This window comes from Syngnathus floridae, chromosome 11 (genome assembly GCF_059516105.1).
Source record: "Syngnathus floridae isolate MCC-2025c chromosome 11, RoL_Sflo_1.0, whole genome shotgun sequence".
Lineage (NCBI taxonomy): Eukaryota > Metazoa > Chordata > Actinopteri > Syngnathiformes > Syngnathidae > Syngnathus > Syngnathus floridae.
Window position 1 is genome coordinate 2,574,565 of NC_142423.1, and position 260,436 is coordinate 2,835,000.

General features: G+C 45.9%; 10 protein-coding genes, 5 long non-coding RNA genes and 3 pseudogenes across 31 annotated transcripts; 6 read left to right on the forward strand and 12 right to left on the reverse strand.

Moving 5' to 3' along the window:
* Window positions 1-1,268: 1,268 nt before the first annotated feature.
* Window positions 1,269-4,392, forward strand: LOC148390292 (uncharacterized; annotated as a pseudogene).
* A 13,758-nt stretch (window positions 4,393-18,150) lies between these two features.
* sack1c (scaffolding CK1 anchoring protein C) lies at window positions 18,151-24,040 on the forward strand. The gene is made up of 5 exons (XM_088389877.1): window positions 18,151-18,912; window positions 19,257-19,424; window positions 19,525-19,649; window positions 21,605-21,832; window positions 22,257-24,040. The coding sequence occupies exons 1-5, from the start codon at window positions 18,358-18,360 to the stop codon at window positions 23,089-23,091; spliced, it is 1,911 nt and encodes a 636-aa protein (XP_088246003.1). The 5' UTR covers window positions 18,151-18,357; the 3' UTR covers window positions 23,092-24,040.
* A 16,075-nt stretch (window positions 24,041-40,115) lies between these two features.
* Window positions 40,116-44,116, forward strand: khk (ketohexokinase). Its single transcript, XM_088390462.1, is given in 8 exon segments — window positions 40,116-40,399; window positions 40,551-40,667; window positions 41,205-41,339; window positions 43,019-43,091; window positions 43,160-43,306; window positions 43,477-43,565; window positions 43,730-43,887; window positions 43,956-44,116. Coding segments are annotated over 8 exon segments (999 nt in total). The 5' UTR covers window positions 40,116-40,223; the 3' UTR covers window positions 44,060-44,116.
* Window positions 44,117-50,887: 6,771 nt separating this feature from the next.
* Window positions 50,888-56,564, reverse strand: pltp (phospholipid transfer protein). 4 transcript variants are annotated; one of them, XM_088390487.1, is made up of 16 exons: window positions 56,416-56,564; window positions 56,057-56,312; window positions 54,558-54,690; window positions 54,338-54,494; window positions 53,701-53,829; window positions 53,470-53,625; window positions 53,345-53,408; window positions 53,066-53,221; window positions 52,816-52,998; window positions 52,681-52,740; window positions 51,983-52,147; window positions 51,844-51,911; window positions 51,726-51,768; window positions 51,319-51,382; window positions 51,172-51,248; window positions 50,888-51,108 (listed from the first exon to the last, which is right to left on the reverse strand). In XM_088390487.1, exons 2-16 carry the CDS (start codon window positions 56,075-56,077, stop codon window positions 51,028-51,030), a joined length of 1,557 nt encoding a protein of 518 aa, XP_088246613.1. In that variant the 5' UTR covers window positions 56,078-56,312; window positions 56,416-56,564; the 3' UTR covers window positions 50,888-51,027. The 4 variants fall into 4 exon arrangements, with proteins under 4 accessions (XP_088246613.1, XP_088246611.1, XP_088246614.1 ...); XM_088390485.1 differs by having other exon boundaries at window positions 52,816-52,995; window positions 54,395-54,494; window positions 56,136-56,312; window positions 56,421-56,550; XM_088390488.1 differs by lacking the exon at window positions 56,416-56,564 and having other exon boundaries at window positions 56,117-56,400.
* A 332-nt stretch (window positions 56,565-56,896) lies between these two features.
* LOC148390296 (serine/threonine-protein kinase 4-like) lies at window positions 56,897-64,505 on the reverse strand. Of its 3 annotated transcripts, XM_088390489.1 has the most exons (11): window positions 64,056-64,504; window positions 63,589-63,669; window positions 63,378-63,506; window positions 62,924-63,038; window positions 62,585-62,749; window positions 62,325-62,492; window positions 62,066-62,203; window positions 60,113-60,244; window positions 59,829-60,012; window positions 59,061-59,182; window positions 56,897-58,398 (listed from the first exon to the last, which is right to left on the reverse strand). In XM_088390489.1, the coding sequence occupies exons 1-11, from the start codon at window positions 64,097-64,099 to the stop codon at window positions 58,234-58,236; spliced, it is 1,443 nt and encodes a 480-aa protein (XP_088246615.1). In that variant the 5' UTR covers window positions 64,100-64,504; the 3' UTR covers window positions 56,897-58,233. The 3 variants fall into 3 exon arrangements, with proteins under 3 accessions (XP_088246615.1, XP_088246616.1, XP_088246617.1); XM_088390490.1 differs by lacking the exon at window positions 63,378-63,506 and having other exon boundaries at window positions 64,056-64,505; XM_088390491.1 differs by lacking the exons at window positions 63,378-63,506; window positions 63,589-63,669.
* A 630-nt stretch (window positions 64,506-65,135) lies between these two features.
* On the reverse strand, window positions 65,136-67,523 carry cox6c (cytochrome c oxidase subunit 6C). 2 transcript variants are annotated; one of them, XM_088390497.1, is made up of 4 exons: window positions 67,368-67,523; window positions 66,392-66,505; window positions 65,292-65,423; window positions 65,136-65,211 (listed from the first exon to the last, which is right to left on the reverse strand). In XM_088390497.1, the coding sequence occupies exons 2-3, from the start codon at window positions 66,494-66,496 to the stop codon at window positions 65,298-65,300; spliced, it is 231 nt and encodes a 76-aa protein (XP_088246623.1). In that variant the 5' UTR covers window positions 66,497-66,505; window positions 67,368-67,523; the 3' UTR covers window positions 65,136-65,211; window positions 65,292-65,297. The 2 variants fall into 2 exon arrangements, with proteins under 2 accessions (XP_088246623.1, XP_088246622.1); XM_088390496.1 differs by having other exon boundaries at window positions 65,136-65,423.
* Window positions 66,995-87,420, forward strand: LOC148390298 (uncharacterized). The gene is made up of 3 exons (XR_015861408.1): window positions 66,995-67,157; window positions 80,259-80,316; window positions 81,291-87,420. It is a non-coding gene; the product is annotated as an uncharacterized LOC148390298 (long non-coding RNA).
* Window positions 74,263-99,681, reverse strand: LOC148390299 (odorant receptor 131-2-like). 4 transcript variants are annotated; one of them, XM_088390493.1, is made up of 6 exons: window positions 99,306-99,681; window positions 93,911-94,034; window positions 88,139-88,565; window positions 87,841-87,893; window positions 76,617-76,845; window positions 74,263-76,132 (listed from the first exon to the last, which is right to left on the reverse strand). In XM_088390493.1, exons 5-6 carry the CDS (start codon window positions 76,773-76,775, stop codon window positions 75,365-75,367), a joined length of 927 nt encoding a protein of 308 aa, XP_088246619.1. In that variant the 5' UTR covers window positions 76,776-76,845; window positions 87,841-87,893; window positions 88,139-88,565; window positions 93,911-94,034; window positions 99,306-99,681; the 3' UTR covers window positions 74,263-75,364. The 4 variants fall into 4 exon arrangements, with proteins under 4 accessions (XP_088246619.1, XP_088246618.1, XP_088246620.1 ...); XM_088390492.1 differs by lacking the exons at window positions 87,841-87,893; window positions 93,911-94,034; window positions 99,306-99,681 and having other exon boundaries at window positions 88,139-89,288; XM_088390494.1 differs by lacking the exons at window positions 87,841-87,893; window positions 88,139-88,565; window positions 93,911-94,034; window positions 99,306-99,681 and adding an exon at window positions 78,000-78,770.
* On the reverse strand, window positions 89,081-90,818 carry LOC148390300 (uncharacterized; annotated as a pseudogene).
* Window positions 99,682-99,994: 313 nt separating the features above from the next.
* Window positions 99,995-114,000, reverse strand: kcnq2b (potassium voltage-gated channel, KQT-like subfamily, member 2b). 4 transcript variants are annotated; one of them, XM_088390481.1, is made up of 19 exons: window positions 113,705-114,000; window positions 109,699-109,846; window positions 109,381-109,471; window positions 109,049-109,175; window positions 108,761-108,936; window positions 108,270-108,395; window positions 108,080-108,190; window positions 107,903-107,998; window positions 107,737-107,831; window positions 107,070-107,138; window positions 106,938-106,967; window positions 106,355-106,434; window positions 106,074-106,280; window positions 104,939-104,986; window positions 104,751-104,859; window positions 103,615-103,746; window positions 103,423-103,543; window positions 103,155-103,330; window positions 99,995-102,835 (listed from the first exon to the last, which is right to left on the reverse strand). In XM_088390481.1, exons 1-19 carry the CDS (start codon window positions 113,835-113,837, stop codon window positions 102,208-102,210), a joined length of 2,703 nt encoding a protein of 900 aa, XP_088246607.1. In that variant the 5' UTR covers window positions 113,838-114,000; the 3' UTR covers window positions 99,995-102,207. The 4 variants fall into 4 exon arrangements, with proteins under 4 accessions (XP_088246607.1, XP_088246606.1, XP_088246609.1 ...); XM_088390480.1 differs by having other exon boundaries at window positions 106,355-106,437; window positions 107,043-107,138; XM_088390483.1 differs by lacking the exon at window positions 104,939-104,986.
* A 4,928-nt stretch (window positions 114,001-118,928) lies between these two features.
* On the forward strand, window positions 118,929-122,345 carry LOC148390302 (uncharacterized). Its single transcript, XR_015861409.1, has 2 exons — window positions 118,929-119,926; window positions 120,957-122,345. It is a non-coding gene; the product is annotated as an uncharacterized LOC148390302 (long non-coding RNA).
* Window positions 122,346-123,424: 1,079 nt separating this feature from the next.
* LOC148390303 (ral GTPase-activating protein subunit beta-like) lies at window positions 123,425-211,698 on the reverse strand (annotated as a pseudogene). The gene is made up of 30 exons (XR_015861295.1): window positions 211,426-211,698; window positions 210,483-210,561; window positions 208,450-208,551; window positions 208,166-208,349; window positions 207,202-207,391; window positions 206,772-206,909; window positions 205,795-205,910; window positions 204,701-204,841; window positions 204,384-204,542; window positions 189,895-190,117; window positions 189,389-189,573; window positions 189,184-189,315; window positions 188,995-189,107; window positions 188,852-188,902; window positions 188,719-188,763; window positions 188,560-188,606; window positions 188,332-188,485; window positions 188,092-188,255; window positions 187,934-188,010; window positions 187,293-187,333; window positions 186,814-186,953; window positions 186,517-186,658; window positions 186,137-186,266; window positions 185,955-186,071; window positions 185,562-185,881; window positions 185,322-185,470; window positions 124,954-125,106; window positions 124,731-124,841; window positions 124,384-124,537; window positions 123,425-123,601 (listed from the first exon to the last, which is right to left on the reverse strand). The product of XR_015861295.1 is annotated as a ral GTPase-activating protein subunit beta-like (transcript).
* Window positions 195,908-203,972, reverse strand: LOC148390304 (uncharacterized). Its single transcript, XR_015861343.1, has 3 exons — window positions 199,984-203,972; window positions 199,478-199,565; window positions 195,908-196,053 (listed from the first exon to the last, which is right to left on the reverse strand). It is a non-coding gene; the product is annotated as an uncharacterized LOC148390304 (long non-coding RNA).
* Window positions 210,274-222,783, forward strand: matn4 (matrilin 4). Of its 4 annotated transcripts, XM_088389975.1 has the most exons (17): window positions 210,274-210,511; window positions 211,682-211,888; window positions 213,932-214,025; window positions 214,628-214,803; window positions 214,931-215,089; window positions 215,154-215,385; window positions 215,839-215,961; window positions 216,272-216,394; window positions 216,798-216,920; window positions 217,053-217,175; window positions 217,598-217,720; window positions 217,861-217,958; window positions 218,167-218,298; window positions 218,646-218,829; window positions 219,370-219,516; window positions 219,607-219,711; window positions 220,350-222,783. In XM_088389975.1, exons 2-17 carry the CDS (start codon window positions 211,730-211,732, stop codon window positions 220,406-220,408), a joined length of 2,160 nt encoding a protein of 719 aa, XP_088246101.1. In that variant the 5' UTR covers window positions 210,274-210,511; window positions 211,682-211,729; the 3' UTR covers window positions 220,409-222,783. The 4 variants fall into 4 exon arrangements, with proteins under 4 accessions (XP_088246101.1, XP_088246099.1, XP_088246100.1 ...); XM_088389973.1 differs by lacking the exon at window positions 215,839-215,961 and having other exon boundaries at window positions 219,607-219,710; window positions 220,349-222,781; XM_088389974.1 differs by lacking the exons at window positions 211,682-211,888; window positions 215,839-215,961 and having other exon boundaries at window positions 219,607-219,710; window positions 220,349-222,781.
* A 1,925-nt stretch (window positions 222,784-224,708) lies between these two features.
* On the reverse strand, window positions 224,709-226,405 carry LOC148390306 (uncharacterized). Its single transcript, XR_015861344.1, has 2 exons — window positions 225,598-226,405; window positions 224,709-225,308 (listed from the first exon to the last, which is right to left on the reverse strand). It is a non-coding gene; the product is annotated as an uncharacterized LOC148390306 (long non-coding RNA).
* Window positions 226,406-226,407: 2 nt separating this feature from the next.
* On the reverse strand, window positions 226,408-229,118 carry LOC148390307 (odorant receptor 131-2-like). The gene is made up of 3 exons (XM_088389978.1): window positions 228,996-229,118; window positions 228,326-228,442; window positions 226,408-227,735 (listed from the first exon to the last, which is right to left on the reverse strand). The coding sequence occupies exons 1-3, from the start codon at window positions 229,029-229,031 to the stop codon at window positions 226,920-226,922; spliced, it is 969 nt and encodes a 322-aa protein (XP_088246104.1). The 5' UTR covers window positions 229,032-229,118; the 3' UTR covers window positions 226,408-226,919.
* On the reverse strand, window positions 228,368-233,142 carry LOC148390308 (odorant receptor 131-2-like). The gene is made up of 3 exons (XM_088389979.1): window positions 231,698-233,142; window positions 230,745-230,916; window positions 228,368-230,228 (listed from the first exon to the last, which is right to left on the reverse strand). The coding sequence occupies exons 2-3, from the start codon at window positions 230,895-230,897 to the stop codon at window positions 229,446-229,448; spliced, it is 936 nt and encodes a 311-aa protein (XP_088246105.1). The 5' UTR covers window positions 230,898-230,916; window positions 231,698-233,142; the 3' UTR covers window positions 228,368-229,445.
* A 23,189-nt stretch (window positions 233,143-256,331) lies between these two features.
* Window positions 256,332-260,064, reverse strand: LOC148390309 (uncharacterized). The gene is made up of 3 exons (XR_015861500.1): window positions 259,767-260,064; window positions 257,218-257,415; window positions 256,332-257,146 (listed from the first exon to the last, which is right to left on the reverse strand). It is a non-coding gene; the product is annotated as an uncharacterized LOC148390309 (long non-coding RNA).
* Between the last annotated feature and the right edge of the window lie 372 nt (window positions 260,065-260,436).

Sequence of the window (260,436 nt, forward strand, 5' to 3'; positions counted from 1 at the left end):
AAAAAATCGAATTTCCAAAATTTGTCAACATACAGGCTTGAATTGGATAGCTGCCTTACCACTGGCACTGATGGTTTGCCGGTCGAGTGAACTCCGCGATTTGCATTTGACCCCACATGAATTGGTAACCGGTAGACGCATGCCTTCGCCGTGTTTGCGTACCAGTGGGAAAGGCCCAAGCCTGTCAATTTTGGAGGATGAAATGAAAGCCTATGTCAAACATTTAACCACGATACATAGGGATATTTCCACCTATGTTGTTGACAGGCAGAAACAAGAAGAAGCACAAGAGAAACTCGAAGCAAATACTAAAGACACAGTTCAGCCAGGAGACAAGGTGTATGTGAAAGTGTTCCGCCGCAAGTGGTACAACGAAAGACGGCAGGGGCCATTTGAAGTTGTCCGCTGTACCGGAACAGCGGTGCAAGTAAAAGGGTCGCCAACTTGGTACCATCTGACACACTGCGTCAAGGTGCCCAAAGGTGAAGAACCCCAAAGAGGGAGTCGCGGCTGCGAGAACTCCGAACAACTGCCAGAACAAGAGTCGCCCAAGGGCCCAGATCGGGATGAGGACGGGCAAGGTCGAGCTGAGGTGGATAACGTGTCTGCTGTATCTGTTCCTGAGGACATCGGGGGCGACACAGCCGACGATCGAGGAAGCCAACAGTTCGACAATGTCAATCTTGACGACGCGCCCTCCCCAGATGCAGGTGACTCTCCCCAACACAGCGACACCGAGCCAACTACCACCGGAGATGGTGTCCCCAATGGACACGGTCACCCAACAGGACCCAGTGACGGACGCCCAGTCCGCCACAGAGTCCGGCCGGAGCGTTACATTGAGCAATGTTGAGGGAGTGTTGGGAAGAGCTGTCATACTGCCATGTAATTGCGCAAGGGCAGGAGGGTCCCTGTGCAGACACACCGCCAAATGGAAAGACAACACCGGTAACATCCTTGCCCTGGCCCAGCGAACACCTGTGGACAATGTACTGTTACTAAATACATATAGGCGATTTGAGGTGTTAGGAGATTGCGCTCTATTTCTGACAAAAATTGGCATGACTGATTTCGGAAACTATACGTGTACCTGTTTCAAAATGGGAGTGGGAAAAGCAGAACACATGGGCGACCAAACGACGGTAGACAGTGTTACTTTAGTGACATTGACGGAGAAAAAAGAAATTGATGACGAACAACCAGACAGCCCAGTCACGGAGTATGTTAAGACGGAGAAGGCAGTCACAATCAAAATTAACATTGTATCCATGACAACGATTGGCGACAACATTGAAACGCAGTCGGCCGCGTCGGGGACGCTCATGACAACGGCGGAGGCTGTAAAGCCGACGCCTGACGTTCCAGGACCTGTCCACGAAGCGTTTGCGGACTCGGACTGGTCCCCGGCGGAGGTGCGAACCAATTTGCATGCTATGGCAAGACGGGAAGCTGCTTGGAAGGCTTATGGGTTTCGATGCTTTGGCATTACCGGGGGTTGACGAATGGGCAGGAAGAAACGTGGTATCAACTGATGGTGCATTCGATCAAGTCGTCCAAGGCAGTGAGTGGGCCGTGCTTGGTAAGGGTAAAATCACCAAGTACGCTGAAAGCTGTTTTTCAGACTGTTCCGGTGCCGGTATCCGACGATTGCCAGCTTAGGCTACTGCTTTGGTTGGTGTACGAGCAGTCGTGGAAAGCACCTGAAACTGACGCTCAGGTCAGGAAGATTTTTAAGCCCACAGGGGTGCGCGCGTGGATAGGTGAACTTCCCTATTTGGATATGCTCGCCGTGCATGAGGACATTCAAGTTGCGGTGCCAGAATCCATAGATGTGCCATCTATAAAGGTGCCCGCCTGTTTTTGCTCTAATGTGACTCACGGTGGTCCGGGGGTGCCTATGGGGGAGGCAGATTGCGACTATTACTCTATGCAATTCCCAGGTGAAGCATGGGGGGAAAGGGGAGCCATCCATCCAGTGACCTTTCCTCTACCCGACTCCTATAATGCGATTACGGTGATGGTGGAGAATCGCACGGTGCCTGGAAACACAACCATAGGTAACCTTAGAGACATCTGGTGGGTATGTGGGACTAAAGCTTATTTGTTTTTGCCTTATGGATGGTTGGGTTGCTGCTATTCTGCTACCCTGAAGCTCCCGTTTGAGGTGATGACAATAAAGAGGGGCCACAAGCCAGAGGGGGAGACTTATCAGGCGGTCCCAAGCAGGGCCAAGAGGGAGATGGCGGCGTTTCACACTACGGATGCGTACCATTGGAGAATTAGCTTGGGAGAAAAATGGGGCCTTGGGATCTTTCCCTGGTATGGGGTGACATTTTTGGCAGATCACATTGATAATATTACGTATACCCTCCAGGGATTTGCGAATGAGACGATCAAGGGCTTCCGACAGTTGTCACTTACCCAAAAGAGCCATCGGTTGACCCTGCTTAAACATGACATGGCTTTGGATTATATCTTGGCGAGGCAAGGGGGGTTGTGCATAGCCCTAAACTTGACAGATGACGCTTGCTACACTTTGATCCCAGATAACACTGACAACATTACCAGTATCATCGACGCGCTCATTTTGTTTCGAGATTCTTTTGGACCGTCCGAGGGCGCTGGTTGGTCAGCAACCAGCTGGATACAGGATAGACTGGGACCTGTAGGGACGATAGTGGCGCAGGTGTTGGGGGCGCTCGGGATATCACTATGTGTGATGCTTTGTTTTTGCACTGTGATAATGACTTGCGCAAAGGCCATGATATTACGGTGGATAGGCGTGGTAATGCCAAGGGACCAGACCCAGATGCCACTGCTCCCGATCGACTGTAAGACTGATCTGACTTACTCTGATGAAATGATAGTGAATGAACATAACAAAATGATAAGGGGAGTGCATGGGAGAGGAGAATTAATATCAGAAAAATACAAAAAATAGAGCTATACACAAAAATGAAAACCCAAAGTTAGGGGATGAAGGAGTGGGAACATCGGCGTAGCACCACTTCCTTGGGTTTTCATTTTCCTTTTTGTGTGATGTGTTGCATGATTCCACTGGAATGTGGTCCACCGTATGTTGTTGCCCAGCCCGCGACCAGTTTACCATTATTATTGTGTCAAAGTTGCATGTGTTTTGCGTTGAGTGCCATTGTCATCACTCGATACTGGCAGGAGTTCTTATTCGTTCCAGAACCTCTGAATGCTGACCGGGGCCGTGCAAGGGACTCTATGGACAGTGACCTGGACATAAGGACTTTGTATGGACAGCAGGCCCTGGGCAGTGATACCCAGCACGTTCTATCGCTGAAGATTTGGGGAATGGACTCTGCCTCGGCACGCACTTACACATCAAGAAGGGGGGCGACATTTCGGGGGCTTGTTTTGATAGCATGTTTTGATACCTCATTACTATATACCTCATTGTTTATTCCAATATTTTTACCTCATTTTGTTACCTGCTGGCATGCGGATCATGTGACGGTACAATTTCACTGTTTGGTGATAGGTGGACATGTCATTCCATTTCCATACTGTTTGGTGAGCTCATACTGTTTTGTGGATTGTAATGTGCCAGGGCTCCTTACACCTCGGTGACACCAGGTGAGGGGAACCACTGGGGTTAGTAGAAGGGGCCTTCCTCTTTTTCCTTGTCATTGGACTGGCGAGGTTTTTTCTTGAGGAAGGGCCGGCGGCTTTTTGGGGCTTCTAACGGGCCACACCAAATTTATTACTTCGCAATTTGTCACCGTTGTAGGGGTATTACCTAAGGGGGGTGGTATCGTCATTTGTATAATGTGGACTTCAATTTTCTTTACTTGTGGTTCCTGAGATGCCTCAGATTGTTGTCAGGGAGCAATTGTCTAACTAAATAGTTTGAGCTTTCCTAGTTAAAATAACCTTACGTAGCATGCCTTGAGCGTGATTTAGGCTGAGGATTTTTGGGCCAAATTGTAGACGTGAGCATATATAAAATTTGGTTGGGGGAAGATGTTTGGACCTTTACCGATGTCATCTTTTGTTAGACCGTTTCCGGGACTATTACTTTGTCCCGGAAGGGGGGAATGAAGTGTAATTTGGAATTCCCTCTCTATTCCTGTAGGTGGCCTTAGAATGTCCACCTGGCGTCAGTGACACGATTCTATTCTATATTTGCTGGTCAGGGAGAATTCAGTTTCAGCAATGTGTGCAATCCTATAATAAGGTAAAGTGGCTGTTGTCGTCCATCACCAACAGCGTCAAGATCTCCTTTTTAGGACTGAAGTAAACTAGTAGATTGAAAACCGCAGCTGGTGCACAAAGCCATGACATCAGCTCCTTGCCAGGTATAAAAGATACGGGCCTGACAGGGGTTGGGGGGCTTTTTTACATCCATGCCTGGGGCCACTCAACTTTTTGGAAAGACTTCACTCTAACATCGGTCGAATAAAATCTTTTCCCAATCAGCCGTGGGTCTCTGAAGTGCTCATTCGTCGGGAAACAGCCACCGATCACCGAGTGTTTTTTGGAGACCAGCGAAGCAGCAAAAACCATATACCACACACCTAAAAGAACTGGAATGTACATCACTACCCCTGACTCGTTCTTGAACAAGAAGTTACGTCACTGAATCCGACGCGAACGGAAATAACGATACAAATATTTTAGGGAAAGTCCCGCCTCCATCTAACGCTCACTGCTGATTGGTCGTCCGCGAAGATTCACGAGTGAGCGACCGACAGTTTTGCCGCTATCCCAGCCGACACACGTTTGCGTGAGCTCAAATTACCTTAAAAAAGATTATGCATTCGTTTTGTACAATCGCCTGTCAAGAACGTGTATTTGATTACTTGCTGTTTGTATAGGTTTATTGTACAATCCACACAAATATAAAGAATAATAAAATACGGAAATGAATGAAAAGATACTGATGACTGGTGGGACAGGCACCAGCACGCCCGTGACCCCCGTGGGGATAAGCGGTATAGAAAATGGATGGATGGATGGATGGATGGATGGATGGATGGATGGATGGATGGATGGATGGATGGAACAAAGAAATTGGGCCATTAGGTGACCACGTTACACAATATGCCCACATTTGTTATGTTGGGGAACACCAACACAACACAATGTAAAACACATTTACATATTGTCATACAAATGTCTGATTTAAATGTCTTTATGCGCAAAAATAAAAACAAGGAATAAGACACTCAACTACCAGACAATTTTTAAAATAAAAGTTTATTAAAAACAATAATAATAAAAGTAAATTTTAAACCAGGAATCTAATGTGAAATTGCAGTAGTTATACAGTAATTCTTCGTTTATCGCAAAAAACTGGTTCCAAGACCACCCGCAATATGGAAAATCCGTGGTCATGTCACCCTTTTTTTAACATACAAACATTGTTTGTGTATCAGTAAGTGTATATTAAACCATATAAGTGCATATATTATCATTAGAACATTAAATAATAGTTTCAAACATGTAAATACTATATTAATACGTAGTGTAAATGAAGAAAATAATGTATAAATAATATAGGTAATGTCAGGAAGGAGTTGAGCCAGGGCGACCAAATGCAGCTTGAACCAGGATTTATTGCAGGGAAAAGGAGTTGGAAGGGAGGCAGGTGGGGAACTGACGACACAGACGGGAGGAAGACTCACGGCCAGCAAAACAGACAGACTGACCGACATGAAGTCCCCTTGGACAAGGTTAAAATTCTGACCGTGAGCCTTCAGACAGACCGAGGGAAAACCAGATGACACGAACAGGAACACTGGGCACGAACAGGAATGGACTCAACAGTAGACACCGACAGGGAGAAACACACGGGCAGGGCTTAAATACACAGGGTAACAAGAGGAAGCAGGTGACAGACATTACGATAACGAAAGGGGTGTGGCCGAGTGAAGTGCAGGCCGAGCGCGCTGTGGCACGGGCGTGACAGTACCCCCCCCCACAAGGGACGGCTCCCGACGTCCCAAAAAAGAAAAAATCCAAGACTGTCCAACATGGGCCGGGAGGAAATGGGGAGGTGGCCGCACGTCACACACCGCCGAAGGCCGACTGGGTGACAGCCGCTGGATCCACGCCGCCGGAACTGGTGGCGGCCGCAGCATCCGCGCCGTCGGGACTGGATCGGGGGGCGGCCGTGCGTCATGCGCCGTTGAAGCCGACTGGGTGACAGCCGCTGGATCCGCGCCGCCGGAACAAGTGGCGGCCGCAACATCCGCGCCGTCGGATCTGTTTTGGGGGGGGGCAACCGTGCATCTTGCATCGCTTGAACTCATCTCCTTGGCGACCATGCAGCAGTTGCGGGAGCCGGCAACGGTTGGTCCAAGCGCTGGTCGCTGTGATGGTCGGTGTCTTCTGTCAGGAAGGAGTTGAGCCAGGGCGACCAAATGCAGCTTGAACCAGGATTTATTGCAGGGAAAAGGAGTTGGAAGGGAGGCAGGTGGGGAACCGACGACACAGACGGGAGGAAGACTCACGGCCAGCAAAACAGACAGACTGACCGACATGAAGTCCCCTTGGACAAGGTTAAAATTCTGACCGTGAGCCTTCAGACAGACCGAGGGAAAACCAGATGACACGAACAGGAACACTGGGCACGAACAGGAATGGACTCAACAGTAGACACCGACAGGGAGAAACACACAGGCAGGGCTTAAATACACAGGGTAACAAGAGGAAGCAGGTGACAGACATTACGATAACGAAAGGGGTGTGGCCGAGTGAAGTGCAGGCCGAGCGCGCTGTGGCACGGGCGTGACAGGTAATATGATATATGATATGATATGAGGATAATATGATGAGTAATATGATACATGTGTGTGTGTGTGCGTGTGTGTGCGTGTGTGTGTGAGACATGTATATGTAGCTAAAGTATACATACCGTAAATATGTTTTTAGAACTCTTTTATTATTATACCAACATTTTATAACAAGGTACAAGTGTACATATGTAAATATGTTTTTAAACAAATAACAAGGTATAATACTGTAAATATGTTTTTAGAACTCTTATTATTATAATATTTTTTTTAATAAAAAGGTACAAGTGTACGTACTGCAATTGTGTGGACACTGCTGGCCTGTGGGCAACTTTCATGCCATAATTCCTCAATTTAGAAGGTTTATTTTGAATTTGTGAATTCCATCCATCCATCCATCCATCCATCCATCCATCCATCCATCCATCCATCCATCCATCCATCCATCCATCCATCCATCCAGCCAGCCAGCCAGCCAGCCATCCATCCATCCATCCATGCATCCATCCATCCATCCATCCATCCATCCATCCATCCATCCATCCATCCATCGTCAGGTCGCAGGGGCAGCAGTTTTAGGAGGGACTCCCAGACTTCCCTCTCCCCAGCCACTTCATCTAGCTCATCCCGGGGGATCCCAAGATGTTCCCACGCCAGCTGAGACATAGTCTCTCCAGCGCGTCCTGGGTTGTCCACAGGGTCTCCTGGCGGTATTAAAGATGGTATAATTCATGAACCCTTGCTCCAATTTGGATGTGAATATTCCTCTCAAATTACAGCTAACAGTCTGCACTTTGAGCCCGTATTGATTATATACATTAATCCCTCGTTTATCGCGGATAATTGGTTCCAAAACCAGCCCGCGAAAAGTGAAATCCACGAAGTGGGTTCACCCTCTCATCTGTACATTTTTTGTGTGTCAATAAAGGTGTATGAAACCATTTAAGTGAGTTTGTTATTATTAGAACATTAAATAATATTTTCAAAACATGTAAATAATACTTTAATAGGATAAATAACAGAAAATATTGTCTAAATATTGAAAATATAAATATTATGTGTGTGTGTGTGTGTGTGTGTGTGTGTGTGTGTGTGTGTGTGTGTGTGTGTGTGTGTGTGTGTGTGTGTGTGTGTGTGTGAGACGTGTGTGTGTGCGTGTGTGTGGGTGGGTGTATGTGTAACATGTATAGATGTGACGTTCTGTTGTTAACCTTGGTTAAACAGGGACTTCTAGTGGTCACAAGTTACCATAGCAGCGCTATGCGCATTTTGTAGATGGACAGTCAAGCCTCGGTTTTTGAACGTCCCGGTTCTCGAACAATTCGGAATTCGAACGAAAAAAATCGAGATTTCTTTGCTTCAGTTGTCGAACAAAATTCGGAGGTCGAACCTCGCGAGATGAGCCAAAAGGACCCGAGAAAACTCGACCGCGTGCCCCGGATGCCAACTGACTCTGTTCGTTACTGTATTTTCATTACTTTGAGGATTAACCCCCTAATTATGCCTCCAAATAAATCAAGTGGGAGCAGTAATGCCATCCTAAATCACAAAGATACTCTTAAAGCAATGCGACAGTGAGCGGCCGGCGCGCTGCGGTTGCGCGATCAGCTCCCTGCGCACTGAGCTCCACTTAAATTTTCGACAGTACATCAGGACTTTAAAAATATCTTCTAAATTTCAGCGACGGCTCTGTCACAATGATGCGACCAGCGCGGTCCAGTTGCGCGGTCGGCGGCGTGCTACGTTTGCGTGTTCGGCGGTGCGCTGCAGTTGCGCAATCAGACAAAAATGCGCAAATGAAAAAATGCTTAAAAAAGGCGTTTTTTTTTAGTCTTGGAACGGATTCAATTTTTTTCCATCATTTGTAATGGGAAAAACAGATTCGGAATTCGATCAATTCACTTCTCGAACCGCCTTCTGGAACGGATTATGGTCGAAAACTGAGGTTTGACTGTATATGTATATGTAGTTATACACACTATAAATATGATTATAGGACTCTCCTATTATTCTAACAACTTTTTATAACAAGGTACAATACTGTAAATATGTTTTCAGAAGTCTTTTATTATAACAACTTCTTTTATAACTGTTAGAAAAATTGTATATACCGTATTTGCCGGTGTATAAGTCGACTCGGTGTATAAGTCGACCCCCTAAAATTCGACGGAAATTTACGATTTTATGATATATCCTTTGTATAAGTCGAGCTCAATTGTTGCATTATATTAAACTTCAAAATTCAATCAGAAATATGCGAAATTTATCGACGAAATGTGTTCAAATTCGCGAGTTTGTAGCGAGCGATCTATACGCCATTTTAAATATTATTTACTTCATGACCCTGTGATATTACGCGCCGAGAGAGACTAACAACAATGAACACTCTTAGAAACTAGTTTGTTTTTAGTTAAGAAAAAACAAATTATAATTATAAAGTGATTGCCGGTACATAGAGTTCAAAATTCGTCTTCATCGTCGCTATTTCCGAAAAGCTCGTTCCATTAGTTTTCGCTTAGTTTGTTGTCATAAAGGGCATCTCCTTGGTCTTCTCTATCCTCAGTTTCCTCCTCCTCTTCCCAGATAAGGTCGTCTTCTGTCCCATCGAGAGCGTTTGGCGAATATTTTCTAAGTGCCAACGGCTCTTGCGCCATAAAGAGTCCGCCTCGGCTGGTTCCCCATGTCGGCCAGAACAAGTGAAAATTCGGCCTCTTCCCCTGGAAGTCTGGCCAAGTTTGGCGAATATTTTCTAAGTGCCAACGACTCAACCGCCGTAAAGTGTCCGCCTCGGCTGGTTCCCCGTGTCGGCCACCACAAGTGAAAATTCGGCCTCTTCCCCTGTAAGTCCGGCCAAGTTTGGCGAATATTTTCTAAGTGCCAACGATTCAACCGCCGTAAAGTGTCCGCCTCGGCTGGTTTCCCGTGTCGGCCACCACAAGTGAAAATTCGGCCTCTTCCCCTGGAAGTCCGGCCAAGTTTGGCGAATATTTTCTAAGTGCCAACGACTCAACCGCCGTAAAGTGTCCGCCTCGGCTGGTTTCCCGTGTCGGCCACCACAAGTGAAAATTCGGCCTCTTCCCCTGGAAGTCCGGCCAAGTTTGGCGAATATTTTCTAAGTGCCAACGACTCAACCGCCGTAAAGTGTCCGCCTCGGCTGGTTCCCCATGTCGGCCACCACAAGTGAAACTTCGGCCTCTTCCCCTGGAAGTCTGGCCAAGTTTGGCGAATATTTTCTAAGTGCCAACGACTCAACCGCCGTAAAGTGTCCGCCTCGGCTGGTTCCCCGTGTCGGCCACCACAAGTAAAAATTCGGCCTCTTCCCCTGGAAGTCCGGCCAAGTTTGGTGAATATTTTCTAAGTGCCAACGACTCAACCGCCGTAAAGTGTCCGCCTCGGCTGGTTTCTCCGGTCGGCCAGAACAAGTGAAAATTCGGCCTCTTCCCCTGGAAGTCTGGCCAAGTTTGGCGAATATTTTCTAAGTGCCAACGACATTCATTTAGACATGGCGATTGAATGTTTACGTACCGGTAGTTATTGTCGTTGCTTGACGCGCGATGACTCGCACATTCGCTCAATACCCAGTACTTCCCCCTAGCAGTCATCGTCGCTGCCTGGCTTTCGATATCCGTTATTGAGGTGAGAATATTTGAAATAGTTGCTGAGGATGCGTGTTAATGCGACGAACGCTTCAGTTTCTCGCTGTTTGATGAGCCTGACAGACGCACACCCACGCACAATGAGATGTATGAGAAACGGCCTTGGTTACCATCACATTTGAAGCGATGAATACGAAGTTAAATTTTTTCGGCGTATAAGTAGAGCTCGATTTTTTTCGCTCGATTTTGGATCGAAAAAGGTCGACTAATACACCGGCAAATACGTTATATGTTATCATGCGTTCTCTAATGAGTACTTATTCATAATGTTACTGTTCAGTATGCTTGCTGCTTTGCCTTGCTTATTCTTATCCTGTGTAACAGAACAGAAGGATTACGGCTGAGTCAGGGGCGAGATGACGGTTGTGTCAAACAAGATACTGCTGACTTCTCAGCAGAAAAACGACATCCACCAGAACAGATCACATCAAACGATGCGTCATGAACCTTATGATCTTCCTTAAAGAACATCACTTTCTCTTTTTATCTCTCAGAATATTGCTTAAACTGTTTTGCTGATATAGCCATATCTGCACGCAACACTTTGTGCATTCCTTTTTGTTTCTTTTCTTATGAGACGAAGCCCACAATCTCTTTTCCCCCCCTCAGGGGCTAATCGTCTCACACTGTGGGTAGGGCGTTCCAAATAAAAAGAGTGAGGAGTGTAAACAGATTTTTAGTGTAGTCAGATTGTAGAAAGCAATCTGTATCGCACTCCTCGCGAGATAAATCAATATTCTGCCTCACTTGAGACGCCCTACCCACGTCTCACACTGTGAGTAGGGCATTCCAAATAAAAAGAGCGAAGAGTGTAAACAGATTTTTAGTGTAGTAGATTGTAGAAAGCAATCTGTATCGCACTCCTCGCGAGAAAAATCAATATTCTGCCTCACTTGTTTTTTGTCTGCTGATCCTTTTCTCTTATTCAGATATTCAGTTAGCACTTTGAACCTGACAATAACAAAATACAACACTGCACATGTGTTTTTAGAACTCTTATTATAACAACTTTTTTTGGGCTCGAAAAAATCTGCGATGAAGTGAAGCCGAGATAAACGAACCGCAAAGTAGCGATGGATCACTGTAATTGTATCCTAAATACCGTATTGGCCCAAATATAAGACGGTGTTTTTTGCATTGAAATAAGACTGAAAAAAGTGGGGGTCGTCTTACATTCGGGGTCTACACAATATACCCATTTACAACGCTAGATGGCGCCGGATATCTTTAAAGCGAATGCTGAACTTAACTCCCCAGGCCAAAGCAAACCCCTGTCACGAAGAAGAAAAAGAAAAATAGCCGGAGCACGAAGAAGAAAAATAAAAACTAGCGGTAAGAAAGAAAAGAGAAGAAAATAAGAGAAGAGATAACAGAAAATGGACAAACCAGAAGCCATTCATTTACAAATGTGATTGCATTTTAGTTTACATATTTAAATGTTCAGATACTAAGATGTGATAGACAGTTTTTGCATGATTGAATGAGGCAAAATAACATGCTTTTTCTCCACAATATATTGTTATAATCATTTGTTTCAGATGTACTGTAATTATTGTCTGTATAGAAATTAAATTTGGTGTTCAAAAAGTCTTTTTTCAAACTTGAGTCTTGAAAAAGAGGGGGTCATCTTATAATCAGGGTCATCTTATATTCGGGCCAATATGGTATGTTTTCATAAACAGCTAAAATAACAAAACTTGTGTCACTGTCCAAATATTTTTGGACTTAACGGTATGTGCAAAGAGTGTCTTAGAGAAGGGAACGACAATAAAGCAAGAAAAGGGTTACATAGCTCAAGCTACCCAGCCAATCACAAGTGCCAGAGAGGCCTATTCTAACAATATGTAAACTAGCAAACGAGGCCAAGTGGACTGTTGAAGGAGGCTGGGCCGGATTCGAGGTGAGAGCAGCCCCCACCCAAATGTCATTTGCCCATGCGGCCCTGGCTTTGTCCTATAAGGTTATGTTTTTAAGTCAACATCCTTTATGTGATACTTGACTCAATATTGACTCAAGAGGAGCAGCAGCCAGTGAAATCATCATCGTCGGACGTCAACAGGCACAGATCACATTCTGAAGACGGATTTGGAGCGGTGGAGTTTTTTGTACAATGGGGGTGGGTGGGGGGAGGGGGCGACACCATTTACATTTCCGAATGGAAGGGAATGGCTTTTACCATTAAGCCTTATTGAGAAACCTTGCCCTGCTTTGAAACCCGAATCATGTTGAGCTCCTTCCTAGGGTTCTCGCTACTGAATATTTTTAGGATTGAGTCCTTTATTGTTTATTCCACTGGTGCAATTGGATTTTGCATTTGAGTCTCTTCCAAATCCATTTTTCCCACGAGAACTGTTTATGAACCAGACGTCAGCTGTTCGTTTCACGTTCAGTAATTGCAAAACCGCCGCACAATTGCGCAATCTCACATGAGAGGGATCAAAGTACTCGCCAATGTTTTTTGAAATGGGTTGGGTTATTGTTTTCCACTGCCAAAGCAAATGTTTGCAAATGTTCCTTGTGATTTAACTCAAAGGCTTACCAGTCTGCTTTCACCAAGGGTAACAGAAATCCAAACAATTCCTGCAATCGGAGGATTTGGACGGTTTGCGCTTCAGCGACTGTTCCAAGTTGCATTTACTCTGACGGAAATAGATGTGGATGAACTTGATAATCTTCTTGATAGTCTTCTTCCTTATCTGGTTGAGCGAGTGCACAGACTGCATAGCCTAGGGCAGGCATGACAAAAGTCCGGCCTGCGGGCCAAATGCAGCCCGCGTTTAAATTTAGAATGGCCCGAAGCATTGTCATAAAATCAATAAGTGGCCCGTTGGCACTGTCGCGGGGACCTGCGCGCCCCAGAGCGAGCCACAGAAATGAAACTCGTCCTAACGGGAACGCGCACGTGAACAGGTGTTGTGCTCGATTTGGTTCCCCCGTGAGATTTTGTTCTCCCTGCCGCGGGAGCGCGCACGCCTTGTTTGGAAAGCGAAAAACCGATGCCGTACGGTACGGCGTCAGCACTATGTTGTTTTCAATAAAAACATGAAGAATTCACGTTTGCGTCAGTCAATTTTAATTTTTATAAAGGATTATTCTCATTTGATGTCTTTAAATTCATCCGCGTTCTGCCATTGAAGCGGGGTGCATTCAAAGACCAGTCGTACAGACGGAACACTGATTCACTTCACCAAAAAGCAACGATATAATTGCTTGAGCTCTTTGCATAAACCTCGATGCAAAGAAACTCCTCCTTTTGGGTACCGTTACATGCTACAAGGAGTATATATTACAAAGGAGACTTTATACTTAATTGTGATCATCATTCATCCATCCATTTCATTACTCAGGTATTTTTAAAGCAAATTAATATTGTTGCATTTATTAATTTGCTTTAAAATGACAGCGCAATATAATTAAAAGGTGACACTATAGCAATGTCAAACGTGTTCATTTAAGAAAAAGCCACACACGTTTTGTGATCAAATCTTTCATAACGAGAATGATTTGAGTGAATTGATCTGAATGAATAATTAAGAAGAAATTTCAGTTCTGAAGGCTCCTTTTGTCCCAAGCAAAGTGAAAGGTGGTGGGATAAAAAATGTAACAGGAACGCTGTAAAAAAAATGTCAAGCCGTGAATATTTTTGCCCCCCTCCCATTTTGAGAACGGTGAGTCCTGGACATCGACTGGCTTTTTTTCTGTCTTCCTGGGGGTCTGCTCAGGTAGTGTGGCAAATTTGAACAGGTTCCCTCATTCCTAGCCCAAGTTACAGGGGGGGAACATATCCTCACGGGTGCCCCGCGGGGATATGCCCCCCCCCCCCCCCCCCCCCCCCCTTATTTTGAGAACGGTGAGTCCTGGACATCGACTGGCTTTTTTTCTGTCTTCCTGTGGGTCTGTTCAGGTAGTGTGGCAAATTTGAACAGGTTCCCTCATTCCTAGGCCAAATTACAGGGGGGAACATATTCTCACGGAATATTCCCCCCCCCCCCCCCCTCTTATTTTGAGATAGGTGAGTCCTAGACTCCAACAGTTTTTGTGCAGTGATACTGTTATTACTGCACTTTATCAATGTGTTTGGGCTTATTTTGGTCAAACAACTTTCTTTCTTTATCATATAACATACATCAAAAATAATGACTTTAAACTTTATTAAAAAACATTATTATCTATTTGTTTATTTATTTATTTAACATCCAATATTATAAAGTTATCAGTGCACGTCTGTCAATAATTTCAATAAAATGTGTAAAGAACAAAATTAATGCCAATTGAGCTTTTTAATAAAATTGTTATAATGTCTTAATAACGTTGTTGGGCCACTAATTGGCCCGACAACAATATTAAGACATTTAACTTCTTAACTTCAATGATAATTTTGCAAGATATAATTCAATAAACAGTACTAATACAGACAGACCTTGAGTCTGTAGCCCAAGTTACAGGGGGGTAAATATATCCTCACGGGTGCCCTGTGAGAATATGTTGCCCCTCATTTAAAACGGTGTAAATGTAAATAAATGATTTGTGCACTGATAACTTTACAATATTGGATGTTAAATAAATAAATAAACAAATAGATAATAATGTTTTCTTTTCTTTGTTGGTCAAACAATATTGTTTTGAATTCAAACTTGTCACCAAAGCACCCATTTTACCCCACTTTGTAAGTGCGCACTTCATGTCATTTCGCCATTTGTTTTCTGACAACAATACGCTGCCGCACGATGGACCCAACTATTTACCAACAAATTATTGCCTACAAAACAAAACGTGAATACCCAAATGGTATTACGAAAAGGAGAAGTACGTATTGAGAAGAAAAGCTTCTTTTTACGACGTTGAGGGTAAGACACACAACGTACATAAATCAAGCAAATTAGATCCAGAGACGCACCAAAAATTCACATTGCAGAACCTGCTAATTTCTACACTAACGTCAGAAACTTAAGTTTTAGAGTAATTACTCTATAACACAAATAATTGACTTATAAAATGTTGAACGCAATATATATAACACACAAGATGGCAAACATTTAAGGCATTCTTTATGCATTGTCAACATCTGACATTGTCTTTTTCAGTTTGCAGAACATCTTCTTTCAAATGAAGAAATAGATTTCTCAGCAAAGGCACACGATATAAATAGGTACAGGCTGCAAATTGCCACCACACTTCTATTAGAGACTGGTAAGTAATGTGCACCCAAGAGATGTTATTGCCACCCAAAGAATGGTCCTAACTGTGCTATCAATGCTATATACAACTCAGTTAAGTTTTACACAGGGAAGTACGATAGCAATTCTTCTGTCTTTGTTTTCACAGATGATTTATCTGACTTGTGCTTTGTTTGTGGGGAAACTACACATGACACAGACAACAGATGGGTAATTATGTCAGGTCTTGTTAACTAATGCATGTGATGATTAAGAAATATATTGAATTACACATGCGTTGTAAATTATTGTAAATGTGCTGCATTGTATGATCTTGCTTTTTTCTTTGTTTACCAGATTCAGTGTGACGAGTGTTGCAGGTGGTTCCATCTTGTATGTGTCGGGGAGCCTCCAACCGAAGGCTCTATTTTGTGTACATCAAATACAGAAATTAAATGCTAAATATTTGAAGCTTGCTTGAAGACCATTTTGCTTTTTTTTTAATTGAATTTTTTTATTTTATTATTTTTAAAAAAATGAGGATATGTTCCCCCCCTGTAATTTGGCCTAGGAATGAGGGAACCTGTTCAAATTTGCCACACTACCTGAGCAGACCCCCAGGAAGACAGAAAAAAAAACAGTTGGAGTCTAGGACTCACCGTTCTCAAAATAAGGGGGGGGGGGGGGGAAACATATCCTCACGGGGCCGCCGTGAGAATATGTTCCCCCCCTGTAATTTGGCCTAGGAATGAGGGAACCTGTTCAAATTTGCCACACTACCTGAACAGACCCCCAGGAAGACAGAAAAAAAGCCAGTCGATGTCCAGGACTCACCGTTCTCAAAATGGGAGGGGGGCACAAATATTCACGGCTTGACATTTTTTTACAGCGTTCCTGTTACAATTTTTATCCCACCACCTTTCACTTTGCTTGGGACAAAAGGAGCCTTCAGAACTAAAATTTCTTCAATTATTCATTCAAATCAATTCACTCAAATCATTCTCGTTATGAAAGATTTGATCACAAAACGCGTGTGGCTTTTTCTTAAATGAACACGTTTGACATTGCTATAGTGTCAGCTTTTAATTATATCATTCATTTTAAAGCAAATTAATAAATGCAACAATATTAATTTGCTTTGAAAATACCTGAGTAATAAAATGGATGGATGAATGATGATCACAATTAAGTATAAAGTCTCCTTTGTAATATATACTCCTTGTAGCATGTAACGGTACCCAAAAGGAGGAGTTTCTTTGCATCGAGGTTTATGCAAAGAGCTCACGTAATTATATCGTTGCTTTTTGGTGAAGTGAGTGAGTGTTCCGTCTGTACGACTTGTCTTTGAATGCACCCCGCTTCAATGGGAGAACGCAGATGAATTTAAGGGCATCAAATGAGAATAATCCTTTATAAAAATTAAAATTGACTGACGCAAACGTGAATTCTTCATGTTTTTATTAAAAATTAGTGCTGACGCCGTACGACGCCGTACGGCATCGGTTTTTCGCTTTCCAAACAAGGCGTGCGCGCTCCCGCGGCAGGGGGAACAAAATCTCACGGGGGAACCAAATCGAGCACAACACCTGCTCTCATGATCGGTTGCGAGCTTGTCTCCTCCATCCCTTCCCAGTTCACGCGCACACAGGTGTCCGTTTGCAAGATAATCAGCGACACTGACACTTCCTCATTCAAATGTCCACACACCAAGGACTAAGGCGACGCTAAAATTAGAGACGCTGCAAGTGACGCCGCACAGGCAAATAAGTAAGTAAGTAAGTAAGTAAGTAAGTAAGTAAGTAAGTAAGTAAGTAAGTAAGTAAGTAAGTAAGTAAGTAAGTAAGTAAGTAAGTAAGTAAATGAATGAATAAATAAATAAATAAATAAATAAATAAATAAATAAATAAATAAATAAATAAATAAATAAATACATACATACATACATACATACATACATACATACATACATACATACATACATACATACATACATACATACATACATACATACATACATACATACATACATACATACATACATACATACATAAATAAATAAATAGAAACACGGACTTTTGGTGAGAGCTGTCTACTCGCAAACAACAAAAAGACTATGGATTATTATTTTGTGATTATGAAGTAATTTGTTGCGTTATGAAGTTGAAATAAAAAAGATGAAAATGGAGAATGATTTAATTTGGATTAAAAACTGACATGATGCAACCTGGCCTGTTTACTGCAGTCACAAACACCAATATCACCCTTCTCATGAATACAACAATAACAATAAAAAACAAACTTGTTCATTTGTATTTAATTTATTATTATTTTAATCTTATATCTTATCATAACAATCAGGACATACTTAGAAGTGTCAAGGACCAAGGAGGCCATCATTGTGGTGCGGTGTTTCTATATTTCAGAACCCATCCGTATACTGTATTGAGTCGATGTCAGCGCGATGCGAAGGAACGATCCGCCTGGAAAAGAGCTCAAATTTGGCGGAAAGGGTAAGCCCTCTGTGGGCGAGCTTTTTATTGTCAAAGTCCCAAGCAGACGCGCTTGCCGCCAGCGGAAGTGACGTCCAGAAAGGGGCAGGGATCGGGCGCCTGCGGGACATCGACAGGTGATCCGGAAACCTGCCGAGCAACACAGCGAGCAACCGGGAAGTCACTAACGTCACTTACTTCCAATTCTTGCGCTTTTCCTCGTTGACGCTGCGACCCTTTCTCGGCTCCAACTTGGGGAGAAGTCGGATGAAAGTTTGCGTGGTGGCCAGCCATGAGTTCGTCGGAGAGTCTCCGTCCGGCGACCGGAGGTCGCAAGCCGCTCGGCAAGCTGGCGGCCCGCCTGGAGGAGCTCAAGAGTCCGTGGCGCCAGGTGTCCTCGCTGGAGCTCAGCCACAACGAGGCCGCCCGCCTGGCTACCGACGCGCTGCTCGAGCACGGCGAGCGCGAGTACCGCCGCGTCCTCACCGAGGAACGGGAGCTCAGCTTCCTGTCCCAAGCCGAAATCCAGTACATTACGCGTCACCGGGTCCCGGGTAGCGACAGCACGGTGGCCGGGAGCGGGACCGGTCCTGGGAACGGCACCGGCCCGGCGGCGGAGGACCATTCCGAGGCCGGCGAAAGCGAGGGCGGCGATGACGTCGCGTCGGACCTCACCTCTGGGACTTACTTCCCGACAATGACCGACGACGAGCCGCCGGTCCTGGAGCTCGGCTGGCCGGACGCCCCGCTCAGGTACGGGCCCTCGGAAACGCAGATATATTTCCAGAGGGACAAGACCGTCAACGTCAAAGACAAAATACGCTCGCTCATCAACAAGGCAAAGAAGGTACGCGCGCACACGCACAGAGAGCGTAAAAAAAAAAAAAAAGAAAGTAGATAAAGCTAGATCGAGACTCACGCAAATATAGAGAAACAAAAAAAGAAGCACAGCAGCACATGACAACTGTCATACTCATTTAAGCTGTAATGAAAAATCCCGTAAAGAAAATCTAATGGGGTAGGTTGCCCCTCAAATTGTCAAATAGCTGATTGTGCGAATATGCCACATTATGTTTCCACATCCAGTGCTCCTCAAAACAGGCGACTTGCTGCAGAAAAAGCCAGTTATTGAGTGGACTCTTCTTTGCTTTCTCTGGCAATGGCCCTCGCTTCTTCTCCCATGCCTTGCAGGTGATCGCGCTGGTCATGGACGAGTTCAGCGACGTGGATTTGCTGTGTGACCTGATGGAAGCGTCCAGCAAGCGCAAAGTTCCCGTCTACATCCTGCTGGACCACAAGAACCTTCACCTTTTCACCGACATGTGCTCCTTTTTGGACGTACACGGCGTCAACATGAGCGTAAGTGTCCCCGAGCCAGGCACGTGAGGCGCCTGGCCCACGTGGCGCCTGGTGCTTCCTAGCTGACTCGCCACTTCCCTGGCCCCTCTGGCTCCGGCAGAACATGCGCATCCGCAGCGTGTACGGCGACACATACTGCACAAAGAGCGGCAGGAAGTTCAGCGGCCAGGTCCTGGAGAAGTTCATGATCATCGACTGTGAGGAGGTCATTGCTGGATCCTACAGGTAAGACACACGCCAGCTTTCAAATGTCAGCGACAAACACACCTTCTGAAGAGGAGTGCTTCCTCTTGGCGTCCCTTCATGCGGAGTCCCAACGGTGTCCTCGATGACTTGTGCGGCTTGGAGCTCGGCTGAAAAGACGCCAACGTTGTTGTTTGTTGGCGTCTTTTCAGCCGAGCCACTTCGGCACCGCGCCTTCATCTGCTCCTTTGCGGAATACCAACGATGCATCCCAGATTCATCCTTTTGTTCTCCTCAATACGGTGACCGAATGGCTCAATTGCGTTGGGAGTCATGACTTCGTTAGTGGGCAGATATTGCGGAAGCTGCTCCCCAAGATCTATCTGAAACGACAGATGGGTTTGAAGCCAATCTCGCAAGCGGTGCCAGGAGCAACAAATTCATGATTCATGGGTTTTTTATTCGCCATGTTTGAGCGTGCCAAACAAGGAATTTGACTTCGGTACATCACAGCCTCTGTTCAACATTTAGCTGACTAACAACACTCAGGACATGTGAAAAATGACAAATATTCTCAAACATCCCCTGATCTTAAACTCCCAGGAGGGCAAGGAAAAACTCAAAACTTCAGCTAGGGGAAATGGTAAACCTTGAGAAGAGACCACAGATGGGAGGCTCCCTCTGTGTTCTCTTCTCAAGGTTTCTCATTTCCCCTCGCTGGAGTTTTGAGTTTTTCCTTGCCCTCCTGTGAATGTTTGCGCCTCAGGGGTTGGCGCAAGCGCCACTCACTCAGCGCGGCACGTCGCGGTGAGCCGCGCGCTGCCGGAGGATAGCGAGCACTGTCGGCTGGAATGAAGGGCGAGGCTCCACCTCCCGGTCGGCCTGCCCGAGGAATTCCAAGCTTGCCGGCTGGGTGTGTCTACCGATCGCTTTCACATCCTCGACGCACCTTGATAATGTCAACACTTTGCCGTCATATCGGCAAGGCCCGTGCTCTCTTGTTGTCGTGGCCAGCTGGTAAGGGCCGGATAGCGTGCCTGGCGTGGCCGTTGCGGCCGGTGCGAGTTGCCTCGAGCGACCCCAATGACAGGTGCCCTCGCCATGCTCAAAGAGTGAAACGGTTGATGGGGTGAACCCAAGGCAGAACCACGGCAATGGCGTTAAAGTCAAACTAAGAAACAGCAAAGAAAGGAGCCCGGCGAGAGAATGGCTTGTTTTCAAAGCGTCTTATCAAAGCCAAAGGATATCGAAGTTCCATCGATGTTTGTGCGTTGCGCTCATTTGAAAGCCGAGAGCGCTCCATGTTTGAGCGCTCCGTGATGAATGTGATGTCACACGCTTGTTTTCGTTTCACGCGTCTACAGCAGAATGGCTAAAGCTCATTTTCACCTCCAGAACCAGCCATTTGGGACTACGGTGGAGGCGGTGACGCCACCAAATGGCAAACACTACCCGAGAGTCAAAATGCGTCAGGGGCTGTGCCGCCTCAAAAGCCGTCGGGACATCTAGCGCGGTCTAAGCGTCTCCGTTTTGTTTGCCTCGGCTGGCGACCCACAAAACGATTCACCGGAATTATTCAGGCGCAGGTGAAAGTGAAAAGTCGTCATTCCGGTTGCGCGGGCTTTGGATGAACACCGGCGCCAGGCAAATGCGGCCGTTCGCTTGCTCGCTAATCAAGTCAAACACGCTAACTGTACACGCAAAGGACGTCTTTTTATGTCTGTGCTAAACCAGCATTCCGTTCATGGGCTATCAGAATTGGGAGCATATTTTGTTCTTTTTGGACTGAGATCCCAAAAGGGAGGGTGGGGGTTACTTCAAACCAATTAAAGCTGGCCTGCAACAATACAGTATGATCTTGCTCAAGAGTTTGGCTGCATATGTCAATAGTAGGACTGCCAGGGGACATGTCCGTCTGTCTCTAGGTGTCTATATGTATGCATTGGTGTGAACAAAGTGACATGGCTGAAAGTCTTTGTGTGCGCGCGTGCACACAGCTTCACGTGGCTGTCGGCCCAGGTCCACAGCAACATGGTGATGCATTTCTCGGGCCGCATCACGGAGAGTTTCGACCGCGAGTTCCGCTGCTTGTATGCTGACTCTGAGATCATCGAGTCCTTCCACAATGACGACGACGAGGGGCTTCCGTACTTCCCGCCGTACTCAACGCCACTCATGGTGACGGGCTTCATGCCGCTCATCAAGGCCGATCTGCTTTCAGACAGGTACACACGCTACGTCGTGGCGCATTAAAGCGACGTGGTGCCCAAAGGCACGTTCCTACGCAAACGGCTTGTTGGAGCCTGCTGCTGCGCCCGGGACAGCACGACACGGCTTTACCTTGGGCCCAAATTTGATTGTTCGGGGATGTGTAAAGCTGACTGTGGTGGTGTTCCCCGCAGTGTCCACTTCTGCGCACATTACCGCTGCACATGTTTTTGACAGTGTAATCTCCCAACAAGGTGACCTCATACTCAAATCGGCTACGTTTGTCATCAAGGCGACAACGGCACGATGAAAAGCAAACGTGAGCCTTGCACGGCAATGCGGTGGTGCAAATACATTCCTAATGTCTCCAATATGTGTGTATGTTTTTTTTCTGTTTGTTTTCTCATCTCACCATTGGGCCGTTCTGGCCGTCACCTACAGGCAGCGGCCCGGTTCCGACAACTCCAGCAGCCAGTCCGGCAGTAGCTTGTCCAGCGTGAAGGCAGCGCCCGGCCTGATCTCCAACCCTGTGTACAAGGTGACCCAAGGCCCGGATAAAGGCGACCCGCTGTGCTCTCACCTCAGTCTGGAGCGACGGCTCCAAAACCTGGCTCCACTGCGCCCCTCCTCCAACGGGGCCATGATCAACCAGAGTCCACTCTTGGAGCGCCGCGCTCCGGCCTACGGGCTTGAGCGAACCAAAGGCAATCCGGCCGACATCATGTGGGCCCACCGGGGAGGTGTGCCTTCCAAGTTCCAGGCTCTGGGCCTGTACGAGCACAAAGTCAACCTGTTCCACGCCACGTCGCCGCCACCTCGCCTGCACCGGAGCCGCACGCCGCCGCCGCTGGTGGTGCCGGAACCCAAACTGGGCGCCAAGCAGAGGAGCTCATCCAATCAGCTCCTCCACAAATTGTCTGACTTCTTCCTGCCGCCGTCGGGCAAGGACCACTTGGCCAGGTCAGCCTCGCCTCATGGCACAGTGGTGTGGGGGGGGCCCAACCTCTCGCAGAGCGAGCCAGAGAGCCAGCAGGCTCCCCCACCCCCGCCCCCATTGCTCCAAGTCTCCAGGCAGGACCAGAACCTTGACCAAGACAAAAGCAGCAAAGCAGAGCAAAGTGCCCAACAGGACCCAACGGCCGGGCATGACCAAATCACCAGGCAGGACCAGAAGCGCATGACGCTGGGCCACAGCAAGCTAGATCTGGTCAACCAGTATAACAAGATGAAGACGAAGCAGGTGTACAGTCGCTTTGAGCTCAAGAGCTCCCAGTGACATACCGAGGTGAGCCCAGCGTGCTCAAAACGCCCCGCCAAAGAAAAAAAACCAAGCAAAAAAAACCCCAACGCCATTTGTTCGGGCAGGACCGGAACCGCGGCTCACCTGGCACGACAAGATGAAGGCGGAGCAGGTTCGGCCGCTCGCAAACACACTTGGAAGCAGCTGTGTACTGGCTGGGCTACTCTGGATACTGGGCACATGCTGAAGGCTCTTTCGAACGCGCACGCAAATTTCTTGGAGGTGCAGCCATGCCCTGCCCAGACCCCTGTGCCCAAAATTTTTTGCAATCGCTAAAAAGCCACGATGGGCTCAAGTCCGACGCCGGCCTGAGTTTTCAAATTCCAAAGAGATCCGCTTTGACCACTCCGTGGGCGCCTTGCGTTGGAAGGCGTCGAAAGGATCGTCCAGCCGGAATGGAGGCCACATCGTCAACAAGCGGCTGTTTGGGAACAGACCCGCAAGCGTGTTGGCGTCTTTACTGTGTATATAGGGGAGTGCATTTTTGTTGGATTGTTTTTTTCTTTGCAGAAAACAAATTCTCTCGCCTTGACTGCCAGTCAGTCGACGCTGAGCATTTGCGCCACGAACACCCGCCACCATTGGTCAACGCTTCTGACATATATTTGTGCTTGGTTCTTCAAAAGCATTTTGGACGTGTTTCTTTTTGGGGCTCATTTCAAAAGGGCGTCCCGGTCTTCTGCTATGATCTCATTTCCAAACCGGTGGAGAAGAAGCAGGGCCCACACCATGACACACACTGAGGCCAAAAACAAAGCTAGCCAGCGAGGGCCACGAGGCGCTTCATGTGGTGCGAGGACACCTCGGCACGAGGTGGCCGCATGCGGACAGTTCGGCTCCACTGGAGTTTCTACTTTGGAGATGACGTTCAAAGAAGAATAATTTGTTGGTGAACGCAATAAAATAACTTTCCCCCTAATTCAAATGTTTGGCCAGATTGAATTTTGTTGAATATGTCGAGTGAACGGCTTTGTTGATCAGACAGACAGCCATGATGCTCTTTGTGAGTATACTCAGAGAGGAGCCTCATCAGAGGCAAGCCAGAGCACAAATTTGAACTGTTTGATGTTAGAACTGAGGCCACAACTAGGCCACAAGGGCTGTCCAAGTGTTGGCGAGCAACCTGCCGGGATTCGTGTGGGGTTCCCGCGGCAGGCTTTTGACGCACAGTTTCCGGAGGGCGCTGCATCGGCCGCCAGCATGACCCTGGGGACCACCGCCCAAGATGGCCTTTTGTTTTGGGTTAGTTTTTTTTTAGCTCTTGCACAAGCTGCTTCCCTCACACCAGAGAGTCCACTTCCTGCTCCCTGCCAACAAGGCCGCAAACCAAGAAAAGACATCACGAACAAGCCTGCGCCTTTGCTGCGTCTGTGCTGTGACTTTGTTGCATTTGTGGTGCGTCTGTGGTGCGCTTTTGCTGCACCTTTGCCGCGTCTGTGCCACACCCTCGCCTCTCTGCTTGATTCCCCCTCGGGATCTGGGCCCACCACCTCGCCATGAGCATGCCCTTGTCCTTTCTGCTCGATGAGAATTTTGCTTGAAACGGCAACACCCGAGACGGTGTTTGTGAGCTAGGACGTGATGAAGGCATCGTCTGTCAACGTCGCAGTAGGAAGGACAATGACGGCAACGCCCTCGTATCCACTGGGATGAAAGCGGCCCACTGTGCAGAGCACATATTTGAGTGCTGTGGGGGTGTTTTGTGGAACACACGCACACCCAGAAAGGAATAAACCCTCTCGAGACTAAAGCACAAAGAAAAACGATGAAGACTAAGAGTCAAAGTGGAATGTTGAGAAAGAAGCCAACACGCATTTTACAGGCTTAGCATTCAGCTAAAGTCAAGTCAAGTTTATTTATAAAGCCCTAAATCACAGGCAAGTCTCAAAGGGCTTCACATCTACAAAAAATTGACAGTTATTCTCAAACATACCCTGATCTTAAACTCCCAGGAGGGTAAGGAAGAACTCAGAAAACCCCTACTGGGGGGAAAATGAAAAACCTTGAGAAGAGACCACAGATGGGAGGATCCCCCTTCCAGGATGACCAGGCTGCAATGAATGCAGAGAGAGGACATAGAACACATAATATAAAACAAGCCAAAGAAAAATTGGATGTCCAATTCAAAGTGAAGAGCTGCAGGTGCCCTCAATTGTCCTGGCAGTGTCTTTCAAGGTGGTAATCCGCTGCAGTTCCCTCATCCCGATTGGTCCACGAGAAATCCAGACCGCCGTTATCAGTTTGGGTGTCACTTAACCCCCTCCGCGGCCAGGGGGAAGCGAAAACACAAACTCCAGCCGAATCAGCCACCACAAATCACTTCAAAAGTTAAAATTGTGTTGTGTCATGTGATTAACTGCGGTTGATAGGAAAATTGTCAAATCAGACATGTTATTTTTCCTCCTTAACAACACAGACTCCAAGCCTGGAGAAAAGAGGAGCATCTATATTAAAATTGTGTTGTGTCATGTGGTTAACAGCGGTTAATGGGTGAATTGTCAAATCAGACATGTTCTTTTTCCCTTTCCCTGTTTTTCGGACTCCAAACCTGGAGAAAAGAGGAGCATCTGTATTAAAAACTGACTGGACTCCACAAGGTACAGATTGATTTTTGACTTATTCTTGATTGTAGAAGTAATCACAACTGCCTTGCGTTATCTTTGGAAATTGATCTGGTTTTGGTGGTTTGAATATGCTTATGTATGCTTAGCTACTGTTGGGCATATGCAAAAAAGCGTACGTCATAATTGCAATCTTCAATATGGAACTTGCATTTATGACATGTCATTGCCTTGACTTTCACACTCCGGAAACCGGAGCGAATGTCAAAGTGCAAAATAAAACCCAGGTTTACCCTGTACATTTTCATCATTTGGATAACAACTTCTAGAACAAGCAATTTTATCAATACTATTTTAAAATAACATGATTGGATATGTACAACAGCCAAATTAAATTGCACCACATTCAAAGGCACAGACACAATGCCATCATTTTTTTTTTTCAAACAGGGCAACATTTATCATTGGAGAATGGTTCATTTGAATCTTGCAGCTAACATTTGCTTCATTCTTCAACAGCTAGGAAGTGAGTGTGAAACGCCCATGACAGGAAAAAGTAAGGATTTTTTTTCCTAGGCATTAGTCATTTAAAAAGAGGTCAGTAATTTGAGTGAGTATTTTATTTCCATTTCTCTTTATTCTCAAGAGTTTCTGAAGGTCATCGTGGAGCCCCGTCTGTCAATCCCTAGGCTGAGGAGCCTCAACTCTCGGTCAGAATGTGACGCGGAGAGTGGAGGTGCCCATGACTGATCTGGAGACCTTTGACATAATGTCCAAGGAAATAAATGACAAACAGAATACAAGACTGAATGACAGAATGATTAAACTTGGAATTGGTTAGTCAAAATTCTGGATGTCCCCCCTCACTCTTGATAGCTTACAAATGGAACCTGTAGGGTTCTGTTTGGTTTAATTGGAGTACTGTCAAAGTTACTGACATTTCAGTTATTTTTTGCTTGATTTACAAGAAGAAAAGTCCTCAATTCAATTTTGTCTACTCTTAATTCCACTCTTGAGACACTGCTCATAATTCCAAAGCAGTCTTGTGTTGGGAGGGGCTGATTTGAAGACCTGCATGTTTCCAAGACCATGGACAGATATGATTAGTTCGACATCTGTACTGTAGATTAAAAAAAGACAACAGTGAAGGCTTACGATTTGGTGGCTGCTGTCAATGTTGCCTTCTTTTTTTTTCTGTTGTAGACTCTACACAAATGACAATGACAACGTTCAGTATGCGTGCTCGTGTGACTCGTGCAGAGGGCCCTCAGGAAGACTGCTCTGATAGCGCTGGCTGCTCGTTATTGTTCGATTGCCTCATGTTCAAAATGTGCGACTGGCATGAGATGCATCAAGGAAAAACATTTTTTTAGGTAGTCGTTTTTTTCCCCCCCCATATTCATGTTTCTTTTACAGAGTAATCCCAAGGTCTACAATGGGTGGTGCCTGATGTCAATCTCATCATCTTTGTAGAAGCTGTTGGCGACACGCACAGTTAATCACATAACACAACACAATTTTAACTTTTGAAGTGATTTGCCTTAGAGTTCCAAGCCCTGTTGAGCGTTAAACAAAGTTATGTGCACATTTTAATGACATCAGAAGATAAAAACCTACCTTTCCACATACCACTCCTTGAGCTAAATCTGGAGTCACAAATGGGTAAAAAGGGGAATTACATCTTTGGCATGCCAAATCTCAAAATTGTGATCTATACTTACTGTTTGATCTTGTTTTTGTTTAATAATAGCCACGGCGACTTTTTTTTATCATCATCAGGTGTCTTGCCTGGAACAGGCATTGACGGCCATGGCCCTCCATTCTTCTCTGTCATCCGAAGCTTTCATGAACTGGTTGTTTGTTAGCTCTTTGAGTTGCCCATTCATTGAGGCTTTCCACATACATTTGTCGTTTGCGTCCTCTGCTTCTCTTTCCCTCAATCTTTGCTGTTCTATTCCCTTTGTTCTGTAGGTGTGCCCAAAGAATTTCATCTGTCTTTTTCGTACTGGATTGAGGAGTGATCTTTTCATATTCATCATTTCGAGGACCTCCTGATTTGTCCGTTTTTTCCTCCATGATATCTTCAGAATTCTTCTGAGGAACCACATCTCTGTTGCCTCTAGTTTTTTCCTCATGCTGCTGTCGATTGTCCAGCATTCACATCCATACAAGAGAACCGACCATACATATGCCTTTAGTATTCTGAATTTGGTTGTAGTTTTGATGTTTCTGTTGGTCATGACTGGGGACAGCTGTTTAAATGTGACTTTCGCTATGGCAATGCGTTTTTGTACTTCTGATATCCATTTCCCGTCTGATGTAATGGAATAGCCCAGATATTTGAACTTGTTGACTTGTTTTACCTGTGCGCCATCACTTTGTAGTTTGCATGTTGGTGCTATAGGCTTTTTTGAGATTGTCATGCTTTCCGTTTTTGATATATTTAGAGCCAGTCCTTTCCTTTCACTTGCTTCCACAACAGTATTCAGTATCTCTTGGAGCGTCTGTTCTGACTGTGCCATTAGAACAATATCGTCAGCGTATCTTAGATTGTTGATATTGTGTCCGCCCAGACATATTCCTCTCATGTCTTCGATGTTCCTTAGAATCATTTCGCTGTATAAATTGAAGAGGTCTGGAGATAGGACACATCCCTGTGTCATTCCCCGCCTGATTGGAGTTTCTTCACTGTGCACGCCATCTATTCTCACTGTGGCTGTCTGTTTCCAGTAGAGGTTGCTCAATATTCTAAGGTCCTTGCCATCAATATCCAGTTTGTTCAGAATTTGGAAAAGTTCTACATGCCTCACTTTGTCGAAGGCCTTAGAGTAGTCAATGAACCAAAGGTAGATATCATTTTGTATTTCTATACACCTTTCTACTATCATGGTCATTGTGAATATGGCATTTATTGTTCCTTTTTCAGCAACAAAACCAAATTGTACTTCTGAGATCTCTGGTCTTATTTTATTTCTCAGCCTCACCAGAAGTATTTTCAGGAGGAGTTTCAATGTATGGCTCATGAGGCTTATCGTTCTGACTTTCACAATCAGTTGTTTTTTGGGGGAGTGTGATAAATGTGGAGCGTAGCATGTCAGCAGGAATGTTCCCGGTATCGTAGATGTCATTCAGCAGTGATGTAAGTTTCTGTGTTCCCCATTCTCCAAGGGCTTCATACACCTCTATGGGAATTTGATCGGGCCCTACAGCCTTTCCTTTGTTCATCGTTTTAATTGCTTCTTCGACTTCCGTATCCAGGATTGGCGGTCCTTCCATTGGTTTGGTACTCTCTGGTTGGTCTTCTCTGTCGTCATCAAACAATTCTTCAATATACTCAGACCACCTTTTGAGAATGTCTGCTTTTTCCATCAGGATGTTTCCATTTTGGGATTTTATGCAACCGCTTTGGGATGTTGTCTTTTTGCCTGAAATGTCCTTAATCTTGCTGTGCATGTACTTGCTGTCCGTCCTGCATGTTCTCTCTATTTCATTACACTGTTCATTTAACCAAGCCTCTTTAGCATCATTGCACATTTTCTTTATTTCCTTGTCAATGGATTTGTATGTTGTAGGGTCATTTTTCGCTTTGCGTCTGGAGTCCATGCGGTCCAAGCTCTCGTTTGTCATCCATTTTTTGTTCTCTTTCTTTGGCTTGGATGGGATATTTTTTTAGCAGCCTCTTTGATGCTTTCTTTCAGATTTTCCCATTTTCTCTCCTCTTCTGTGATTACTTCAAGAGCATTATATTTGTTTTCTACCTCAACTGCAAATTTGGTTCTGAGGTTGTTGTCTGTTTTCAATAATTTGAAGTTGTAGCTTGGATATGTTTTTACCTTTTTGATAGCTTCACCTTCATTTTCGCTGCCACAGGAACATGGTCACTTCCGCAGTCCGTGCCGGGCACAGATTTGGCTGATTGGATTGCATTACGGAAGCGACACTGGATCAGGATGTTGTCGATCTGATTGCGTTGTCTGTCTCCTGGGCTCATCCATGTCCATTTCCTTCTTGGATGATTCTTGAACCATGTGTTTTTCACTGTGAAATTGTTTTCTGAGCACCATTCAGTCAATCGCTCCCCTCGATCATTCATTTGACCGAGTCCGTGTGGGCCAATGATGTTTTCAACTCTGTTTGCTCCAACTTTAGCATTGAAGTCACCCATTATAATTTTGACATCGGACGTCTTCAGCTGTTTCAATGTTTTGTCAAGCTCTTCGTAGAATAACTCAACTCCTGTGTCATCATGGTCAGTTTTTGGTGCGTATACCTGTATAACGCTGATGTCAAAAGGCTTGCTGTTAAGAGTGGTCACAATGATACGGTCTGATATTGGCCAGTATCCATTCAATGATTTTGTCATATTGGGTGTGAGCATTACTCCAACACCTCTCTGGTGTTGGTCTCCTCCAGAGTATAGTAGTTTGTAGCCGTCTGAAGTAAACTCTCCTGCTCCCTTCCAAGTCCCAAGATGTCAATCCCTATTCTTTTCATTTCCATCTTTACATTTCCAATCTTTCCTTTCTGGTGTAGACTTCTCACATTCCATGCACCTATATATACTGGTTGTTTCTTTGATTGGTTTTGGGCAGTATCTTGATGACGATCTGGCGCCACCTGTCCATCATGGCATCCCCTACCGAGCGAAGTGTTCTTATTGAGAACCCCATTCACGCTGTTCATCGATTTAAGCATTGAATGTTTTTCCATGGCTTTCTTTGCAATTTTACAGACAGTAGGTTGCAATTGCTTTCTGTCCGAGCAGTGCCCATACTGCGCGGCTGTCCTGACCATTGTACCTAAGGGTATCCTCTGCTCAGCACGACGAAGTCCAAAACCAGTAACAAAGATACTATCTGGCTGCCTTCAAACTTCATCCACCACCTGCTTCCCGTGGCTTCATCGTGACCCTGACAAGGGGGTTAAATGGGTACTCAGTCTTGCCCAAGGACCTCCCATAGGCTAGCGGAGGGAAGGAGCCTTACACTTCCTTTGTCAAAGCAAGCGCTGACCCACCACCCACAATACACTTATACACTTGAGATTTTATTTACTTAAGAAAACCATTACATACACACGACATGAAAAAAACGTTTTGGAATTTGTAGCAAATTCACTTTAGCTACCACGTTTGTGTCAGAAGCTCTTCTCTTCCAAATTATTAAAACTAAAGCAAGTAGGCGATGAAGGCGAAAGTACACACCGAAACATGTCAGGTAAATAAAACAACCTAAATCATTTGTCTGCGATAAAAGAACCAGTCAAGAACCTAATCTATAAGTGAAGACAAAATGAACTTAGTACCATTGGATTTTGGTCCACAATTTGGGAAGCGCGCTACCCGCGCCTCACAGCAAAAGCCATAGCCAATCACCTGTTATCCAATTTACTCACCGCGTGCTCGTTTTATTTCTTCAGTTTTAGGAAAAGGCTAAGACACCGAAACAAAATTTAGACTTACACAGGTTGGTTGAGTTCAATCACAATTCTTGTTAAGAAAGTTCTGTTTTCAGGAAAGTACAATACAGCGCTGGGCCTTTTGTGCGACCATGCTCAAGAGCAGAAAGTCTCCATTCAGAAAAGGCAACGTTCAAGGTTCTTTGGTCCACTTATATTCAGTTGCACATGCCAGTGTGGGCCGAGTTTGATGGGTAATGATGGGTGTGGCAAGTTCACAGGAGAGTTTGATTCCATGGGAGTGGGTACTGGTTCGGTGAGAGCTGGTTCCGTGGGGGTGGGTGCTGATTATGGGCGATTTGGTGTGTGTGGGGGCTGTTGTTTTCCATCCCGTCTTTCGGCCTTGGCGATCACCTTTGGCCGGGTTCTTGGTTGTTTTCCTCCTGCCGCTCTTCCTTTTCCACCTCTACCGGATTTATCGCCAAGTGTCCTTCCTGTAAACCATTCTTGCACATACATCCACTTTGTCCACTGTCGCACGCCGCCCATTCATCATTCTTTCAATTTTGTCATTTTGTATGGAATTATGGGAGCTTTTGGTTGTGACATCAATTTAATGATGTTCCCTGACTATGCAAAGTTTGTACTCACCACTTACCATGTTTTTGTTTGTTTGTTCTTTTGATACTCCATGTACTTGCTTACATCATCATATTCTTAGTTTAATCATGCTTCCAACCATATCTAATCAAAAACTGGTGTCTAGCATTAGTCAAAATATAAGATATAACCAAGTACTGAACATTTTTAGACGACTTTGGCAGTGTCCGTGATTTAGAAAATCATCAGGCATGCATTTAACAGTTCCTTAAGGGTCATTAAGCTAGTGAAGGAATGGGGTCAAAATACAAAAAGTCCTGCCTAGCTACAAAAACAGATGTGCTCAAACCTCATTGAATAAAGTACATAAGCAGACAAGTATATTCACATATTAAATAAATAAAATAAACATTTTAAGCATATAATTATACCTACACACCAAATCAATAAAGAAGACATAACTAGACATTTTTGATAAGTGGTGATGAGAAAGGTTTTTATAACTTTATGATCTGATATATATTTCTGAGCACTTCGAAATAACAAATGACTTTTGATATATTGCCTAAATAGCTTAATGACCCTTTAGGAACTGTGTAATGCATGCCTGATGTTTTTTCTCTAAATCATGGACACGGCCAGAGTCGTCTTGACTGTTCAGTACTTGATTGTATCTTGTGTTTTGACTAATGCTAGACGCCAGTTTTTGATTACTACTGAACGCTCTGCACAGAGGGAAATATTTTGCCTGACAAAGAAAAGATACGGTTGGAAGCATGGTTAAACTAAGAATAAGCAAAGTATCAAAAGAACAGCAATAGATTAATGATGTCACAGCCAAAAGCTAACATAATTTCGTACAAAATGACAAAATTGAAAGAATGAGGTACGACAGTGTATGTCCAAGATTGGAGAAGAATGTTCACAGGAAGGTCACGTGGAGATAAAACCAGCAGGTGCCAGAGGGAGCCAGCCAAAGACTCGGCCAAAGATGATCACCAAGGCCGAAAGGCGGGATGGAAAACAACAGCCCCCACACACACCGAATCGCCCATAACCAGCACCCGCTCCCATGGCGAACTTGCCCCACCCCAAAGACTCATCACCCATCAATCTCGGCCCACAATGTGCTACTGAATATAAGCTGATCAAAGAACCTTGAACATTGCCTTTTCTGAATGGAGACTTTCTGCTCTTGAAAGGCCCAGCGCTGTATTGTACTTTCCTGAAGGCAGAACTTTCTGAACAAGAATTGTGATTGAACTCAACCAACCTGTGTAAGTCTAATTTGTGCTTCAGTGTCTTAGCATTTTCCTAAATCTGAAGAAATCAAACGAGCACGCAGTGAGTAAATTGGATAACAGGTGATTGGCAATGGCTTTTGCCGTGAGGCGCAGATAACGCATTCCCTAAATTGTGGACAAAATCCAACACTATTCAGGCAATATATCAAAAAACATTTATTTCAAAGTGCTCAGAAATACACACCAGATCATAAAGTTATAAAAACCTTTATCATTATCACCTATCTAAAGTTATAAAAACCTTTATCATTATCACCCATCAAAAATGTCGAGTTATGTATTCTTTATTGATTTAGGGTGTAGGTATAATTATATGCTTAAAATGTTTCTTTTATTGATTTAATATGTGAATATACTTGTCTGCTTATGTACTTTATTCAATGAGGTTTAAGCATATCTGTTTTTGTAGCTAGGCAGGACTTTTTGTATTTCTACCCCATTTCTTCAGTACAACTAAAAGCAACTAGCGGAAGTTTTCGAACGAAGCAACACAACGTTCTACATTGTTCATACAAATTAAAGCTGGTTGGGAGTGGCTGATGGCAGGGGTTCACTTGGTTGTCTTGTGTGCCAACACCGTGAGTTCGATTACAACATTTGATGGTGTAAATGTGTGTGAGTGGCAAAAAACAAACAAATTACAGCTGGTTTGATGTTCAATATTTGATGGATTTAATTTTGGTATCTATATAAGGCAGGGGTGTCCAAACTTTTTGCAAGGAGGGCCAGATTTGATAAAGTGAAGGGGCCCAAGGGCCAATAGCTTTTTCGGACATTTTTAACAATAAAAATTTCATGTAAATACACACTGTTATAAAACAAATTTCATTGTCACAATTGTCTTTATTTTTCAAATGACAAAATAACCAAATATAAGTCACTCAGGCAGATGTCAACAACTCTAAAAACATAATTCTGCCTTTCATTCATATCTGAACAAACTGTATGAAATACCTTAAATTTACATGCCTCATGAACATTTTAAACGGAAATTAGAAGTAATGCAAAGTTATCTGTTATTATTAAAACTTAAAACAAGTGAATTTTGCTCCTGTCATTTATGATATCTTTCAGAAAGTAATAGTTTGTGTCACGTCTACAGGTTCATAACATCAACAGTATTAACATGGCCACTTCGTAGCTTGCTTTAGTAATAATTACTTTTGACTCACAGCCCCGCGTGAAGAATCGCTGTTGTGATGCCAGTTCAGCTTGGAGCTGCTTCACTTTATCAGCGCGGTCACTCCCTGTTAGCTTGTTGTATGTTAGCATGATTAGTCCATTTAGAAATTAGACAAACACAATTGCCTTGATTTTCAGTGAAATATTGTAATTCCCATTTCTCTTGAAAGTGACTGTGGCCTTCAATGTCAACTTTCCTCGTTTTCTTTGCAATCGGCAAGGCAGAAATGAGCGGAGAGGGGTGATGCTGCCACCTTTTGGGTAGGAGAAATTACAATTTCAAGTTTCATGATTTTGTTTTTTTATTCAGTTTGACAGTGCAGGCGGGCAATAAATAATACATTATAAGACCGAAGCTGCTGAAATCTGACCATGGGCCGGATTTGGCCCGCAGGCCGGACTTTGGACATGGCTGATATAAGGTCTATGGAATAACCTAATATAGACTTCTATATCAGGTTACAGAAATAACCAGACTTCACACAGATCATTGGTTGTTTAAAACAAAGCAATACAACAAGGGTGGCCAACCAGTCAGGGATTAAGAGCCACATTTTTTACTGTTACCGCAAAGAGCCACATCATACACATGAGCACACATGAACCATCACAACCTCTGTACATTATGTAAACAACTTACAGAATGGTTTTGGGCTTGATATTTCATATTTGATGGATTTAATTTTGTCGTCTATTTTAGGTCAGTGTAGACCTAAAATAGATGTCTATTTTAGGTCACTCTATAGACCTAAAATAGATGCCTAAATTAGGTCTATGTGTAGACCTAATATAGACGTCTAAATTAGGTCTACACGTAAACTTGATATAGACGTCGATCAGGTTACAGAAATAACCACACTTCACCCGGATCAATGGTCATTTAAAACAAAGCAATGCAACCTCTGTTCATTATTTATACAACCTACAGCTGGTTTATGGTTTAATATTTCATATTTAATGGATTTGAATTTGTCGTCTATTTTAGGCCTATATATAGACCTAATTTAGACATCTATTTTAGGTCTACACATAGACCTAATTTAGACGTCTATTTTAGGTCTATAAAATAACCTAAAATAGACGTATATATCAGGTTACAGAAATAACCACTTCACATGTACAGATCAATATGGTTGTTATAAACAAAGTCAAACAGCTTCTGTACATTATTAATACAACTTACAGCTGGTTGAGACTTTAAATTTTCTAAATATGATCATATTTGATGTTTTTAATTTAGACGTCCATTTTAGGTCTATACATAGACCAATTTTATGGCTGACAGGGTCTTAGCGCGATTAGCGCTAATCACGCTAATAGCTATTAGCCATCATTCGAACATCTACGCCAGGGGTCTCAAACCTGCGGCCCGCGGGCCAATTGCGGCCCTCAGGACAATGTTTTGTGGCCCCCTGCCTGAAATCAAATCTTTGTGTTAGTGCGGCCCGCGCATTTTTTCTCACATGCATCTGGGGGTTTTATATGTTTTTTAACACCTTTGGGCTCCTGTAGCTCAGGCTCGTGACAACAGCGCAAATTAACAACTGGTCACTTTAATATGTTTGGATGAACAAGTGGAGGGAAAATATATCTTGTCACCTAGTGCTATACGGTTTTTGTCAGCCCCAGTCATGTCTTTTTCAAAACCTGCTGTGAAGAGAAAAATTGGCGATGAGCACAGACAATTTCAGGAGAAGTGGGAGACGGAATATTTTTTGGTTGAGCACAGGGGCATCCCAACGTGTCTAATATGCATGGATAAAGTTGCGGTGCACAAGGAGTATAACATCAGACGTCATTACTCAACTAAACATGCTGAGGAGTATGGAAAATACCTGGGAGATGAGCGAGAGGACCGGGTCGCCAAACTTAAAACATGTCTACTGAGGCAACAAGATTTTTTCAAAAAAAGCAAGCAAAGAGAGTGAAGCGGCTATCAAAGCTAGCTACGTGGTGAGTGAGATGATTGCTAAAGCAGGGAATCCATTCAAAGACAGCGAGTTCATCAAACAGTGCATGTTACAGGCTGCAAGTATAGTCTGCCTAGAAAAAAAGGCTCAGTTTAGTAACATCAGCTTTTCAGCCAACACAGTGGCAGAGCGCATTTCTGACATGTCAGGCAACATTTATGATCAACTGCGTGAGAAAGCTAAACATTTCCATTCATACTCACTTGCTCTTGATGAGAGCACAGACGTCACTAACATGGCGCAGCTCGCAATATATGTCCGTGGCTTTGATAACAATTTTGAAGTTACGGAGGAGTTGCTCTCAGTGATTGCAATGCATGGCCAGACCACTGCCCAGGAGATATTCCGCCAGCTGTGTGATTCCATTGAGGATGCCGGCTTACAATGGAAGCGTTTGGCTGGAATAACTACCGACGGAGCGCCGTCAATGACAGGGAGGAAAAATGGACTTGTGGCGCTTGTTCAAAGGAAACTGGAAGCGGAGGGTGTGGAAGATGCCATTGCTCTGCACTGCATTATCCACCAGCAGGCCCTTTGCAGCAAGATCATGAGGTTTGACAATGTGATGTCTGACGTTGTGAAAATCATCAACAGATCCAGGGCTTTAAAGCATCGGCAGTTCCGCGACTTTTTGGCGGAAATAGAGTCAGAATACGAGGACGTGCTCTACTTCAGCGAGGTACGTTGGCTCAGAAGGGGGAAGGTCTTGAAGAGGTTTTTTTGAGTTAAAAGCAGAAGTGAAAGCCTTCATGGATAAGGATGGGATGACTGTTCCTGTGCTAAATGATCCTAAATGTCTAATGGACTTAGCTTTTCTTGTTGACGTCACACAGGAGCTGAATGTACTGAACAAGACGTTACAAGGTCAGGACCAGCTTGTCAGTGCTGCATATGACAATGTCAGAGTATTCTCTAAAAACTTGTGTGATGGAAAGCCCAGCTTTTCCAGACAAACCTCTGCCATTTCCCAGCATGCAAGGCACTCATGAATTCAGGCACAACATTCAGTGATGAGAAGTATACTGATACCATTGGAAAGCTACAGGAAGAATTTGATCAGAGGTTTTCAGACTTCAAGACACACAGAGCCACTTTTCAAATTTTTTTCAGATTCAGAAACTGACCTCAAAGCCAAGTTCAGGGAGGTGAGTGGAAAAACAGTGGAGCTTGGACAATTTTTGAGAAAACCGCCCCCCACCTTCCCTAAGCTTTCCAGAATGTTCAAGCGGACCATGTGCCTTTTTGACAGCACCTATCTGTGTGAAAGGCTCTTCTCCACAATGACCTTCAATAAGTCAAAGTTCAGGTCCAGACTTAATGATGAGCACCTTAAAGCCATACTGAGGGTCTCAGTTGCCTCCTCCCTCAAGCCAAATGTAGCTCAGCTGTGTGAGAGGAAGCGCTGCCAAGTCTCTGGCAGCAAGGATTAGGAGGAAGTAAATGAAGCCTATGTTCTGAAGAACTGTTCATGTTCTGCATGTTCTGCATGTTCTGACTTGTTAAGATTGATTGGTTCAGTTGACCTTTTGTTTTGAATACTTAAAGCCTTTTTTTGTGGAATACTTGATGCGGCCCAGCCTCACCCAGACTCTACCTCCAGCGGCCCCTAGGTAAATTGAGTTTGAGACCCCTGATCTACGCAATAAACGTCTAAAAATCTTTCACATATAGACGTCTAATAGACCTCTATCCCATAGACGTCTAAAAAACTTTTACATATAGACGTCAAATAAACGTCGAGTAGGCGTCTATCTCGTAGACGTCTAAAACAGTGGTCCCCAACCTTTTTGCGCCACGGACTGGTTACGTGCCAGAAACATTTTTGCCGACCGGCCTTTATATAAATGAAGTCAAGTCAAAGTCAGCTTTATTGTCAATTTCTCCACATGCCAAAGACACACAAAGAAACCGAAATCTCGTTCCCCCCTATCCCACGGTGACAAGACATGGCCCACAACAGACAAACAAGTAAACAAGTATAACAACAGCGTGCTGAATAAATAATGAATAAATAACACAACAGATGAATAGATAAGAGGAGCAAAAAAAAGGAGCAAGTGAGCGTACAGCAGACATTCCAGAAAGTAGCGCAACAGTGCCGCATGCTACGCAGAAGGGGGTAGCGAGTTCAGGGTCCTAACAGCCTGGAGAAAGAAGCTGTTGGCGAGTCTAGTGGTGCGGGAGCGCAGGCTCCTGTACCTCTTCCCAGAGGGCAGAAGGTCAAACAAAGAGTGAGCCGGGTGACTCACATCTCTCGCAATCGAGGTTGCCTTGCGGGCGAGATGGGAGGTGTAAATGTCCTTTAGGGAGGGGAGCGAAGCACCAATAATCTTACCAGCCGTATTCACTATGCGCTGCAGGGCCTTCAAGTTCTGTTCAGTGCAGTTACCACCCCAGACAGCGATGCAACTGGTGAGGACGCTCTCAATGGTGCCACGGTAGAATGTAGACAGGACTGCCTGAGGAGCACATGCACGCCTGAGCTTCCGCAGGAAGTACAGGCGGCGCTGAGCTTTCTTTGCCAGTGACGAGGTGTTTGCGGACCAGGAGAGGTCCTCACTGATGTGCACCCCCAGGAACTTGGTGCAGCTCACCCTCTCCACCACAGCACCGTCGATGATCAGCGGCAGGTGTTTTGTGTGACCCTTCCGGAAGTCAACAACGATTTCCTTGGTCTTGTTGACGTTCAGCAGGAGGTTGTTGTCCCTGCACCACGTGGTCAGAAGGTCAACTTCCGACCTGTACCGAGTCTCGTCGGCCTTCGTGATGAGACCCACCAGAGTCGTGTCGTCAGCAAACTTCACTATGCGGTTGTCGCTGTAGGTCGCAGTGCAGTCATGCGTCAGCAGGGTGAAGAGCAATGGACTGAGCACGCAGCCCTGGGGGACCCCCGTGCTCAGCGTGATGCTGGCGGAGATTTTGTCGCCAACACGCACCACCTGAGGCCTCTGACAGAGGAAGTCCAGTAGCCAGTTGCAGAGGGAGGTACTGAGGCCCAGCTCGTCGAGTTTGCAGATGAGTCGCTGCGGCACAATGGTGTTGAAGGCAGAGCTGAAGTCCACAAACAGCAACCTCACATATGAGTTCTTACTCTCCATGTGGAGGGCAGAGCAGATTCCAAAGGTTTGTTTTTAATGCAGGATGCTTGGTCTCCATGTGCCGAAGCAGTTTTGAAGGCTTCATAGCCTCGTGAGCTAGTCTGTTGCCACATATTATGCAGAGTGGGCTTGGCGCATCAGTGATATTTTAAGTAGGACCCCAGAAATTTTCTTTTAAATACAGCTTTCCTTTTTGTAGGTCGTAGCCTCTTCTTCTTCCGTCTCTTCATTGGGCTTTGTTCCCTTTCCGAAGAAGCTTTCCAAACATCTCTGTTTCTTGCTCATTTTTGCTTGCTTCGCTAGATCGACTGGGGTGACGTCACGTGACCGGGACGAGCGTCTTGACCTGAATTAACCGGTGTCACGAGACACAGCTGCACCGACGGATGTAATTGGGATAGAATCACCACATTTTTTAAATTTTTCAGAATAAATTCTCACTAATTTTTGCTAGCTTTGCGGGCTCGACTGGTGAAACGTCACGTGACCGGGATGAGCGTCTTGACCTAAATTAATTGATCGTCGATAGATTTTTATGTTTTGTTATATATATATATATATATATATATATATATATATATATATATATATATATATATATATATATATATATATATCGACGATCATATATATATATATATATATATATATATATATATATATATATAACAAAACATAAAAATCTATTTTTTTAAAATATCTAAATGAAATCTATTGGCGCAGGCAGGAGATTCTGGCCTTGGTCTTATTACTGCTTGGAGAAGAAGTCTTTGCTCTTCTGGACGCGGCCCGGTGCTCGTAGGGATGTATTTGGTGCATTGAAATTCGTGCGACACAATGGGAAGCATTCATGCAAACTGCTCGTGTGGCCTCCGTTTTAAAGGGGGCGCTAAGGCATCACAAACTCACTTGCAACCTGCGACAAAGAGCTCTGCGGTCTGCAATCACAATCACGTCGACGTGCTTAAGCAAACAGGACAAAGGTTGCCGATTGACATGGAGCGTCACGGAGATCAAGACCAAACCAAGAAAATGTTTGACCAAACCATGAAGATTCAAGTCCAAACCAATAAGATTCAGGATCAAACTAAGACGATTCTGTGCGTCGGCCTCGTTTGTCTGGACATCATCAGCGTGGTGGACACTTTTCCCCAAGAAGATTCGGACAGCAGGTGAGCGGGCCAGGAAGGCTCATGCCAAGGATCGTGCTTTTGTTTATTTCAACACCAACACATGTTGACATGACCCGCGTATGGACAAACGGCTGTTTATTGATGATGGAACTGTTAACGTCAAGCGGGAATGTGGGCGTGCGTGTGGCAGGTGCGTGTCACAGCGATGGCAGCGAGGCGGCAATGCATCCAATTCGTGCACAGTTTTGTCGCTTCTGGGATCGCCGTGCGCATTTATGGGATCGCTTTGTGCTGGACCTGTGGCCAGGTAACATGCACGCACACGCATATTCAAATAAATGGGCAAATATGCACACACTCACTTTCACACTGCGTGCTGGAACCTTTGACCATGTACTAACCATACAAACAAACACGCATACTGAGTGCCAGAACGTTGACCTGACAAGGTAAGACAAACACAAACGTGCGCACACCAACCAGGTGATTTCTTTTTGAGGACAGTGAAGGCATGAAGCAGTTTTCTGTTTGTAGTTTTATTTTGGAGGATTTTCAGAGGTGCATCAGCCGCGCGAGCGGGCCGGCGGCGTCACGCCATGCTCGCTCGTCATCTTCAACGCTGCCACAGGAAGTTGCACCATCCTGCACATGAACAAGTTTGTGCGCTTTTTAGCGAGTGAGTGCTCTCTTGCGCGCGTGTCTCAGGTTTCAGGACTGCGGTGCGGAGCGCCCAGCTTGCAGTACATGGGCGCCGTATGGGCGGCTAGGTTTCCGCCGTTTTTATTTTGGAGGTGTGGGCAATGGTTGAATTCCCCGCCCGTGTGCATGTGTATGTGTGTGTCAGTTTCATCGTTGACGACTTCTCGCGTTGGGGCATCGACAGTTCACGGGTGGCGTGGCAGCAGACGGGCCAAACTCCCAGCGCCTGTTGCGTGGTTTGCCCGTCCAGCGGTTCTCGCACCGTCCTCCTGGCCGACACGTAAGACCGAGCAGGCGGCTTCCGCGCGTGCTGAGCGCCGCGGGTGTCTCGCGTCAATCCGCTGTCTCTTCTAATCAAGCCCTTCCCGATGAAATCCGTTGCTTGTTAACCGTTGGTTTGATGAATTTCCATCAATGGTTTTGTCTTGCTCACTTGCCCACTTTGGCGGTGCACTCTCGCTCGACGACGCGTTTCCGCTCTAATCGTTCTGAATCGCTTTGAATGCATGGGTTTCTCTCTCTGACCTCGCTGATTGTTGTCCATACCATGTCAAGGGCACGTCAAGTCTGCGCCGTGCGGCCCCCAACCATTCCAAACGCGGTCCCGTCGGACAGCATGTGTGCATTGTGCTTTTAGGTGGCGGCAAGCGGCCCCCGGCGCTTTCTGATGGCCACGCTAGTCGAGTTTGGCGCGGCGCGTTTGGACGAGCGTGCGACAATCAAATGTCACTTTGCATCCTTCACGGTGCGTTGCCTGCTTTTCATTGGAGTCCTCGGTCACGTTGCATGCTGTGACGAGTCCGACACGCGCCAGCCGAGCAATTTTACCGACAGTTTTGCTTAGCTTAGCAAAAGTGGGCAAGCTCCCTTTCATGGTGGCCCTAATTTGCCTTTTAATTACGTGGGGGTCCTTGACAGCATCTTTCATTCAGAAATCCTCCTTTCTCCAAATGATTTGCACCAAACACATTTTAATGTTGAAACAATGGCAGCAAAGTCTTCATTTGATGTTTCCCGACGAATCGCACGATGGAGTCGTGGATGCCACGAGTTGCCACTCCTTCCGATTGTAAAGGTTCTGATGCTATTTTTTTCCCCTTCAAATCTTCATCCATGGAAAAAAAAGGCCTAAAGCGTGCCGTGCGCAAATTCAAAACCAAATTCAAATTCTGCAGTGGATTGGGGGCAAACATCGACCCGTTATTGAAAATTGGCGTTGGAATAATGTTTTGTTTTCCCTCTGATACATCTTAAGAATGCTAAACACACGTGGATTTTTTTTTTTTTTTTTTTTTATCCACAAGTTATCACGTCTCGTCTCCGCTCCACTGTGTTTTTTCGTGTTTGTTATGGTGTCCGTTCACGCGTTTGTGCACTCGCCCCTCCCTGCCTGTGTCTACCTGAATCTGCGCGCTGATACATGCCCCTTGTTACCTGTCTTGTACTTAAGTCACTCCATGTCATATCGTGCCTGTTTGCCCGTCCTGTTAGTATGTCCCTGTTGCCATTCCTGTTAGTCCCATTTTCCTACCTGTTTGTTTTACTGTTTATTCCTGCCTGTGTTACTGTTTGCCAGTTATTCCCTGTTTTCCTTTTTGTTCCCCTCATCCTCTCCTCCACCACCCTTTTCCGTTCAATAAACCCTGGTCCAAGCTGCATTTGGTCGCCCTGCCCCATTCCGCACGTGGCACAAGCAACTGAGATGTGAACATTTGTCAAAATGAAAGCAAGCCACAATAGCTCAACAGACCCCAACAATTTAAATTCTAGAACGTTTTGAAAAAAATCCAAACGCAAACAACAGACCAGAATGTGAGGCAAAAACCTGCAAACAGTGGCAAGTTTGCCGGGGGTTTTGAAATGATCAAACACGGCGGACTCAAGTCTGCGAGGAAACGGGAAACATCGAGGCAGGTGTCCGCCAAGGCAAAGAATCATGTGACCATGCAATTTGTGCAGCAACATCTGAGACGTGACGTCGGACGACTTCAGCCGGCTGGACCTGACCGCCTTCAAGTGGATCCACTGGGAGGTGAGCCTTATTCGGGCGGGCCGTCTCCAGTCGAGTGACAGAGCAACCTGGCACCATGCCTGCGGCAGGGGCGCAACGCCGAGCAGCAGCTGAAGATGATGGCGGCGGTGGTCCGACACAACGCCGCGTTGCCACGACGTCTCAGGATCACCGTCTCCGTAGAGGTTGAGAAGCCTCGAGAGGAACTGTATCAGCTCTTCTCGCACGCCGATGTGGTCAGCCGCCGAACTACCCGCAGCGACATTTAGTGCTTTCGAGTGAGGTCGTTTTATTTTTTGTTTTCTAATGGTGCTGTAAGACTTCAAAGCACAAAGTTGCAAGAGGCTCTGTGGCTTTTTGGGTGACATGCAGGTGAGAGCGAGCGACCCTCTGACTTTTCCGACAGGTATTCGTGAGCAAGGACGTGGCTCGACACCTGGGCTTCACTACGCCTCAAAGCGCTCTCCAAGGACTCCGAGGACGCATCCGAGCTGGGTGAGTCCTTTCCATCCCCTCCCTTTGCCTTTGGAACCAAAGAGGCGGAGAGGCGCTGCCGTTGGTTCGTCGTGGCCCATCAAGTTTGACCTGCCTCGGTTGCGTTCGGCTCCTCTTTTGTGTCGGAAATGTGTGAGTAACGCTCTGCCTTGGGCGTCTTTCAGCGCTGTCCTGATCTGCGCTTGGGCCGAGAAAGGCGCGGACGCCGTAGACGCCGATGGAACGCTGCTCCATTCCGACGCCTTCCCGCCCAAGCGCGTGCTGGACACGTTGGGAGCCGGAGATACCTTCAACGGCGCCGTCATACACAAGCTGGCCAACGGTGACAGGCGAATGCGCAGCGCAGGTGGAATGTGCCCACTGACGGGCACTCTGGTCATGTGCGGGCAGGTGGCAGTCTGCAGGACGCGCTGACTTTCGGCTGCAGGGTGGCGGGTGCCAAGTGCGGTTTCCATGGTTACGACGCCATAGCTGACCTACTGACGCAAATGTGACGTTGATTGGCGGCGACGAGCCATCATGCTTAAGGATCAATAAATATCTGCAAAACATGTTCTTAGCGTGCTGAGCTTCGCCCGGCTGGCGTGTGCCAGGGCTATCAGACTCATTTCCTAAAACTGATGGCCAGAGATGCTCTTGGCGTGGCTAGGGTTAAGTTTACTTGTTTTGGGGTTATTATTGCTTTTCTAATTTCAATAGCATTTACCAGTGTAAAAGCGGCCTATTAGACCAGCGGTCCCCAACTCATAAATTATGAGGCCCTTGGTCAGGCTGACCATCCAATTATTCCAACAGCAACAACCCAGTTGGGTTGAATTGAGACCAGAGTTTATGCCTTGTTTATGAAAACAGCATACTTGTTGCTGAAGTGAAGGTTTTCTCCAATCACGATGAAATCCTGCAGGGTGCCACGGGTCAACGGGTCAGTGTGGTTGTGGACGCGTCTCACACATGCACGCAAACTGTCATGTCTTTCATGTCTTTATAGTCTGATCAGTGTTAAGATAGGGTAGATCACGTGACTAGAATCAGGAAGTAAGCGCATGTTTCAGCACAGTGTTGAAAGAGAATGCTGCTTGTTCTATTCTCTCCTGCAGTTCGGCAAAACTACGACCTACATTTTGTGTTATACAAGGCATCGTTGTTTCACCCTTTCCCTTGTTATTAAACCTGGAGTCAACCTTCAACCTGGCCTTCAGAGTCTTGATGAGTGAAAATGGTTGAGCTTACTGTCTTCGGATATTCAACATATTTGGAGGGCAGGATAGTGAAACAACGTCTTCATCGCAGAAGGTAACAAAGTTAAACGCCAAACTCAGACTATGGATGGACAAAAAGAACAGTCACTGAAGTCTAGATCTTACAAATCATGATCTACAAAAGCGTCCTCTGGCAATGCTGCTGCCATAGCCCGCGCCGAAGCCGAGGCAGCAAAAGTACTCCTTTCCTTCACAGTTAAAGAAATTATTCTGAAAATGGACAAGGCACAATTAGAGGCACGCATGGAGATTGAAAAGGCACAATTAGTGGCTCGCATGGAGAAACTATCATTAGAGAAAAACGTGGCTGCGGCTGAGGCCAAAGCAGAGGCTCTAGAACAGGGGTGTCCAAGTCCAGTCCTCGAGGGCGGCATTCCTCCATGTTTTCCAAGTTTCCCTCGTTAAACACACCTGTGCAGGAGCCTGATCATTGAATTAGGTGTGTTTAACGAGGGAAACTTGGAAAACATGGAGGAATGCGGCCCTCGAGGACTGGACTTGGACACCCCTGCTCTAGAAGCAGCGGCTAGCATCAAAAGTAGTGAGTGAGGTACCAGGAAGTTTCAACTCGATGAGAATCCCTTTAACCCACCAGAGAATATGTCGCTCAGCAGTCCAAGGAGCATTCAACCGCCGCGCGGGAAGAATACGCTCCTACCGAAACTGACCCGCTAAACATATTATCCAACCCGCCTCCGCACCTTCTCACTCAGGATGACACTAACCAGCTATACATTGTTAGGTTACGGATTTTAGTTATTGATCTGACTCCAAATTGCGATCAACACTTAACATATAAATTGCTATGTCCTAATCCACACACTGGCGCACCTAACAATTTTGCGAGTTCGTTCTGTCAAAGAGAAGACCAGTAGATCAATCAGACCAAATTTACCAATTGTTTATTCCTGACAAAGCGCACTAATACAGGCCTGGGTCCCGGGTCCCTCACACTAAAGCTCGTGCGTTTTTGTGACCACCAAAAGACGACACATTCTTCCGGGTTGCCCAGTTTTGAAGAAACACAATATGAATATTAAAGCATGCAAAATATTGTGAGATGATTGGTCGATGGTCATCTCCTCCCCGTCCAGGTGTTGCTGAGGTCAGGCGGTTGGGTTTTCCCCGCGAAGCCCGGCCACATAGACGTGCTGTTGTTCTCGTTTCTCACCGACCTTGAGGTGTTCTCGTCCGGTACTCCCTATCTGGGCCTATTCCACAACACTTCGAAGAAAACAAGTTCATGCAGTTTGCCTGCACATTCTTCGCCACCCACCAATCCACACGAGCACTCCAATACTAGATATTAATATGATTATAAGTTTGACACAACCTTAAAAAATGTTTGCAAACTCCCGAAAGCACATTTCCCTTTAACATAGAGCCCCTAGCGCCGCCACGTGTACTCTCCCAGGATGAGCCTGTTCAGCTACGTACTCAGCTAACCTTGGCATCACAAGTATTTTCTCAAGACAAGCCTGGACAGCGATTCACAGTGCCAACAATGGCACATCTACACTCTCACGACGAGGCAAGATGGCTAGACGTAGAGTCTGCATCAGCACCTTATCTTCCCCCGCAAGGTGACGAAACATATCTACATGCAGATACTGTGCCAGCTTTACATTTATAGCTTACAGGTCCACGGCCAATATCAGAGAATGGTCCGGCCGATGCCAACCTCACCTATACACCGGCGAACAGACTACCAGCTCATTGGCCACAACAACATGCTCCTATCACATCTCTTATCCCAAGAGATACACAGGGCCATCAGGGCACATATATAGCTACACCCACATACCGGGGTCCATCACGTCCTACCGTGCCCAACTACACACCCCAAAGCAACCAGCACGACCAATCAGGTATCAACGACGTTGCCAGATATTTCGCCCGTCGCGAGCTGGTCACTACAAGTATGACTCAATTCAACGACAAGCCTGCAAGCTACAGAGCTTGGCGACCATCCTTTCAAAACGCAGTGAGAGGACTCAATCTCACTCCCAGCGAGGAGATGGATTTACCGGTCAAGTGGCTCGGGAAAGAGTCAGGAGAGCATGCAAAGCGTATCAGGGATGTCAATGCCAATCACACCGAACGAGGACTCCAGATGACATGGGACAGACTGGACGCATGCTACGGAGGCCCTGAAGTAGTCGAAGAGGCTCTCTTCCAACGCATCAACAATTTCCCAAAAATCACAAGCAAAGACTGTGCAAAGCTTCATGAGCTCAGTGACCACTTGATGGAATTAAGAGCAGCCAAGGCAGACAGAAGCCTTCAGTACCTAGATACAGCCAGAGGAATAAGTCCCTTGGTTCAAAGGCTGCCCTTTAGCCTGCAAGAGAAGTGGCGGAACGGATTCAACTACAAACAATGTTATGGAGTTTGATTCCCCCCCCCCCTTTGGAAAATCATGAATGACCCGAGCTTCAAGGCCATTAAACAAACGGACATTCCTGAACCAAGCAAGAACACGGAAATGCACAGACAAAGGGAGATCTCAGTCCACAAGACGGACGTCGGTGCTGTGGAGCGCAGCACTGGAGCCGAGAGCCCCGATCGCCAGTGCCCTATTCACAAAAAAACCCCCACCTGTTAAGGAAATGTCGGGCTTTCTGGGAGAAACCCATACAGGAGAGCGTTCCTGAAAGAGCACAGAATCTGCTTTAAATGTTGCACGTCTACTAAGCACATGGCCCAGGACTGCAAGTATACAGCCACATGTATTGAATGCGGGAGTGGGAAACATAACTCTGCACTTCACCCTGGACCAGTATCACAGACCAAGGAGCCAGCCCCCACTACAAAGTATGGCGGGGAGCTAGCCCCTACAGCTCATTCGGAGGTCACAAGCAATTGCACCGATGTCTGCTGTGGAGATCAGAGCAACAGATCATGCTCTAAAATCTGCCTTATCAGGATCTACCCTGTCAACCATCGTGAGAAAGCGACAAAGGTCTACGCAATAATTGATGAACACAGCAACAGATCCTTGGCTCGTTCCGAGTTCTTCGACACTTTCAATGTCCAAGGACCCCCTTCTCCATACTCTCTCCGCACATGTTCTGGAGTGACAGAAACCATGGGAAGAAGAGCTCCAGGCTACCAAATCGAGTCCATGGACGGCAAAGTTAGGCTTCCCCTACCAAGTCTTGTAGAATGCAACAAAATCCCAAACAACAGATCCGAGATACCAACTCCGAATGCTGCATCCAACCACCCTCACCTGAAATCAATTGCTCATCTCATCCCAGAACTTGAACAGAGTGCTCCCATAATGTTTCTCCTTGGGTGAGACATCATCACGGCCCATAAAGTCCGCAAGCAGATGAACGGTCCAAGAGATGCTCCATTCGCCCAGAAATTCGACCTTGGATGGGTGATCGTCGGAAATGTGTGTTTGGGAGGGGTTCACAAGCCTGACACCATAAACGCCCTGTATACCAAGACTACGGAGTAGAAATGCCCCTCCATCTTCGAACCCTGCCCGAACGTCCTTCAGGTGAAAGAGAGGTACAGTCAATTCCAAGGCACCGATCATCCTAAGCGACAGTCCACAGAGAAACTTACCTGCAACGGAGAAACCGACCAGCTGGGTTCTACAGTGTTTCAACAAACAAAGGATGATAATAAGGTGGCTCCCTCCATTGACGACTTCTCGTTCCTGAACATCATGGAAAGGAAACCAGCAATGAAACAGCATTTCCTCACCTTCATGGAGAAGGTCTATCGGAAAAAACACGCAGAAGTGGCCCCTCCTCTGAAGGAGGACGAAGAGCAGTGGCAGCACGTGTCTACAGAACTGAATCCTGCAGATATCGCCACGAGGTCCATTACTGCTGCACGTTTCTCAGACTCCAGATGGCTGTTTGGACCTGCGTTCATGAAGCAGCCCCTTAAGGTCCAGCCGGAAGAAGACTCCTTCGAGCTGGTGAATCCTTCATCAGATCCAGACATCCGTCCCCTAGTGTCGACTATGAGCACAACCATGTCGAGCAAACAACTCGGGTCTCAGCGCTTCTCCAAGTTTTCAAGTTGGACATCATTGACCCACGCCATAGCTCGCCTAACCCATGTTGCTTGTTGTTTCCAGAAGAATTCTACAACCGAAGCCAGTGGCTGCAAAGGTTGGCATCACTGCGACGCAGTAATCTCAATCGACAAACTCTCTAAAAGTCTAAAAGAACCATCATCCGGGCAGTTCAAGAGGAGATCTACCCTCACGAGTACGCCTGTCTGTGAAAGAAGGAGAAACTTTCTAAAGACAGCCCTCTCAAAACCTTAGATTCCTTCATCGACGCTGATGGTCTGCTGAGGGTCGGAGGTCGTGTCAGAGAAGCGCAGCTCCAGCAAGAGGAGAAAACCCCTCTCATCATACCTGGAAAACATCACATAGCAACACTCTTGGTTCGACACCACCATGAGAAGACAAAACATCAGGGATGACTGTTCACTTAGGGCGCTGTGCGGGCTGCCGGTTTCTGGATAATTGACGGCAAAAGGCGTGTGAGCAGCCTGATCCACGGGTGTGTCACATGTCTCAAACTGCGTGGCACCCCCCAAACACAGAAGATGGCCGATCTTCTGGCAGGCCGCCTCTTTACTGAACCTCCATTCACGAACGTGGGCATCGATGTGTTCGGACCATGGACCGTATCATCACGCCGTACGAGAGGTGGCCTTGCTCACAGTAAGCGGTGGGCAGTGTTATTTACGTGCATGAGTGTACGAGCCGTCCACATCGAAGTTATTGAGTCCTGAGACACCTCCGGCTTCATCAACGCCCTCCGGCGTTTCCTTGCCGTCAGGGGCCCAGTGAAGCTCATCCGTTCCGATCGAGGAACCAACTTTGTCGGTGCTTGTAAGGAGTTGAAGATCCCCTCGAACGTCGACAATGCTTCGGTCGAGAAGTTCCTCCTGGACCAAGGATGTGCATGGAAGTTCAACATTCCACACACCTCTCACATGGGCGGTTCGTGGGAGAGAATGATTGGAGTAGCACGAAAGATCCTGGACTCAATGTTCCTCCAGCTTGGAACTTCGAGACTCAGCCACGAAGCACTCTCCACACTAATGGCGGAGGTCACTGTGATCATCAACGCCAGACCTCTGATTCCAGTGTCTACTGACCCGGACGATCCTTTCATTCTTACTCCAGCAACCCTCCTCACCTAGCAGGTGAGTGTACCTTCAGCCCCAGTCGATGACTGGATCAAAGACCTCCACAAGTCCCAGTGGCGCCAAGTCCAACATCTGGCCCAAACGTTCTGGGATAGATGGAATAAGCAATACCTCGCATCACTTCAGCCACGACAGAAGTGGCAGGCTCCCACCCCAGACATCCAGCCTGGGAGCATTGTCCTTCTCAAAGACAATCGGCTCGTGAGAAACGAGTGGCCTTTGGGACTGATTACTCAGGTCTTCCCCAGCAACGATGGCATGGTACGTAAAGTCGAGGTCAAGGTCTCCAAGATGGGCGGGACAAAACTGTACCAGCGTCCTGTCTCCGAGACGGTCCTCCTTCTTGCCCCCGATAAGAAACGGTAAGAAATGTATAAAGGACCTTTAAGGTTGTGGCAAAATTCCAGACAGGGAGTGTCATGTCTTTCATGTCTTTCTAGTCTGTGATCAGTGTTAAGATAGAGTAGGTCACGTGACTAGAATCAGGAAGTAAGCGCATGTTTCAGCACAGTGTTGAAAGAGAACGCTGCTTGTTCTATTCTCGCCTGCAGTTCGACAAAACTACTACCCACATTTTGTGTTATACAAGGCATCGTTGTTTCACCCTTTTCCTTGTTATTAAACCTGGAGTCAACCTTCAACCTGGCCTTCAGAGTCTTGATGATCATCATGAAAATGGTTGAGCTTACGGTCTTCGGTATTCAACATATTTGGAGGGCAGGATACAAACAGTTAAAAATTCCTCCTCATCTTGTCCTGTGTGCAGGGTTAGGGTTAAGATTTTTTCCCCATGATTCTTTTTCCTCTTACATACCACAAGACTGTTTTATTCCGCTTATTTGAAGTTCTGAAAATAAAAAGAAATCCAAAAACCAATTTGTTTTCCACACTGGTTTATTGCCTCGAATAACCGCTGAAAATTACACAACAGTATACGTGTGTACTTTTTTTCATATTTACATTCCTATTAACGTGTGTGTGTGTGTACACAAAGGCCGATGGACGCACGCACGTATTCATTTGGCAGTGACAGGGATGGCCACCATCTCCCGCAGGCTTTTGTTGAAGTGGAGGTTTGCTCCAATCACGATGAAACCCTGCAGGGTGCCACAGGTCAGTGCGGTCGTAGATGTGTCTCACACATGCACGCAAACACTTACGTTGTGATACACCACCACTTCCTCGATAAGGTCAATCCCATCTGCCAGAGGAATACGAACACCTCGCTTGATCCAGTCTAGAAAGGTAGGCGTGCACACACGTGATGAGCGTGGACTGGAATGTGTCGTGCGTTGATGTCGCCTTACTGTTGATAAGAGGTACCACGGACATCTGCAACATGGTCTTCAGAGGAGCCTGCAGTGGAATCAGCTAACAGATGTCAAAGGAACACATCAACACCCAAGGAGATGCCAACAACTGACACATGTCAAAGATGCAAAAAAACGGACACTCCAAAGACACTACCACAAACATCAAAGATAATGCCTAACGACATGACACCGCACATGAAAAACAGCGTAGACAGGCACATTCAAGACATATGCCAACAATAGACTTCAAGCCATTCAAAATGGAAATGCTGTAGACACACTTGGATTTCAAAGGCAGGGGGGTGGCATCACAGTGGACAGACAAATCTGAGACTTGAAAAGCAGGCATGAAAGACATAAGACCACACATCAAGAATGTTAGAGAAGCGAGCCTCTCTTACTGCCAGAGATTCCAACGCTGACTGGTTGGAGTAGATTTTGAACCTGAAAGAATCAAAGGTGAAGGTCCACACGGGTGTACTTGTGGGCATGCGACTGTGTGCGTGCGTGCGTGCGTACCTGCGCAGGTCGACTTGTACTGCCAAGCGTTTTCCTCGGATAAAAACGTTGGCGTTAAATTTGCTTTCCTGGAGAAGCGCAGAAGACAACATCCTGACCTTTCAAGGATTCTTGGCATGAGGAGGATAAGTGCGCATACCATGGTCATGCTGCTGAGCTGCACGGGCGGCTGGCCGGCAGGCGTCATCATCACCTTGACCACAGCTGTCATGGCGACGGTGGCACCGGACGTTTTGATGGTGGACTTTGGCGGTGCATTGACAGCCATTTCCAAAGACACGGGCGAGTCCATCAACGCCGGATTCTAACAAACGCAACGCAAGTCAACGCTTCGCATCCCGGTTGAATGACATCGACGACACAACAAAAGACGACACAAGCACACTGGAAAGACCTAAGTCAAAGAAATGCACTGGGAAGCACGTCTCAAATGCAACCAAAGATTAAAGAGGTCAGCATCAAAGACACACCAGCGATTTAAAAAGACATTGAAGACCCTTGATAATGGATAGTAAAGATGTGCAAACAGACTTGAGAAGACAAATGAAAAAACGCAAACACGGATATCAAAGACACTTGAAAAATGCTCAGAAAACGGGCACATTAAACAGCAACACTGACTGACATGGCCGATAGGTGAAGACGTTGAAAGGAGGGGAACGCTTTGAAACGCACGCAAAGCTGAGATACTAGGAAAGCGAACACACCCAAGATAAGCAACACCAAAGACACAGAAACAGACGTCGGGGGACAAGGGTAGGGCAGACATCAGAGGTGCAGGTGACAATGCGGCAAAAGCACACCAAAAACAAACATCCGAGACACGATGCCACTCGCCAGCATCATGATGGTTCCAAAGTAGGTTGTCCTCAGCAGCATTTCCAAATCTTTGGGCATCTGCCAAAGGGACAAACAGTCAAAGACCTTTGTGGCTTGCCGGCCGGCAAGACTCATCAAGTGCTGGTGGCTCACGTTGTCGTTGGTGACGTTCATCTGGAAAATTCCTGCCTTGTAGTAGGAGAACAGCCCGCTGTCAAAGAAAAACTCCGATAGGGCCAAGTAGACCATCCTGTCGTACTCTAGGATCGTGGGCTCCACCGCGTAGTTGCCCAGTGAGTCATGCTCGTTGTCCCGCAGGTGGAAGAACATCCCCTGCTAACAGCAGGCGGCACGCGTCATGCACACACGTGTTGCAAGCCGCGCACCTCGCACCGCGCCCTACTCGGAAGTTCATATCCAGGCTCCGAGACGTCACCAACGGGTCGTCTGTCAGTGCGTAGTCGATCCCGATGTAGCTGTCCACCTCCGCTCTCACAGGAATGCTCTCCAGCATGAAGTTGACATGCAGCAGAGACGCCTGCTGCAAGGCCGGACAGATCTGCATGCGCAGGCGCACAGCTGGCCGTTAAATGCCAGGAAGCGGGTACTCACCAGCGGGAGGAAGGCTGGTGACAGGAAGACAGATGAGCGGCGATGGCGGCAACGGGACTCACAGACAGACCTGCTTGTTGAGGAGTAAGCGCATGCCGGTGGTGAGGAACTTGCCCAGGAAGTCGTAGATTCTCCTGTGGGTAAATCAGGACGTGGGCCATGACGTCACAGTGACATCAGCGATGACCTCCTTACCCGAGCGTCCCGCCAAACCTTGCCCTCATCCTCTGGATTTTGGCTTCACAGGTGACGTTGTTGATCTTGAGGCGTCCGCGTGTGTCTCGGCCCAAGCCGAGTGCTGCGTTAATGCAGACGCCCTCGGCCGACGCCTCGATCTTTCCTGTGTCGTAACTGATGATTTAGAAATCATTGATTAGTGAGTGCGAGCCATTTTGTGGCTTGGCCACCGGCGGCGCCAGAACTCACAAGAACCAGTAGAGGAGCTGTCGGTGGAAACTGAGCGCAATGGACGAGTTCTGGACGTCAAACATCACGCCCGCCTCAGGCGAGAAGCTCAAGTCGGCGTAAGTCAGGTTGAGAGCTGTGATCTTCACACTGGATAAAGCACGGAACAGTCAGCAACGGTCAGCTGGCCACAACGCTGCGCCATCTCATTTAATATTCCCTAGCCTGCTGTTAGGCCACAGCCCCTTGCCCAAAGGCTCTCTTGGGGAATTAGGGCGCGGTGCTACACTGCAGCTTTCCATGCCGTTGCAGCGTAGCTTTTGTCATGGAACGACAGACTGACAACCAGATGTGTAGCTTCCCCCTATAGTATCGTAACGTAGCATTAGGCTATAGCGTTTCGCCGCAAAGCACATAGCAGTTTGACAACTTAGCATGATATGACAACATTACGTGGGTTGATGGTGTCACAGTGTTACCGTGCAGTGTTTTGTTGTGGCGTTAGTTGATAGCCAATGTGTTATGTCGTAGCATTGGGCTGTTGCGTGACATGATCACATTCCACCATTATGTTGGAGTGCCATGCTGTGGCATGGTAAGGAAGTGCTACTTTGGTTACAGTGGACATTGTTGAGTTGGAGTGTGCAGGGATGCGCACATGCGCTTGCCATGCGCCGCGAGAACAGGTATCGCTGCGCCTGACGCCACTACCCACTCGCTGACGGTGTACTGGAAGTTTCCCTCCTTGCCACTCATCTCGGGCATGCTGATGTTGCTCAGCTCCTCCTCCACAAACTTCTGCGTCTCCCACTTGACTATAGGCAAAAACACAACACAGGCAGCTCATGGGCAACTAGCGGGCGGGCGAGCGGTCTTACGCATGTCCAGGCCTTTGTCCGTGATACGGATCTTGCATCCGGCCGGCTCGGCGACCGCCATCGCCCACGTCAGTGCGCAGACGAGGAGGAAGGGGCGGGGCCGGGTAGTCGACGCCATGCAGAAGGCCAGAGCCTGCAGTGAAGAATATTGAGAAAGGACACATGGCATCATGTGCAAATGCTGAGTTGACGTGACCTCCAGTTACCTCTCTTACAAAACATTCCTCTCAAAACACACGCTGCCACGTGGCTTAAGTGTTCTAAGGACGCCTTTGCCGACATTCGCCCTCATTTGCTTCCTCTTTGTTCCTATTTGTCATCTCGTGGCGCTTCCTAACGTCCGTTAGATGGACAACAATGCTTGAGAAGACGAGCGGGACGCCTGGCTGCCTTCTGGCTGTCCGCTGGCCAACTTTGTCCTCCCAGCCGTCAACCTCTCCTGGCTCTCCAGGTCCAAACCAAATGGCCCTCGCTCTCAAGAAGGGACGTTTGAAAAGCCGCGTTCGATCCACTTTCAAGTGAGACTTTTAAAGAAGGCTTAGGATTTTAAACTCGGGGTTGATGTTTCTAACTAGGTTTGGAGTGTGTGATAGGCTTAACCCTTGTGGCGAAACCCTGTCATATGATATTTGGTTGAAAAACTTTGAATCATGCCCGATATTATAAGATAGTCATATTTACCAGCTCAGCGAGCACCTAACTCAGACAGTAGCAAACAAAAAAACCAGCAATTGATCTATGGGTAGGATTCCATAATGAGGTTAAGGTTTTAAACGAGGTTGTTAAGCGTGCCAAATTAGCAATTAGAATACAGGCTTAAAGTTAGTTGGGGTGAGAAAAGAGGATTCACAGGATAGGGTGAGTTGGAAACAGATTATTCGCTGTGGCGACCCCTGAGGGGAAAAGCTGAAAGGAAAAGAGGAAAAGAATACAGGCGTAAAATTGTAAAGGTTCGAATTTTAAAATAAAGTGTAGGGTGTTAGTTGGCTTAGGGCAGGGGTCTCAAAGTCCAGTCCTCAGGGGCCGCATTCCTACATGTTTTCCAAGTTTCCCTCGTTAAACACACCTGATTCAATTATCAGGCTGCTGCAGAACGTGAGGATGAACTGATCATTTGAATCAGGTGTGTTTAACAAGGGAAACTTGGAAAACATGTAGGGATGTGGCCCCCGAGGACTGGACTTTGAGACCCCTGGCTTAGGGTTTCAAATGAGGGTTTGGAATTAGTGATTCAAACAAGGGTTTGAACATGAAGGGTTTGAATGGGGGTATGGTTCCAAAGTACAATGTTTCTGCCTGCTACACGTGACATAGACATGAAAACACGAAGACAAAATAGTTGGCTAATGTTACTGGGGCATTAACAACTGTTAAAAGATTCAAACATTTTAGAAAGACACAGACCAACACAAACTATAGAATACAGTCAACGAACGCCACAACCTGAAAACCCAAGTCGACATATTGAAAAAGGCAGACTTCGGTTGCCACAAGCTCACCTGTCCATCATGTGTCCACATCTGTCAAGTCGTGTGTGTGCAGATGTTGCAAGTACTCACAAATGAGAGGCACACTCACAACTTCTTCAGAATCCTCGAGATGTCTTCGCTTCAGCACGCTTGCTCGCTCTCGATTTGCCCCTAAGGACTGACTCCGCTGGCGGGGGTTTGGCTGTGTACTTGTGTGTGGGCGCGCGCATGAGTGAGGTCGTGCGACATCTACACACTGACTGAGGAGGTTGAAACGGGGACGTCTCTGAAAAGAGCACAAATTTCCAGGACTCTCCCTCGCAAACTCTCTGTTGCTACGTCCAAATTTAAAGACTGCTTCGTCGTCTGAAGGTAGCATTTTTGGTCACCTTACGTCATTTCCGGAGAACGCTTTCAAGGCCATCTTGGGCTCCCCCCCAGCATCAACCCTGGTAATTTGGTACAAGTTTGAGGTGAATTGGGATCCCACGTGCAGTCGTCTCGTACAGGAAATTACGCCATTCATTTCAAACTGCGGCCTTCCGAGGACCCAGTCTGCCAATTGGGACACAGGTTTAGGGCGCGCGTGTGTGGAGTTTGCCTTGTTAATGTGCGTGTGCGCGCGCATGTGCGTCTGAGGATGTTGACTCCAAAGTGTGCCCGTGCTCGCTCACGCTCTAGTGAATGGGTTAGTGTTTGAATGATTTTTTTTTCTCTTACGCATCAATGTCAAGCTAACTCCCCAAGTTTCCAGACTTTATGTATGGAAACTCGTGAGCCATTCTGTATTTTAAAAAAAAAAAGTTTTTGTTAAATAAACATGACAGGCAGAAAATTTCACAAAGTCTAAAAAAAAATTTCTCTGCATAATCTGAGTTGACATCTTTTCATTAAACATATTAAAAAACACATGAAAAAAGTATACATTCATGACAAATCTCTAAAATGTCTGACTGACACGATGACATGTATTTGTTGTACTGTGCTGTCATTTGAATTTGGCTTTCTAACAATGTTTTTTCAGCATCCATCAAAATACCGTTTTTTCAATTTGTTGTAAAAAACATAATCCACAGTCAAACAATTCAAAATTCATCAATTTTCTAGAGCGCTTGTCCCCACGGCGGTCACGGGCTTGCTGGAGCCTATCCCAGCAGTCACACATGAAAGATGTTGAAAACATTATATTCCAGAGTGGAGAAAAAAATCTTGTGTTTTTGTTTGATTTTCCCCAATTCAGTGTTTGTCTCGGTTTTGGGTTTTCCTGGTGGAGCCGCATCAACATGTTGTGAAGATGCCAATAAAAAGCACTTTGAAATTTTTTTTCTGGGGTCTTTATTCCGTTGACGCCTTCAATAGGGCAAACATCACACTTGAAGGCAACAGTACAATTAAAAAAAAAAAAAAACTTGAAGTCAACGTTTTGTCAACAAAGCGTCTGTGTGTGTGTGGGGGGGGGGGGGAGGGGGTGAATGCTTAGTGGCTCAAACAAGTTGGTCCTTGATGGTCGGTTCCGTGTACATTTGTAGTTATGCAAAATGTGGAAGACAATGTTTCTTCACTGCATCTCAAAAGGGCGCTCAATTGATTGCAGGCTGAATTGATGAAAAAGCAAGCTCTCCGCCATAAACAACCTCCTCCCCAGCACAAGACAAGAGTGCACCACACTCAAGTTTCCCTGAAAAAGTTTTGAAAGGTGTCCCGAAAATTCAAACAGTCTGTTTCCGATAACACAGCTTGTCAAAAATGAGAACATTTCAGTATTTTCTCCTCCAGTGCTTTTGACTAACAGTAGTAGCGCATCCAAAATTGACATTTCACTCTGAGGAGCAACGGCAGGAACTAGACAAGTGAAGAAAAGTGGCGCCACTAGATGGCTGCCATGCCATCAGCGGTCTGGTGAGCGGATGGGATCCTCCAAATTGGAAATCCAAAAAGTTTATCATGCATTTGGCTTACAACACCCCAAATCATTTGATTGGAGTGCCAAGAAAGTCCTAAAACTGGAGTTGATGGCCACATGGGGTACAATCCAAGTTGCAGGCAAAGCAAAATGGGTGATGCCCAGGCGATGTCAAGGCGAGCCTCTTAAATAGAAACCAGTTGTTGCTTTGTCAAAACGAGGCAATCCTCTTCACCTTCTTCATTTGGATTTGATGGGCCGATCAAAGACGGTACTTGATATTCATCGAGGCGTGTGAACGGAGTCACAGGTTGTCCTGCCGCTGTCGCCTCTTCTTAGTCTCGATGGCCTCCAGGATGGGTTTCCTCTTGGCCTGGTAGCGCTGACGGATCTCCTCCATTTCTTGCTCCATCTGCGGGTCCAAGGCGGCCAGACGCACACGCAGGTCCTCCACCGACCACGAACTCGCCTGAGAACATGGGCGCAACGTCAACACGTCCGGCGTGTGGAAAGGCAGGTTGCGGCCGCAGTCATGTCACATAAAGGCACTGGCGGCAATGGTCTCGCCGGAGACGGCAGCTGAGTGGGCTTCACTTCGTCAGCTTCACTATGATCGCCATCTCCTCCCACAAAGGAGACGAGTGCAAGACGAGCTTCCGTTGAGAAGCTTCCGAGAGACCAAAGAGCTGGCAGTGTGGGTGGCTTGGACCGCGTCATCGCTGCCACGCCTCGGTTGAGGGAAAACAATTGTCTCTCTTTGGTGTGCGGTCTGAGCCGAGCCAAACGGCGCTAAACCTTGCGAGTCAAGATTGCCGCCCAACTCCAAGATGCTATCTCGAATTGAATGCCCATCTTTGAGCCAGTGCGCTTCGTGTGTACGACAAGACTTTGAACTCGATCCGTTCATTGCAATTGCGCCAAGTGACAGACGTTAGGCCATCATTGGCCCAAAATGTTCGCACATTTCCTGCACTCTATATTGGAAAGGAAGGGGAATGTAAACATGTTTTTTTTAATTATCAGATTTGAGTGAAAAAAAACAACAATTGACACAGTTTGGCGAATGGTTACGGTCACGAGTTGTGGCCCCAGACTGATATTTTGGAGCTTGTTCATATTGGGCGCACTTACCGGCTCTAGATGGGCGTCCGCCAGTGCTTTGTGGTCCACTCCTCTGCTGCTGGCCTCCTTCTCCTTCTGCTCAAAGTATTCCAGGAAGGACGGCTTGGCGGGTGGAGACGCCTCGTCCGTCCCTGACCGACAGGCAAAAGTGCACGCTCATCAATAAAAGGGCCCTTTTGGCTGGCCGGCATTTTCTCATTGGATGGCCATATAATTTCATTTTTTTGGTCTGTTTTGGAGTTAAATCGCAGAGGAGTAAGTGTTGTCCAAGCATTCAACATTTGCATTTTTGCAAGCATGAAGCTCCTAAATATTCATTTTCAATTTTGGAGGCATTTTTTTTTTCATGTCAAATATTGGAATCAGCACCGGGCAGCAAACAAGCCTCATCAGTCATCTAACTGGTAGCCCTGACTTGGCATCAATCGCTAGGCAAGAAGTGCCCCCACCCCTCAACAACCCTCCCATGTGCGATTGCAGAATTTGTTGCTTTGATTCAGTCATTACTCCATCCAAACAAACAGCGAGCTGAGAGCCAAGAGTAACGAGTAAAGAGAAATGGCCAAAATTTATTTTCCCCATATGTCAGGAGGCGGCACAACATCCCAGCTGCTCGGGCATGGCTGCTCCACTCGCCAACATCACAAGAGTGAACACAGTTAACAGGCGCAATATGGGTGGCAAAGCATGTTTGTCAGAAGGCCGTCTCGTCTTTAGGCTAGTGGCGGCGCATGCCATATTTGAAATATTGGCCATTTTGAAGAAAAGTTGACGCACTTTTCATGGTCCCTGCCTCGTCCTCGTTGTCCGAGTTGATGATCATGGTGCCCAACTGCGAGCGCACGCTTCCCGTCTGGTCGTTGGGGTCTGGTTGGCCCGACGTGGTGGCGGCGCGCATGGTTGCCAAGCCACCCGGTCCCGCCCTCACCATGGTCCCTTGGTCCGCCTCGTCGTCTTCTTCCTGGAAGGCAGAAAAAGACAGTCAATAATAGACTGGGAGAGTAGAACAATAGAGGCTCAAATGGAGGACAGTTTTGTGATTCAACACATTGCAGGCCTACAGAATTGGCGTCATCATTTTCGTCATCCCGCTCGGCGTGTACCGCCTGCTGGCGTTTGGCTTTAATGTCCATGGCGTCGTTGATGAGCGCTCTCAGGATGCTGCCAGGCTTGGCCGCCTTGATGAAAGCGTGCTGGAGAAAACAACAACAACAACACTAATCGTGGTGTCATTCAAACAGGTAAGATCACTTCTTGGCTTGCAAGCTTCCACAACGAGACGGGCTAATGAATAAACTCACACTAAAGGGACAAAAGTAGTGGGAAACGCCTGAACAAAAGAAGTTTGACTATTCAGGGAAAATGTTGCAACTTCTCAAATTATTTTCTTTAATTATTAAATGTGACTCCAGCGGCTCGATGGAGCACTGGTTACAGTTAGGAGGGTGTGGGTTCAACTCCACCTCCGGCCCTCCCTATGTGGAGTTTGCATGTTCTCCCTGTACCCGTGTTGGTTTTCTCCTCCCACATCCCAAAAACATGCTTGGTAGGCCGATTGAGCACTACAAATTGCCCATAGGTGTAAGGGTGGATGGTTGTTTGTCTTTGTGTGCCCTGTGATTGGCTGGCAACCGGTTTAGGGTGTCCCTCGCCTACTGCCCGATGACTGCTAGGATAGCCTCCAGCACACCCGCGACCCCCGTGAGGACAAGCGGTATAGAAGATGGCTGGAAATGTGACTCCAACCTCACAAGATGTCCACAGCTTACCTTGCCGTGTTTTAAATATGATGCTTTGTTTTTTACAAAACAAACTATCATCATTGTCTAATTTAATTTCCTGGAAAAATATAGGACTAATCTAGAAAGAGTTTTTTTTTTTTTTTTTTGGCGGGAAAAAAAAAAAGGACTTGATTGTGAAAATTTTAGTGTCCCATAAGGTACGACATTTGACTTCTTGTCCATTCCAAATTCTTCACGTCATGACCCGATTTGCCTACGAAGTAGCGGCGCGCCCAATACGCGCACTATGCTCTAAGCGATAGGCCTTGCGTGACGTCATTATTGATTCTGTCATGTGTTTTGTAGACTAGTAGCGCTGCATGGTTTGCAGCAGCGTGTCATGGACTCGTGGCCATAAAGATGTTGCGGCATTTTAAATCGGGGAATGAAAAAAGAAAGAGAAGTCTTTATGACAATGAGTAAAGACAGCAGCAGTTAGGTAAGCAAGGCAACGTAACCCCTCCCTTTTTATGGTTAGGCTACCCATTGCCCTTCTTCTGTGGTTAATTTTGTATGGAATGAAAATCTTGCACAATGCCGAGTTAAAACGTGCCCAGGTCTTTGATACAGTCAGTACACAAATGTGTTGTGAACTAGGGTTTATTGTTAACGTTTTACTGTTGTTTTGAAAGGTAGTAGTTGAGAACCACAAGCTGACTAGCGTTTCGTTTTCGTTTAGCCTGTGCAATTTAAGCCTGTGCAATTGAATCAACAGGGGAGAGAGTGAGAGGAAAGGGTGTTTTGTTGTCAACGTTTTGCTGTTGTTTCAAACGTTGTAGTAGTTGAGAACCATCAGCTGACTAGCTATTCCATTAGCAAATGAAACATCAGTGCAAACAAAACAAATGAGGGGGGAGTGTGAGAGAGAGGAAGGGTGTGTGTGTGTGTGTGTGTGTGTGTGTGTGTGTGTGTGTGAGAGAGAGCGTGCGTATTGTGTGTCTGTGTGTGTGTGTTTGCGTGCGTGTGTGAGACTGAATGACTGCGTGATTGGACGCTGCAATGAGGAACGATCTGTCTGTCTCCCGATGTTTTATTAAATAAAGTTGTATTTGTTGTTGTTGTACTTGTACATTCGTGTAGATGCTGTTACTGAATAGATGGTTTCTAAGAAACGCATTGGATTTCAAATGGCAAATCGTTTTAGTGAGCCCCTGCTCCATTTTGTTCGATTTTCATTCAACGCTGACTTGCCAAGCAAAGCCAGCAAAATGGACAATTTGGCGGCACATCTACCTGCAGCAGCTGTGTGGCGGTGGCCCGCATCTCAGGGTTCTTCACCAAACACTGGCTCACAAAGTCCCGGAACTGAGGCGACCACGCGTCCGGGTCACGCAGCGTCGGCGGGGGGTTGCTGGGGATCATGAAGATGGCCTGTCAGAAGACACAGTCTGCTTTTGTGGAGGACATTTCGGCACTTTTCAGTCAAACAAGCTGTAGAAAAGATTCGGGTGTGAGGAGCAAAAGAGTTGCTGTTGGTTTTGGGCCGCCTCACCCTCATGGGGTGGATGTCAGCGTAGGGCGGCCTGCCTTCAGCCATCTCGATGGCGGTGATGCCGAGCGACCAGATGTCAGCCACGCAGTTGTAGCCAATCTCCTGGATCACCTCGGGCGCCATCCAGAAGGGTGTCCCGATCACCGTGTTCCGCTTGGCCATGGTGTCCTGCCGGGAGGAGCCAGCAGAAATGAGGGGGGTTAGGGAGGGCAAAAGGGGCAGGTAAGGGGGGGTGGGGGGGGGCACGGCGGCAGACCGACCGTCAGCTGACCGGCAACGCCAAAGTCGGCTAGCTTGGCCTGACCGTCTGTGTTGAGCAGGATATTTCCCGCCTTGATGTCACGGTGGATTTTCCTCATAAAGTGAAGATACTCCAATCCCTTGAGTGTGGACTGAAGGATGCTGGCCATCTCCTCCTCGCTCAGCTATGCAAAAGCACACCGGTTGAGTTGAAATGAAGCACGAGTGAGTATTGCCATAGTCCAGACACAGCTTTGCATGCATCTGCTTTGCGTTTAGCTTCAGAGTCAACTTCTAGTTTTAACTCAAAATCCCACTGTGTGTCGCTCTAACAGCTTGCGGGTGTGCTTGAGTCTTACCGTCTTGTTGCGTATGCGTATGATGTCGGACACGGAACCGGCCCCGCAGTATTCCATGACAATCCACAGGTCGCTGTTCTTGAAGTAGCTGCCATAGTAGCGCACCACATGTGGACTGAGCAGCAAGGAAGAACGATGACTGCTATGGTCAAAGTTGCCGAGAAAACAATGCTGCCATGTGTCGTTAGCAACATAAATCGACATTGGTTTTAATTATGAACACAAATGATGGCAGCGTTGGGGACGTTAAATGATTGTTATGCGCACCATTGACGTGCGGTATTGTTACAAACATGAATGAAATTGATTGATTTGTGGATTGTTAGAAAGACAAACGGCTGTAACGCAAGCAGCTCGGTGACGGTCACGCACGTTGTTACAACTAACCATCGATACTACGAGCATGGCCCGGAGGACCGCTCCGCATATGATCGCGTCAAGAGTATGAGGCCACCTGTTGCACTGCTGCATAATGGATATCTCTTTGATTATCTCCTGCAGGTCTGACTCGACGGGAACCTGTTTGATGGCCACGATCTCTCCCGTCTCTCGGTAGTGAGCCTTGAACACGGAGCCGTACGACCTACGCGGGCGCGCGCACCAGACAGGAGGTTGCCAAAGAGAGAGTGAAGAGAGCAAGCGACGGCAACGGTAGCGGGCCTCACCCTTCACCCAACTTCTCCAGGACGTCAAACACTTCCTCGGGCTGCTTGGTCAGGCTGTCCTCGCTCAACTTCTTCAGCTGCCTGCCTCGCACACACCCAGTTAAAAAGTCAAGAAGTTCCTAGCAGTCTTAAGAACGCATCTGTGGCATGATTTCATCAAAATGCGATGCCAAATCAATTTTCTCCACTGAATTAATTCACGGCCGCTGCCCCTTCCCCCCCTAAAAAAAAAAAGTTGTTAGGGAGCCGTCGGCAGAGCGAACGATAACTTAAACAGAGCGCCGCCATCAAGTCATTTCAAATTTCCAATGAATGAAAATCAACTCGGGTTGGTTTGAAATTAAATGGACTGATTGAAGTCATTTTAAGTGTCAGGAAGGGAGCCAGCAGGTCGCACGCCCGCCTGATGTAGTCACGGCGTCACCAAGGGGGCGAACAAACCAAGTCGGCAAGAGGTCAGCAGTTACCTGCGAGGATGGTTCCGCATCTGCACCTTGTCCCTGCTCTCCATGCTCCGTTCTCCACCAGCGGCCGTGGCTAACAGGTAGCGCTGTCGGTTGTCGAGCTAGGAGCAGCTACGCGCTACGTGGCTAACAGCTAGAGCCGACTTCGCTTCCAACCGCTCGTCGAAAAGCCCCCAATTCACTGTCGCCTTGCACGTCACATACTCGGGCGAGGTGCCACCAGCCTCTTGGATCGGGGCTCCCCGTCAAGGTGGCCACCTCTCCTCCCGTGTTCTGAAAACTTTGGACTTGTTGGGCGGTGCGCCGCGGACATTCGGCGGCGGTGGGGCAACCAGGAACTGAGAGCGATGTCGAACGGAGCAGCACGAAGGCCGACGAGGAAGGTCGAAGAAGAGCGAAGAGGAAACGAAGAAGAGCGGAGAAGAATGATAACGAAAGGGTACAGCAGAGGGGCTGCAGCGACGGACCCCACCGACAGAGGGCGCAACCTCATCGGGAAAAAACTTGCCAATGACAAAAGTATGAAGTCAGTACGGAAGAGGATTAGGGCCAGTGAAGAAAACAAAAACAAAAACGAGGGGTGACAGGATTGTGACCTTTTTCCCAGTGAAGAAAAAAGAAACGAGGGGTGACAGGATTCTGACTTTCCGAATTCTGACCAAAAAGTCAGAATCCTGTCACCCCTCGTTTTTTCTTCTTCACTAGCCCTAATCCTCTTCTGTAGGTCAGCGGTTTAAAAAGGCAAGTGTTTTCACAAAATTGCTAAGGTTTTGATTTGGATTCAAACAAAATGAAGGCAATTCCTGCCAATGCAATCAATGTTGGAGGCAAATGTAGGGTCTTAAAATCGTCCTCATTTTAGCACAAGTTGTCCACTATAATGATATTCAACTTTGTTCTTCACCTGGGGATTTTTTAAAAATCGTTTTTGTATTTCTTGCATAAACTAAAGTGCACATTGTCATATGCTGTATTTTAAAGTAAGACCCCTTTTTATTTTTTATAAAGTATGATTAAGGTTAAACAGGACATACTTACACAATAATGCATAAAAAGTGAAGGACGCCTGCCCCCCCAAAAACCTTGGTTGAATCGCTGCACATTTATTAGATGTAAATTCAAGAGAAGCATCTCAGCAGGTACGAGTGTCAGGAATCGACTACAAGGAAGAAAATCAAACATTTTCCATTTGGTGACGCTGGTTTTGTTGCACAAGGCGTGGGTGGCGGGATGGCTGACCAGCTTTTAATCTCCAGAGGGCCGCGCGCTCTCAAAGACTCCGGCCTCCCGCATGGCGTTGAACTCCTTGACGGCGTCGTACTGCTTGTAGAACTCAGCATAGGCTTGCTTGCGTGGCTCCGTCACCGTGTACTGCACGCACGTGCAAACATAGCAGCTTTCATCATTTTGGCTTTCTTGACACTGCATTGGTTGGGTTTCCATCCAAAATGTGAAGAACTTCTGGAGCAAATTTCATCAAGCTGCGCAAAACGAACGTGCGCCATCTGCCTGTTTCCATTTGTGATTTCTTCATCTTACCATTAATTAGCAATGGAGCATGACCCGGTGGGAAACAGTTTGCGACGACGATACGAACGGGCCCCAACAGCGAGCTACCGGCCAAATTGTTGGACGCAGTATCTGGTCCCAGCACCATGTATTTGCAAAACCTGTTGCGATAGCCAAAATGCACATCTGCCTTTTTTTGATACACTTCAAAATCCACCCACTCTCAGCGTAAAAACATTTTGGGTGAATTCTTGGTCAAAAAGCGGTAATGCTCAAAACGCTGCCAAATAAGGATATCGGGTGGGAAAATTGTTATGATAACAACCTGGCCGAGCAATAACTTGAAACTAGAGCCGCAACTAAAGATTTTAAGAATCCATTCATGTTTATTTGATCTATTTAATTACTAATTATTATTATTGACCTATCTATTTCATTGAATCAGATCTATTCTCTTCCTCTCTTATTATTGTTTTTGTCGTGTCAGATGTTTGCATTGTCGACCTTATGTATGTAACTGCTGGCAACATAATTTCCCCCCGGGTTCAATAAAGCATCTGTCTGTCGAGTCGATTAATGATCGTTTCATTATTTCAAATGGAAAATGCAGAAAATCCACAAACATAAATCACGTATGATTCCGGTCCTGTTTTTTTTCACGCGTTGGACAATAGGCTAAACTGCCAATCATTGTTTTGTCAACAACTTCAAGGCATATACAAGAGGATTAGAATGACCAAGACGAAAGAGCTGTTAGCCACTCGCTTGTGACTCAACCGGGCTGGCCGACAGGTTGCCACTGAGAAGACAAACGCCAGCAACTATGTCACCTTGAAGGCAGCAGCTGCCAGGATGGACAACCCGAAGGCAATGGGCAGATGAAAGCGCAGGCGCTTTCCCAACAGACCTCGCATCACCGGCTTGGCCAGTGACATGGCTATCACCTGGAGGGAGGAAAACAAGAACCAAAAAATAAAACACCATCGCTGAGCCCCAACAAGAACTCAAAGATGACAGCGTGAGGATTTAAAACGGCCAATAACTTCAATCCAAATCTAAAGCTGTTGCGTGTTGGACGAGCCACAAACTTCAACCTGTTACAGAGCGTATGGGAATGAGAAATAACTCCAAGCTGTTTGCGAGCGTGTGCGACTACAGAGCACTAACGGGAAAACCAATAGTGATTATATTTGGCCGACAAATGACATAACCTGTCCAGTAAAAGTACAACACAAACATTCACAGGCAATAATGTTTAGCTCTGCAAATGTTCATACCCCCGAATACGAAAAATATTATTATTACGGACTTTAAGTGGAAAAATCAAGAATGCACTACGCACAGTGATACACCTGCTCGGATTTCTTTCGATAAACAATCGAGCGCCACTGTTACAAACGCGATTTGATGACAACACGACAAAGTGACCAATCACACCTCTGGCTCATGTGAGGTCATCGCGGACACTTCCGCTAACACTCTCCGCGAATTACTGGCGACATCAAGACTATTATTGGAGCAAGGACTTCATTTTGACACTGGGCCTGGACTTTCTTCCGTCCTTTGTCAAGATGACCTTTTGTTGACCTTTTAAAGGTATGGCGGACAGCGACATGATCTCGCCGGCTAACAAACGAACGCGACCCGCAACTGAGCTAACAAGCATGCTTGCAAGATGGTGAAAAGCGGCGCAAATCCAGCAAATAGTTTGACCCGAGTGACTTTGCCGACGTGGGAAAGTGCGAAACGTTTTCGAGTGGCCACTCGAAAGGTTTGGCACGGCAAATCGCGCACAGTTGGACTCACCTTGTTGGACCTTGACAGAGGAAACGCAACTGATGAGACGAGCGCGTCGGTGACTGGGAGCGAATGAGCTGAGTTGGAGCTTCCTCTTCTTCCTCTGAGCGAAGGCCTATAATGTGCCACACTGCTCCTAGAGTAACGGCGCCTTCCTGCAGTTGTCACGTTAACGTCCGTCCGTCTTTTCCGATGTTTAATTTTCACACAAAAAAATATCACTGCTAAACTTATCAGGACGGCCAATAATATAGACTCAACTTTATTAATCTTTGGGATTGCTCTCTCAGGAAATTCTGGTACCAGTCGCTCACACAGAAATAGTACAAAAGAGAACAGTACTGCACATGATTAAAAAACAAAGAGAGTAATAAATAAAGGGCAGAGCAATAAAAACGTGTTGAGTAAGAAATTAATAATGATAATAATAATAATAATTGTCAAGTAATAAATAAAGTGTTGAAGTTTTATACACTGCTCAAAAAAATTAAAGGAACACTTTGAAAATACATCAGATTTCAATGGTGACAACAAAATATTGGATATCTATACTGATATGGACAGTTTAATGTCTCAGAAACAAAAAGATGCCACATTTTTTGATGGAAATACCGTATTTGCCGGTGTATTGGTCGACCTTTTTCGATCCAAAATCGACCGAAAAAAATCAACCTCGACTTATACACCGAGTCATAAAATTTAACTTCGTATTCATCGCTTCAAATGTGATGGTAACCAAGGCCGTTTCTCATGCATCTCATTGTGCGTGGGTGTGCGTCAGTCAGGCTCATCAAACAGCGAGAAACTGAATCATTATAAAGCGTTTGTCGCATTAACACGCATCCTCAGCAACAATTTCAAATATTCTCACCTCAATAACGGACATCGAAAGCCAGGCAGCGACGATGACTGCTAGGGGGAAGTACTGGGTATTGAGCGAATGTGCGAGTCATCGCGCGTCAAGCAACGACAATAACTACCGGTACGTAAACATTCAATCGCCATGTCTAAATGAATGTCGTTGGCACTTAGAATATATTCGCTAAACTTGGCCAGACTTCCAGGGGAAGAGGCCGAATTTTCACTTGTTCTGGCCGACCGGAGGAACCAGCCGAGGCGGACACTTTACGCCGGTTGAGTTGTTGGCACTTAGAAAATATTCGCCAAACTTGGCCGGACTTCCAGGGGAAGAGGCCGAATTTTCGCTTGTGGTGGCCGACACGGGGAACCAGCCGAGGCGGACACTTTACGGCGGTTGAGTCGTTCGCACTTTGAAAATATTTGCCAAACTTGGCCAGACTTCCAGGGGAAGAGGCCGAATTTTCACTTGTGGTGGCCAACATGGGGAACCAGCCGAGGCAGACACTTTACGGCGGTTGAGTCGTTGGCACTTAGAAAATATTCGCCAAACTTGGCCGGACTTCCAGGGGAAGAGGCCGAATTTTCACTTGTTCTGGCCGACACGGGGAAGCAGCCGAGGCGGACTCTTTATGGCGCAAGAGCCGTTGGCACTTAGAAAATTTGAACCGGGCGGCGTGCGCAAGTGCGCAGCCCGCTGGAAGTCGAATGAGGCTCCGCGATCTTCTCCGCGGTGCTTATAAAGTACTGATCCGCTCGGCGGGAGCTATTTTCGGCCACCCGGCGCGTGCGCACGGCCTCCTGGCTGTGCCGGGCGGCGTGCGCGAGCTCGCCGGCTGCTGGAAGTCGAATGAGGCTCCGCGATCTCCTCCGTGGTGCTTATAAACACCCGATCCGCTCGGCGGGAGCTATTCCCGGCCACTTGGCGCGTGCGCACGGCCTCCCGGTGGTGCCAGGCGGCGTGCGTGAGTGCGCGGCCCGCTGGAAGTCGAATGAGGCTCTGCGATCTCCTCTGCGGTGCTTATAAAGAGCCAATCCGCTCGGTGGGAGCTATTTCCGGCCACTTGGCGCGTGCGCACGGCCTCCCGGTGGTGCCGGGCGGCGTGCGCGAGTGCGCTGGCCGCTGGAAGTCGAATGAGGCTCCGCGATCTCCTCCGCGGTGCTTATAAAGTGCCGATCCGCTCGGCTTGGAGCTATTTCCGGCCTCCCAGTGGTGCCGGGTGGCGTGCGCGAGCTCGCCGGCCGCTGGAAGTCGAATGAGGCTCCGCGATCTCCTCCGCGGTGCTTATAAACAGCCGATCCGCTCGGCTGGAGCTATTTCCGGCCACTGCGCATGCGCACGGCCTCCCGGAATTTGAACACATTTCGTCAATAAATTTCGCATATTTCTGATTGAATTTTGAAGTATAATATAATGCAACAATTGAGCTCGACTTATACAAAGGATATATCATAAAATCGTAAATTTCCGTCGAATTTTAGGGGGTCGACTTATACACTGAGTCGACTTATACACCGGCAAATACGGTAAAAGTTTTCAGCCTACAGAGGGCTCAGTATATAGACACCAAAATTCAAAGGGAAAAAATGATGTGGCAGGCTCGTCCTGTCAGAATAATTAGTTTTGCAGAAGCGCTGGTCGGCCTGAACCGGAGGTCTCATATCTTCGCTCAAGGCCAACATAGATGGTTCAAGATGGCGGCGCGTGCACACGCAGCGGCCACTCTCTGTCCCGTTCGGTGTTTTGTGAGTGTTTACTGAGTGTTTGTCCGGCAGTTTTGTGTGTGTTCGTCTCGTGTGATACGTCGTGCTACTAGTGCGGCGGGCATGTTCTGCTCAACATCGGCGGAAGTGGGTTTTATGGCGTTCTGGACTTTGGTGCGAAGAGATTAAGGGCGCTCGGACTGCTTCGTCATGGAGCAACGCCGAACTGTCCTGCTCTTCCTCCCCCGGTTGGACTGCGTCGTGAGCTCGGACCCCTCCGTCCTGGAGCATTGTTGGGATGCGTCGGCAGCGGGTCTGCGAGGCTGCGGAAGAGGGGCCAGCGCGGAGACGTCGGGCCAGGCTTGCGGCCAACCCAGCTCGCCCAGCCGTGCCTTCCATTCTCCTGGCGTACGTTCGTTCGCGGGACGACAAGATGGGTTGCGTTCGCCTGATAGGATCCATGAACTGGACAGTGCGTGCCTGCTGTGTGCTCGTGTTCACAGTGGCCTGGTTGACTGTCATCTTTCCGGACTCTGCTGTGCATAGGGAGCGGCTAGCGTGCTATCACTCTTATTGTTCATCTTCTTGTTTTATTTTTTCTATGTTGTTTACTTGTATGTGCGTTGTGAACTCTGTCTTGTCACCCTGGGATAGTGAGAAACGTAATTTCGATCTCTTTGTGTGTCTTGACATGCGGAGGAATTGACAATAAAGGAGACTTTGACTTTGATATCTGTCTAGCCTTAAGAAGTTCTTATACTCCCTTCCTTTTCTTATCTGTGAGAGGCCCTCACTAGTTATGAACAGAACACCTTTGTTCTTTATTTTAGTTCAAGAGAAGTTTATATTCATGAATTGTTGTTGATCGGGACAGTTTTTAAGTTATCTCATATTTACTCAATGTTTGTTTAAGTAGACTTCATGCAAGTTATCTCACATCTACTTAACATTTGTTGGAGAGTATCTGATTATTTACTCATTATTATTATTGTGTGAAACGTAGCAAGAAAGTCTAGAGCATTGTTTTACAGGGACACGGCATCCAGGTTTAGAGATCGCAGCCGAGAACGAGGCTGCGAACCACCTAAGAACAGACTCTGCATTCCTGGTGTCACGAATCAGCCAAGGCCATTGTTAGAGTTGTGCTCACTCTTAACTTATTTAGCAAGAACCACACGGGAGACAAGCAAGTCCTTTTAGACACCTGCAGGTGGAGAGTTCACCCGTTGAAGGGATCAAGTCTAAACTCTCCCTCCTGCAAGGGCATATTTATTAAGAGAAACAGAGTAGGGGTAGGAGTAGGCTGAATAGCCCTTGTCCTCTAGTCAAAACATATCAGGGGGTGTTTTACAACCTTGTGTAGGATGGGACAAGCTAGTTTATTTATTACCGGTTGCATTCCAACATAATCATACGATAAGGATAATCTGAAAAACCCTGACAGCCATGTGCCCTCGCATCACACAACATTGTCAGCTAGTTAATCAGCGTTGCTACAGCCACAATCTCCCCTCCTTTTTGTGTAGCATCGCCTCTTGTAACCAGGGCAACCCAAAATAAAAAGAGGAGATAGCAGAAGAGGAGTCCAGAATTAGTGGAGGACTGTAACTGGGCCTTCTACGTAATTCTCCTCGCGAGCAAAAGGAATACTGGTTGTCTTTTCCTCTTCTTTCAGTGTATAAAATAATGTCTTATGGTACTTGGACCTGACACGTCCATTTTGCCTAAATTCAATTTCTGCAACTCAAAATTATTTTCAATATCTTGTGTGGCCCTCACGTGCTTGTATGCATGCTTGACAACGTTGCGGCATGCTCCTAATGAGATGACGGATGGTGTCTTGTGGGATGTCCTCCCAGATCTGTCTAAGGGCATCAGTGAGCTCCTGTAAAGTCTGAGGAGCAACCTGGCGGCGTCTGATGGACTGAAACATTATGTCCCAGAGCTGTTCTATCGGGTTTAGATCAGGTGATTGTGAGGGGCATCCAATTGTGTCAATTCCTTCATCCTCCAGATACTGTCTGCATACTCCTGCCACATGAGGGTGGCATTGTCGTGGATCAGGAGGAACCCAGGACCTACTGCACCAGCGTAGGGTCTGACTATGGGTGCAAGTATTTCATCCCGATACCTAATGGCAGTCAGACTACAGTTCTCTAGCCTGTAGAGGTCTGTTCGTCCCTCCATGGAAATGCCTCTACAGACCATCACTGACCCACTACCGAACCGGTCATGCTGAATGATGTTGCAGGCAGCATAGCGCTCTCCTTGGCTTCTCCAGACCCTTTCACGTCTATCACAGGTGCCCAGGGTAAACCCGCTCTCATCTGTGAAAAGCACAGGGTGCCAGTGGCGGACTTGCCAATTCTGGTGTTCTATGGCAAATGCCAATGGAGCTCCACAGTGCTGAGCAGTGAGCACAGGGTACACTACAGGACGTCGTGCCCCGAGGCCACCCTCGTGAAGTCTGTTTCTGACTGTTTGGACAGAGACATTCACACCAGTAGCCTGCTGGAGGTCATTCTGTAGGGCTCGGGCAGTGCTCAACCTGTTTCTCCTTGCACAAAGCAGCAGATATCGGTCCTGCTGATGGGATGAGGACCGTCTACGGCCCTGTCCAGCTCTCCTAGAGTAACTGCATGCCTCCTGGAATCTCCTTCATGCTCTGGAGATTGTACTGGGAGACACATCAAATCTTCATGCAACAGCACGCATGGATGTGCCATCCTGGAGGATCTGCGCAACTTCAGGAGGGTTAATAAATCGCCTCATGCTCCCAGTCGTGATAATGACTCTAGCTAAAGCCAACACTTACAGAAAACCAGTTAAAAAAGATCAACAGGGAGGAACTTGAAATGGCCTCCACCTGCAAAATCAGTCCTGTTTTGGGGACCATCTCGTTGTTGGCCCTCTCGTGCACCTATTGTTAATTCCATCAACACCAATGCAGCTGAAACTGATTAACAACCCCCTCTGCCGCGTACCTGACCAAAACCTTATCAGAAAAGTGTAATTGAATTAATGCCATACCCTGATAAAAAAAAAACGGTTCCTTTTTGAGGAGTGTACTTGGTATGCAAAGGCTTCATTGCAATTGTATTCTGCCAACAAAGAGCTCCAACCAGTCAGAAATGACAGAAAGCCGCTAAACCTGTTCCTAAAACCGTTTAGGACGGCCAAAAACCTGAACCTGCTACGAAAAAGACTAATTGTTAGTAAGTGTATGACAACAACCATTAGCACCAACTTATTTGTGGTGCACTGACCAACAACTTCAAGTGTGCTCGATCATAACCTCTTACTGAGTGTAATGAAGATTGTTGGATTTTGAGACAATTTAGGGAGCGCGCTATCTGCGCCTCATGGCAAAAGCCATTGCCAATCACCTGTTAACCAATTTACTCACTGCGTGCTCGTTTGATTTCTTCAGATTTAGGAAAATGCTAAGACACTGAAGCAGAAATTAGACTTACACAGGTTGGTTGAGTTCAATCACAATTCTTGTTCAGAAAGCTCTGCTTTCAGGAAAGTACAATACAGCGCTGGGCCTTTCAAGAGTGGAAAGTCTCCATTCAGAAAAGGCAACGTTCAAGGTTCTTTGGTCAGCTTATATTCAGTTGCACATTGTGGGCCGAGTTTGATGGGTGATGAGTCTTTGGGGTGGGGCAAGTTCGAAGGAGAGTCTGATTCTATGGGAGTGGGTGCTGGTTCGGTGAGAGCTGGTTCTGTGGGGTTGGGTGCTGATTATGGGCGATTAGATGTGTGGGGGCTGTTGTTTTTCTTTCCGTTTTTCAGCCTTGACGATCATCTTTGGCTTGGTTGTCTCCCTCTGGTACCTGCTGGTTTTATCTCCAAGTGACCTTCCTGTAAACATTCTCCTCCATTCTTGCACATACACTGTCGCACCTCATCCATTCTTCATTCTTTCAATTTTGTCATTTTGTCCGGAATTATGTGAGTTTTTGGCTGTGACATCATCAATTTATTAATGTTCCCTGACTATGCAAAGTTTGTACTCACCACTTACCATGTTTTTGTTTGTTCTTTTGATACTCCATGTACTTGCTTACATCATCATATTCTTAGTTTAATCATGCTTTCAACCATATCTTTTCTTTGTTAGGCAAAATATTTTCGTCTGTTCAGAACATTCAGTAGTAATCGAAAACTGGCGTCTAGCATTAGTCAAAACATAAGATACAATCAAGTACTGAACATTTTTAGACGACTTTAGCAGTGTCCGTGATTTAGAAAATCATCAGGCATGCATTAAACAGTTCCTTAAGGGTCATTAAGCTATTCAGGCAATATATCAAAAAACATTTATTTCAAAATGCTCAGAAATATATATCAGATCATAAAGTTATAAAAACCTTTCTCATTACCACTTATCAAAAATGTCTAGTTATGTCTTCTTTATTGATTTGGTGTGTAGGTATAATTATATGCTTAAAATGTTTCTTTTATTGATTTAACATGTGAATATACTTGTTTGCTTATGTACTTTATTCAATGAGGTTTGAGCATATCTGGTTTTGTAGCTCGGCAGGACTTTTTGGATTTCGACCCCATTCCTTCAAGATCAATCAACTCCACCTTTTTAATGACGGTATTAGAGCCACCAATAACTCGAACCTGCTCTTGCATACTCTTGTAAATTAAAGAGGGAGCAAAAGCAATGTGTTACTCTTATTAATTTATACAAACCTATATACTTTATCATGTCAATCAATTTATAAACATTCTTATTAATTTATACAAACATAGTTGCTTAATCAGAACACTGAAACAGCACACAGAGCTCAGTTAACTTTCCATGACACATAGTGACAAAACATTCAGTAGATACCAGGACATTCAGGTGAAAACAGAACAGATGTATACCTTACAAGGACATGTTTTTCCTTCCCTCCCCTTCTCTTCCTAGTTCCTGCTCGTGTACAATATAAAACCTTTTGATCTGGAGTATGACGTTGTTTTTTCATCTGTTGAAGTGCCTTGTGCACTGACTGCCATTAAACAACCCAAGATCTTGCATATAAGAAACAACTGCTACTCCACATCTTTGTTTTCCTTGCTCAACAACGGACATCTTGAACAAAACGCAACAAAATGCAAACATTCTTGAGATAATAGGTGAGTGTTGCAAGTACTTAAGGTTGGGTACAGAGCCTCTGGTGAGAAGACACTATGTCACAGAGTCGTTTGCACCGGGACCAGATAAGAGGCCACCGACATCGAGTACTCGGTATGGAGCGCACAACAACTGGGGAACCGTCAGAAGTCAATAAATACAACGTATTAGGTCAAAGCTACATTTGAACGGTGATTTTTCAAGCAAAAACATGTTGGGGAAAAAGTTGCAATTTCGAGTCCTCTGGTGAAGGCGCTCGAAAGTAGGACCGATGTCATGGTGAGACAGTGTTGTTGTTCCAAGTGCAAAGTCACATATGGCCGCTCTTGCAGACCAGGTAGTGTTTGAGGTACTTCCTGAAGCACTTGTCACGCACGCCGTATATGATGGGGCTGATGGCACGGGGCAACAACTGAACCACAATGTAGCAGGCAAACAGCGAGTCCGAGTAGTTCCTGGGGAACCAGCGGAGCAGAGCCATCTTGACCAGAGCCTCAGCGTACATGGTCATGCACAGCAGAACCTGAACGCCATGCAGGACGATGGTCCGCCGAGCCTTCTTGGCATCCTTGTTTGCCGTTTGGGCCGTGAAGAGGATCTTGAAATACAGCAAGAAGATGACTGACCACACAAGGACCAGGTAGACGATGTAGGTGATGTCCCGCTTCTGAGCCAGCAACGGATTGGGGAAGGCCGTCTCTCGGAGGCAGAAGATTCTGGAGGAGAAGAACTCCAGAGGCTCGGAGGCCAGAGTGACAAAGAGATCAGGGAAGGCGGAGATGACGCTGATTGCCCAGATCAAGGCGATGAGAGCTAGAGTCCTCCTGACCGTGCAGATTCGGGTGTGGTGAAGCGGGAGGCACACGGCCACGTAGCACTCGGCCGCCATGCACGCCAGGTTGAGGGGCGTGTTCTCCCCGGTGATAACAGCCATCAGGATTAAGGGGGTGCACGATAGGACGCTGATCCTATAAAGGGTGTAGCTGATCACAAAGAGGATGACGCTCACGCTCATCTGGATCATGTCGTTCACAACCAGGTGGAAGAAGAGGATGTAGCGAGGGTTGCAGTAGAAGATCTGCACACAAAGTTGACCAGACCCCAACCGTGATTACTAATACGTCTTTTGGCAAGAGTAAACCAGCACAAACACTTTGGTGACTTCAATTTTTGCCTCAAATCTGCCGCCACTGTGAAAAAGTAATTTGCGACATACCTTGATGGTGCCCTTTCGTCTTTCTGCGTTTAGTGTGTAGGACAACTCAGCGCGACTTCACATCTAACATGAGACAATCGAAAACGGCCATGGTTTACTGACAAAAGACCGGTGAAGGAACTAGCCAAAGCAAATGGCACAGTCTTGGGAATTGCCCCCTCTCGCGGTCTGGCCCACCATGGCAAACGGAACCATCACCACGGTGGGAGGGCATGACTGCCTTCAGAGTCAGGCTCTCGCACACAAAAGCTGCGAGCGAGCAGCTTAGCTTCTCACTTTGCGAAACCGTCGCACTCTGACAGACGGAGACAGCATGGATCCATTCTGTTGTTGTGTGCTGGTCTACCTGGTGTTTGCAGAAGGTGTACACGAGGCTGGCGTTGATGTAGTTGATGGACAGTCCGATGGCGAGCACCAGTACATTCTTGAGCACCGCTTTGCTGAGGGAGTCTCGATATTCAATGAGCTGGGTCCCGTTGGCCGCTGCTGCCATGTCACGACTCATGTGCTGAGCAATCACAACAATCTCTTTTTGAACTAGTCCCTTAGCAACAAACGCATGTGCATGGCTCCCTCTGGAAAAATGACAAGATGACACAAGTTTGAAAGAAATGGTTTTGAAGTGAAGACCCACAACATACTGTCTCGATATACTGCCTTCGCAGTTTCTCAAAAATGTTTTTGATTGTAACCGCACAACTCCAAATGATTAATTCATTCTCTTCAATCAGAGCAGTCTCCCCAGTCCTTAAAAAGCCCTTCAAGAAAAACAGCAACAACCTGGATGTAACGACAGGCCCAGTTCAAATCTTCACTTTGGGGAAGAAATCATGCAAAGGCTTGTTTTCCAACAGGTTCACAGTTGTATGATGTTTTTGATCATGGCGCAGCACTGAGATGGCAAAAAGTCTCAAATGACATCTATCTGAATAGTGACCGCCGGCCGTCTTGGTATTGCTATGTCTCAGCGCTGCACTTGACACGGTTGATCATAAGATGCTGCTCGACTGACGAGAGTGCTGGGTGGGACTTGGAGGCATTCGCTTCAAATCAGTCACATTAATAGAACAGGAGAGAATGGCTCAAGAACTAGAGGAAGGGAAGCTGAGAGATAAATTCCAATTCAAGTGCAAGCGACACTGTCGTGAGTGGACCGCCACGTTTTCCCTTCCCTACTCACGCAAGATGTAGCGCAGGGGTGTCCAAACTTTTTGCAAAGCGGGCCAGATTTAGTTAGATGACAATGCATAGGGGCCGACCATTCACACCGACATTCCTCGAACCATTACCATTGTAAATGAAATTGTAAATATGTAACTATATTCTTTGCTGTCTGCAGATAAGTTGATATTGCAAATGAGAATCTGTTGTCAATTGAACTACCATAAAAGTTAAATATTACAAGAATAATAAATTAAATAAATATGAATAATTTTATGAAAGTTGTATGTTCTTTTTATTAGATGTATTAAGTTTATTTTATTATTGTTATTGTTGTATTAATGAGAAGAGTGATATTAATGTTTGTGACTGCAGTAAACAGGCCAGGTTGCATCATGTCAGATTTTTAATCCAAATTAAATCATTCTCCATTTTATCTTTTTTATTTCAACTTTATACGCAACAAATTACTTCATAATCACAAAATAAGTCTGTTTGCGATCACTGTGAGTGGGCGGTGCGGACGCGTAGTAGTGTGTGGAGTTAGTACGAAGTAGACAGCTCTCACCCAGTCGTCCGTGTTTTTTTTTTTTTTTGGCCTTTCCCTGTGCAGCGTCACTTGCAGCGTCTCTGATTTTAGCGTCATTTGAAAGAGGAAGTGTCTGTGTCACTGATTATCTTGCAAACGGACACCTGTGTGTGTGTGAATTGGGAAGGGACGGGAGACACGCTCGCAACGGATCATGAGCGCTGGCTCATGTGCACGTTCCCGTTAGGACGAATTTCATTTCTGTGGCTCGCTCTGGGGCGCACAGGTCCCCGCGACAGTGCCAGCGGGCCACTTATTATTGATTTTATGACACAATGCTTCGGGCCAGTCTAAATTTAGACGCGGGCCTTCATTTATAATGTGTTTCTTGCTTGTTTGGGCAAGATCGGACGGAACAGGAAGGAAAAGTCCTGTGTGGTCTTCAAAGGACAGACACGATTTCCAAGCTAGAGGACGACAATTTGGGGTCTCACGTGCGCATTCAAGCAAACACGTACGAGGAGGGCTTGACGCGCTTCGAGTCACTCGACAAATGTGCACTTGTCGCATCAGGAGCAGCGGAATGCCTTCCTTTCCATGTCGTTCTCTTGTCTCATGCGGCGAGTGCTGGTGTACGCAGCTATGTTTGGATTGCAGAATCCGTTTGAGGTTGGAGTCGAGCCGGCAGGGATTGAAGAACTTTTCCAATTCTCAGTATGGCGCGTACATCCATATATGGCGTATTTACATCCAAAACAGTCTTTGGTCCGTCCGTCCATCCATCCATCCATCCATCCATCCATCCATCCATCCATCCATCCATCCATCCATCCATCCACCCATCCATTTTCTAAAGTGCTTGCCCTCACGGGGGTCGCGGGCGTGCTGGAGCCTATCCCAGCAGTCATCGGGCAGTAGGCGGGGGACACCGTGAACCGGTTGCCAGCCAATCGCAGGGCACACAGAGACGAACTCCGCACTCACACTCACATCTCGTTCATGCAGTGGAAAATAAATTAATTCAACACTCACCTGCGTCAGCGGGGCGCACCTTTGACCCCACACCCGCCCTCCTGCCATCTTTTATACCGTGAAACGGATAGGTTCTGCACACACACGCACAGATGCACGCACGCGCGCACGCTCACACGCGCGGTGAACCATTCCAAGACCAGTCAAGCGCACTTGAGCAGTGATTCGTTGGCATACCACCAGAGAGCGCAAAGGTGCCACTAGAAACGCTTGTAACGCTTGACAAGGTCAGGTTGGTTTGATGTCGAACTTGACGCCCAAAATTAGTTTCGGACTCGTGATTTTCCATCGAGACGGGCGCTGCTCTTCTTCAACTTGAAGGAGGGGACAACTAGATGAGCTAGATGATGCTTGCTACAATAACAGCTGATGTATTGGGAACAGCCCAGCACCCGTGGAACCACTCCGACCTTCAAAAGGTCTACTTTCAAAAAGTTGTTGGTTTTGGCAGCCAGAGGTATTTCAAAGCAAATAACGAGTAAAGCGAGGTGACCCTTTAACTGTTTCACCTTCCCTGTCAGCCATAGACGTCTATTAGACGTCTGGTCTCATATAGACCTAATTTAGACGTCTAAAATTGGTTACGGTATGGACCTAAAAAAGACGTCTAAATTAAAAATATTAAATATGATCATATTTCAAAGATTTAAAGTCTGAACCAGCTGTAAGTTGTATAAATAATGTACAGAAGTTGTTTGGATTTGTGTTTAACAAGCATATTGATCCGTACATGTGAATTGGTTATTTCTGTAACCTGATATAGATGTCTATTTTAGGTTATTTATTAGACGTCTAAATTACGTCTATATATATAGACCTAAAATAGACGTCTATATTAGGTTATTTTAGGTTATTTTATAGACGTCTAAATTACGTCTATATGTAGACCTAAAATAGACGTCTAAATTGGGTTATTTTAGGTTAATTTATAGACGTCTAAATTACGTCTAAATATAGAGCTAAAAAAGACGTCTATATTACGTCTATCTGTAGACCTAATTTAGACATCTATATATGTCTACTACACATAGACCTAATTTAGACGTATATTTTAGGACTACAGACTAACCTAAATTAGACGTCTATTTTAGGTCTACACATAGACCTAAAATAGACGACAAAATAAACTGCATCAAATATGAAATATTAAACCCAAAACCAATCTGAAATTTGAATTGAATTGAATTGGATTGAATTCATTAGTTTTAAACAGGCAAGCCACACAACCAATCAAACATTTTCTTTTTCCCTGTCCTTCTTTTTCAGACTCCAAGCCTGGAGATAAGAGGAGCATCTGTATTAAAAACTGACCGGACTCCACAAGGTGCAGATTGATTTTTGATTTATTATTGATTGTAGAAGTAATCACAACTGCCTTGCGTTATCTTTGGAAATTGATCTGTTGTTGGTGGTTTGAATATACTTATGTATGCTTATCTACTGTCGCACATATGCAAAAAGTGTATGTTGTAATAGCAATCTTCAATATGGAACTTGCATTTATGACATGTCATTGCCTTGACTTTCACACTCCGGAAACCATGGCGGATGTCAAAGTGCAAAATAAAACCAAGGTTTACCCTCTACATTTTCATCATTTGGATAGCAACTTGTAGAACAAGCAATTTTATCAGTACTAGTTTAAAATAACGTGATTGGATATGTACAACAGCCAAACTAATGTGCACCACATTCAAAGGCACAGACAGAATGTTAGGGTTGATAGATTAGTTTGATCCTATGCTTATGTTGGAATGTAACCTGTAATAAATAACCTAGCTAGATTAGTTTGATCCTATGCTTATGTTGGAATGTAACCTGTAATAAATAACCTAGCTTGTCCTGTTTTCAGAGGTCAGGGGCTTCAACCCCATCCTGTCCACTCTCACCTCCACTCTCACCCCCACCCTGTTTCTCTCAATAAAAAGACGCCTGAGTCAGACCTCATTCGATCATTGCTGTATGCACAGCGACGAATGACTCTCCACTTGCAGGTGTTTAAAAGGGCATACTGTCTTCCGTGTGGTTCTTGCAAAAATAAGTTAGAGTGAGCACCACTCTAACACAGAATGCCACCATTTTTTTTTTTCAAACACGGCAAAGTTTATCACTGGAGAAAGGTTCATTTGAATCTTGCAGCTATCATTTGCTTCATTCTTCAACAGCTAGGAAGTGAGTTTGAAACGCCCATGACAGGGAAAAGTAAGAGTTTTTTTTGTAGGCATTAGTCATTTAAAAAGAGATCTTAGCTGCAGTAATTTAAGTCAGTATTTTATTTCTATTTCTCTTTATTCTCAGAGTTTCTGAAGGTCATCGTGGAGCCCCTTCTGGCAATCCCTGGGCTGAGGAGCCTCAACTCTCGTTCAGAATGTGATGCGGAGAGTGGACGGTGCTCATGACTGATCTGGAAACCTTTGACATGATGTCCAAGGAAATACCGTATTTTCCGGACTATAAGTCACTCCGGAGTATAAGTCGCACCAGCCATAAAATGCCCCAAAAAGTGAAAAAAAAAAACATATATAAGTCGCTCCGGAGTATAAGTCGGATTTTGGGGGGCAATTTATTCGACAAAATCCCACACCAAAAACAGTCATGAACGAGCAACAACAGGCTAAACGATAGCAACAACAGGCTAAACGATAGGTATGCTAACGTGACAAACACAAACAAAGAGCTGCGAACGGGCCTGACGGAACATATAGAGTGATTAAGGACAACTAATACATGAATAACATGTTTATAAAACCATCGGTGTCACTCCAATTCATTAAATAGCAACAACTGGCTAAACGATAGGTATGCTAACGTGACAGAACGGGCCTGACGTAACATATAGAGTGATTAAGGACAACTATTACATGAATAACATGTTTATAAAACCATCGGTGTCACTCCAATTCATTAAATAGCAACAACTGGCTAAACGATAGGTATGCTAACGTGACAGAACGGGCCTGACGTAACATATAGAGTGATTAAGGACAACTATTACATGAATAACATGTTTATAAAACCATCGGTGTCACTCCAATTCATTAAATAGCAACAACAGGCTAAACGATAGGTATGCTAACGTGACAAACACAAACAAAGAGCTGAGAACGGGCCTGACGTAACATATAGAGTGATTAAGGACAACTATTACATGAATAACATGTTTATAAAACCATCGGTGTCACTCCAATTCATTAAATCCATCAATCGTTCTTTGTCAACAATGGGTGCGCGCGGCTGAGGGCGCTTGCACTTCAAAATATTCCACAGGCTCATATAACGATAGATAAACTATATTTCAAATAACAATAATATAAGCCAATAATATTATCAACCCATCCGTGCACTTTAAATCCATTAAATCCATCGATCAAATTCCTCGTCCTTTGTCAACATCGCCGCGCGTGCGCCCTGACGTCAGCCTCGTCTTTATTCCACAGATCTAGTATATAACTATATTGTAGCGTTAACAAAGTACAAGGATAGACGTGGGTTTGGTAAACGGCTCTTTATTAAACAAAACAAACTTCCAAGCGTGTGGCGGCGTGGACTTCCAGAGAGACACGAGAGCTCCATGGCATAGGACCGGGCGTGCGTAATGGCCATGTCCGAGCCCCATGCACCGTTAGCGGGCAGCCACTCGGCCGAGCGCCGGTCCCCGACTCAGTAGAGTAGGACCGGGCGTGCGTAAAAGCCATAATAGTTTTTCAAACCTTCTATGTCACTCCAAATCCTTAATTCATTCAAACTCTTTGTCCTCCATGTCACTTAGAAATGATCACCGCTAATGATGCCGGTAGTCCTTACGTGGGTACGTTTGTCCTTTATGTAAACAACCGCCGTGCCGCGCCGCGCCGCGCCACTGACGTCACTTGAAATAGTAATCCATTGGTACATCACGGTTCTCCAAACTTTTTTGTGCTGCTCGATTACTGTTTTCAGCTGCATATTTTACAACTTAAAGTTTGTAACCTGCAAAATATGAGTTTCTTTTTGGTGCCATTTTTCTTAAGCCCACCCAGTTGATGAGTCACGGCCAACGGTGAAATTTAGAGTGCCCTCATCCAGTTTCGTCTGAAAATATAATTTTTTTCAGCTGTAGTTTTTTGTTTTGTTTATTTGGTTGTTTTATCAAAGTCAAAGTCTGCTTTATTGTCGATTTTTTTTCATATACCAAGACACACAAAGAGATTAAAATTACGTTCCCACTATCCCTCGGTGAGATAGTACACATATGCATACAAGCAACACAAAAAAAACCAAGAAGGCACAAACAATGAATAAATAAGAGTGTTGAATAAATGATAAATAAACAAATAATAATAAATAATAATAATAAATATAAGAGGAGCAAAAATGGAGCAAGTGTACATACAGCAGACAGTGGACTTGGATATGGAGCTTTAAAGTGTTAATAGCTTTATTTGATGTTTTCTCTATTTTTTATGTTTTGAATATGTTCAAGATAAAGATATAAAAGCATGTGAAGTGATCAACTATACTAAAAATAACATGGGAAGTGGTCAACTATACTTGTAAGTAAGTGATGTTTTAATGATCAAGTAAAAATTTGTGAAAAAAAACATATATGTCGCTCCTGAGTAGAAGTCGCCCCCCCACCCAAACTATGACAAAAAACGCGACTTATAGTCCGGAAATTACGGTAAATGACAAATAGGATGCAAGACTGAATGACAGAATGATAAAGCTTAGAATTGGTTGATTAAAATTTTGGATGGTCCCCCCTCACTCTTGATAGCTTACAAATGGAACCTGTAGTGTTCTGTTTGGTTTAATTGCTGTACTGTCCAAGTTACTGACTTTTCAGTTACTTTTTTGCTTGATTTACAAGAAAAAAAAGTCCTCCATTCAATTTGGTCCACTCTTCAAGATTCAAGAGTTTTTATTCGCCATGTTTGAGTGTGCCAAACAAGGAATTTGACTTCGGTACATCACAGCCTCTGTTCAACATTTAGGTGACTAACAACACTCAGGACATGTGAAAATGACAAATATTCTCAAACATCCCCTGATCTTAAACTCCCAGGAGGGCAAGGAAAAACTCAAAACTCCAGCTCGGGGAAATGAGAAACCTTGAAAAGAGACCACAGATGGGAGGGTCCCTCTTCCAGGATGACCAGGCTGCAATGGATGCAGAGAGGACACAAAGTACAAACTGTGTAGACAATTAAAAAAAGGTGTGGAGAGCAGGATGTTATAGCACAGCAATGATTCTGAGACTCTAAGAGTGGTGTGAGTTCATCAGAGCAACAGCCTGGGGGAAGAAGCTGTCTCTGTGTCTGCTGGTTTTGGCATACAGTAGTTCAAACAGACTGCAACCTGGGTGAGAAGGGTCTGTAGGGATGTTACTTGCACGTTTCCTGGTCCTGGACAGGTACAAGTCTTGGATAGATGGGAGGTTGATTCCAATTCCACTCTTCTGAGACACTGTCGATAATTCCGCGATGTTCGTTCGTAACGACATGGCTTGGTCAGCTATAGCACAGTCCGCAAAAGATGCAGCGGTGGAATGGATTGCAACTAAAGTGCAAGACACCACCATCGTCAACATCTACGAGCCAACCCCGAACAGGTTCACTCCAACATTTCTGCCAGATGTCCCAGCCCCCGCCATGTACGCTGGTGATTTCAACAGCCAGCACACAGATTGGAGCTACAGCAGCTCCAATCCTGATGGTGAATTCCTGGCAGAATGGGCCTCGGCCGCGGAGGCAACACTCCTATACGACCCAAAGGAGCCACGCACTTTCTACTCTGCACGCTGGAACAGCACCACCAACCCGGACCTGGCCTTTGCAAAATGCCGCGACAACGAACCGATACCAGAGAGACGTATGCTGGACAGATTACCCCATTCACATCATCGACCATCGCTTATAACCATCCCATCTCTGGCCCAGCCTGTGGAAGGGAAAGGCGTGAAGAGGTGGAACTTCCGGAAGGCAAACTGGGTGGGCTTCTCCCAGCAAATGAACAAGGCAGCTGCTGGTCTCCCACACCCACGCCCCACCAACTTGGACATCGCCTACGACTCATACTGCAAGATGCTGCTGGCTGCCGCCAAGAAGAACATCCCCAGTGGCATATGCAAAGCCTATGTTCCCTGCTGGGATGACGAATGTGAAGAGCTACTTTGCGCCCACACAGAATCACAAAGTGAAGACAAGGACATAGCCGCGAACAACAGACAGACTACAGACTAAATGAGAAACGCAGGCAAAGATGGACGGAGACAGTGGAATCAATTGACTTCACACACTCTAGCCGTCGGGGGTGGCAGACCATGAACAAGCTGATGGGCAGGTCGACAACCCCAGCACAATGTCCCATCTCTGCAAACTCCATTGCGTCACTACTGCTGAGCAATGGCCGCCTCCCCAACACAGACAAGGATTTCACCAGAAGAACATCGGCGAGGGTCCATGAGCTGCACAGGGCACCAGGCTGTGATTTCAACCTATCCTACAACTTCACAACACAAGAAATTGGGCTGGCCATCCAACGGCTGAAAACTGGTAGGGCACCAGGCATCGACGGCATCCACCCGGAATACATAAAACATCAAGGCAAAAAGGCAACCGACTGGCTGTGCTCCTTCCTCTCAATGTGTCCCCGGTGCGTGAAGCTACCAAAGATCTGGCGCCGTGCCAAGGTGATTGCGCTGCCAAAACCAATCAAGCCTAGTGATGACCCCAAAGGATACCGACCCATCTCACTGCTCTGTGTTCCATACAAGCTCCTGGAACGTCTCCTCCATGCACGTCTCAAACCAGTGATCAACCCCCAGTTGCCGAGAGAACAGGCTGGCTTCCGAAGCGATAGGTCCACGGCGAACCAGGTGACCCTTCTGTGCTAAGACATAGAAGACAGCTTCCAAGCAGGGGAGAAGGCTGGCGCTGTCTTCTTGGACCTCACAGCTGTATACGACACTGTCTGGATGCGTGGGCTGCATATGAAACTCCTGGAAACGATCCCAGACAAGCATATGGTGAACTTCATCATGGAGATGCTGAGAAACCGCAGCTTCCGGCTACACACCAGCAATGGACAATGCAGCAGGGTGAGGAAACTCAAGAACGGCATCCCACAAGGCTCAGTGCTGGCACCAGTGCTGTTAAACATCTATATCCATGACCTGCCTGCAACCCAGTCAAAGAAGTATGGCTATGCAGATGACCTGGCCATCCTACTTAGTAAGCCATCCTGGGAAGCAGCAGAACAGGGCCTCTCCGAGGACATGAATATCTTGTCTTCATACATGAGGAACTGGTGTCTCAAGCTCAGCATGGGCAAGACAACATCTTCAATGTTCCACCTCAACAACAAGGATGCACCTCGTGAGCTGAACGTCATGGTAGATAATACCCGGCTACAGCATCAACCCGTTTCCACGTACCTCAGTGTGAAGCTTGACAGAACACTAACATTCAAACAACACCTGAGACCTTACGGAGGCAACGAAAAAAAGGTTCTCTAGTCTTATGGCAGGGGGCACTAGTGATCTATACTAGCTTCATGCGCCCACCTGTAGAATAAGTGATCTCCAGTTGAAATTTACAGTGAACAACTGAGGAGCAGTCGTCCCTTTATTTCGCTTTACATTCCTTTTTTTCCTTTGTTTTTTTTCCTCGTTTTTACATTTCGTTTACAATGGGGGATTAAATATCCAAACGATTTTCAACTATGGATTTTCGATCGAAGCAGGAGGTCATCAGTAAAGGAAGACCAACTCCGGAGTTAAAAGGTTTGATTCGAACAACGGGACTTCGGAGCATGACTTTTCAAACGAAGTGGTACGCACGATCGAAAATTAAATAATGAATCAGCCACTCTAGAGCAGCGTTCCCCAACCTTTTTTGTGACACGGTTGGTTGTCGGACAAATTTTACCAGGGGGGAGGGGTGTGTGTGTCAGTGCCTCCCTACTCATGAACCTCATCGCAGGTCACTGTTATCAACATGGAAGGGACATCAAAGTGATCTGTGTTTGTCGAGACGTTACGTAGACATGTCGTTGCACTCGCTTGACTAACAAGCTCGGCGACCTTCATTTGTCCTCTGCGGATTCATCAAGTCATCTTGTCGACGGCCCTCTGAGAATTACCGCTCACCTTTGCCAGTCCTCCGAGGAAGCATGCCTGTTTCCTCGGAGGACTGGCAAATGTATTATCGCGACCGAAACGATGACAACGGCCGTGAGGAACTCCTGAATTTGAGTGTGCTGGAAATGTGAATTGGTACTGTTCTGTTTTGTGTCAAATGTACCTCAACGTAAGCTGACTGTTTTTTGTTTTTTTTTCATTTGTATTTTGTTGCCTTTGAACTCCGTGTGATGAGTTGCTTGTCTGGTGCCACCCCGAAACATAGCGGCTCTTCTAGCCAGCATTAAAAATTCCAAGTGCAACCATCAATTAACAGCTAATCAATGGCCTGATTTTTCAACAAGCGTTTGATTGATGAATATATTTGAAGCCTTGTTCAACTTCCTGGACTTGTTCTGGCCCAATAAGCACTCGAAAGGAGAGAGTGCACGCCGCGGGCTTTCAGTAACGCAAAACAGCATTTAGTGATTATTCGACTCACTCTCCTCTAATCAACATGGATGTGCCGCTAATCAAGTTTTTACCGTTTCATTACTACACTCCTACTAATTATCTGTTCTTGACTTTGTGTAGAATAAATTATTTATGCCACTCAAATCTAGTATTGTTGACTTGATGCGTCTTCTATTGATTTATTTCATAATGACACTTTTAGGAGGAACAAGAACTTTTCATGTGCTGACTTTGATATAGGGTACGCAATTATACTTTTTTGCATCAAAGACTTACTTGCATTAAGGTACCCCATTTTGCATTGCATCTTTTCTCACATTCCAGGTAGGCTGTAAAATGTATGAAAATTAAAATGTGTCAATAATAATAATGATTATTTTAACAAGGTAAATTGGGCCAATTCATTGTGCCTCAGTATGGACAGGAAGCACTTTCTTTGTCTTTGCGCAGCCATTTGTGTAGAGTGTAAATGGTCTTGTTAGGAAAAAGTCCAAAGTTCCACAAATACAATATTTTCCAATTCATTTAGACGACCAAAATGTTATCAATAATATCAGTCCGAGATAACACTTACTTGTAGTAGTTCAGCCGTTGGGGGCTTGGCACGCCCACTGGTGGAGGGTAAGCATAGTCCTTACCCCCTTTGCAGCTCTGCTCCGTCCAGAAAGAACCTGAAAATGTCTGCTGTGCAGTCTTTGTCTTCAGTGGCTCAGGGTGGACTACTTGGCCATCAAGGGGAAGAGGATTTCAATTGGGAGTGGGGGCGCTGTCGATGGCGGATCTGGATCTTTGCAGGAATCCTTTACGGGGGCACACTGGGATAGATAATACCACGTGTCTCCTTTGCCGGCCAGCCGGACGGCATGCGATGTGCGCTCCGCCACTGCAAAGGGTCCGGTCAATCGAGGCTCTGTCCACTTTCTCTTCAGGACTTTCAGCCAGTAGGGGTGATTTGGATCTCGGCTGTCCCATCTGGGTCCGCTGCAGTGTGCTCAGCAAACCTCGAATCATAAAACTGGACAATTGGTCTAAGATGTGTATGTGTGTGTGTGTGTGTGTGTGTGTGCGCACGCTTACCACCTCTGTGTTATGGCATGTCTGAGCATGCAGCATCAGATGGCTCCCCCAAAAATTATCTAATCAATTACTCTCATCAAAAAGCTAGGAAAGACTAGTCAGACTAATTCCTCTGGCTCTTTGTCTGATGTTTTACTTTGTCATTTTGTTAACTGTCGCTTTTTATGCATCATCAATTTAAAGGTCAAAAGTTCTTACAGCCCTTTTAACTCTCCTTTTAATGGACACAACTCCCCTCAGTGAGCCGTGACCATACCGTGGTGGAGGGGTTTGCGTGTCCCAATGATCCTAGGAGCCATGTTGTCTGGGGCTTCATGCCCCTGGTAGGGTCACCCATGGCAAAAGGGTCCTAGGTGAGGGGCCAGACAAAGCACGGCTCAAAAAGCCCCTTATGAAGAAAAATATATATGGACTCAGTTTTCCCTCTCCCGGACGCGGGTCACCGGGGCCCTCCTCTGGAGCCAGGCCTGGAGGTGGGGCTCGAAGGCGAGCGTCTGGTGGCCGGGCCTTCGCCCATGGGGCGCGGCCGGGCACAGCCCGAAAAGGAAACGTGGGTACCCCTTTCCATGGGCTCACCACCTGTGGGAGGGGCCAAAGGGTTCGGGTGCATTGTGAGCTGGGCGGCGGCCAAAGGCAGGGACCTTGGCGGTCCGATCCCCGGCTGCAGAAGCTGGGTCTTGGGACATGGAATGTCACCTCTCTGGCTGGAAAGGAGCCCGAACTGGTGTGTGAGGCAGAAAAGTTCAGACTAGATATAGTCGGACTTGCCTCCACACACAGTTTGGGTTCCGGTACTAGCCCTCTTGAGAGGGGCTGGACTCTCTTCCACTCTGGAGTTGCCCACGGTGAGAGGCGTCGACCAGGTGTGGGTATACGTATTACCCCCCAGCTGGGCGCCTGTACATTGGGGTTCACCCCGGTGAACGAGAGGGTAGCCGCCCTCCGCCTTCGGGTGGGGGGACGGGTCCTGACTATTGTTTGTGTCTATGCACCAAACAGCAGCTCAGAGTACCCACCCTTCTTGGGGTCCCCGGAGGAAGTGCTGGAGAGTGCTCCTTCTGGGGATTGTTCTACTGGGTGAATTCAATGCTCACGTGGGCAATGACAGTGAGACCTGGAAGGGCGTGATTGGGAGGAACGGCCCTTCCGATTTGAACCTGAGCGGTGTTCTATTATTGGACTTCTGTGCTCGACACGGAATTTCTATAATGAACACCATGTTCAAGCATAAGGGTGTCCATTTGTGCACTTCGCACCAGGACACCCTAGGCCGCAGTTCTATGATCGACTTTGTAGTTGTGTCATCGGATTTGCGGCCGCATGGTTTGAACACTCAGGCAAAGAGAGGGGCGGAGCTGTCAACTGATCACCACTGTGGGTTGATGGTGGGGGAAAATGCCGGTCCGACCTGGCAGACCCAAACGCTCTGTGAGGGTCTGCTGGGAACGTCTGGCAGAATCCCCTGTCTGGAAGAGCTTCAACTCCCACCTCTGGCAGAGCTTTTCTCACGTCCCGGGGGAGGCGGGGGACATTGAGTCTGAGTGGACCATGTTCCGCGCCTCCATTGTTGAGGCGGCCGACCGGAGCTGGGGCCGTAAGGTTGTTGGTGCCTGTCGTGGCGACAATCCCCGAACCCGCTGGTGGACACCGGCGGTAAGGGATGCTGTCAAGCTGAAGAAGGAGTCCTATTGGGCTGTTTTGGCCTGCGGGACTCCGAAGGCAGCTGACAGGTACCGGATGGCCAAGCGGAACGCGGCTTCGGTGGTTGCTGAGGCAAAAACCCGGGCGTGGGAGGAGTTTGGTGAGTCCATGGAAAATGAATTCCGGACGGCTTCGGGGAAATTCTCGTCCACCATCCGGCGTCTCAGGAGGGGGAAGCAGTGCAACGTCAACACTGTTTACAGTGGGGATGGCGTGCTGCTGACCTCGACTCGGGACGTCGTGAGTTGGTGGGGAGAATACTTCGAAGACCTCCTCAATTCCACCTACACGCCTTCCATTGAAGAAGCAGGGCCTGGAGACTCTGAGGCGGACTCTCCAATCTCCGGGGTCGAAGTCACTGAGGTAGTTAAAAAACTCCTCGGTGGCAAGGCCCCGGGGGTGGATGAGATCCGCCCGGAGTTCTTAAAGCTTCTGGATGTTGTGGGGCTGTCATGGCTGACGCGCCTCTACAACATTACGTGGACATCGAGGACAGTGCCTCTGGATTGGCAGACTGGGGTGGTGGTTCCCCTCTTTAAGAAGGGGGACCGGAGGGCGTGTTCCAATTACAGGGGAATCACACTCCTCAGCCTCCCTGGTAAGGTCTATTCAACCGTGTCCCTTGGGAGGTTCTGTGGAGGGTGCTTCGGGAGTACAGGGTGCCGAACCAACTGATATCGGCGGAGTTTGGTCCGCATTTTTGGCAGTAAGTCGGATTCGTTCCCAGTGAGGGTTGGACTCCGCCAAGGCTGCCCTTTTTCACCGATTCTGTTCATAATTTTTATGGACAGAATTTCTAGGCGCAGTCGAGGTGTTGAGGTGGTCCTGTTTGGGGACCTCAGCATCGCGTCTCTGGTTTTTGCAGACGACGTGGTGCTGTTGGCTTCTTCAGGCCGTGATCTCCAGCTCTCACTGGAGCGGTTCGCAGCCGAGTGTGAAGCGGTCGGGATGAGGGTCAGCACCTCCAAATCCGAGTCCATGGTCCTTGGTCGGAAAAGGGTGGTAAGGGCGATAATTAGAGAAGGTTTATGTCCAACGGGGGTGGGGGGGGGGGGGGGGGGGGGGGGGGGGGGGTAGAACACTTTTTGTCTGATCGCCAAGGGGAACTGAAATGGGGGATAATATGTATATTTTCCTTATGTAGTCTGCAATACCTGCATCTCACTGGTGTTCTTAACACTAGGAACAGCAGCTGTTTTGATCTACCTCTAACAGCGGGGTGCGTCACGGTCCATCATGCGACACGTTACCGTCGCACATCACATGTTGCGCGCGTCATGTTATCGCGATCGTCTAGTTCGAACGCACGCCCCGGTAATGTAATTGTGTGAGGATATTGTAGAGGAGTGTCGAATACCTGCGTGAACTTGGCCCCCCCAACCTCGCAACATTTAAGGAAAATAATCTGATTCGTTTGTGCTTCGTTTGTGCCGGTTTGTGCAGCAAAAATCATCGTTTGTGCTGCTATGGTTTTTTAGTTATGAACGATTATTTTATAGGTCATCCAGAGTTCACCCAGCCCCCCCTTTTCCCCCAAATGGACCCAAAATGGTACCGTTCGATTGTGCTTCGTTTGTGCTGGTTTGTGCAGCAAAAAAATTCGTTTGTGCTGCTTTCGCTTCGGAGATATTACACATTTATTTTTTAGCGATGACGTCATCCAGCCCCCCCTTTTCTTCCAAATGGACCCACATTGGTACCTTTCGTTTGTGCTTCGTTTGTGCAGCAAAATGTTTTATTCGTGCTGCTTCTGTTTCGGAGATATTAGGCATTTAATTTCGAGCGATGACGTCATCCAGGGCTGTCGAATCAGTCATATTTAAACTTGCGGAATGACGTCGGCATGCGGTCGCGGAGGAAAACGTAAGTTTTGGAGGGAATTTGTAGCAGCATGGGAGATACAGAGAGGTATCAATGTTTTTTATTTATGTCATCACGAACACACACTGGGCGATTATTAGAATATGGGCGATAATTAGAATAAATAGTGTATATATATATATATATATATATATATATATATATATATATATATATATATATATATATATATATATATATATATATATATATATATATATATATTTTTTTTTTTTTTTTTTTTTTTGAAGGAATGAGGTCGAAATACAAAAAGTCCTGCCTAGCTACAAAAACAGATATGCTCAAACAAAGTACATAAGCAGACAAGTATATTCACATCTTAAATAAATAAAAGAAACATTTTAAGCATTTAATTATACCTACACGCCAAATCGATAAAGAAGACATAACTAGACATTTTTGATAAATGGTGATGAGAAAGGTTTTTATAACTTTATGATCTCATATATATATTTCTGAGCACTTTGAAATAACAAATGACTTTTGATATATTGCCTAAATAGCTTAATGACCATTTAGGAACTGTGTAATGCATGCCTGATGTTTTTTCTCTAAATCATGGACACGGCCAGAGTCGTCTTGACCGTTCAGTACTTGATTGTATCTTATGTTTTGACTAATGCTAGACACCAGTTTTTGATTACTACTGAACGCTCTGCACAGAGGGAAATATTTTGCCTGACAAAGAAAAGATACGGTTGGAAGCATGGTTAAACTCAGAATAAGCAAAGACATGAAGTATCAAAAGAGAAGCAATAGATGCAAAAGATGATCGCCAAGGCCGAAAGACGGGACGGAAGACAACAGCCCCCACACACACCGAATCGCCCATAACCAGCACCCGCTCCCATGGCGAACTTGCCCCACCCCAAAGACTCATCTTCCATCAAACTCGGCCCACACTGGCATGTGCAGCTGATATAAGCTAACCAAAGAACCTTGAACGTTGCCTTTTCTGAATGGAGACTTTCCGCTCTTGAAGGGCACAGCGCTGTATTGTACGTTCCTGAAAACAGAGCTTTTTGAACAAGAATTGTGATTGAACTCAACCAACCTGTGTAAGTCTAATTTCTGCTTCAGTGTCTTAGCATTTTCCTAAATCTGAAGAAATCAAACGAGCACGCAGTGAGTAAATTGGATAACAGGTGATACAGCGCAGATAACGCGCTCCCTAAATTGTGGACAAAATCCAACAATATATATATATATATATATATATATATCAAAGTCAAAGTCAGCTTTATTGTCAATTCCTTCACATGCCAAAGACACACAAAGAAACCGAAATTTCGTTCCCCGCTATCCGACGGTGACAAGACATGGCACACAATAGACAATCAAGTAAACAACAGCGTGCTGAATAAATAATGAATAAATAACACAACAAATAAATAAGAGGAGCAAAAAGGAGCAGCGCACAGCAGACATTCCAGAAAATAGCGCAAAAGTGCAGCACGCTACGCAGAAGGGGGTAGCGAGTTCAGGGTCCTAACAGCCTGGAGAATGAAGCTGTTGGCGAGTCTGGTGGTGCGGGAGCGCAGGCTCCTGTACCTCTTCCCAGAGGGCAGAAGGTCAAACAAAGAGTGAGCTGGGTGACTCACATCACTCACAATCGTGGCTGCCTTGCGGGTGAGATGGGAGGTGTAAATGTCCTTCACGGAGGGGAGCGAAGCACCAATAATCTTACCAGCCGTATTCACTATGCGCTGCAGGGCCTTCAAGTTCTGTTCAGTGCAGCTACCACCCCAGACAGCGATGCAACTGGAGAGGACGCTCTCAATGGTGCCACGGTAGAATGTAGACAGGACTGCCTGAGGAGCACATCCACGCCTGAGTTTCCGCAGGAAGTACAGTAAAAAAAAAAAAAAAAACTTTTCCTCACCCCCCGTGGATGGTCTCTTTTTCCCTTCAAGCTCGGGTCCTCTACCAGAGGCCTGGGAGCTTGAGGGTTCTACGCAGTATCTTTGCTGTTCCTAGTACTGCACTTTTCTGGACTGAGATGTCAGATGTTTTTCCTATATAATATATATATATATATATATATATAATATATATATATATATATATATATATATATATATATATATATATATATATATATATATATATATATATATATATATATATTATATATTATATTATATATATATATAGGACTGTCTCAGAAAATTTGAATATTGTGAGATAAAGTTCTTTATTTTCTGTAATGCAATTAAAAAAACAAAAATGTCACATTCTGGATTCATTACAAATCAACTGAAATATTGCAAGCCTTTTATTATTTTAATATTGCGGATTATGGCATACAGCTTAAGAAAACTCAAATATCCTATCACAAAATATTAGAATATCATGAAAAAGTAAACTAGTAGGGTATTCAACTAATCACTTGAATCGTCTAATTAATTCGAAACACCTGCAAGGGTTTCCTGAGCCTTAAAAAACACAGCTTGGTTCAGTAAACTAAATCACAAGTATGGGGAAGACTGCAGATCTGACTGCTGTCCAGAGGACCGTCATTGACACCCTCCATCAGGAGGGTAAGACACAAGAAATTTCTCAAAGAGCAAGTGCAGTTTCAAAGCACAACCACAAAAAGTCTGTTGGAAGGGAGAAATGTGGCAGGAAACGCTGCACAACCAAGAGAGATGACCGCATCCTAAACAACATTGTGAAAAAGAGTCGCTTCCAGAATTTGGGGGAGCTTCAAAGACAGCGGACTGAAGCTGGAGTCCAGGTATCAAAAGCCACTGTTCACAGACATGTCCGGGAAATGGCCTACAATAGCCGTATTCCCATGGTTAAGCCACTTCTGAAGCGTCTGACTTGGGCTATGGAAAAGAAGCACTGGACACTTGTAGAGTGGTCCAAAGTCTTCTTTTCAGACGAAAGCAAGTTTTGTATTTCATTTGGAAGTCAAGGCGCCAGAGTCTGGAGAAAGGCTGGAGAGGAGCAAAATCCAAGTTGCTTGAAATCCAGTGTGAAGTTCCCACAGTCAGCGATGGTTTGGGGAGCCATGTCAGCTGCTGGTGTTGGTCCACTGTGTTTCATCAAGTCCAGAGTAAATGCAGCTGTGTACCAAGAGATTTTAGAGCACTACATGCTTCTGTCTGCTGAAAAGCTCTATGGAAATGATGATTTCATTTTCCAGCATGATCTGGCACCTGCCCACAGAGCCAAAACCACCAGTAAATGGTGTACTGACCATGGCATTACTGTCCTCGATTGGCCTGCCAATTCCCCTGACCTGAACCCCATAGAGAATTTGTGGGGTATTGTGAAGAAGAAGCTGAAAGACACCAGACCCAACAATGCAAATGAGCTAAAGGCCGCTATTGAAGCATCCTAGTGTCAAGTGGCATGGTGGTACAAGATGGTGTAAAATTGGGTCTCGAATTTAGCCCAGGCACATTGGCTATCCCAAAACATGTAGTAGTTCCAAAATTTCACCAGGAGATGGTGTTAAAGCTTGACATAGGGGTGACCTGATGGAAACTAACAAATCAACAATAAATTAAATTGTTAGCAATTGGGAGGACACGACCTGTTCAAACACGTAGCAACGCACAATTTTGGAATATGAGTTTGCTATGCCATAATTTTAAGATGTAACAGCTTGAGCAATATCAATATATGTTTAAGTTAGAAGAACCTATTATTATGGTTAAGTATGATTATGTGTTAAGATTGATCTTTACTTGACAAGATATGTTATTAATGTTGCAATGTTTTGTCCAACCTGTATTTAACATTGGTGTTCCATCCATACCCGAATGTATTAAGTTGAGAGGAGACATCAAGGGCTAATAGTGAAAGAACGAGCAAAACAGGAAACAGCTGCATCCGGTGGCGGAGTACAGTCATGCGCAGTGGTTGCTGCTTTAAGCAAGGTTGCCGAGACAACCAGTGGTTTCCGGCTGACCTGGTGCAGGGATTCTTACATTTCACCAACATATTCCGATGAGGTAATGCCAGAAGCCTATAAATATGTTGTCCTGACACAGAGCGAGGCGGTTCTTCCTAGTCAGGGCGATGACCGTGACGCTGCCCGGTGTAAAGAACGCCGTTTAGACGAGGATGGATTTTTTATTCTTTTTGAGATAGAACGAAAATCTACTAAGATGAATTTCCAGAGTCTTCGAATTGGACTTTGTCAAATTTTAAGCTTCGAATTGGACTTTGTCAAATTTTAAGCTTTGAGGAAGGCAGAGGAGACAGCCGCTTCGGGCAGAAAGGGGAAGACGCCAATGTTACGGCGTTGGCTAAGCTCCTCATGGCCAGACCTTTCCTCTTTTTTAAACAGAATTTGGATTTTGGAACAAAGGAGAGCCGATCACTCGATTTGTTCAACCAAATAGGATTTTAGACCTTTAGTCTCCTCTTTTGTTCTGAGTGGGTGAGTGTTGTTTTTTTCGATTTGTAATTCTCTTCTTAATCCTTAATTTGGTTATTGATTATTTCGTATTAACTACGTTGAGCATGGTTTTATATGCAGCAATTAGAATTTAAAAATTTCTTTATTTCCCTATCACAGTCATTCTTTAAATCCGTTCAATTTTTTTTTAGAGTGAAGACAGCTTTAATCCTTAACATCAGAAATTGTCAGATCTGGTTCGAAGTAGTTATCTTGACTAGGGCGAGTGCGCTCTAGTAAATCAACGAATCCCTGAGGTCTTAACAAAAACATCTAAAAATATCTGTAACATTACAAAAGCCTCTAATCACCGAAGGGAGCCATCATTATGGCGCAGTTATTCTGACGACGTGTTTCAAATTTAAGTTACGCAGCACGAGCGTCGTTTGACTTTGAATTGGCGTCATAAAGAGATTATATTGATTCTTTTAGAATTAATTTAACTCAGGTGGTCAGAGACGGACGAGTCCCTTCACCCTGGCTTATCGAACCCTTTAATGGGAAGCCGGCCACTTTAATAAAAAGTGCAGGTTTGACACTGGGCATCCATAACACCTCAGCAATCCCACAGGCTGATTGCCTCCATGCTGCACCGCATTGATGCAGTAATCCGTGCAAAAAGATTCCCAACCAAGTACTGAGTGCATTAATGGAAATTTTCAAATGTTTGATTTTGTTTTTCTGTTATAAATCTTTTCTTTTTACTTCGTCTGAGGATATATTCTAATATTTTCTTAAGCTGCATGCCATAATCAGAAATATTAAAATAATAAAAGGCTTGCAATATTTCAGTTGATTTGTAATGAATCCAGAATGTATGACATTTTTGGTCTTTTAATTGCATTACAGAAAACTTTATCACAATATTCAAATTTTCTGAGACAGTCCTGTATATCGTGGGCGTTTGTTAGGCCCACAGTTACACATTGGATTGCAATGATTAGTCCAAGCATGCTTCTTTTACACCTGTTGGCAAGCAGTTTAACGTTCATCTCTCTGGGCGGCGGTTTCGATATTCAATGTCGTGTATGAATTCTTTGCCCGTCATCATTCATTCTCCCATCATCCTGTCTTAGTCTCACTCGCGATCACACACGGCCCCCGGAGCGGGCACACCCCGCCCCGAGCGCAGCCACAGCCCAGCCCCGCCCGAACGACAGAGGGCCCGGCCGGCATTGGAACATCGATACGTCACAGGTTGGTCACCCCTGCAGCGATCATGCTGCCGGCCTCCACCCGCGCGCACACAGCAGAGACCAGGTCCCGCTCTGCGGCCACACGCTCCGGGAGGAGCGCATGCACACTCATCAGTCTCCCCCCGCTCAAACCGTAGATCAACTTCCCTTCACTGGAGCCATGCTGTACCACCTAGTGCCAATCACTCATTCAAATAAACACACACATGGGGATCCCCAACTTCTTCACATGCGCGCACAAACACACAGAAGGACGACAACATACTGGCATTAAAATTTCACAGACATTACATACAAACACATAAGAACAGCAGTCAATTCTTCCAATCTGATGACCAATTTAGCATATTTTTTTTGTAACAATGCCACACATCAGTTTTGTGATCATCAGTAGGGAAGTGTCCAGATCTTTGAAAGTTCTTTATCCAATCAGTTATCTCTTTTCGTTTTTAAATTTTGGCGGAAAATTTTCCACTTGAATTGCAACAGCAGCACTCAGTTGAGCTCGCACTCTTATCTGCCAATGGAAGTGCTTTCAAATCAAACCAATCTTTTCCCGTGATCAAATTCACCTTCCATGTTCATAATTAATCCGAATTAGCACTATTAATAATATATAACAATAATAACGACAACAGTAACAATTATGTATAATCTTCAACAATATTACAACCAGACAGCCAAGGGCCAACGCCCTAAATATGTCTGCTCTGCTTTATAGCAACAGAGCCAACGCCCTACCACCGGCACTCCACAATACAGACAAGACGATACACAAGCACAACAGCACAAAAATACTCACAAATGACACAACATGAAAGTAAAGTTATAACACTATACAAAACTAAACCCCGGATTCCACCTCGGAAATTACAGCATAAAACAAAACTAAACCCCGGATTCCAGTTTGGAAGTTCCAACACTACAAAACTAAACCCCGGATTCCACCTCAGAAGTTACAACATAAAACAAAACTAAACCCCGGATTCCACCTCGGAAGTTCTAACACTACAAAACTAAACCCCGGATTCCACCTCGGAAGTTAAAACATAAAACAAAACTAAACCCCGGATTCCACCTCGGAAGTTCTAACACTACAAAAATAAACCTCGGATTCCACCTCGGAAGTTACAACACAAAACAAACTAAACTCCGGATTCCACCTCGGAAGTTCTAACACTACAAAACTAAACCCCGGATTCCACCTCGGAAGTTACAACACAAAACAAACTAAACCCTGGATTCCACCTCGGAAGTTCTAACACTAAATAACATTCGCACGGTTTTGCGGAATTTTCAGTTTTACGTGGACTCCGCCGTCCTTCTTTACACAGACCTCACTGTCCTTGGACCTCTAACACTACACAAAACTAAAATAAAGAAATTAATTGTACTAAGTTCATCTTGTTTTTCCTTGTTTTAATCACTTCCTGGTTTCTTTTACATCAAACAAATTGTTTTAGGTTCTTTACCTGACATGTTTCGGCGGTTTCTTCCGCCTTCATCAGAGTGTCACAAATGTGATAGTGACGCATCTTTATCAGCTGATGGATGATGGCGTAGCTCACCTGTCAGATTTGACAGGTGAGTCACGCCCTCTGCTGTCCATTCACCTCTCCAGAATGCTGTTCCAGGTTGTAGAGAGCATATAGGCTCCCTCATCCCTGTTGATGGTCCTCGGGCCCCACTTGCGGATCTCAATGGCCTCCCTGATCCAACGCAGAGGGCGTGACTTGACAGGTGAGCCACGCCTTCATCCATCAGCTGATAAAGACGCGTCACTATCACATCTGTGACACTCTGATGAAGGCGGAAGAAACCGCCGAAACATGTCAGGTAAAGAACCTAAAACAATTTGTTTGATATAAAAGAAACCAGGATGTGATTAAAATAAAGAAAAACAAAATCAACCACCTCCACATAAATCATTAAAGTATCAAAATTGGGGTCGGGAAAGACAATACCGCTATGGTGCGGAGGCCACAATTTATGAAGGAAAAAGCCTTCTGACCTTCTAAAGGTGGGGCCCCGGGCCTCAAGACCGCAGAAGAAGCTCTCCCCCTCGGAAGTCTTAAAACTGCTCAACTGGACATTGCGTCGAAGTCACCAATTGTTGCGTTTTGTTCAAGATGTCCGTTGTTGAGCAAAGAAAACAAAGATGTGGAGCAATAGTTGGTTCTTTATTTGCAAGATCATGGGTTGTCTCACGACAGTCAGTACACAATGCACTTCAGCAGATGAAAACAACCACGTCAGACTCCAGATCAGAAGGTTTTATACTCTGCGCAAGCAGGAATATGGAAGGGAAGAAAAGGGAGGGGAAAAACATATCCTCATAAGAATGTCTTATCTACTGAATGTTTTGTATCAATGTGTCATGACGTTAATGAGCTCTGCCTTATGTGTACCAAGCTGTGTGTGCCGTGTCTGTGCTCTGATGAAGCAACTATGTTTGTATAAATTAATAAGAATATTTAGACATTGCTGTTGCTCCCTTTTCAGAACTCATTTCGGATTTATCATTCGGTGAATGTGTGGAAGCATCCATAATGATTCCCTTCAACAATTAAGGTACATTGATTTTTGTTTTTATTTCAACAGCACTTACAAATTTTTGTTGTTAATGGTCAATAATAGCACAAGATAAGGTTTTTGTGATTAATACTCACGGGTACATGAGCATGCGTGTGTGAGAGTGCACGTGGTGAGAAGTGAGAGAGGTGTGTGCAGCGTTAGGAAAACCCACAAATTGTCTCCATGTCACGAGTCGCCAATATAATGCAAGCATCTGATAAGGTAGGGTGACCAGATTTCTGGTTTCTGAAAAAGAGGATACCTTTCTTTTTTTTTGGGGGGGGAGGGGGTCGTTTGTGTCATATGTTATGACATGTCATTTGTGTCATGTTATGACACAAATGACATGGTGTCTGTATAGCAATTGCATTTATTGGCCCAAATAACACAAAATAACATATATACAATAACAAAATCATCCGCCTACTGCCCGATGGCTGCTGGGATAGGCTCCAGAACGCCCGCGACCCCCGTGGGGACAAGGAGTATAGAAAATGGATGGATGGATATTCACACTGACAAAAACAAACGTGTAGACTGACATTTTTGAGTTTTATAGTGGTACACCAAGTAAAAAAAAGACAAAAGAAATATGGGCAACGGTGCAGCATTTGAAGAAAAAAAAAGGGCTCCTCTTCAGTCCTCCTCTTTTTTCTTTTTTTTAGGGCTCAAAAATAGGACATGTCTGGGAAAAAGAGAACATCCTAGATCATGTCTGGATGAGCTTTATGATTGAAGGTTGCGTGGAACTGCAGCATTAGCAAAGTTAGCTCACGAGCTACCCCTTCCCTTGGCATGAACTTGGTCTTTCAAAACAATAACGTTTGGAAAATTTTCTCACTTGTCAATTCTATGTATGTTACTCAAGCCTGGATTATTGCTGCTAGCAGGACTCCTTAGCGTTAGCTTCAGTGCTGCTCTCTCTCGTACCGTACATCAAGCCATGCTCACTTAGCATAATAGTGTGCACATTGGCAATTTCATATTTTGTATAGCCTTGAGGACCAGAGGGTTTTTACCATTTAAAGTGGTGGACGATGTGAGCACACTAGTGCCGCCAGTTTTGGCGTCGACCACTTAGCTAGCTCAAACACTTTAGACTTTGGATTTGAACTCTCTCTTACTGTTCTTCAAAATGTTGTTTTCTTTTCCATTTTTTTCGTGACTGTCTGAACCTTTGACGCCAACTTTGAGCCAGTGTCACTTTTTTCTAAATCAATCATTACATGTTACTATTTGATATATACAAATGTATTTGATGCGCAGGCAGGCAGGCATTGAGTGCGAACCAACCGGGTGCAAGCGTGTCCCGACAGTCAGCCAGTCTGTTGGAAACATGTCGTCTCAGTGTCGTGGTGAAGCAATCGGGTCTGAGTGTGCCCTCGGTGCGGCAACCAACATACCAGAGGATTGGTTATATCTCTGCAGATGGGTGGGCCAAAAAAAAAAAAGGAAAAAGACTCAAGTGTTCCCGGTTCAGCATCCACCGAGGTCCGTTGCCTTACGTCGTTGTCATGAAAGCCTATGATTTTTTTTTTTTCAGTCAGGCGTGGGCGTGTTTCAGTCAGCGTATCAAGAGCAAGAGTGTGACTGCAGAGACCAATCGGACGAGAGCATGTCTTCAGTGTTGCGGTGATCCAAAAAGTCGATGAACTCAGCTGGTAGGTCGCATCTTACGTGTTTCTGCTTCACCCTCCACTTAAGCTGGTGTGTGGATGTTTTTGTCACCTTTCTATCACTATGACTTATTCAGATATTTATTTTGGAGTTCTGCTGGTTCCTCCTGGTTTCCAATGGGCTCTACTTGTTTGCAGGCCAGATGTGGTCTGAATGCGGCGAGGGCGCGCAGAGCTCTGAGTCCGAGTCCGACTCGACCTCTGCAATGTATGGTCTTGTGGTGGCACAGCAGGAGGCCCCCGCTGATCCCCCGAGGTTGGACGCCAGTTTGGCGGATGAATAGAAACTGTTGTTGAGCAAATCCAGGTTGTCCCTGGACTGAGAGATGGTAAACCCGCGGAAGGAGTGCTCCAAATCATCGTGGTCCACAGATGGGATGGACAGGGAGTGGTCGCTGTTGGGCTTGACCTCATCCTCCACCCCTTCCCCTGCCCCTTCCTTGCCCCCTCTCTCAGCCCCCCCCCTTTCTCCGGTACTGTGGCGTTTGGCTCGATTCCCACCGTGCCTCTCTCCGGCTGGCGGCGGTGGAAGTCGAACTAGGGACCCGTCCCCCTCTGGACTCGGGGTGTTCCCGAGGCTACGTTGTGGCTGAGGTGGAACCTGTTGAAGGAATTGGGAAGTGATTGGCTGCCAAGAAGTGGAGGGGGGGCAGGTGGTCCCGGCATTGTAGTCCCGGGGGTTAGTCGAACTGCTGGACCTGACCATTTTGGTCCCAAAATGACTCTTGTCCACACTGTCATCTGGCATCACTCTGGAACAACAACAACAACAACAACAATGGTAAGTTCTAAGAGTATCAGACTTCGGTTCTTTTAGGTCTATCAGAATATTTTTAGACGACATTCATGGGAGAGGTCCCAAGACACATGCCTTAGATTACAGGCTCAGATTCTAGACTGCGGTCATGCCTCAAATGTTAGAAGGTGTTAGATGTTAGATTCTCGGGTCAAACTGTGTTGTAGATTTACTAGTTCAAAACATTCATGTCATGGGTGGACTGGAATATAAAATTCCAGTCTAGGTTTATGTCTTGTAAGGACACATCCTGGTGATCAGCATCAATTACTAACTGCTGGGTCTTTTGAATAGACTGGCTCTTCTCCAGCTGGTCCACTGGACTGTGGTAAGGTGGCGCCGGGTCTGGTTCCTTAGATCCAAAGTAGGCATCCGTCTCTGTCTGTGGGATTCCCATTCGCTGGATGTAGATATTGACTAGGAAGTCCAGCTTTCTCTCCATTGACAGGACCTGAAGGACAGTCCAGAAGAGGACAAATCACCAACATCCATCATCAAATAAAGTCCTGGCAATCATGCTGTTTGCCAGTGGTGGTTGGTCACCTGCTTCTCCACCTTCCCCAAGCGCCCCATCATGCTGGAGTCCTCAGGGAGTTCTTCCCCTGCAGCTTTTGGTCGGTCCTTGTCTGCAATTGGTGTTCCTCTGCCCACGATCTGGTCCACCCTGAAAGCGGGAAGAAAATAGACCCGCTGCATTGTCACAGCGAACTACAAAGTCGAAGGCAGACATTGCACCTGGACTGAAGGTTCTTAATCCGTGCCAGCATGTCCAAGTGTCCTGCTGAATACTGTTCAATCACATCCATGACATCATACGGACGAAGACTCTCCTTAAACTTCCTCTTGGACACCATGAAGCGCATGATACTGGGAGACAAGAAACAGGAAGTCAACACCAGTCTAACATCAAGTGTAAACTGGTCTTTTAGACTACAAATGAGTCAAGCAGAGATTCCATGCTAATTTCATGTTCAAATTGGAGTGGGTCATAAAATTGGTGTCTGATATGGACACGGTCATACCATTCTTGGCTCAATCGATGCCCTAGATGAGGGTTATCAAATTCATTTTTGTCACGGGCCGCATCAGTCATAGTTTCCTTCAGAGGGCCATTATGACAGTCAACCCAAATAAATGTATGAATGTCTCTTATTATATACAGTATTGGCTATACAACAAACTGATGAATAACTAGTTTAGAAATCAGGCACTAGTAAGAACAGTTTAAATTCTTGAAAAGATTAATGGAAATAAAAATTGCTAGAAACATCTCTATTTTTTAAAAGTGAAGACAATTTGCAAATTTAGTATTGACACAAAGTCGATGCACAATTTGTCTTTGCGGGTCAAATATAATTACACTGGGCCAGAGTTTGACACCCCTGTTTTAAATGGACAAAATAAAACAATCCTAGATTCAAGTCTCAGATGAACTGGATCATGGAGATTCTAGAATGAATTGTCGAGTCCAGTCACAATGGATTCACTAGAACATGTGTAAGTTGTTGGGCCTTTTCTGATGATAGCTGATTGTTAATGACGAAATCTGTCAGTGACATCTGGAGGGTGACAGAGCACAAATGACAACAATAATAATGGCACCAAAAAAACAACAACACTACCAAACAGTGACGCATGACAGAAGACAACAGAACGGATCACGAGACAAGAAAAGAATATGAAAGCTTATTGGTATCAGTTTGTGTCTCTTACCCAACAGCTGATGGTGACCTTGGTCCTGAGGTGAGCAAAATAAACCAAAATGTGAACCAAAATGTGAATCAAACGGCAAAGGAACAGCGAGCAAAGCCATGAGTGAAGTTGACAAAATGGTGTTGGTGGCGACCATTGCGGAAGAAGGGTCTTTGTACCAGATGGCTCGGATGGTGACCTTGATGCCGGGTGTCAAGTCTTGCGGGACGAACTCACAGTGGCAGCTCTTGTTATCATCGGCCATGTCTTCTCCTGGCAGGCTCGTGTCTGCAATGGCCAACAAAGGGCGGAATTGCGGCGACCATGGCAGTCGCCTGCGCGCGCTTGTTTGTACGCCTGCGCTAACCTGGCGAGCTCTTCTGTCGGAACTCTTCATCCTGCATCTCTATGAGCACTACACAAAAAGAACACACCATACGCCTCAGAATCAACGCCAAACAAGTGACACCTGAAGCGGTCCATATTGAAAGCCTCAGAATCACACACCAAACAAGTGACACCCGGAAAGTTTGACAGTGAAAGCCTCAGAATCAGACACCAAACAAGTGACATCCGGAGAGGTCCACATTGAAAGCCTCAGAATCAGACACCAAAACAGTGACACCCAGAGAGCTCCACATTGAAAGCCACAGCCGCTTGCTTTGTCCTGCTGCACGCCAGGATTTTTCAAATCCTGTCCACTTGTTACAGAGCCCATAAAAAAGTCCGGCATTCAACAGCTATAGTCGTGTTTAGTGTGTTGTGTCGAGTAAGTCCTCCAAGGCAGAAATCTCGCTTGCTCACACGTTATCGGTCAAAAACAAAGAACAGACAATTCCAGACACGTGGCAACGTTTCCTGCATGTTTCCAGAACCAGAGAGCGTTGTAAAATGGCGACATTGTGTAAAAAAAAAAAAAAAAAAAAAATTGTCTTGGGAAATGCTACTTGGCGTCTGGTGAATTTACTTTCCTATAAAAATAAAAATAAAAAAAAACACCATTGGGTATGTATTGTGTTTTATTTGTCACAGCTTCCTTGTTGGTCTGTCAGGGAGCATTTTTGATTAGCTATGTTGCCTTGACGCTACAGTCATTTGACTCAAGACATCCAAAAAGCCATCCATCAATAGTGCGAACTTGCCTCTCTGTTCACCCATCTAATGGATTCTACTAAACATCCCTCCAGTCAGTCTTCATTCTAAACGGTCTCAGCCATCATTTAGCATTCCAGCATCCATAAATCCAAACAGGTATCAAGCCACCCCTACAGTCAGTCTTTATTCCAAACAGTCTCAGCCATCATTTTGCATTCCAGCATCCGTGTATCAATTGGCCCATCCCTCAAGCCATACAAAAGAACCATTTTGTTTCTGATGTTAAAATGGATGACTGACATATTTTGAGTGTCTCGTCCTCCGCTACACATCAAGTCCTTGAAAATGAGACGGGACACATGACTGGACACATTGGTGGTCAGGTGACTGGAAGCGAGAAGTCCTACCTTCGGAGTTCTGGCGGGATGCGACTCCTCGAATCCTGAAGGCCTGCCTGGTTCTGCTGCGTTCTCCAAAGCTCCAGCTCTTAGGAACCTTACTCGGACTGTCCTCCAGACCGGGCTCTATGCTGGGGGAGCGGCGCAGGGCCTGAACACCACCAGGAACTCCGGGTGCCACGCCTGGAGCTACACCAGGACCAACCACCGGGATCACTAGCAAGAGGAAGTCGATGCAAGAGGTTGGGATCCGAGAGCCAGTCAAGGTGCACTATCTGGACAAGACTCACCATGCTGAGGAGAACCTTTTCCTTTGGTTCCCGAACTGCGTGGAGATGAGAAGACTCTTTCTTTTAGACTCACCTTCTGACTGCTGGCACAGGAGAAAGTGAAAAAGGCTAAATTTTCCAAGATGACTGATGGTGGCTGCCAAATGAGCTGCTGGCTCATTTAACGGTCTGCGCAAGCAGTTGGCGGGCATGTCGCACGTGGCAACATTGTGCCAATTGACTCAAAAGTTGCCCAGACTGAAGCTATTCCAGTAGCACCAATGGTTTTCACCATGGAATATGCACAAGCATCACGATGATAAAATGATGTTTGAAGTGATAGGAGTGGACGTGTTGGCAAGCCTGGATATTTCATCCCGACATTTGTCGAATGGATGCAGTACCACTGACTGTGACAGGCTACAGGAGAAGTCAACTCTGCGGCAACATGGATGGGCGATGCCATCCGAGGTGCGCCCGCTCGGTAGATAAGCCACCATATTCTTTTGCATGCACAATCGAGTTTGCACCCATTTTTGCCTCTCGTCAAGGTTCTCGCCAAGGTTTTATCGAGCTTCACTCGCACACTTTTGTGGACTCTGACCTGGGAGAAGGCTCTGACTGGACTTCCTTCCTGCAGAGACAAAAGAAAGGTAAATCATCATGACGGTTATAATGGGCATGGAAGCAAAAGACAATGGTGAATTACAAGACAGAGTTCTTCATAAGGGGAGACCTGAATGAGAGTCCTGACTTGTTCTTCAGATTCCTCAGCAGGTCCAACTGGTTGAGAGGCGGAATTAACCTGCAAAGACACCGCAATCTATTGTTTGTCCTCAGCTGATGCTTGTCTTTGCTGATGAGGCCATACCAGTGCAAATTTGAGTGTGTGCCTCTGTAAACAGTGAAATCTCAATTTGGCTTTTTACATTTCACAAAAGCACTCCTCGCCTCCTGGTACACGGAATTGGCCATTTTGCCCTCTTCTCTTGTCAAAGCACTGAGTGACCTGGATAAGACCTGAGGCGGACCACTTCATTGCTGTTGACGTGGAGGATTCGGCATCGACCGAGCGGCTCAGGTCCTGAGGAACAACCACTTGTATCTGGGTCTCTTCTGGGTCTCTGCTTTTTTCGGATTCGGATAATTGCTGCTCGGCAGCCGTCGGAGCCATCCTAGAAGGGGCAGTCCTTCATATGTGGTCGCCTCCCCTCACCAGCTTTCTTCCTTTCCTTCCCCCAAATGGGCTGTGGAGTTTTTCCTCACCCGCTTGGGGATTTAGATCAGGGGGTGTTGCCCATCTTCAACCACAGACCTGTGAGGCCTTTTAAGATCTTTTTGGTGCGCCACGACACATAAACTTTACGTATGAGCTCATGTTTGTCGGAAGGGGGCGGACTGACCTGTACATGGGGACGGACACGGTCCTTTCGTAGTAGTCCCACGTGGATGTCAGGTCGGATCGAGTCAGGTTTGTGGCGTAAACCCTCCACGCAGCCTGTGCACACATGGCAGGTGACGCAATTCGACTGGAAGGGATTCTCGTTGATTCTGTTAACCTTAGGTTACCTGAATGAGTCCTGCTGCTGGGTTCCGTCTTTTCTCAAAATGTTTTTGTCTGTGCTGCTCTTGTACCTTGAGAGCAAAACCAGAACCCAGGATGCCCTGGAGAGGAAACCGACATGAAAGCACGAGTGTCCACTCGCACACACTCACACGGCCCCTCAAACACACACACACGCTTACAGCTGGCAAAGCAAAGAAGGACACGCCGATCAGTGTGAACGTGGCCGCCAGCAGGCGACCGTTCCAGGTGATGGGGAACTTGTCTCCGTAGCCGATGGTGGTCAGCGTGATCTGATGGACAGCAGCCAATTAGACGGCGTCGGACACTCAACGCGCGTTTTTGGCTCAAGTGGATCGGAGGAAGTCTCACCAATCCCCACCAGAGGGCGTCAGCGTACGTCTCAAATTGTTCATTGTCTTCTTTCTCGGCCAAATAAACCAGGAAGCTTGCCAGGATTAGACACAGGAAGCCGATGTACCAGGCTGTGATCAGTTCCTGCACACGTAAATAGACAGAAATTCCAAATTCAATCTTCCCCCTCAGAGACAGCAAAAAATCAGGAAGTCACATCAATCATGTCCCCACAATCAACACCCAACTTGACATGATAGGACTCCCTGTGTCACGCACATACTCAAGCCGCCAGAACACTTTCTGTACTGTAGTGCAGGGCTACCCAAAATGTTTGCTTACTTGATTCTATGTTTATGTAAAAAAGCGCAAATTATTGGTACTGTTGCAACACCCTCACCCGACGGCAGCTTTCCAATAGCCGTTGCTGGCCCACGCTTGCCTCGACATTGGCTGAACAGCCTGTCGTATGTCTATGCAACATTGGGTGACCGGTCACCGTGCATCACCTTGCTGTGGGCATAGACGACCGATCCCAGCAGCTTCCAGGTTCCTCCGCGGCGGTCCATGCGGATCATGCGCAGAATCTGGAGGAAGCGCAGCGAGCGGATGGCCGAGGTGGCAAACACGTTTCCCTGCGTGCCCGCCGCCAGCACCGAGATGGACGCGATCAGCACCATGATGTCTGAGGACGCGTCGACACAAGCACACGTTAAAATAGGCCCCTTTGACACATGTGATTAGCTAGGTAGTACAGCATGATGGAGACATTCAGATGCGTGCGCGGTCAGGCTCACCGATGACGCAAAAGGGCTTCCTGGCAAACTTTAGTCTTCCTCGCCATCCTCGATATCGGCAGCAGCAGCCCGCCGCCCAGATGCGCACCATGTACTCCACGCCAAACACCACGATGGTCACCACCTCCTGCACACACGTGGTTCCATCTTTTCATCACGTTTACACCTTGGCTTTTGGAACACGGCCTGATGACACGGTTTGGCTGCCGAGCACTTGTTTGCTCTGTCTTTGAACTTGCGCTTCTCTATGTGCTACACGAATCGAGCGGGCCGTACACTCTGCTCTGGCGAGCAGCCCACTTCAGATATGCTGGGAGTGTCCGGCCGCTTACCAGGATGTAGAGCGCGTCCTCGGAGCTCTTCTCGTACTCTCGGATGGTGGAGAAGACGGACAGGACCAGGCAGGAGAAGACCAGCAGGAACCTGAGAGGACAAATGCCACCCACGGACAGATGGACTAACAAGGCAGCTCTAAGGAGGCGGCGGAGCATCCACCATCTTTGATTTCTGCAAAGTCAGCTGACACCGGTGTAAAACATGAATGCTTATTCATCGGACGCTCGGCCCAAAGCTTTGGCCGCTGGACCTCGTCCAGCAAGCCGAGTATAACTTATGCGTGCGCGTATGTGTGTGTGCATGTGTGTTCTCACACGTAGGCGTGGTATATGAAGGCCCACCCCCGGGGCCTCTCGAGGACGTTGTAGAGGAAGTTCTGCAGCCGCCTGTAGAGGGCGTTCCTCTTGGGAGCTTTCTTGCCCCCCGACACGCTGCTGCGCTGACGCCGAGGACCTTCGTCGGCTGTGCAACACAAATGGGGCCCGTGCTCAGTATGTACGCAGAACCGCAACAACAGTAACAAAAACAATTACCAAGAATCAAAAGCGCTTCTAGTGCCACAATACTGACTTCAGTTCAGGGAGCTTCTGTATTTATCCTCTTTATGAATGATATTCTCAGCTCCCTGTGCCAGGCCATAAAAGAAAAAGAAAAAAAAACTTGGACCGCCTCTGTAGAAGGCACTACTGAGTTAGATCTGGGGGGGGGGGGTCTTGTTGGGGCCGCCTAATTAGCGAGGGCCTTCACACTTATGTTATTAGTGTGAAGGCAAAGACACCATTCACTTTATTATTCCGCTTCTTCTTCTTCTATTTTATTCTCCTCACTTTTTTGTCCTGTAACTACTTCCACAAAATTCATCTGCTTCACTTCATTCCACTTTTGACGTATTCCAAATATTCACGTTATGAGTGCTTGCATTTTTCCAATTCTAAAAATGTTCAGTTTTCGCAAATATTACAAAATTCCGGCTAATTTCTCCCCATTAATTTTTAATGGCAAATTCAACATTTCAAATATACAGTAATCCCTCGTTTATTGCAGATAATTGGTTACAATACCACACGTAATATGTGAAAATCCGCGAAGTAAGTACTGTCACCCTTTTTTTTAACATACTTACATTGTTTGTGTATCAATAAGTGTATCTTAAACCATATAAGTGCATATGTTATCATTAGAACATTAAATAACAGTTTCCAACATGCAAATACTACAGGGTCCAGCAGAATGATCTGACACATTTGTAGGTTTAATAAAATGCTAATAAATTAATGAAACAAAAAAATATTTTTTTATTTTCGAAAAGTACATATAATGTCATTTTGTTTTGTTTCATTTCATTTTCATTTTGTTTTTGAATAATGTAATTTTGGTCTTACCGCTGCCACATTTTCTGGAGTTCTGGCGGTGCGAGGTCGGTCGGTTGATTTTAGTTTTCAACGCTGATCCACTGGCTCTGAAGTTAGTAACCCATAACAAGATAGTGTTTCGAGCAGGTACGGGATCATGTCTACGAAGTCTGAAGTACGGAACGCTCGTTGTGTTGCAGTTACAGATTCGTTCTGGATAAACGTTTCCACAATGAAAGCGCAATGCTCACCGGTCCAATTCATTAGCAACTAAAACGAAACAAAATTTATTTGCATTTTATTAAACTTACAAATGTGTCAGATCATTTTGCCAGACCCTATTAATACGTTGTATAAATGACATACAGAAAATACTGTATAAATAATATAAATATATGATACGTGTGTGCGCGTATGTGCGTGTATGTGTGCATGTGTGTGACATATGTTTCTAGAACATGTTTTATTATTATAACAACTTTTCTATAACAAGGTACAAGTGTACATACTGTAAATATGTTATTATTTATATACTTTTATTATTAGAACATTTTTTTATAACAAGGTACAATACTGTAAATATGTTTTTAGAACTCTTATTATTATAACAACTTATTATAACAGTCATTGCGGGAATGAACTCATGGTGGCTGCACACAAGACCAGCAAGTGTACTCCTATACCAGGGGTGTCCAAACTTTTTGCAAAGCAGGCCAGATTTGATTAGATGAAATTGTATAGGGGCCGACCATTCGCACCGACATTCCTCGAACCATTGTAAATGAACTTGTAAATATGTAAGTATATCCTTTGCTGTCTGCAGATAGGTTGGTATTGCAAATGAGAATCTATTGTCAATTGCACTACCAGAAAAGTTAAAGATTAAAATAATAACATATTAAATAAAAAAGAACAATTTTATGAAAGTTGAATGATTTTTTTATTAGATGTTTTAAGTTTATTTTATGATTGTTATTGTTGTATTAATAAGGGTGATATTGGTGTTTCGACTGCAGTAGACAGGCCAGGTTGCATCATGTCAGATTTTTAATCCAAATTAAATCATTCTCCATTTTCTCTTTTTTATTTCAACTTCATACGCACACAAAATAATGATCCATAGTCTTTTTGTTGTTTGCGATCACTGTGAGTGGGCGGCGCGGACGCGTAGTACTGTGTAGAGCAGGGGTCACCAACCTTTCCTAAACCGAGCGCTACTTCCTGGGTACTGATTAAGGCAAAGGGCTACCAGTTTGACACACATTTCTGAAATAGCCAGTTTGCTCAATTTGGCTTTCACTATGTGTTATTATTGTAATTTCCAGTTCACATGTTAGTGTGATTTTAACAAGAATAGCAAAAATTCAGTCAAACCTTGGTTTTTGACCACAATCCGTTCCAGAAGGCGGTTCGAGAAGCTAATCGGTCGAATTCCGAATCTATTTTTCCCATGCCAAATAATGGAAAAACATTTAATCCGTTTCAAGACAAAATCAAAACGCCTTTATTTAAGCGTTTTTTCATTTGCGCATTTTTGTCCGATCGCGCAACTGCAGCGCACCGCCGAATGCATAAAGTAGCGCGTCGCCCACCGCGCAATTGCACCGCGCTGGTTGCATTATTGTGATAGAGCCGTCGTTGAAATTTGGAAAATATTTTTAAAGTCCTGATGTATTTTCCAAAATTTAAGTGGACCTAAGTGCGCAGGGAGCTTAATTTTGTCCGATCGCGCAACTGCACCGCGCTGGTCGCATTATTGAGACAGAGCCGTCGCTAAAATTTAGAAAATATTCTTAAAGTACTGATGTACTTTCCAAAATTTAAGTGGACCTCAGTTCGCAGGGAGCTTAATTTGGTCTGATCGCGCAACCGCAGTGCGCCGTGCGCTCACTGTCACATTGCTTTAAGAGCGTCTTTGTGTTTTAGGATGGCTTTACTGCTCCCACTTGCTTTCTTTGGAGGCATGATTAAGGGTTAATACAATCCTTAAAGCAACGAAAATACAATAACAACGGAGTCAGTCGACATCCGGAATACGCGGTCGGGTTTTCTCGGGTCCTTCCGGCTCATCTCGCGAGGTTCGACCTCCGAATTTCGTTCGATAACCGAAGCAAAAAAATATCGAATTTTTTGTTCGAATTCCGATTTGTTCGAGAACCGAGACCTTCGAAAACCGAGGTTTGACTGTAAAATAAATAGATGCAGCTCACTGACAAGTGCCAATTTTAGAACAGTCCTGCGGGCGACTCATGCGGTCCTCACGGGCGACCGTGTTGGTGACCCCTGGTGTAGAGTTTGTACGAAGTAGACAGCTCTCACCAGTAGTCCGTGGATTTTTTTTTTTTTTTTTTTGCCTTTCTCAGTGCAGCGTCACTTGCAGCGTCTCTGATTTTAGCGTCGCCTTAGTCCTTGGTGTACGGACATTTGAATGAGAACGTGTCACTGATTATCTTGCAAACGAACACTTGTGTGCGCGTGAACAGGGAAAGGACGGGGGAGACACGCTCGCAATCGATCATGAGGGTGGCTTATGTGCGCGTTCCCGTTCGGACGAGTTTAATTTCTGTCGCTCGCTCTGGAACGCGCAGGTCCCCGCAACAGTGCCAGCGGGCCAATTATTATTGATTGTATGACACAATGCTTCGGGCCGGTCTATATTTAGACGCGTGCCGGAAGTGGCCCGCGGGCCGGATGTCTACACCATCAAGCATTGTCTTTGTTTTTTGTTTGTTTTGTTTTTTCATGTTTTTTAAACACAAATACACACACGCACGATCGCACACACGCACACCGTCTATGCGGGAATCGGATTTACGGTGACGGCACATAAGACAGGCGAGCGCAACCCTACACCTTCAGCGATCCCCAGCATCCGGCTTTGTTCTCTGCGATTTTACGGTCAATTGACGTCACGGCAACGTTGACCCTCGTCTGTTTTATCTATTGACAAGCTTATTGACGAAATTACCTGCAATGAGTAGAGCTCCGTCCCTGCTGGAATCCGTCCCGCCGGCTTCCAGACCCACAAAGCCGACTTTCAACTTCTTCTGGTCGGCCTGCGCTCCGGGAAACACGCCGCCGTTCCGAGACTTCTGCACCATGACGGACCACCGGACCTTCGCACGGATGAGCCCGAGCTAGTGAGCGCGAGAGGCGGCGTACGGAGCTGCCAGGACGGCCTGGTCCACGTGAAGCATTGCCACCGATGAGGAGGAAGTTGAATGAAGAGGATGCTGACAAAACAAATAAGGCCAAATTGAGGCGACTTCCCGCACAGACCGGAAGTGCAATGACGTCATGGCGGCTATCAACTGAAAAAAATAGGTAAGATCAGACAAAACACGCGCGTGTGTGTGTGCGCGTGTAAAAGGTATCAGTATCAGACCCTGTCACCTGGGCAACCTGCTGTTACCATGACATCCACAGAAAGGAACCTCAAGTGAAGAAAGACAGAAGGAGGCAATAAGGCACCATGTCCAAAGTCCGGCCCGCGGGCCAAATCCGGCCCCCGGTCATATTTCATATGGCCCACAGCTTCGGTCTTATAATGTATTATTCATGGCCCGCCTGCACTGTCAAACTGAATAAAAAAAAAAAATCATGAAACTTGAAACTGTAATTCCTCCTATTATTAAAAGGTGGCAGCACCAGCCCTCTCCGCTCATTTCTGCCATGGCGACTGCAAAGAAAACGAGGAAAGTTGACATTGAGGGCCGTCGCTTTCAAGTGAAATGGGAATTACAATACTTCTTCACTGAAAATCAAGCCAATTCTGTTTGTCTAATTCGTAAAGAAACTGTTGCCTTGTTTAAGGATTTCAACCTAAAGAGACACTATCAGACTAAACATGCTAACACATACGACAAGCGAACAGGGAGTGACCGCGCTGATAAAGTGAAGCAGCTCCAAGCTGAACTGGCATCACAACAGCGGTTCATCATGTGGGGCTGTGAGTCAAAAGTAATTCAAAAGTAAAAATTACTTAATATTAAATATTATGAAGTGGCCATGTTAATACTGTTGAAGTTATGAACCTGTAGACGTGACACAAACTATTACTTTTTGAAAGATATTGTAAATGACAAGAGCAAAATTCACTTGTTTTAATTTTTAATAATAACAGACAACTTTGCATTACTTATAACTCCCGTTTAAAATGTTCATGAGGCAAAAATAATTTTAAACTCTTGTAAATTAAATTATTTCATACAGTTTGTTTGATGTTATCTGACTCTTCAGATATGAATGAAAGGCAGAATTTGTGTTTTTAAAGTTGTTCACATCTGCCTGAGTGGCTTATATTTGGTTATTTTGTCATTTAAAAAATAAAGACAATTGGGACAATGAAATTTGTTTCATAACAGTATGTATTTGCATGAAATTTCTGTAGTTTAAAAATGTCTGAAAAAAGTATTGGCCCCCGGGCCCCTTCACTTTATCAAATCTGTCCCTCTTTGCAAAAAGTTTGCACACCCTTGCTCTACACCAGGGGTGCCCAATACGTCGATCGCGATCGACCGGTCGATCGCCTGGCCACTACTGGTCGATCGCGTGACATTGAAATGTTTTTGGGTTTTTTCCGTACTTGACGCGTGCGCAAACAATGGCGCTAACAACACAACACTAACACTAGCTCGCGAGTGTCCTCCAATTGTCAGAACCCTGTTTTTTCTCTTAAACTTAAGAAAGGGTATAAAAATGTCTGGGGTAGCTGGACAAAGTAAAAAGATTACAAAAGAGTATTTTTGTTTTATTGTTAGTCATTCATACCAGTTAATTGTGATGAAGACCTATGGAAATAAGAGATAGAAAACTGTGAAAAAAATTACCGTATTTGCCGGTGTATAAGTCGACTCGGTGTATAAGTCGACCCCCTAAAATTCGACAGAAATTTACGATTTTATGATATATCCTTTGTATAAGTCGAGCTCAATTGTTGCATTATATAAAAATTCAAAATTCAATCAGAAATATGCGAAATTTATTGACGAAATGTGTTCAAATTCCGGGAGGCCGTGCGCATGCGCAGTGGCCGGAAATAGCTCCAGCCGAGCAGATCGGCTGTTTATAAGCACCGCGGAGGAGATCGCGGAGCCTCATTCGACTTCCAGCGGCCGGCGAGCTCGCGCACGCCACACGGCACCACCGGGAGGCCGGAAATAGCTCCAAGCCGAGCGGATCGGCACTTTATAAGCACCGCGGAGGAGATCGCGGAGCCTCATTCGACTTCCAGCGGCCAGCGCACTCGCGCACGCCGCCCGGCACCACCGGGAGGCCGTGCACCCGCGCCAAGTGGCCGGAAATAGCTCCCGCTGAGCGGATCGGCTCTTTATAAGCACCGCGGAGGAGATCGCAGAGCCTCATTTGACTTCCAGCGGGCCGCGCACTCACGCACACCGCCTGGCACCACCGGGAGGCCGTGCGCACGCGCCAAGTGGCCGGGAATAGCTCCCGCCGAGCGGATCGGCTGTTTATAAGCACCGCGGAGGAGATCGCGGAGCCTCATTCGACTTCCAGCAGCCGGCGAGCTCGCGCACGCCGCCCGGCACATCCGGGAGGCCGTGCGCACGCGCCGGGTGGCCGAAAATAGCTCCCGCCGAGCGGATCGGCACTTTATAAGCACCGCGGAGAAGATCGCGGAGCCTCATTCGACTTCCAGCGGGCCGCGCACTTGCGCACGCCGCTCGGTTCAAATTTTCTAAGTGCCAACGGCTCTTGCGCCATAAAGAGTCCGCCTCGGCTGGTTCCCCATGTCGGCCAGAACAAGTGAAAATTCGGCCTCTTCCCCTGGAAGTCCGGCCAAGTTTGGCGAATATTTTCTAAGTGCCAATGACTCAACCGCCGTAAAGTGTCCGCCTCGACTGGTTCCTCCGGTCGGCCAGAACAAGTGAAAATTCGGCCTCTTCCCCTGGAAGTCTGGCCAAGTTTGGCAAATATTTTCAAAGTGCGAACGACTCAACCGCCGTAAAGTGTCCGCCTCGGCTGGTTCCCCGTGTCGGCCACCACAAGTGAAAATTCGGCCTCTTCCCCTGGAAGTCCGGCCAAGTTTGGCGAATATTTTCTAAGTGCCAACGACTCAACCGCCGTAAAGTGTCCACCTCGGCTGGTTACTCCGGTCGGCCAGAACAAGTGAAAATTCGGCCTCTTCCCCTGGAAGTCTGGCCAAGTTTGGCGAATATTTTCTAAGTGCCAACGACATTCATTTAGACATGACGATTGAATGTTTATGTACCGGTAGCTATTGTCGTTGCTTGACGCACGATGACTCGCACATTCGCTCAATACCCAGTACTTCCCCCTAGCAGTCATCGTCGCTGTCTGGCTTTCGATGTCCGTTATTGAAGTGAGAATATTTGAAATTGTTGCTGAGGATGCGTGTTAATGCGACGAACGCTTTATAATGATTCAGTTTCTCGCTGTTTGATGAGCCTGACCGACGCACACCCACGCACAATGAGATGCATGAGAAACGGCCTTGGTTACCATCACATTTCAAAGTCAAAGTCAGCTTTATTGTCAATTTCTCCACATGCCAAAGACACACAAAGAAACCGAAATTTCGTTCCCCCCTATCCCACGGTGACAAGACATGGCTCACAACAGACAAACAAGTAAACAAGTACAACAAAAGCGTCCTGAATAAATAATGAATAAATAACACAACAGATGAATAGATAAGAGGAGCAAAAAAAAGGAGCAAGTGAGCGTACAGCAGACATTCCAGAAAGTAGCGCAACAGTGCCGCACGCTACGCAGAAGGGGGTAGCGAGTTCAGGGTCCTAACAGCCTGGAGAAAGAAGCTGTTGGCGAGTCTAGTGGTGCGGGAGCGCAGGCTCCTGTACCTCTTCCCAGAGGGCAGAAGGTCAAACAAAGAGTGAGCCGGGTGACTCACATCTCTGGCAATCGAGGTTGCCTTGCGGGCGAGATGGGAGGTGTAAATGTCCTTCAGGGAGGGGAGCGAAGCACCAATAATCTTACTAGCCATATTCACTATGCGCTGCAGGGACTTCAAGTTCTGTTCAGTGCAGTTACCACCCCAGACAGCGATGCAACTGGTGAGGACGCTCTCAATGGTGCCACGGTAGAATGTAGACAGGACTGCCTGAGGAGCACATGCACGCCTGAGCTTCCGCAGGAAGTACAGGCGGCGCTGAGCTTTCTTTGCCAGTGACGAGGTGTTTGCGGACCAGGAGAGGTCCTCACTGATGTGCACCCCCAGGAACTTGGTGCAGCTCACCCTCTCCACCACAGCACCGTCGATGATCAGCGGCAGGTGTGTTGTGTGACCCTTCCGGAAGTCAACAATGATTTCCTTGGTCTTATTGACGTTCAGCAGGAGGTTGTTGTCCCTGTACCACGTGGTCAGAAGGTCAACTTCCGACCTGTACCGAGTCTCGTCGCCCTTCGTGATGAGACCCACCAGAGTCGTGTCGTCAGCAAACTTCACTATGCGGTTGTCGCTGTAGGTCGCAGAGCAGTCATGCGTCAGCAGGGTGAAGAGCAATGGACTGAGCACGCAGCCCTGGGGGGCCCCCGTGCTCAGCGTGATGCTGGCGGAGATTTTGTCGCCAACACGCACCACCTGAGGCCTCTGACAGAGGAAGTCCAGTAGCCAGTTGCAGAGGGAGGTACTGAGGCCCAGCTCGTCGAGTTTGGAGATGAGTCGCTGCTGCACAATGGTGTTGAAGGCAGAGCTGAAGTCCACAAACAGCAACCTCACATAGGAGTCCTTTCTCTCCAGGTGGGTGAGGGCCGAGTGGAGGGCAGAGCAGATGGCATCCTCAGAGGACCGCTTGGCACGGTACGCAAACTGAAAAGGGTCAATGGTGGGGGGGAGAACGGACTTGATGTGCTCCATGACCAGCCGCTCAAAGCACTTCATGATGATGGGCGTCAGTGCCACAGGGCAGTAGTCATTGAAGCAGGACGGTGCAGGTTTCTTCGGCACAGGAACGATGGTGGCAGCCTTGAAACACGAGGGGACGATGGCCTGCTGCAGGGAAACGTTAAAGATGTCCGTGAAGACACCCGACAGCTCCCCAGCGCAGTCCTTCAGCGCTCGACCCGGGATGTTGTCAGGGCCCGCCGCCTTACGGGTGTCAATAGCGGCAAGCGCCCTCCTCACACCGTCGGCAGAGAGGCGCAGGGGCTGCTCGTGTGTGTGGGGGGGGGGGGAGTGGTCTTCAGCGGGCAAGTGCTGTTCTGGGCGTCGAAGCGAGCAAAGAAGCGCTTCAGATCGTTCAGCAGACGGACGTCGCCCCCACAGCTCCTCGGCGCGGGCTTGTAGTCCGTGATGGTCTGAATGCCCCGCCAAAGGCTACGTGCGTCCTTGCTGTCCTTGAAGTGGGTGGAGACCTTGCACGAGAACGCCTTCTTTGCTTCTTTGATGCCTCGGAACAGGTCGGCCCTCGCTGTCCTCAAGCCAGCCTCATCCCCCGCTCTGAAAGCCTTGTCCCTGGCCCTCAACAGTCTGAGGACAGCCCCCGTCAGCCACGGCTTCCAGTTCGCGCGATGCGATTGAAGCGATGAATACAAAGTTAAATTTTATGACTCGGTGTATAAGTCGAGGTCGATTTTTTTCGGTCGATTTTGGATCGAAAAAGGTCGACCAATACACCGGCAAATACGGTATGACAAAAATGATTGTGACAGTTTGTTATTTATGCTGATCGATTGTTATGACAGATTGTGATGATCAATGATAATTAATGAGATCCTCCTCCTGGCGCATCCGCGTCAGAAATGTTGACGCAGAGGCGGTTAAGTGAGGCAATGCAGTCAGGTGACTGGAGTGTCACGTTTCCATGGTACCCACGCCGAGGTTCAGGATTGTTGAAACAGGGCGCAGTGAAAGTAGGTGGCGGGCCGAAGCTCGCTTGAGGCTTTCGTTAGTGAAATGATTGATCTGGTTGTAGGGAGGATGTGATATTTTAATATGATCTACATAGATTTTATATTAACACATTTCTGATTGTTGGGAGCTGTTTTTTGGTCATTGTTTTATGAAAATCAATGTTTGATTGCGAAATGCAACAGGCACTGCTGAAAGGGGTCATTGCTGTAGAACCAATCAAAATTCGTAAAAACATCACGTGACTTGATGTCTCCCAATGGCATTCCTCCAACTCAGGAACTAGGAAGTAAATATTGCCTCGGGTCTATTGACAACAACGGACTTTGTTCGCACTTGGTAAGTTCTTATTTAATATAAATTCATATTGCAGATGGCTAAGGATAGCCCCGAGGCTAAGAACGTGCAGTGTGAAAAGCCCTAAAACGTGATAGGATGTTAGGAGTCATCAGCAGTTTATATGCAGTCAATTTTGGCTTCAGAGATTACACATGACTAATTTACGTTACAGAGAGTAGCTACAGTAACTCCTGGTTTTGCCTTACCGTCTTTCTCAGATAATAATCTAACAAACGTTAGTCAAACAACCCCAACCCAATGCTAATAACAGTTGTTTAACATTCTTGTTGGGTGTTACACTAGCATGTTGTGGGTAGTGGAATACCATTAAACAAGACCAAAGAGAGGATCATAGTGGTAGAGAACATTTAGATTTGTAACACAATAACAACATTACCATTTATTATTAACAGTGTTCAGACAGTCCAAACACACAAGGTTGGACTGGATTGAGTTGAGCCAGGGCGACTAAATGCATCTTAAACCAGGATTTATTGAAGGGAAGGGGGAAGGTGAACAAAGGAATCGGCGGAAAGAGGCTCACGGACAGCGAGCGGGAAATGGGATTACCCTCGTACCAAGCGCAGACTAGGAAGAGGTTCTGACCGTGAGCCTACACACGAGACCCGGCAAAGACACAACAGGCGTGGACACAAATGGGAAGTAACAGGAGACACCGACGGGGAGGAAACATGCGGACAGGGTTTAAATACATGAGGGAGCAGGTGACATTGTGGTAATGAAGGGGTGCGGCTGAGGGAAGTTGCCGGCTGAGCGTCCTCTGGCACGGGCGTGACAAAGGTAGGTGTTTCACAGAAGTGCTTGTATCCTCTTTGATACTGTATGTTCCCTGTGCTATTGTCTTCGTCATTTTTCTGTCTCAGTTACGTGGGCCTCTGCGTCTTCTACATTTGAAAGGGAAACAAGGTGGGATGGGGGCGGGTTAGATATAGAGATAATGTGATGACTAAATTTATGTATTGTAGTAGCAATGCTCCAAAATGTATTGGTTGTTTTTCTGTTTCCCCAGATGCTTAACCTTGGACGACACTACAGATATCTTCTACGCCTAATCTAATCTAACCTAGCCTGAGGGGTCTATCGTAATCTTGCAAGATCAAAGATTGAGCTGGACACCCCTCCACTGTAGTTACATATCACAAAATCAACATTCTGTTGATTCCTGTCTATTCCAGACTAGATTCAAGATTCAAGAATTTTTATTCACCATGTTTGGGCGTGCCAAACAAGGAATTTGACTTCGGTACATCACAGCCTCTGTTCAACATTTAGGTGACTAACGACACTCAGGATGTGTGAAAAATGACAAATATTCTCGGGCGTCCTTAAACTCCCAGGAGGGCAAGAAAAAACCCAAAACTCCAACTAGGGGAAATGAGAAACCTTGAGAAGAGACCTTGATCTGACCTTGACTCATACATGCTGTGCCCATGTTAGAGGATTAAGATGCTGTGTCCATGTTACAGGATTAATACACATCTCTCACACCCATATTCACAGCTCTCTCCTTAAGAGAAAAAACAGAGCAAATTTCACGGCCAGTCCAGTAAAATAAAATACAGTAATCATGTGTCATATGTTTAACCTTGTAAGACCCTCCGTAGCAGATCTGCAACATTTTTTTAAAACTATTAAAAATAGTGTTTTCTTTTTTTGTTAGTTTTTTTTCCCCACATAAACATGAGTCAGGTAGTCCTATTGTTCATTATCCATCTCTGCTATTGGCTAAAACATTGTTATTTAAGCCCCACCCTCAAGCTGTTCAGCTCACACCTCGCCAGACAGCGTGAAGGACACATCTCTTTGTTACACTAGACTGGATTAATCAAACAAAAATTGAGTAAAATGCTTTTATATTTTTTGGGGTGATCATTAGAATGCCTAGAACATGTGCGTATGCTTATTTTGTTAAATATATACCCCAAATGTAAATTAGTGCATTTAGTACATGTGTTGCAGATATGCAACACTGGGAGAGCGTGGTAGCAAAAAAGGCCCTTATTGCGACCTGCCTAAGTGTAGTGTAAATCAGCATGGATCTTCTAGTTTATATTATCTTCTAATACATTTACATTTGTAAACAAGGGTGTAGAGCAGGCATGGGCAAACTACGGTGTCACGTGCTGGTGCCACCTGCGACAGGACCACGCCCCCTTGTCAGTGGAATCGCCGTCACCTGCTACGGGTTCATGGACAGCGCTATATCAGGGCCGCCAGCGCAGACCCGAGTGTCAGTCTGTCCCGTGATGCTTCGCTCATCTGTCCCTGAGAATCTGACTTACAATTCGAATCCACAGAACTGCTTGTCCACCCCAGCCAGATCGCCGCTCCAGCGCCAGCCACCCCAGCGCCAGCCACCCCCATCATCCCCTTCCACAATAAAGTCTGTCGCTACGCACTTGGCTGTACTGTCCGATCCCTTACACGCGGGGCCGTTTAATCCGGCCAGCCAAACCTGAATAAATTGTATTCTTAATTTTTTGGGGCGTAATTTTCCCTGCAATTACTATGTTTCCCCTCAGAAAGCTCGGTGCACACTCACAAGTGCGTGTGCATACACAGTAGTACGGACGCAGCGCACTTTCATCTATCAGTGCCGAATTTCGAGCGTAGGCCGTGACGTCAGTATTCTCGTAATTCGCGCGCTGAGCTTTCAAATAGTTTTACGCTAATGCCACCCACAAACCTTCCCCTGGAATCCTTCCATTAAAATGAGTGGCCCGAAGAAAAGAAAGGTGGACACTGAGTGCCGAATGTTAAAAAAGAGTGGACAATTTGGCTCGACCTACGTGTGTGAGAAGACATTCAGCCACATGAACGTCAACAAAGCCCGTCACAGATTTAGGTTAACGGACCGACACCTCGGCTCTATCCTAAGAATTACCACAACAAATTTTACTGCAGACTATGATGCACTAGCAAAAAAGCGAAACCAACAATACTATTGATTTCTTTATTACTTTATTAAATGTATTCTTTCACTGATTCTTCAAGATGATGTATTTGGTCCGAATGTTTGCTGTTCTTCTCATTAGATAAACATATTTCATAAGTATGACCTGCGGGCGCTGAAGTGATGGAAAATATTCATCATAACAGTGTCGCATTTAATAAGAATCACTGATAGTAGTTACTTGGTGAAATATTTTTTTAATGCTGTTAAATGCATTTGTTCTCAAAAAGTTTTTTTTAATATTCATGCTTTAGTATCTACTAAAAGTAAAAACCTTTTATGCAATGACCTTTACATGTCATTTGTATTAGTTCACACAAACACTACATCCATCTGCTCCTGGTTCGGCCCCCCGGTCAAAATTTAGAACCCAATTCGGCCCGCAAGTCAAAATGTTTGCCCACCCTTGGGTTAGGCTCTCCCCTGGGCCTTAGTTTCAAAGTAGGATTTCAAGTCAGGGTTAGAGCTTCAAACAAGAGTCTCACAACTAGGATAGGGTTTCAAGTTTGAGGTCCAAGCCAGGTTTAGGTTTTAGTTGGGTTGCGTACCTTCATGGTCTCAGGTGTCAATAGCCCCAAGTGAGACAGGAAGAGCCTCACAGTCTGGATACAAGTGTCAGGACGAGGAGGATGAGGAAGATCCGCCTCCACCCGCTGTTGTCCCTCCAAAGTTGCTCGGAGATGATCCAAATGCTGCTTCACCTGACAGACCACTGGTAGAATATTTCTACAGCTCTACAACTCAGAGGTTCCATGATATGTTTGGAATGGAACCCCTAGCGACTTACGATTGCGCATGAACCCAAAAATCTTCTGTACCTGACCTCATAGGTTCAAAAAGTACTTGCCCTTACAGTACTGTGCAAGTTCTGAAGGCACCTAAACCCTCAGCAGGTTCTATTCCTGACACCCCCTGAGTTTTGCCCCGAAATTTGCATTTCGTTCTGCTCCTAATGCACCAGCGGGTTCTGTGAGCACCTGACACAGCATCTTCTCCACCTGACATGCTTGATTTTTCTGCACTTGATCTGCCAACAGCTTCAAGAGGCACCTGAACACCTAGCACGCTCCACCCCGAAAACCCTTGCAATTTTTGCAGTTGAATTTCCAGTAGGTTCTACTCCTGTCCTTCAGCGGGTTCTGGAGGTACCTGAGCCCTAACATCTTCTGTACCTGACCAACTAGCACAGGGATAAGGGTAGACAAGTCCGATCCAAGGGAGCTGCTCTGCCTGTTCTAGACGTGTCCCTCTTCAACACACCTGATTCAAATGTTCATCTCAATTGCAAGCTGTGGAGAAGCCTGGTAACGTGAACTTGGCAGGTTCTGGAAGCTCCTGACTACCAGCAAATTCTATAAAGGCACTTGTCTCTACAGTATTTTCTGTACCTGACCTCCTAGCAGGTCACGCAAGGACTTGACTAGTAGCGTCTTCAACACCAAAAAGCACTCCCTTCATTTGCAACAACCTCCTAGGGTCTCACCTCCTCAGTCAGGCCTTCCCACATGTCGGGAGTACTCATGTCTGCTTCAACCAAAGGAACCATGTTGTTTTCCAGGAGTACATTTTTGACACCAGACGCACGGGGTGATATGCCAGCATGCACCTGGGCTTCACCGCCGTCACGTTGCTGAAGACTAAGTATTTTCTGCATGAAAGAATGAAGATGAATTGGTCAGATATTCAGTGCAGGTTGATGTGTTAGATCTGCCAACATGCACCTGGCCTTCACCACCGTCGCGTTGCTGAAGGCTGAGTGCTTTCTGCATGAAAGAATGAAGACGAATTGGTCAGATATTCAGTGCAGGGTGATCTGTCAGGTCCTCGGACTCCTTTGAGCTTGTTTTTTCCTCTCTCGGTTGATGGCGGTGCTGGAGAGTCCAGGAGTGATGTGAAAACTGTCCTCGGATTAGCACCATAAGTGACGGGCACGACGCAGAAGTTGCACACGTCAATCATTCCAGAAAAATAGCAGTCGGATCAGATTTCTTTGTTTTGTTTGTTTATTTATCTGGAACAAATGTCTCCTGCATCTATGCAGCCTGACAACACACCTTGCGCAGGGCCCTGGTCTTGTTCCAGAATTCCCAGGATCACAGAAGCATCCAAAGCAAAATATCTGTCACTCATACCGGAGCAGTCGATAAGTACGTCCTTGTCTAAAGACCTTCCAAAGGACGGGGATGCTCCTGACATCTGCATGATGCTGATATGTAGACATGATGAGGCATGTGAAACCAAAAAGCTTTCTGAAGAACTTTTTCACAACATAGTAAACTATCACGTTCACTTGGGAGAGGATAAGTGGACTGAGGTTGTTGGGTTCACAACATTTATCTGAAAAGAATCTCACAGAGGCAGGAGATGTCTTCGATGGCAAACGACTTCTGCAGAAGGGCGTAAACCAGATACACAGCAAGTGTGGCTGAGATTCGCGCTCTTCCTCCAGTTTGGTCGTGCCTTTTATTGAGGAACAAAAATGGGGGAGTTTACATAAATGCATAGTTTCTCAAACAGCAAGGACATGTCATGATTACATCTCATGACTTCAGAACAATAGGGATGCTATTATTGAAAAGAGCAGTATGGTCGTCTCATGACTTTAGCTTAACAAAGACGTAGTCTTAGTGCACCTGGGATGCATACGTCTCATGGCGTACTCATGACTTTTACCTAAATAAGACGTTTGTCTGCTTCAGCCATCATAACAAACTCATGATCTGATCATGACTAGCTAACTAAGGAGTTTATTGTATAGCGGAACTCATGACTCCAGTCATGTGCTCCTTAGCCAGCCACACGCTCCCAAGTCATGATCACGAGGTCGAACTGTCACATACTGTGGAAGATATTGCACACATACGTAGATAAATAGAATCTAATGATAATTTAAAAAGTATATTTTTCCCAACATTCCCTCCTGTTTGTCATTGGAATTCATGGCAAAACAAAACATCAGCTAATAACTACATATATGTATTAATGAGTATATGCCTACACAACATAGTATAGTAATATCAAAAAGTATGAAAGTTTACATTCCAGAGTTTATCGGAACCACAGCTCTCCATTCGGCTTTGGCTATGTTCGTCATAATGGAATGTATTTTGTTCTGGATCATCAAAAAGAAAAAAAAACAAACAAACAAACAAAAAAGGGTAGGCACTGATTTACGCAAGGTGGTCCCATTTTTCTTGTTCACGCTGGACCAGCATGGCATTCTGGACAGCAAATGCTGATGTCAACATTTTAGTTATCATGTGACGAATACAAGGTATGATGCATGATGTAAAAATACAGAGAAATAATAGTATGGCAATTAAAAGAACTGCAACTTTCAAGAGAAGTTGCCTCCAATTGCCGTCAAACAGCCACCAAAAGGGATGGACATCCTTGGCCGGAGTTCCATCCTGGGACATAGCCCTACGGAGGTTCCGAAGTCCTTGTAGAGCATACTCGATGTGGGTGTTGTTAGAGATTTGCTCACTCAAACAATATTTTGCAAGAACCACACGGGAGACAAGCAAGTCCTTTTAGACACCTGCAGGTGGAGAGTTCACTCGTTCAAGGAATGAAGTCTGGCCTCCTTCCTGCAAGTGGATATTTATTAAGACAAACAGAGTGGGGGTATGGGTAGGCTGGCTAAAGCCCTTGTCCTCTAGTCTAAACATGTCAGGGGATGTTTTACGACCTTGTGATAAGGAGGACAAGGTAAGGTATTTATTACCTGTTGCATTACAACATAATCCTACGATAAATATAACCTGGAAAACACTAACATCTCCCTCCTGATTTATCATATGATTATGCCACCCCAAACAACAAAGACAAGCAAGAAAAAAACCATATATACGTATAATGAAGAAAGTAGAATGGTAAAAATAAAAACAACAAACAATGATAGCAACACTTTCCAGTGAAGATGAGGCATTACCTCAATACCCCAGATCAAACTTATTGTGTAAGCGAAAAACCTGCTGGCCAGATGTTATTAGCAGGAAAATTCTTACACGGTCCCTTTGCCTAAGGCGACCAGAATGCTATCAATAAAAAAATAAAAAGAAAAACACAGAAACAGTACATCATTGTATCCATCACTTGCGAAGCATTTTCGATGGTCAAATCATCAAGTTTCTGTAAAACATGCTCAACAGAACAGCATCTACGCAATCCACGTTTCATTATCGTCATCACATCCGTCATCTCTAAGAAGTTGTATATGAACCTGGGCTACAGTAGAGGACACAAACTTCGACACAGCAGACTTCAAACATGGGATAACGCAGGTCGTAAACAAGCACAACACCACCAGCACAACAAGCACAGGAGACAGCAATTTCAACAGCAGTTGCCACCAGTTGCCAGAGAATAGCCATGAAAAGAAATCAAACTGATGTGGGACCTTGTCCTTAGACATGGCCTGCTGTAAGTTCTTCAGCGAATTCATGGCGTCGTTTATGTGGGTGTCATTTTCTCCTGGTATGTATGTGCAACAGGAAGTCCCAATGATGTGGCACACACCACCTTGTGCTGCTGTCAACAAGTCCAGAACCATCCTGTTTTGCAAGACCATCAGTCTAATAGCCTGAATCTCTCTATTTTGTCCATCGTTGACTTGCAGTGAGAGATTCACAAAGGATTGAAAACGATAGTTCAGTGTCTCGATGAAGAGCGATAGTTTCCCAACCCCAATCTAAGGAAAGAGCGCAAGAACAACTTTGTCTCCGACGGACCATACTTTATGGTCATCTGGAACGTTCGCACCCCAGACAGGGTTATGAGGGTCAAAGGTTGCAACTGCCCTGCGTCGACGTCCAGTAGAGTTATGTGCTCCTGTCAACAAATGGTGTCGTATCCTGTAGGTGTGGTCTGTCACCCACACTGGTGCACACACTCCTGTCCAGTTGGCGGGCAGCATCGGATAAAACTTGTGACCACAAAGCCACCAGCCATTCTGAATGAAGTATGTTCCATTCGATGGTGTAGCCATGTTGGTTGGAGAGCCCTCACCACCTGAAATGGCTCTCTTATCTTGACACTCATCGGTGATGTCCAAAGCTCCCATCCAGTTTCCTCCTGGAGAGCAGTCGTCGTTCATGCAGACGTGGGTCTTGTTACCTTGGATGTAACATGTGTAATTCACTCCAGCTGGTCTCTCTGTGTAGGCCACTTGTGGTATTGTCCGTCCTTTAACAGTCACATTGAGATTTGTCCAGAATAGCTGATCACAGGCACGTCAGCAAGTCCAGGGCGGTAAGGGTCGGCATCCTTGATTGCGACGGCACGGTGCTGATATCCAACTTCTCCCATGGATGCCATACATTTTGCTTCAGTGACATTCATTGCTCTGGCCTCCAAGCGAACTTGCGTGGAGGAAGGGGGGAGTTTCGAACATACATAGCATCCCTCCTGTGTGTGAGCTCTCACAGTGAACCTGACATACCGGTACCAAGTGTTGGTTTCGTATGGGTTTCTGGGGTCCCATGACCAGTCCTCAAAGTTCTCATCATGTGACCATCGTTTACCACGGGCAACATTGTCATTTGGTCTGTTCAGATGAGTCAATAGACCATAGCACGCTCCAACCACAACGCAGCAGAGGATCCATCTGGCATATGGAGCCCCGTTGCTACTAGGATGGCAGAGACACCGGGACATCCCCTCGCCTAGCGGAGTGGGGATCGATGGATTCTTCACCAACATTGAGACGCCTCACCCTAAACGATGGGGCCCCTTTGTAGTTAGCCTTCCCCACCACTCCGAATTAGGGGTCCAGCACTTTCTGCAACTTGCAGTGGCTGAGGTGAATCCAACTGGTTGAGAAATTTTAATCGCCGTGGGAGTAGCAAGCAAAACTTGAAACGGTCCCTCCCACCGTGGGCTGGCCCAGTTCTTTCTTTTGATGACCTTGATGTAGACCCAGTCTCCTGGATTGATGGGGTTGTCCACCTGTGAGGGAGAGAGATCAGGCGGCAGTAAATTTGCATTTGACACATCTTTCAGTTTGAGCGTCCTGATTAGATAATCTGCCAAGGTCTGTTCTTCATCTGCTTTTTGCAAATCTGCAGGGAACACTGGTAGTCTATATGGTCTCCCATGTATGATTTCAAAAGCTGTTAGTCCTTCTGAAGTGGGAGTAATTCTCATATAGAGCTTCACTAAGTCGAGGCACTCTGGCCAAGGTCTGCCTGTTTTTTCCATGCATTTTTTCAACCTGCTTTTGATGGTAAAGTTTGCCCGTTCAACCGGGCCTGCGCTCGAAGGATGCCAAGCACAGTGGATTTTTAACGTTATTCCAAGGTGTACAGCCATGTTCTGCACAACTTGGTTCACAAAGTGTGGACCATTGTCACTGTAAATGGTTTGGGGGATGCCATGAGTTGGTATGATGGTTTTGCAGATGGCTTTTGCCACTGTTAAGGCATCTGCGCGTTTAGATGGAACTATTTCCACCCATTTGGAAAATGCATCAATCATCACTAGGCAGTATTTGTGAGGTCCACTTTGTGTGAGTTCAGTAAAATCCATATGCATGATTTGAAATGGATAAGAGGGTTTTGGAAATGAGCCTCTCTTAGGTCTCATGTTTCCTTGTGGATTATGTTTCACACAAACAGGACATGCTTTACAAATTTTTTTTAAGTAAGCATCTAAACCAAAGGTAGTGAATTGTTGATCTATGATGGTCTTCATCCCTCCTGTCGACACATGGCAAGGCCCATGTGTCGCAAGCACTGCTGCCTTAAAAAATGATTTTGGTAAAACAGGTTTGTCATTGATGCGGTGGATATTATCTGTATCCACTATTGCACCTTTTGTCGTCCACATTCGTTTCTCCACCATTGGAGCATTGCCCTGCATATCTGTCAGCACAGTCTTTTCTATGAGTTGTGTGTCCTCTGAACCCATTAAAAAAAATTCATGGCCATGTCTCCCTGCAGCTGCTTCTTTTGCAATTTTGTCTGCTAATCTGTTTCCATTTGAGACTTCATCTCTGCCTGTGGTGTGAGCAGCACATTTACACACAGCTAGTTTAGCAGGTAAAAGAATGGCCTGCAACAAGTCTTTTAACAAGGAGGCGTGGGTAACCGGCTTACCGGTTGATGTTGTCATCCCTCTGCGCTCCCATTGTTTCGCAAAATAGAACAGAGTAGAAAATGCATACTGACTGTCTGTGTATACAGTGACTTCCTTATCTTCCGCTAATTGACAAGCTCTTGTTAGTGCAATTAGCTCAGCAGCCTGTGCTGACCTGTTGTAAGGAAGCTTCTCTGCTTCAACAATCTGGTTTGGCAATTTCACAATTGCATAACCACTTTGATTGTTTCCTTTAGGATCCTTTGAACATGATCCATCCACAAACCACTTCTCCCCTTTGTCAAGTTGCGTGTCACTTAAATCTACTCTGGGCAGCTGTAGATGTTCTGTAGCATCCAAACAGTTATGTGGTGTTCCATCCCCTGGCAACGGGATCAACGTTGCTGGGTTAAGGATTGTGCACCTCTTTATTATGATGTGTGGTTGTGACAGAAGTATAGCAGTGTAGGACAGATGTCTGGCTGGTGACAAAAAGTTCATTTTGCTTTGCAGCAGCAACACATCTACAGCATGTGGAACTAGCAGCTCCATTTTGTGAAAGAGCACCACATCTGCAGATTCTCTCACTGCAAGCGCTGCCGCGCATATTGCTTGAACACAGTCTGGCAAAGACAGAGCCACTGGATCCAGTTTTTTTGAATAGAATGCAATTGGTCTTAGTTTGTTGCCATGACCCTGCAGCAACACTGAGGTCATAAAACCATTCCTGCAGTCTGCTGTTTGCACAAAGGTTTTATTGTAGTCTGGCAAGATAAGAGTTGTGGTTTCTACCAGAGCCTGTTTCAGCACTACAAAAGCATCATCCGCTGCTGGTGTCCACATGATTTTTTCTGTCATTGTCATGGGAACTCCATGCACAATATCCAGCAGCGGTTGTGTTTTTTCCACATAATGTGGGATCCATGCTCTGCAGTAATTGCAGAGCCCCAAAAATGACATCATTTGTTTTTTTGTTTCAGGTTTCGGTGCATCTGAAATAATCTGCTTTCTGGTTCTTTGTATCTGTCTTCCAGAAGCCGACAAAGTGTGACCTAAATAGTTCACTTCCTGTCTGACCCATTGTAACTTATTTTTGTTCACTTTATTCCCTGTTTTGCAGAGATAGTGTAACAATGCTAAGGAGTCTGCCTTGCAAGCAGCTTCAGTTTCAGAGGCTACCAGGAGATCATCTACATAAACTAGAAGTTGGCTTTTGTTTGACATCTGAAAATCAGCCAAACAGGCCATGATAGCTTGAGTGAAAATAGTCGGACTATCAGCAGATCTTTGTGGCAATCTGGTGTATGTATAGCTTTGTCCTTTAAAGGTAAAAGCGAACCAAAACTGTGAGTCTGGGTGAATTGGCACTGAGAAAAATGCATTGCTGACATCAATTACTGTGAAAAACTTCTGATTAGGTTTCAAAGTGTTCAGAAGTGTGTGTGGGTCAGGCACATTGGGTGCTCTTGTTTGCACTGCATCATTCACTGCTCGTAAATCTTGTATCATTCGCCAATTAATTTTGTCGGCCTTTTGGACTGGAAAAATGGGAGTGTTGCAAGGAGAATCCGAGCATTCCCTAATGATTCCTCCTGCCAAAAGATCATTTATAACAGGGGCAATCCCATTTATTGCCTCCTGTTTTAAAGGATATTGCTTAACTCTCGGACGCCACTCTGATCTTGGTTTGATCTGTACTGGGGAAATGGATTTTAAAAGTCCTACATCAGATGGGCCCTTGGTCCACAGTTTTTCAGGGAGCCCAGCCAATTCCCCCTCCTCCTTTTCATTCAAACAAATGTCAACTAGTCAGGGAAGCGCACAAGCGCCTGCTCTGCCTACAGCTACTTCACACACTGTTTGCTTCCACACGTCACAACTGGTACTGTAGCTCCACCCATCACCTTTGTCCTCATAATCAGTCACAGATCCAGCAAGTTTAATTCGGGAACCCACATCTGCCCACATTATACTGTGAGGTTTAAACAATGAGATGTGGGGTACAGCCGACAATTTGTATCTGTCTTTCTGAGGAGCGGGCAAGAGCACAGCAGCAGCCGCAAATGACCTGCGATCAGTGTACAGAGCAGTGATTGTTAAAGTTACTTCTGTGTCGCTGAGAAAACTTCCGATATAGTCATCTTGTGGATCAGTGAGAATATTCATGGTGACATGTAATTCAGTACAAGTCATTTCTGATTCAGGTTGGGACAATTGTTTTCGAGCTTCACTCAGCAATCTGCTTGGGAGTTTAGGATTTCGTTCAGGAGGGATGGCATAGGAGCAGCAAATCTGTTCACCTGCTTGTGCAGCATATGAGTCCACATCTCTCACTCTACATGCTCGCATGCCATCCTTTACTGGAATTATTGCAATTCCCAACCGAGTCATCAGATCTCGTCCCAGCAGGTTTATGGGACATTTTGGAGATAGGACAATCGAAACTGAAGCCATGCTTCCAGTTTCCTTATCTCTCACTTCAACTGGATTTGAGATACTCTCCTTGTGTACCTGCCCATCAGCAGATTTCACCCAAATAGTATTTTGGGAGGCCTTTAGATTTGGGACTTTAGTTTTTATCACGGTTTTACAAGCCCCGGTATCACACAAAAACTCGACATCACTGCCTCCAATGTTTAGAGTAACATATGGTTTTTCTTTTAATGCACTCAGAATGTCCCATGCTGTATGGACATCTACTATTTCTTCCTCTATAAGAGCACCAGAGGTCAAAGGGGGGGATCTAGTCATGCTGAATTTTTGGCCTTTCCTCTGCCTCTTCCTCCACCCTTTGATTGGTTATGTTTTTTTCTAAAACAGTCTTTTGACCAGTGGCCACGTTTCCCACAGTTCCAACAGTTGTCAGAATCTCGTGGGGGTTTTGAATTATATGGCGGTCTGCGACCTTGTTGGCCTCTACCTCCTCCTCTGCCTTGCTGGGACCCTTGGAAGAAGACTGTTGTATCTTCATCTAGTTCATCATCATTATCTAGATGAAATACATCAGAACTTTTGCCTTTTTTGATCACTTTTTCAGCATGTCTGGCCCATTGCATGGTTGTTGTCACACTTGCAACGTCCACTTCCACCAAATGTTTCCTCACCCAGTTTCCTATTTCAGGGCGGAAATTAGTGAGGAGTGCATTTTTAAGCTGTTGTTGATAAGCACTCTCAGCTGTATCATTGAATGGGATGCCACTATGCACCCTGAATTCTTTTTCAAATCTCAAACGAAAATCATCAGTATCTTCGCCAGGCTTCTGTTTTATTCCTGCCAAATGACCATAATTCGCTCGTCTTTGAAATATAGTTTGCACTCTTTGCACAAGACCATTCCATTGTGCTGCATACTCCCCTCCCAATTGATTTCCCTCAATGGGATAGGGAAAAGGCCCTTGATTATTTCTACCTGTATAATTTCCTCTAACCTTTGCCCAGTCTTTTCCCAAGGAGGACATTGCAGCTTCTCCTGCCTCATGTCCATTCAGTCTATAGGAATGTATAATTCCAGCCATGTCCTCTGCCTATATATCTGGGTCTTCAGCAACAGGGGTAACCCCTTCAACTGCTTTTCTTGCCTCTTCCAAAGTCCATGGCCGGAAAACATATGTATGTGGGAGTTGGCCTTCCCCTACATTAGGGTTTGGCACCTGTATCATTGGGCATACATCAACCTTGTCTAAATTTTGAGAAAATCTAGCAGCAGTGGTCAAACTTCTTGTTTGTACAGGACTCCTACTAATGTGACCCTGACTTCTTTTGCTGTTATATGGGGGGGGGGGCTGCAGGTTTGTTAAGCTTGGATACAAGTTTTGTGTACGAGCGGAAGGCCCCTCTTGCTCCTCTGCTTGAGCTTCGGCTGGAGCCGTGGCCGCGGCAGTGCGCCTGCGCACTGTGGCCTCATTGTCTTCCGGCCTGACAAACATAGTCTCAGCCTCATCACCTTTCATCTTTCTATCTTTTGTCTTTTGGATTTGTTCTCTTCTCTCTTGTGAAGCTTTTAACCACATTTTAGCCCAATCCAATTCTCTCTCTTTTCTTTTCTTTTTCAGTCCATTTTTCTTTTTATCCACACTCTCTTCCAAAACATCAACTACTATCTTCCACACTTCAACTCTCAACTTCCCTTCTACTCCATACTTTTTCTTCCACTTTGGCATATATTGCATACAATTAAGAAATCTACTCGCCATGTACTTCTCATCTCCGTCAAGAGGTAGAGATTTACCGTTTTTGTTTCCCATATTAATTCTAGTAGTTTTAGGTTATACAATTTCTTTTTCTCAAAAATATTATTATTATTATTATTATTATTATTTATTTATTTCTTTGAGGATCCTCAATGCAGGTTTAAATTGACCTTTCAACAAATTACTAGCCTGTATTATTGCCGTGGATCAATGCTAGAACTGCTATTTAGTCAATTTATCCTACCAGTCACACACTCAATCACACAAGTTATCCCTGCCTACGCGAAGTCCTCCCTTTCTGCATAAAAAGGGAGCTGCTTCATCCAGTGAGGGGACTCTACAACACCCCCCACCTTCCCTGGGAACTAAAGACAACAGTCCTTGTCCCCAGCCCTGCCAACGCGAAGTCCTCCTTTTAAAAAAAGGAGCTGCTTCATCCAGTGAGGGGACTCTACAACACCCCCCACCTTCCCTGGGAACTAAAGACAAAAGTCCTTGTCCCCAGCCCTGCCAACGCGAGGTTGTACTCTTCAGAATAGTGGTGGTCAAATAATGATCCACGGAGGTACTGAGATTTTAAAACAGTTTGAGAACCACTGCTCCAAAAGAGACACCTCATCCAGAGGGGGACTCTACAACACCCCCTCCTTCCACAAAACTTACTTATTCCTGTGCACTTCTACCTTTTTACGCGTTTCACAAACAACAACACAATCACACAACTTCAGGCCTTTAACTTACTTGTCCCCTGGTTCGTTGCACTGCCGGGTCCTGTCAATCCACCTCTGTCAGACGAAGGCAGACCTAAGATGCTGCCCCAGCGAAGAATTTCCTTCCCAGGTCTTTCTTTACCAGGTCCGGCTAATGGACGCTGGCCTGTCGACGGTGTACAGCGCGTCGTCCTCCGTCAGCCAGATGGCGGGTATGAGAGATCCCGGGTTTCGGCACCAAAATGTTAGAGATTTGCTCACTCAAACAATATTTTGCAAGAACCACACGGGAGACAAGCAAGTCCTTTTAGACACCTGCAGGTGGAGAGTTCACTCGTTCAAGGAATGAAGTCTGGCCTCCTTCCTGCAAGTGGATATTTATTAAGAGAAACAGAGTGGGGGTATGGGTAGGCTGGCTAAAGCCCTTGTCCTCTAGTCTAAATATGTCAGGGGATGTTTTACGACCTTGTGATAAGGAGGACAAGGTAAGGTATTTATTACCTGTTGCATTCCAACATAATCCTACGATAAAGATAACCTGGAAAACCCTAAGAGGTGTCATTTTCTCCTGGGATGTAGGTACAACAGGAGGTACCAACTATTTCACACACACCTCCTTTTTCGACAGTCAGGAGGTCCAAAACAATTCGGGACTGCAGTGCCATTAGTCTCAGAGCTTGCAGCTCCGTCTGGTAACCTGTAAGGGCTTCTAGAGTAAAATTGGCAAAGGTCTTCAACCTGTAGTCCATAGTTTCTATTTGGAGAATAGTCTTAGACACACTCGCCTGTGGGAAAAGTGTGAGTGCCACCTTTTGTCCTGTGCTAAAAAGCTTGTATTCATCTGGTACGTCTGAGCCCCAGATACTGTCGTAGGGACGGAAGGTGGGAGCAACAGCTGCACATGTCTTTCGCTGATGATGTTCCTGAAAATTCAAGATTCAAGATTCAAGATTCAAGAGTTTTTTATTCGCCATGTTTGAGCGTGCCAAACAAGGAATTTGACTTCGGTAAATCACAGCCTCTGTTCAACATTTAGGTGACTAACAACAACACTCAGCACATGTGAAGAACGAAAGATATTCTCAAGCATCCCCAGATCTTAAACTCCCAAGAGGGCAAGGGAAAACTCAAAACTCCAGCTATGGGAAATGAGAAACCTTGAGAAAAGTCCACAGATGGGAGGGTCCCTCTTCTAGGATGACCAGGCTGCAATGGATGCAGAGAGGACACATAGTACAGTGTAAACAAAAAAGGTGTGGAAAGCAGGATGTTATTGCACAGTAATGACTCTGAGACTCTAAGAGTGGTGTGAGTTCATCAGAGCGACAGCCTGGGGGAAGAAGCTGTCTCTGTGTCTGCTGGTTTTAGTGTACAGAGCTCTATAACGGCGTCCGGAGGGGAGTAGTTCAAACAGGCTGCAACCTGGGTGCGAAGGGTCTGTTGAGATGTTACTTGCACGTTTCCTGGTCCTGGTCAGGTACAAGTCTTGAATAGATGGGAGGTTGATTCCAATTATCTTTTCTGCAGTCCTTATTGTCCGTTGCAGTCTGTGCTTGTCTTGTTTGGAGGCCGATCCAAACCAGACAGTGATGGAGGTGCAGAGGACAGACTGGATGATGGCAGTGTAGAAGGTCTTCAGCAGCTCCCGCGGCAGGTTGAACTTCTTGAGCTGTCTCAGGAAGTACAGCCTCTGCTGGGCCTTCTTCCGGACAGAGTCTATGTGGCCGGTCCATTTCAGGTCCCGAGAGATTGTGGTTCCCAGGAACTTGAAGGTGTCTGATGAGAGAATAGTATTACTGCGGATAGTGAGGGGTGAAAGTGGTGAAGGGCCTCGCCTGAAGTCCACTGTCATCTCCACGGTCTTGAGCGGGTTCAGGTCCAGGTGGTTTTGGCTGCACCAGTGGACCAGCCGCTCAACCTCCTGTCTGTATGCAGTCTCATCACCGTTCTGGATCAGTCCGATGAGAGTGGTGTCGTCTGCATACTTCAGGAGCTTCACAGAAGAGTCACTTGCGGAGAAATCGTTGGTGTAGAGGGAGAAGAGCAGTGGGGAGAGGACGCACCCCTGAGGGGCTCCAGTGTTGGTAGTCAGAGTGTCAGATGTGATGCTCCCCAGCCTCACACGCTGTCTCCTGTTGGTCAGGAAGCTGGTGATCCACTGACAGGTGGAGGCAGGCACCGCGAGCTGGATGAGCTTCTGTTGGAGGATGTCAGGAGCGATGGTGTTGAACGCCGAGCTGAAGTCCACAAACAGGATCCTGGCGTACTTTCCTGGGGTGTCCAGGTGTTGCAGGATGTAGTGCAGACCCATGTTGACCGCATCATCCACCGACCTGTTTGCCCGGTAGGCAAACTGGAGGGGGTCCAGCAGGGGGCCCGTGACATCCTTCAGGTGGTTCAGCACTAACCTCTCGAAAGATTTCATGACCACAGATGTCAGTGCAACAGGTCTATAGTCATTCAGACCTGTGATGGCGGGCTTCTTGGCCACTGGAACGATGGTGGAGCTCTTGAAGCACGCGGGCACCTCACACAGCTCCAGGGAACGATTGAAGATCCGTGCAAAGGTGGGCGCCAGCTGCTCAGCGCAAACTTTCAAGCAGGAAGGTGACACGCCGTCTGGGCCCGGTGCCTTCCTGATCTTTTGTCTTCGGAACATCTGGCGCACTTCCTCCTCGCGAATCTGGAGTGCGGGCGCGGCCTCTGCAAGAGAGAGAGTCGGTGACCACGGTGATGGAGGTGTGGACAGAGCAGTTGTGGGGGGAGGTGAGTATGTGGATTGTGCTGCAGGAAGTCCCGTTGTGTGGGAAGACCGATCAAACCTGCAGTAGAACCTGTTTAGCTGGTTAGCGAGCCTTGGGCTCTCCACAGGACGGGGGGTTCGTTTCTTGAAGCCCGTGATGCTCTGCAGGCCTTTCCACACTGTTGAGGGATCAGGATTGGCAGAGAGGTGTCTCTCCAGGCTCTCCCCGTAACACCTCCTGGCTTTCCTGACCTCTCGGTTCAGTGTGTTTCTGGTCTGCTTGAACAGGTCCCGGTCGCCGCTCCTGTAGGCCTCCTCCTTGACTTTGCGCAGCCTCCTAAGGTTCGGTGTAAACCAAGGTTTGTCGTTGTTGTACGTGCAGAAGGTCTTAGTCTGCACACACAGATCCTCACAAAAACTGATGTATGATGTGACAGTGTCAGTGAGTTCATGCAAGTCTGAATCTGCAGCTTCGAAAACTCTCCAATCGGTGCAGTCAAAGCAGGCTTGGAGGTTCTGCCTTGACTCCACTGTCCACTTCCTGACAGTCCTTACCACAGGCTTAGAAGTTTTTAGTTTCTGTCTGTAGGCAGGGATCAGATGAACTAGACAGTGGTCCGAGAGTCCTAAAGCTGCACGAGCCACAGAGTGGTATGCATCCTTAATTACGGTGTAGCAGTGGTCCAGTGTCTGTGCCCCTCTGGTGGGACACGTTATGTGCTGTCTGTATCTGGGGAGTTCGTGTGCGAGGTTCGCCCTGTTAAGATCACCCAGAACAATGATTAGTGAATTTGGTAGAAGTTTCTCCATGTCTGTCACCTGGTCAGCCAGCATCTGCGTGGCTTCACTCGCACGTGCGTGTGGTGGGATGTAAACAGCAGCCATGACGATCGAGGAGAACTCCCGTGGTGAATAGAACGGCCGGCAGTTTATGAAAAGTGTTTCTAGGAGAGGGCTGCAAAACTCTTTCAACACCATGACATCGGTACACCAACGTTCATTAATGTAGAAACAGAGACCACCTCCCTTTGATTTTCCGGAGAGCTCCGCGCTGCGATCTGCACGCGTTAGCCGAAACCCAGCTAACTCCATGGCGTGGTGGGGGGTTCGTTCGCTAAGCCACGTTTCAACAAAACACAGCGCGGCGGATCTGCTGAAGTCCGTGTTCCTTGAAGTGAGGAGCAGCAGTTCGTCCATCTTGTTCGCCAGGGAGCGGACATTCGCCAGATGAATTGACGGTAGGGCAGAACGGAACCCTTTCTGCCTCAGCTTTACGAGGGCTCCGGCTCGTTTTCCGCGTCGCCGCCGTCGCGCTAGCTTGTATAGCACCGCCGCTCCGGCTAAAATCTCCGACAAACAGTCTGAATCAGAGAAAACAGGAGAGAAAATACCAGAAGAAGACTGACCGATGTTTAACAGTGCTTCTCTAGTAAAAGTGATCCGGGATGGACAGCAGAAGACGCAGAAAACACACAAAATAAGACAAAGAAACAGAGAGCGACTCACCGTGGCAGCCATCCGCGGCGCCATCAGATGTGTCAGACTGAGGAACACAGTGTGATCTGACACATATACGGGGGCACATGTGCCATCCCATTGTCCTGGAAGGACTGTGTAGCCTCGGCGACCACAGAGCCACCATCCCCCTTCGATGATCGAGTGGAGATTTTTGCCTCCTGCTAGGATTTGTCTGATTGTTACTGTGGTATTCATCGAGGTCTCGCTGGAAGGTTCTAGAGGTGCGGTGGTGATGCAGCGTCTTGTATTTCCCACCTTTATTCCATCAACACGTCTTCGTCGGAAGCACAGGGGATGTGAGATGGTTTCACTCACTTCGAGAGTCACTGGTGCGGCGGGTGTGATGACAGAACTCTTTGACACTATTGTGAACGGCCTAGAGATGTTGTAACAGGGATAGGCGGCCAGTTGTGCCTCAGTAATTCCTGACCGCCTCAGTCCTTTGAGGGGATTAAACCCAAAAGCCCTAAGTATCGCGAAACACCATCCATTTTTTTCTGGCATGGGTCGGGCTGTTGATTCGAGCAGAAGTTCCACTTTCCCCATTGGGATCCTGGACACTCCATGTCATTGGCAAGCATGCTACAGCCACAGCACAGACAAGCACTCCTCTAAGTGACATTTTCTGTTCAGTTTCACAGAGCCACCTGAACCCCGAGGGAGCTAAATGGCCAGGGTTCTTAGTTCTTCACCGGTTTGAGACTGATGCCAAACTAAAATTGACACCCCCTTTGTAGCCAGACTTCACCCTGACCAGGGCCTAGGAGCCAAGCACTCTCTGCAGCTTACAGTGGCTGAGATGTATCCAGCTGGGTCTTTCTGCAATCTTAACAGCTGTGAGTGTGGTGAGTAGGACTTGGAATGGTCCCTCCCACCGGGGTGAAGACCACGTCTTTCACTTGATTACTTTGATGAAGACCCGGTCACCTGGTTTTGCTGAGTCATCCTGTGGAGATAAAGGAGTGGAGGGCAGTAAATTTGCATTTGAGACTTCTTTCGTTTGCATGGTTTTGATCATGTAGTCAGCTAGAGTCAGCTCTTCTGTGGCTTTGTCTAAATCATGTGAGAACAGAGGGAGCCTGTATGCTCTACCATGAATGATCTCATATAGAGACCCTTGCTACAGGGCGTAATCCTCATATAGAGTTTTACCAAATCTAGACATTCGGGCCATGGTCTTCCCGTTTCTGCCATGCATTTGGTTAATTTATTTTTAATTGTTCCACTTGTCCGTTCAACGAGACCAGCACTTTGTGGATGACAGGCACAATGATTTTTTTAACGTGATCTGCAAATGTTCAGCCATTTTGTTAATGACTGAATTGACAAAATGTGGTCCATTGTCACTGTAAATGGTCTCTGGGATGCCATAACTGGGAATGATGGTCTTGCAGATAGCCTTTGCTACTGTTATAGCATCTGCATTTTTTTGCTGGGATTATTTCTGTCTACCTTGAAAAGGCATCGATTAGGACTAAACAGTATTTGTACAGTCCACACCTGTTTAGTTCTATGAAGTCCATATGCAACATTTGGAACGGGTATGTTGGTTCTGGGAATTTTCCTCTTTTTGGTCTTACATTCCCTTGTGGATTATTTTTTATACATATGTCACACGCTCTACATAAAGTTTTGAGTACAAATTGAAACCATAGATTGTAAAGTGTTGTGATATTAGCTCCTGCATCCCCGCTGTCGACACATGATTACTTCTGTGTCGAAATTGCAGCTGCTTTAAAAAGGGATGTAGGGAGAACAGGCTTATTATTTACAAAGCATATGTCTTTGTCTGTCCGTTGTGCACCTTTAGCAATCCACATTTTCTGTTCTTGTTTAGGGGCTGAATGTTGCATATCATACGAGATCTGTGTATTTATCATTTCCTCCTTTTCTGACTGCAATCTCAGAAATAGGTCTGAGGTTCCGTATTTGCCTATAGCAGCTTCCTTTGCTATTTTATCTGCTAAGGCATTGCCTAGTGATACCAAGTCTTTCCTCTGTGTGTGTGCCTCACATTTGCAAATTGCAAGCTTTGTGGGCAACATTACTGCCTGGAGGAGCTGGATTAGAAGTTGTGCATGTGTTATTTGCTTTCCTGTTGAAGTTATCATTCCACGCCTTTCCCATCGTTTTGCAAAGTAAAAAACTGTTGAAAATGCATACTGGCTGTCTGTGTATACAGCTAGGTCTTGTCCATCTGCTAGAGTACATGCTCTGGTCAGTGCAATGATTTCAGCTGCTTGGGCTGAGAAATGCGAAGGAAGAGTTGCTGCTTCTATTACTGTATCTGGGTTTTCCACTACAGCATAACCTGTCTGCGTTTTCCCTATTGGTGTTCTTGAGCAAGACCCATCTACAAACCACGTTTTACCTATGGTGAGTGGTGTGTCTGATAAATCTGCTCTGGGAAGCTGCAGCTGTTCAGTTTCCTCTACACAATTATGAGGTATTCCATCATTTGGTGTAGGGAGTAGAGTAGCTGGATTTAATACAGTGCAGCGTTTAATGGTAATGTGTGGCTGTGACAGTAACAGAGCTGTATAAGACAAATGTCTGGCTGGAGACAGCATATTCATTTTACTTTGAAGTAACAACACATCAACAGCTGCTGACGTTTCTACTGCCATTGCAGCAGCACATATAGCTTGAACACATGGTGGCAAAGCTCCAGCTACAGGGTCAAGTCTTTTGGAATAGAAAGCTATTGGTAGCCATTTCATGCCATGTTGTTGAGTCAGTACTGATGTCATAAACCCATCTTTACAGTCCACTGTTTGCATAAACCTTTTGCTGTAATCAGGTAGGATCAAATTTGTTGTTTGAACCAATGTCATTTTCAAATTTGTGAATGCTTCTACATCTGGTGTCCACGTGATTTTATCTTTGAGTGCTAATGGCTGTCCATGAGCTACCTCTATCAGTGGTTGAGCCATTTCAGCATAGAGTGGAACCCAGGCTCTGCAGTAATTACATAGTCCTAACAAAGACACAAGTTGTTTCTTTGTGACAGGTTGTGGTGTGTTTAATATGGCCTGTTTTCTGCCCTGTTGTACTGCTCTTCCCTTTCCTGAGAGTGTGACCAAGATAATTCACTTCTGGTTTTACCCATTGTAACTTCTGTTTACTGAATTTATTTCCTGTCTGGCCTAGGTGTTGCAGAAGGAGGAGGGAATCTCGTCTGCATGCTTCCTTTGTTTCTGAAGCAATTAAAATATCATCAACGTAGACCAAAACTTGACTCTCAGATGAAGGTGTGAAACCAGCCATACAGTTCATGATCGCCTGTGTGAAAATGTTTGGGCTGTCGGTAAAACCTTGTGGTAATCTGGTATAGGTGTACCCCTGACCCTTATAGGTGAATGCGAACCAATACTGAGGATCATCAGCGACAGGAATAGAGAAAAATGCATTACTCAAATCAATCACGGTGAAATGAGTCCTATTTGGCTGCAATTAATTTAGTAATGTGTGCAGATCAGGAACGTTTGGTGCCCTGGTCTGCACTACATCATTTACTGCGCTCAAATCCTGGATCATTCTCCATTTCGATGCTTCTGCTTTTTGAACTGGGAATATAGGTGTATTACATGGAGAGTCATTATATTTCCTAATTATTCCTGCTTTAATAGATCTTTAATGACTGGTTCAATGCCGATAGAAGCTTCAGGCTTCAAGGGATACTGTTATACTCAGGGTCTGTAAGAAGATATTGGTTTAATTTCCACAGGTGGAATGGCTGTAATCAGACCAACATCTGTTAGGCCTGTGGCCCATACAACAGGATCTACACTCTTCAAATCTTTTTCATCCTCCTCTGAAAATGCAATAGTTGCTGTCGGTCATTCTAGGGCATGGATTTTTGGAGTAGCTGTGAATAACATGCAAAGTTTATGTCTGTACATGTCACAGCTCGGGCTGTACTCGCAACTTGGAGCTTCCCATCCTGTTTCACAAGGCTTATAGTCAGTTGCTGCAGCAGCTATTTTTAGCTTCGAACCTGTGTCTTTCCACTGAATATGTTGTGGTTTCAAAAGTGGCACGTGAGGCACTGATCCTCCTCTATACATGTTTTTTAGATTTGTAGGTAAGATTACTGTGGCACCTGCAAATGATCTGTGATCAGAATATATATAGTCAATGGATACTGACGGAGGGCCTGTTTAGGAACTCCACACTATATTCAACATCTAAACATGGTGAAACTTTCATTGTGACATGTAACTTGGTGTACTGCATTTCATCTTGTAAATCAGAAATGGTGGATTTTGCAAGTTTGATCAGATCTGCAGTTTCTTGGTCACAGAGGGAGTGTGGGAAATCAAGCGAATAGTAAACGGCTTCATCTCCCTCTGTGAGAAACAGGTGTGGCACTCTGGCTGCTGTCATTCCATCTTTTAGTGGGAACACAGCTATGCCTAGGGCTGACATTAAGTCTCTTCCTAGGAGATTTACAGGACAGTGAGGTGAGTAGATGACTGGTGCTGAAATCACACTGCCTGTTTCTGGATCTTTAACCTTTAGTGGTAGTGTCATATGTTCCAGGTATGTCTGACCATTAGCTGTTTTGACCCAAATTGACTGCTCTCCGGTGGTTAGGCCTTTAACTTTGTGTCTTAAAACTGATGTACAGGCACCAGAATCACACAAAAACGTTACAGAGACAGGGCGACCAAGTGCGGCACGATCCTTTATTGAAAAAGGGGAAAAGGGGAAGTGGAACGCTGAACTTGCGGTCTGGCTGGGGTGGCTGAGCAGCAGAGCCCAGCACGTAGTCGTAGTCGGAGGCAGGCAGGTTGTCGAGACAGGCGGCGATCAGAAGCGTGGCCAAAGGACGAGCAAGTAGTGGGGGCAGGCGGCCATGGTCGGTCAGTTTACGGAAGCAGTTGGCAACAGAGATTGTTCATGGGACAAAAAGGCAGTAGTGTCACGGGCAGGGTAAGTAGACGAACTGAAAACCACTGGCAGAATACACAGAGGTTAAGTAGTGGACCTAACGAGCTGTAGCAGTCCTCCTCCTCAGCAGAGACATCAGGAGACGGCGACCTAGGGGCCGGCACGGGAACCAAACGGGTCTCTTCCGGATGACATCGAGCAGGATGCCGGTCAGGACGCCTTGCCCGCCGGAGTAGAACCAGGATGCAGACGTTGCAACGGCAGCCAAGAAGGAGCCTGAGCCACAGGCTGCGGCTGACGACGAGACCGGGCCCGCGGCCGCCGCCTACGGGTTGAAGAAGCAGACGACCGAGAGGCAAGGGCACGGGCTGGAGTCGAAGAGCGGTTCTGGAGCAGGGACTCGCGACCGGTGGTAGGGGGCAAGCAAACCGCCCCCAAACGGACCCCTGCTAGGCGGGTGCTCTTAGCTCTCTTCTGGCAAGAGGCCACCCAGTGGCCCTCATCCCCGCAGTATAGACAAAGCCTATCTCTGAGGCGTCTACTACGCTCCTTTGCCGGGAGAAAGGTGCGTCCTATCTCCATCGGTTCCGGCCAGCCGGGCTGGGTGGGAGGATTAGTAAAGGTGCGCTGGCTTACGTGGACGGGGTCCCTGGCAGACGACAGGTCAGGCGGGAAAACAGGTGCCCTCCCTGACACCCGAGGTGTCGGGCTGGTGTCAAGGCGACGGGGGAGCGGAGTCGCCTTCCTCTTCTCACGTCGTCTTGACTGGATCCGCCGATCTACCCGTGCAGCCAGGTCCATGGCCTCTTCAAGGGTCTGAGGGCACTCGTAGGACTTCATCTCGTCCTTGATATACCCTGCGAGTCCGTGGAAGAAAGTGCCAACGAGAGCCGGGGTGTTCCAGTCGCTCCGACGCGCCACCGTCTGGAACTTGATGGAGTCCTGGGCGATGGATCTGCTGGTGAACGTGACGGGCTGGAGGTTAAACAAGACGCGGCAGTTTGTCAAAAAGGCCAGGACGTTGAACCTCTCGAGGTTGCTGAGTCTGGGCTCCGGGACGTCCACAAGCTGCCTGGACACCGGGGCAGGACGTGGCGTGGACGTAACGGTGGGCTGATCGGTGGGGCTGAGTGGAACGGTCGTGGACAGGGCTCGTGCAGATTGGGTCGCAGCAGCCAGAGGAGCCAAGTCTTTAAGGGCCTTGAGAGCTTCGACAAGTTCTTGGTGGAGCTGATGGTGCTGCAGGAGCTGCTGTTGCTGCTGCCGGACGATCTTCGTTAATGTCAGGTCTAAATACGATCAGACATTAAATCACACGCTGGAAGGAAGAGGAGAAGACAACCAGAACAGGTTTACTCACGAGGAGAACGATAGAGAAAGGAACCTCAGTTACCATCTCCATCAATTCTGAGTCCTTACTTCACGTGCCCCTCTTTTTAATGTTTTAGTTGCCCTGGTTACAGAGGCGTTGGTACACTAAAGGGAGGGGAGATTGTGTCTGTAGCAACGCTGATTAGCTAAAGAATGTAGTGTGGTGTGAATTAGCACTTCATTGTCGGCCCGTGACCCCCGCAGAGTCTGTCCTCTTTCCTCAACCAGCTGTCTTCCCTCACAGTTGGCTGACTCGTCCTCAACTGTGATCAGAGACCTTGAAGCACGTTGATTGTCGCTCTGCTGTGGAACTAAACCTTTGCTAACTTTAGCTACTTGGTAAATTAACACACAATAATAATAAGTACCGTATTTGCCGGTGTATAAGTCGACTCGGTGTATAAGTCGACCCCCTAAAATTCGACGGAAATTTACGATTTCATGATATATCCTTTGTATAAGTCGAGCTCAATTGTTGCATTATATTAAACTTCAAAATTCAATCAGAAATATGCGAAATTTATTGACGAAATGTGTTCAAATTCCGGGAGGCCGGGCGCATGCGCAGTGGCCGGAAATAGCTCCAGCCGAGCGGATCGGCTGTTTATAAGCACCGCAGAGGAGATCGCGGAGCCTCATTCGACCTCCAGCGGCCGGCGAGCTCGCGCACGCCGCCCGGCACCACCGGGAGGCCGGAAATAGCTCCAAGCCGAGCGGATCGGCACTTTATAAGCACCGCGGAGGAGATCGTGGAGCCTCATTCGACTTCCAGCGGCCAGCGCACTCGCGCACGCCGCCCGGCACCACCGGGAAGCCGTGCACACGCGCCATGTGGCCGGAAATAGCTCCCGCCGAGCGGATCGGCTCTTTATAAGCACCGCGGAGAAGATCGCATAGCCTCATTCGACTTCCAGCAGCCGGCGAGCTCGCGCACGCCGCCGGACACATCCGGGAAGCCGTGCGCACGCGCCAAGTGGCCGGGAATAGCTCCCGCCGAGCGGATCGGCTGTTTATAAGCACCGCGGAGGAGATCGCGGAGCCTCATTCAACTTCCAGCAGCCGGCGAGCTCGCGCACGCCGCCCGGCGCATCCGGGAGGCCGTGCGCACGCGCCGGGTGGCCGAAAATAGCTCCGGCCGGCGGATCGGCACTTTATAAGCACCGCAGATGAAATCGCGGAGCCTCATTCGACTTCCAGCGGGCCGCGCACTCGCGCACGCCGCCCGGTTCAAATTTTCTAAGTGCCAACGGCTCTTGCGCCATAAAGAGTCCGCCTCGGCTGGTTCCCCATGTCGGCCAGAACTAGTGAAAATTCGGCCTCTTCCCCTGGAAGTCCGGCCAAGTTTGGCGAATATTTTCTAAGTGCCAACAACTCAACCGCCGTAAAGTGTCCGCCTCGGCTGGTTCCCCATGTCGGCCACCACAAGTGATAATTCAGCCTCTTCCCCTGGAAGTCTGGCCAAGTTTGGCGAATATTTTCTAAGTGCCAATGACTCAACCGACGTAAAGTGTCCGCCTCGGCTGGTTCCTCCGGTCGGCCAGAACAAGTGAAAATTCGGCCTCTTCCCCTGGAAGTCTGGCCAAGTTTGGCGAATATTTTCTAAGTGCCAACGACATTCATTTAGACATGGCGATTGAATGTTTACGTACCGGTAGTTATTGTCGTTGCTTGACGCGCGATGACTCGCATATTCGCTCAATACCCAGTACTTCCCCCTAGCAGTCATCGTCGCTGCCTGGCTTTCGATGTCCGTTGTTGAGGTGAGAATATTTGAAATTGTTGCTGAGGATGCGTGTTAATGCGACGAACGCTTTATAGTGATTCAGTTTCTCGCTGTTTGATGAGCCTGACGGACGCACACCCACGCACGATGAGATGCATGAGAAACGGCCTTGGTTACCATCACATTTGAAGCGATGAATACGAAGTTAAATTTTATGACTCGGTGTATAAGTCGAGGTCGATTTTTTTCGGTCGATTTTGGATCGAAAAAGGTCGAGCAATACACCGGCAAATACGGTTCCTTGTCCTAAACACTTCAACACACATTAAGCAAACGTGAGGTAACTGGTATGCAGTTCCTTAAACAAACATTGAGTAAAAATGGGATAACATGTATGCAACTACTTCTAAATGTATATAACACTTAAAGAAAAACAGTTCTGATCCACAACAATCTATGAACCAAACCTACAGCTAACTAAAAGGAATGAAGTTCCTTTGAATCAAACAAAGAACATTTCACCTATGCAAAGAAGCTCTCCTCATTGTTAGTGAAGGCCCCTTACAAGAACAAAAACAAACATAAGGACAGGAAAGATACAAATGGCTGACAGGGATCAAAAGACATCCCTATCACTAAACAGGAAGAACCTAGATCAAAGGAAAGTCATAAACCCGTAAAGACGAGGCCTCCAAGTCTGGCAGGCCAAGGCTTCACTTAAATTATTCCAACAGTTAATGTCGCCATCTCCTCTGCAATCTTGCTAATGTCCCACTCCGTTTGGGTCAGGCGGTCCAGGGCTTAGGGACCGTGCGCTGGTCGCATATTTGGTCAGTTCGTTCTGTCAGGGAACAGAGACAGGGCGACCAAGTGCGGCGCGATCCTTTATTGAAAAAGGGGAAAAGGAGAAGTGGAACACTGAACTTGCGGTCTGGCTGGCGTGGGTGAGCAGCAGAGCACAGCGCGTCGTCGTAGTCGGAGGCAGGCAGGTTGTTGAGATAGGCGGCGATCAGAAGCGTGGTCAAAGGACGAGCAAGTAGTTGGGGCAGGCGGCGATCGAGGCGTGGTCTGTCAGTTTACAGAAGCAGTTGGCAACAGAGATCGTTCAGGGGACAAAAAGGCAGTGGTGTCACGGGCAGGGTAAGTAGACGAACTGACAACCAGTGGCAGAATACACAGAGGTTAAGTAGTGGACCTAACAAGCTGTAGCAGGTGCTGGCAATTCCTTGATTGGGGCTTGGCTGGAAGTCAGGTGACGCAGGAACATGACATCATCTGAGTATTTGTCATGTGTTAGTTCAGTCATTTTATCTGGGACAGCCTGTGGCTGGACTGTCACTCATCCTGTCTTTTGTCTAGTGTTGGAATAATTTTAAGTGAAGCCTTGGCCTGCCAGACCTGAGGCCTTGCCTTTACGAGTTTATCTTTCCTTTTATCTAGGTTCTTCCTTTGTGTGATAGGGATGTCTTTTGATCCCTGTCAGCCATTTGTATCCTTCCTGTCCTTATGTTGTCTGTGTGTTTTTGTTCCCGTAAGAGGCCTTCACTAACAATGAGCAGGGCTTATTTGCATAGGTGACATGTTCTTTGTTTGATTCACAGGAACTTCATTCCTTTTCATTTAGATGTAGGTTTGGTTCATAGATTGTAGTTTATCAGACCTGTTTTTCTTTGTTAAGGGTTATATACAGTTGGAAGTAGTTGCATAAAAGTTATCCCATATTTACTCAATGTTTGTTTAAGGAACTGCATACCAGTTACCTCAAATTTACTTAAGGTGTGTTGAAGTGTTTAGGACAAGTTACTTATTGTTATTGTGTGTTAATTTACCAAGTAGATAAAGTTAGCAAAGGTTTAGTTGCATTTGTTCCACAGCAAAGCGGCAATCAACGTGCTTCAAGGTATTTGATCACAGTCGAGGACGAGTCAGCCAACTGTGAGGGAAGACGGCTGGTTGAGGAAAGAGAACGGCCTCTGCGGGGGGTCACGAGCCAACAATGAAATGCTAATTCACACCACACTACATTCTTTAGCTAATCAGCGTTGCTACAGACACAATCTCCCCTCCCTTAGTGTAGCAACGCCTCTGTAACCAGGGCAACCATAACATTAAAAAGAGGGGCACGTGGAGTAAGGACTCAGAACTGATGGAGGTTGTAACTGAGATTGCTTTCTCTATCGTTCTCCTCGTGAGTAAACCTGTTCTGGTTGTCTTCTCCTCTTCATTCCAGCGAGTGATTTAATGTCTAATCGTATTTAGACCTAACATCTAGCGTGCTGAGAAACTGGAGAATAAGGTGGGGGCACACTAGCTTCAGCTCTAGCTGTGGCTTGTAATTCCATATGTAACCCAGGTTAACATAGCCTTGTAAAATAAGAGCCTGTTAATTAAAACAGTCATAAAGAAAGTACATTGTAAATATCTTCTAAACAGACCAACACAGATTAAAAGCATGTAAATTATTAAAACAATACAAATTCATTATTTCATTAATGTTTTGTATTTGTTAAAATGATAAAAGTGTGAACATTCACTTTTATTTTGAAGGAGACATGAGGACGTAAAGAAAAGACCCATGTGACCAAAAATGCGAACTCTACTTTTTTTTTTCCCGCCGTTCTTTTCCGGATGACGACGAAGGTGCACTAAATACGGGAGTAAGTACTGTTGGATTCTGTCCACAATTTAGGGAGCGCGTTATCTGCGCCTCACGGCAAAAGCCTTTGCCAATCACCTGTTATCCAATTTACTCACTGCGTGCTCGTTTGATTTCTTCAGATTTAGGAAAATGCAAAGACACTGAAGCAGAAATTAGACTTACACAGGTTGGTTGAGTTCAATCACAATTCTTGTTCAAAAAGCTCTGTTTTCAGGAAAGTGCAATACAGCGCTGGGCCCTTCAAGAGCGGAAAGTCTCCATTCAGAAAAGGCAAAGTCCAAGGTTGTTAGATCAGTTTTATATTCAGTAGCACATTGTGGGCTGGGATTGATGGGCGATGAGTCTTCGGGGTGGGGCAAATTCGAAGGAGAGTCTGCTTCCATGGGAGTGGTGCTGGTTATGGGCGATTCGGTGTGTTGGTGGGGGGCTGTTGGTGTGTGTGTGTGGAGGGGGCTGTTGTCTTCCATCCCGTCTCTCGGCCTTGGCGATCATCTTTGGCCGAGTTCTCGGGTGGCTCCTTCTGGCACCCACTGGTTTTATCTCCACGTGACCTTCCTGTGAACATTCTTCTCCAATCTTGGACATACACTGTCGTACCGCATTCAACCGTATCTTTGCTTTGTTAGGCAAACTATTTCCCTCTGTGCAGAGCGTTCAGTAGTAATCAAAAACTGGCGTCTAGCATTAGTCAAAACATAAGATACAATCAAGTACTGAACGGTCAAGACGACTCTGGCCGTGTCCATGATTCAGAGAAAAAACATCAGGCATGCATTCCACAGTTCCTTAAGGGTCATTAAGGTATTTAGGCAATACATCAAAAGTCATTTGTTATTTCAAAGTCCTCAGAAATATATATATCAGATCATAAAGTTATAAAAACCTTTCTCATCACCACTTATCAAAAATGTCTAGTTATGTCTTCTTTATTGATTTGGTGTGTAGGTATAATTATATGCTTCAAATGTTTGTTTTATTTATTTAATATGTGAATATACTTGTCTGCTTATGTACTTTATTCAATGAGGTTTGAGCATATCTGTTTTTGTAGCTAGGCAGGACTTTTTGTATTTCGACCTCATTCCTTCAGTACGTTAAACTAAAGCAGGGGTCTCAAACTCCAGTCCTCGGGGGCCGCATTCCTACATGTTTTCCAAGTTTCCCTCATTAAACACACCTGATTCAAATGATCGGTTCATCCTCACGTTCTGCAGGAGCCTGATAATTGAATCAGGTGTGTTTAATGAGGGAAACTTGGAAAACATGTAGGAATGCGGCCCCCGAGGACTGGAGTTTGAGACCCCTGAACTAAAGGGAAGAGAGAGAGTGAAACAGGATTATATAAAGTTTTTTTGTATTTGATGGACTTATTTTTCTGTTTTCAATCTTTCTTTTCACCTTGGTGATGTGCGGAACGGGACTTGATTCACGAGAGTTGGCTCAGAAACATCTGAACTAATACCGAAGCTGATTTCTTGTGCAAGTTGCAAGATGGCGAGCCGCCAAGGAGGCCTTTGAATTGTCTCTCACGCAGGAGCGGAGAGCCCTCGCTGGACGTTGTTCATCGAACCTGGTAGGATCTATCCATTATTTCTTCTGCTACATTGAAGTGGATTCGGAAAGGATTGACTGTCTATTCAGGAAAATCAGGAGAAGCCAACTGAAGGGATATAGAGACATTTGGATATTGAAAGTCGTTCAGTCTTTTGCTGAATTGTTTTGAGTTTTGTACATTTTGTCACTTTTATTTTTGTGAAGTATATATGTGATGATGCTGTAATGGTGTCATTGAAATATTGATTGGTTTGAACAAAATCAGTGAAATGGTGGGAATTCAAAAGTGGCTTTAACTGAACTCAAATTAGATTTACTATTACCGTAATTTCCGGACTATAAGCCGCAACTTTTTTCCAAAATTTTGAACCCCGCGGTTTATAGTCAGGTGCGGCTTATATAAGATTTTTTTTGTGATTTTTGTGATGACTTGATTACTTTTATACACTCGTAAAAAGGCTGTGGACCACTGTTGTGCGGTGTCTTGAAGAAAAAAACAACAACAAAAATACCATTTTGAAACACTACTATGGCTGCTGCTTATTCTGGCTGTGTTGCTTGTGACTATTATGAGCTTTAGTACGAATGCACGCTAGGTGACCTGCGTCAAAGGGCTCTAAACCGTTTCTCTTACTCTGCCATGTGACTCAGAGATAACACAAAGCAGTGCACACTTCCGTGTTGCTGCGGTACTACTGCTGCGTCACAGGCAATGTTTAGAAAGACATGTTAAAGTATGTTATTAAAACTCTAAAAAGGCTTTCTGTGTACTGTCTTTCTTTGTAAAAAAACTCGTGTGCACGTGCGTCTTATAGTCCGGTGCGGCTTATGTAAGAAAAAAACTAAAATATCCCCGAATTTTAGCTGGTGCGGCTTATAGTCCGGTGCGGCTTATAGTCCGGAAATTACGGTACTTTCAAATTACTTACCTGTACTGAATGTTATTCAAACAACACAAAGTGAGGTAACTAAATAGATTGAACCTTAGAATTGATAAAACAACCCGGGTTGAAACTAAAATTCCTTAAACTGAAAAGTTTAACTGAAAGGGAAATTAGTGTCTTCAACTAACGTTGAGTTTAAATGTAAATTGTATGTATATTGTTTGTAATTGTATGTCAACTATTTTCTCTACTAAAATAAGCCGGCAGTTCAATTCAAACCTTGGTCTGTGGTCATTTATTTTGCTTATTCTATCACCACTACAAATATAGCTTAACTTAGAACTGGTCCATTATCTAAATTACTGTAAGCAATGTCAAAAACAAAAAGGTGTTACACATAGTGGGATACAGACTGGAATGCACAGGTTGTGCTTGAACTGCTTCTTCATTCATTCCGTGAAGTCTATGTGGTGCCGCGTCATTTTGTCTCTGTCTAAGTCGTCCTTGTCCTTAATTGTCCTCTGGTTTGACAAAACAAATTGTACCAGTCATTTTATTTTGCTGCGCTTTTCGATCCTCTCTAGCTTTTAGTCCAGCTATGGGTCAGCTTTCAGCCTCTTATAACCATAACTTTGCACATTGCAATTCTTTTTCCTTCTTTTCTTTTTCTTTCCTTTTTTCATAATCACACTAGCCTCAAGCTTGGCAACGAAATTTTTCCACTGGTCTACTTTAAGGTGACCAGTCACACCATACTTTTTATACCACTTTGTCAACCATTCAATACTGTCTGGAAACTTATTTAACATATAGTTCTCATCTCCTGATACATTGTCAGTAACGCTTTGACGGCCCCCCATTTTAATCAATTTAGTCCAACTGTCAAATCCTCGGGATTTCTAAAGCTGGAATGTTTCTTTAGTGGGATAACAACTTCCTGTGATAATTCCTGCTTCGACCAGTTTCCTGGTGAGGAATTCTTCCCTGATCTTCCACAGAAATTCGCTATTTCTTCCCACTATGTTACATGCAACACAATCTCAAGTGATACGTGTTACCGTTCACACACACATTCACACCGCGGAATTTTCTCAACACAACGAGGTGTATTTACGTCTACAAGTTACATCTGTAGACCGAATTCCTATTACTTGGAATTCACAACAAGGACTCTGCCGTCCTTACCCAGGTACCTTTTTCCCGGGGACTAAAACCCCCCCAAAACGCAGCCAATGAAGAGATCTCACCGAGTCTGTGAAAGACTTCTCCGAAGATTCCGTCAATCGTCGCCGCAGAAATGTGCTGAACTGGACTTCGCCGGCCTGGTGGATGAACGTCACTCCCCAGGGCTTTCCCACAGGCATCCTGTGACCCCTGCCGTGCACGGATTCGGCGTCTTCAACACTCTTCGGATCAGCGAACAGATTTCTTGGAATCCCCGTACGGGCCACCACAAAATGTTGGGTTCACAACATTTATCTGAAAAGAATCTCACAGAGGCAGGAGATTTCTTCGATGGCAAACGACTTCTGCAGAAGTGCGTAAACCAGACACACAGCAAGTGTGGCTAAGATTCGCGCTCTTCCTCCAGTTTGGTCGTGCCTTTTATTGAGGAACAACAATGGGGGGAGTTTACATAAATGCATAGTTTCTCAAACAGCAAGGACATGTCATGATTACATCTCATGACTTCAGAACAATAGGGATGCTATTATTGAAAAGAGCAGTATGGTCATCTCATGACTTTAGCTTAAGAAAGACGTACCGTAATTGCCGGACTATAAATCGCACCGGATTATAAGACGCACCAGCCAAAATTCAGGGATATTTCAGTTTTTGTCTTACATAAGCCGCACCGGACTATAAGCCGCACATGCACACGAGTTTTTTACAAAGAAAGACAGTACATAGAAAGCCTTTTTAACGTTTTAATAACATACTTGAACATGTCTTTCTAAACATTGCCTGTGACGCAGCAGTAGTACCGCAGCAATGAGACCGGAGGCCGTAAAAATCCATAAGTACGCTCCAGAGTAGACACAACATAATGTCATCAACATTGACTGCCTTTGGCTTAAAAGCGGCATCATATGCATTTATTTTGTCCCCCATGATGACGGTTTGTGTATAAAGGCTTCCTTTCAGTAATGTCCGTCTTGATCGCGTTCAGCGTGATGCGCGAAATGTAAACACAAACTAGCACGTCTTCTTCGGCGCATTACCTCTTCTTCGCCTGTCTCGCTCTTGCTTCCTGGTAGAGCGCCCCCTGGAGGCTGGAGGCCGTAAAAATCCATAAATACGCCGCGAAAAAAAAGGAAAAAATAATAGTGGAAATGGCTTCAAATGTACAAAAAAAAGATTTTTTTAAAATGACAGCATTGAGGTGTAACTTATGCATTTTTAAAAGTTCACATTCATTACAACTTGTTTTTGGTGAGCAAAATGTCAGAAGAATTGAATTTAAATGCTGATTGATTGGGTTTTAATACAATGCAGATGGTCCAAACAGCGCCACTGCTTTGTGTAATCTCTGAGTCACATGGCAGAGTAAGAGAAAGGGTTTAGAGCACAGGTGTCAAACTCAAGGCCCGGGGGCCAGATACAACCCGCCACATCATTCTATGTGGCCCGCGAAGAGAAATTGTGCATCAAATTCGTGTGTCATTACTTGAATTGCAAATTGTCTTCACTTTTAATAATATCTTTTTTTTTAAATATTTGACCAGTTTTTACTCACCTGATTTGAAAACGAGTTATTTGTCAGTTTGTTTTGTAGCTTTTACTGTATATAATAGTGTTAAGAGTAAAAGTGATCAAGTCATCACAAAAGTGACGAAAAAAATCTTATATAAGCCGCACCTGACTATAAGCCGCAGGGTCCAAAATTTTGGGAAAAAGTCGCGGCTTATAGTCCGGAAATTACGGTAGTCTTAGTGCACCTGGGATGCATACGTCTCGTGGCGTACTCATGACTTTTACCTAAATAAGACGCTTGTCTGCTTCAGCCATCTCATAACAAACTCATAATCTGGTCATGACTAGCTAACTAAGGAGTTTATTGTATAGCGCGACTCATGACTCCAGTCATGTGCTCCTTAGCCAGCCACACGCTCCCATGATCACGAGGTCGAACTGTCACATACTGCAGAAGATATTGCACACATACGTAGATACATAGAATCTAATGATAATATAAAAAGTATATTTTTCCCAACATAGGTGGCCTTAACATTCTTCAGCAAAACTTTCACAAGTCCTCAAAGAGTCTTCAATGGAGACAAATGTGAAAGTTGAAGTCTTTAACAAGTTTCAACACACATTTTACGAGTCCTTAAGAAGACTTCAAGGTGAAGGTTTAGGTTTTTAAGAAGTTTCAACGACAAATCTTCCTCAAGTCTTTCATAGACAGAAGATCAAGGTCTTCAAGACGTTTCCGCAAGTCAGCAAGTTTTCATTAAGCCTAGAAGTCTCCAGCAATTCTTCACACAATCTTCTTCACATCATAGACAAGTCTGGATGAAGGTTGAGGTTTTCAAGAAGCTTTCACAAGTCTTCACTAATTCTCTAACCAGTCATCCACAAGTCTTAATGTAGTCATCAATTTTAATTGGGGGCGCGGGGGGGAGTAAATGAAGGTCTACAGCAGATTCCCACAAATCTTCATAAACTCTTCAAGTCTTCCACAAGACTTTGCTCCTCCTCAACATCGCTTTCACTGAGAAAGGTCATTTAGGAGTTTCCACAAATCGTCATCAAGTCTTTCACAAGTCTTTAACACATTTCTTTGACAGTCTTTATCAAGTCCTAGAAATGTTTCCAGTCGTCTTGAGCAAATTGAAGTCTAAGTGTTTTACAAGTCTTCAGTGGTGTTAGGCTGCGGATTCTAGTTATTGATCTGACTCCAAATTGCGATCAACACTTAACACATGAGTTGCTTTAACCTAAACCACACACTGGTGCACCTAACAATTTTGCGAGTTCGTTCTGTCAAAGAGAAGACCGGTAGATCAATCAGACTGAATTTACCAATTGTTTATTCCTGACAAAGCAAGCTAATACAGGCGCCTGGGTCCCGGGTCCCTCACACTATAACTCGTGTGTTCTTGTGACCATCAAGAGACGACACATTCTTCAGAGTTGCCCAGTTATAAAGAAACACAATATGAATATTCAAACATGCAAAACATTGTGTGATAATTGGTCGATGGCCGTCTCTTCCCCACGGGATGTTGTTGCTGAGTGCAGCTGTTCTGGTGGTTGTGTCTTTCTCGTGAAGCTCGACCACAAGAACAGGGGCGTTATTGTCATTTCTCACCTATCTCGAGATGTTTTCGGCTGCGCGTCTGTCCCGGTCTCGCTTGACCGATGATACATCCTGTTTGCACAACACTTAGAAGAAAACAACTTCGTGCAGTTGCCTACACATTTCCTTTAACACTCATTGTTAGGGTTTTTCAGATTATCCTTATCGTATGATTATGTTGGAATGCAACCGGTAATAAATAAGATAGCTGTCCCATCCTACTCAAGGTCGTAAAACACCCCCTGATATGTTTTGACTAGAGCACAAGGGCTTCCTATTGAGCCTACTCTTACCCCCACTCTCTTTCTCTTAATAAATATGCCCTTGCAGGAGGGAGAGTTTTAGACTTCACTCCTTCAACGTGTGAGCTCTCCACCTGCAGGTGTCTAAAAGGACTTACTTGTCTCCCGTGTGGTTCTTGCAAAATAAGTTGGAGTGAGCTCTAACATTTTGGTGCCGAAACCCGGGATCCCTCATACCCGCTATCTGTCTGACGAAGAAGGACGTGCTGCATTGTCGACAAGCCAGCATCCATTAGGAGGACCTGGAGAAGAAAGTCCTGGGAAGAGAATTCTTTGCTGGGCCAGCATCTTAGGTCTGCCTTCGTCTGACAGAGGTGGATTGACGGGACCCGGCAGTGCAACGAACCAGGGGACAAGTAAGTTAAAGTCCTGAAGTTGTGTGATTGTGTTGTTGTGAAACGCGTAACACATAGAGGTGCACGAGAGCCAGCTTGGGTTCAAGTCCCGGTGGAATGAACAGGCTAAGAAAAGCAGAGCTTCTTTTTTGTTCATCGAAGAGGTGCGTAGACTCTTCTTTGTCTGTTCTTCCGAGCTGAGGGATCTGGCTTGGGTTAGAGTCCCAGTGGAAGGAACGTGCTAAGAAACACAGAGCTTCTTTTTTCTTAATCAAAGAAGGGCGTAGATTTTTCTTTGTATGTTTTTCCAAGCCAAAGACCAGCTTGGGTTCTAGTCCCAGTGGAAGAAACGGGCTACGAAAAACAGAGCTTATTTTTCTTAATTGAAGAAGGGCGTAGATTTTTTCTTTTGTCCGTTTTTCCAAAGCTGTTTGGGAGGGATTTCCACCCATCCCTGGATAGTCAAGTCAAGTCAAGTCAAGTTTATTTGTATAGCCCTAAATCACAAACAGTCTCAAAGGGCTTCACATAGCCAAAATTGACAATTATTCTCAAAACATCTTAAGCTCCCAAAAGGGCAAGGAAAAACTCAAAAAAACCCTGCCAGGGGAAAATGAGAAACCTTGAGAAGGGACCACAGATGGAAGGATCCCCCTTTCAGGATCACCAGGTTGTAATGGATGCAGAGAGGGCACAAGTAATACATAATACGAAAATCAATGAAAAAATGGATGTCGGAGGTGCCCGCGACTGTCCTGGCAGTGTCTTCAAGGGGGTTGAGCTGCAGTTTCTTCATCTTGAATTGGTCCCCGAGAATCCAGCTAGCCGCTACCAGCCGGGGAGGGGGTGGGCAGAGAGAACAAAACAAACTCCGGCCAAATCGGCCACTACAAGTTAGTTAAAGGCCATCTCATAGAAATGTGTCTTTAAACGTGTCTTAAATGTTTCTACTGAGGTAGTAGTTCTAATATCCATTGGTAGGGCATTCCAAAGCTCTGGAGCCCGAATAGAGAATGCTCTAGACCCTGCAGACATTTTCTTGGCCCTCGGTGTAACTAAAAGACTAGCGTTTTGCGAACGAAGGTTATGAGACGGAACATAAGGAACGACTAGGTCGACGAGATATGAAGGCGCTAAGCCATGCAGTGATTTATAGGTTAGTAGAAGAACCTTGAAGTCACATCTTAAATGGACTGGGAGCTAATGTAATTTGGCTAATATTGGGGTAATGTGATCAAATTTTCTTGACCGTGAGAGCAGCCTCGCAGCGGCATTTTGCACTAACTGTAGACTTTTGATACTGGACTTAGGAAGACCAGAGAATAATACATTACAGTAGTCCAGGCGCGACGTGATGAACGCATGTATAATAGTTTCCGCATCCCTGGTCGAGAGGATAGGACGAATCTTAGCAATATTACGAAGGTGAAAAAACGCAATCCTGGTTATATTCTTAATGTGTTTGTGAAAGGAGAGCGTTTGGTCAAATATTACCCCGAGATTAGTTACCGTATCACTCTGAGTGATAGTACGGTTATCTATAGTTATAGTGGTTTTCTTAAATAAGTGTTGATAACGAGTAGGACCAATTATCAACATCTCAGTTTTATCTGGGTTAAGACGAAGGAAGTTGAGAGACATCCATTGCTTGATCTCCGCAAGGCACGCCTCGAGATTACAGTCCCGCGGATCGGTCATCGATAACGGCATATATAATTGGGTGTCATCCGCGTAGCATTGAAAGCTAATATTATATTTACGTATTATGTCCCCAAGCGGAATCATATAAATATTAAATAAAATCGGTCCGAGTACCGATCTCTGTGGGACACCACACGTAACATTATAAAGCTTCAGCTCTAGCTGTGGCTTGTAATTCCATATGTAACCCAGGTTAACATAGCCTTGTAAAATAAGAGCCTGTTAATTAAAACAGTCATAAAGAAAGTACATTGTAAATATCTTCTAAACAGACCAACACAGATTAAAAGCATGTAAATTATTAAAACAATACAAATTCATTATTTCATTAATGTTTTGTATTTGTTAAAATGATAAAAGTGTGAACATTCACTTTTATTTTGAAGGAGACATGAGGACGTAAAGAAAAGACCCATGTGACCAAAAATGCGAACTCTACTTTTTTTTTTCCCGCCGTTCTTTTCCGGATGACGACGAAGGTGCACTAAATACGGGAGTAAGTACTGTTGGATTCTGTCCACAATTTAGGGAGCGCGTTATCTGCGCCTCACGGCAAAAGCCTTTGCCAATCACCTGTTATCCAATTTACTCACTGCGTGCTCGTTTGATTTCTTCAGATTTAGGAAAATGCAAAGACACTGAAGCAGAAATTAGACTTACACAGGTTGGTTGAGTTCAATCACAATTCTTGTTCAAAAAGCTCTGTTTTCAGGAAAGTGCAATACAGCGCTGGGCCCTTCAAGAGCGGAAAGTCTCCATTCAGAAAAGGCAAAGTCCAAGGTTGTTAGATCAGTTTTATATTCAGTAGCACATTGTGGGCTGGGATTGATGGGCGATGAGTCTTCGGGGTGGGGCAAATTCGAAGGAGAGTCTGCTTCCATGGGAGTGGTGCTGGTTATGGGCGATTCGGTGTGTTGGTGGGGGGCTGTTGGTGTGTGTGTGTGGAGGGGGCTGTTGTCTTCCATCCCGTCTCTCGGCCTTGGCGATCATCTTTGGCCGAGTTCTCGGGTGGCTCCTTCTGGCACCCACTGGTTTTATCTCCACGTGACCTTCCTGTGAACATTCTTCTCCAATCTTGGACATACACTGTCGTACCGCATTCAACCGTATCTTTGCTTTGTTAGGCAAACTATTTCCCTCTGTGCAGAGCGTTCAGTAGTAATCAAAAACTGGCGTCTAGCATTAGTCAAAACATAAGATACAATCAAGTACTGAACGGTCAAGACGACTCTGGCCGTGTCCATGATTCAGAGAAAAAACATCAGGCATGCATTCCACAGTTCCTTAAGGGTCATTAAGGTATTTAGGCAATACATCAAAAGTCATTTGTTATTTCAAAGTCCTCAGAAATATATATATCAGATCATAAAGTTATAAAAACCTTTCTCATCACCACTTATCAAAAATGTCTAGTTATGTCTTCTTTATTGATTTGGTGTGTAGGTATAATTATATGCTTCAAATGTTTGTTTTATTTATTTAATATGTGAATATACTTGTCTGCTTATGTACTTTATTCAATGAGGTTTGAGCATATCTGTTTTTGTAGCTAGGCAGGACTTTTTGTATTTCGACCTCATTCCTTCAGTACGTTAAACTAAAGCAGGGGTCTCAAACTCCAGTCCTCGGGGGCCGCATTCCTACATGTTTTCCAAGTTTCCCTCATTAAACACACCTGATTCAAATGATCGGTTCATCCTCACGTTCTGCAGGAGCCTGATAATTGAATCAGGTGTGTTTAATGAGGGAAACTTGGAAAACATGTAGGAATGCGGCCCCCGAGGACTGGAGTTTGAGACCCCTGAACTAAAGGGAAGAGAGAGAGTGAAACAGGATTATATAAAGTTTTTTTGTATTTGATGGACTTATTTTTCTGTTTTCAATCTTTCTTTTCACCTTGGTGATGTGCGGAACGGGACTTGATTCACGAGAGTTGGCTCAGAAACATCTGAACTAATACCGAAGCTGATTTCTTGTGCAAGTTGCAAGATGGCGAGCCGCCAAGGAGGCCTTTGAATTGTCTCTCACGCAGGAGCGGAGAGCCCTCGCTGGACGTTGTTCATCGAACCTGGTAGGATCTATCCATTATTTCTTCTGCTACATTGAAGTGGATTCGGAAAGGATTGACTGTCTATTCAGGAAAATCAGGAGAAGCCAACTGAAGGGATATAGAGACATTTGGATATTGAAAGTCGTTCAGTCTTTTGCTGAATTGTTTTGAGTTTTGTACATTTTGTCACTTTTATTTTTGTGAAGTATATATGTGATGATGCTGTAATGGTGTCATTGAAATATTGATTGGTTTGAACAAAATCAGTGAAATGGTGGGAATTTAAAAGTGGCTTTAACTGAACTCAAATTAGATTTACTATTACCGTAATTTCCGGACTATAAGCCGCAACTTTTTTCCAAAATTTTGAACCCCGCGGTTTATAGTCAGGTGCGGCTTATATAAGATTTTTTTTGTGATTTTTGTGATGACTTGATTACTTTTATACACTCGTAAAAAGGCTGTGGACCACTGTTGTGCGGTGTCTTGAAGAAAAAAACAACAACAAAAATACCATTTTGAAACACTACTATGGCTGCTGCTTATTCTGGCTGTGTTGCTTGTGACTATTATGAGCTTTAGTACGAATGCACGCTAGGTGACCTGCGTCAAAGGGCTCTAAACCGTTTCTCTTACTCTGCCATGTGACTCAGAGATAACACAAAGCAGTGCACACTTCCGTGTTGCTGCGGTACTACTGCTGCGTCACAGGCAATGTTTAGAAAGACATGTTAAAGTATGTTATTAAAACTCTAAAAAGGCTTTCTGTGTACTGTCTTTCTTTGTAAAAAAACTCGTGTGCACGTGCGTCTTATAGTCCGGTGCGGCTTATGTAAGAAAAAAACTAAAATATCCCCGAATTTTAGCTGGTGCGGCTTATAGTCCGGTGCGGCTTATAGTCCGGAAATTACGGTACTTTCAAATTACTTACCTGTACTGAATGTTATTCAAACAACACAAAGTGAGGTAACTAAATAGATTGAACCTTAGAATTGATAAAACAACCCGGGTTGAAACTAAAATTCCTTAAACTGAAAAGTTTAACTGAAAGGGAAATTAGTGTCTTCAACTAACGTTGAGTTTAAATGTAAATTGTATGTATATTGTTTGTAATTGTATGTCAACTATTTTCTCTACTAAAATAAGCCGGCAGTTCAATTCAAACCTTGGTCTGTGGTCATTTATTTTGCTTATTCTATCACCACTACAAATATAGCTTAACTTAGAACTGGTCCATTATCTAAATTACTGTAAGCAATGTCAAAAACAAAAAGGTGTTACACATAGTGGGATACAGACTGGAATGCACAGGTTGTGCTTGAACTGCTTCTTCATTCATTCCGTGAAGTCTATGTGGTGCCGCGTCATTTTGTCTCTGTCTAAGTCGTCCTTGTCCTTAATTGTCCTCTGGTTTGACAAAACAAATTGTACCAGTCATTTTATTTTGCTGCGCTTTTCGATCCTCTCTAGCTTTTAGTCCAGCTATGGGTCAGCTTTCAGCCTCTTATAACCATAACTTTGCACATTGCAATTCTTTTTCCTTCTTTTCTTTTTCTTTCCTTTTTTCATAATCACACTAGCCTCAAGCTTGGCAACGAAATTTTTCCACTGGTCTACTTTAAGGTGACCAGTCACACCATACTTTTTATACCACTTTGTCAACCATTCAATACTGTCTGGAAACTTATTTAACATATAGTTCTCATCTCCTGATACATTGTCAGTAACGCTTTGACGGCCCCCCATTTTAATCAATTTAGTCCAACTGTCAAATCCTCGGGATTTCTAAAGCTGGAATGTTTCTTTAGTGGGATAACAACTTCCTGTGATAATTCCTGCTTCGACCAGTTTCCTGGTGAGGAATTCTTCCCTGATCTTCCACAGAAATTTGCTATTTCTTCCCACTATGTTACATGCAACACAATCTCAAGTGATACGTGTTACCGTTCACACACACATTCACACCGCGGAATTTTCTCAACACAACGAGGTGTATTTACGTCTACAAGTTACATCTGTAGACCGAATTCCTATTACTTGGAATTCACAACAAGGACTCTGCCGTCCTTACCCAGGTACCTTTTTCCCGGGGACTAAAACCCCCCCAAAACGCAGCCAATGAAGAGATCTCACCGAGTCTGTGAAAGACTTCTCCGAAGATTCCGTCAATCGTCGCCGCAGAAATGTGCTGAACTGGACTTCGCCGGCCTGGTGGATGAACGTCACTCCCCAGGGCTTTCCCACAGGCATCCTGTGACCCCTGCCGTGCACGGATTCGGCGTCTTCAACACTCTTCGGATCAGCGAACAGATTTCTTGGAATCCCCGTACGGGCCACCACAAAATGTTGGGTTCACAACATTTATCTGAAAAGAATCTCACAGAGGCAGGAGATGTCTTCGATGGCAAACGACTTCTGCAGAAGTGCGTAAACCAGACACACAGCAAGTGTGGCTAAGATTCGCGCTCTTCCTCCAGTTTGGTCGTGCCTTTTATTGAGGAACAACAATGGGGGGAGTTTACATAAATGCATAGTTTCTCAAACAGCAAGGACATGTCATGATTACATCTCATGACTTCAGAACAATAGGGATGCTATTATTGAAAAGAGCAGTATGGTCATCTCATGACTTTAGCTTAAGAAAGACGTACCGTAATTGCCGGACTATAAATCGCACCGGATTATAAGACGCACCAGCCAAAATTCAGGGATATTTCAGTTTTTGTCTTACATAAGCCGCACCGGACTATAAGCCGCACATGCACACGAGTTTTTTACAAAGAAAGACAGTACATAGAAAGCCTTTTTAACGTTTTAATAACATACTTGAACATGTCTTTCTAAACATTGCCTGTGACGCAGCAGTAGTACCGCAGCAATGAGACCGGAGGCCGTAAAAATCCATAAGTACGCTCCAGAGTAGACACAACATAATGTCATCAACATTGACTGCCTTTGGCTTAAAAGCGGCATCATATGCATTTATTTTGTCCCCCATGATGACGGTTTGTGTATAAAGGCTTCCTTTCAGTAATGTCCGTCTTGATCGCGTTCAGCGTGATGCGCGAAATGTAAACACAAACTAGCACGTCTTCTTCGGCGCATTACCTCTTCTTCGCCTGTCTCGCTCTTGCTTCCTGGTAGAGCGCCCCCTGGAGGCTGGAGGCCGTAAAAATCCATAAATACGCCGCGAAAAAAAAGGAAAAAATAATAGTGGAAATGGCTTCAAATGTACAAAAAAAAGATTTTTTTAAAATGACAGCATTGAGGTGTAACTTATGCATTTTTAAAAGTTCACATTCATTACAACTTGTTTTTGGTGAGCAAAATGTCAGAAGAATTGAATTTAAATGCTGATTGATTGGGTTTTAATACAATGCAGATGGTCCAAACAGCGCCACTGCTTTGTGTAATCTCTGAGTCACATGGCAGAGTAAGAGAAAGGGTTTAGAGCACAGGTGTCAAACTCAAGGCCCGGGGGCCAGATACAACCCGCCACATCATTCTATGTGGCCCGCGAAGAGAAATTGTGCATCAAATTCGTGTGTCATTACTTGAATTGCAAATTGTCTTCACTTTTAATAATATCTTTTTTTTTAAATATTTGACCAGTTTTTACTCACCTGATTTGAAAACGAGTTATTTGTCAGTTTGTTTTGTAGCTTTTACTGTATATAATAGTGTTAAGAGTAAAAGTGATCAAGTCATCACAAAAGTGACGAAAAAAATCTTATATAAGCCGCACCTGACTATAAGCCGCAGGGTCCAAAATTTTGGGAAAAAGTCGCGGCTTATAGTCCGGAAATTACGGTAGTCTTAGTGCACCTGGGATGCATACGTCTCGTGGCGTACTCATGACTTTTACCTAAATAAGACGCTTGTCTGCTTCAGCCATCTCATAACAAACTCATAATCTGGTCATGACTAGCTAACTAAGGAGTTTATTGTATAGCGCGACTCATGACTCCAGTCATGTGCTCCTTAGCCAGCCACACGCTCCCATGATCACGAGGTCGAACTGTCACATACTGCAGAAGATATTGCACACATACGTAGATACATAGAATCTAATGATAATATAAAAAGTATATTTTTCCCAACATAGGTGGCCTTAACATTCTTCAGCAAAACTTTCACAAGTCCTCAAAGAGTCTTCAATGGAGACAAATGTGAAAGTTGAAGTCTTTAACAAGTTTCAACACACATTTTACGAGTCCTTAAGAAGACTTCAAGGTGAAGGTTTAGGTTTTTAAGAAGTTTCAACGACAAATCTTCCTCAAGTCTTTCATAGACAGAAGATCAAGGTCTTCAAGACGTTTCCGCAAGTCAGCAAGTTTTCATTAAGCCTAGAAGTCTCCAGCAATTCTTCACACAATCTTCTTCACATCATAGACAAGTCTGGATGAAGGTTGAGGTTTTCAAGAAGCTTTCACAAGTCTTCACTAATTCTCTAACCAGTCATCCACAAGTCTTAATGTAGTCATCAATTTTAATTGGGGGCGCGGGGGGGAGTAAATGAAGGTCTACAGCAGATTCCCACAAATCTTCATAAACTCTTCAAGTCTTCCACAAGACTTTGCTCCTCCTCAACATCGCTTTCACTGAGAAAGGTCATTTAGGAGTTTCCACAAATCGTCATCAAGTCTTTCACAAGTCTTTAACACATTTCTTTGACAGTCTTTATCAAGTCCTAGAAATGTTTCCAGTCGTCTTGAGCAAATTGAAGTCTAAGTGTTTTACAAGTCTTCAGTGGTGTTAGGCTGCGGATTCTAGTTATTGATCTGACTCCAAATTGCGATCAACACTTAACACATGAGTTGCTTTAACCTAAACCACACACTGGTGCACCTAACAATTTTGCGAGTTCGTTCTGTCAAAGAGAAGACCGGTAGATCAATCAGACTGAATTTACCAATTGTTTATTCCTGACAAAGCAAGCTAATACAGGCGCCTGGGTCCCGGGTCCCTCACACTATAACTCGTGTGTTCTTGTGACCATCAAGAGACGACACATTCTTCAGAGTTGCCCAGTTATAAAGAAACACAATATGAATATTCAAACATGCAAAACATTGTGTGATAATTGGTCGATGGCCGTCTCTTCCCCACGGGATGTTGTTGCTGAGTGCAGCTGTTCTGGTGGTTGTGTCTTTCTCGTGAAGCTCGACCACAAGAACAGGGGCGTTATTGTCATTTCTCACCTATCTCGAGATGTTTTCGGCTGCGCGTCTGTCCCGGTCTCGCTTGACCGATGATACATCCTGTTTGCACAACACTTAGAAGAAAACAACTTCGTGCAGTTGCCTACACATTTCCTTTAACACTCATTGTTAGGGTTTTTCAGATTATCCTTATCGTATGATTATGTTGGAATGCAACCGGTAATAAATAAGATAGCTGTCCCATCCTACTCAAGGTCGTAAAACACCCCCTGATATGTTTTGACTAGAGCACAAGGGCTTCCTATTGAGCCTACTCTTACCCCCACTCTCTTTCTCTTAATAAATATGCCCTTGCAGGAGGGAGAGTTTTAGACTTCACTCCTTCAACGTGTGAGCTCTCCACCTGCAGGTGTCTAAAAGGACTTACTTGTCTCCCGTGTGGTTCTTGCAAAATAAGTTGGAGTGAGCTCTAACATTTTGGTGCCGAAACCCGGGATCCCTCATACCCGCTATCTGTCTGACGAAGAAGGACGTGCTGCATTGTCGACAAGCCAGCATCCATTAGGAGGACCTGGAGAAGAAAGTCCTGGGAAGAGAATTCTTTGCTGGGCCAGCATCTTAGGTCTGCCTTCGTCTGACAGAGGTGGATTGACGGGACCCGGCAGTGCAACGAACCAGGGGACAAGTAAGTTAAAGTCCTGAAGTTGTGTGATTGTGTTGTTGTGAAACGCGTAACACATAGAGGTGCACGAGAGCCAGCTTGGGTTCAAGTCTCGGTGGAATGAACAGGCTAAGAAAAGCAGAGCTTCTTTTTTGTTCATCGAAGAGGTGCGTAGACTCTTCTTTGTCTGTTCTTCCGAGCTGAGGGATCTGGCTTGGGTTAGAGTCCCAGTGGAAGGAACGTGCTAAGAAACACAGAGCTTCTTTTTTCTTAATCAAAGAAGGGCGTAGATTTTTCTTTGTATGTTTTTCCAAGCCAAAGACCAGCTTGGGTTCTAGTCCCAGTGGAAGAAACGGGCTACGAAAAACAGAGCTTATTTTTCTTAATTGAAGAAGGGCGTAGATTTTTTCTTTTGTCCGTTTTTCCAAAGCTGTTTGGGAGGGATTTCCACCCATCCCTGGATAGTCAAGTCAAGTCAAGTCAAGTTTATTTGTATAGCCCTAAATCACAAACAGTCTCAAAGGGCTTCACATAGCCAAAATTGACAATTATTCTCAAAACATCTTAAGCTCCCAAAAGGGCAAGGAAAAACTCAAAAAAACCCTGCCAGGGGAAAATGAGAAACCTTGAGAAGGGACCACAGATGGAAGGATCCCCCTTTCAGGATCACCAGGTTGTAATGGATGCAGAGAGGGCACAAGTAATACATAATACGAAAATCAATGAAAAAATGGATGTCGGAGGTGCCCGCGACTGTCCTGGCAGTGTCTTCAAGGGGGTTGAGCTGCAGTTTCTTCATCTTGAATTGGTCCCCGAGAATCCAGCTAGCCGCTACCAGCCGGGGAGGGGGTGGGCAGAGAGAACAAAACAAACTCCGGCCAAATCGGCCACTACAAGTTAGTTAAAGGCCATCTCATAGAAATGTGTCTTTAAACGTGTCTTAAATGTTTCTACTGAGGTAGTAGTTCTAATATCCATTGGTAGGGCATTCCAAAGCTCTGGAGCCCGAATAGAGAATGCTCTAGACCCTGCAGACATTTTCTTGGCCCTCGGTGTAACTAAAAGACTAGCGTTTTGCGAACGAAGGTTATGAGACGGAACATAAGGAACGACTAGGTCGACGAGATATGAAGGCGCTAAGCCATGCAGTGATTTATAGGTTAGTAGAAGAACCTTGAAGTCACATCTTAAATGGACTGGGAGCTAATGTAATTTGGCTAATATTGGGGTAATGTGATCAAATTTTCTTGACCGTGAGAGCAGCCTCGCAGCGGCATTTTGCACTAACTGTAGACTTTTGATACTGGACTTAGGAAGACCAGAGAATAATACATTACAGTAGTCCAGGCGCGACGTGATGAACGCATGTATAATAGTTTCCGCATCCCTGGTCGAGAGGATAGGACGAATCTTAGCAATATTACGAAGGTGAAAAAACGCAATCCTGGTTATATTCTTAATGTGTTTGTGAAAGGAGAGCGTTTGGTCAAATATTACCCCGAGATTAGTTACCGTATCACTCTGAGTGATAGTACGGTTATCTATAGTTATAGTGGTTTTCTTAAATAAGTGTTGATAACGAGTAGGACCAATTATCAACATCTCAGTTTTATCTGGGTTAAGACGAAGGAAGTTGAGAGACATCCATTGCTTGATCTCCGCAAGGCACGCCTCGAGATTACAGTCCCGCGGATCGGTCATCGATAACGGCATATATAATTGGGTGTCATCCGCGTAGCATTGAAAGCTAATATTATATTTACGTATTATGTCCCCAAGCGGAATCATATAAATATTAAATAAAATCGGTCCGAGTACCGATCTCTGTGGGACACCACACGTAACATTATAAAGCTTCAGCTCTAGCTGTGGCTTGTAATTCCATATGTAACCCAGGTTAACATAGCCTTGTAAAATAAGAGCCTGTTAATTAAAACAGTCATAAAGAAAGTACATTGTAAATATCTTCTAAACAGACCAACACAGATTAAAAGCATGTAAATTATTAAAACAATACAAATTCATTATTTCATTAATGTTTTGTATTTGTTAAAATGATAAAAGTGTGAACATTCACTTTTATTTTGAAGGAGACATGAGGACGTAAAGAAAAGACCCATGTGACCAAAAATGCGAACTCTACTTTTTTTTTTCCCGCCGTTCTTTTCCGGATGACGACGAAGGTGCACTAAATACGGGAGTAAGTACTGTTGGATTCTGTCCACAATTTAGGGAGCGCGTTATCTGCGCCTCACGGCAAAAGCCTTTGCCAATCACCTGTTATCCAATTTACTCACTGCGTGCTCGTTTGATTTCTTCAGATTTAGGAAAATGCAAAGACACTGAAGCAGAAATTAGACTTACACAGGTTGGTTGAGTTCAATCACAATTCTTGTTCAAAAAGCTCTGTTTTCAGGAAAGTGCAATACAGCGCTGGGCCCTTCAAGAGCGGAAAGTCTCCATTCAGAAAAGGCAAAGTCCAAGGTTGTTAGATCAGTTTTATATTCAGTAGCACATTGTGGGCTGGGATTGATGGGCGATGAGTCTTCGGGGTGGGGCAAATTCGAAGGAGAGTCTGCTTCCATGGGAGTGGTGCTGGTTATGGGCGATTCGGTGTGTTGGTGGGGGGCTGTTGGTGTGTGTGTGTGGAGGGGGCTGTTGTCTTCCATCCCGTCTCTCGGCCTTGGCGATCATCTTTGGCCGAGTTCTCGGGTGGCTCCTTCTGGCACCCACTGGTTTTATCTCCACGTGACCTTCCTGTGAACATTCTTCTCCAATCTTGGACATACACTGTCGTACCGCATTCAACCGTATCTTTGCTTTGTTAGGCAAACTATTTCCCTCTGTGCAGAGCGTTCAGTAGTAATCAAAAACTGGCGTCTAGCATTAGTCAAAACATAAGATACAATCAAGTACTGAACGGTCAAGACGACTCTGGCCGTGTCCATGATTCAGAGAAAAAACATCAGGCATGCATTCCACAGTTCCTTAAGGGTCATTAAGGTATTTAGGCAATACATCAAAAGTCATTTGTTATTTCAAAGTCCTCAGAAATATATATATCAGATCATAAAGTTATAAAAACCTTTCTCATCACCACTTATCAAAAATGTCTAGTTATGTCTTCTTTATTGATTTGGTGTGTAGGTATAATTATATGCTTCAAATGTTTGTTTTATTTATTTAATATGTGAATATACTTGTCTGCTTATGTACTTTATTCAATGAGGTTTGAGCATATCTGTTTTTGTAGCTAGGCAGGACTTTTTGTATTTCGACCTCATTCCTTCAGTACGTTAAACTAAAGCAGGGGTCTCAAACTCCAGTCCTCGGGGGCCGCATTCCTACATGTTTTCCAAGTTTCCCTCATTAAACACACCTGATTCAAATGATCGGTTCATCCTCACGTTCTGCAGGAGCCTGATAATTGAATCAGGTGTGTTTAATGAGGGAAACTTGGAAAACATGTAGGAATGCGGCCCCCGAGGACTGGAGTTTGAGACCCCTGAACTAAAGGGAAGAGAGAGAGTGAAACAGGATTATATAAAGTTTTTTTGTATTTGATGGACTTATTTTTCTGTTTTCAATCTTTCTTTTCACCTTGGTGATGTGCGGAACGGGACTTGATTCACGAGAGTTGGCTCAGAAACATCTGAACTAATACCGAAGCTGATTTCTTGTGCAAGTTGCAAGATGGCGAGCCGCCAAGGAGGCCTTTGAATTGTCTCTCACGCAGGAGCGGAGAGCCCTCGCTGGACGTTGTTCATCGAACCTGGTAGGATCTATCCATTATTTCTTCTGCTACATTGAAGTGGATTCGGAAAGGATTGACTGTCTATTCAGGAAAATCAGGAGAAGCCAACTGAAGGGATATAGAGACATTTGGATATTGAAAGTCGTTCAGTCTTTTGCTGAATTGTTTTGAGTTTTGTACATTTTGTCACTTTTATTTTTGTGAAGTATATATGTGATGATGCTGTAATGGTGTCATTGAAATATTGATTGGTTTGAACAAAATCAGTGAAATGGTGGGAATTTAAAAGTGGCTTTAACTGAACTCAAATTAGATTTACTATTACCGTAATTTCCGGACTATAAGCCGCAACTTTTTTCCAAAATTTTGAACCCCGCGGTTTATAGTCAGGTGCGGCTTATATAAGATTTTTTTTGTGATTTTTGTGATGACTTGATTACTTTTATACACTCGTAAAAAGGCTGTGGACCACTGTTGTGCGGTGTCTTGAAGAAAAAAACAACAACAAAAATACCATTTTGAAACACTACTATGGCTGCTGCTTATTCTGGCTGTGTTGCTTGTGACTATTATGAGCTTTAGTACGAATGCACGCTAGGTGACCTGCGTCAAAGGGCTCTAAACCGTTTCTCTTACTCTGCCATGTGACTCAGAGATAACACAAAGCAGTGCACACTTCCGTGTTGCTGCGGTACTACTGCTGCGTCACAGGCAATGTTTAGAAAGACATGTTAAAGTATGTTATTAAAACTCTAAAAAGGCTTTCTGTGTACTGTCTTTCTTTGTAAAAAAACTCGTGTGCACGTGCGTCTTATAGTCCGGTGCGGCTTATGTAAGAAAAAAACTAAAATATCCCCGAATTTTAGCTGGTGCGGCTTATAGTCCGGTGCGGCTTATAGTCCGGAAATTACGGTACTTTCAAATTACTTACCTGTACTGAATGTTATTCAAACAACACAAAGTGAGGTAACTAAATAGATTGAACCTTAGAATTGATAAAACAACCCGGGTTGAAACTAAAATTCCTTAAACTGAAAAGTTTAACTGAAAGGGAAATTAGTGTCTTCAACTAACGTTGAGTTTAAATGTAAATTGTATGTATATTGTTTGTAATTGTATGTCAACTATTTTCTCTACTAAAATAAGCCGGCAGTTCAATTCAAACCTTGGTCTGTGGTCATTTATTTTGCTTATTCTATCACCACTACAAATATAGCTTAACTTAGAACTGGTCCATTATCTAAATTACTGTAAGCAATGTCAAAAACAAAAAGGTGTTACACATAGTGGGATACAGACTGGAATGCACAGGTTGTGCTTGAACTGCTTCTTCATTCATTCCGTGAAGTCTATGTGGTGCCGCGTCATTTTGTCTCTGTCTAAGTCGTCCTTGTCCTTAATTGTCCTCTGGTTTGACAAAACAAATTGTACCAGTCATTTTATTTTGCTGCGCTTTTCGATCCTCTCTAGCTTTTAGTCCAGCTATGGGTCAGCTTTCAGCCTCTTATAACCATAACTTTGCACATTGCAATTCTTTTTCCTTCTTTTCTTTTTCTTTCCTTTTTTCATAATCACACTAGCCTCAAGCTTGGCAACGAAATTTTTCCACTGGTCTACTTTAAGGTGACCAGTCACACCATACTTTTTATACCACTTTGTCAACCATTCAATACTGTCTGGAAACTTATTTAACATATAGTTCTCATCTCCTGATACATTGTCAGTAACGCTTTGACGGCCCCCCATTTTAATCAATTTAGTCCAACTGTCAAATCCTCGGGATTTCTAAAGCTGGAATGTTTCTTTAGTGGGATAACAACTTCCTGTGATAATTCCTGCTTCGACCAGTTTCCTGGTGAGGAATTCTTCCCTGATCTTCCACAGAAATTCGCTATTTCTTCCCACTATGTTACATGCAACACAATCTCAAGTGATACGTGTTACCGTTCACACACACATTCACACCGCGGAATTTTCTCAACACAACGAGGTGTATTTACGTCTACAAGTTACATCTGTAGACCGAATTCCTATTACTTGGAATTCACAACAAGGACTCTGCCGTCCTTACCCAGGTACCTTTTTCCCGGGGACTAAAACCCCCCCAAAACGCAGCCAATGAAGAGATCTCACCGAGTCTGTGAAAGACTTCTCCGAAGATTCCGTCAATCGTCGCCGCAGAAATGTGCTGAACTGGACTTCGCCGGCCTGGTGGATGAACGTCACTCCCCAGGGCTTTCCCACAGGCATCCTGTGACCCCTGCCGTGCACGGATTCGGCGTCTTCAACACTCTTCGGATCAGCGAACAGATTTCTTGGAATCCCCGTACGGGCCACCACAAAATGTTGGGTTCACAACATTTATCTGAAAAGAATCTCACAGAGGCAGGAGATGTCTTCGATGGCAAACGACTTCTGCAGAAGTGCGTAAACCAGACACACAGCAAGTGTGGCTAAGATTCGCGCTCTTCCTCCAGTTTGGTCGTGCCTTTTATTGAGGAACAACAATGGGGGGAGTTTACATAAATGCATAGTTTCTCAAACAGCAAGGACATGTCATGATTACATCTCATGACTTCAGAACAATAGGGATGCTATTATTGAAAAGAGCAGTATGGTCATCTCATGACTTTAGCTTAAGAAAGACGTACCGTAATTGCCGGACTATAAATCGCACCGGATTATAAGACGCACCAGCCAAAATTCAGGGATATTTCAGTTTTTGTCTTACATAAGCCGCACCGGACTATAAGCCGCACATGCACACGAGTTTTTTACAAAGAAAGACAGTACATAGAAAGCCTTTTTAACGTTTTAATAACATACTTGAACATGTCTTTCTAAACATTGCCTGTGACGCAGCAGTAGTACCGCAGCAATGAGACCGGAGGCCGTAAAAATCCATAAGTACGCTCCAGAGTAGACACAACATAATGTCATCAACATTGACTGCCTTTGGCTTAAAAGCGGCATCATATGCATTTATTTTGTCCCCCATGATGACGGTTTGTGTATAAAGGCTTCCTTTCAGTAATGTCCGTCTTGATCGCGTTCAGCGTGATGCGCGAAATGTAAACACAAACTAGCACGTCTTCTTCGGCGCATTACCTCTTCTTCGCCTGTCTCGCTCTTGCTTCCTGGTAGAGCGCCCCCTGGAGGCTGGAGGCCGTAAAAATCCATAAATACGCCGCGAAAAAAAAGGAAAAAATAATAGTGGAAATGGCTTCAAATGTACAAAAAAAAGATTTTTTTAAAATGACAGCATTGAGGTGTAACTTATGCATTTTTAAAAGTTCACATTCATTACAACTTGTTTTTGGTGAGCAAAATGTCAGAAGAATTGAATTTAAATGCTGATTGATTGGGTTTTAATACAATGCAGATGGTCCAAACAGCGCCACTGCTTTGTGTAATCTCTGAGTCACATGGCAGAGTAAGAGAAAGGGTTTAGAGCACAGGTGTCAAACTCAAGGCCCGGGGGCCAGATACAACCCGCCACATCATTCTATGTGGCCCGCGAAGAGAAATTGTGCATCAAATTCGTGTGTCATTACTTGAATTGCAAATTGTCTTCACTTTTAATAATATCTTTTTTTTTAAATATTTGACCAGTTTTTACTCACCTGATTTGAAAACGAGTTATTTGTCAGTTTGTTTTGTAGCTTTTACTGTATATAATAGTGTTAAGAGTAAAAGTGATCAAGTCATCACAAAAGTGACGAAAAAAATCTTATATAAGCCGCACCTGACTATAAGCCGCAGGGTCCAAAATTTTGGGAAAAAGTCGCGGCTTATAGTCCGGAAATTACGGTAGTCTTAGTGCACCTGGGATGCATACGTCTCGTGGCGTACTCATGACTTTTACCTAAATAAAACGCTTGTCTGCTTCAGCCATCTCATAACAAACTCATAATCTGGTCATGACTAGCTAACTAAGGAGTTTATTGTATAGCGCGACTCATGACTCCAGTCATGTGCTCCTTAGCCAGCCACACGCTCCCATGATCACGAGGTCGAACTGTCACATACTGCAGAAGATATTGCACACATACGTAGATACATAGAATCTAATGATAATATAAAAAGTATATTTTTCCCAACATAGGTGGCCTTAACATTCTTCAGCAAAACTTTCACAAGTCCTCAAAGAGTCTTCAATGGAGACAAATGTGAAAGTTGAAGTCTTTAACAAGTTTCAACACACATTTTACGAGTCCTTAAGAAGACTTCAAGGTGAAGGTTTAGGTTTTTAAGAAGTTTCAACGACAAATCTTCCTCAAGTCTTTCATAGACAGAAGATCAAGGTCTTCAAGACGTTTCCGCAAGTCAGCAAGTTTTCATTAAGCCTAGAAGTCTCCAGCAATTCTTCACACAATCTTCTTCACATCATAGACAAGTCTGGATGAAGGTTGAGGTTTTCAAGAAGCTTTCACAAGTCTTCACTAATTCTCTAACCAGTCATCCACAAGTCTTAATGTAGTCATCAATTTTAATTGGGGGCGCGGGGGGGAGTAAATGAAGGTCTACAGCAGATTCCCACAAATCTTCATAAACTCTTCAAGTCTTCCACAAGACTTTGCTCCTCCTCAACATCGCTTTCACTGAGAAAGGTCATTTAGGAGTTTCCACAAATCGTCATCAAGTCTTTCACAAGTCTTTAACACATTTCTTTGACAGTCTTTATCAAGTCCTAGAAATGTTTCCAGTCGTCTTGAGCAAATTGAAGTCTAAGTGTTTTACAAGTCTTCAGTGGTGTTAGGCTGCGGATTCTAGTTATTGATCTGACTCCAAATTGCGATCAACACTTAACACATGAGTTGCTTTAACCTAAACCACACACTGGTGCACCTAACAATTTTGCGAGTTCGTTCTGTCAAAGAGAAGACCGGTAGATCAATCAGACTGAATTTACCAATTGTTTATTCCTGACAAAGCAAGCTAATACAGGCGCCTGGGTCCCGGGTCCCTCACACTATAACTCGTGTGTTCTTGTGACCATCAAGAGACGACACATTCTTCAGAGTTGCCCAGTTATAAAGAAACACAATATGAATATTCAAACATGCAAAACATTGTGTGATAATTGGTCGATGGCCGTCTCTTCCCCACGGGATGTTGTTGCTGAGTGCAGCTGTTCTGGTGGTTGTGTCTTTCTCGTGAAGCTCGACCACAAGAACAGGGGCGTTATTGTCATTTCTCACCTATCTCGAGATGTTTTCGGCTGCGCGTCTGTCCCGGTCTCGCTTGACCGATGATACATCCTGTTTGCACAACACTTAGAAGAAAACAACTTCGTGCAGTTGCCTACACATTTCCTTTAACACTCATTGTTAGGGTTTTTCAGATTATCCTTATCGTATGATTATGTTGGAATGCAACCGGTAATAAATAAGATAGCTGTCCCATCCTACTCAAGGTCGTAAAACACCCCCTGATATGTTTTGACTAGAGCACAAGGGCTTCCTATTGAGCCTACTCTTACCCCCACTCTCTTTCTCTTAATAAATATGCCCTTGCAGGAGGGAGAGTTTTAGACTTCACTCCTTCAACGTGTGAGCTCTCCACCTGCAGGTGTCTAAAAGGACTTACTTGTCTCCCGTGTGGTTCTTGCAAAATAAGTTGGAGTGAGCTCTAACATTTTGGTGCCGAAACCCGGGATCCCTCATACCCGCTATCTGTCTGACGAAGAAGGACGTGCTGCATTGTCGACAAGCCAGCATCCATTAGGAGGACCTGGAGAAGAAAGTCCTGGGAAGAGAATTCTTTGCTGGGCCAGCATCTTAGGTCTGCCTTCGTCTGACAGAGGTGGATTGACGGGACCCGGCAGTGCAACGAACCAGGGGACAAGTAAGTTAAAGTCCTGAAGTTGTGTGATTGTGTTGTTGTGAAACGCGTAACACATAGAGGTGCACGAGAGCCAGCTTGGGTTCAAGTCCCGGTGGAATGAACAGGCTAAGAAAAGCAGAGCTTCTTTTTTGTTCATCGAAGAGGTGCGTAGACTCTTCTTTGTCTGTTCTTCCGAGCTGAGGGATCTGGCTTGGGTTAGAGTCCCAGTGGAAGGAACGTGCTAAGAAACACAGAGCTTCTTTTTTCTTAATCAAAGAAGGGCGTAGATTTTTCTTTGTATGTTTTTCCAAGCCAAAGACCAGCTTGGGTTCTAGTCCCAGTGGAAGAAACGGGCTACGAAAAACAGAGCTTATTTTTCTTAATTGAAGAAGGGCGTAGATTTTTTCTTTTGTCCGTTTTTCCAAAGCTGTTTGGGAGGGATTTCCACCCATCCCTGGATAGTCAAGTCAAGTCAAGTCAAGTTTATTTGTATAGCCCTAAATCACAAACAGTCTCAAAGGGCTTCACATAGCCAAAATTGACAATTATTCTCAAAACATCTTAAGCTCCCAAAAGGGCAAGGAAAAACTCAAAAAAACCCTGCCAGGGGAAAATGAGAAACCTTGAGAAGGGACCACAGATGGAAGGATCCCCCTTTCAGGATCACCAGGTTGTAATGGATGCAGAGAGGGCACAAGTAATACATAATACGAAAATCAATGAAAAAATGGATGTCGGAGGTGCCCGCGACTGTCCTGGCAGTGTCTTCAAGGGGGTTGAGCTGCAGTTTCTTCATCTTGAATTGGTCCCCGAGAATCCAGCTAGCCGCTACCAGCCGGGGAGGGGGTGGGCAGAGAGAACAAAACAAACTCCGGCCAAATCGGCCACTACAAGTTAGTTAAAGGCCATCTCATAGAAATGTGTCTTTAAACGTGTCTTAAATGTTTCTACTGAGGTAGTAGTTCTAATATCCATTGGTAGGGCATTCCAAAGCTCTGGAGCCCGAATAGAGAATGCTCTAGACCCTGCAGACATTTTCTTGGCCCTCGGTGTAACTAAAAGACTAGCGTTTTGCGAACGAAGGTTATGAGACGGAACATAAGGAACGACTAGGTCGACGAGATATGAAGGCGCTAAGCCATGCAGTGATTTATAGGTTAGTAGAAGAACCTTGAAGTCACATCTTAAATGGACTGGGAGCTAATGTAATTTGGCTAATATTGGGGTAATGTGATCAAATTTTCTTGACCGTGAGAGCAGCCTCGCAGCGGCATTTTGCACTAACTGTAGACTTTTGATACTGGACTTAGGAAGACCAGAGAATAATACATTACAGTAGTCCAGGCGCGACGTGATGAACGCATGTATAATAGTTTCCGCATCCCTGGTCGAGAGGATAGGACGAATCTTAGCAATATTACGAAGGTGAAAAAACGCAATCCTGGTTATATTCTTAATGTGTTTGTGAAAGGAGAGCGTTTGGTCAAATATTACCCCGAGATTAGTTACCGTATCACTCTGAGTGATAGTACGGTTATCTATAGTTATAGTGGTTTTCTTAAATAAGTGTTGATAACGAGTAGGACCAATTATCAACATCTCAGTTTTATCTGGGTTAAGACGAAGGAAGTTGAGAGACATCCATTGCTTGATCTCCGCAAGGCACGCCTCGAGATTACAGTCCCGCGGATCGGTCATCGATAACGGCATATATAATTGGGTGTCATCCGCGTAGCATTGAAAGCTAATATTATATTTACGTATTATGTCCCCAAGCGGAATCATATAAATATTAAATAAAATCGGTCCGAGTACCGATCTCTGTGGGACACCACACGTAACATTATAAAGCTCAGAGGACGTATTGCCATGGACCACTCGGTGCGTCCTGTCTGATAGATAGGAATTGAACCAGCTTAGTGCTGACCCTGAGATACCAACACAAATTTTAAGACGCCCTAATAAAATATCGAAGTCTACAGTGTCAAAGGCAGCACTAAGATCGAGTAGTAACAATACAGACGACGTATTTGAATCCATAGCTATGAGGAGATCATTAGTCACTTTAGCAAGTGCTGTCTCTGTAGAATGATTAGCTCTAAAACCAGACTGAAAAGAGTCATATCGATTATTAGCGACCAAGTCACCAATAAGCTGCTGCGCTACTACTTTTTCGAGAAGCTTTGAGCTATGAATGGGAGGTTTGAAACTGGCCTATAATTACTGAGAGAGTCCGGGTCAGGATTTGCTCGCTTAAGTAGCGGTTTAATAATAGCGATTTTAAAGGCTGTTGGCACTATCCCAGAGGAAACAGACAGATTGATTATACTTAAGACGGACGGTCCTAAAATTGGAAATAATTCTTTAAGTAGTTTGGCTGGAAGCGGGTCGACTAAACATGTTGTTTGTTTAGCCGTACTAACCAATTTTGTAAGCATTTCAAGGGACACGCTTTTAAAATTTGAGAGGGTTATTGCATGATCCCCAGCGCTAGTAACCGGCGGAGCGATTGGAATGGTATTCTTGATCTCGTCCCTAATGGACTCAATCTTTTGAGCAAAAAAATTCATAAAATCACCACCTGAGTGGAAGGAGCTATCAGGGTTCGGCTGGCGCAGAGTTAGCTTTGCCACTGTATCAAATAGGTATTTAGGATTGTTTTTATTAAGATTAATTACTTGCGAAAAATTACGAGTTTTTGCTAAAATAAGCGCATCTTTATATTTCAGGAGGCTGTCCTTCCATGCCTGATGGAAAACCTCAAGTTTGGTTAAACGCCATCTGCGCTCATGCTTTCTACATAATTGTTTAAACGTACGTGTTTCATCTGTGAACCACGGAGTTGGCCATCTACGGCGAGTTTTCAGACGTAGCGGTGCCACAGAGTCGATGGCTTTTAATAATGTCGCATTGAATTCATTTGTAAGATTATCAATAGAGCCGCTGTATGCGGGAAACATGGCGGTTGCCGGCAACAGTAACTCAGATAGCGCAGTTGCAGTCATGGAGTTAAAATTACGGCTGCTATAATTCTGATTGCTCTCTTGTCTTTGACAAGGAACTAAAATTTCAAATTTTATTAAGAAATGATCAGACAGAACAGTAGTGTATGGCAGTACTGCTATATTTGAGGTTGCTAGTCCCCGGGATAATATCAGATCTAAGGTATTTCCATTCTTATGCGTTGCTGCCTGTACAGCTTGCGTAAAACCAAACGTATCGATTAAAGTTTGAAATGCCGAAGTCAGTGGTTCTGACGGTGAATTCATGTGGATGTTGAAATCACCCATGATGACTATATTATCTGCATTTGTCACTAGATCAGCCACAAATTCTGAAAATTCATAGGATAGGCCTAAAAAAAGCGCTGGAGTTTGTGTGATTGAGTGTGTGACTGGTAGGATAAATTGACTAAAAAGCAGTTCTAGCGTTGATCCACGGCAATAAAACAGGCTAGTAATCTGTTGAAAGGTCAATTTAAACCTGCATTGAGGATCCTCAAAGAAAAAAAAAATTGAAAAAAAAATTGTAAAACCTTAAACTACTAAAATTAAGATGGGAAATAAGAACGGTAAATCTCTTGCTCTGCTCTTCTTTGAGATGAGAAGTTCATGGCAAGTAGATTTCTTAATTGTATGCAATACATGCTGAAGTGGAAGAAAATGTATGGAGTACAAGGAAATTTGAAATGTGGAAGAAGTGGTAGAAGTGCTAGAGTGTGGTTGAAATCTTCACAAAGAGATGAGAACGAATTCAAGAGACAAAAGCTAGAAAGATGAAAACTGATGCAGTCACAAGTGTTTGTCAGACCAGGAGACAATAAGGCCCCTGTGAGCAGGTGCAAGGCTGCAGCTCAAGCCGCGGCTCAAGCAAGGGGCAAGAGGAGTTTCCGGTCCTATGCAAATCATGTATCGAAATTTAAAAGATCTGAAACCTCTCCCATATGACAGCAAAACATGTCATTGTCAGGTTATCAAAAATCTTTTTAGATTGTTAGAGCTCCTGTCCATACAAGAAGTATGACAATGCTGTTTGTATGCCCAATCACAAATGACTAGAGATCAATTTGTGTTTCACTAAAGTTAAAATATGCAAATCAAGTGGTAAAGAAATGCAACTTGCTTCTAGAAGATAAATAAATAAAATTAGAATGTGCTGTCCTTGTGTGCATGGGAGGGACCAGCTCATGATCGACCACAGGAAATGGCCAGCCTGTGACGAATCATTGGTACTGGGACCTACCTTCCGCATGCGAGAGCTGTGCATGTGTGTGCGTATGTGTTAAATTGATGAAGATTGGCTAAACTTTTAGTATAAAGAAATTTGCTAGACTGTTGTCTATTCAATTTACACCGCAGAACAGAAACAATTTTGACAGATAAAAATGAGAGGAAAAGAGAGAAATCTGTTTGCGAGCAGAAACTAATCCACACTAGTGCATGTTAAGTGCCAAGTCCACATGAGAAATTCGAAGAAGGGGAAAAAAAAAAAAAAAACCCCGAAAGAACATGCTTTCGGGAATTGGAAGACGCTAAATTGTGAATTTAATATTTTGCAATGCTACATTTAATAGGATTAATTGATCGGTTGTGTTATAAGATTATACAAAATTCTAAATGCAAGCTAAATCTGAGAGATTGAGTTCTTCAAATTTAAAAACAAAGAAAAAATTCAGATTAATTTGCCAGTTGTTTGTTTTAGTTAAGTTTTTTTTGAATTGGTGGATTGTTCTCCCAGGAAACTTGAGTTGAAAATTATATATGAATGTTGTGTGGTGAGCTTGGATGAATTGGGACCAATGTGATAGGAAGACTCCTTTTTGGAGACTGTGTGAGATGCATATGATGAGCATTGATGAATGATTGCCTGAATGAAAGGTTGAATGGTTGAAGTCGTTGGCAACTACTATGGAAAATGAGTAGAGCGACTTTGATGAAAGAGTGATTTTGAGCAGATTGAATGCTAAAAAGAAAACGTAGCTTTTGGATTGATAATTAACTAGAGAAAAAACTGGAGAACCAGTAACACATGTAGAGGATGTGTGAACTCAGAAATTAAGAAGCGTTTTGGAAAGAAAGTCAAATTAAATGATGATGAAATCATATGTAGTAATACAACACTTTACTACATATGGATTCTCTAAATCATACAATTGAGTAAAATAAAACATACATTTTGATTTGTATTCAAATTTCTAAGATTCTTGTGATAAACAATGAGAAAACGATTGAAAAGTAACTAAAGAAACTACAAGAAAGTGAAAATGTCTAATCATTTGCTAGCTGAGTCGCTCCCCATTCAGGGAGGCCATCCATTTACTTGCTAAGCTAGTTGTCAAAACAGTCCAATTGCCACGAAAAGTAGCTATGTGGACGTGTGCAGTACACACACACGCGAGACTGATAAGGTGTCAAGCGGTAACAAGCTTGCAGACAGAACCACAAAGCTGCAGCGCAAAAGACACTTCAAATTTTATACACACAAGAAGCAGATTAAATCACTGAAACATTTTTAAAGATGTGCAGCGACAAAGTCCATAGAGTGAAATTCAATTATGGACGAAAAAAGGGGCAAGGTTAGAGAATGGCATCTATAAATGACCTACCCTACCAAAGAACCTATGCAAATGGGCAGCAATATTGAGCCGTGGTGCGTGTCACATGGCTCAAGAGGAGGGATAGTGGGGCAGGTCAGTCAGCTTTATACAACATATGGATTTGATTCATATTCAAAACATTTTCAAACAAAACAAACTTTTTTTTTTGTAGAGCTTGTTTCAACAAAAACAAAAACACTGAATACCTTCAATTTAAAAGATCAATTTGACCTTTGCAGGATGATCTACTGTGTCAGATCTGGACTGCCATGGAAGTATGATGTTTATATATGTACTTTGTCAACAACCGCTGAAGATGTTAAAGAATGGGATGAATATCTAGAATGAATGTGGATAATTTGTTTCAGGTAACTAACTATAAGAGTAACTGAAAAAAGAAACAATTGATTGCTTATGGCAAAACAAGCTGCAAAGACAGAAAAAATTGAATATGTCATATGTATGGATTTGCGACCGATTATTTATGTTGTACCGTTGCCATTGACCAAAGATTGTGTGAAATCTGTCACGACTACTGGATTGTGAAATGTGTGACAGAGCATTCTATATAATATCCATTGAGAGAAAAAAGAAAAAAAGAAGCCATTGCTTCCAGAGAATGTAGTTAAACGAAATTGTATATACATCAACATGCCAAGATCTGGGAAAAAAGCTGGTAAAAACCAAAATATCTTTAAATTTGAGAGGCGACGATGATTTGACCGAAATTGATGCAATTGGAGTCCCTAGAGGAGTTCCTGATTAAAAAGAATTAAATGACCAAATTGCAGCGGGATGGGAGTCCTCCATTTGCTGCTGGTGAATGATGAACAAGAACGTAGACAGGATAAATTACATCCATTACAACATGCAGAAATTGGGCAAACGGACACAAGCGGGGCTCGAGGCAGTGCATGAACAGCTAGCCACGCCTTCCCTAATGTCGATCCAGAACCACAATGCTCATGATATGTTGTTGTCTGAGAAAGGAGGTGTCTGCGCAATGTTTGGAGAACAATGCTGCACCTTCATCCCCAACAACACCGCCCCTGATGGGAGCCTGACGGATTGCAGGCCTGCGATCCCTCAAAACGAGGATGAAAGAGCACTACAAGTGGATGACTGCTTTTGGGAAGTATAACGCCATTGTGTCCTCAATTTTACCATCAGTTGCAGTGTTTGCTGCTATGCTCACCTTGTATGGATGTTGCATACCATGTCTTCGTGCTCTGTTTAATCGTGTCGTCACTACAGTAATATCGCCCATGGAGGACGAGATAGCTCAGATATACCTAATATCTGAGCGGCAACATGATGATGTTGATGGCAAAATTCCTGCATCTGTGTTACCAGACTTTTCTCAGATCCGTGGGATTCTGAATGATGACATTGCAACGTTTATCTTTTGGTGTAAACATATTTGTCTTCATGAATGTGATCCGACGACTGAGAGTCGAGAAAAGGGGTTGTTTACGGTGATGTGTGAATTTGAGCAAATATGTGATAAGCAGGTGGGAAAAAATCTTAGAATAATTAGTTTTGTAGAGGCACTGGCTGGCCTGAACTGGAGGTCTCATACCTTCGCTCAAGGCCAACACATCTGCCAGGTTTTAGGGAGTTCTTATACTCCCTTCCTTGTCTTATCTGTGAGAGGCCCTCACTAGTTATGAACAGGACACCTTTGTTCCTTGTTTAGCTAAAGAGAAGTTCTTTATTATACCTTGTAGTTTCTATTTTATGAATTGTTGTTGACCGGGACAGTTTTTAAGTTATCCCATATTTATTCAAAGTTTGGTTAAGTAGACTTCATGCAAGTGGTCGCACATCTACTTAACGTTTGTTGGAGTGTATGCACGAGCGGTATCTGATGATTTACTCATCATTATTATTGTGTGAAACATAGCAAGAAAGTCTAGAGCATTGTTTTACGGAGACACGGCATCCAGGAGTTGGATATCAACACCGTGCTGTCACAGTCGAGGATGCCGACCCTTACCGCCCTGGACTTGCAGACGGTGCCTGTGATCAGCTATTCTGGACAAACCTCAATGTGACTGTTAAAGGACGAACAATACCGCAAGTGGCCTACACAGAGAGACCAGCTGGAGTGAATTACACACGTTACATCCAAGGTAACGTGACCCACGTCTGCGTTAACGATGACTGCTCTCCAGGAGGAGACTGGATGGGAGCTTTGGACATCGCCGCTGTGTGCCAGGATGAGAGAGCCGTTTTCAAGGTGTAAGGGCTCTACTACCAACATGGCTGCACCATCGGACGGGACCTACTTCGTCCAGAAGTTCAGAAGCACTGCCTCACCTGCATCCTATGAGTGCACGTGCCTGTTCAGAACGGATCGTGGTTTTGTGGTCACAAGAGTTGTCCGATGCTGCCTGCCAACTGGACACGAGTGTGTGCGCCAGTGTGTGTGACAGAACACACCTACAGACTAGAACATCATCAGCTGACGAAAACACGAGCACATATACAACTTCTTAGACGTGACAGATGTGATAATGATAATGAGACGTGGATTGCGTAGATGCTGTTCTGTTGAGCATGTATTACGGAAACTTGTTGATTTGACCATCAAATATGCTTCGCAAGTAATGGATACACTGATGTACTGTTTCTGTGTTTTTCTTTTTATTTTTTTATTGATAGCATTCTGGTCGCCTAAGGCAGAGGGACCGTGTGAGAATTTTCCTGCTAATAACATCTGGCCAGCAGGTTTTTCGCTTACACAATAAGTTTGATCTGGGGTATTAAGGTAATACCTCATCTTCACTGGAAAGTGTTCCTATCATTGTTTGTTGTTTTTTATTTTTACTATTCTTCTTTCTTCATTATACATATATATGTTTTTTTTTTACTTGTCTTTGTTGTTTGGGGTGGCCTAATCATATGATAAAACAGGAGGGAGATGTTAGGGTTTTTCAGATTATCCTTATCGTATGATTATGTTGGAATACAACCGGTATTAAATAAGATAGCTGTCCCATCCTACTCAAGGTCGTAAAACACCCCCTGATATGTTTTGACTAGAGCACAAGGGTTTCCTATTCAGCCTACTCTTACCCCCACTCTGTTTCCCTTAATAAATATGCCCTTGCAGGAGGGAGAGTTTTAGACTTCACTCCTTCAACGTGTGAGCTCTTCACCTGCAGGTGTCTAAAAGGACTTACTTGTCTCCCGTGTGGTTCTTGCAAAATAAGTTGGAGTGAGCGAATCTCTAACACTCATCGTGTGATCATACATGCACAGCCACTACTGGAGATTATATTGATGTTATTATATATAGGTCTAACGCAGGCTTAATAAAATATGTTTGCAAACTGCCAAAAGCACATTTCCCTTTAGTGGAGATAAAATGAATGCTCCAAGGCTGGGATACGTTTGTTTTACTCACCAATTTAGCGTGGCCTCAGCCGCCTCCTTCACTCTCATAGAGACAGCATTCAGTTCTTTCTCTTCTTGACACCGTACTTCCTCTTCCTGTCTGGACTTGCTACCTGACAGGCCAAGCGCCACAATCTCCAAAAGTTCCAGCAAGCAATCCTAGACATGGAAAATGGACAACATGCAGGTGCACAAATATTAATTAACGACTAGGCTACTTGGGGCATGAAATTGAGTTCTCAGCTACGACCTGGTCCTCCAAGATGTTGTGGTGCCTTGTAATCCAGATGCTGAGGCAGTGAAAGGCCACCACAATGATGGAATGAAGCTCTCTGGAGTGAAGCCGGGGGGGACGACCGCACTGGAGCTCGATGTAGCGACAGATTGAGGTGACTGCTCTCTTCTTTTCTTGCCTGGCCACGTACACCTTCACCCTGGCCAGTCCTGCCAGTCCTGCCTTCACCTCTGTAGCTACCAGGCAAACTGCCGAGTCATTCCTCCACTTGGCGTCAAATTTCAGCAAATGCACAAAGTCCACCCATAGGGCGGCCGCGGTTGTTGATTGATAGACTGGTTGCCACGAAAACATACACTGTAGGCAGGAGGTGATCTGCGATATAACAGGGGAACACTGTAAACTCACCGGATCTGTCGGTGCGTTTGGTTCTGCCATGTCCAGCTTCGTGAGCTTTTCCCCCCTGGTGAGTTTGACCCTCAGCCTCCATCAGAGCGTAGTCCTAAACCAGAGTCAAGATGGCCGCTGCAGAAACATGAGTAAACGTGAGCAGACCTCATCCAACTAGTAGAAAGGTACGCCCACCCAACCTAGGAGTATCTGCGTGTTCGTGCTGTCAGTCTCTGTCGGCAGAGAACCAATCAGCAGACCGACCAGGCGCGGCTTTAGGGACTGAAAGCTTCCTGTGATGAGTCCATCATCCCTGACATCGAGCTGTGGCTGAGGATGAAACAGTAGCTCAACGTTAGCAGATGGTAGCTTGACGTTAGCAGAAGACAATCATGTTGACTTTGCAGAGAATTGGGCAGTCATCCCCAGCTGCACACATGTAGTACATGACAAGGCATGATGTAGACACAAACGGAGAAATTGACTTGGCGAGACATGTGATGTAGCCAGGAAAATACATGTAATGTGGACATGTGGGGATGAAAAGACATGAAGTGACAAGAAGTGAGAGGTCCTGTACCACCAGCTGGATTGCTCCAAACTGCTAGGGGAGGGGCAAGAGTGATAACACCACCAAGATGGATGCTCGTCGCAAGTCTGCTAGTCTCATACAGGCCTGGACGTTTAGCGTCTCCGTGAAACACACATATATGAACATTTATCTAGGAAAGGAGGTAATTGGTCTTAAGGAGGTACATTGTTACCTTGACTCACAATGGGAGTTGGATTTGTTCCATGCATGACCAAGCTTATAGCGCTGGCCAGGAGCGCAAGTTTACTATGTGCATTAGGGTTTCGTGTTTTGTGGTGGTGTCACCTTTCCAACAGAACCTTCTCCAAGGCAGGAACCAGCAGGTTAACTCCAGCAAGGTCACACCAAAACAACGAGGACGAGTGGAGCAGGATGGAGGACACGACAGGAAGGCTCGCAGTTCTTGTAGGAGGACTGCATAAAACCTGGACATTCGATGCAGGAGGGACTCACAATTGAGGACATCACATGAGCCAATGACAAATTGTCCAGTTTTAAATTTCAAAGGTTCTCGGATCTTGCTGAAGCTTTGAATCTTTGAATATTAAATCTTGGAACATTTGATCTGCCAATCTTAGACTTTTGAAGCAGGTCTTCAATGAATCTTCATCCAGTTTACTACAAGTCTTTATCATATATTCATTCTTCCACGTCTTCAGCAAGTCTTTAAGAGTTCTTTCTACAAACCTCACACATTTCAGGAGGTCAGGTGATGGAATATGAGAGTGGTACCTCCATCCTTCAGAGAATAGACAGTAACACACCTGGCCAGGTATACAGGAAGGACATTGTTGGGTTCAAAGTGCTAACTGAATATCTGAATAAGAGAAAAGGATCAGCAGACAAAAAAAACCAAGTGAGGCAGAATATTGAGTCTTTTCTCGCGAGGAGTGCATTCAGACTTACAGCAATCCGACTACACTAAAAATCTGTTTTACACGCCTCGCTCTTTTTATTTGGAATGCCCTACCCACAATGTGAGACGATTAGCCCTTAAGGGGGGGGGGGGGGGGGGAAGAGATTGTGGCTTCGTCTCGTAAGAAAAGAAACAAAAAGTAACGCACAAAGTGTTGCATGCAGATATGGCTATACCAGCAAAACAGTTTAAGCGATATTCCGAGAGATAAAAAGAGAAAGTGACGTTCTTTAAGGAAGATCAGAAGGTTCATGACGCATCGTTTGACGTGTTGTTTTCACGATCTGTTCTGGTGGACGCTGAGCTGTCAGCAGCATCTTGTTTGACACAACCGTCATCTCGCCCCTGACCCAGCCGTAATCCTTCTGTTCTGTTGTACAAGATAAGAATAAGCAAGGCAAAGCAGCAAGCATACTGAACAGTAACATTGTGAATAAGTACTCATTAGAGAACGCATGATAACATATATATACAATTTTTCTAACAGACATCTTCAGAGGTTTTTTTCCAGGAGAAGATTCGACAAAGTGTCCCATACGCCTCAGCTCGCCCATCTCCCCAGCGTTCTGACACCACCCGCACACTTTATGTTACCGTATGTCTGCATACATCAACTGGCTGGGAGAGGTTTAGTACTTGATACAAACCACTAGGGGTAGACTCTTTGTCAAACAGGCAGCCAAACACATGAAGCAAGGAGTCCACGCTGCCCCTCAGGGGGACGCGGGGCCACGGGGGGAGGAGTACAGCCATGAGAGTGCAGGAAGACCAAAGGAAGACTTCCACGGGTGGAAAGATGGGGATGTCTGAGGGGAGGCGATGCCAACAAAAGACATGTGATGTGTACACGTGGGCATGAAAAGACATGTGGTGTCTATTCATTTGTGATGATACTATCTGAGGTTTCCTGGTGGTTTTGGAAATGCTTGCTGTCCTAGGTCGAGCGTGCGCCGGAGGCGGTGATTTGCTGGACACGCTCAGTATGCTGACGGGGTTCGAAGGAGCACTCCCAGAATGAGGACGCGAGACACCTGAGGAAACCCCGAAAAAAGTCCTCCAAACAATGACACTATTCACCAATCGGGAGCCTCCGCGTTGAGGCCTTGCTGCCTACCGTAAGAGGGCAGTCTGTCTTTGAAAGGACTTCGAGTGACAGCGACACCTGAAGAAGAAAAACTTAAACTTGGATCACTGCAACCAAATGAGGCCAAAAATGTTTGCTCATAGATGAACATATTGATTGCAAAAGATCACTTGTGATCAACTGGCTTTACCGAGAGAAGGCAGGCGATCTCTGAAATGGATTCTGGTTGAAAGTCCTTGAGGGAGACAGCAGGGAAATCGAGAGTAGATAAGGAAGAACAGCACAATATGAACATGAAAGGAATGAATTGGTCAGGTTACTACCTGTGTTTATCAGCGTGTTCTCCCCTGATTCTCCGCAGACCACAGAGACACCTGCAGGAAAGCAAGTCAACCATCATGAGGTCTGGCTCTGATCCTCAAAATTGCTATTTCTTGGTCTTGTTTTTTTTGTTTGTATTGATTACCCAGAAATGCATCTCCCAATCTACTGATCGTTTACATGGCGATGAGGAAGACATCCTCTTGGGCTGGCGGAGCTCGGCCGTCAACCGGTGGACGCTTCAGGTCTGCAGGATTGCTGAGGGACAAGGAGGAATATTTGTGAAGTGGATTTGAAGACCACAGGAACAGAGATGATGATTATTTTGCATTACCAAAGCAAATGCAGATACCTGAACCAAGCCTGGAGTGTGACCTGGTGGTCCATGTCTTCAGGGATCAGTGCGGCATCCTCATCTGGGACCTTAAACTGAAGGAAGGCAGGACCAAAACTCAGACGCAGCAACCTGCACACGGAAAGGTGGTGATGACGGTCTTCTGTCCTGGTCTGGAGGATGGGCGAAGCTGATGGATGCTGACCTGGACGTTAGAGTGGAGACAACCCGTGTCCACTGGTCCAATATGGATGGCTGAAACCGCCACGTGGCCATCATCATGTCTCCACGACAGCCAAAAGGACAGAGGTGGGAAACAATGGGAACAGGACACCAGACTAACCTGGAACAGGACCTCCACGGATGGCAGGGACAGCAGCTTACATGTGGCCGAATTTGGAGAGGAATGGTGGAAGGCCAATGCTGAGTTAGTTGGGTGGGTGGGTGGATGGATGGACGGATGGACGAATGGGCGAACAGACAGACTGGTTAATGGATGAACACACATACAGACAAATGTGTTCATGGATAAATGAACATTCGACTGCACAAAAGAATGAATGGGGAAATGGATAATTGAATGGATGAAGTGATGATTGATAGATGAATGTACAAATGGACAGACAAATGATGAAGAAACTTATGGTGAACAAATAAATGGATGATTGCATATATGAAGATATATGAACATCACAAGGGTCTGTCCCTTACGTGCAGAGGTGGGTGTGATCAGCACTGATTGGTTGATGCAAATCAGGAAGTGAAGCAGGATCTCCCAGGTGTCGTCACTCATATCAAGGCTCTCTCTGGCCAGCAGCTGAACGAGGGACGTTACTACGGCAACGGCCACCTCCCTTGCCACTTGGTTGTGGAAGTAAGCGAGCGCACTGACGTGGCTCCGCCCACTGCGAGCTGAGTGGTCCATGCGCCTCCACTGAATACAAATAATATGCAAAATGACAAAAGTTCAAATGCCAAAAAGAAACAAAACCCTTGTGTTAAAAGTTAACCAATAAAGTATTATGCATTAAACGTCATGACGTCATCAGGTTGCTTCTTCATGATTAGTGGAGGGAGGGCGTCTCTTTGGGAGACCATGGTTAGTAAAGTTTCAAGTGTGGATTCGGCTCTCGAACAACAGATAATGTGTCAAAGTCGGGTTGAACTCCAAACAGGTGTCCAAACAAGGTCAAAGGAGACTTTAAAGACTTTCAGATTGGGTCCCAAACAAGACATAAGCTTTCAACTCAAGGTTGGGGTTTTTAATTTAATAATTAGCTGACATGCATGGGTCAGGCTTTACATTTAGCTTTCAAGCTATATTTAACTTTGCTCAGTCAAGTACAACGATTTTAGGGTTTCACAGTATTGCTCAATAAAACGAGGCTTCTGCAGCGTCTGTAGAGTTTCAAGTCAAAGTTTGGCTGTTAAGTTATCATGAGGGTGTCAATTCGACGTCAGTGTTTTCAATTTAGGTTTGCGTTTCAAGTCAGGGCAAAGTTTTCAAACCAGAGGGCTTCGAGACGGTTTCAAGGTCATGTCATCGCCTATTGTTGGCATGTGCTGGCTGCATTCATTTCCCTTATGTGGAAAAAACACTGTCGTGACAACTTGCATTTTAGGAAGGTTTAAACACACTCGGTTTATTCGCGTCTTTGAATGTAAAGTCAAAAGCGGGACCTCGAACTCACCTGCTGCTTGCGGTGCCTTCAGTCTGCTGGGAGGGAAGAGCTCACGTAATTACAGTGGAGCCTCGGTTTTCGACCACAATCCGTTCCAAAAGGCTGTTCGAGAAGTGAATCGTTCGAATTTCAAATCATGTTTTCCCATTACAAATAATGGAATTTTTTAAAATCCAATTCCAAGCAAAATAAAAATGCCTTTTTTAAGCATCTTTCAAGATGGCGGCGCGTGCACACGCAGCGGCCACTCTCTGTCCCGTCAGTACGGTGATTTGTTCGTCTAATGAGTGTTCGTCCGACAGTCTTATGTGTTCGTCTCGTCGTGCTTTATCGTGGTACAAGTACAGCAGGCAGCTTCTGCTCGACATCGGCAGAAGTGGGTTTTGCGGCGTTCTGGACTTTGAAGCGTCGACATTAAAGGCGCTCGGACTAGTACGTCCTGAAACGTCGCCGACCTCACCCGCTATTCCTCCCCCGGTTGGGAGCCGTCGGAAATGGTGTGCGAAGAGGCAGAAGAGGGGCAAGCGCGGAGGCGTCCGGGCCAGGCTGGCGGCCAACCCAGCGCGCCCGGCGGTGCCCTCCATTCTTCTGGCGAATGTTCGATCGCTGGACAACAAAATGGATTACGTTCGCCTGCTGAGGTCTACGAACCGGACGGTGCGGAACTGCTGTGTGCTCGTGTTCACCGAGACCTGGTTGAGTGACAACATTCCGGACTCTGCCGTGCATCTGGAGCGGCTAGCGTGCTATCGGGCGGACCGTGCCATTGTACGAGGGGGAAAGTCGCGAGGAGGTGGAATATGCGTCTACATCCGAGAAGAATGGTGCCGGGACTCTGTGGTGGTATGTAAGCACTGCTCGCCGCTTGTGGAGTTTGTGATCATTAAGTGCCGTCCTTTTTATCTGCCGAGGGAATTTACCGCGATTCTGCTAGTCGCGGTATACATCCCGCCTTCCAACATTGAAGGCGACAGGATCGCGGCGCTTGGTGAACTGTACCAGGCTGTCAGTGAACAGCAAACAGCGCACCCTGACGGTTTCACCATCTTCGCTGGAGACTTCAATCATGCCAACCTGAAGTCTGTTTTCCCGAGGCTTCACCAGCATGTTACTTTTCCGACACGTGGAGACAGCTTCCTGGACCTAGTCTACTCGGCACAAAAGGGAGCTTTCAAAGCCACCCCCCTCCCCCATCTGGGGCTTTCTGACCATCTCACCGTTTTGCTTTTGCCCGCATACAGACAATTGGTAAAGGCATCCAGGCCGGTTCGGAGGCGGGTTCGGGTGTGGCCTGAGGGTGCCTCCGATGCACTTCGTGACTGCTTCGACACCACTGACTGGGACTTGTTGAAGCAGGCAGCCACCTACAACGATTGGACGGACATAGAGGAGTATACTGACTCTGTTACCTCTTACATCACGAAGTGCATCGATGATGTGACTTGCTCGAAATCCGTCGTCACTCGCGCGAACTGGAAGCCGTGGCTGACGGGGGCTGTCCTCAGACTGTTGAGGGCCAGGGACAAGGCTTTCAGAGCGGGGGATGAGGCTGGCTTGAGGACAGCGAGGGCCGACCTGTCCCGAAGCATCAAAGAAGCGAAGAAGGCGTTCTCGTGCAAGGTCTCCACCCACTTCAAGGACAGCAAGGACGCACGTAGCCTTTGGCGGGGCATTCAGACCATCACGGACTACAAGCCCGCGCCGAGGAGCTGTGAGGGCGACGTCCGTCTGCTGAACGATCTGAACCGCTTCTTTGCTCGCTTCGACGCCCAGAACAGCACTTGCCCGCTGAAGCCCACTCCCCCCCCACATGAGCAGCCCCTGCGCCTCTCTGCCGACGGTGTGAATAGGGCGCTTGCCGCTATTGACACCCGTAAGGCGGCGGGCCCTGACAACATCCCGGGTCGAGCGCTGAAGGACTGCGCTGGGGAGCTGTCGGGTGTCTTCACGGACATCTTTAACGTTTCCCTGCAGCAGGCCATCATCCCCTCGTGTTTCAAGGCTGCCACCATCGTTCCTGTGCCGAAGAAACCTGCACCGTCCTGCTTCAATGACTACCGCCCCGTGGCACTGACGCCCATCATCATGAAGTGCTTTGAGCGGCTTGTCATGGAGCACATCAAGTCCGTTCTCCCCCCCACCATTGACCCTTTCCAGTTTGCGTACCGTGCCAAGCGGTCCTCTGAGGATGCCATCTGCTCTGCCCTCCACTCGGCCCTCACCCACCTGGAGAGAAGGGACTCATATGTGAGGTTGCTGTTTGTGGACTTCAGCTCTGCCTTTAACACCATTGTGCCGCAGCGACTCATCTCCAAACTCGACGAGCTGGGCCTCAGTACCTCCCTCTGCAACTGGCTACTGGACTTCCTCTGTCAGAGACCTCAGGTGGTGCGTGTTGGCGACAAAATCTCCGCCAGCATCACGCTGAGCACGGGGGCCCCCCAGGGCTGCGTGCTCAGTCCATTGCTCTTCACCCTGCTGACGCATGACTGCACTGCGACCTACAGCGACAACCGCATAGTGAAGTTTGCTGACGACACGACTCTGGTGGGTCTCATCACGAAGGGCGACGAGACTCGGTACAGGTCGGAAGTTGACCTTCTCACCACGTGGTGCAGGGACAACAACCTCCTGCTGAACGTCAATAAGACCAAGGAAATCATTGTTGACTTCCGGAAGGGTCACACAACACACCTGCCGCTGATCATCGACGGTGCTGTGGTGGAGAGGGTGAGCTGCACCAAGTTCTGGGGGTGCACATCAGTGAGGACCTCTCCTGGTCCGCAAACACCTCGTCACTGGCAAAGAAAGCTCAGCGCCGCCTGTACTTCCTGCGGAAGCTCAGGCGTGCATGTGCTCCTCAGGCAGTCCTGTCTACATTCTACCGTGGCACCATTGAGAGCGTCCTCACCAGTTGCATCGCTGTCTGGGGTGGTAACTGCACTGAACAGAACTTGAAGTCCCTGCAGCGCATAGTGAATACGGCTGGTAAGATTATTGGTGCTTCGCTCCCCTCCCTGAAGGACATTTACACCTCCCATCTCGCCCGCAAGGCAACCTCGATTGCCAGAGATGTGAGTCACCCGGCTCACTCTTTGTTTGACCTTCTGCCCTCTGGGAAGAGGTACAGGAGCCTGCGCTCCCGCACCACCAGACTCGCCAACAGCTTCTTTCTCCAGGCTGTTAGGGCCCTGAACTCGCTACCCCCTTCTGCGTAGCGTGCGGCACTGTTGCGCTATTTTCGGGAATGTCTGCTGTAGGCGCACTTGCTCCTTTTTTTTTCTTCTGCTCCTCTTATCTATTTATTTATTGTTGTGTTATTTATTCATTATTTATTCAGCACGCTTTTGTTATACTTGTTTACTTGTTTGTCTGTTGTGAGCCATGTCTTGTCAGCGTGGGATAGGGGGGAACGAAATTTCGGTTTCTTTGTGTGTCTTTGGCATGTGGAGAAATTGACAATAAAGCTGACTTTGACTTTGACTTTGATTTTTTCATTTGTGCATTTTTGTGCGATCGCGCAACTGCAGCGCACCGCCGAACGCGCACCTGTAGCGCGCCGCCGACCGCGCAACTGCACCACGATGGTCGCATTATTGTGACAGAGCGATCGCTAAAATTTAGAAAATATTTTTAAAGTCCACTTTCCAAAATTTAAGTGGATATCAGTGCGCAGGGAGCTTAATTTGGTCCGATCGCGCAACCGCAGCGCGCCGGGCGATCACTGTCGCATTTCTTTAGGAGCGTCTTTGTGTTTTAGGATGGCTTTACTGCTCCCACTTGCTTCCTTTGGAGGCATGATTAGAGTTGATGCACTCCTCAGAGTAACGAGAACGTAATAACGAACGGAGTCAGTTGGTATGCAGGTCCTCTTGGCTCATCTCGTGAGGTTCGACAACTGAATTTCGTCCGACATCCGAAGCAAAAATAATCTCGAATTTTTTGTTCGAATACCGATTTGTTCGAGAACCGGGACGTTCGAAAACCGAGGCTCCACTGTATATCATTGCTTTTTGGTGAAGTGATTGAGTGTTCCGTCTGTACGATTGGTCTTTGAACGCACCTCGCTTAAACGGCAGAACGCGTATGAACTTAAAGAAATAAAATGAAATAAATCCTTCCTAAAAATTAAAATTGACTCACACAAACGTGTGTCCTTCATGTTTTTATTGAAAACAACATAGTGCTGACGCCGTACGGCATCGGTTTTTCGCTTTCCAAACAAGGGGTGCGTGCTCCCGCGGCAGGGGAAACAAATCCTCACGGGGAACCAAATCTGGCACAACACCTGTTGGAAATCAGGGCTGCACCTTTGGCGTTCGAAACGAGGCAAAGAAGGAGTATGGCTTGGAGTCAGCGAGGAGGATTGGTTAAAGATCTGGCGATGACCTGTTTGACTCTTGTCGTTTTGCTTCTTTTGTTCGTCATCATTGGCATCATTGGCATCCAAATAAGCACAAATAAGGAACTTGTTCAAAACCATCGCTCATCTCTGTTCTTTGCTCATCACACTTGCTCTTACACACATACACACGCACACACACACGCGTGCGCACACACGCACGCACACGCGCGCACACACACCACACAAGAATGGATGGCATTTGGTGCTTTTATTTGTGATGGTCACTCATGAAGAAAGCAAGCCACGGTTGGACTTGAAAGCAACATAAGAGTTTTGGTCAAAGTGTAGATTCAAATCTGAGCTGGAGTTACACCTTCACGTTCACAATATGTTTCAACAAAGGTGAGAATAGAAGAGGAATTCAGAGTGGGGCTTTCCAAACCACACACACAGTTTCAAGTTGAGGTTTTCATGCTGATTTGAGACTTTCAAAATAGGGTGTCGAACAAAGATTGGCTGGAAAAAGCCGGGTTAGGACTTCAAGTGAAGAGTTGGAAGTTGGTCCTGGCAAACTCGTGGTGTATGCTGTCCAACATGGCGTCATCACGGTGCCCAGCTGCTGCTGTCCTGAGGGCGCCTGCCGCTTGGGGAGTCAGGCGGCGCGGCCGCTCAGGCGTGTACGTGAAACTGAAGGTTGTGCGGTAGTCGAGGCCGTCGCACGGGCGCCGCAGGTAGATTGGCACTGTCACCATGCCACCGCCTTCATGACGGCTGCCGTCGCTGTAGCAACCGCACTGCAACGCGCACACATCGGGAACCGTGCAAACTAGGCACTTGGTGGACCTAAGCACCAAATGAAGCACAAGAGGGTTTCAAATTAGGCTGGGGTAAGGTTTCAAGTCAGCCGTTAGCTTCAAGCTCTGGGCAGAAGCTTCAAAGTTGGCCACCAAAATTACGTCTAAGTCTAACATGAGAGCTTGAAGCCTGCGGTAGAGTGTCAGGTAAGGCTCCCAAGTTCAAAATGGGCTTTTGTGGCTTCAAGTTAGGCTTTTATGACAGGTTGACCTTTTCAAATTAAGGCTCCAGGGTTAGGCCTGCGCATATTTTGTTAGGATGAATGTTTCGATCCAACATGAAGGTTTGACGTTTCAAGTTCAAGGCAGAGTTGGGGTTTCATGGTTTGCATTCCAATCAGGGTTTAAAAAGGGTTGGAAAAGGCTTTGGATTTCAAAGGAGGCTCAACTAAGGGTTGTGGTGGGAAACGAGGCCTTGAAACCAGAGTTAAGGTTCCAAAGAAGGCTTTCAAGTTGAGCTGTCAAAGGAGGGTTTGAAGATAGGCACTTGGAGGGGGGCTTCCCCTATCGCCTCTGGTGCTCTCGGCAGCTGAACCACAAGGTCTGCATTGTCCGTCCGGAATGATGTCACGTGGAAGCAGGAGAGTCTTTGGATCGTCCTACCAGCATCTCAGTGGCACCCGCTTGGCTTAGCTCGCTTGTCGTGACCCAAGAATGGTATCAAACACTACCAGATCAATTTTGGGGGGTTGGCTCGTGGGTCAGGTTGGTCAGGTTTACGATTGCAAAGAATCAAAAGGAGATTGGGCAAGGTCTGGAATCCGTCTTTCAAGACAGTGCTAGGCATTCACTAAAGTGCCATTGCAAAAGTGTGCCAGTTTTGCAAATCCACTTGTGTAGACGTTTGCAAAGGGAGACAAACAGTAATGCAAACATACGTACACCATTGTCTCATTTGCAGCCTTTGGATTGGTCTGTGAGTCGTCACCTTATCGTGGTGGAGGGGTTTGCGTGCCCCAATGATCCTAGGAGCCATGTTGTCTGGGGCTTCATGCCCCTCGTAGGGTCACCCGTGGCAAAAGTGTCCTAGGTGAGGGGCCAGACAAAGCACGACTCACTAAACCCCATTAACAACTAGAAAATGCAATTTCTGGAGAAAATTGCGTGTGAAGGCGAAGACTTTGAATAACTTCTTGGGGAATGATGCGGAATGATGTTGAAATGAGTTTAATTACTTGAGAAATGTGGAAAATAGAAGTGTAAAACGAAATTTGGGAGAATTTGGTTGAATTTCAAATTCGGAATTTTTGGTAAGTGGGGAGTTGTGGAATAGGTAGGCAAAAGATGAATAGTTGAAAGTTGGAACGAGTTGAATCGGTTGAAAAATGTAGAAATTAGAGTCGAAAAACGAAATTTTGGAGAATTTGGTTGAATTTCAAAATTGGAATTTTTGGTAAGTGGGAAGTTGTGGAATAGGTAGGCAAGAGATGAGCAGTTGAAAGTTGGAATGGGTTGAATCGGTTGAAAAATGTAGAAATTAGAGTAGAAAAATGACATTTTTGAAATGGGAAGTTGGGGAATAAGTAGGAAAATGATGAACAATTGAAAGTTGGAACGGGTTAAATCAGTTGAAAAATGTAGAAATTGGAGTAGAAAAACGAAATTTTGGAGAAATTGGTTGAATTTCAAATTTGGAATATTTGGTAAGTGGGAGGTTGTGGAATAGGTAGGCAAAAGAAGAACAGGTGAAAGTTGGAATGGGTTGAATCGGTTGAAAAATGTAGAAATTAGAGTAGAAAAACAAAATTGTACAGAATTTTTGCTAAGTGGGAAGTTGTGGAATAGGAAGGAAAAAGATGAACAATTTAAAGTTGGAACGGGTTGAATCGGTTAAAAAATGTAGAAGTTAGAGCAAATCTTGAATACTCATAGATAATGAATGGGAATTAAAAAAAAAATTGCGCCACAATTTTTTGAAATTTGGAACAAAAGGAAAAAAAACGATTTCAGGAGGTTGACTTTTGGGGTTAAAATGTTGAAACGGGTTTAATCGGCGTGAGTCGTCACCTTATCGTGGTGCCCCTATGATCCTAGGAGCCATGTTGTAAGGGGCTTCATGCCCCTGGTAGGGTCACCCATGGCAAACGGGTCCTCGGTGAGGGGCCAGACAAAGCACGGCTCACAGAAGCTCCTTGTAATGAGAAAAATAAATGGACTTCGTTTTCCCTCGCCCGGACGCGGGTCACCGGGGCCCCCCTCTGGAGTCAGGCCTGGAGGCGGGGCTCGAAGGCGAGCGTCTGGTGGCCTGGCCTTCGCCCATGGGGCCCGGCCGGGCACAGCCCGAAAAGGAAACGTGGGTCCCCCTTCCCATGGGCTCACCACCTGTGGGAGGGGCCAGTGTGAGCTGGGCGGCGGCCAAAGGCAGGGACCTTGGCGGTCTGATCCCCGGCTGCAGAAGCTGGCTCTTGGGACATGGAATGTCACCTCTCTGGCTGGAAAGGAGCCCGAGCTGGTGTGCGAGGCAGAAAAGTTCAGACTAGACATAGTCGGACTTGCCTCCACGCAGTTTGGGTTCCAGTACAAGCCCTCTCGAGAGGGGCTGGACTCTCTTCCACTCTGGAGTTGCCCACAGTGAGAGGTGTCGAGCAGGTGTGGGTATACTTATGGCCCCCAACTGGGCGCCTGCACATTGGGGTTCACCCCGGTGAACGAGAGGGTAGCCTCCCTCCGCCTTAGGGTGGGGGGATGGGTCCTGTCTGTTGTTTGTGTCTATGCACCAAACAGCAGCTCAGAGTACCCACCTTTTTTGGAGTCCCAGGAGGAAGTGCTGGAGAGCGCTCCTTCTGGGGACTCCATCGTTCTACTGGGTGACTTCAATGCTCACGTGGGCAATGACAGGGCGTGATTGGGAGGAACGCCCCCCCCGATCTGATCCAGAGCAGTGTTCTATTATTGGAATTCTGTGCTCGACATGGATTGTCAATAATGAACACCATGTTCAAGCATAAGGGTGTCCATGTGCACTTGGCACCAGGACACCCTAGGCCGCAGTTCGATGATCGACTTTGTAGTCGTGTCATCGGATTTGGATGTTTTGGACACGGGTGAAGAGAGGGGCGGAGCTATCAACTGATCACCACCTGGTGGTGGGTTGGCTCCGATGGTGGGGGAAGATGCCGGTCCGACCTGGCAGGCCCAAATGTACTGTGAGGGTCTGCTGGGAACGTCTGGCAGAATCCCCTGTCAGGAAGAGCTTCAACTCCCACCTCCGACAAAGCTTTTCCCACGTCCCGGAGGAGGCGTGGGACATTAAGTCAGAGTGGACCATGTTCCGCCCCTCCATTGTTAAGGCAGCTGACCGGAGCTGTGGCCGTAAGGTCGTTGGTGCCTGTCGTGGCGGCAATCCCCGAACCCGCTGGTGAACACCGGCGGTAAGGGATGCCGTCAAGCTGAAGGAGTCCTATCGGTCCTACCGTTTTGGCCTGCGGGACTCCGGAGGCAGCTGACAGGTACCGGGTGGCCAAGCGGAACGCGGCTTCGGCGGTTGCTGAGGCAAAAACCCTGGTGTGGGAGGAGTTTGGCGAGGTGAAGGAATGGGTTCAAAATACAAAAAGTCCTGCCTAGCTACAAAAACAGATGCGCTCAAACCTCATTGAATAAAGTACATAAGCAGACAAGTATATTCACATATTAAAGCAATAAAATAAATATTTTAAGCATATAATTATACCTACACACCAAATCAATAAAGAAGATATAACTAGACATTTTTGATAGGGGGTAATAACAAAGGTTTTTTTAACTTTATGATCTGATTGTCACGGATCAGGTGGAAATGGAGCAGGACGACTAAGTGCAGCTTGGACCACGGTTTATTGAAGAACGCAAACTAACAGACTCAGCAACTGACATGACTTAACAAAACCTAACAACGAGACTGACCAAAAAGACGTGAAACAAAAAGACAGGGTGACATTACCAATGACAGGAACAGGAACCAAAAAGACATCATGACATGAACACACAACAATGATCCGACAGGGGAGTGACACGCAATCAGGACTTAAATACGAGACAGTTAATGAGAGGCAGGTGAGAATGATCACACTGATCATGGGCACACAGGAGGGGAGGGGCGAGCACACAGACAAAACTATGACAATATGGACATGTTCGGGGACGAGTCGTGACACTGATATGTATTTCTGAGCACTTTAAAATAACGAATGTTTTTTGATATATTGCCTGAATAGCTTAATGACCCTTAAGGATCTGTTTAATGCATGCCAGATGATTTTCTAAATCAAGGACACTGCAAAAGCCGTCTAAAAATGTTCAGTACTTGATTGTATCTTCTATTTTGACTAATGCTAGACGCCAGTTTTCGATTACTACTGAACGTTCTGGATAGAGGGAAATATTTTGCCTAACAAAGAAAAGGGTCACACAAAACACCTGCCGCTGACCATCGACGGTGCTGTGGTGGAGAGGGTGAGCTGCACCAAGTTCCTGGGGGTGCACATCAGTGAGGACCTCTCCTGGTCAGCAAACACCTCGTCACTGGTAAAGAAAGCTCAGCGCTGCCTGTACTTCCTGCGGAAGCTCAGGCGTGCATGTGCTCCTCAGGCAGTCCTTTCTACATTCTACGGTGGCACCATTGAGAGCGTCCTCACCAGTTGCATCGCTGTCTGGGGTGGTAACTGCACTGAACAGAACTTGAAGGCCCTGCAGCGCATAGTGAATACGGCTGGTAAGATTATTGGTGCTTCGCTCCCCTCCCTGAAAGACATTTACACCTCCCATCTCGCCCGCAAGGCATCCTCGATTGCGAGAGATGTGAGTCACCCGGCTCACTCTTTGTTTGACCTTCTGCCCTCTGGGAAGAGGTACAGGAGCCTGCGCTCCCGCACCACCAGACTCGCCAACAGCTTCTTTCTCCAGCCTGTTAGGACCCTGAACTCGCTATTCCCTTCTGCGTAGCGTGCGGCACTGTTGCGCTATTTTCTGGAATGTCTGCTGTACGCTCACTTGCTCCTTTTTTTGCTCCTCTTATTTATTTATTTGTTGTGTTATTTATTCATTATTTATTCAGCACGCTGTTGTTATACTTGTTTACTTGTTTGTCTGTTGTGGGCCATGTCTTGTCAGCGTGGGATAGGGGGGAACAAAATTTCGGTTTCTTTGTGTGTCTTTGGCATGTGGAGAAATTGACAATAAAGCTGACTTTGACTTTGACTTTGAAAAGATATGGTTGAAAGCATCATTAAACTAAGAATATGATGACGTAAGCAAGTGCATGGAGTATCAAAAGAACGAACAAACAAAAACATGGTAAGTGGTGAGTACAAACATTGCATAGTCAGGGAACATTAATAAATTGATGATGTCACAGCCAAAAGCTAACATAATTCCGTACAAAATGACAAAATTGAAACAATGATGAATGGGTGGTGTGCGACAGTGGGCGAAGTGGATGTATGTGCAAGAATGGTTTACAGGAAGGACACTTGGAGATAAAACCGGTAGAGGTGCCAGAGGGAGATAAGCCAAGAACCAGGCCAAAGATGATCGTCAAGGCTGAAAGATGGAAAGGAAAACAACAGCCCCCACACACATCGAATCGCCCATAATCAGCACCCAACCCCACGGAACCAGCTCTCACCAAACCAGTACCCACTCCCATGGAATCAAAATCTCCTGCGAACTTGCCACACCCCCTGACTCATCAGCCATCAAACTCGGCCCACACCGGCATGTGCAACTGGATATAAGCTGACCAAAGAACCTTGAACCTTTTCTGAATGGAGACTTTCTGCTTTTGAGCATGGTCGCACGAAAGGCCCAGCGCTGCATTGTGCTTTCCTGAAAACAGAGCTTTCTTAACAAGAATTGTGATTGAACTCAACCAACCTGTGTAAGTCTAATTTCTGCTTCAGTGTCTTAGCATTTTCCTAAATCTGAAGAAATCAAACGAGCACGCAGTGAGTAAATTGGATAACAGGTGATTGGGAATGGCTTTTGCCGTGAAGCGCAGATAGCGGGCTCCCTAAATTGTGGACCAAAAATCCAACAGAGGCTATCGAGAATGACTTCCGGACGGCTTCGAGGAAATTTTGGTCCACCATCCGGCGTCTCAGGAGGGGGAAGTAGTGCACCGTCAACACTGTTTACAGTGGAGATGGCGTGCTGCTAACCTCGACTCAAGACGTCTTGAGTTGGTGGGGAGAATACTTCGAAGAATTGATCCACCTACACGTCTTCCGTTGTGGAAGCAGGGCCTGGAGACTCTGAGGCGGACTCTCCAATGTCTGGGGTCGAAGTCACTGTGGTAGTCAAAAAACTCCTCGGGGGCAAGGCCCCAAGGGTGGATGAGATCCGCCTGGAGTTCTTAAAGGCTCTGGATGTTGTGGGGCTGTCATGACTGACATGCCTCTACAACATTGCGTGGACATCGGGGACAGTGCCTTTCTGGATTGGCAGACTGGGGTGGTGGTTCCCCTCTTTAAGAAAGGGGACCGGAGGGTGTGTTCCAATTACAGGGGAATCACACTCCTCAGCCTCCCTGGTAAGGTCTGTTCAGGGATGCTTGAGAGGAGAGTCAGTCGGGAGGTCGAACCTCGGATTCAGGAGGAGCACTGTGGCTTTCGTCCTGGCCGTGGAACAGTGGACCAACTCTACACCTCTCAGCTCTACGAGGGCAGGATCCTCGAGGGGTCATGGGAGTTAACTCAACTAGTCTACATGTGTTTTGTGGACTTGGAGAAGGCGTTCGACCGTGTCCCCCGGGAAGTTCTGTGGAGGGTGCTTCAGGAGTACGGGGTGCCGAGCCAACTGATAAAGGCGGTTCGGTCCCTGTATCACCGATGCCAGGGTTTGGTCCGCATTTCCGGCAGTAAGTCGGATTCGTTCCCAGTGAGGGTTAGACTCCGTCAAGGCTGCCCTTTGTCACCGATTCTGTTCATAATTTTTATGGTTAGAATTTCTAGGCACAGTCGAGGCGTTGAGGGTGTCCGGTTTGGGGACCTCAGCATCGCGTATCTAGTTTTTGCAGACGACGTGGTGCTGTTGGCTTCTTCAAGCCGTGATCTCCAGCTCTCACTGGAGCGGTTCGCAGCAGAGTGTGAAGCGGTCGTGATGAGGGTCAGCACCTCCAAATCTGAGTCCATGGTCCTCGGTCGGAAAAGTGTGGAATGCCCCCTCCGGATCGGGGATGTGATCCTGCCCCAAGTGGAGGAGTTCAAGTATCTTGGGGTCTTGTTGACGAGTGAGTGCAGGATGGAGCACGAGATCGACAAGTGGATCGGTGCAGCATCGGCAGTAATGCGGACTCTGTACCGGTCCGTCGTGGTAAAGAGAGAGCTGAGCCAAAAGGTAAAGCGCTCCATTTACCGGTCGATCTACGCTCCTACCCTCACCTATGGTCATGAGCTATGGGTCGTGACCGAAAGAACGAGATCCCGGATACAAGCGGCCGAAATGAGTTTCCTCTGCAGGGTGTCCGGGCTCTCCTTTAGAGATAAAGTGAGAAGCTTGGTCATCCGGGAGATGGTTGGAGTAGAGCCGCTGCTCCTCCACATTGAGAGGAGCCAGATGAGGTGGCTCGGGCATCTCATCAGGATGCCTCCTGGACGCCTCCCTGGGGAGGTGTTCCGGGCATGTCCCACCGGTAGGAGACCCCGTGGACGACCCAGGACGCGCTGGAGAGACTATGTCTCACGGCTGGCCTGGGAACACCTTGGGATTCCCCGGGATGAGCTGGATGAAGTGGCTGGGGAGAGGGAAGTCTGCCAGTCCCTCCTAAAGCTGCTGCCCCCGCGACCCAACCCTGGATAAGCGGAAGAAAATGGATGGATGGATGGATGGATGGATTGTTCTGGACAAAAAGATGGCTTCCAATTTTACTATATTGCATCTTTCCATGAGTTTTACTGATGAGGGCATAGATCATACACATTTGTGGGCGGCAGCTTGGGTAGTGGTGGGCATACTTGAATACGGTGTCGGCCTCGCAGCAGCCGAAGCAGACTTTTAGGTGAGGCCCTAGGTTTTCACCGCGCAGTTCCAACGTAGCCGCGTTGCCGCCGCCGCTGAGCTTGGATGCAACGAGAAGGAGGAGAGTCGTGTAAAGGAATGAATGCACGTGAACTATTCGCGGTTCGCTGGCCAGTGACAAAGACAAAACAAAAAAAAAACGGCCGAATGTTAGCACGGGATGAAGAAATGTCTTATTGATACGCTTCGAGGAAACCAAAGGACGAACAAACGAGGGTTGACAGATGCTGAAAGGGACAACGCAAGTCAACAGAGCAAAGCCACGCGTCGGGATCTGGCCGGTGAATGCTGACTACGGCCCTATTTCCGAGCAAGCGTCCGACTTACTTCCAGCCCGCTGACATCAGGAAAAGGCGTGACAGGCATCCGGATGCAGGCGCCGTCCGCCTGGCAGAAGGCGAATTCCACCACCTCTACGCCGATGATGGTCCAGCACGAGCCATCATTCAGCGACACTCGGCCCGGCTGTGTTGCGCCGGGCGTGGCCTGCGGGGGGAAGGCGGGGGCGGAGTTACTGCCTCTGCCTTCCCGGACACAAAGTATCCATGGGTGGGTCGCATGCGCGCCGTGGAACATGTCACACAAGCGGAGGGAAAAGCCGCTCTACATTCCAGTGGTGGCTAAAAGGAAAGGCGGGCGGCCACCTGGTGCAGCACCACCGCGTCGTCGGCAACAGCCAGGTAGGCCGGCGGCGCGGGGCACATCTCCAGGGCACATTTGTGCAGCTGCGACACGGGCTCGTCCACCGACAAGTCGGCATGCTGCTTGTTCACCTTGCGGATTACCTGAGGACAACAGTGCACGTCGGCACTGGCCGGTCAAGCTGCACAAAACGCGCTCTTGTTATGCTCATTTTTCATGCGGCTTCCAGAATCTGGCTTTGCAAAGTGAGGAAGCAAGAAGAGCTGGCTGCACCTTTGGCTTCACCTTTGACTTTGATAGGCCACAACAACACAACAGGCCGAACATGCGCTTAGCATCGCCCGGGTCCCAATTTTTCACCGCCGCGTGGGCATCACTTTGACGACTCGTGGACTGCTTTGAATGGCTGGAAATGCCTCATGTCGTTTGGCGGCGTCACCATTTGGGAGGTGCAACAATACCAACGCAAGGGAGTTGCTACGGTGTAGGGGTACACTTGCCTGTCTTATGTGCCGACACTGTGAGTTTGATTCCCGCATATGAGTGTGTGTTTGTGTGTGTGTGTGTGTGTGTGCGTGTGCGTGTGCGTGTGCGTGTGTGTGTGTGTGTGACAAAAAAATTAATACCGAGTCTACATGAGAGCGGGGTGGGGGGGAATGGTTCCCAATCGTTTGGAATCAGTCACGTTTTGATATGGTGAAATGAGGGCTTTACTCTCGAGGATTGGAACCATGAATCAATCACTCAATGATCGTGCACGAAAAAGGCCGTTTGTTTTTGTTTTTCGGAGGGACTGGACCTGATTCCTTTCAACTGCATTCCTTCCAATGGGGAAAGAGGACTCGAGCCCTTTGAACACCACGGCTAGTCAACACGTGGACGGCGCAAATGCAGCCCTGGCTCTTTCTGCTCGTCCAACACTCGGCCGATGTGTATTTCAGGGTTGTCGTAGCGAGCCGATGGCTTGGCCTTGAAAATACACCTCAAACGAAATCAGAGCCCTGAGCAAAAGGGCCTCCCCAACGGCTGTAGCTGCCCAGTTCATCCTATGCCAGACTTGCATCAACATTTAGCACAAAAGCAACGTATGTGTTACCATGGGGGGCAGAGTGAGTCCAGACTCGGTGCACACAAGTTGGACCACAGAACCGTAACAGACGAATCCTTCACTCAGCACAAAGTCACCTTGATGCTCAGCGTGCTGCTCCTCCACTGCGCAAAAGCACAGACACACACGCACACACACGCACGCACGCACACACACACACACACACACACACACACACACACACACACACACACACACACACACACACACAGAGGCATTTCTTAGTCGAGCATGCACAAGAGCCACATGGTACGTCCTGTGCGTTGGCTTTGTTTGTTTGCAAGGGAGTGACAGAGGGGTCGACCGAGAAGTAGCGGATGAGCCTCATGGCGCTGCCAGGTGGTCCCAAGTTGGAGTAAAACAAACACACCTGCACTCGCACACGAAGCGTAGCAAAATGCACGCACGCACACATGCACACACACACACGCGCACACACACATAGAGGCTGGGTGGTCGTTGACTTCTTCAGATCCTTTGCTTCCTTCCCTCACAGCCCTTTTTCTCATCTTGATTTCCTTCTTACCTTGCTCTCTCACTCCTCCCCTCACTTTCTTATTCCATCTGTTGCTACCATCTCTGATGCCGCCAAATTAACTGACCTCGCTAGTATGCCTGTAGTGAAAGGTGCAAAGATTTGACTCATCGCACGAGAGTGACGCCAAGCCGGTTGCAAATGTCAACATCTTCAATATACATGCGGGACATCACAGAGGTCGCTAACCTCTTTGAAGTTGCTGAATCACAGACAATGCTGGTACAAATCTTGGCTAGCTATTTAATTTTTGGGGTGCATTGTTGCCAACTAAATAGGTTGTGGCAAAACCTGTTCTCAGCGGGCTGACCTAGATTAAGAAAGCAGCACGTGGGAAAATAAAAATGATAGCAACATTGGTCACGTCAGCACGTTGCCAACGTGGCCAAGCTCGCTACTGTGGCTAACGTTGCTGATACGGTGAACACACCGAGCGTGATGATGAAGGCGGTCCACTGTCGGGTGCTGGCGACAAAGGACCCGCCCTCCACATTCAGGTAGCGAGTACTGACAGTCTGAGAGCGCAGGCGGTTGAACAACGCCACACGGGAACCCGCAGAGATGCACACTGGAACACATGCGCACGCAAAACGCGAGCACAGGCACACACGTCAAAATGTGCACCCAACACACGGATGCAAACAAATGTGCACACAGATGTACGGGTTTACACACACACACGCACACACACGTAAACGTGGACACACGCATACAAACATTCATTCCCCCCCCCCCACACACACACACACATCCGCCCCCCTCCCCTCCACACACACACTCAAAACACGTACATTGAAGGACACATTGTATGTGACACACGAGAAGTGCTTGACGAGATGTAGAAAATGGTGTGTACTGACGGTCTGCATTCTTCATGCTTTGTCTCTTCTGCGACGGTTTGGAGATAACTTTGATTGGGCGGCTGTGGAAGGAGCCTACTTCCTGTCGGACCGAGCCTACTTCCAGGAAGAGCCCAAGTATGAGACGAAAGTGTTTCCTTTTGTCCTGGTCTGAGATGAACAGAGACTTGGCGCATGCCAACATCCCAGTCTGCAAAAGTCACATGAGACAAACGTGAGCACTGTCAACTAGACTAACGGCACTAATGGCGCGAAATGCGCCATGAATGGCCAACATTGCTGACATCTAGTTCATATTTGCAGCGTGGCCTGCAGGGACTAACGTCACCGTAACATGCGACCAGCGTCACGGACATCACGTGGCGAAGATCGCTAACATCATTGATGCCATTTTCTTCGCTCTAAAAGGAGGCGAGGGATTGGCTAGGCACTCCCTAGCCATTAACATTGGCATATTAATGTTGTCATCATTAATATGAACAATTTGGACATTGGCAACATCCTTGACTATTTCATTATGTTGCAACGTGACGGACGTGAGTCGCGTGTCGCTAAAATCCCTGGCGGGACGTGAACACTCATTTGTATGTGTTTGCTGTCCATTTGTGTCCCTGCTAAAGTGCCACACTGTGAACAAAGTGAAGAAAGGAACAAAGACAGTTTTGCGAGACAAAACGACCGGACACACGCAAATAGAACGGAATAGCACTCTCCAATCACCCTGATAGCAACTTGAACGGACACAATGAACGGACAAACTGACATGATGCCAGCAACATCACTGACCTCGCTCATGAAAACAGGCACGAAAGTCGAGTGGGCATGAACACGGAAATAGACGCGGATGACATGAAGCCATACGACCACCACCAATGGAGACATAAGCACAGGAATGACACCAACGAATACAAACGAATGAAGAGAACAGATGACGGGACACGCGAAAGGACAAAAAATGTTTGACCTTGTTGGGGAGTGTTTCAAAGTTGAGCTTGTGGGTGTCACTGCGAGTCAGCGCGGCGCTGTCCACGCACATGTAGCCATGCACGCCGTCCGTCCCCTCGTTCAAAGCAAGGCCTTCAGCTTGTTGGAGGTCACGCGTCGGCCTCGGCATGTTGGCGTAAACACAGGGAGGAGGACAGAAGAACCTGAACAAGACGCGAATGAATGGACACAAACAGAGCATGCGATTGGAGGTCACGACTGCCGACACGGTGCACGCGTGTGTGCGTGCAGGCGTGTGCGCACCTCTTCTCGTTGCCGTACGACTTCTGAGCAACTTTGGCGTGCAGGATGATGACGCTGTGGGCTCGGAGTGTTTCGCGCGCTCTGCAAGCCGTCGCCATTTGTCTGATCGGGCCGAGACTCTCGTCAGTCGGTCGCAACAAGATAGACAAAGGAATGACAAGCAGCAAATGGCAAACTGCATGGCTGCCTGCGATCCCGATCGATTTCGCTTTCTCACTCGAGGGTGGGGTTTGTGAAAAGTAAATCGTGAAGAGTAATGGTGAAAAGTAGATTGTATTGAGCTGGCATGAACCCGGACTTAACTTGTGTCCCACTGATGTGGCGGAGTGTATTCCTACCTCGGTAGCAAAGTCATCCAAGCACGTCGTTGTGCGCTGGGAACCCAAACAAGGTTTTGTCCACTGCACTTGCTGGGCTGTTTTCGGTCAGCGTCCACTTGGAACATTCCCGCACTCTCACACACACACACGTGGGCCCCCGCTTGACCTTTGCACTCTTAACGGGAGCGAGCCCTGCTGGGATGCTACATGGACATTGTTGCGCTCTGTGAGTGGACAATTCAAAGCGTGCATGGACTCAATCACGAGGGTGCCAGATGAAACCTTCCCCTCCTGAAGGGTGAAAGGTTAGCTATTTCACAGCAGGACACTCAAGGAAGAAATGGGACGGCCAGAATCCCAGCAAAGATTACTAAATGGCGCTGGCCCAAATGGCTTACAACGGCAACAATACATGGCAGCAGCGCCATAGGCAACGCCTTGAAAAGATGTCCTAACTGTCGCTTTTGTTGAAAAGCCCATTTTGGCTGCTCTGCTATTTGTCAGAGGAAAGTGGTACTTTTCACATAAAAGCACGCAGGTAGGCCACGTGTTGGCTTTCAAATTAGACATTCCAAATTAGGAAAAAACGTTGCAGCTCCTTTTCAGGAGAGCATGTTGGCTTTGATTTGAGACTTTGCTTTGTCGTTCCTTTTCTTCAACATTGGGTTCTCGATTCCACCTCAGTCCTGCCCCCAATCAGCTCCTGCGTCTTGTCAAGGTGTTCCTCGGTGTCTTGTCAGCTCGTCTGCTACGCAGTCCGTCCTTGTTGGGTCTTCGTGCTCTTTGTGCCGTGCGTTATATCTGATATCACACCTCTCTATTGTCCGCTCTCGATCGAGTCATGTCCGAGTCTGTTTTGGCGAGTGTTTATTTGGATCCTTTGTTTGTTTGTTGTTTTGAACTCCTCTTTCTTTAGTTTTCCTTGACCACCAGGGCCTATTGTTTCCTTTCAATTCAATCTTATTTTTGAGTCCTCGCTTCCTCGCTTCTCATAAAGCAAGTAACCCATTTTCAAACCATTTGCAAAAATAACAACACACACCCATGGAGTGACCAAGGGTGCATGTTTTGGGAGGAAAACCCAAACAATACCAGAAAATCATGAAGCGACCTCTGGCAATTGTAACTTCTGAGATTTGTGTTTCGCCAATATGCACATTGCACAAAAATTACATCAGAGTCACGTGGTCGAAGCATGATTTGAATGGGCGTGCAACCAAAGTCCATCTTTGCTTTTTTTCAATGTAAATCCAAAAGACTTTTCCTCAGGGGGGATTGTGAACGGAGTCCAACAAATATGTTCGCATCAGTCTTTCATGTTGGACTGCATTTCGCTTCGGTTTTGCTTTACTGCACTTTTTCTCTTTTTCACAAGTTGCTCTTTGTTGTGAGATGTGGCGAAATAGAGAGCAACTATGTTGAGCTGCTGTATTTTTGCAAGGTGGGGCGTGTGGGCGCGCGGGGCAGAGGGTGGGTCACGTGCTCTTATAAACGTGCGTGGCCCCCAGCTGCCGCCGCATTCCAGCACAAGCGCAGAGCGCCGCCGTTGCATGCTCGGATAAATCCTCCGAGCAAAGCTGAGCCAGAGCACGCAAGCGCGTGCCTGTGTGTGTGTGTGTGTGTGTGTGTGTGTGTGTGTGTGTGTGTGTGTGTGTGTGTGTGTGTGCGTGCACGTGCGGAAGGGGACCTTTTTTCCAGGCACGTGCGTCTCACCTGTCCCAGCCCACGTGGTCGTCCAGCAGGTAAGTGGCCTCCTCGGCTTGGACGCGAGCTGACCGATGCGGGGAAACTTCTGCAACACATGAAAACAACACGTGGCTGCGCTATACTTTGTTGCTGGCATCTCTTAAATCTCTTGAATCCCTTCGAGAAAGAGAAACAGCAAATTCCAATACTTTGTCTTGGTTAAGCCTCGGTAGGTGAGAAAAAAATCGGCCCATGCACGCTTTGAGAGCGCTAAAGACGATACCGCTCAGTAACATTTGAGCTGAGCTCAACAATCAATTCATCTATTCATAGACAACTTCAAATCAATTAACAAGTATTTGGATAATTCATTCATTGGCGAATAGTTTAAATCACCCCAATTTCAGCCTCTGAGCTGTAGATCCTCTTCTATTTTCTTTGTGATCTTTTCCCCAAAATGAGCTACTTGTGAACAACGGCAATATTTTTGCTAATTTTCCGGCCAATGGTACAGCCCATATCAGGAATTTAATGATCGGTTTATGGTGATGCGTTTTCCGCAACGTCAATTTGAAAAAAAAATAAAATAAATGCACATAAGCAAATGCAAATAAACGAATGAAATGATCTCCAATTTTTCACGTGATTCATTAATGAATCCGAAAGATGATGGACAGATGATGCGATGGTTAAAACAATTGTTACTCAGCTGTCATTCCAAGCTTTTTTCCATCGTTGAGTTCACGAGGTGACCGGGAAGTGACGACCTTAGTCTGACGACAGATACACACACGGCCACGCACGTGCGCATGCGCACACACATGCACATGCAACAAGGCCTCCTATTACTCACGATGGGTCGAAGCTCACACACGCAGTGAAACTATCGTAAAAGCACGCAGCGAGACGCTCATGAAGACGTTCAGTGAGACATTTGGAAGAGCGGGCGGTGGCAGGCGCGCCATCCCACCTTGGCGTCCGTCATCCATTGCAGCCGCCAGCTGCTCCACCATGGCGGCCATGTTCATATTGCACGTCGCCACCAAGAAGAAGATGACTAACAAGCAGGATCTCGCGCTTCTGCTGCCTCCTGTCAAGACCTCCTTCCTCTTCTCCTTCCTGTCGTCTCACTCTCTCGCGTCTTTGCTTTGTTGTTGATCATTAACTTGACTGTGTGTGAATGTGTGTGTGTGTGTGTGTTTGTGTTGTTTGACTGTGCATGCAAGAGGGTGTGTGACTTTGTAGTGCGTGCACAAGTGCCTGTGTGCAAACACATGCTAGATGGTCAGCTGTCATCATCTCACGCGGTTGCCTCCCGTCAAACACAACCGGCCGGGAACCTTGCCAACAATTCCGTGATGACGGAGAAGAACGTTTGGAGCGGCCCCTCGTGGAAGGAACTGCCCCGCAAAGCTCAGAGCTGCATTGCCATGGTAACGCAGCGGAAGTTAGCTTAAAGTGCTCAACAAACAACACAAAGCGCCCAAAAAGCTGGCGCGCGACTGCACGCAACGCCACAATCGCAATCACAAACCAAACAGGAACACTGAGGGGAACCGAGACTCAGGGCAAAGAGAAACCCAAAGCAAAAATACAACCGCCGCAACGAGAAAAACTCGAGCGAAACCCGCCCCTAAACGAGACTCAAAGTGGAAGTGAGGGATGAAACTTGAATAGGATGCAACTCTGCCTAGGAAGTGGACCTTGAACAATGATTGACAAACCAGACAAAGACGACCCAGAATCATAATCCAAACCAAAAAGACAAGACGAACCCAAACCTGAACCCCATTGCAAAAGAAGGACACTGAGCACAAACAGGTGCCAAGCCGGAAGCAAAACAAAAAGTCGCTCCTCAATGAGTTGGGAGGCAACAGGGCCTTTGAGGACTCAATGCAAAGCTTTGGCGTCGGCGCTCTGACTCCTTTCGTGACGATGTCAACAAACGGCGCTCACCTCTGACCCCGCCACCCAGAACACAACGGTCCCTTCTCCTCCGTCTGCGCTTGCCCGCCTCCTTGGATCGGTGATTTTGCAAAGAGTGCCTCTTCGGGAATGACTGTCGTCCGCAATTCATCAAAAGCTTGACTTTCTGGACGAGGTTGCCCTTCTGCGCGTTCAAGTCCCTGCCAGGGAGCGTCGTGTTCATCGTTTCAGTCCTTGAGGCCGCTGTCATGATTCAGGGGTACGGGCCAACGGTTGCAAAAGCGTTTACTGCGGCGGCTTCGGGAGCCGCTCACCGGTAATCAGGCATTTATATCAAGCAGAGCATGTCGCTGACTTGAGGGCTGAAAGGATGAAGCTGGTGCTCCTCAACTTCGCTTTATATCATGGACCACATTGATATGAAACCATGACTGCATGACTCTCATGCCCCAATCAAACAATACCTGGAGCCGTTGGAAAAAGCTCCTCTGCAGCACATTGGGAGCGAGTGCCCGCCGAAGCCGCTGACTTTGGAATTTTTTTAAGGGGGGGAACTGAAAGGTTGTCTTTGACGATAAATGAATGTGTGAGTGTGCTCAGCAGGAAGGTAGCACAGACAGAAAGGGGAGGGGGGACCTCACTAAGGCCTCTTTGTGCTCCGCACACACGTACACACGTGTGGTGTCAGATGAAGAATAAAAGCAACGGTTACAACCGGAGCACCCTGGAGCACACGCTTGGAAAAGACATGCATGAGGTAAAAGGCATTTTCGCTCCACATCTCAGTCAAGTGTGAAACCAAGCATCCGAGTGGGGCTTATGCCAAACGTGGTTTTCATAGACACGTGCGCGTCTGGGTGCCGGGAACGTTTCCAGCCTTGACATCGAGTGGCCCCGCGCCAGCTGTTTTCAGCCTCCCCTTTACAAGGGGGCGAGACCGGAATGTTCGCCGTCCTTGTCTGGAATCCTCTGGCAGCCCCTCTAATCATTAGTGGAAAACCCAAAACATTTTTCCGGGTTGAATACTAAGAACCTGCTCGTGATATAACGAGGCCATCCGGAAATGCTTTTGTCCAAATGTTTGCCCAAGATTTTGGTCAGGTCAAAGTCAAAGTCAAAGTCCCAATGATCATCGTCACACACACATCTGGGTGTGGTGAAATTTGTCCTCTGCATTTAACCCATCCCCGTGTGATTTTGATCCATCCCCTGGGGGAGAGGGGAGCAGTGAGCAGCAGCGGTGCCGCGCTCGGGAATCATTTGGTGATCTAACCCCCCAATTCCAACCCTTAATGCTGAGTGCCAAGCAGGGAGGCAAAGGGTCCCATTTTTATAGTCTTTGGTATGACCCGGCCGGGGTTTGAACCCACAACCTTCCAGCCTCAGGGAGGACACTCTACTACTAGGCCACTGAGCTGGTGTCACGATACTTTTGTCCAAATGCAGATGACCTCTTATTTTTCCCCAAATGCCACATTTTCAGCACTTTGCACTTCCCACTTTTGTCCCAATACTTTTGCACAAAACTCAGATGACTCTTTCTGTTGCAGTCGGCTGTCACCGTGACAATGAGGCGTGCGGGTGCAAGCGTGGCATTGGCGCTGCTCGGCATGGCGGCCGTGGCCATTGCCTGGCCCAAAGCAGGTCAGAACAAATGACGACTTTCAAATATTGATCATTTAAATGATGATAGATGACCATATACGTGACGCTTAGTAGCTAGAGTTACAGACATACACCGGGGGTCTTCAATGGCGGTCTTCGAGTCCTGAGGCAAGGTTTGCAGAAGCCAAATCACCGATCCCCATCATTGGAATCAGCAGCAGGGCCAGGACACCGGAGACCATGGACCGCCATTGAAGACCGCCCCCTGGCATACACACACGTATGGGAAGAGGGCTTGAGTCTGTGTAGAGTGATACATTGAGATGAGCGTGCATGGCACCCACCACTCAAAACCTGAACATCAGTCAGCGCATCCTCCTCGATCCGTCCCTTCACTTCCTGGTCGTATCACCAGAGCCTGCAGGAGGCACCCACACATCATGTCAAGAAGTGTTAGGAGCGATATCAAGCGACTTGTGATCAAGTCACACAAATTGGATAAGGACAAAAACGACAACGGCCACTTTGACGGTGGTACTCTGGCAACTTCATGTTTGCTTGGCAATCGCAACGGCGTGCCAATGGGGGACGCTATCGCTGTGTTGAAAACAAAGTCTTGTTCCCATTGCGTCTCGCCACAGGCTCTGAGCACAGGTGCCAGTCGGGCCCGGCGGACCTGGTCTTCCTGATCGACGGCTCGCGCAGCGTCCGCCCTCACGAGTTTGAGAGCGTGCGCAAATTCATGATCGACATCCTGGACATGCTGGATATCGGGCTCAATGGCACCCGAGTGGGCGTGGTCCAATACTCCAGTCAGGTTTGGCGCTTACTCGTTCTTCTTCATTTTGGATGTTGGCAACAAGCGAGCACAAACGTTTGGGTCTACCGGGGATTTTGCCTTTGCGGCGGTATGCAAATCTTCCGCCCGGCCCGGGTCTTTGCAGGTTCGCAACGAGTTCTCATTGAACTCTTACGACAGCATGTCTGGCATGGTGGACGCTATCCGCCGCGTGGTCCCGCTGGCGCAGGGCACCATGACGGGCCTGGCCATCCGCTACGTCATGGACAACGCCTTCAGCCCGCCGCAAGGCGACAGGCCCCGGGTGAGACGCTCACGCACAACAACCCCCCGCCCGCCTCGCTAATGACGTCCCTCCCCTCGGACAGGTGCCCAATGTGGTGGTGATTGTGACGGATGGCCGTCCTCAGGACCGCGTAGCAGAGGTGGCGGCCGAGGCTCGCCAGAAAGGCATCGAGATCTTTGCCGTGGGCGTGGCCCGGGCCGACATGGCGTCCCTCAGGGCTATGGCGTCGCCGCCCTTCAAGGACCACGTCTTCATGGTGGAGACCTTTGACCTCATCCACCAGTTTGGACTTCAGTTCCAGGATAAACTCTGCGGTGGGTGAGCTGTCCTCAGCTGTCAAAGATCCTCCGGCTCCACGTTGATGTCGCTCTTGCCGTATTCTATTTGGAACCATTCCTCCTGACCGGCGTGGTCACATGACAAGAACAAGCACGCAACGTCGATACACTCACTTCTTCACAAAGACAAAAGAAAAATTCACAATATTCCATGAAGATATGACATGGAGCATTGTCATATACTTGAGGCACAGCGAGATTTTGACAAGGATACCTACCATGAGATCAAAATCAAATTGGCAACACTGCCTGCAATATTGGCAGAGAATATCCTTTCCTTCTTGGCAGAGAATATTTGAATCCGGATAATATTTTGCGACATTTGCACATTGCGACACTTTAAGCAGGATAGCATGAAAGGATACAAAAGACAGCCCATGTCGCAATGCGTGACACTGCCGTGGTGAGACTCCGACGGCAGCCTTGCAGGTCCCGATCTGTGCATTGAGTCGCCGCATGGCTGCCAGCACATTTGCCAAAGTGCTACAGGTTCTTTCCACTGCCTCTGCCTGCCCGGTTACATGCTCCATGACGACAGCAAGAGCTGCACAGGTGAGCCATGACGACGGCGGAACAATCGAGGGCGAGCGAGCGCGATCGTCATCGTCAGTCTCCTCCAAAAATCAAAGATGACTTTGACCTTTGAGTCAACATCTGCTGAACGTGATCGTTTGACGCGATGAACGTTTCATTCACGTCATTTTGTTGCCAAAATATTGCCCTAATTGTCAATATTGATTTCGGGGGCGGGGGTCTGAATACATTGAGGTGGGACTCGTATTGATCTGATAAATTGAAGATGAAGACGTTTGATATTTTAAAAGTCCTTTTATGCCAATTTTGTGTGTGTGTTTGTGTGCAGCCATCGACTTATGTGCTGAAGGCAAACACGACTGTGAGCAAATCTGCGTGAGCTTTCCGGGCGCCTTTACCTGCGACTGCGAGCAGGGCTTCACGCTGGAGCCGGACAACAAGACGTGCAGCAGTAGGCCACATCACCTTCCTTCCGTCCTTCCTTCCTTCCCTCCTTCCTTCCTTCCTTCCTTCCTTCCTTCCTTCCTTCCTTCCTTCCTTCCTTCCTTCCTTCCTTCCTTCCTTCCTTCCTTCCTTCCTTCCTTCCGTCCTTCCTTCCTTCCTTCCTTCCTTCCTCCCTCCCTCCCTCCCTCCCTTCCTTCCTTCCTCCCTCTCGCCCTTCCCTCCTTTCTTTCTTAATTCCTTCCTCCTTACCACCTTTCCTCCCTCCCTCCGTCCTTTGACTGTCCTGAAGCGGGCAGTTCCGGCAGCTGTCCCAATGCTTTTGTCAACATGCAGGTCTCCCAAAAGTGTGTTGCTGCCTCATGAAATATTGTGTGTGTGCGCGTGTGTGTCTGTGTGTGTGTGTGGCTCAGTGTTGGACTTTTGTTCCTTTGGTAATGACACATGCGAGCATGAGTGTGTGAGCATGCTGAATGGGTTCCGGTGTCGCTGCAAAGATGGGTACCGGCTGATGGACGACGGCGCCGCCTGCCAGGGTAAGCCAAAACATACTCCTTTCAAACACCTTTTGGCACAATCTGACTTTTTGACAGGTAAGTTGCCGCTTGCCGTTTGTCCAAAGCTCAAGACAAACGTATGTTTTATTGGCGCCTGGGTGTGCGTTGCAGCTATCGACTTGTGTGACGAAGCCAAAGACGACTGCGCGCAGATCTGTGTGAGCTCTCCCGGCGCCTTCACCTGCGACTGCGAGCCGGGCTTTACGCTCAACGCCGACAAGCGGACGTGCGCGCGTACGTGTTGCCCAAGTGCTTGCATCTTTGCATCTTGGGGCCCGTTGCGCTGTTTTGGGCTACCCGTTTGCCTTTAAAAATAAAATCCTTTGCATGTTCATTTGATATTCTACCTTTTGTTTTGGCACTCAGCATTAAGGGTTGGAATTGGGGGGTTAGATCACCAAATGATTCCCGAGCACGGCACCGCTGCTGCTCACTGCTCCCCTCTCCCCCAGGGGATGGATCAAAATCACACGGGGATGGGTTAAATGCAGAGGACAAATTTCACCACACCCAGATGTGTGTGTGACAATCATTGGGACTATAACTTTTTTTTAAACTTTTTTTCATTTGAACTGATTATTTTGGAAGGTTTCATCGAAATCTTCCTTGTATGGCGCCTTTTGTTGCTCTGACACATGCGCTTGGTTTGTGTGCAGAGTTCGACATGTGTGACTCGCCGGATCACGGATGCGAGCATCGGTGCGTGACTACGCCGGGCTCGTACTACTGCTTGTGTCCCGACAGGCAACTCCTGCAGGAGGACGGCAAGAGCTGCGGCAGTAAGGCGGCACCCTACGGCATGGACGCACTCATTCACTCATTCCAATCCATGCATGCATGCATGCACACTGACATACAAAGATGCAGCTGCTTGCACAAATGCAAACAGCGCAGTCACATTGTGGTCACGGCCTTTTAGCGTGCAAGTCGGCCATCATGGACCTGGTGCTGTTGATCGACGGTTCCAAGAGTGTCCGCCCTCACAACTTTGAGCTGGTCAAGAAGTTTGTCAATAAGGTGCCTGCCACGATCCCGAATCGTCTGATGATTCAGGAGTGGGGACGGAGCGCTCGTCGGCAGAATGCCAAGTTCCAAATGGCGATTTTGTCCTTCCTTCCTTCCTTCCTTCCTTCCTTCCTTCCTTCCTTTCTTCCTTCCTTCCTTCCTTCCTTCCTTCCTTCCTTCCTCCTTTCCCTCCTCCTTTCTTCCATCTGTCCCCCGTCAGGTGGTGGACACGCTGGACGTGTCGGAGCACGGCACCCGGGTGGGCCTGGTCCAATACTCCAGTCGGGTCAAGACCGAGTTCACGCTAGACCGCTTCCACAGCGCGGACGACATCAAAGCTGCTGTCAACAAGGTCCGAAAAGGAAGGCTTTGGATTTAAAAAGCAACCGCTTGTCTCCAGCCCTGAAGTCTTTTAGACAACTTTGACGCGTATACAGAGAGTGACGCCTGTCCTAATTGAGCGCGTCTCAAAGAAAATCAGTTGTAAAGACTAGGGAAAGGCTTTTATTTGGAAGTGCGTTCAAAATAATGCAGGAAGTAAATGTAACATTACGCTCAAACGGATGGAGTGTGAATGAAGAAAAGAGGACAGGGAGACAGAGTTCATGGAAACTCATTTGGGCACAGAAACAGACAGGCTGACCGGGGTAGGATGGAGACAGGACACCTATTCTTGAGTTGCATGTGCTTCGCGTGCAGATGCCGTACATGGAGAAGGGCACCATGACGGGCCTGGCGCTGCAGCACATGCTGGAGAGCAGTTTCTCAGAGACGGAAGGCGCCCGAGCACCAGCCCGCAACATTCCCAGGATCGGCCTGGTCTTCACCGACGGACGCTCGCAGGACAACATCAGCGACTTCGCCAAGAGGGCCAAACAAGCCGGTCGGAGCCACCTCCTTTCTTCGCCGCCTCCTCCTTTCTTTGCCGTCTCCTCCTTTCTTTGCCTTCTCCTCCTTTCTTTGCCAGCTCCTCCTTTCTTTTCTGGCACCTCCTTTTTTTTCCGCCTCCTCCTTTCTTTGCTGCTTCCTCCTCTCTTCGGCACCTCTTCCTTTCCTCTTTCCTTCTCCTTTCTTGCTGGCTTCCCTATTCGTTTTGCCGTTTTATCCTGGACGGTCTCACGTCCACTCCCACTTTCCTTCAGGCTTGAGCTTCCCGCAGTATTTGCTTGCCTTTTGCCTGCGTAAATTTTGTTGGCTTGCCTGCTTCCTGTTACCGTCGACTGCCAGTTCCTCTGGCCTTTTCTTCCCATCCGCTTCCGGTTTGCTCGCTCGATTGGTTCCCGTTTAGCTTGCGTTTGCTCGTGGCTCCCTTCCCGCTCTGCTGGCAGTTTGCTGCGTCTTGTCTGCATCTGCCCTTGGCGCCGCCTTCACTGGGCCCGAATCACATCTGGATGCCGACTTTGTGACGTGGGCTCGCTGCCAGGCATCATTATGTACGCGGTGGGCGTGGGCAAAGCCTTGGAGGAGGAGCTTCGCGAGATCGCCTCGGAACCTTTGGAGAAGCATTTGTTCTACGCCTCCGACTTCAGCGCCATCAGCACCATCGCGCTCAACCTCAACGTGTGTCCAGGTTAGGGTTAAGCAAAGAAACAAAAACACGTAAAAGTGGCGGTGAGAAGGTTGGTCTGATTTCCTTACTGATTTGCGTTGGCGTCCGCAGAAGAAAGTCAAGGTGAGATCAAGGTGAAGGACCCGTGTGCCTGCGAGAACCTGGTGGAATTCCAGCAGGCCACCGTCAGCAACCTGGAGCGTGTCACACACTCGCATATCCTTTCCACGTGGGCAAGCCACTCTGCGTTTCAGTGTCACCCCACCCCCTACCACCACCACCATCAGTTGTAAACGAGCATTCAAACGCATCCCACTGGACATTTACCGTGTCGAGCAAGGCGTGCTTTTCACACAGTGCCTGGCGGAGTCGCTGTTGGCTTTCGCACAGTAGATCCGTAGATAGCGCCGGCACTCGGTGTGTCGAATTCACACAAACATCCGGTGGCATTGCAAAATCCCCACCGTACACGTGGGTTGAGTCCAATCGAGTGAGCGTGTCTGAAACACAGACTTGTGCGATCGTGCCCAAGACCGGAGAGTCTCGGAGACGTGGATGTCAAGCGTTGAATCTGCCCCATCTCCAAAATTGCCACTGTTAACGTTCCACCTCGTTTGCTCAGCGTTTCTAGCCAATCCAAGATGTGACACACAACACCATTGATCGTGGGAGTCGCTACGCAAAGATGAGCAAAAAGCCCTTCTCAGGTGGCCCTGTTCCTCTCGCGTTTCACGCCACTGGGAGGGAAGCGCAAGAAGGCACAAGCCCGAGCTGTGACGCTCGCTCGGTCCGCTCAAGGGTGTGGTTGTTTGGAAGAGCCCTAAGCCTTTGCTCCTTAACGTCCAGGCGTCCACTGGCTGCCGTGAGTGCCCGACTGGAGAAGCTGGAGCAACGGCTGTTTAACAGGAAGTGAGTGAGGCGCGCGCGGAAAGACGACATCGATGATGATCGGGAGAAGCCGAACAACATTGACGGGATGAAGGAGATCAACGAGAAGGGCGGCGACAACAAGAAGAACACACCGACGACCCATCTAAGAGCAACAAACAAGTCTGACAATTTCCTTTTCCTGGTTGGAGTGACCACCGCCGCTCCACCATTCGGACTTTCAACGGGACTTGGGCTGCCATCGTGAAAAAGAATGTTGGCGATGAAGTTTGAGTGCGGGCGGAGTCGGCAAAGACACAGATGTCTCGTTCAACATTTGGATGATATTTTGCTTTTCCACGTTTTGTACGCACCGGACAGACACCAATAAACCACTTGGTGTGCGAAGTTGCTTGACAGCAGTATTGGGAGGCGGTGGTACGTTGCTACAAAGCGCCAGCCAAGCGTAATGTGAAAGCTCTCATTCATGACCTAGACCGTGTTTCAAAATCATAATGTACGTGAAAAATAGCAACATGATTTGCTGCCGCAAATGGAGTAGGCATCCCATCCATTGGTCGTCTTTAAGCATGCAAAGAACACAAACTGGGAGTCGCTGATGGTGTAGAGCAGGGGTGCCCAAACATTTTCAGCTCGCGAGCTACTTTTGAAATGACCAGGTCACAAAGATCTACCCACTAAAAGAATAATTAATTAATTATATATATATATATATAGTTGCATTTTGTCCACAATTTAGAGAGCGCGTTATCTGCGCCTCATGGCGAAAGCCATTGCCAATCACCTGTTCTCCAATTTACTCACTGCGTGCTCGTTTGATTTCTTCAAATTTAGGAAAATCCTAAGACACTGAAGCAGAAATTAGACTTACACAGGTTGGTTGAGTTCAATCACAATTCTTGTTCAAAAAGCTCTGTTTTCAGGAAAGTACAATACAGCGCTGGGCCCTTCAAGAGCAGAAAGTCTCCATTCAGAAAAGGCAACGTTCAAGGTTTTTTGATCAGCTTATATTAAGTTGCACATTGTGGGCCGAGATTGATGGCTGATGAGTCTTTGGGGTGGGGCAAGTTCGCCATGGGAGTGGGTGCTGGTTATGTGCGATTCGGTGTGTGTGGGGGCTGTTGTCTTCCATCCCGTCTTTCGGCCTTGGCGATCATCTTTGGCCGAGTCCTTGGCTGGCTCCCTCTGGCACCTGTTGGTTTTATCTCCACGTGACCTTCCTGTGAACATTCTTCTCCAATCTTGGACATACACTGTCGTACCTCATTCTTTCAATTTTGTCATTTTGTACGAAATTATGTTAGTTTTTGGCTGTGACATCATTAATCTATTGCTGTTCCCTGACTATGTAAAATGTGTTCTTTTGATACTTCATGTCTTTGCTTATTTTTAGTTTAATCATGCTTCCAACCGTATCTTTTCTTTGTTAGGCAAAATATTTCCCTCAGTAGTAATCAAAAACTGGCGTCTAGCATTAGTCAAAACATAAGATACAATCAAGTACTGAACGGTCAAGACGACTCTGGCTGTGTCCATGATTTAGAGAAAAACATCAGGCATGCATTACACAGTTCCTTAAGGGTCATTAAGCTATTTAGGCAATATATCAAAAGACATTTGTTATTTCAAAGTGCTCAGAAATACAAATCAGATCATAAAGTTATAAAACCTTTATCATTACCACCTATCAAAAATGTCTAGTTATGTCTTCTTTATATATTTGGTGTGTAGTTATAATTATGAGCTTAAAGTGTTTCTTTTATTGATTTAATATGTGAATATACTTTTCTGCTTATGTACTTTATTCAATGAGGTTTGAGCATATCTGTTTTTGTAGCTAGGCAGGACTTTTTGTATTTCGACCCCATTCCTTATATATATATGTAAAAATATATATGTGTGTGTGTGTGTGTGTGTGTGTGTGTGTGTGCGTGTGCGTGTGCGTGTGCGTGTGCGTGTGCGTGTGCGTGTGTTATCGTCCTCCTCCCATTCCCTATGAAAGTGATACTTTTTTTGTAATCTTTTTACTTTGTCCAGCTGCCCCACACATTTTTATACCCTTTCTTAAGTTTAAGAGAAAAAACAGTGTTCTGATAATTGGAGGACACTCGCGAGTTAGTGTGTTAGTGTTGTGTTGTTAGCGCCGTTGTTTGCGCACGCGTCAAGTGCGGAAAAAACCCAAAAACATTTTAATGTCACGCGATCAACCAGTAGTGGCCAGGCGATCGACCGGTCGATCGCCATCGACGTATTGGGCACCCCTGGTGTAGAGCAAGGGTGTGCAAACTTTTTGCAAAGAGGGACAGATTTGATAAAGTGAAGGGGCCCGGAGGCCAATAGTTTTTTCGGACATTTTTTAACTACAAATATTTCATGCAAATACACACTGTTATAAAACAAATTTCATTGTCCCAATTGTCTTTATTCTTTAAATGACAAAACAACCAAATATAAGCCACTCAGGCAGATGTGAACAACTCTAAAAACAAAAATTCTGCCTTTCATTCATACCTGAAGAGTCAGATAACATTGAACAAACTGTATGAAATACCTTAAATTTACATGAGTTTAAAATGATTTTTGCCTCATGATCATTTTAAACAGGAGTTATAAGTAATGGAAAGTTGTCTGTTATCATCAAAACTTATAACAAGTGAGCTTTGCTCTTGTCATTTACAATATCTTTCAGAAAGTAATAGTTTGTTTCACGTCTACAGGTTCATAACATCAACAGTATTAACATGGCCACTTCGTAATATTCAATATGAAGTAATATTTACTTTTGATTTACTTTTGACTCACAGCCCCGTGTGAAGAATCGCTGTTGTGATGCCAGTTCAGCTTGGAGCTGCTTCACTTTATCAGCGCGGTCACTCCCTGTTAGCTTGTCGTATGTGTTAGCATGTTTAGTCTGATTGTATCTGTTTAGGTTGAAATCCTGAAACAAGGCAACTAACTGTCTCTTTAGAAATTAGACAAACACAATTGCCTTGATTTTCAGTGAAGAAGTATTGTAATTCCCATTTCTCTTGAAAGCGAGGGCCCTCAATGTCAACTTTCCTCGTTTTCTTTGCAGTCGCCATGGCAGAAATAAGCGGAGCGGGCGGTGCTACCACCTTTTGGTAAAAGGAGGAATTACAGTTACAAGTTTCATGATTTATTTATTTTTTATTCAGTTTGACAGTGCAGGCAGGCCATAAATAATACATTATAAGACCGAAGCTGTGGGCCGTATGAAATCTGACCGTGGGCCGGATTTGGCCCGCGGGCCGGAGTTTACCCGTAGGGGTACACTTTCTTGTCTTGTGTGCCAACGCCATGAGTTCGATACCCACATATGACGGTGTGAATGTTTGTGTTTGAGTAACGTTGTTGTTTGCCTGCGCCAATAGATTTCATTTAGATATTTAAAAAAAATAGATTTTTATGTTTTGTTGTTACTCAAATTACGGGCAAATTACGGCCCGCGGGCCATATCCGGCCCTTTGTGCGTCCCTGTCCGGCCCGCATGAGGCCAATTGTAAATTATATTTGATTACTACCTAATTTAAAGAGCTAGAGACATCCCTTTTTTTTTTTTTCAATTAGAACGGAATTTGATAGAATGTATAAAGTGAACACATTTGCTGCATTGGAAATTAAAAATGGACACCGATTACTAAGAATAAAGCTGAAATGAAATGCCAGTTTATCGATCGGGTCCCGCACGAAGCCAAACTGGCGGCGCCATTACTGTGACGTCACAAGTTGTACATCTGGATGTCAACAAACCCAAACAACATGGCAGATGATAGCGACAGCTCCGTTTCTAGCGGCAATATTAGCATAATTTTATCCGATTCAGAAACCTCTTTTGACGCAGAATATGATGAATCTAGCAGTTCACTTGGGCTGAGCTGAGCACATTTTCTGAATTGTGCCCCTCCCGTCACTCTGGTTAGGTTGGCATCGTAAAAAGTGCTCTTGGGGGCTTTAGAGTGCCGAGTTGATCTCGGCACATGAAGACATGACCACCTACAACGTTTGGTTTAGGTTTTATAAGCATTTTTAATTTTAATTTTTTAATTTTGCTTAAATTGCATTTTCTCGACGAGCTGAGCACGTTTTCTGAATTGTGCCTCTCCCGTCACTGTGGTTAGGTTGGCATAGTAAAAAGAGTAGAGTGCCGAGTTGACCACTGCACATGGAGAAATGAACATCTGCAGCGTTTGGTTTAGGTTTTAGGCGCATTTTTAATTTTATTTCTTAAATCGCATTTTTTCGACGAGCTGAGCACGTTTTCTGAATTGTGCCCCTCCCGTCACGCTTCGACATACTTTTCAAAGTCAAAGTCTTAAAGTCTCCTTTATTGTCAATTCCTCCGCATGTCAAGACACACAAAGAGATCGAAATTACGTTTCTCACTATCCCAGGGTGACAAGACAGAGTTCACAACGCACATACAAGTAAACAACTGTTAGGTTACGGATTTTAGTTATTGATCTGACTCCAAATTGCGATCAACACTTAACACATAAATTGCTATGTCCTAATCCACACACTGGCGCACCTAACAATTTTGCAAGTTCGTTCTGTCAAAGAGAAGACCAAATTTACCAATTGTTTATTCCTGACAAAGCGCACTAATACAGGCCTGGGTCCCGGGTCCCTCACACTAAAGCTCGTGCGTTTTTGTGACCACCAAAAGACGACACATTCTTCCGGGTTGCCCAGTTTTAAAGAAACACAATATGAATATTAAAGCATGCAAAATATTGTGAGATGATTGGTCGATGGCCATCTCCTCCCCGTCCAGGTGTCGCTGAGGTCAGGCGGTTGGGTTTTCCCCTCGAAGCCCGGCCACATAGACGTGCTGTTGTTCTCGTTCCTCACCGACCTGGAGGTGTTCTCGTCCGGTACTCCCTATCCGGGCCTATTCCACAACACTTCGAAGAAAACAAGTTCATGCAGTTTGCCTGCACATTCTTCGCCACCCACCAATCCATACGAGCACTCAAATACTAGATATTAATATGATTATAAGTTTAACACAACCTTAAAAAATATGTTTGCAAACTCCCGAAAGCACATTTTCCTTTACAACACAGGAAAATTAAAACAAGAAGATGAACAATAAGAGTGATAGCACGCGAGCCGCTCCCGATGCACAGCAGAGTCCGGAAAGATGACAGTCAACCAGGCCACTGTGAACACGAGCACACAGCAGGCACGCACTGTACGGTTCGTGGATCCTATCAGGCGAACTGAACCCATCTTGTCGTCCCGCGAACGAACGTACGCCAGGATAATGGAAGGCACGGCTAGGCGAGCTGGGTTGGCCGCAAACCTGGCCCGGCGTCTCCGCGCTGGCCCCTCTTCTCTTTTTGTTTACCTTCACTGAAGCTAAACGCGTACAACTTGAGACGTCATGAGACGTCACTTCCGGCTGGTGGCTCGGTGCAGTCAAACTCGTCTGTGCGGCAAATTTAAATTATATTTTTCAGAGCAACAGCTTCCTTTTCGTTGTTTCGAGCGTCAATTTATATTTATAAGCCCATAAGCTAACTAAAACCGATTTATACATATACCGGTCTCTCTAGCCCTTTAAAAAAAAAAAAAATTGTGTCGTGCGTACAATACAAGTGTTTCGCTTTTATTTTGAAAGGCGTCACACTTCCGTGTAGCGTACGTGTATGTGAGCTGTGCGTGAAGGTGAACAGTGCGAAGTAATGCTGCCCGAGAAATGTGTGCTGACCCTCAGAAAAGAAAAGTTGACAAGGAGCGCCGTGTTTTCAACTAGACATGGACTGCCAAATATTTCTTTACAGAAATGAAAGGTAAAGCCATGTGCCTGATTTGTGGTACACAGGTCGCTGTGTTTAAAGAATATAATTTAAGTCGCCACAACACGACCAAGCATGAGAAAAAATACATCTGTCTGATAAACAGGGCGCATCAGAGGCTGATGCATTGCTAGCAAAACTGCAAGCCCAACAAGGACGTTTTATTAAACTTCATACCCAGAGATGGAGTGGCTTTGTCATTTGAGGAAAAGTTAAAGAGGTTAAGAATAAATTGTACTGATTAATAATTGTTTTTTTATTTGACCTTTACACCACAATTTCACATAGCTTAATATAAATATAAACAGAATAATTGTATTCTTCTAATTACCAGTACCAACTATTTAAAATAAATAATTTAGTGCATTTTACAATGGAAGAAAATTGAGCAGGTTTAAGTTATCGTAGGTGTGGCCCTCTGACACAACTCAGGTTTTTCATGTGGCCCCTTGTAAAAATTAATTGCCCACCCCTGGCGTAACGGTGTAAATGTTTGTGTGTAAATGACCATAAATGAATAAATAAATAAATAAAATTAAAAAATACAAACTTATTTCAACGCGTGATTTATTGAGAGAGCAAGTGCAATATTCATTCGTGGCTTAATATCAACAATGACATTGCCAAAATGCTATACCTAATTGTCACAAAAAGGGAATTTTGCTTCCAAAAAGGTGTACTCCACTGACGTCACGCTCCAACCGCTCCCAAGCGTCAGCGGGACACGTCGCCCCCTGGCGGCCGCTTCCTGGGCCTGAGCGGCGCGAAGCAGGATCTCTGCATTTCGTTGAGGTACCTACGGAATTTGTCGTCACGGATGCCGTAGATCACGGGGCTGAGGAAGCGGGGCAGTATGTTGACCAGCAGGTAGCCCACGTAGCGGATCTCCCGCATGTGCCCCGGGAAGACCAGCAGCAGCAGCAGCTCTACACCGGGTGACACATAGGCCAGCAGGCACATGGCCAGCTGGACGCCGTGCAGCAGGACCGTGTTGCGGGCCCTCTCGGCCAGACCCTTCTGGGCTGAGGCCGAGCGCGCCGCCCTCAGGATCTTGATGTAGGTGAACACCAGCGTGAGGAAGACGCACAGGAAATAGAAGCAATCGAAGGCGATGCGCTTGTGCATCATGAGGGCGTCCGGGAAGACGTTGGAGCGCACACAGAAGACGTAGCCCAGGAAGAAGCCCGGGGGCTGGCTGGCCACGGTGAGAAAGAGGTCAGTGACCTCAGGGGCCACACTGACCAACCAAATGAGCAGGATTGTCAGGTAGGTCCTCCGGGCCGTGCACAGCTGGTGGTGCCTTAGAGGCCTGCAGATGGCCACGTAGCGCTCGGCCGCCATGGCAGCCAGGTTGAGTGGCGTGTTTCTGGTGCTGAACACGGTCAGCAGGATGAACACGCAGCACAGGGACACACGGATGTGGAACACGATGTAGCTGAGCAGGAAGAGGGTGACGCTGAAGCTCAGCTGGGCGCTGTCGTTGATCACCATGTGAATGAACAGGATGTAGCGGGGCTCCTCATGAAATGTCTGCCCCGCCGCCGTCCGCGCAAAAATCACAGCCACAAACAACATCGATAGCGGCGTCAGCGATATTGTCATGGGACGGCATCCCTACGTGGACCTGTCTCAAGTTTAGTCCCCCCTACGCAAACAGGTTTTCCCACAAGCTTTGCAGAGGATGTCGTCGATGCTTTTTGGGGAAGGCTTGTATGTGTGCGTGTGTGCGTGTGTGCGTGTGTGCGTGTGTGTGTGCGTGTGTGTGCGACAAAAAAAGTGGAGCAACGCCACCGATGTGGTGGAAGATGAATGAAGAGGATGCTGACAAAACAAATAAGACCAAATTGAGGTGACTTCCCACACAGTGCAATGACATCATTGGCGGCTATCAACTGAAAAAATTAGGTAAGACGAAAACCAGACAAATCAGTTGTGTGTGTGTGTGTGTGTGTGTGTGTGTGTGTGTGTGTGTGTGTGTGTGTGTGTGTGTGTGTGTGTGTGTGTGTGTGTGTGTGTGTGTGTGTGTGTGTGTGTGTGTGTGTGTGTGTGTGTGTGTGTGTGTGCGTGTATGTATGTGTGTCTGAGTCTGTGTGGGGGTTTGGTTGCTTGTGCATGTGTACCTGGTGTTTGAAGAAGGTGGCGAGCAAGGTGGCATTGATGTACTGGAGCAAGAACCACAGAAGAACCACCAGGAGGTTTTTAACGACTGCAGACACAAGACTGTCCCTCAGAGCCACCTAACCCACACACACACAAATGCACACACACGGGCACGTTGGATGTAGCGACTGAAGAATGACAAGTCCAATAATTAGTCATGGATTTGATATGTTTATTCTATGTGTTCACCCTCAATGCTTTCCACTGTAAAAAGTGAAGAGGCTGGTTGTTTTTGGAGGATTTACATATGACACAAACAGACCTCAGTGCAAGGAAGGAAGCGGCCCGGTGTATAACGGACTCAAGGAACAACAACAAGTAAAAAAGCAAGCAAGATGCATGCAATCATTCACCAAAGAAGCAAAACAAAGCAGAAATAAACTCAACTCACTCAACAGGGAAGACAGAAACGACAGCGGATGCAAACTGAAAGAAAGCCGCAAACTAAATCTTAGCAAAACCTGGACAACACCTAGACAAGAAGCAAGTGGCTGCAAAATACCGGAAAGCAAAAGGATAAGAACAGCTGCACACACAGACATTAATATGCCCACGTAGTTTTTGAAGCTCTGTTCTCAAAAAGTTTGGAGAGAAGAGTTGAGAAGAGTGCAAGGGTGCATGCAGCTGTACCTGCTGTGGGGAACTTGCGTTGTCTGAAGAGTTCATGGCGCTGGAGGAGACCAAATATGGAATCAAAGATGAAGAGAAAACGCGGTGACAGCCATTATGGCGAGAAAGCGGCAAGAAGATGAGGAGACGTCTCCACTTATAAGCCAAACGCAAACTCCGGCCGCTGTAACGTCATGGGCCACGAGGGCGCGGCCTATTCTCTCATGATACTATTCAACATCTTGTGACTTTTGGATTTGAGGGTGTGGCTTTGACTTTTCGGGCTTTTGTCTTCCACACTTGTCAAGTCATGACCTAACCTCCACTGCCTTCTAAATGACACCTGTCTTTTTTTCCAAAGCATACGGCACCCCTTGAAAGGCCCCCGAGTGCCAGCCCACCGGCAAACCCCCTCTCCCATTTGGCGAGTGTCGTTTTACTCCCACGGGAGGGGGTTGTTTGAGTGCCAAATCAGGTGCAGTGGGCACCGTGGGGCGCAGTCCTGCACACCAGGTAGTGTTTGAGGTACTTCCTGAAGCACTTGTCCCGCACACCGTATATGATGGGGCTGATGGAGCGGGGCAACATCTGAACCACGACGTGGCAAGCGAACAGCGAGTCCGAATAGTTCCTGGGGAAGACGTGCAGGAGCGCGTCCTGGACCAGGGGCACGGCGTAGATGGTCATGCACAGCAGAACCTGAACACCATGCAGAACGATGGTCCGCCGAGCCTTCTTGGCGTCCTTGCTGGCCGTTTGGGCCGTGAAGAGGATCTTGAAGTACGTGAAGAAGATGACTGACCACACCAGGACCAGGTAGACAATGTAGGTTATGTCCCGCTTCTGTGCCAACAACGGATTGGGGAAGGCCGTCTCTCGGAGGCAGAAGATTCTGGAGGAGAAGAAATCCAGAGGCTCAGTGGCCAGCGTGACAAAGAGATCCGGTAAGGCGGAGATGACGCTGATGGTAAAAATCAAGGCGATGAGGAGTAGGGTCCTTCTGAGCGTGCAGATGCGGGCGTGGTGAAGCGGCAGGCACACGGCCACGTAGCACTCGCCCGCCATGCATGCCAGGATGAGGGGCGTGTTCTCAGTGGTGATGATGGCCATCAGAATGAAGGGGGCGCATGATAGGACGCTGATCCTGTACAGGGTGTAGCTGACCACAAAGAGGATGACACCCACACTCATCTGGATCATGTCGTTGACCACCAGGGTGAAGAAGAGGACGTAGCGAGGATTGGAGTAGAAGATCTGGAAGACAGCCAGTTCAAACAACTGATCTCAGTCAAACCAAACCGAGAGGGGTGTTCCTCAAGTTGTCTCCGAGCAACATGGAGCACGCTGCTCACGACCCTTCTCCCGCGTGGTCCAGTCCCAGTTCAGCAGATGCAAGCCAACCCTACAAACGCGTCGTGCCGACTTCCCTCAAGTAACAACTGGGCTGACCTCAAAAGCCATCCCACCTAAAAGTCAAGTCTTCAAAAGGTCCCCAGCCCCAAAAGTCAAAGTCCGCGTCCGAGGAGCCGTCTCCCAAGGCTCTGTTTGTTGTCTGTCTGTCGTCGTCACGTTTGCGTTTGGTTAAGCCCAGCTAGCGCTCAACATGTCCCTTGGCCCGACCACTCGGCCCATCTGCCACAATGTCAAATGTTGCCCGGTCAGGATCTAAAGCTCGTGCTCCTTCTGGACAAATGACTCTGCAATGGCTTCTGCCTTGCGACGGCGGTGCAGCAACGACGGCGCTGCAACGACAGCGCTGTGCTGGCCTACCTGGTGCTTGCAGAAGGTGTACATGAGGCTGGCGTTGATGTAGTTGATGGACAGGCTAATGGCGAGCACCAGCACATTCTTGAGGACCGCTTTGCTGAGCGAGTCTCGGTATTGGATGACCACACTGGCGTTGGCCAAGACAGCGTCGCCCATCTTGACGCCTGTCCGCACTCTGACAATGTCAAAAAACAATATTTGAAGAAGCCTTCGAACCCTCTTGACATGTGCAGGCTGCCAAAATCTTGCAAATCAAGTCGCAAATTGACGGTGTCACACAATGGTGAGCAAAATCTGGGACACATAATCGAGGCATGGAACACCTCCACACATTGAACGTGTTCCCTGCTTCAAGAGGAGCAAAGCCTGGATCAAGCCTTGCAAAATCTGAGGAGGGAGGGGGCAAATCATCCAAAGCTGTTCATCACCCAAAAGAAGCATCATATTGGGAGTACAACCTGACAAAATCAACAAATCAAATCAAGCGTACAACGTTATGGATTGAAAGAGTAAAATCAAATACGAAATGAAATCTGGTGTAAAGGAGATAAGCTTTGAAAAAATATGAGCAAAATAATCATGAAATAAGTCAACAGAGCAAGAATACGTCAGGAAAAATGAAAAGTTGGCAGGCATCCTTCAGTCACTACGTTTGAAACATCAGAACATGGCATGACAATCACATCGCAGCATATTTGGAGCTCAAAACTAGATCATCATCATCATAACGAGACGTGTATGTGGCTGGGGAGAAAAGGAAGACACCACTCCAAAACTCCAAAATGCACACAATGTGCAACTTTCAATAAATCCCCAAGCGTAATCAACGGTTGCAACCCAAACTCCGAATGTTTATTAACAGAAAACCAGAGCTGCAAAATACTCCAAAAGCTGCAGCCAGCCATTTTCTTTTTTTCTGCGAGTGTACATGACTAGAAGATGAAGCGGATACTCACCCTTGTCACTTGGATGCACTTCTGACCCCACGTCCGCCTGACAGCAATCTTTTATAGCCTAAGAACACACGCACGCACACTCACACGCGCACACGCACATTCACGCGCGCACGCACACACACGCACACAAGTATGATGCGTTCCCCCTTGATATTGGTCACGTGTTTTACAATATTGGTTGGGCTCGGCGGCATCTTGTGAGCGTGGTCGCCGTGTGCTTATCCGTCATGTCGGAGCATGATTGTTTTTATTGTTGGAGTGATATGATGGGCCCACGGCGGCGGTGGGGACGGTGGGGACGGTGGCAGGCCTCTGATGGCAAATCGCTTCAGACGCAGCAAACGATATTGCAATAACTCTCACACGTGCAAGCCATCCCCCCTCCTTTAAAAAAAAAAAGAAAGAACTTTGTCATGGTGACAGATGGGCTTTTGCTGAACCCACGGCGTCTTGGCCCAGTCAAAGTAAATCTTTGACGTCTGCGACGGCAGCCAACAAGTTGTTGGTGGCAATGTCTTTTAGTATTTTTGCAGAACACAACTTTTGTGCGTTCTATATCCGTGCACAAATCTTTTGCGGTCGAAAGGATCCTCGCTGTCCATGGACCCTTGGGGTTTTTGTGGCCAATTTTCTGTGAGCAAATGGCAAAATGTAAGCGTTATTGCCAAACGTGCAGTGTTGGGGAGGCACTGTTTGTTTTCAAGTCTTGTTTTTGTTTCCTTTCTTTGGTTGTATTTGTTGAGAGTACATGCAATTTGTTTCATTCAGTTAATTTGACTTTTGGTTCTTGTTGAAAAGATGAACATTTGTCAATTGCAAGCTTAAAAATATCACGGAACGGATGGAGCAGGGCGACCAAGTACAGCTTGGACCAGGCTTTATTGAAGAAAACAAGCTGACAGACCCGGCAAACTGACATAACGTAACAAAACAACAAAGGACTAACCGACAGGGACGTGAAACAAAGGACGTGAAGACATTACGACAACAGGAACCAAAAAAAACATCAAGACAACAATGATCCGACCACTTCAGTGACCAGCGCCAGGACCAACCTCCTCCATCAGCTCCCACTGCGACGCCCGATCCACGTCTGGCGTCCGAGCATGTTCCAGCGCCATGGGCTCCGCGGCCACCATCGGACTTCGCTCCCGCGGCGCCGGACCCTCGGCCGCCATCGGAGTACTTCTGGCGCCAGCGGCTCCGCGGCCACCGTCGGACTTCGCTCCAGCGACGCCGGACCCGCGGCGCCATTAGACTCGCGGTCGCCATCGGGCTCCACCCCAGCGTCGCAGGACCCGCGGGCGTCGCCAGACTTCAAGCCAGCTGCACCGGACCCGCGATCGTCCCTGGCCCCGCTCCCACTGCTGCGGCGCGCGGTGGCTCTTGCCGCTGCGCACTGCTCACCTTCCGAATGCCACTGATTGCGATCCCGACTTCCAAGCGCCGCCGATTGCGGCTCTAACTTTTTCTATGCCGCCAATTGCGGTTCGTGTTCCAGAGTTGCCGCCGATTCCGGTTCGTGTTCCAGAGTTGCCGCCGATTGCGTTTCGTGTTCCAGAGTTGCCGCCGATTGCAGTTCGTGTTCCAGAGTTGCCGCCGATTGCGGTTCGTGTTCCAGAGTTGCCGCCTATTGTGGTTCGTGTTCCAAAGTTGCCGCCGATTGCGGTTCGTGTCCCTAGAGTTGCCGCCGATTGCGGTTCATGTCCCTAGAGTTGCCGACGATTGCGGTTCATGTCCCCAGAGTTGCCGCCGATTGCAGATCATGTCCCCAGAATTTCTGCTGATTGCATTTCATGTCCCCAAAGTTGCCGCCGATTGCGGTTCATGTCCCCAGAGTTGCCGCCAGCCGCGGTTAGGACTTTGCCATGGCCGGTGAGGGCATTTGGACTGGTACGCTTATCCCCCGGCCGTTCCACTGTGTGTCTGTTGTCATGGTTTTTGTCTGTGTGCTTGCCCCTCCCCTCCTGTGTGCCCATGATTAGTTTGATTATTCTCAACTGCCTCTTGTTACCTGTCGTGTATTTAAGTCCTGTCTGCCCCTCACACCCAGTCGGATCATTGTTAGCTTGCTGTCTTTTTGGTTCCTGTTGTCGTACGGTCTTGCTGTTGTCATGTCCTGCTGTCTTCTTGTTTCACGTCCCGGTCAGTCAGTCAAGTTATTGTTTTGTTAAGTCATGTCAGTTTACCTTTTGAGTTCCCTTCAATAAACCCTGGTCCAAGCCGCATTTGGTCGCCCTGCTCCATCTGATCCCTGACAAAACAGGTTTCAAATCAACCCCAAAAGATGAAAACCAAAGACATTTTTGCTATACTGTTTTTTATTTTTTGCAGCAGCCCACGAGTAACGCTGCAAATGATTTGGCCCAGCCTGGAATTGGCAATCTTGTAATTGCCGAGGGACTGATCCTTTATTTATTTATTTATTTATTTTAAATCATTGTCATGTATTAAAATGCATTGTTTTGTAAGCGTACCACGCAAAATGCACACTCCGTGGTTTTCAAATATAAAAGTAGGCTGATAAATATGTATATACGGATTTAGTAAAAGTTCAGAGTACTGGGGGGAAAGTGTTCAAGTACAGTAGGCAAGTATTTGCCCTTTTGACTTCTTCCCATTTCTGCTAACGAGCTGCTTGAACTTTAGTTCCTCCCCCGCGGATTCATCAAGTCACCCAGTGGACCACTGAGAATTGCCTCACGCACTTCAAAATCTTCAGAGGAAAAACAACTCGAAAGGTTGCGTGGCCTCCGAGGATTTAAATCACAAAGGGATGATGATGAACACGGCCAGCATTTCGCTCTCCTCTGAGGCTTAAAGGCCCAGAGCCACCGGTATATGTATAAATCGGTTTTAGTTAGCTTATGGGCTTATAAATATAAATTGACGATCGAAAGAACGAAAAGGAAGCTGTTGCTCTGAAAAATATAATTTAAATTTGCCGCGTAGACGAGTTTGACTGCACAGAGCCGCCAGCTAGAAGTGACGTCTCATGACGTCTCAAGTTGTACACGTTTAGCTTCAGTGAATGTAAACAAAAAGAGAAGAGAGGCCAGCGCTGAGACGTTGGGCCAAGCTTGCGGCCAACCCAGCTCGCCCAGCCGTGCCTTCCATTCTCCTGGCGTACGTTCGTTCGCGGGACGACAAGATGGGTTGCGTTCGCCTGATAGGATCCACGAACTGGACAGTGCCTGCCTGCTGTGTGCTCGTGTTCACAGTGGCCTGGTTGACCGTCATCTTTCCAGACTCTGCTGTGCATCGGGAGCGGCTAGCGTGCTATCACTCTTATTGTTCATTGATGTTGACTTCTTGTTTTATTTTTCCTGTGTTGTTTACTTGTATGTGCGTTGTGAACTCTGTCTTGTCACCCTGGGATAGTGAGAAACGTAATTTCGATCTCTTTGTGTGTCTTGACATGCGGAGGAATTGACAATAAAGGAGACTTTGACCTTGAGACTTTGACTTTGAAAAGTATGTCGAAGTGTGACGGGAGGGGCACAATTCAGAAAACGTGCTCAGCTCGTCGAAAAAATGCGATTTAAGCAATAAAATTAAAAATTCGGCTAAAACCTAAACCAAACGCTGCAGATGTTCATTTCTTCATGCGCAGTGGTCAACTCGGCACTCTAAAGCCCCCTGAGAACTTTTTACTATGCCAACCTAATCACAGTGACGGGAGAGGCACAATTCAGAAAACGTGCTCAGCTCGTCGAGAAAATGCAATTTAAGCAATAAAATTAAAAAAGCGCAAAAAACCTAAACCAAACGTTGCGGGTGGTCATTTCTTCATGTGTCGTGGTCAACTCGGCACTCTAAAGCCCCCAAGAGCACTTTTTACTATGCCAACCTAACCAGAGTGACGGGAGGGGCACAATTCAGAAAACGTGCTCAGCTCAGCCCAAGTGAACTGCTAGATTCATCATATTCTGCGTCAAAAGAGGTTTCTGAATCGGATAAAATGATGCTAATATTGCCGCTAGAAACGGAGCTGTCGCTACCATCTGCCATGTTCTTTGGGTTTGTTGAGATCCGGATGTACAACTTGTGATGTCACATGCGTGATGGCTGCGTGCGAAACCCGATCGATAAACTGGCATTTAATTTTAGCTTTTTTCTTAGTAATCGGTGTCCATTTTTTATTTCCAATGCGGCAAATGTGTTCTCTTTATACATTCTATCAAATTCCGTTCTAATTGAAAAAAAATAAGGGATGTCTCTAGGCCTTTAATTGCCATTGCCACAACGCATCTTTTTTTTTTCTCCATCTGTCCTGTCAAACAGACAGTTTATTTTTCAAGTCACACACTCATAATAAGGCGAGCCATTTGAGCATTTATTCCATATCCTTGATATTTGACATTAGTGTTCTTCCCTCGTTCAGTCTTTGTCAGTACGAGTTGGACATTGAGCCACACTAGTTATACATATTGTCATACAAGTTGCACAGAAACTTAAACCACTCACTCATTTTCAGCAACTAGTTTGAAAGTTGAGTATGTCAACTAGTGCTAACATAAGTGTAGTTAGTGACACCTAGAAACACACTAGTAGTGCCAAAATCCCAGCTAGTCAGTTTTTTTATCCCCTTGTGGCCTACTGGACCAAGCTAGTCATGTTTAAACTTAGTCTTACTAGTAAACAAGTAAGATACAAAAGCTTTAACATGTTTACTTGTTGAATGTCAAATGTTGTCACATGTTAACTAGTGACCTGGGATTTCTTGCACTCGTCAACAGGTGAGAACCCTAATAGCCACTAGTGAACTTGTAAAGGATAAAATACGGACGAGTTGCCAAGTGAAAGCCCCTTGAAGCCTTGATATCAAACTAGTGAGAAACGCTTCCTTAAAGTCGGCCTTAAGAAACAGGTGGTGTATCAATGTCCTTGAGCATCCTGTATTGTTTGAAAACGAGAATGGTCACTAGTTTCAATCCCTCTTCATACAAATTATATTCAAAATACTTTTTATTTTATTTTTTTACAACAAACTAGAGAAACTCCCCTTCATTTTCAGTGGGGACAGCCCTGTCAGCCATAGACGTCTAGTAGACGTCTGGTCTTGTAAAGACCTAATTTAGATGTCTAAAATTGGTTACGGTATGGACCTAAAATAGACATCTAAATTAAAAGCATCCCCTCCGTGAGTTGTCACCTTACCGTGGCGGAGGAGTTTGCGTGTCCCAATGATCCTCGGAGCCATGTTGTCTGGGGCTTCATGCTCCTGGTAGGGTCACCCATGGCAAAAGGGTCCTAGGTGAGGGGCCAGACAAAGCACGGCTCAAAAAGCCCCTTATGACGAAAAAGACATATGGTTTCAGATTTCCCTCGCCCAGACGCGGGTCATCGGGCCCCTCTCTGGAGCCAGGCCTGGAGGTGGGGCTCGAAGGTGAGCGTCTGGGGGCCGAGCCTTCGCCCATGGGGCCTGGCCGGGCACAGCCCGAAAAGGAAACGTGGGTCCCCCCTTCCCATGGGCTCACCACCTGTGGGAGGGGCCAAAGGGATCGGGTGCATTGTGAGCTGGGCGGCGGCCAAAGGCAGGGACCTTGGCGGTCCAATCCCCGGCTGCAGAAACTGGCTCTTGGTACATGGAATGTCACCTCTCTGGCTGGAAAGGAGCCCGAGCTGGTGTGCGAGGCAGAAAAGTTCAGACTAGACATAGTCGAACTTGCCTCCACACACAGTTTGGGTTCCGGTACAAGCCCTCTCGAGAGGGGCTGGACTCTCTTCCACTCTGGAGTTGCCCACGGTGAGAGGCGTCGAGCAGGTGTGGGTACACTTGTTGCCCCCTTGCTGGGTGCTTGCACATTGGGGTTCACCCCGGTGAACGAGAAGGTAGCCTCCCTCCGCCTTCGGGTGGGGGGATGGGTCCTGACTGTTGTTTGTGGCTATGCACTAAACGGCAGCTCAGAGTACCCACCCTTCTTGGAGTGCGTGGAGGAAGTGCTAGAGAGCGCGCCTTCTACTGGGTGACTTCAATGCTCACGTGGGCAATAACAGTGAGACCTGGAAGGGAGTGATTGGGAGGAACAGCCCTCCGATCTGAACCCGAGTGGTGTTCTACTATTGGAATTCTGTGCTCGACACGGATTGTCAATAATGAACACCATGTTCAAGTATAAGGGGGTCCGTGTGTGCACTTGGCACCAGGACACCCTAGGCCGCAGTTCGATGATCGACTTTGTAGTCGTGTCATCAGATTTGCGGCTGCATGGTTTGGACACTCGGGTGAAGAGAGGGGCGGAGCTGTCAACTGATCACCACCTGGTGGTGGGTTGGCTCCGATGGTGGGTGAAGATGCCAGTCCAACCTGGCAGACCCAAACGCTCTGTGAGGGTCTACTGGGAAGATCTGGCAGAATCCCCTCTCTGGAAGAGCGCCAACTCCCACCTCTGGCAGAGCTTTTCCCACGTCCCGGGGAAGGTGGGGGACATTGAGTCAGAGTGGACCATGTTCCGTGCCTCCATTGTTGAGGCAGCCGACGTGAGCTGTGGCCGTAAGGTTGTTGGTGCCTGTCATGGCGGCAATCCCCGAACCCGCTGGTGGACACCGGTGGTAAGGGATGCAGCAAGCTGAAGAAGGAGTCCTATCGGGCTGTTTTGGCCTGCGGGACTCCGGAGGCAGCTGACAGGTACCGGATGGCCAAGCAGAACGCAGCTTCGGCGGTTGCTGAGGCAAAAACTCGGGCGTGGTAGGAGTTTGGCGAGGCCATGGAGAATGACTTCCGGATGGCTTCGAGGAAATTCTGGTCCACCATCCGGCGTCTCAGGAGGGGTAAGCAGTGCACCGTCAACACTGTTTACAGTGGAGATGGCATGCTGCTGACCTTGACTCGGGCCGAAGTGAGTCGGTGGGGAGAATACTTCGAAGACCTCCTAAATTCCACCTACACGCCTTCCATTGTGGAAGCAGGGCATGGAGACTCTGAGGCGGACTCTCCAATCTCTGGGGTAGAAGTCACTGAGGTAGCTAAAAAACTCCTCGGTGGCAGGGCCCCGGGGGTGAATGAGCTCCGCCTGGAGTTCTTAAAGGCTCTGGATGTTGTGGGGCTGTCATGGCTGACACGCCTATACAACATTGCGTGGACATCGGGGACGGTGCCTCTGAATTGGTAGACTGGGGGGGTGGTTCCCCTCTTTAAGAAGGGGGACCGGAAGGGGGTGTTCCAATTACAGGGGAATCACACTCCTCAGCCTCCCTGGTAAGGTCTATTCAGGGGTGCTGGAGAGGGGGGTCCGTCGGGAGATCGAACCTCGGCTTCAGGAGGAGCAGTGTGGCTTTCGTCCTGGCCGAGGAATAGTGGACCAGCTCTACACCCTCGACAGGATCCTCGAGGGGGCATGGGGGTTCGCCCAACCAGTCCACATGTGTTTTGTGGACTTCGAGAAGGCGTTCGACCGTGTCCCTCGGGAGGTTCTGTGGAGGGTGCTTCTGGAGTACGGGGTGCTGAGCCAACTGATAAGGGCGGTCCGGTCCCTGTATCACCGATGCCAGAGTTTGGTCCGCATTTCCGGCAGTAAGGCGAATTCGTTCCAGTGAGGGTTGGACTCCACCAAGGCTGCCTTTTGTCGCCGATTCTGTTCATAATTTTTATGGACAGAATTTCTAGGCGCAGCCGAGGCGTTCAGGGTGTCCGGTTTGGGGACCTCAGCATCGCGTCTCTGCTTTTTGCAGACGACGTGGTGCTGTTGGCTTCTTCAAGCCGTGATCCTCAGCTCTCACTGGAGCGGTTCGCAGCTGAAGCGGTCGGAATGAGGGTCAACACCTCCAAATTCGAGTCCATGGTCCTCGGTCGGAAAAGGATGGAATGCCCTCTCCGGATTGGGGATGAGATCCTGCCCCAAGTGGAGGACTTCAAGTATCCTGGGGTCTTGTTCACGAGTGAGGGGAGCATGGAGAGCGAGATCGACAGGCGGATCGATGTAGCATCGGCAGTAATGCGGACTCTGTACCGGTCCGTCGTGGTAAAGAGAGAGCTGAGCCAAAAGGCAAAGCTCTCAATTTACCGGTCAATTTACGCTCCCACCCTCACCTATGGTCACGAGCTATGGGTCGTGACCAAAAGAACGAGATCCCGGATACAAGCGGCCGAAATGAGTTTCCTCCGCAGGGTGTCCGGGCTCTCCTTTAGAGATAAAGTGAGAAGCTTGGTCATCCGGGAGATGGTTGGAGTAGAGCCGCTGCTCCTCCACATTGAGAGGAGCCAGATGAGGTGGCTCGGGCATCTCATCAGGATGCCTCCTGGACGCCTACCTGGGGAGGTGTTCTGAGCATGTCCCACTGGTTGGAGATCCCGTGGATGACCCAGGACGCGCTGGAGAGACTATGTCTCTCAGTTGGCCTGGGAACGTCTTGAGATCCCCCTGGATGAGCTGGATGAAGTGGCTGGGGAGAGGGAAGTCTGAGAGTCCCTCCTAAAGCTGCTGCCCCCGCTACCCGACTCTGGATAAGCGGAAGAAGATGGATGGATGGATGGATGGAAATGGAAAACATTATATATGATCATATTTCAAAAATGTAATGTCTGAACCAGCTGTAAGTTGTATAAATAATGTACAGAAGTTGTTTGGATTTGTGTATAACAAGCATATTGATCCGGACATGTGAATTGGTTATTTCTGTAACCTGATATAGACGTCTATTTTAGGTTATTTTATAGACATCTAAATTACGTCTATATGTCGACCTGAAATAGACGTCTATATTAGGTCATTTTAGGTTATTTCATAGACGTCTAAATTACACCTATATATAGACCTAAAATAGACGTCTATATTAGGTTATTTTAGGTTATTTTATAGACGTCTAAATTAAGTCTATATATAGACCTGAAATAGACATCTATATTAGGTCTATTTGTCGACCTAATTTAGACATCTATATTAGGTCTACAAATAGACTTAATTTAGACGTCTATTTTAGGTCTACACATAGACCTAAAATAGACAAAATTAAATGCATCAAATATGAAATATTAAACCCAAAAACAATCTGAAATTTGAATTGAATTGAATTGGATTGGATTGAATTCATTCGTTTCAAACAGGCAAACCACACATAACCAATCAAATGAAAACAAATACACTCAAAAGCACAAGCAGGGTGAAAGTCATTCAAACTATGACTCTGTACAACCAACAGATTCAAACAGAAAAAAATTCACTGCACAAAATAGGCAGAGCCTACCTTTTTGAAAAGGAATGGGAAGTTGTATAAATGTATAAATTTAATATTCAATATTAATATTGTACAGAAGTTATGATGCTCTGAATGATACAACCATTGATTCGTGTTAATTGTAGTTATTTTGGTAACCTGATATTAGGGCTATGGAATAGCCTAAAATAGACGTCAAAATTAAATCCATCAAATATGATCAGATTTCAAAATATAAAACTCTGAACCAGCTGTAAGTTGTATAAGTAATGTACAGAATTTTAAACAATCATTATTCATTTTAACCATATGTCTACTTGTCGATTGTCTGACCATGTCGGGGATTGAATTAAATTATATAGTGTACGCCCATAAAATAGCTCATCAAGTGGGTCAGAGTAAATTAATTATTATAATATTTAATAATTATAATAATGATTAAATAATTATTAATAATTATTTCATAATTATTAATTAATTATTTAATAATTTTGTCATCTATTTTAGCTAAAATAGATGACAAAATTTAATCCATCAAATATGATCATATTAAACCCAAAACAAACATGTTTTAAACAACCGTTGATCCTGTCAGGGTCCAGGGAGGTGTTCTTTTCAGGTCCACAGGTGGCAGCCGTTAGCAAAGTGGCGGAGGACTCAGGTGTGACTTATCAGGCTTGTTAGGGTAAGGCTTTTAAGGAGCGTGCTGCCAGCGGCTCGTCGCCTGAGTGTCTGCCTATGTGATCTCCCCCACGGTTTTGCCTCTAGCTCCTTGATCTCACTCTCGCCATTGAATTCTCTGACCAAATATTGTGTGTTCCACACTCTTAGATTTCCTCCACGGACCATCGCCAAGATCCACCCCGTTCTGGCCGAACTCCTCACGCTCCGTCATTGCTGCTCCCGCACCGTGCTCCTAGCTCAGCTCCTCCCGCTCACCCTCCACCCTATCACCTCCGTTAAAGACTCCTTACTCATTCTGGACTTCAGAGTTGGTTTTCTGCATGTGGGTCAGAACAATCGCTACAACGATGGCAGAACACTCAGGCCAATTAGACCCAGCAGAGCCACTCTGACGAGGCCTCGCAGACCAGCAACATCAACTCCAGTCCCATGAGTCCACTCTCCAAGCCCTCCTGGAGCAGCAGCAACGAACCAACCTTCATCTGGAACAAGTGACCAGCTTGCTTCAAGATACCCAGGTCAGAGAAACCCCCTCACTGCCAGCTAGCGCCACGAGCACCTCAGTCTCGCAGCAGAGTCTGCTCTTCGGTGAGGTTCGTTCCCCTCATCCGGAGAAATTCTCCGGAGAGGGTAGTAGTTGCAGAGGTTTCTCCTGCAATGTTCTTTAGTTTTTAATCACTCTCCCCAGTCTTTTTCCCACGACGGAGCAAAGATCTCATTTATTTTGGGACTCCTCACGGGCAAGGCGCTAAGATGGGCGGAAGCCCAATTTATTGACTACAGGTATTTTGGCTGTTCTTACGAAGAATTTTTGAGAGAATTTAAGCAGACCTTCTCGACCGAGACCAATCAGACTGGTGTGTCTCGCCGGTTATGGGGGCTGTTAGAGTTGTGCACACTCCAACTTATTTTGCAAGAACCAAACAGGAGACAAGTCCTTTTAAGCACCTGCAGGTGGAGAGTCCATTCGTCGCTGTGCGTACAGCGATGATCGAATGGAGGTCTGACTCAGGCCTCTTGCAGGAGCATTTTTATTGAGAGAAACAGAGTGGGGGTCTGAGTAGACAAATGGGCCGAAGCCCCTGGCCTGCTGATCAAAGCACAGTCTTTCATGTTGTGTGAACAAAACAACTTTGATCGCTTCCTCTGCAGCTAGTCAACAGTTCAAAAGATCTTAGCACTTTGTTCTACTACTTTTGTTAAGACAGGACAAGCGAGTTTAATTATTACAGGTTACATTCTAACATAAGCATAGGATCAAGCTAATCCATCAACCCTAAAATATCCCTCCTGATTATCATATGATTATGTCAAACCCTGATCAATCAAACACAATTAAGAAAATACAATGACAGCAATATGGTTCAAGATGGCGGCGCGTGCACACGCAGCAGCCACTCTGTCCCGTTCGGTGTTTTGTGAGTGTTTACTGAGTGTTTGTCCGGCAGTTTTGTGTGTGTTCGTCTCGTGTGATACGTCGTGCTACTAGTGCGGCGGGCATGTTCTGCTCAACATCGGCGGAAGTGGGTTTTATGGCGTTCTGGACTTTGGTGCGGAGAGATTAAGGCGGAGACGTCAAGCCAGGCTTGCGGCCAACCCAGCTCGCCCAGCCGTGCCTTCCATTCTCCTGGCGTACGTTCGTTCGCGGGACGACAAGATGGGTTGCGTTCGCCTGATAGGATCCATGAACCGGACAGTGCGTGCCTGCTGTGTGCTCGTGTTCACAGTGGCCTGGTTGACTGTCATCTTTCCAGACTCTGCTGTGCATCGGGAGCAGCTAGCTTGCTATCACTCTTATTGTTCATCTTGTTTTATTTTTTCCGTGTTTACTTGTATGTGCGTTGTGAACTCTGTCTTGTCACCCTGGGATAGTGAGAAACGTAATTCGATCTTTGTGTGTCTTGACATGCGGAGGAATTGACAAAGGAGACTTTGACTTTGACTTTGAATTGCCAGTGAAGATGAGTTTTTTGTTCCTCAATGGTACTAGAGTCTAAATTTATTGTGCGAGTTAAAAACCTGCGACCAGTTAATTGCAGGAAAAGCCTCACACGGTCCCTCTGCCTTAGGCGACCAGAATGTTATCAATAAAAAAAATAATAATAAAAAGAAAAACACAGAAAACAATACATCATTGTACCCATCACTTGCAAGGCATTTTCGATGGTCAAATCATCAAGTTTCCGTAAAATAATGCTGAGCTAAACAGCATCTGTGCAATCCACGTTTCGCAGCACATTATAGTCATCAGCCAACACTCTCTGTAGCTTGCAGTGGCTGAGATGAATCTAGCTGGGCCGTTGAGAAATTTTCACTGCTGTCGGTCTAGATAGCAACACTTGGAATGGTCCCTCCCACCGTGGACTCGCCCAGTTCTTTCTTTTGATGACTTTGATGTAGACCCAGTCTCCTGGCTTGATGGGGTTGTCGACCTGTGAGGACGAAAGATCAGGCGGCAGTAAATTTGCATTTGACACCTCTGCCAGTCTAAGCGTCCTTATCATGTAATCTGCTAAGGACTGTTCTTCATCTGCCTTTTGCAACTCTGCAGGGAACACAGGTAGTCTATATGGTCTCCCGTGGATGATTTCAAAGGGTGTTAGCCCTCCTGAAGTGATCCTCCATATAGAGCTTCACTAAATCAAGGCACTCTGGCCACGATCTGCCTGTTGTTTCCATGCAGTTTTTCAACCTATTTTTGACAGTATAGTTTGATCTTTCAACAAGGCCTGCGCTGGAAGGATGATAACTGCAGTGTTTTTTTTAACCTTGTCCCAAGATGTACAGCCATGTTCTGTACAACTTGGTTCACAAAGTGTGGACCATTGTCACTGTAAATGGTTTGGGGGATGCCATGAGTCGGTATGATGGTTTTGCAAATGGCTTTTGCCACTGTTAAGGCATCTGCGTGTTTAGATGGAACTATTTCCACCCATTTGGAAAATGCATCAATCATCACAAGGCAGTATTTGTGAGGTCCACTGTGTGTGAGTTCAATAAAATCCATATGCATGATTTGAAAAGGGTAAGAGGGTTTTGGAAATGAGCCTCTCTTAGGTCTCATGTTTCCTTGTGGATTATGTTTCACACAAACAGGACATGCTTTACAAAAAATGTTTAAGCATCTAAACCAAAGGTAGTGAATTGTTGATGTATGATGGACCTCATCCCCCCTGTCGACACGTGGCAAAGCCCATGTGTCGCAATCGCCACTGCCTTAAAAAGTGATTTTGGTAAAACAGGTTTGTCATTGATGCAGAGGATATTATCTGTAGCCGCTATTGCACCTTTTGTCAACCACATTCGTTTTTCCACCATTGGAGCATTGCCCTGCATATCTGTCAGAATAGATTTATCTATGAGTTGCGTGTCCTCTGAATCTATTAAAAAAAATTCACGGCCATGTTTCCCTGCTGCCGCTTCTTTAGCGATTTTATCTGCCAATCTGTTTCCATTTGAGACTTCATCTGTGCCTGTGGTGTGAGCAGCACATTTACATACAGCTAGTTTAGCAGGTAGGAGAATGGCCTGCAACAAGTCTTAACAAGGAGGCATGGGTAACAGGCTTACCAGTAGACGTTGTCATCCCCCTGCGCTCCCATTGTTTTGCAAAGTAGAACAGAGTAGAAAACGCATACTGACTGTCTGTGTATACAGTGACTTCCTTATCTTCCACCAATTGACACGCTCTTGTTAGGGCAATTAGCTCAGCAGCCTGCGCTGACCTGTTGTATGGAAGCTTCTCTGCTTCAACAATCTGGTTTGGCAATTTTACAATTGCATAACCACTTTGATTGTTCCCTATAGAATCCTTTGAACATGATCCATCCACAAACCACTTTTCCCCTTTGTCAAGTGGTGTGTCAATTAAATCTTGTCTGGGCAGCTGTAGATGTTCTGTAGCATCCAAACAGTTATGCGGGGTTCCATCTCCTGGCAACAGGATCAACGTTGCTGGGTTAAGGACCGTGCACCTCTTTATCACAATGTGTGGTTGTGACAGAAGTGTAGCAGTGTAGGATAGGTGTCTGGCTGGTGACAAAAAGTTCATCTTGCTCTGCAGTAGCAACACATCTACAGCATGTGGAACTAGCAGTTCCATTTTGTGAAAGAGGACCACATCTGCAGATTGTCTCATTGCAAGCGCTGCCGCGCATACTGCTTGGACACAGTCTGGCAAGGATAGAGCCACTGGATCCAATTTTTTTTAATAAAATGCAATCGGTCTTAGTTTGCTGCCATGACGCTGCAGCAACACAGAGGTCATAAAACAATTCCTGCAGTCTGCTGTTTGCACAAAGGTTTTATTGTAGTCTGGCAAGATAAGAGATATGGTTTCCATCAGAGCCTGTTTCAACACTACAAAAGCATCATCTGCTACTGGTGTCCACATTATTTTTTCTGTCATCGCCATGGGGACTCCATGCACAATATCTTGCAGCGGTTGCGTCTTTTCCGCATAATGTGGAATCCATGCCCTGCAGTAATTGCAGAGCCCCAAAAATGACATTTGCTTCTTTGTCTCCGGTTTCGGTGCATCTGTAATGATCTGCTTTCTTGTTTTCTGTATCTGTCTTCCAGAAGCTGACGTGTGGCCTAAATAGTTCACTTCCTGGCTGACCCATTGTAGTTTGTTCTTGTTCACTTTATTCCCTGTTTTGCAGAGATAGTGCAACAATGCTAAGGAGTCTTCCTTGCAAGCAGCAGCAGTTTCAGAGGCCACCAGGAGATCATCTACATAAAGTAGAAGTTGGCTTTTGTTTGACATCTGAAAATCAGCCAAACAGGCCATGATAGCTTGAACGAAAATAGTTGGACAATCAGCAAATCCCTGTGGCAATCTGGTGTACGTATAACTTTGTCCTTTAAAGGTAAACGCAAACCAAAACTGTGAGTCTGGGTGAATTGGCACTGAGAAAAATGCATTGCTAAGATCAATTACTGTGAAAAACTTCTTGTTAGGCTTCAAAGTGTTTAGAAGTGTGTGTGGGTCAGGCACATTAGGTGCTCTTGTCTGCACTGCCTCATTCACTGTTCGCAAATCTTGTACGCATCATTCGCCAATCAATTTTATTGGCCTTTTGAAGGAACGGAGTCGAAATACAAAAAGTCCTGCCTAGCTACAAAAACAAATATGCTCAAACCTCATTGAATAAAGTACATAAGCAGACAAGTATATTCACACATTAAATAAATAAAAGAAACATTTTAAGCATATAATTATACCTACACACCAAGTCAAAGGCAGCTTTATTGTCAATTTCTCCACATGGGAGAAACACTGCACAGAGGGAAATATTTTGCCTAACAAAGAAAAGATATGGTTGAAAGCATGATTAAACTAAGAATATGATGACGTAAGCAAGTACATGAAGTATCAAAAGAACAAACAAACAAAAACATGTCAAGTGTTGAGTACAAACTTTGCATAGTCAGGGAACATCAATAAATTGAAGCATGGAAGCACAAATCAATAAAGACATAACTAGACATTTTTGATAAGTGGTGATGACTATGATCTGATATATATTTCTGAGCACTTTGAAATAACAAATGACTTTTGATATATTGCCTAAATAGCTTAATGACCCTTAAGGAACTGTGTAATGCATGCCTGATGTTTTTTCTCTACATCATGGACACGGCCAGAGTCGTCTTGACCGTTCAGTACTTGATTGTATCTTATGTTTTGACTAATGCTAGACGCCAGTTTTTGATTACTACTGAACACTCTGCACAGAGGGAAATATTTTGCCTAACAAAGAAAAGATATGGTTGAAAGCATGATTAAACTAAGAATATGATGACGTAAGCAAGTACATGGAGTATCAAAAGAACAAACAAACAAAAACATGTCAAGTGTTGAGTACAAACTTTGCATAGTCAGGGAACATCAATAAATTGAAGCATGGAAGCATGATTAAACTAAGAATAAGCAAAGACATGAAGTATCAAAAGAACAGCAATAGATTAATGATGTCACAGCCAAAAGCTAACATAATTTCGTACAAAATGATAAAATTGAAAGAATGAGGTACGACAGTGTATGTCCAAGATTGGAGAAGAATGTTCACAGGAAGGTCACGTGGAGATAAAACCAGCAGGTGCCAGAGGGAGCCAGCCAAGGACTCGGCCAAAGATGATCGCTAAGGCCGAAAGACGGGATGGAAGACAACAGCCCCTACACACACCGAATCGCCCATAACCAGCACCCACTCCCATGGCGAACTTGCCCCACCCCAAAGACTCATTGTTAGGGTTTTCCAGGTTGTCTTTATCATAGGATTATGTTGGAATGCAACAGGTAATAAATACCTTACCTTGTCCTCCTTATCACAAGGTCATAAAACATCCCCTGACATGTTTAGACTAGAGGACAAGGGCTTTAGCCAGTTTACCCAAACCCCCACTCTGTTTCTCTTAATAAATATCCCCTCGCAGGAACGAGGGTTCAGACTTCATTCTGGAGCGAGTGAACTCTCCACCTGCAGGTGTCCAAAAAGGACTTACTTGTCTCCCGTGTGGTTCTTGCAAGTAATAAGTAAGGAGTAAGTTGGAGTGAGCAAATCTCTAACACTCATCACCCATCAAACTCGGCCCACACTGGCATGTGCAGCTGATATAAGCTAACCAAAGAACCTTGAACGTTGCCTTTTCTGAATGGAGACTTTCTGCTCTTGAAGGGCCGAGCGCTGTATTGTACTTTCCTGAAAGCAGAGCTGTCTGAACAAGAATTGTGATTGAACTCAACCAACCTGTGTAATTCTAATTTGTGCTTCAGTGTCTTGGGATTTTCGTAAATCTGAAGAAATCAAACGAGCACGCAGTGAGTAAATTGGATAACAGGTGATTGGCAGTGGCTTTTGCCGTGAGGCGCAGATAACGTGCTCCCTAAATTGTGGACAAAATCCAACAAATGGTGACCATCCGACGTGATTTCTTCAGAAGGGAAAGTGCATGCTCCACAAAGGATTCTTCCTTCTCAAAGTCAAAGTCAAAGTCAGCTTTATTGTCAATTTCTCCACATGCCAAAGACACACAAAGAAACCGAAATTTCGTTCCCCCCTATCCCACGGTGACAAGACATGGCTCACAACAGACAAACAGTAAACAAGTATAACAAAAGCGTGCTGATTAAATAATGAATAAATAACACAACAATAAATAAATAAATAATTAATTAAGAGGAGCGTAAAAACGCGTACAGCAGACATTCCCGAAAATAGCGCAACAGTGCCGCACGCTACGCAGAAGGGGGTAGCGAGTTCAGGGCCCTAACAGCCTGGAGAAAGAAGCTGTTGGCGAGTCTGGTGGTGCGGGAGCGCAGGCTCCTGTACCTCTTCCCAGAGGGCAGAAGGTCAAACAAGGAGTGAGCCGGGTGACTCACATCTCTGGCAATCGAGGTTGCCTTGCGGGCGAGATGGGAGGTGTAAATGTCCTTCAGGGAGGGAAGCGAAGCACCAATAATCTTACCAGCCGTATTCACTATGCGCTGCAGGGCCTTCAAGTTCTGTTCAGTGCAGTTACCACCCCAGACAGCGATGCAACTGGTGAGGACGCTCTCAATGGTGCCACGGTAGAATGTAGACAGGACTGCCTGAGGAGCACATGCACGCCTGAGCTTCCGCAGGAAATACAGGCGGCGCTGAGCTTTCTTTGCCAGTGACGAGGTGTTCGCGGACCAGGAGAGGTCCTCACTAATGTGCACCCCCAGGAACTTGGTGCAGCTCACCCTCTCCACCACAGCACCGTCGATGATCAGCGGCAGGTGTGTTGTGTGACCCTTCCGGAAGTCCACAATGATTTCCTTGGTCTTACTGACGTTCAGCAGGAGGTTGTTGTCCCTGCACCACGTGGTCAGAAGGTCAACTTCCGACCTGTACCGAGTCTCGTCGCCCTTCGTGATGAGACCCACCAGAGTCGTGTCGTCAGCAAACTTCACTATGCGGTTGTCGCTGTAGGTCGCAGTGCAACTCCGCTCTTGCTCGACAATATTGCAGTCCGATCGGCACAAAAGGTAAGGGGGAACCTTTTTTTCTCTCCCAGTGCAGCAATATTGTGGAGTGAAAGCGGAATACAAAAATTAATAATTTCAGCTCTGTGTTCAGGAATGGTGGTTGTATAGAAATGTGTGTTTGTGTGGAACTTGGTAAAAGTGATTTGTGGAAAAAATAAAAAATACAAAAACAGGTGAAGGCGTCGCTGATATAGCAGGACGGATGCCGAGCGACTCTAATAGTGTGACCTTAGAACATTATAGGGCTGTCTAAGGCAAGGGACATTTGGGATGTCCGAGTCGTGGTGAATTAAGAGAAAGGTAGTGAGGACTTTGTCTGATCAGCAAAGGGCGCTCACACCGCTGGAACTTGTGGGATGCCAGTGACTAGCATATGGGCACCTGAGTGGCCTCAATAGTAGACACTTAGGAACTTATATTGTTGCCCAAGGTCGGGGTCGATTGGATCGGCCAGGCCACCAATACGAGTCGGGGACTCATGAAAAAAAAAAGGGTGAAGGCATCGCTGATATAGCAGGACGGATGCCTGGCGACCTCAATAGTGCGACCTTAGAGACTTATATTGTTGTCTAGGGCGAAGGGTAACTGGGTTAACCAGGTCGCTACATAATTGTTGAAGTGTGTCTATGATGATATTGTGCTTGGCTGTCAGATGGGACAGCGGCGCAGCTGAAGAAGCGAGTCATTAGTTGTGGTGCTGTTCATGGGATGGAAGTGATGATTTGTGGTTCATGAAGAACAATAAGTTGATTTGTATAAAATTATTGATTTTATTTTTATTTTGCATGAGAGTTGGAGTCAGAAAAATGGCTTAACAAGAATTTGATAAAGAATGTGTATATATAATTAGCATGAAGGTTATATCCCATTGTGTGGTGGGGTTAAACTGTAACCATTTTTGTTTTCAAAAGGGTGCGGCTCTAAAGTTTGGGCCAAACGGTCAGGTGGGCACAAATGCATATTTTGGACAGAGGTGGGGGGTTACATTGTGCGACGTGGTGGTGGCGAGGCTCTCCGCACTTCAGTTGCCCCCCCCACCCTTGTTATCAGCTGGGAAGATTGTCATGTCTATGTTGTGGGCCCGTGTGTTTGTTTATGTGTATGTTTGTCTTTGTGTATCAGTTCGTTCTAAAAGATGGAATTGCGTTAAATTGGTGCACGGAAATGGTGTGCTAGACAATGGTTTATCAGATTTGCATTTATTATGGCAACAGATCCAATATCTGTGTCATTCCATAGACACTTGTAGTAAAGGACGCGTGCGAATCGTGAATTTAACAAAAGGGTCTTTATCTATAAAAAATACAAATACAAAAATTACGATAAATCAGTTTTACAATTCCCTTTTCTTTCTTTCCAAAAAATACACAGTATATACTATGTACACGATCTACACGGTCAAAAACTGTTTTTCTCCGTGTCTACGTAATCCAACTGTCTAAACGATCCCTAAATGGTTTGTTCTAATGCAATACAGCCTGACAGGAAGTAAACTTTTCAAAATAAAGCAAAATTTCACAATAAAAATGCCTAAACAAATGTCAATCGTCTTAACTCAATTTTACAAAATAAAAAACAAACCACAATACAATTAACTTAAACATTTCCTACTTATGGCTCTAACAGCATTGTTAAATGTAAAAATTAGAAATTATAGAATAATCTGAGGGTTGTGGGCAGAAACTCGTCCAACGAGGAGAGTGCCCAGCCCTCATAAAAATGTGAGAGTAAGAGAGAACATACATTGTAGAATTGGATAAAATTAAATTATGATTGCAGATTTTAAATTTAGGAGGAATTATTGATTGGTTATGACATAAGACTATACAAGGACACATGTAAGGATAAGTCAAAGATTTGAATCACTTAGAGTTAAAAACAACAAATAAAATGACATTGCAAGGGGGCACTTTTTATCAAAAGAACACCAAGTAAAGTATTAAGTAGTGGGCATTCGTGATTGGGATTAAATTAAGGATAAAATTAGGTCAATGATTAGAATTCAATGGTGCTCTACACAAAAAGGCTAAAATTTTAATGAGGAAATATTTGGAGTACTGTGTGGGTCCACATATGTCATGGTCCTATTTGGTTTTGATTGTGGGTTGGGTTTATTTTGTTTATTGTTAAGGTGTTCTTTGTTATTCTCTTGTCCCCTGCATTGTAAATGTCTTCTTTATGCAGATAGGTTAACAGGCTAGGAATTTAGTGAGGAGATAATTGATCAATTGATGGGGGGTTAATAATTGTCCAAATTCTAGTCACATGTTTTGAGGGACCACAGCAACAAAATTATATTTAATTTGCAGGCCATTATTTAGTATGTGATGATAGTGTCTAGCTAAGTAACACATTTTATCGAAAATGTGAGAGTGAAGGTTTGATTTGTAATCTGGCATTTGGGTGCCACTTTTAAGAGTCTGTGCAGAAGCATAGATTGTTTTTGTTTGTTTTTAAAAATATATTTAACAGTTTATCTCGGTGCAGTAAGGATATAGCAATTTTGAAAGACTTAAAATTAAAAGCAAAATTACATTTTAATTCTGACACATGCCAGCTAACATGAGGATGGGAAATAAATAAATGAATAAATACTAGCTCAAATGTGGCATGTGTTTTAAATTGGGCGATAAGACATTCACTTTTAAGGACTATCATTTCGCGCTCCTGACAACAATAACTTATGAGACGGTAAACCAAGGAGGAGTGTCATAGTTGGAACACAGGCGCTGTATGACCTATAGATTGAACAATAACATTCACCACATATACAACCATGTTGGTAGATTGTTAAATTACATTACAGTTTATTACAAAGGATTTCGGAACTTTATTTGATGATAAACAGTGGAATGAGGATTTTAGCTGTGTTAATGGGTAGGGTGGATGGATTACTCAAAAAAAAAAAAAAAGCATTTGATAAGGGCGGCTTGATAGTAAGATGATGAGTGTGCGCAACTGATAGGATACAAAATGTTAATAGGAAGATTTGGGGTGTAAGGAACAAATACTACACAGGAAGACTGATAACACGAAGATAGTTTTGTGAAATTTGTGTCCCAGTGTGTTCTGCCCTAGCGCGTGGCACAAGTCCTGAACTGAGTCCTTGTACTCTACTGGCTGCCTCAAAATCAAAAGAGGACTGTCCCTGGTCATGAGACACCTTTGACCTTTGGGAGAACATCAGGAACTATTATCATGCTTGAAGGGGGCAAGCACAGCTCTTCACAGGACAAGAACCATACAGTTGGTGGAATACACACAGTTGCAGATCAAAAAGAAAATGGACTGAAAGAACAAAGACAAGATGGACGCATTTGAGAATGGCGGACGACCCAGCCCTGAGTCATCATCATGAGAATCTAAGATGAGAGGCTGCTAAAGACTTGCACGAGGCACATGAAGTCAAACTGGACACATTGCTAAAGATTGCTGAAGCATTACAAAGTTGGTGGAGTATGGGACAAAAGGGATGGAAGTGTGTTTGGGTGCTGGGGCAGACATAACTGAGGAGTTTTGATAAAAGAGGGAATAATAAGGCTGCTTATTGTCACTGAAATGGGCATAAAAATGTACATCGATATGGACAGTGAAGATGCACTAATAATAAGTCATACGACAGCGTGTTCAGAAACTTTGCAAAGTGGACATTGATCGATAGAAATTAAATCATTTGAATCATACTTATATACCGTAATTTTCTGACTATAGGCCGCGACTTTTTTCCAATATTTTGGACCCTGCGGCTTATAGTCAGGTGCGGCTTATATAAGATTTTTTTCGTGATTTTTGTGAGGACTTGATCACTTTTACTCTTAACACTATTATATACAGTAAAAACTACAAAACAAACTGACAAATAACTCGTTTTCAAATCAGACGAGTAAAAACTGGTCAAATATTTTAAAAAAAGATATTATTAAAAGTGAAGACAATTTGCAATTCTAGTAATGACACACGAATTTGATGCACAATTTGTCTTCGCGGGCCACATAGAATGATGTGGCGGGCCGTATATGGCCCCCGGGCCTTGAGTTTGACACCTGTGCTCTAAACCCTTTCTCTTACTCTGCCATGTCACTCAGAGATTACACAAAGCAGTGGCGCTGTTTGGACCATCTGCATTGTATTAAAACCCAATCAATCAGCATTTAAATTCAATTCTTCTGACATTTTTCTCACCAAAAACAAGTTGTAATGAATGTGAACTTTTAATGCATTTTATTCAGAAGGTTACTTTGAACCTTAAACGGCGGCGCGGCGTACTTATGGATTTTTACGTCTTCCGGACTCCAGGGGACGCTCTAGCAGGAAGCAAGAGCGAGACAGGCGAAGAAGAGATAATGCGCCGAAGAAGACGTGCTAGTTTGTGTTTACATTTCGCGCATCACGCAGAACGCGATCAAGATGGACATTACTGAAAGGAAGCCTTTATACACAAACCGTCATCATGGGGGACGAAAGAAATGCATATGATGCCGCTTTTAAGCCAAAGGCAGTCGATGTTGATGACATCTTGTGTCTACTCTGGAGCGTACTTATGGATTTTTACGGCCTCCGGTCTCCAGGGGGCGCTCTAACAGGAAGCAAGAGCGAGACAGACAAAGAAGAGATAATGCGCCGAAGAAGACGTGCTCGTTTGTGTTTTGATCGTCTCGCGCATCACGCACACACCCGCACTCACACAAAGACAGGAAGCTTTTATACACAAACCGTCATTATGGGGGACAAAAGAAATGCATAGGATGCCGCTTTTAAGCTATACGTGTCGCTCGCTAGTTTAATGTAATTTAGCGCTTCGTGCATGAATAAGATTAGCATGAACAGACCCTCTTCACCCTCGAAGAAATGCATAAAAGCGACGACGAAAGAGAGACAGAAAGTGTGAGGCGAAGGATATCTAACGCTATTCCAATCGGACACTCAGGAGGAAGACTTCGATGGTTTCAGTGCACCGGAGGAAGATGAAGACGGCTCTTTTTTTACTTTTACTGGTATGTTTTTTTAACCAGCCCTGTTAGTGCTGTGCTACCGTGTTGCTGCTGTGTTACTGCCGCGTCTCAGTGACTTTGCTGTGTTACTTCCGTGTTGCTGCGGTATTACTGCCGCGTCACAGGCAGTGTTTGGAAAGAAATGTTAAGGTATGTTATTAAAGCTTTAAAAAAAACTTTGTGTCCAGTCTTTCTTTGCTAATAACTCGCGTGCACACTTCCGCGTTGCTGTGGTACTACTGCTGCGTCACAGGCAATGTTTAGAAAGACATGATCAGGTATGTTATTAGAACGTTAAAAAGGCTTTCTATGTACTGTCTTTCTTTGTAAAAAACTCGTGTGCACGTGCGGCTTATAGTCGGGTGCAGCTTATGTAAGAAAAAAAACTGAAATATCCCTGAATTTTAGCTGGTGCGGTTTATAATCCGGTGCGGTTTATAGTCCGGCAATTACGGTATGTAACATAGCATTTCGAAGACATAATGAATCTAATTGAAATAATGAAATTTTATAATTGGACCGGTGAAAATTTGGATTCAGGCAACAGAAGGCTGAATTGCTAAACTTAATTACACATCAACTACGACTGATTTATAGGATGCTTATGTGAGCTTGAAGGGGTGAGGGGCCATAAGAAATTTGGAATTCTGGATAGTCAGCAAAATAGTAATACAGGGCACTTGTCATGCGGTCACGTTTATTTTTCCGGTTTTCTGTCTCGTCGGTGTCGTAACTTTACTTCCTGTTTTATTTTTGTCATCCCTTCCGTTTCAGTTCGTGTTTCCTTCCTCTGTGTTCGGTTGTCTTGCATTCCCCGATCCCGATTGTGGCACCTGCGTGATTGGCGCTAATTGTCAGCACCTGCGCCCCAGCCCTTTTGTGTGTATTTAGTCCGTGTCTTCCCCTTGTCTTGTGCCAGTGTGTCTTGCCTCGTCCCGACCACCAGCGATTCTTTGACGTCCGAGCTCCCAGTAAGATTCCTCCTTTTGTCTCGCCACAGAGCGACGCTTTTGTTAGTGCCTTGATCCCCATAGCCTTTTTGTCTCGCCACAGAGCGACGCTTTTTGTTAGTGTCTTGATCCCCATAGCCTTTTTGTCTCGCCCGAGTGCGACGTTTTTGTTTGAACTTTTTGCCACGTGTTTCCCTCGCAAGAGGCGTCTTGAGTTGTACTTTTGATCAGTGTGTGTGCTGGAATAAATCAGAGAAAAGAACGACTCTGCACCCGAGTCCTCCGCCTTGTTCCCTGCCTGACAGCACTACTTAATTAAAAAAGAATACAGTAGGGCTTTAAATAACCAATACATTGACATGACCCTTGCGACAATTGATTTAAATGGCAATTTATGATAGGCACTTGGGGTTAGGATTAACAATCCATCCATCCATCCATTACTGGTGCGGTTTGTCCTTACGAGGGCTACGGATGATTAACAATAATAACTAGAATTATTAATTTCTGTAGAAATTGCGTGTGAAGGCGAAGAGGCTGAATAAAAATTCGGGGAAAGCTGCAAGATTATGTTTAAATTTGGAACGTGTTGAATTGGTCAGAAAATTGATAAAAATATCGAAAGAATTTTGTAAAATTGGGCGTGAATTCTAAAGTTGAAACTTTGAAATTTTCCACAAGTGGGAAGTTTTGGAATAGGTAGGCATAAGATGAACAGTTAAAAAATTGAAATGAGTTGAGTCAGTGTGGGAAAAAAAGAAGAAAAAAGAAAAACTAGAAGAAATTAGAAGGGAAAAAATGAAATTTTGCAAAATTTTACCGCAATGTTGGAAGTGAAGATGTGAAATTTGAATTTGAATCTAGGAGGTTAAAAGTGTAATGGAGTAAATCAGATGAATTATGTGGAAGTAGTTAAGATAAAAATAAAATAAAAGGAAGAAGAATGCAGAAGAAGTTGAATAATAATAAAGTCAAGGCAATTCAAATTTATTTATATAGCCCACAAGCAAGTCTCAAAGGGCTTCAAATGTACAAAAATTGCCAATTTAAAATACAAGAAAAATAAGTGTGAGGGCCACAATGATGATCATGACAGCAAAAATATTTCTAATTGGTTTTGATAGGTACAAAGGGGGAACGTGGAAAAAGGTTTTCAAAATTTGTGATATAGCGTGACTCAATTATCAAGAGTATGTATTTCTTTTTAATTCTAAGAATTGGCATCAACAAAAATGAGAACGATAATCCAAGGTGATAGTGTAAGTGGCAGGAGGAAGCTTTGAATATGTCAGGTCTAAACACCATCAGACATTAATCTACACGCTGGAAACAAAGAGGAGAAGACAACCAGTATTCCTTTTGCTCGCAAGGAGAATTACGTAGAAGGCCCAGTTACAGTCCTCCACCAATTCTGAGCTCCTCTTCCGCTATCTCCTCTTTTTATTTTGGGTTGCCCTGGTTACAAGAGGCGTTGCTACACTAAAGGGAGGGGAGATTGTGGCTGTAGCAACGCTGATTAACTTGCTAACAAATATTGTATGGTGCGAGGCCGCATGGCCTTGGCCGATTCGTGACCCCAGGAATGCAGAGTCTGTTCTTAGGTGGTTGGCAGCCTCGTTCTCGGCTGCGATCTCCAAACGATGCCGTGTCCCTGTAAAACAATGCTCTAGACTTTCTTGCTACGTTTCACACAATAATAATGATGAGTAAATCATCAGATACCTCTCGTGCATACACTCCAACAAACGTTAAGTAGATGTGAGATCACTTGCATGAAGTCTGTTAGAGATTTGCTCACTCCAACTTATCTTGCAAGAACCACACGGGAGACAAGTAAGTCCTTTTTGACACCTGCAGGTGGAGAGTCCATTCGTCGCTGTGCGTGCAGCGATGTTCGAACAGAGCTCTGGACTCTCCTTCCTGCAAGAAGATATTTATTAAGAGAAACAGAGTGGGGGTTGAGAGTTGACAGGTTTGGTGAACCCCCGGCCTCTGGTAAGATCAGAGCAGGGGGTGTTTTATGATGTTGTGGGAAACAGAACAACTTTGATTGCTTCCTCTGCAGCTGGTCAATCAAGCAGAGAATGCAGCCACTTTATTTTACTGCGTTGTGAGAGCAAGACAAGATTGGTTAATCATTATAGTCTACATTCCAACATAATCCTATGATAAAGATACTCTGTAAAACCCTAACAGTCTACTTAACCAAACATTGAGTAAATATGGGATAACTTAAAAACTGTCCCAGTCAACAACAATTCATAAATAGAAAATACTACAAGGTATAATAGAGAAAGAACTTCTCTTTAGCTAAACAAAGAACAAAGGTGTTCTGTTCATAACTCGTGAGGGCCTCTCACAGATAAGACAAGGAAGGGAATATAAGAACTCCCTAAAGCCTGGCAGATACCGTATTTGCCGGTGTATAAGTCGACTCGGTGTATAAGTCGACCCCCTAAAATTCGACGGAAATTTACGATTTTAGATATATCCTTTATATAAGTCGAGCTCAATTGTTGCATTATATTAAACTTCAAAATTCAATCAGAAATATGCGAAATTTATTGACGAAATGTGTTCAAATTCGCGAGTTTGTAGCGAGCGATCTATACGCCATTTTAAATATTATTTACTTTATGACCCTGTGATATTACGCGCCGAGAGAGACTAACAACAATGAACACTCTTAGAAACTGGTTTATTTTTAGTTAAGAAACAACAAATTATAATTATAAAGTGATTGCCGGTACATAGAGTTCAAAATTCGTCTTCATCGTCGCTATTTCCGAAAAGCTCGTTCCATTCGTTTTTGTTTAGTTTGTCGTCATAAAGGGCATCTTGGTCTTCTCTATCCTCAGTTTCCTCCTCCTCTTCCCAGATAAGGTCGTCTTCTGTCCCATCGAGAGCGTTGGAAATGCAGCATTTCTTGAAGGAGCGTTCCACAGTAGACAGCGACACATCATCCCACGACTGTTTAATCCATCCTGTTATTGTTTCTAACGATGGTGCTTTCATGACTCCCTCTTTAGTAAACTGCTTCTCGCCTTCTACCATCCAATTACTCCAATTTCCTCTCAATCTGTCTTTGAACGGCTTGTTCAAAAAAACATCAAGTGGCTGCACAACACTTGTTAGTCCACCAGGAATAACGGCGACATCAGTGTTGTTGCATTTAAGTTTTCTTTTGACGGAGTCCACTGTATGGGCTTTGAAAGAATCCCATACGAGAAGACTTTTCTTCTTTAACATTTCTCCAGGTCGACAGTTCCATACTTTTTCTATCCAGATCTTGATTCCCTCCTCATCCATCCATCCTTTTGGATGATTGTGAATTACTACACCAGAAGGGAACTGTCCTTTCGGTCGAGTTTTTCTCTTAAAAACGACCATCGGCTTCAGCTTGGTACCGTCAGCTAAGCAGGAAAGAACCACAGTGAATCTAGACTTTTCGTGGCCTGTTGTTCTCACGAGAACAGTTTTTTCACCTTTAGCAGATACAGTTTTTGATGTAGGCATATCAAACCATACCGGTGTTTCGTCCATATTTCCAATTTGCGATAAGTCATATTGTTCTTTTTTTCTCATCTTGATTACAAAGGATTGAAAGAGAGTTATCTTTTCCTCCAAATCTTCAGGCAGTTTCTGAGAAAGTTTAGTTCTTTGTCGTAGCACAAGGTCATTTCTCTTTAAAAATCGTGAACACCAACTTATAGTTCCTTTGAAATCGGCAATCTTGTTTTGTTTAGCAGAAGCCAAAGCTCGCAGACGAATCATATTTCTTGTGACGATGAACCCACACTTTCGTTGCTCCTCGACCCAGCATACAAGTTCTTGTTCAAGTGCTGGCCACTGGCAGCGTTTTCCTCTATTAGCACATTTGTTTCTTAGCATCGCTGCTAGCTGTGTTGCATTGCGTTTCCAGTCTCGTACCAGTTTCTCATTTACGCCAAACTTTCTTGAGGCAGCACAGTTGTTAGTTTCTTCGGCAAAGTTTACAACTTGCAGTTTGAACTTCGCAGAGTATTTCATTTGTTTAGACATGGTGATCGAATGTCTACGTTTCGGTAGTTATTGACGTTGCGTAACGCGCGGACGTTGTCGGAGTTTAGGCGATGATGCGCCCATTCGCTCAATACCCAGTACTTTCCCCTAGCAGTCATCGTCACTGCCTGGCTTTCGATGTTAGTTTCTTCGGCAAAGTTTACAACTTGCAGTTTGAATTTCGCAGAGTATTTCATTCGTTTAGACATGGCAATTGAATGTTTACGTACCGGTAGTTATTGTCGTTGCTTGACGCGCGATGACTCGCACATTCGCTCAATACCCAGTACTTCCCCCTAGCAGTCATCGTTGCTGCCTGGCTTTCGATGTTAGTTTCTTCGTTAACGTTAAGATGATTGCGGAAGTATTATGTTTTTTCCCTCTAAAATGGTGCCGTTTGGGTTTGAAGTACATAGTCGCTTCGAAGGAGGAAATGGTATGATTTAAGATACGTGATTGATCAATGAGAAGGCTATCCCTTGTACCAGGGGTGTCAAACTCATTTGTTCACGGGCCGCAGTGTAGTCATAGCTTCTTTCGGAGGACCGGTAATAATACTATAATAATAATACTACTTGTTTACTTGTTTGTCTGTTGTGGGCCATGTCTTGTCACCGTGGGATAGGGGGGAACGAAATTTCGGTTTCTTTGTGTCTTTGGCATGTGGAGAAATTGACAATAAAGCTGACTTTGACTTTGACTTGATAAATGTGTGAGCACCTCATTATATAGAGTAAAAGCTACAAAACAAACTGACAAGTAACTCGCTTTCAAATCAGACAAATAAAAACTGGTCTAATATTTAAAAATAAAATAAAATATTATTAAAAGTGAAGACAATTTGCAATTCGAGTAACGACACATGAATATGAAGCACAATTTGTCTTCGCGGGCCGCATA

Coding starts and splice junctions, on each gene's coding strand:
- matn4 (XM_088389975.1), top strand. CDS start 211,730: ATGCTAGATGGTCAGCTGTCATCATCTCACGCGGTTGCCTCCCGTCAA. Junction 215,386..215,838: donor GTTCCAGGATAAACTCTGCG/GTGGGTGAGCTG, acceptor GCAGCCTTGCAG/GTCCCGATCTGTGCATTGAG. Junction 218,299..218,645: donor TCAAAGCTGCTGTCAACAAG/GTCCGAAAAGGA, acceptor CTTCGCGTGCAG/ATGCCGTACATGGAGAAGGG.
- pltp (XM_088390485.1), bottom strand. CDS start 56,450: ATGGCCTTGAAAGCGTTCTCCGGAAATGAC. Junction 52,148..52,680: donor TTGGAACCATCATGATGCTG/GCGAGTGGCATC, acceptor TGCGTTTGTTAG/AATCCGGCGTTGATGGACTC. Junction 51,769..51,843: donor GTACAAGTCGACCTGCGCAG/GTACGCACGCAC, acceptor TGATTCTTTCAG/GTTCAAAATCTACTCCAACC.
- sack1c (XM_088389877.1), top strand. CDS start 18,358: ATGAGTTCGTCGGAGAGTCTCCGTCCGGCGACCGGAGGTCGCAAGCCG. Junction 18,913..19,256: donor TCATCAACAAGGCAAAGAAG/GTACGCGCGCAC, acceptor CATGCCTTGCAG/GTGATCGCGCTGGTCATGGA. Junction 19,650..21,604: donor GTCATTGCTGGATCCTACAG/GTAAGACACACG, acceptor GCGTGCACACAG/CTTCACGTGGCTGTCGGCCC.
- LOC148390307 (XM_088389978.1), bottom strand. CDS start 229,031: ATGAACTCTTCAGACAACGCAAGTTCCCCACAGCAG. Junction 228,443..228,995: donor ACGCAAGTTCCCCACAGCAG/GTACAGCTGCAT, acceptor TGTGTGGGTTAG/GTGGCTCTGAGGGACAGTCT. Junction 227,736..228,325: donor CCACCTTCTTCAAACACCAG/GTACACATGCAC, acceptor GCGGCGGGGCAG/ACATTTCATGAGGAGCCCCG.
- LOC148390308 (XM_088389979.1), bottom strand. CDS start 230,897: ATGGGCGACGCTGTCTTGGCCAACGCCAGTGTGGTCATCCAATACCGA. Junction 230,229..230,744: donor ACACCTTCTGCAAGCACCAG/GTAGGCCAGCAC, acceptor GCTGTCTTCCAG/ATCTTCTACTCCAATCCTCG.
- kcnq2b (XM_088390480.1), bottom strand. CDS start 113,837: ATGGTGCAGAAGTCTCGGAACGGCGGCGTGTTTCCCGGAGCGCAGGCC. Junction 107,139..107,736: donor GTGTCCGTCCCCATGTACAG/GTCAGTCCGCCC, acceptor GTGTCTTTGCAG/GTTAATTCCGCCTCTCAACC. Junction 106,281..106,354: donor AAAAGGTTCTCCTCAGCATG/GTGAGTCTTGTC, acceptor TCCTCTTGCTAG/TGATCCCGGTGGTTGGTCCT.
- cox6c (XM_088390497.1), bottom strand. CDS start 66,496: ATGTCACTGGCCAAGCCGGTGATGCGAGGTCTGTTGGGAAAGCGCCTG. Junction 65,424..66,391: donor TGGCAGCTGCTGCCTTCAAG/GTGACATAGTTG, acceptor ACGTGCGTGCAG/TACACGGTGACGGAGCCACG.
- LOC148390296 (XM_088390489.1), bottom strand. CDS start 64,099: ATGGAGAGCAGGGACAAGGTGCAGATGCGGAACCATCCTCGCAG. Junction 62,204..62,324: donor CTGACATCCACCCCATGAGG/GTGAGGCGGCCC, acceptor GTCTTCTGACAG/GCCATCTTCATGATCCCCAG. Junction 60,013..60,112: donor AAAATGATGACGCCAATTCT/GTAGGCCTGCAA, acceptor TCTGCCTTCCAG/GAAGAAGACGACGAGGCGGA.
- LOC148390299 (XM_088390493.1), bottom strand. CDS start 76,775: ATGAGTCGTGACATGGCAGCAGCGGCCAACGGGACCCAGCTCATTGAA. Junction 76,133..76,616: donor ACACCTTCTGCAAACACCAG/GTAGACCAGCAC, acceptor CTTTGTGTGCAG/ATCTTCTACTGCAACCCTCG.